This window comes from Micromys minutus (assembly GCF_963924665.1).
Source record: "Micromys minutus genome assembly, chromosome: 17".
Lineage (NCBI taxonomy): Eukaryota > Metazoa > Chordata > Mammalia > Rodentia > Muridae > Micromys > Micromys minutus.
In genome coordinates, this window is record NC_137952.1 from 26,090,192 (window position 1) to 26,378,549 (window position 288,358).

At 45.3% G+C, this 288,358-nt stretch overlaps 4 protein-coding genes and 1 pseudogene across 11 annotated transcripts; 1 reads left to right on the plus strand and 4 right to left on the minus strand.

The window, feature by feature from the left end:
- Positions 1-23,789: 23,789 nt before the first annotated feature.
- On the minus strand, positions 23,790-111,368 carry GPR176 (G protein-coupled receptor 176; the record flags this gene model as incomplete). Its single annotated transcript, XM_080930830.1, has 3 exons — positions 23,790-24,915; positions 27,647-27,899; positions 111,200-111,368. 3 exons carry the CDS (start codon positions 111,366-111,368, stop codon positions 23,790-23,792), a joined length of 1,548 nt encoding a protein of 515 aa, XP_080786956.1.
- A 15,696-nt stretch (positions 111,369-127,064) lies between these two features.
- Positions 127,065-206,701, plus strand: EIF2AK4 (eukaryotic translation initiation factor 2 alpha kinase 4). 6 transcript variants are annotated; one of them, XM_080931117.1, is made up of 39 exons: positions 127,065-127,218; positions 137,199-137,311; positions 140,789-140,891; positions 143,890-144,042; positions 146,233-146,313; positions 148,455-148,603; positions 153,332-153,447; positions 157,251-157,408; positions 158,492-159,027; positions 162,468-162,574; positions 163,372-163,529; positions 166,260-166,687; positions 167,565-167,634; positions 170,244-170,327; positions 171,590-171,712; positions 174,347-174,451; positions 176,592-176,649; positions 177,421-177,500; positions 178,481-178,582; positions 180,325-180,378; positions 182,288-182,524; positions 183,958-184,033; positions 184,764-184,885; positions 188,089-188,138; positions 188,971-189,139; positions 190,264-190,380; positions 191,021-191,086; positions 192,615-192,785; positions 193,047-193,181; positions 193,455-193,562; positions 194,651-194,779; positions 196,919-197,005; positions 200,470-200,582; positions 201,684-201,742; positions 202,295-202,392; positions 203,449-203,517; positions 204,203-204,247; positions 205,529-205,647; positions 206,466-206,701. In XM_080931117.1, the coding sequence occupies exons 1-39, from the start codon at positions 127,084-127,086 to the stop codon at positions 206,521-206,523; spliced, it is 4,941 nt and encodes a 1,646-aa protein (XP_080787243.1). In that variant the 5' UTR covers positions 127,065-127,083; the 3' UTR covers positions 206,524-206,701. The 6 variants fall into 6 exon arrangements, 3 of the variants coding, with proteins under 3 accessions (XP_080787243.1, XP_080787244.1, XP_080787245.1); XM_080931118.1 differs by lacking the exon at positions 203,449-203,517; XR_013975379.1 differs by lacking the exons at positions 201,684-201,742; positions 203,449-203,517; positions 205,529-205,647; positions 206,466-206,701.
- Positions 206,702-207,251: 550 nt separating this feature from the next.
- On the minus strand, positions 207,252-210,827 carry SRP14 (signal recognition particle 14). The gene is made up of 5 exons (XM_080931685.1): positions 210,760-210,827; positions 210,546-210,618; positions 210,030-210,142; positions 208,137-208,169; positions 207,252-207,681 (listed from the first exon to the last, which is right to left on the minus strand). Exons 1-5 carry the CDS (start codon positions 210,781-210,783, stop codon positions 207,592-207,594), a joined length of 333 nt encoding a protein of 110 aa, XP_080787811.1. The 5' UTR covers positions 210,784-210,827; the 3' UTR covers positions 207,252-207,591.
- An 832-nt stretch (positions 210,828-211,659) lies between these two features.
- LOC308431840 (L-lactate dehydrogenase A chain-like) lies at positions 211,660-212,601 on the minus strand (annotated as a pseudogene). Its single transcript has one exon. The product of its transcript is annotated as an L-lactate dehydrogenase A chain-like (transcript).
- Positions 212,602-260,398: 47,797 nt separating this feature from the next.
- BMF (Bcl2 modifying factor) lies at positions 260,399-280,788 on the minus strand (the record flags this gene model as incomplete). 2 transcript variants are annotated; one of them, XM_080931665.1, is made up of 5 exons in its annotated part: positions 260,399-264,277; positions 276,266-276,429; positions 277,865-278,161; positions 280,165-280,294; positions 280,666-280,788. In XM_080931665.1, the coding sequence occupies 5 exons, from the start codon at positions 280,786-280,788 to the stop codon at positions 264,176-264,178; spliced, it is 816 nt and encodes a 271-aa protein (XP_080787791.1). In that variant the 3' UTR covers positions 260,399-264,175. The 2 variants fall into 2 exon arrangements, with proteins under 2 accessions (XP_080787791.1, XP_080787792.1); XM_080931666.1 differs by lacking the exons at positions 280,165-280,294; positions 280,666-280,788 and adding an exon at positions 278,461-278,505.
- Positions 280,789-288,358: the final 7,570 nt, after the last annotated feature.

Consider the following 288,358-nt stretch of genomic DNA (forward strand, 5'->3'; position numbering starts at 1 on the left):
AGGGCCTGACACTGCTATTGTGGGATGATGGATCACCCTGGCCCCGTCATATCAGCACCAAAAATCGTAAGTCACTAAAAGGCCAAATGTCTTTTCCAGGCCCTATGCATCCTGTCAAGGAGGGCTTACTGCAGCCTGAGAGGAGCGGGGAGCTGGGAGGATGTGGCGGAGCCAATATAATACATCCCAGAAAAGGCCAAGGCACAGGGACCTAGTCAGGACGTGGATCAGCTAAAAGACGCCAGAAACCCTTCTGTCTGCGACAGAAACTGGTCGGCTACTACTGTGCTTCTTCAGAAACATGTCAAATTAAATAAGCCATGGTTCACAGAAAATGTAATGGACAGACTATCTGTGTACTTGACCCTCTGGAAAAGAAGTCAGGATAAAGACCACTGAAATGGGATCTGATAGGTTCATTGTGTGTTTAAGAAATCACTTGTCACACAGAAACTCCACATGACAAATGAAGAGCTGTATACAAGGGAGCAGCCCCACAATGTTCACTGAGTTATATGTGTGCCGGGAACGGACTTACCAAATAGCATGCTTTCACTGAGTATATGGGATGGGAAACAGTATCCAAAAGGAGGGGTGTAGAGGAACCTATTATAATAAGAAATCAAAGAGGTCATCCAGAAATTGGTAAACCCAAACAATAGTTAATTAGGCATAATATTTAAGAATTCAAGATGGCTACCTCCAGAAAACGTGACTGGGAACTGCTCAGTTATTTCTTCCATACAGTTTAACACGTGGACTATATTATTTTGATAAAAGTAAAAGCTAATTTTAGAAGTAATGAGTCAATATAAAATATGCAATCTCCCAAGGACTGGAAGAAAATGCAAGGACAGCTTGCAAAATTAATGATATACTAAGCCTGTGTTGGGTTTTGGATGAGGACAGCCCCCATAGGCTCTTGAATGCTTGGTTCCCAGTGGGCAGAACTGTTTGGGAAGGATTAGGAAGGAGGTATAGCCTTATTGGAAGAGGCGGGCGGAGGGCAGGCCCTCGGAGGTATCCATAGACTCTCACCTTCCCACTTAGCTCTGCCTTCTACTTTCAGATCATGATGTGGGCTCTCAGCTGTTTTTGCTGCTGTGGCTTTGCTCCACCATCATGGACTCTAACCTTCTGAAGCCATAAGTCAACTGAAGGCTTTCTTTTCTAAGATTCTGGACTAGGTAAGCCGTGGATGCTGTAAGCAGAAGTTAAAGGGCCGCCCACGTGTTAGAAGACATCACTGCTGAGAGCAATGCAGATTGCAGAGGCCCACAAACCTCAAGAGGTCTCGGGGGGACCAACACTGGCAACTGAGCTACAGAACATGCGTATATTTGGCAAAGAATGTGGCTGCTTTCTGCCCTTGTCCTAAAAAATTTGCCTGAGATAAAACTGAAAAACAACAGATTCGCTTCCTTGGCAGAGAGGATTTCAATACTCTGTGACTCTCCAATTCTGTTGCAAGGCTATTAGTAATCACTCTTACACAGGTATACGAAGAAAAGAGAAACTGGGACAAAATGAAATGTTCGTTTCACACATTTCCTCATTCAATGATACACAATGCATTTTCTTATGGCACCAAAAGAACCAAAATTAAAACACCAGTCACTTTATGCTATCCAGTGAGGGGGAGATGTGACCATGGTAACATGTTATCTAATGGTAACAAATAACTGCTCATACATGCCAACGCTTTATTACATTTTTGATCAGCTCATGTAGACAGTACATGATCTGCAGGGATGAGGCAAAACTGCCCGTGTCCCCAGATTGTTTGATCCTTATCTGATCGTCTGAAAACCCTATTCATATTCCCCAGGCTGGTGGATGTCCAAAGGTATCTATCTATCTACCTATACATTTGGCTCGCATTTCTTCCATCATAAGAAAAGTCCCAGATCGATGTTTACCAACCCTCCTTCTGTTTTCATTTTTTTCTGCGTCATGACTATGTGCTGTTTAAGGGCTATGCTACCGACGAATGGATGCTCCAGTGGGAAGAAGGCTAGCAAAGATGGACTGAAGCAAAGAAAGTTGTCAGCAGAGATCATGATTTCCCCTGGGCGGTAGCTTCCCAGACAGAGCTGCGCCCCTGTGGCCACCCCAAGCTGGCCTGGGCAAACAGGCCACACCCATCGCCCGGGGACACTCCCTCCCACCCGGGGACACTTCCTCCCACCCTCGTCCGGCACAATAGGCCAAGACTCCACCGCGCCCTCTGCCGAGGCTCGTGGCTACCAACCTCTGTCCGTGGTCCGTGCGGTCCTTCAACTTCTTGGTGGGGACGATGGATGGACGCCTCGGCACTGACTGGCTCCACTGACATTCCAGCGTCATCCACTTCCCTTCGAAGGGGACCGGTTTTTCCCGCCACCGCCTCCCCTGTGAGGATGAAAGAGGCTGTAGGCAGCCTCTAGGAACACTGTTGCCCTGGCAACTAGAAGCGCACGATCACAGTCTCGCGATAGGTGGAAAGGTCCCCGTACCTTCAGAGTTGGGCATTGGAGACCAGAAGGTACAAGGAGACTGCTGACATGTTGGGGATTGGAGAAGGTGCGACTGTGGCCCTCCTATGACCTTTTTGAAGTGAATGTTCTGGGTGGGGAATGGTTTGTTCGTAGTCCAGTTGGCCTCTGAAACGAGGATCCCCATGTTTACAGTAGCTCTGACCAGCTACTAGGATGTTTTATAGACTGGAGAACAGTCCTCTCAGATCTGTGACTTCCCATATCCCTATCATCTCTTCCCTGCAAGACTGATGTGCAGCTCAGAGAGAGCTCGTATGTGAAGGTCTTGTCAAATCTGGAGAACTCTGTGTGTGTGTCATACATATGTGACTATTATATATATATATATATATATATATATATATATATATATATATATACATAGCATATAAAATATATGTTAAATATATATATAGTAAAAACTGGGCTGTAGTAAAATAAAAAGGATTATGATGTCAGTATATACCTTCGCAGTTACCCATAATTTCTCTGTGTACAGTACATTAGGACTCATTGCCTGGATCACCAGACTGATCTTTCTTCATCCTCAGTACTGCGAAACATCTGCATTTCAGTCTGAATGGCCCTAAGCTGCTTTCACACTCAAATCTCCTTTATCCTCACGCTTTGGGGAAAATACGGTGTTTCTTTAGTCTTTTTTTTCATCAGAGCAAATAAGAACAAATCGAGTTGCCCAAAGATCACAGCATAAGCTAAGATGGTGCAGCATGCAAAACCCTGGCTGTAAAAGCCATCCGTGTGCTCCTGGTCCTTAGTTTCTGTTTCCAGGTCAAATGTCCCCCTTGAACCCTGTTCCTTTATTTAACCTCATAAGGCATGAGAAGCCTCAGAAACTGAGCAGGTCAAAACCAAACCCCTTTCTGTAGTCCCCTGTCCTCACTCCAGCCTTTCCTAGGTCTGCTTCCCCACACCATCCTCACAGACTCAGTTCAGCAACTTTTGGTCCATCCTCAGGTCTGGAATACTGCTCTGCATTCAGATGCATCAGAATCCAAATGCTCCTCACATCTGCAGGCTTCCCACCCTCGCCCAGATGTTTGCGATAATCTACCCATAGTTTCCTCCGTGGGAGCCACCCTTGCACCTCCTGTACACTGAAGGACAATGTCATACAGTGTGTGTTCAGAACCTCAGCCAAATCCTGCCAGTCCTCTGCTCCAGGCTCTCCCTGACCCTCCACTTAGAAACCTTTCAAGGCCCACAGGGCCTGAGTGACCAAACTTGGCCTCTCTGCCTCTCCAGGCTTGCCACCTTCCACCTGATGAATGTTGCTCCAGCCTCCACCTTTGAAGTTAACATATTTCCTAATTGCGCTTTTGTGGAAGTTGGGAAATCCAAAAGATGCAGGTGAGTGAGTACTCTGCTGCTTGAGGAGAATTAACCCTTAGCAGCCTGCACAGAGATGTAACTGAGGACCAGAAGTTGACCTTAGCATTTTGTGGAACCCAGGCAGAAGCATGAGGCAGGGGTATGGCACAGTTTAATCTGCCCATCTTTCTTAGGGCTGGTATGTGTTCGGACTCTGCCTGTGCAGACAAGGGAGCATTTTTAGTGTTTTCTTGGTTTGTATATATATATTTTTTTTAAAAAAAAACTGTCACTGTGTAGCCCAGGCTGTCTGGAACTTGCCACTTCCTGCTGTCAGCCTGTGCCTGACACCTAGCTTACACTGAATCATTCCTGGGGACAAAGTAGGAAGCTGGTGGCATTGTATGTGTTGAACAAACACTGTGAACAATGTTTCAGGAAATAAAACTGAGCCAGGAAGATGGCTCAGCAAGTAAAGGCATTTGCTATGCAAGCCTGGGAACCAGAGTTCAAGCCACAGAAGCCATGGGAAGTTAGAAGAAGGGAACCAACTTCCAATTCACAGTTTTTTCCTGACTTCCACGTGCACATCATGGCACATGTGCAGACATATATAGAAACACATACATACAGACATGCACACATGCATGCACGCAGCACACATATACACATGCATACATACACACATACATGCAGCACACATTTACACATGCATACATGCAGCACACATTTACACATGCATACATCCAGCACACATTTACACATGCATACATGCAGCACACATTTACACATGCATACATCCAGCACACATTTACACATGCATACATACACACATACATGCAGCACACACATATGCATACATATACACAGACATGCATGCATTTCAGGGAAAAGAACAAAATAATAACAAGTTTGATTCACAGTCAGTCCTTATCATCACAATTTCCAACCCATGGTATTAATAAGTTAAATTACTGATAGAATTTCATGCTGTGTGTGAAAAAAAAAAAAAAGAGCAGCTAGACTGGGGATGTGCCCCAGTGGTAAAGTGCCTACTTAGTATATGAAAGAGCCTGAGTATGAGCCAGTGCAGTTCCAAAGAGAGGAAAAGAAGTCCCCCAAGGCTGCCGTTCTCAAGTGGATTCTAGATGCTGGGAGAGAGGCTTGCACACCTGCTAGCAGTCAGTGCACAGAACACACCAGCAAAGAGGAATAAACATCTGAAGCATCCACGATGCCTTCAGCATGTCTCAGTGGGAATTAGCCTTGTTAACAAATAAACCAACATGGGCTCGAGTCAAGAATCATGCCTAGCTGGTAAAGTGCCTTCCTAAACTCCTGTTTGTGGGGCCGCCTGTTAAAACAACCTTGCCTGTGGTTTGGACACTGTTCAGGGATATCCTGGTTCAGTATAGCTAAAGCTAAACTATGATTCTGTGTTCTTTGTTCCCCTCAAACACGAAACTTCTTTTGACCTTGGTATCAGTTGTCTCGTGGGTAATATAAATATTGTTCAAATACTACCCAGTAGTGTTCTCTGCGTGTTCCAGAATTTGAATATAAATTGTAGTTCTTCTGAATGTGCCCAAATATATTCGTTTGGATTTGGGATTTTTCTTTGTGTTTGGATATTGTTTGTTCTTTATGGGTGATGGAACTGGAGATGGAAATCTTGTCTGTACACATGAGGAGGCCTGAGTTCAACCCCTGAGCAGCATTTCCATTCCTAGCAGTTATGAGACACATGTTCAGATGATCGTAATGGTAAGAATATGAGAGCTGGAAGTGCTTCAAGAATAAGGACCTAGAGGTATAAAGGCAGAATCTGTACTTAGCCCATGTGAAGTCCTGGGCTTGATCCCAGTACCAAAGTAAAAAGGGAACACAATTTTGCAGTTTATATTTCCTGTTTCTACATATTAAAGATCAGTATTTGTCAGGCGCTTAGAAACACAACTTGAAACACACACAGAGAGAGCAGTTCCTTGTTCTTCTACCTGGAATACAGCTTCCTAACTGGGCTTGCTTCCTCTTTTTCCATCACTGCTTCCCGTGAAGGCCCTGCTGCCACAAGCCATCAAACAATCACTTATGATCTCACTCCCTAGACTGTCCCATCGGCTTTGATGAGATGAACTTACAAAGAAGAAAGATTTCTTTGAGATCATGGTTTGGAGAGTGGGGTTCTCAGTTCATGCCCACCTGGCCTCCGTGCTTCCAGTTTTGGCAGCACAGTAGGTCATGACAGAGCATGGGAAGACCTGGGGACAGACAGCTGAGAAGCAGACATGGAGAAATTAGGGGTCAGGGACCCAGTGTCTGCTTCAAGGGCGTGTCCCCCGGTTACCTAACTGCATCCATTTAACTACCCCATGACTGCTCCAGCATCTCCTACTAGCACCACACTCTGGCAACAAGCATATAACATCTTTAAGGGACATTTATCCAAACTATGGCATCTTTTTATGATTATTTTTTAATAAAAGGGGGAGGGCCGGAGAGATGGCTCAGAAGGTAAGAGCACTGGCTGCTCTTCCAGAGGACCGGGGTTCAATCCTCAGCAGCCACATGTGGCTGACAGCATTCTGCAACTTTAATCCAAGGGATCTGATGCCCTTTAGCTTCTGTAGACACCGCACAGAAGCATACACAGACGTATTGCAGGCAAAGCACCCACTCAGGCAAAAGAAAAATAAGAAGTGTAAAAAGCAGCTTATAATACAGAGAAAGTATCGTTATTAAAAATCTGGTATTAAATAGTTTGGGTAACCCCGAGTAAATTCACGAATGTTTATGGGCCACAGTGTCCTCACTTGGGAAATGAGGTTGGACACGAATTGTAGTCCGGAACCCCACTGCACATTAGAACCACCATCGCATAAACTACTAAGACCAGAGCTGCACCTGAGAGCGAAGATATCAGAAATTTTATACCACGTTCTCCACCTTTAACTATAAATGCATCACCCAGTGATAAATGATCCTGATAAAATAGCTGATTCTGTCTCTGGAAGGACCCTCGGGGTGATGGATGTCAGGGCTCCTAGATTCTCCTACTGCTTCTTTGAGTGGCTACAGGTAGCTCATCCCCACCTGCCTACACATTGCTTCTGTGAGCAAAGGACTTTGTTCTCCTTTGTCTGTGTGTGCATGTGTGAGTGCTTGCACCTTGTTTGGGTTTATATAATACACATATGCATGTGCAAATACAACCCAGGTAGGTGTGACAACATGGGTGATCAGAGGGCAATCTCGATATCAATGCTTTCCTTCTACCCTGTTTAAGACACAGTCTCTTTACTGTCTTTTCATGGTGTGTGTGAGACTGAAACCGGCTAACCCATCAACTTTCTAGAATTTTCTTTTTCCATCCCTGTCTCCCCAGAGAAGCTCTGAGCTTACAGGCGTATATTACCCCCTCCAGCTTTTATGGGGCTTTAGAGATATGAACTCAGGTCCTCATACATCAGTGGCAAGTGCTTTTACCTGATGAGCCATCTCCCAGCCATTCTCTCCAGCTTTTATATTGGGTGCTTAATGAGGCCCATTAAATTTTTTCATGTTGGTAATGTGACGGAGGTTAAAAAAAAAAAAAAACCTTAGGAAATACAGAGCTACAAAGACTGCATGTGATCTCTGATGTTTTCCGTTTTAAACAGTTGCCTTTTAAAATGTATGCACCATGAGAACGATACAAACCAAGCGGAACAAACTCCGTGTCCCTGGCGCTGCCGTCATCCCACGCTAAGATCTTATTGATCATGTTTTTGCATAAAGCAATCTTGATGAGTTAGCTTGCCTCTGTAATTCTTCTCGGTTTTATTCGCTTCCGACTGTTCTCATTTTGTTAATGGCTCAGCGGACCTTGAGAGCAAACTCTAATAAACTGGGCTGTTTTGTATTTGCCCGTATTGCATGGGCTTCTGCATCATACTGAGAGCAAGACTTTCAAAACAGCATTCAAATGTGAACACGCCATCTTTTTCTAAGCTGTGTTTTCTACAGTTCTGTGTTCTTCTGTGGATACTCTCTGTAGAGTGTTTGAATTACTGCCTTCGAGAGTAATTCATAAGTAGCTTTCATAGAATGAATGTATTCTAAGCTAAATTTCCCCTGGTCTTATTCCAGGGTGGGCACATATGGCAGTGTTGATTTCGGAGTTAAATTTTGTTTTTGTTTCCCACATCTCCCGCTCTTGACACCCTCCTTCTGAGTGGAGTCAGACCTGAAGGACTGAGAAAAAGCGCACATTGCATCCCATCTGGGCTTCAACTACCAGACGTGGTGCCCTGGCTTCCCTCTTTGCACCATAAGCTCGTGCCAACTGCAAGGATGAGCTGGGAGAACATAGCTGTCCCAGACCAAGCTCAAAAGCCATTTCTTCCTAAGGGTTGTTAATAGTGTGTGCCACAGTGGGGCCCCAGCTCCTGTGGTCCTGTGGCTTACATCACCGAAAATGGCATTTACAGAATGCTTAAGATGTGGTTCAGATTCTTCATTTCTCAATTTATTTCCCCATACCCCTCTGGTTGGCTTAATTATTGTGCAGATTTATATTTGAGGTGAGCATCAAAAGGTTAGTGTCCCCTTCCCCGTGTCATCATGCCATGCCCCACCACCACCGCCGCCCCTCCCCAACAACCACTGTCACTTCAGAAATAATCTGCCCTAAGATTCCACCAGCACACTTTCTCGGCTTCTTCCAGGGTCTGAATTTGACAAAGGGTTATTTAAGTCCACTAGATGGTGCTGGTTATCTGTTGAAATGACTGCCCCTCCCCACACACACCTTTCAAAAGCTTTTGCTTTCCATGTTAGGCCAGATTTAAGAGACCGCTGGACTAAAATCTCAGGTCCTTTGAACAGTGCTTGGGGGTGTCTTTAAATAGCCATTCACGTGGGAGAAGTGAGAATTAGGTCTGAAAATAGTAAAAATAGCCAATAGCAACCATTTGATGATTTGAGAAAAACAGGAAATTCTCACACTTATTTATATTTAAAAAAAAAAAAAACAGCAGATGTTCAAATTGTGCGTTTTCTTCTACTTCCTCTTTTTTATACAATTCCAGCACCTTCCAGTCCAATGTGTCCACAGTGCGAGCCACATAAGCAAGGATGTGCAGGGGAGTGAATCATTGAAAATAATGATTCCAGGTAACAAGTTCTCTCAGTTTTACTCCAAATCACATGCCTTTTGGTAGCGTATATTTTTATAGTATCCGTTTTAGCAACTAGAAATGAACCAAACCTGCTTCCAGCGGGTTCTCAGTGATGTCCAAGGATCACTGGGGGGGGGGGGGGATGTTGTTAGCTCCTCCCAGTGATTCTGCAGGTCCAGGTATCATACAGGAGCCAGCGTCTTAGCCATTATGGCAGTGATTCTGGAAGAGTTGGACCCTGAGCCTACGGGGAAACCAGTGATGGGAGTTCATGCTTCAGAGGGTGGGCGCAGGGGCCGCTGCTGCTCCCCCCCCAGGGTAGGTGGAGGAGCCGCTGCTGCTCCCCCCCCCACCTTCGGAGCTCTCCAGGAGATGGCTCCCGCCAAGCCTCTGAAGAGTGACAGCAGAGGCTTCCTTCAGAAAAAGAAAACTAGGAAATAGAAAATCTTAGCCCCTCCCACTTCCTTCATTCCACACTTTCTCTCTCTTCCTCCTCTTTACTGTGGATGCCTCGATGGAAGCGCCGCGGTAGCAGAAGCATGAAGTAGCTGGTTACTCCTGGTCAGGGTGCTGGGGGAAATGAACACAGTACTCCATAAGCCTTCTCCCTTTTGTTCATTCTGGGCCTCAGTCCTTGGGATGTTGTTCCCTGTGTTCAGGGTATAGCTTCCCACTTTGAGTGAAACCTCCCTAGAAATGTCATGGACAACCTCTTCTCTCTCCTGCATGATGGATCCTAAATCCTGTCAGGTTGGCAAGGAAGATCAACCATCTATCATGTTGAAACGACATGACAGTGTATGTACGTATTCACTATAAAGTTAAGGAAGGGAACACAATTAGTGTAACACAGTGACTACATACACAAGCCAGCACTGAGGGTCTTAAGCAGCAATGCACAGAAATAGTTTTTCATCCAGGTAACATCTCAGAAGTAAATCCTAAGTGGATAGCCAAGAGATAGTTCATCAGTCAAGGTCAGGCCGCCCCATCCTGACATGCTTAAAGAGCTTGCGTCCTGCATTTTCTCTTGAGGCTTGTATAGTCTAAATTCAAACCAGTGTTTCTTTCTGAGCTCACACTGTGTGAGGTAGACTGAAAGCAGTAGTGACCGATGCTGATCACAACTCCTCGTTTAACAGAGTCTGCTTTGTGTTCCCTTCGTTTTTATCATCATAGACAAACCAGCATTACTATTCTAATTGATGTTTGATCTTCCCAGGACTCAACCCACAAACACACAAAACCGCTTTATACATCTCACATCACTGGATGCGCTGGGTCTTTCTCTGCCAAGAGCTACATGGCCAGAGGCCAGGCTCTTAACCTTGCACAATCTGTTTGTTCCGCTCATACAATGCAGGAAGTATGTGTGGGGAGCAGAGGAGGCCTTGAGTGTGGGCAGTCCTGGGTGAATATGTTTTGTTTGACACAGGTACAGCTATGTCAAGGACCCCAAAGCCTCCAACCCAGGAGATTAGCAACGCTCCTCCTGCCCCAGAAACAGGAATCAGAGGAAAAGCAACGCTTTCCTCTGTTCTGTGTGTGGAAAATGCCCACTGTAATTTTCTCCCCACTGGATGTTTCCAGCCTGAAGACTGTTCCTCTATAGAGGCTGCTCCTACCGAGGGTAATGAAACCTGCCTCCGGGTTTATCTGCACGTAGTAACCCCGCCTCCCTGTTCAACCATTTACAATAAACATGCTGAACTTCCAGGGTGCTGGCTTTCTCCAGCAGAGACTCCATTCCCAGTCAATCCCAGCTTGTCTGTGTGTCTGTCTGTTTGTTCTTCACTTCCTGGAGAGTCTGAGTTCGGACCTGGAGTCACACTATATGCAGCACACAGAAATGTCTTCCACTTCTTCAGCCCGGAGACGTTGTGATTCTACTGCTTTAAGCAGCCTTGGCTTTCTTTGGAAATAGCCCCCCCAAATGAAAAGACATTCTCACCAATGTAAGGGGTACCTGCTCAACAAGCCAGACAGCAAGAAACATCCAGGTAATAGTAAGAGCCTTCATTCTTGTCTCTTGCAATCATCTAAAAGGGAATTAAGCAAAATAAAAGCCACAAAGCACATGCACTATTTGTATAGCACAAGTTAATAGAAAGGATTAAAGACTGGCTTATGTTTTATGAGGCTGCATCTGTGACCCACCTTTATTGCTTGTTGGAGTACACTGTGCGTAGGTGTGCCTCTGTGTGTTCAATTGTTAGCTCTGCCGTTAAGGGCTAGATGCTGGCACGATTCTGGTGTTGCCATTTTGATGGCCTGTCACCTGGTTTTCTATTTAGTAAATACTTGCTCTTCCTCACTTGCCTGGGGCAATCTAGAACTGAATCTGGTTAGCTGTGATACAGACAGCCAATAGATGAGCAAGAAGTAGAGGGTGAAACTTTGGGGTAGAGCAAAGGATGCTGGGAGAATGATCAGAAACAGGAGAATCGCCAACAGACATGGAAGTGAAAGAATGAGCCCGAGTGAGCAGAGACGTGGACTTGGCCACTTGGCAGGACTAGTGCTAGTTAGTCGGGTTAGACTAGCTGGGAGACTGCCCAGGCAAAAGGCCTAAGCTTTAAAATAAGAAGCCTCTATGTCCTGCTTATATCACTGATGTGCTCAAGAAAACCCCTCTGTAATTACCGATTCTGGAAGAGAAAACCTCTTCTCACTTCCAGCTCCGTTATCAAATCTTGGAATGAAAACACCTAAAATGTTTCCTCGTCCTGCAGAACTAGAGAAAGGAATAGGTGGTTTTTATAGCAGTTTGTGTGTTTGTTTATTTAGTGTATGGGTGTGCCCGTGCATGGGTGTGCACATGTGTAGAAGTCGGATGTTGTAATATTTAATCTCAAGCAGGGGCCTCAGTCCAGATAAAAGACACATCATGTTTATATTTATAATAAGCCTTGAAAACACTAGAGCTGGACAGATATCTAACCTTTAAGCTATTAAAGTCCACTTCCCCACCAATAACTCTGAGTTGTAACTCACCATGTTCCATCTGGGCAGCTCTTAACTCCAGTTGTCTAGCCATCATGGCCATGTTTTCAGGACTCACCGACCCCATAACATCTTTTCCATCTTCCTCTCTCTCCTCATAGTCTGTGCCTCAGATCCCCCCACACACACCCTACCCCCACCAACCAAAACTCTGCCTATCTGTCTTCTGCCCAGCTATAAGCTGGAGGCATCTTTATTCACCAATCAGGGATACCTTGGCAGGGCAAGGTTATGTAAGCATCATTTGGGTCTCCTGGAGAATCTCCTCATCCCTGGGGGCAACCAGATCCAGTATTTAGCATTACAATTCATAGCTACAGATAAAACCTCAACAGACAGAAGGCAAAATGTGAAAGTCCGTTATTTTCTCTCACCACGTAGAATCTAGGGATCAAGTTCAGGTTGCCTTGTTTGGTTACAAGCACCCTTACCTGTTAGCCACGTCACCTGCCAGAGAAAATACAATATTTTGGAGGCGTCATGTTGTGGGTTGTCCTGGTGCTGTTTGAATTCTGATGTTAATTCTGTTTCCTCAAGAGGGCTCTCCCCCAAGCAGTCAGGTGATCTCATGTGAACCTTCTCCCTATTTACTGGTCAATAAAAACTAGAGCCTGTGATTGGGCAGGGAAGGGGAAAGGTAGGAAGGGAGGTCTTTGAAGTGGGGACGGGTAGAGAGAGAAGGACAAGAAAGGAAGGAGAGAGGATGGAAGAGGAAGAAGCAAGGACGGAGCAGAACCATGGGGGCAGGAGAAACTGTGATAGCAAAGGGCCCATAACTGGGCAATAAGTTAGTATAATGTTAATTTTGCTCAATCTAGGCTTATAATAACTGGATTGTGTGGGGGTTGTATAGGATTATTGGGGTTGGAAATTACTGCAACAGTGTCGTGTTGAAGTCAAACGCGCTATTGGAATTGCTGTTGAGGTAAATTACCAGGTTTGCGTTTCAACATTAAGCTGCATCCATAGCTTGATGCTGGAGCTTTTGAAAATCACCAGAGTTTTTTTCTAATTAGTCTAATTAATATCACTCTGCCCCACACTTCAGAGAATTTTATATGTGGATTCCCCTCACACTCCTGTGTTTATTTGACTCTCATTCTCTGGTCATTTGTTTTGAGTCAAGTGCACTTGCAAACTAGTTCTGTGCAAGTGACCCTTACAACATATCTCTGATCACACCCAAGACCCCAAGGAGGGCAGCAGTTAGATGACCAATAAATTCTCTCCATTTCCTCTTTCACTTTAGGTAAAAAGTGTCAGGAGCCAGAGCACTTCTGGTTAGGAAATGCCCATTTACTGGTCCTCAGTAACTAGCAAGGAGAAAATAAAATCCACATTAGAAAAAATGTTGATTATCTTTTTTATCTACTATCTACTGAGTAGGCTAAACTTCAGAATAATAAAGACACTAAAAAAGCCTTGGTTTTCCCTCCACACATCGCTCTCATGAATTAGGGATTTTTAAGAGGGTCATAAATTCTGCTATGGTCTTGAGCAAAGTAAGTACTCTTAGGGTGATGGCTTCTTCCTATTAAATCACAGGGCTGTTATATGGTTAGGCTAAGATCCTTTAAAGTCTAAGTGCTGTGACTATATGCAGTAAATGGTCATTTTATGGAGAAAGAACTTTGCCAGGTTTTTAAAATAACCTTGCCATCATCCATCAATCAAAATTACTCTCTATGAAATCTGATTTTCACTTTCTGCCTGTGATTGTTGCCAGCATACGATCCTTCACTGCACCGCCCCATGGTCTCTTTCTCCTCTAGTATGTCTAGAGAGCACGGATCATAACCCAAACACTTCACCCTGGATATAATGGCATTATCATGGTTAGTAGCCTTTATTCTTATAAATGAATAAATCTTGACAATATTTTATACACTCGCAATAAAGAGCATCACACATTTCTCGGAAATGGTGTCAGGGATCCTTCAATTCAGCTAAAGCCAAACCGGATGCAGAATTAAAAAGAGGCCGAGAGACAAGATGATGCTGACGAAGAGTCTCGGCAGAGCCAGCTCATCACTCCAAGGCTTTTACTCCAAACCAAAAGCCTCTGCGGCAGAACAAGGGAGATCATGAGGCAGAAGGAAATTCAGAAAATAGCACTGCGAGAAACAGCTGCCAGGTTTTAAGGATTTTAATCGAGTCCCTAGTACAGTTTATTAAAATGTGCCAAGTGGGTATTGAAAAAATAGTCGTGATAAGGATGATAATGATCATCAGCGCTTCGGCGGGTGCAAGCGGGAAGATACTGCTTTTAGCCGACTCGAACTTGCTTCGTCTCTCAGGGCTAATGAGGCAGCCATCTGTGCCTCCGGCTCCCATCTGCTGAACGGAGATCGTGTGGTTTCCTGCCGAGAACTGCGTGGGCTTGCTTTACTGCTCTCCAGTGAGCGTCATATGTAAATACAAAGCAGGTAATGGGAAGCTGAACACTGCTGAGGGAGCACGCTTCAAGGCAGAGTTCACAAATTAAAATTAATTAAGAACTTCTCAATAATATTCCCATGGCTCGGAGTGGTTGATGCAAATGGACTTATATCGCGTTCACTTTAGATGGTTTAAGTAAATAACATGAATTACTAATAAGTAAATAAGTAATGAGATGCTTGGGCTCATTTACACCCAGTGTATTTGCACATATGTCTCCAGAATATCATGTCATTATAAATATTATAAACTGATTTCCGAAGCTAAGTAGTATTATTTAAGTTAGATTTACCATAACAAAATAGCAGTTTCCCAAAAGAAAATTAATAAGCCCCAAAAAGGAATGATTTTCTTCTTGGTCACCCAGAAGATACAAAGGGGAACAGGGTTCATAGCCCACCACTGCCTTGTTTGTTTGGCAAAGCTGAAGAACGGTCTGAGTCAATGGACTCCTGCAGAAGCCCTTGACTGTGCTCAGCAGCTCAGTCTCCTTCAGCTTCCTTTAGTGAAGCATCGGTATCTTCTTTGGTTCGGTCTGATGGTGCCCTCCAAAATTCAGGAGTTTTTGAACATTCATTTTTTTTATTATTTTATCAATACATGTAGGTGGATTTTCGTTATAACTTTTACAAAGAAAAGCTTTAAAACACATCAAACAAACGAGTCCCAGAGATGAAGAGCCGCTGTCACCTGAGCTGTACCCTCTGGCAGATAATAGCTTGCCACAGATCTATATAATGTACATATTTCATCTTTGGCATCGTTGGGGTTGGCTCCTGCCATGGCAGCCGTCTAACACTGTCAGCTCTTCCTGCTTCCCCTTCATTCTCTCTAAAGGCGCTGGCTTGGTTGACTCAGTGTCTACACTGACCTGCACGCGTGAACATCACCCCTGAGAGTTAGTCCATATCCCCCTCAGGCCTCCCACTCCCCTGGACTTCACAATTGCTTTATTGCTCGCTTTGCTTGGATCTCCTGTGCCCGTCGCTGAGTCTCCCTGCATCACCCAACTGCCCTTCATGTACAGTTCACTAGCATGGAATCTTTAAGTTGCATTCCATTTTTAGAAAAAGCCCATTTTACTAATTCTTTGAGAATTTCGTACCCAGGTTCACCTCCACCTCCCCAGCCCCTCCCAACCTAATGGCTTCATCTTTTTATTTGGAGGGGTTTTGTTTTGTTCCGTTCTAATAAACAACTGAGTCTAGTTTGTACTGCAGAATCAGCAAGAAGCCACTGGAAAGAACAACATCAACCAACCTGATCCCCCAGAGCTCCCAAGGCTTAAACCACCAACCAAAGAGTACACATGGAGGGACCCATGGCTCCAGCCGCATATGTAGCGGTGGCATTGTCTGGCATTAATAGGAGGAGAGGCTCTGGTCCTGTGGTCCTGTGAAGGCTCGATGCCCCAGTGCAGGGAATGCCAGGGCAGTGAGGTGGGAGTAAGAGGGTGTGTGTGGGAGCACCCTCATAGAAGTAGGGGGAAAAGGGGGCTGTATAGGGGGGTTTTGGTGGGGAAACCAGGAAGGGAGATAACATATGAAATATAAATGATTAAAATACCCAATAAAAAGAAAAGAAGCGATTCCCTGTTTCTCCACGCCTCTGTGCAGTCTCGTGGTCAGGAAGTCATGGTGGGAGACCAGTTTTCAGTGTCTGTGGTACCCAAAAACTTCCTGAAGCTCTAGTTGCTGTGCTGGCCTCCTAGGACATTCAGCAGTTGGTCCTGTCACCCGCCAGACCCTGCTTTGAAATTTAGAAGACTGCCAATCTTTGAATCTGGGAGAAGAACATCAAAAAGAATGAGTGTGAGTCTTGTAAAAACTCAACAGAAACTGGTATCCTTGGCTCTTGTGAAGGTCAATGTTCCAGAAGCTGGAGGAAGGACTGGTGAATTGAGGCTCCACCTACTGGCCTGCCCCTCAGCTCTGAAAAGCCACCATTAGTCACTGCTTCTGGTCAAGGTCCTGAAGGCTCCACCCAGCAGCTGACCCAGACAGATACAGACCACAGTCAAACAGTGTATGGAACTTGGGAACTCTTATGGAAGAATAGGAGGAAGGACTTGGGGTTCCAAAGGGGATAGGCACTCCACAGGAAGACCAACAGAATCAACTAACCTGCACCCCTGGAGCTCTCAGAGTCTGGACCACCAACCAAAGAACATACATGGAATGGACCTAGGCTTCCCCACACAGGCATCGCTGCTGGAGCAGATCAATGATTCAATCACCACCCTAGTGAAAAACTTAGAGACATAGACTGTCAGCAAGGACCGCCATTCTTAAAAACATTTGGAAAAGTGAAGTTGTCAACGAAACGAGGTTGAGATGTTTTTACTCCAGGCTCTGATGTAGAAATTCTAAAGGAACAATTTGAAGTTAAGAAAGGCACACCTCTTATTAGTTAAATTAAAACCTTTTAGGTCAGGGAACAAGAACAATGGCTGACTTAGCTGTCACTGAGGCTGGACTGGTGACGATTGATTTTTAACACCCATTTCCCACCTCAGCTTCCTGATACGACTTATTAAGACTTGCTGAGAAGATATGAATTTTTAGGATTTAAGGATTTAAGGGAGATGTGACTGATCTTTATATGAAAGTTTAGATCTGTGATTCTTTTACGATTTTTACAAGGTTACTTTTAAAGATAAATAATAAAATAATTACTCCTTTTATTTGTAACCACTGCCTGACAGTAAGGGAAAATTGCTGAGAAAATGACCTTGCTTTCTTACAATTTGATAATCTATAACCAGTTACTTAGTTACAAATGTATGTGAGTTTTTTTGGAAATAATTTGTTTTCTTTATCTGTAGTACATAATGTTACTTATTGTAAAGTTGTTGGAGAACACACTGTTTTTTCATAATCATTCACTAGAAGAAAACTAAAATGTAATCACATTGTAATTTTATGCTGCTTGAAAGATTTTGAGAGGGTATAGAAGGTATGGAAGAAAGAATAAACTATGAGGGTTAGAGATTCTAAAAAAAAAAAAAAAAGAAAAGAAAAGAAGCCACTAGAACACCACCAGAAGTTTTTTTGGTGTGCTTTTCTCTACAAAATCATGACCGACAACACTCAGTGAAGAAGGCAAGGAGAACCAATGCCACAGCGTCATCAATGAAACCAGAATCAGCAAAGCCCAGTGAAGATAAGCGAAGAGTGGCAACATGAACCAAAGCCAGAACCAGTCTTCCGCTGTCTGTTGGGTTACATCTACTCACTTTCCAACCATCACATGTTCTCTCAGTTGTCTGCTCCAGCAAAACATCACATGCCCTTTTCCCAGGCAGCTTCCAGGAAAACACCACGTGTCTGCTCTTAGCAAAACATCCTCCATTTGTCTGCTTCAGCAAAAACATCCAGAACATCACATGATGTTTCCAAAAAAACCCAAAAACTTTCACGTTGCCTGCTTGCTTTTTTGGCCATTTCTCTCTCTCTCTCTCTCTCTCTTTCTCTCTCTCTCTCTCTCTCTCTCTCTCTCTCTCTCTCTCTCTCTCTCTCTCTCGGCCTGGGTTTTATTGTTTGTTTTGTTGTTGGTTTTGTTTGTTTGGTAAGTTTTGTTTGTGTTTTTTGTGGTTCAAGACACTGAATCAGAAGCATCATGCATTCTAAGCACATATTCTATCTTTATCAGATTATAATGGCAACACCACGATAGAAGAAAGGACCATACGGTGAACATCACATTGACATTAATATGATGTTTTTACCATGTTGGAACCTCACAAGGTGATTAAGCCATGAGAGCTGGCTCTTCCCTTCTGAATGGAGCTACAGCTTGTATAAGAGGGATTTCATGGACCTAATGGGCTTACTTCTCTACTTCCATCATGTAAGTACATCCCAGATCTCCAGATACTGCAGGGGCAAGATGCCAAACTTGGAAACACAGAAGTTCCTCTTCACAGAGTAGAACCTACTGATACCTTGATCTTAAACTCCCATATTCCCAAACTGAGAAATGTGTCTGTTCTTCATAAGTCATCTGGTCTATGGAATCCTGTCATAGGAGCAGAAGGGGACTGAGATGTGTCTCAAAGCACACCATTCCATTATGGACTGGTGACCTCAGCACCTTATGCACTGCCTGTCATCCTAAGGTCCCCTTCTCCAGGGCACAAGGGCTAACTACTGCTGTCATCAGGGACATAGACCCTCTATCTAACCTCTAGTTGCTTCCTCTCCTCCCGTTTTTCCTCCTCATTCTCTTCCTCCTTTCTCTCCTCCTCTTATAAGACAATGTTCTCTAGTGTCTTTTAGAAAGTGTACATGAGAGGTTAGTTTTCTGAGAGTTGATTATTTGTAAATATTTTTATTCTACCTTTGCATTTGAAATCTAGCTGGGCAAAAAAATCTAGGTTGGAAATTCTCATGTTCATTCTAACACTTTCTGTTGTAGATGCTATATTATTTGTGGATTACAATGAATAAAAACAAATAAATTTCAGATCACTAAATTCTAATCAATACAGCTGGAAAAAGAATTATTGTTCATGTGCATGTGCACACACACACACACACTCACAGCTTGAGAACTTACACAATATCTACTAAATACAAACAAGGCTGGGGGCTTTGAGGAGAGGAGGGTATAAAATCCCACCCTCTGTGCCATTAGCCCTAGCCCGAGTCCTTAGAGGAATTCTTAAGAACCAGCAACTACACTCCTAAACAGCAGATCTTCCACCAGATAGATTTCACCATTGCCCTATAGGCTAGTATTTCTTATTCATTTATTCATTCATCTATCATTAATTCATTTAAACTAGACAGTAAGAGGCTCCTGATTGCCAAAGGACATTGGAGGTTTTCATAAAACCATACTGGAGATCAGTTTCATAGTTATGAACGGCCTCAGGACTTTATTCTCCTTATTAACAAACTGATGCCCTCGGCATGAAGAGGGAAAACACTGACTGGGACCTAAAGCAGAGCAAAGGTTTTAGCTCCCAATGCTTTGTACCTGGGATCCGGGCTCCTTTCTGCTTATTCTAAAAGCTTCCCACACAAAGACCTTTGAAGCTGCCCTGGGAGCTAGTACTGACCTCAATTACTGATTCACACACACACACACTCACACACACACACACACACACACACACACACACAGCTCCTCTTATTTACCATGATGCACTTCTCTTTGGGACACAGAACTCTAATATAACATCAGGTGTGACATAAACCTGGTAAAATTCCCTAATGGTTTGAGCGAAGTGAATCATTTTGTCACCCTGTTAGTTACATTACACCTCGGTGGACTTCAGTCTGAAAGCATTAGTTAATGGCTGTCAGAGAGGGAGATAATGTCCTTTTTCAAAAGCCAGGAGTGTAATCCCTGGTTAAGTTGCCATGGTCCAGAAAATAACCCCCAACCCAGGCTCATGCAGACAGCCCTGGTTAAACTCAGTAGGTCAAAATAAGTAATAAATAAATAAATAGGGCTGGAGAGATTGCTCAGTGGTTAAGAGCACTGACTGCTCTTCCAGAGGTCCTGAGTTCAATTCCCAGCAACCACATGGTGGCTCACAACCATCTTTAATGGGATCTGATGCCCTCTTCTGGTGTGTCTGAAGACAGCTACAGTGTACTTATATATAATAAATAAATTATAAATAAATAAATAAATAAATAAATAAAATCATGAAAATAAGAGGAGACTAGTTGGGAGGAAAGGAAAGTGTTTAGTAAGAGTGAAGGGAGAAGAAAGGATGACAAGGAGTGAATATAGTCCCTGTGCAGTGTGTGTGTGTGTGTGTGTGTGTGTGTGTGTTTGTGTGAAATGAACATTTCAAAACGCTTAAAATGCAGTTAAAAATATGAAAGCCCTAATCTTTGTCCTTCATGAAAGCTCAGACTGACATAAACTCTTTCCCCCTAGAACATATCAGGTCTGCAGTGCATACTGACCCCTGATCCCTGGATACAGGTGTGAACATCACAGAGTCAGAGCAACGAGGAGCTCTTCTCTCCAGTCCCACTGACCAGACTTGATCACGAATGTCAATAGAAATGTGCTACAGGTGATGGACTTGAGTCTCCTTTTCTGTAGCGAGGCCACTTTGGGTTTATGCGACTCCTGACTTCCTCTGTCTGTTCTGTTCTCTGTCTGCGTCACTGGCATCGTAACTTATGTGCATCTGTTTTTGGTTATGGCCTCTGCATTGTCCAAAGACCGTGGCTTATGGTTTCTCTCCCTGGGGATTTAAACAGTCCTCTATGTAGGCACCATCCAAAGTATCAGCATTGTGATTATTATCGTTAGACTAACTTGGGAAAGCACCGTTTAATGTGGTTCTCTGGATAGCATTCTAAAAACAACCTTCCTGATCTTTTTTTAAAAGCACACTAAGGACCTGCGTTGATGTAGCTGTACTCTGGGCCAGACTGTCAAGGCACGCTGCTTATCCCTTCTGCACTCATGATCTTTCTCTCATATGCCTTGGGTATTACTGAACACACAGTTGGAGATGATGCTTTGTGCAGATAGAAGATTGTGAAGGGGGGTCCTTTAGAGCATAAATAAGGCTGGAAAAATCATGATAAGAAGAGTAAGAGCCAATCTAGGGGTGCATTGGTCAGGCAACAGTGACAACAGGTATTCGATTCTATTTAGTCTTCTAAGAACTAGACTGCGTCTCCTGTGATTCACAAGCAGAAGAGCAGGGAGCAAGGGTATTTTTTCACTGATTTCTATGTCCCTAGGGTAAATATTACCACCAGAAGAAGTAACTTCTCCCTGGGCAGAAAGCAGAGAAAGTGGGTCTTGGCTGCATGCAGGGAAGACAGTGGATGAGCCCAACTAGGACTGACTGTTGACAATTAATCTGATCAGAGATGATGTCATAACAATAAAGTCTGTCACAACTATCACTCCATGTTACAGAAAGGAAACTGAGGCATATGACAGTTTCCTCACTTGTCCAAGTCTAGAACTCTAAAGACTGAAAAGTTGATGAAGCTTCATGTCACAACTGCCATGGAGCCATTGGGCGATTTGCACAGCCCACTCATCAGCACAACTCAGAATCCATCTTTGTGACATTCACTCAGATGTGACATTTCCTCCTGGGGAATTAATTTTCATTCATCCAACAACAGCAACATAGGGAAATGTTTCTATGGTGCTGTGATTGCATTCTTGGGAGACAAACAGCTCTCTTTTATTTGAGGCCATGTTTAAAGAGACATTCAAGGAGGAAAAACAATCATTAGAGCTCAGAAACAGCTTTATAATTTTTATTAAAATGTTATTCTTCAAAGAGTATAGAAATACACTTGGTGACAGCCTAGACATCAGCCTTCTCTGTCAAACATACATGAGAATTTGGTGAACCAAACACTGCTGTTGAGACTATATTAAGTCATACATACAATGTTGTCAGGACCACAGCAACACAAGTACATTTCACAGGTTTTTCTAAGGTATATAGGATTTTCTGATGGATTCTTTTTCCCCTTAGTAAAAGCTGTAACAATTAAGAAGGCTTTGAAAGATGAGCTTGGAGGACCACAGCATTAACACAGCATCAGGACCAAGAGCTACAGATGGCATGTACACAGGGCCCAGAGGGCCACAGAGCCTCAAGAGGGGTGCAGCACCCAGTCTCTGCCGTGAGAAAACAAGTCTGTGAGGTGGTACTCAGAGAGGAAGGTGCCCCCTCTCCAAGGAGAAGGTGTTGGGGTTCACAAGACATAGCACAACAGAAGAAAAGGAGTCTCCCTACACACGGACTGAGCTTCCTCCTAGGGGAGATGGGCCAGCATCACTAAACATACTGCTAGGACCCCTGCCTTTGAGATGTAGAAGTTTGCCCATCCATTCAAGGTGCCCAGACTGACTTCACAAGGTATCATGAACAAGAACAAACCACCCTAGAAGAGCAGACTTGATATATGAGGGGAGAGCTGGGTTTGAAGTAGGCCTGGTACACCAGTCCCAGAGTGGCTCACACATGAGAACCAGGACATTGAGCTACTGAAAGAGCGTGCTCTCCCATCCATCAAGGCTCATACCGAAACTTCACTGGGAAGTAGGGGAGGAAGTGATGATTCAGGGTGTGTACTGCTTTAGCATTTTACAATCATTATTCTTCCCTGCTCTGCTCACCTCCTGTGGGACCCAGAATCATAGAACATACTGAAAATGAGGCTGGCAGGCAGGCCTGTTCTATATGTCAGGTTAACAAGTCTTGGGGCAGAATTGCTTGTGCTAATTAAGAATTTTTTTTTCTTAAGGGTTCCAAAGGACTCAGTGCATGTCACCTAAACTTCTTCAGCACCTTTAAATTCCAAACATTTGCTAATTATGATGTTTTACTTTGTGCCTATAGATCACTCAATATATCCCACTATGCTGGCTCTAGTCCTTTGTTCTAGATCACGAGAAAGAGAAAAATAAAGGCTACGCATCCTGGGCATTTCTCAGCCTGTCTTCACCACCTCAAAGCTTCACTCCTTGTTGCTAATGAAGCCCAGTTTAAATGGACACACAGCACAGGGTTGGCGGGTTCCTAGGCAGCACTGCTGTCTGGTGGAAAAGGTATGTTTGTTGGAGGCCTTGGTGATACCAACAGTGTGGAAAAATAATCGAGGACAAAGGTTCCTCAGACGCTGCCCTGGCTGTCATAAGGTAGGTCCAGTCATTCCCTCTTTATGACCCAGAAATCCAGATAAGGGTATTAGCAAATAGGAGTCAGGTGATTGCAAAATCTAGCAAACAGCAATGGACACCATGGCTCTGTCTTCTCGGTACAGATATTTTCCTATGTGTTATTCTTATTTAGCTACCCAAATAGGCTTAAGTGGGCATGCGGGCATGGACCTTTAATCCCAGCACTCAGAAGATAGAGGCAGGTGGCTCTCGAAGTTCAGAGAGCCTAGTCTGTATAGGGTGGGGGGAGGCTACATAGAGATCCAGTCTCAAAAAATAAAAAAATAAATAAATAAAACATTTAAAAGCAAAATTAGCTTCTTCTTTGTGGCCATTGAAGGCCATAATAGTCGTGGGCCTCCCCAGAGTGCCTGCTCCTTTTGAGTTCTCTGCTGCACACTTGGAAAGAAGGAATCTCCCAGAAAATGTGCTAGAGGGCCCCTCAGACCTGTTTCATTCTGCCCAGCTTACACTGAATGTGATGAAGGACACAGACCACTAAGATTAAATATATACTCCCTCAATAAAGAGGACATTGGATTTTATGTAGACTTCCCTTTCATTCCGAAGCATTTGCCCCAGAGGGGAGTTATCACCCCATGGTGGCTTGCAGCCAGAGTGAAGGGAGAGCAGTGATATACAAGCTCCCTGTTGCTTCCAGACACTCACGGTCTTGCTAGGAGTCTACCTTTGGGAAAATGCTCACTTTATTATTTCTGCTCATCTTCCGCTCCACCCTGTTCACTCTGGGCACCTTTGTCTGAATCAGCTCTTCTGGGGTGTTGCCCAGTGGGGGAAGCAGCCTCTTCTTGCTATTTCGGGTCTCAGAGAGCCACTGAGGGGGCAACTCGAAAGGCCCAAAGCCAAACTGCAGGGAATACTTATCAGGGAATATCCCAGGTTCTACTGGGGCTACTGGGGACACCTGAGGAGATACAGAGTCCACTGTGCCTGGAGGTGGCACAGGGGGTGCGTGCTGTGGCTCCTGCTCACCCTCTGGGCAGGAGGTGAGTACCTCCTTGGCCTGGAAATCAGCTGAGCCAATATACTTGGCCTCACTCTCTTCCTCATCCTCCGAGGGTTTAAAGATCTGTTGCTGCCCAATGTGGAACATCTCCAACAACTGACTACCAGAGCGCATGCTGGGCTCAAGGCTAGGTTCAGCCACCCCACTCCCCGTACTAACCACATTGCGGCGACTATACCGGTGGTGCAGCTGCACCAGGGTCCCCACCAAGCACTTGCGTACCGATTTGTTCACAGTTAGGAAGAGCACAGGGTTGGCCAACAGAGAGACTTTGGGCAGCCAAATGGCAGTGAGAAGCAGGAAGACGGAAGCGTTAGGTACGTTGAGTACAGTCTGGTAGACAACCAGGGTGGCATAGGGTACACTGCAGAGGATGAAAACTGTCACCATGGAGAGCAGGGTGGCATGTAGCTCCGCCTCCCGCTGGGAGGCATAGGGGATAGAGATGGTGTTCTGTGGGGTCCTCAATGCAGCGATGATGACTTTCTTCTTCTGGCTGGCACTCAGGGCCCTCCGGATCAGGATAAGGAAGAGGAACACCACAGCCACAGGTACAATGAGCGTGGTGACATTGTAGATCAGAACATACACCAGGTGGCCCAGGGAGTTGCTCCAGACTTCCGTGCAGGTGGACATAGCATAGATGTCAGCCACATTGGTCACAGCAAACACAGGCACACTGGCCACCACTGCATGAGCCCAGATGTACATCACTAGTTCCCGAGACTTGGCGTCAGATATTTTTCTCTCCAGAGGATAGAGGACTGAATAGTACCTGCATGACATAAAAGCAAAATTCATTTTGCAGGGGGAAAAATACACTTGAAACTGGGGGAACCTAAACTAGTAATAGTGGGCAGGAGAGGACAAGCACCGAGTCAGGTGGAATCATGTGACGAACCCAGGGAGCCAGACCTTATGTTTTGAGGACACTGGAGTACAATAAGAAGGCCAATGAACCCAAAAACGTTCTGAAGATGCCGAGAAAATCCCTGTCTTTATGCAACTCTTAAGACTCTATCAGGAAGACAAGCAAATCAATTCAATTCATAACTAGCCTTAGAATTATCACCACCAGGACTAAGAACTCCCAAGCCCTCAACATAAAGGACATAGATCCTTAAAATCTCCCAAGCAAAGGGTATCTAGTTTTCATTGTAATGGCAAGGGGTAAGTTATAAAATTTCTACATTGAGAAGCCTCTGAGAAATTTTTAAGCCACTATCATGACAAATTTATTTCCATGCATATCAAAAGCAGACTCAGCCCCAGTCCATACACTTCAGATTATTAGCCTCTAAGGCTGCTATGGCAGAAGACATACCCAAGTGAATGATGGATCTCAATTACAGCCAATCACATGCTGTTTGCCCAGCAGCTGGTTATCCTAGCTCTAAGAGCAGCCAGCAGGTCTGAAACGCCTGCATAATTAATTTGTTGCTAAAATCATATAGGATTTCCCTCCTTCCAAACTACAATGTATTCTGTAACTACCAAATGTACTTGGTTTTCATATCATCAGTGACCTGAAATAATTGAGTCGTTTCTAGACCATACAACCATACCCATCTCCTAGGAGCTGCCACTAGCCACCAGAGGTGTGGTGAGATGTTTCATATGATCTCTGCTGGCAGCCAACACTGGAGCTGATCCCTCTACCCTGATGGCAGTCCCTCATTCATGGGGACAACAGATCCTGCGGGCACACTTGTGCCAGACTGTGTTACGAACTTGGAAAGTTAGCAGGAACATCTCTGCACTCCGTGAGGTGTAGGTGGCTGGCCCAGAGCATGGCTGTCTAGGGAGCTATCAGAGAAAGTGGCACTGTTGTAGAGTCCGATGGTGGACAGTGACGGGATGTCCCGTGACACAGACATGATACAAGTACCACACAGGCCATGGTGATGACAGAGGGATGGAGCAATGTGAAGTGGGATCTACTGATTTAGGGCCCATGGGAGAAAAGATTGTATGCGTGTTCTCAAAATACCTTGACTCTGAGTACAGATCAACTTTTCTAATCACGACTTTATAGACATCCCATGAGACCACCTCACACATGAAAATGTGCCTAGGAGTGCCCTGGCTCTGGTTGGCACTGCTCAAACACAGTCATCCGCCCATCCTGTTACACACTGGGAAGTAAACTGTAAGATGTGGACACAGCTCATCAGAAATAACGCTTCCGTGTGTGCATCTCTACGAAGAGGATGCAGGACGAGTAGGAAAGTCTCCTAATTAACTTGCCGACTCAGCGTCATGAAGCAAATAGATACAAGGAAGATAAAAGAGCCTTTTTTTCTTGTTCAAAGGCACCTCATTGATGTCTGAGAGCAATCTGTGTCTCCTAAACTAAAGCATTTGTTTACTTTTTTTTTTTTTTTTTTTTTTTTTTTTTTGCATGAGTGATGGTTTTTAAAATGCAATGGTTTATCAGCGGGGAGAAAAACGGGGAATTTTTTTAACTGTTCTTGTTTTCGTATTTCCCTGTCTAAGATCGAGAGCTTATACAGAACAAACTATGGTGCTGGTCTGTGATACAACAATATTATACAGTCCCATTCTCATCAAGTCCTATTCTTTGGAAGTTTTCCACATTGGTTTGGGGAGATGGCTCAGTGGTTATAAACATCTGTAGCTCTTCCCAAGGACCTGAGCTCAGTTCCCCAGAACACACATAGCAGCTCACAACTAATCCTGTTCAAAGGGGTCTCATGCATTCTTCTGACCACCACAGGCACCAGACACATACACACAAAACACATACACGCATGCAGACAAAATGCACGTATGCATAAAGTAAAAATTTTAAATCTTAAAAAATAAACTTTCGGCATTCATAGCAACCAAAAAGTGGAAAACACATTACCATCAATTGGTAAATGAATAACCAAACTATGGTGAGTCCAAAATAGGCCTTTATATGCCCATAAAATAACTAATGGGATGCTGCTACAATACTCTGACATGTTAAGTCAAAGAGACTAGAAACAAAAGACTTTGGGCTGTGTGATTCCTTCTACATGATCTGCCCCACAAAGGCAGACAGAGCTGGGATCAGGTCCGGGGCTGCCTGAGGGATGGCGATGGGAGTGTTGGATATGGGAGCAAGGATCTACCTGCATGAGGTTTCTTGGGAAAGTTACAGACACTAGACTATAGTGCAGGCACAATTCAAAGAATGTGCTAAGGCTCACTGACTTGAATCTTAAAATAAGTGATTTTTATAACATGGAATCTATATCCCAAAGCTATTTTTAAAAACATGCTGAAGAAAAAGAGTCCGTTATGTAGAAGTGAAGACCTAGCCCTGTGCTAACACCAGGTGTGATGTGCACACAAATGCCTGTAACTCCAACTCCAAGGGATAAAAATCTAACATGCTCTTCAGATACACACACACACACACACACACACACACACACACACACACACACAGCACAGCACACACGCGCGCTGGCACCCACCTACCCTAGCACAAATAAAAGTTAAATAGATTCAGTTACCTATCCAGGGCAATGGCAGGAAAGCTGAGGACAGTCACAGAGCAGAACACCTTGTGTAGAAATTTGAGCACCTTGCAGAAGAACATCGTGTAGATCCACCAGCAGCAGTGGGGGCTGGTGCTCAGGATGATGTCGAAGGGCACACAGACCACACTGGCACAAATCCCGGAGCAGGCCAGGTTTTTAATGAACCTGTTGGTGACAGATTTGAACACGGTTGTCCGGCAAGTTGACCATAACACCATGAAGTTTCCTGGCCAGATATGTAAAAGAAAAAAGAAAAAGTAAAGTGAATTAAGGATTTAAAGAAGAAAGATGACCAAAAGCAGGAAGAAAAGAAGCACAGATTAAATATTTTAATGTGTTAATAGTTCATTTCAAGGCTATTCAAGAATATAGTCATTTTATGCAAAATTATTAGAGCGAATACATACCAAAAATTCTACATGAAATCTCAGTGTTATTTAATTCCAGGCAAAAGACACTTTGCAACGATCGACAGCCTTATTGGCAGTATAAAAATGGCCTCACCAACCACCTCTCTTTGATGGTTCTCCTCCTACAGCCTCCACAGCCTGCGTTCTCCTAGATTTTTCCTACCCTCCCACTTCCTTCAGCTTCTGATTGGTCTTTTCCAGGGTCTCAACTGCAGCTACATATAGCATCTTCCGGGTTAGACCACCTGTTCCCATGACTTCCCGTCAAAATGCTGATGACCCCCAGATTCATGTCCCAAAGGGGCGTTTTCCTCTCTCCGGACTCCTATTTCCAGCTAAGCCCGATTCCTTATCGCTCTCTCAGTGTGTCAGCTGTGCCTACAATCTGGTGTCTGCCTGTCTAACCTCACACCTTCTCTCCTCTGCTTTGCAGGACACCAGCTCTCTGGCTGCCTTTGAGCTACACCAAGGTTAACACTAACCACAAGTGTCTTTGTGTAGCATTTCTAGATTGCTTGGAATGTTCTTCATATCTTTGGCTCCTTTTAATCCAAGTTTTAGTCTAAATACTGTCTCCTCCAAAAGACCTTCTGTGATTATCTGTCTGTTTTAAACACCTGCATTCCTTCCTCCTCTACACATCATTATAGTACCTTACTGTTCCTTCCCGGTAAGTCCCTAATTGTTATTAGCCATGTGTTTCTCTCTCATTGGGGAAGCATATGTCACAAGTTACAAGTCCATACACAGCTAAATATTAGAAAAAGTAGGCATCTTATAAATAGTTGTTAAATAAATGAATTTATAAATGTACATGGGAAGACAGTGCCTACAGTGAAGCTATCTGTTTGGGGGCGGGGTATGGCTGTCATCATCAGAGTTTCTAAGATAAACTCTGAGTAACAATGACATACTGAGTGGAGGCCCGTTTGGGACTCAGGACCTGCAACTGCAAAGCTGCCCCAGCACAGTGGGCTCTAAACTCAACCCTCAGATCCCTAGACATGGAGCCAGCAGCCTGTCAAGCTGCTCAGGGCCTATCTTCAGATGCACCACACAGCCTGTCCTGCCTTGGTTCATTCTGTAACATCCTCCTAAGGACACGGCTTGCTCTTGTGCACCAGCCCGGGGGATGCCTGTTAATAAGCCCATCTGACAGCAGAGACACATGATGTGGGGAAGACATGGTGCTAAGCAGCACACAGCGTATCCAGAGCGCCAGACAGGGTCACTCCGAGGAGCTGCTTTGGTCTCTGAATATGTACAGAACTTACTGCCAAGTTCTCAAACACAGTGTTCTGTGATCTTCTAGACAATGTAGAAAAAAAAACAACTGATGTGTCCAGGTACGTGGGCTAGCTGTTTCCAGGAATTCTCTACAGCACTCTGTATTAGTTTGGTGATGGTGACTCAGAAAGAAAACATCAACAGGGCTCACACACACACACACACACACACACACACACACACACACAAACACGCACACACATTCCCACTTAGTCAGGCTAAGAGTTGTTTATACTGATGCTACCTGTCACCATGGTGATAAACCAAACAATAATGATTTATGGGGATCTCCCTGGTTTTACTTTTCTTCACTGGTACACAGATTTGAATCTGACCAAAGCATCCTTCTTTACATATTTTCACAGCAGGACTTAAAAGTCTGCTCAGAATATATTAATGGAATAGCCGACTGGACATTGTCCGTGAAGAGATGTACACACTGTGGTATCTTTGATTTTCACTGTTAAAGGTGTCTCTATCGCCTGAGGGACTTCCCATAAATAAACTGCTCCCTTTGTGAGAATCAAAACCCTGAGGTTTTTCTTGTTGTTGTTTTAATGGGCTGTGGTGTGTGTGTGCATATGTGTGTGTGTGTGTGTTGGATGGGGGTGCCACAGTGTATATGGTGGTCAGCCTCAGACACCATTATGAAGCTTCTAGTCTCCAAGCTCCTGCAGGGGGCACCTTTGCCAACTGAGTCATTTCGCACTGGCCCCACAGCGTGTATAATTTAAACAACATACATTTTGGACTTTCAGTCCATAATTTTAACCCTGTCACACCCATATTTAAGTCTCCTCCTGTAGCATCGTGGGGCTGCTAGGTCATCCATTCTGAAGTTGCCTGAGTCAGGTCTGTAGTCAAATCCCAAAGTACCACTGGCAGCAGACTCACCTGAGCCTTCCCCATGTTCCAGGGCTGGACCGTTCTTTCCAACCTGGGAAACATTGTCACTCAGTCCACAGCAGAGACCAGCACAGCCCCTCTGTGGTTTCCATGGGCAAGCTCAGGGGTGCCTGTTAGGGGACTGTGGTTCACTGAGTCCAACGCCAGCTTCCTAGACGAGGAAGCCCTGACAATAACTACTGCTGAGGGAAGCTGGCAAAAGCATTTAATGCTTAACTGCTGAGCCAAGTGAATGTAAAAAAAAAAAAAAATGGCTGGAAAAGCCTTGCAAATCAGGGGGATGGCCATCCACCATTACTGTTCAGCTTACCACCCGGTTGACACGCGGCATCAGTGTAAGCAACTCTTATCCCGAAGGAGTGGGAATGTCTGTGAGCGTGTGTGCACGTGCATGTGTGTGAACACTGATGATGGTCACCACGTGTCACCAAGCCCCATTGTTCACAAACCTATATGGCCATTGGGATCACCCGGAAACTTATAAAGTACAGAGTCCCCACATCTAACTCTACTACATCAGAACCTTGGAGGGTCTGGAAATCTTCAGTTTCATGTTCCCAGCAGGAAATTTGGATGGAGTAACTACAACCAGTCACTCCAAGCTTCACCAAACCCAGAACTTCAAGAACACCACACTAAAGATTCCTTAAATAGAAACACACACACACACACACACACACACACACACACACACACACACACACACACACCACTCTCACAACATACATAAAGGCAAACACAGAGAACTCTAAATGCAGTCCATGGAGCCTGGGAGAAATCCTTCTCCATCAAGAATCAGGTGGAACTTGATTCCTTTCAGTGTGGGTTGGACTACAGCCACATGGGAGCTTTTCCTTTGGGAGTAGCAACACCAGACCCAGTTTTAATTTATTTTTTTTAACCAACCTTCTTTGATACTTTGTATCTCTTCCAACTGACCCATTGGGCAACCCAAAAATATAAGAAGGTTTTAATTAGCTTTAATAGATATATTCTTAGCACCCCCATTTCATGGAGTAAGTATATTGGAACTATCCACTTTGCTTTAGGAGGAAGAGAGGAAGGTGGGGAGGGGGCAGTTACTCACCAAAAGCTGGGCAGGGAAGGCGAGTGCTGGGTGGGATAAGAGAGAGCGAGACCCTGGAGGCTTCCTGGGGGGGGGGGGTCATTCTGGTTGCTACAGCCTGGAAGCCATCAGGTCTGCACTAGGCACTTCTAGTCTGGAATGTCAGGTTTCTCGTGTTTCCCATTGAACCAACTTTTAAAATGCAGACAATGTAGAAAAATATAATGGACAGGGCTTCAGAGATGAATTCGGTTACTAATACTGCTAACTGCTTTTCCAGGGATGGGTTCCTAGAAACCATAAGGGGCAGCTCACAACTTCCTGTAACCCCAGCTCTACTGGGACCAATGGCCTTTTCTGGCCTGACTATATAGGTACCTGCACATAGGTGTCCTGTGTGTGCACATATGCACGCGCACGCACGCACATGCACACACACACACACACACACACACACTTTTTAAGTCTACAAAAGAAAGAGTAAGCAAGACCACCCAGTGACTAACTATTGAAAACTTTAGGAATGCTTTTCAAAAACAGGGACTTTTGTCTATACCTCTGATTACACTGCACAAGCTCTTGTCTATACCTCTGATTACACTACACAAGGCTAAGTTTCTACAACAGCAAATAAAAGCTAATACATGGTATCATCTTGACAGCTAAATAGAGCAATAGTGCTTTTCTAGCTATGTTCCAATTCATTCATCTACTGTATATTTGTGGACTTGTTTAGGCTGTTTCTAATACTCCACTATTATACAAAGCTGGATAGAAAACTAAACAGCATATTTATTAATGAGAAATTCCTATGAGCAAATTTTCTCTGCATGTGTGCATGTGTGAGTGTATGTGTGTGTGTGTGTGTGTGTGTGTGCGCACACACGTGTCCAATGACCTCTACAAATGCCATGAGAAAACTGATTTCTCTATATACTTAGGAAAGCTTTTATCATTATTTAGTTGTTAATTATTAAGATAGTAAGTTTTCATAGTACTGAGGGTTAAATTTAGACCCTTTTAAATGTCAGGCAAGGACTGTACCAAATTATATACCTCCTGTGCATTTTGCTATGTGTGTGTGTGTGTGTGTGTGTGTGTGTGTGCATGCATATGTGTGCATGTGTGTGATCACTTCTCAAGTCAGACAGTGACTGACTAATGAGCTGTGGTAGTACACCTCTCCCCCATCTCTTTCTTTTAAGCACTGGGATTGGGGGAGTGTACCCCATACCAGGCTTTTTACATGGATGTTTGAAATCAAAACTCATGCCCTCATGCTTGTGACTAAGCTGTATCCACGGCCATCTTTGTTTTGAGACAAGGTCTCACCAAGTTGCCCAGGATAACCTTGAACCTGGCTCTGGAGCTTAGACCTTGAGTTTGTGATCTTCCCAATTCAGCCTGCCAAGCAGCTGGGATTAAAGCCTATTCCGGGGCTGGCTTCTGTCTCTAACTTCTGCACAGCAACCTTCCTATTTATGTACATTAGACCTCTTCCTCTGCTTATGCATTTGTGTCTTCAACAATTACCCTCTTCTTCAAACTGGGAGAGGTTTCAAAGATTATCCGCCATTTCATTAAATCTTAATCAGAGGTAATCAAGCCAAAATGTTAAAACGTATTTGTGGTGGTTTGAATATGTTTTGCCCGTGGAAAGTGTCACTATTAGGAGATGTGGCTTTGTTGAGATAGGTCTGGCCTTATTGGAGGAAAATGTCACTGTGTAGTTGGACCTTGAGGTCTCTGAGCACCCAAGCTCCACCCATTACAGAAGAGAGTCTCTCTCTCTCTCTCTCTCTCTCTCTCTCTCTCTCTCTCTCTCTCTCTCTCTCTCTCTCTCTTCTCTCTCCTCTCTCCTCTCTCCTCAATTCTTTCTGGATCAGGATGTAGAACTCTCAGCTCCTTTTCCAGCACCAAGTCTGCCTGGATGCTGCCATGTTTCTCAGCAGCCCCAACTAAACATTTTACTTTATATGAGTTGCCTTGGACATGGTGTCTCCTCACTGTAATGGAAACCCTAAGACAGCATTTCAGCAATGTCAGGCAACCTATTCTGTATTCCAACATCATTATTTTTTTCGTGGCTTCCTTTCTGTGTATAACCCAATCATCTTTAAGTACTTGTAGTTTCTTTCAAGTTATTCTACTATATCTGTTTCTGGAAGTGTTAATTTTCCCATTTGTCAGGCCTACTGGTCTTCCTTTATGGTTTGTTCAAATAGCCTTTTAAAATATTTTAAATATATTTATATTTATTTTATTAATATATTTCAAAAGTATATTACAATTATAAAATAAAAATTACACATAAGCATATAACATATAAAATAAATACAGAAATAATTAAAATATAAGTATTACAAATAATATAAAACAAAGATATAAATAATAATATATAGGTATATAAATAATAAATATGTAATATTTTTATTTTACGTTTATGAATGTTTTCCATGCATTTAATTTATGTCTATGTATCAAATACATGCTATATCAATGGAGGCCAGAAGAGGATATGGTTCACCTGGAGCTGGAGTTCAAATGGTTGTGAGCTACCTGATATGGGTGCTGGGAACCAAACTCGGGTCCTCTGGAAAAGCAGTAAGCACTCTTAATCACTGAGCCATCTCAACAGCTCCTGGGACAGGCAGGGGCCGATAAACGGTCATTTGGCCAAGTATATATTACAAATAATAAAACAGCAAGGATTTTGTTTTGTTTGTTTTGTTTTTAAACCGTAAAAACAGCATTATCCATTATCTTCCCGTAGGTAGCAGAAAGCCCTCTAATTTCTCACAAGATAAGCAATCAGGAATTTTAATAATAATTTTAAAAACACGCTTCGTTCTTTTTAACCTTATCACTAGGAAGTCAAAACATCCCTAAGGACACTTTTCCCTTTTCTTGCAGCACTCCGTAAGTATGGAGATGAAGGATCAAGGCACACATCAGTTAGTTATCTATCCAGGGCCGCTCTGTTTCCAAGATGGCTGCCTGTGCCGTATCCTCTGGAGGAGATAGGTGTGAAGTAGGAGGGCAAATGAGCCAATCACATGTGAGCCTCTTTTGTAAGAGCTGTGCTCCCAATCAGAAGGGAGCAGTCCTCGTGGCCTAATCTTTTGACGCCCCACTGTTGATACCATCATGTCAACGGCTGTGCTATGCCTTAAACACCAGCGTTTTAAAGGGGATACAGTGAAACCAGGGCAAAATTAAGATTCAAATGCATATTTTTCTCGGAACCCTTACTGTTAGGATTCCACCCCACAGTTACCTGGCAACAGTCAGGTATGCTCCGCCCCACAGCTACCTGGCACTATAAAAGGGGCTGCTTCCGCCCTCCTCTTTCTCTTGCTCTTGCTCTCTTCTCCCTTCTCTTGCCCTTACCCCTTTGTCCCTCCTCCCCCCATTCTCTTCCCCCCCCTCCACATGCTCATAGCTGGTCTCTACTTCTCTACTCCTCTTCTCCTCTTCTCTCTCTCTCTGCCCCTACTACCTTCTTAACTCCCCTCTCCATGCCCTGAATAAACTCTATTCTATACTATTCCACAGTGTGGCTGGTCCCTCAGGGAAGAGATGCCTCAACCTGGGTTACCCCCACACCTCACCACATCTCCATAGAACATATCCCCTCTATTATCATTATCTTTCTCCTAACATTGGCACTGAAACCTGGGACATACCTTTTCTTTATCTTTTTATAAACACCTCACTTACATGTTCTGCTTGACCCAAACCCTTAAAGGGAACTCGCACTCACCAGAAAGGGAGACTGATTATAAAGGGACCGTGAGGGAAAGACAAGGCAGGAAGAAAGAACTTCCTTGGTGTAGAGAAAAAAAATGACCCCTAAAGAAAATTTGAAAGTCACTGCTGAGCTGGGTCAAGCTCAGGGCGGTGGAGAGAAGGCGGAGCATCAAACGCAGCAGCTGAACTTTTCAAAGTTTACACCACCAAAGGAAGGCTTAAAGATTCTAGCTTATTCTGGCCTTTTAGAAAATCATTCCTTCTTAATCTATTCAAATAAATCCCCCAGCTTTCAGATTACTCTATTCAGATAAATGACCCAGAAGGCCAACGCTAACTAGGTGGTAAGTGGATCTTTTGCTGTTGATATTGGTAGAACTCTGACCACAGACAAGCATGTAAGGGGCAGCTAGCCTACTGCCAGACAGTTATGCCTGGTGGTTTTCCGACACAATTCTTTCTACTCCTCTCACTTGAAATTTGGACCCTTTCCTCACTAATGAAGTGTCAAATTGCTATAGCTTATCATTAAACTGCCTAATATCTGCCCTACACTACTTAAGCCGATCGTTATTATCATGACAAAATTATTTTATTTCAGCTACAATTAATTTGATTCAGACACCCTCTCATTTAAGAAAGATTCGGGGAGTTCAAATTAAGCAGGAATTGAATTATCAGAGGAGAGCTATACAGTGAGTATATTAAAATTCATGGTAGATTTTAAGCTATCACGTTGAATGAAAAGCATCTCTGCAATTAGCCTTGGATGGCTGCTGCCCCCTCTTCTTCCTGGAGGACTGTTCCCAATGAATAATTCAAGAAAAGCATTAACGAGATTCACTGTTGTAATTCCCAAGAATATAAAAAAGGGAATCCAGTAATGGCCTTGTCCGGTCATCTCCCATGAGACCACACAAAGAGCTTTAGGTAAGGGTACAATATGCACAGAGGTCCCAGCAGCAACAGCTTCTAAATGGTAAAGCAAACTCAAGACGGCAAGATAGCAATGACCACGGTGTTGACTCTCTCAGTCTAAGACCCTCAGATGGCCCCCCAGGTCCCTCAATACACAAATGAGCAAGGTAAGAAAAAAGTCAAGACTATGAACTAGTCTAAACTATAACATTTTGGTGGTTCACAAACGCCTTACTCTCTGGTCTCTCATGCTGGCGGCAGCCTCCCTGGAAAGCATGTTACTCCTTGAAAAGCTATGGCAAGAACTCAGAATCACCTGCCCTGCCTAACTATGACAGCGGCGAGGGCCTTTAGGGACCTGTGCTCCATTTTCCTTTCACAGGTGGTGTGAATTAAACAGTCTGTCTGTACCAGACATTGTGTTAAGGATTACTTGGCAACATAATATTGAGGTGTACTTGGGCCTTTAAGAGGTGATTTAAATGCCTTTCTCCTGGGACTGGGGTGGCTTAGGGTAAGGCTTTTGCTGTAACTTGAGCCTGGTGCCTCCCTCTTCCTCAACCTGCTTTCTTCCACTCTTCACCCTGAGCTATCTGAGGAAACCCTCATCAAAGGCCGATCAGACTCTCAGACTCCCAGCCACTACCACTGCGAACCAGATAAACCTTCTATCGAGACAGAAAGCACATTAAAGCAATGGGCTCAGAGAGGATGCTTCTAGTGAACAGGGAGCAGTCTGGGTCGCTCCATCACCAGGCATCAAACAAGGCAAGCTGACTGCAGAGCGGTGAGCTAGCTCATGATCCTAGGCATCCACTACAAAGGCCATCTCAATAAGAGGTCTTTGAAGATGCTAAAGTGTTCCCTCAGAGAATCAGGCATAGTCATGTTCTAATAATCCAAGCCCGAGGACCACAGTCGGGACCCCAGCACCCAATAAGAAGTAATGGCATACACCTGCATACATACCCCTTAAACCACAGAACAGAGAGGAGGGGAAGGACAAAAGTTCCAGATTCAGGGAGAGACCCTGCCTTAAAGCAACAAGACAAAGAGTGACAGAAGAAGACACCAAAGAGCCTCCGCTGGCCTCCACATGCAAGGTGCACACACATACCACACTCATATGCATGTGCTCACAGCCACTAGGTAAAAAAGTAAACATCAGAAGCCTTATATCCTGCTATAATTCTGCTCACCTCCATCTTCACTGCACTGAGCACTTTTGTTTGGTTGGTTGATTTTGGTTGTTTTGGTTTGGTTTGGTTTTGGGAATTTTTGAGGCAGTTTCACTCTACAGAGTGCTGGCTGTCCTGGAACTCACTCTGAACACCAGGTTGGCCTTGAACTCACAGAGATCTGCCTGCCTCTGCCTCTGGAGTGCTGGGATTAAAGCGCATCACAACCAGCTTGAACCAAGCACATTTTTTACAATTCAGAGTCGCTTTATTAAAGACCTAAATAAATAACTTGAAGCTTCCTATGACTTCATCAGACCCATTGGATTCTTCCCCCTCTGGCTTTGTGGGTACTCTTACTGATGACAATGGCCCTCAGTCAAGAAGCTCAGTGTTTCCTGCCTCCCGTTGTCAACACGCTGTTAGCGAACTGGAGAGACAGAGTCAACAAAGACACGTGCTGCTCTACTATAATTAGTGTTCACTCGGCGCTCACACGGTCCACTCTCCCTCCCTCTCTTCCAGTAACTATAATTATGCAGTCGGAAAGGAAAATCATGTTGGAAAAATTTCCAAGGGCCTTGAGGGTAAAATAATCAGAGGGCTAAGAAAAGAGTGTAAGCACATTCTGCTTCAGTCCCCTAGGACCCACACATCTGGGGAGTTGGTGGGGGGAGCGAGGTTCGGAATTGGAATTTTGCTCCTTGTATTCTGGACCAATCTGACAATGACATTAGTTAAAAGTTCAAATTCCCTTCCTTTTTTCGTGGAGGGGACACAGGAAGAACAAGAAGGCCTGGAGGCTGAGCAGCTAGGATATGTCATAGTTCTGATAGGTTTGAGGCCATTCTCCCTCGACTAGGAAGACAGTTTACCCCTAGCACACAACCTCCATGTCCTTCAACAACTTCTCCTGTCCCACAGGAAGGCGACTAGCACAGAAGGATGGTCCCAGCATGAGCAGCCGAAAGAACCAGAGCTAGAGGAGGCCAGATGGTCAGGGCATGAAAGGCTCTGGATGGAAGCGACAGGTCTGGAGTTGAGAGCAAGGTCAAGACGAGAATACACGCATCACTGAGGTGATATCTTACAGCACACAGCCCCATGAGGACACTCAAAATATGAACATGGAATAAATGCTCAGAATACTAGGAGTCAATAACTCTCTGGAGGGAGACAGTGGTTTAAAGTACGTGATGGGAATAGATTAGCACACTGGGACCATCCATATAAGGAGCCCGATAACTAAGGTGCTTAGGAAGTATATGGACAGAAACAATACTATTTAAAAAGCCAGCCACAGCCAGTAGTAACAGAGCTTGCTGTAAAAGGTGGGACAATCTGAGTTCAATCCCAGAACCCACATCAAGGTGAAGGGCAGAACTGGCTTCATGAAGTTGTCCTCTGACTCACTGTGGGACAAATGCTTCCACTCAAGATGTGTGTATGTGTTTGTGTGTGTGTGTAACATGCACGTGCGAGCAAACACACACACACACACACACACACAAGTTAATTTTTAAAACAACTCCTAACACTTTTATGTCTCTATTTACCTCTTCTGCCCTCTCTCAAGTTGTAACAGAGGATGCTCATGAGGGCCAAGAGACAGAACAAAAAGAGGGCAACGCACGGAGAACAAAGCAATAAGAGAGAATCGGTTTTTGTTCCACTCACCTCCCCATGCTGGGCACCATTGCGTATGTGCTTTTCCCTGGAGCTATTTAAGGCAATTCAGGCTTTCTGTGCCTAATCTTCCTTGCTGAAAACTGAACAAAAGGTTCCCTTTCTTTGTATCATTTTCTAAGAATCCAAGATTCATGATGATGGTGGCCATAGAGATGCAGATGAACACGGAAAGACTTTCTGAACGTTTTAGCATTTCACGAATAGTTGGCTTTCAGCTCCTACATTTCCCTTCTCACATCAGTCGATTTGAATATCAGTTATTCGTCCTGTCATTATCCTACAAGTTCAAAATAAACCCAGCCTGCAACATTATTAGCCTGCTTAAAGCTTAAAAGAGAAGATACGACCTCCTATTTTTCCCATGACAAAACGAGACAGAGAGGAATGCTCACTATCCCGTGAGAGGGTGATTTCCCACCATAAGGGTTCATAAAAGACTGGCTTTCACAGGACAGCCAGTGTCACTAAGTATATGAATAAAGCAAATACAGTTAAGTATAGAGCTAGTTCCTCTCACTGAGCTACACTTCCCGTTCGTATACAATCCTTAGGAAGATTTAAGTATGTTGATATCATACAGCATGGACTGTTTATTCTTAGGCAGCCAAGTAAGGAAATGAGAGCCACCATACGTGCAATGCCGGAACTTACAAAGTCACGGGAGGAAGGAGATGGCATGTCACACTGGTCAGACTGTGTGCATAGATGTGGACAGCAGAAATCCCCATGAACCATCTACATCTCTTTAGACAAGCCTTATGAGAGAAGAGGGATGCTTGCTACTTGGGAAGCAGACGGGGAAGAGAAGCATCCTAAGACCACTGCCCCATCATTCGCCTTACAATGGCCAACAAGGAGAAAACTGAGACACTTGGAAGAGTCTGGATGACAAAGCAAGTGTTATTTGTTTGCTGTTGGTTGTTACAGCTTTGGGTTTGGTGGCTTAGGTCCTGCTCAGCCCTACATGGTTTGGTTTCACTGTGCAGACCAGGCTATCCTCTAACTCACAGAAATACGCCTATTTCTCCTCCTCCTCCACCTTCTCCTCTTTCTTCTCCCTCTTGTTCTTCCTCCTCCTCCTCTTCCTCCTCCCTCCTTCTTTTCCTCCTTTTGTTCTTCCTCCTCCTCATTCTCCTCCTCCTTCTTTCTCTCTTCCTCCTCCCTATTCCCTTTCTCTCAAAGAAGTCAGATGTTTTGTAACATGGCACTGCTGGGAAATACTATTTTGAGCTCCTAATGACCAGATCTGTGGTTTTTTAAAACTTAAGTAGATCAGGCATGAATAGCTGCTGGAGAATTTGTACATATTTACCAAGCCCAAAAACAAACAAACAAACAAACAAAAAACAAGCCCTTCTCTGGCTGCATCTGGCAAGGCTACTTCAGCATGGAATGGAAATGGTGTTATGGGGCTGGATGTCCTGGTTTGGGGTTGTTGTTGTTCTGGTTTTTTGGGGGGGAGGTTGTTTTGTTTTTGAGATGTTTTCGAATAAGTTCCAGACCAAGTTAAATTGCCAAGCAGCTCATGGCCAAGTGACCCACTTCTCCCTGTCTACAGTTCCCCTTGTAATCGAAGCAACTGTGAAGATCATGGAAAGAGCTCGGCTTCAGCCAGAGCCTGGCTGCTCTGCCCACTCCTCATACCAGCACGTGGGGTAGCACCAGCTTCTATTTCCTCGAAATTGGGCGACACGCTTAGGAGAACAAAAGCCCATTCCACAGCCCATTAGTTCCAGCGAGAGAAGTTGGTATAAATCAGTGCATTTCACTCTACAGGTACTGAAAGCTGGTCTGCTGAAGGTAAATTTAAGATAAATTACCTGTTTTTATTCCTGGAAACACTGTTTCCAATCTGCCTGTTTACATTGTCACTCTTAAGAATGCTAATGCCTCCTTTACATGCCATCCATGTATAGTCCACTAATGACATTCTTAAAGCAAGATTGAACATGTGTCTCAGCACTAACTCAACACAAAGCCAACCTTCTGGGCCGCTACCTCTGGGGTTTCATACAACAGGGTTCTAAGGAGGGAAGTGGAATCTTTTGGTTATTGGGTTAATTTTGCAGTGATACACTATTTTTAGTTGACATTAGTAATGTAGTTTTAAATATCTGATAGCTCTTTAAAATTTCTTCAATTTCATGTGTATAGGTGGTTTTGCCTGCATATATGTACCCAGAGTTCAGATCCCCTGGAACTGAAGTTATAGACAGTTGTAAGCTACCATATGGATGCTGAGAATCAAACCAGAGTAATCTGGAAAAGCAGAGCCATCTTTCTAGTCGCTTGGGATAGCTTTTTGACATGTGTGAATTGCAATACACTCTGTAGTCTTTTTCCATATTGAGTTTTCTCATGTTGACATATTTCCTTAGAAAATGAGTTAATCAACTAGAGAGGTGGAAAATTTTCTTATTTTGCTGATGAAGTGGTAGAAATAAAAGGTTTGATGGGAAGTTGAGAATCATAAATGTAGAAACCCAGACTGTAGAGAAGACCCGTGCTTGTTCCCCAGAAGGCACAGTGATGCCCCCTTGTAATACAAGCACTGAAGAAGAGACAGGTGCATGCGAGGACTCACTGGCCAGCCAACCTAGACTACTTGGCAAAGTGCAGGCCAGTGAGATGTCATCTCAACAAACAAGCTGATGGCGCTTGAAGGTGACATGTGAGATTGTCCTCTAGCTTTCACATACACATGTACATACACACATGCACACATACATGCAAACACACAGATACATACGTATACGTGCATGCATACATGTGTGCATGAATGAGTGTGTGCGTGCACACACATACACACACACACAAAATGAAAAAAAAATCCAAAACTGATCAGTTAGGTAATATTTGCCACCTATTTCCTTTCTACCCCCTAAGGTTGGAGCCCACTTTCAGGATTTGAATCTGAGTCGACATGGCAAGTGGTCAGAGTGTTGGCTGTGCTCTGAGAGTGAGTGCTCTGAGAGTGAGAGCTCAAGGTCTTTGCATTTCATTCATCTGAGTCCCCATTATATGTCTCAAAGTATTTTGGGGGCGGGGCTAAAATCTCAACAAGAAGCCTAACTTAGTGTCAAGGTCTACTGTCTCCTTGTGACACCCTTAACTAAGTCTTCCATATAAACCTTGACTCACGGACCCCTGTATACTTCCCCGTCGCCAAGTAAGTAACCCCCTGCTTTAGTTCTGTGCCATCAATGTTTTTATCTAGGAAAGTAAAGTATTTTCCTTTGTGATTTGTTTGTCTATGTGGCCTTGGGCAAGCGGATCTGTTCTGAAACGAGTTCCTGTTACGTGACTCACTCACTGTTGTTTTAAATGGAAAAACAGAAAAGATCTTCATAATAAAATTCAAAAGAACAATCTTATTCACTTTATATGTTAAGGGGAAGTTTTTGGCTAAACTTTAAACTCCTTGCAACTTTTGAACATGTAAAACTAACTATACTTCCTTTGTTTCTTTACTGCAACCAAAATTAATGTTTCATATCACTTAATTTTAAAACTGATAGTTTACTCTTGACCAAAACTATATACACTAATTTCTAGTATTGTTGTGTTTTATAGAAAAGGAAAAGAAGCCAGGGATATGTTTGGTGGAGGTATGGGAGAAGGGGGTGCCTCTGCGGGCCCATACTGAGGCATCTCTTCCTCCCTGAGATACCAGCCACGCGACAAATTTAATATAGAAGTAGAGTTTACTTAGGGCATGGAGAGGGGAGTTGAGGGGTAGAAGAGACAGAGAAGGCGGGCGGGGGAGGCAGGGGAGCAGAGGCCAGCCATGAACACGTGCAGGGGGTAGGGGACTGGGGAGAGAAGAGACAAAGGTGAAGAGGGGAAGAAAGCAAGTGAGCAAGAGCAAGAGAGGAGGGGGCAAGCAGCCCTTTTTGGACTAAGTCGGGCATATGTGGCTACTGCCAGGTAACTGTGGAGCAGAGCCTGGAGAAAATGGTAACAAGTATACCATTGAAATTCGGTAGAAGTGGGCAGAACTGACATTTAAGCCATCTCTTTATGTAGCATTGATCAAAATTTACACATTAAATTCTACTTAAAATGAACTTACTTCCATTTCTAACTTCTTAATTGTAGTTTTGCAGCAAAAATTAAAGTGTCTAAGCTCTGTCCTTTCCCTTATGAATAATCTCAAAAGTTACAAATAATTAACAACAAGCAATCAAACCACTGAGGATGGCTCTCTCCATACAAACCCTCTGTAACAGTTTTGTTTTATTTTGTTTTTCGAGACAAGGTTTCTCTATGTGGTCCTGTCCTGGAATCAGCTCTAGGCCAGGCTAGTCTTGGACTCAGAGATCCTCCTACCTGTATCCTGAGTGCTGGGGGTGCCACCATACCCAGCAAACTTTGTATAGCTTTTAAAGCATCAGAACCATTCTTATCTAGACTAGCTGTAATTATGACTTCTATCTTTATAACTTGAGAGATAAACTAACATTTGCATTATAAGAATCAATTATTAACAGATAAACCAATAAGTAACTGAAAGACAGTCACTGGTCTCCACCTCCCTGGTATTCACGTCCCTATGTGGGCCTCTCTTACAAGGAATAGGGCCAACCAGCATAATTAGGTTATGGAGAAGGTGACAATGAGACTTCTAAGACTAGGCCACCGAAGAACTCGACTGGGGGTGGGGGAGAGAGCCACCTGTAAGCTTCAAGGAAACCAAGGAATCTGGTGAAGAGGTCCTCACAATAGTGGAAATGAAACCATGTGAAAGAGCCTAAGGGTCTTTCCACCCCTGCTGAAGCCTCCCTGTGCCTACATTGCTGGCCAATCACTGGCCAGCATCTGGACCATGAACCAGGAGCACCTGGACAAGCTACAACCAAATCCATGACTGTGGATTGATGTTAAGGTGAAACATGATTGAACAGTGGAGAAGTGGGCGGAGAAAAGGAGAACAATCAAGATGGAGATAGAGAAAGTGAACCTGGATCCAGGTAACCATAATTGGCAATAGGTAGATATAAATATGTTAAGGGATTCTATATGTCTTTTATCTCATATAGAAGGTCAATTTGTATCTCTGTCCATTGGATATAATCTTATTGTGTAGAGGGTTTGTGGATTGAAAATATATAAACCAACATGAAAAGCTATTAGGCTCTGGAGTAATGTTTATGTCGAGAGATAGAGATGTAACACACCGGGGCGGTCGTATCTACCCAGGACAGAAGTATCAGGGCAGGTGGAGAGAACCACCTGGGAAGAGAATCTAGTGGAGAGTATAGCTTGTGGACCGAGTGACAGTTTGTGCCCTCGACTCCACACTACAGCAGCATCTGTGGAGTGAGACCGCAGGGGCCAATAAATGGATAAGTCATCATATTTAATATTTACGCAGCACATGACCTCCAGCAGCTGAGATGATGCATGTTTTCTGCTGTATGTTGCTACATCGTGAGGTCCAGTCCTTCAGCCAGCATTGTAAGACTCTGTCTTCTCTCACTCACAAAAGGACAATGGTAATGGTGGCCTGGAAGGACCACTGTTTTCCATAAAATAAAAAGTGTCAAGCTGTGCCTCACCCACAGTGTGTAGTGAACCACTGTCATGCCAGGAGGCTTTCACTGATCGTGAGACTGATTCCCAGAAGTCATGAATGACATCACAAAATTCACTGTGGGACCACAAAACAATCGCTTCTTCAGAGGATTACATTGGATTACTCTTACTCCACGAAGGATAAAAACATTTTTTTTCTTTAAACTTTTCTCCCTCATAACTGATAACTCTTTGAGAGTGAGCTGCCTACAATTCAGAGTCCTTGACCCAAGTTTACCGGTTCGACTTCTTCCCATCCAGTTCCATCAGTGAAATCAGGAAATACAGTCACCGTGCTGGCAAAATGTGGTTTGTGCTTACTGAAAGGCAAGCTGAAGAAACACGGCCAGCAGCAAGGTGCAAAGCTGAGCTGCACTGGAACCTAGTGCAATGTGGGGTGAGTGACACGTGTGAGCTCAGTGAGCTGGTGGTGTGACAGGGAAGCCTGTGGCAGTGAGCTGTGGAGAGCTTTTGGGGTCGCTTGGCAAGAATTTGACATTGGACTACGACATGAAAGTAGGGCTGCTTCAGGCAGGAATTTGACAATGGGCTAGGACAGAGAACTAAGCTCAGAGAGGAATCTGATTTTAGGCTAAAACCAAAAAATAGGCTTCAGGTGAGAATATGACTTTGGCCCAGGACAAAGAAGTAGGTTCAGGTCATCCCGGTCATCCTTACAAGCCCTTAGACACAGCGATCACAGGACTCTGTTCATTGTCCTGCTTGTTCCTTGACTATTTGTGTTTATTGTCTTGTTTGTTCCCTTAACCTACATCTGACCTTATTGCTTGCATGCAGTTAAAATGGTATAAAAGCAGATCAGGAAAAAATAAACTTGTCCTTTCAGCCTCAGAACTGGCTGGGGGTCATGGGGCAGTTTTGTCTAACCGTCTCTTTCTTTTTAATCCTTGCTCTGCCTCCGGAGAACCCCGTTGACTCACTGAGTCAAGTGGTCAGATGGTGCCCAACCTCCGGCTCCAGTAAGGTGGATACAGTGAAGAACAGCCCGGGAAAGGAAGCGCACGCAGAGGAAAATTTGGGCCTGCGGTGAGTAAACCCCTTTAAGAATGGGGCAGGGGAACGGCAGAATGCTTTTTATGTATATGCTTAAAAATATGCTAAGGGCTCGAGGAGCGAAAATAAGTCAGAAACAAATTACCCAGGTTCTGATTTTTATAGGAGAAATCTGTCCTTGGTTCCCTGAGGAAGACAACAATAAGTTTACAGACATGGGAGAAAGTGAGAGAAGGAATAAAAGAGAACTATGCAATGCATGGTCCTGAAAAAATTCCCATAGAGGCTTTTAGCCTTTGGACCCTAGTTAGAAATACTTTAGATCCTAGACATGAAAGTCTAAGGTTAGTTAAGAGATTGGAAGATGCAGATAGTGAAAGGAAAGATGAAACCTTTCCATCCACACCTCCTATTTCCCGAAGTTTTGGGCAAACAGGAAAGAGTGGGTATCCCAGGGGCAAAACTGAATTGGAGGAAGGGGCTGCTAAGTATCATGGTGAGGACTGGCCTCCTTTTCAGGACTCTCTTAAGATATTTTTTTGCAGAAGAACAGGCAAGGATATGCCAGAGACAGAAGAAGATGAAACAAAAGGGGTTAGCTTAGCTTGTTGAAGGATTTGAGCAAGTTCTCCGAGAACAAAAGGGTAGCTCAAGTTCAGGTTCTGAGGAGAACAAACCCGTAGTACTGCCAATAAATGAAGACTCTGCCTCTTCCAGTGACTTTAATGAGTAGCAGGAATGAGGGGAAACCTCTAAATCCTAGTGTCACTTGGTTGTCACCTCTCCAGGCAGAACTAAAACAGGCTGCAGAACAAGGGGAAGACTTACAAGGACATGTTTTGCAATGCCCTGTCTTTAAGGTGCAGGATAAACAAAGGAATTCTGTTAGATATCACAGTCCCATCCCTTTAAACAGCTAAAGAAATTAAAAACTGCCTGCACTCAGTATGGACCTACTGCCCGATTGACCGTGGCCTGTCCGCTGAGGCTCTTCTGCCTGCAGATTGGAAGCCATTAGCTCATGCATGTTTGGAGGGAAGAGATTATGTGCTGTGGAAAACAGAATTTTTTGAAAGATGTCAGCAGACAGCAATGTTAAATGCTAGAGCAGACCTTCTGGTTACTTTTGAGATGTTAACAGGAGAGGGTCAATATTTTGGGAAAGAACTTGATGAAATATTTATTCCTTATTCTAAACAGCAATTAAACTGGTTATTACAGAATACTGATATTTGACCTAATCCATGTGCAGACTTTTTAGGCAAAATTAATAATTATTATCCAAAAAACAAGTTGTTAAAATGTTTTCCTTTATGCACCCTTTTACACATGCAGCCCATAGAGAAAGCACTTACTGTATTTACAGACGGCTCATCTAGTGGGAAGGCAGCATGTGTGATTGGATCACACGTTCATCCTCTTGAATTTCCCCCTGCTTCAGCACAAATAGTTGAATTACTAGCTGTAGCTACTGTCTTTGAAATGCTGAAAAATCAGGCTTTTAATTTGTATCCTGATAACCAATCTATAGCTCATAGTTTACGATTACTTAAAACTGGTCCTTTTTTAGATACCGCTAATTCTCAAATTTGGCAATTACTTATGCAAATACAACTTAATTTAAGAGAACATACTGCCCTTGATTTTGTAGGACATTTAAGAGCTCATACTGGATTGCCCGGACCTCTTAGTGAGGGCAATGCCACAGTAGATTTGTATACCAGGCAGATTATAGGTTACACAGGAACAATTAGCCAAGCAATCTCATTCTTTACATCAGCAAAATAGTAATAGCGTAAGACAACAAGCTGGTATTTCTGGAGAATGCACATCAGATTGTTCTGAATGTCTTCAGTCTCTACATGTACCATATAATGATGTTAATTCTCAAGGACTCATACCTAATCAATTATAGCAAATGGCTGTTACCCATATTCCTGATTTTGGAAACTTAAAATATGTACATGTGACAATCGACATCTTTTCACTTTTTTAGTTGCAACTGCTTTAACAGGAGAAGCAACTAAAAATACAATTAGTCATTGTCTATGTTGTTTCCCCATGCTTGGTGTTTCTAAATAGATTAAAACAGATAATGGAACTGGCTATTGCGGTCGAGCATTTGAGACTTTCTGTCAACAATTTAATAATACCCATATTACAGAGATTCCTTATAATCCTCAAGGACAAGGCATTGTGGAACAGTCCCATGGAACTTTAAAACAATATCTTCATAAAATAAAAAAAGAGGAGTTATATCCCTGTATACCATAAATTTATTTAAATTATGCTCTTTTATCTTAATTTTTAAAATTTGGATGTTTATGGACATTCAGCTGCTGAGCGCTTTTGGCATCCTAACACTTCTACGATGTGTGCTTCCGTGAAATGGAAGGATCCTATGACAGGCAAATGCATGGACCCAACCCTGTACTCATGTGGGGAGCCATGTTTGCTTATTCACAGGAAGAAAATGGGGCATGATGGCTGCCTGAAAAGCTGGTGCAACACATGGAACAACCCCATCCTCCTGCTGATTCTCATACTGATGACGACGATTCCTGCACACAGTGAAGCCCACTGGGCCTATGTTCCTGACCCGCCACTGATACATCCAGCAGTGTGGTCCAGATCAGAGATCCTCGTGACCAGTAATAATTCTCAACTTCTTGGATCTCCCTGGACAGAGGAGCCAATTTATAATAAGACCATGACTTTCAATGCATTTGGTGAAGGGATTCCTGTTTGCTTTGTGAAGAATGGTACAAATGATGGGTGTATTTCGGTGTTTCCTCAAATTTGGAAGAAAAGCGTTTCACAAACTGTAACTCAAAGCATAGAGATAGGCATGCCAAAACACTATAAGGGGTCTGCCGCTGATCCCCAGGAGATACGACCTTGTGGATCAGAACCCACAGAGAATGTGGAACTGGCATTTAACAAAGTTATTAGATGGAAGGAATGCTATAATCAACCCCCGATGTGGTTTAATGTTTCCAATAAACTGCGAATTATCGATTGGGCAGGGAATCAATCAAACATTGGGCAAAAGGAGATCTCCATAGGCCTTTGGCAATCAGAAGCAGGCCATTTCCAACGACATATCTGGAAGTTGGCTGCAGCTCTCTATGAAGTTTCCTTGACTATAGATAAAATTGGGAAAGGATTTGGACTCCGAACAAGTGTCAGTGCATGTGTTAAGGCTCCCAACCTCTTATTAATTGGTCATGTTAACATTACCTTTGTTTCTTCTACGTTATTCAATGTGACTTGCATTGATTGTACTCTTTCTAACTGTGTTAGTGTGTTGAAACCTGGCATGTCAGTTATGGTGGTCTACCAGCCAGCCTTCGTTTTATTGCCTGTGAGTATCACAGGACCCTGGCATTCTGAAAGAGACTTGCCAGTACTAGAAGAAGTGAGTCAAGCTTTAAGCAGGAGCAAGAGGGTAGTGGGCTTGGGTATTGCTGGCATAGCAGTTTTAATTACATTGATCGCTAGCACCACTGTTTCTGAAATTGCTTTGACACGAAAAATTAAGACAGCTGCTTTTGTTAATCATTTAGCAAGAAATGTTAAAAACGTTCTGAGAATTCAAGAGGATTTAGATAGGCCTTTGGAACAGTGGATTGACGTTCTTTATGATACTATTCAAATTATTGGAGAGGAGGTTCAGAGTTAAAGAGTAAGGAGCCATCTTGAGTGTCAACACCAAATACTGATGGATTCGTTTTACTTCTAAAACTTACAATGATAGTCACTATAATTGGGAAAAAATTCAAAGACACTTGCAGGGTATTTGACATAATACTAACACCTCTCTAGATGTTTTAACTTTGCATACTGAAATTATTAATTTAAAGAATGCTCTCCACTGAGCTTTGATGCTGCAGATATTGCTGATAAAATTGTTCATGGCCTGAAGCCAGCATTTCCATCTTGGTCAAGCGTCAAGAACAACATACATCGCTTGATCATGCTAGCCCTTCTTGTTCTGGGAATACTTTTATTCCTGCTCATTGTGATAAATCTTGCCTTTAACAACATCAACATGTTGGCAGCCAAAATACATGTCCTGAAACTAAGAGTAGACCCCCAGAGTTATTAAGAGGCTGTTAGTAGGATAGGTAAGATTTTGCAGAGAGCCTTACCAACCTAAGACAGAAGTGCATTGCTTTTGATAATGCATATTCCAAGATGTGTAAGGAAGACTTTCTTATCAGAACAACCTAAAACAGATGCAGTCTTATTTCTAAAATAAAGAGGGGGGAGATGTGTGTAGCATTTGGGGTCGCTTGGCAAGAATTTGACATTGGACCAGGACATGAAAGTAGGGCTGCTTCAGGCAGGAATTTGACAATGGGCCAGGACAGAGAACTAAGCTCAGAGAGGAATCTGATTTTAGGCTAGAACCAAAAAATAGGCTTCAGGTGAGAATATGACTTTGGCCCAGGACAGGGAAGTAGGTTCAGGTCATCCTGGTCATCCTTACAAGCCCTTAGACACAGCGATCACAGGACTCTGTTCATTGTCCTGCTTGTTCCTTGACTATTTGTGTTTATTGTCTTGTTTGTTCCCTTAACCTACATCTGACCTTATTACTTGCATGCAATTAAAATGGTATAAAAGCAGATCAGGAAAAAATAAACTTGCCCTTTCAGCCTCAGAACTGGCTGGGGGTCATGGGGCAGTTTTGTCTAACCGTCTCTTTATTTTTAATTCTTGTTCCGCCTCTGGAGAACCCCAGTGACTGACTGAGCTGGCTTGGTCAGTGAGGCAGTGCCGGGACAGTGAGATGGTGGTATCACAGGGAAACCTGTGAGGTAACGGTGAAGTCCATGAGGTGAGTGTAGGGCCCATGAGTGACTGGTGCCTCTGTGGTCTGAGTAATTATGAGGTCACCATGAGGACTGAGGTGACATTGAGGGCCTACAATATACCACAGAGGAGTTGTAGAGTGGCAGTGAGGCCTACAAGGTGACAGTTGAGTCTGTGTAGTGACAAGTGCTAAGTAGCAATGGGGATGTATGATCTAAGTGAGGGCCAGTAAGGCGGCAGTCAAAGTGTGGGAAATGGCCATTAGGGCCTGAGAGGTAACAGTGAAGCCTGTGAGGGGGCAGTGATGCCTCTAGGGTAACAGTGAGGCCGATGAGGTGTCTGAGAACTAGGAGGTAGCAGAAGGGCCCGTGAGGCATCAATGTGGGTCTATATAAGTAAGGCCTAGGAGATGACTATGAAGTATTGATGAGGACTGTGAGATGGAATTGTGCCTGGAAGACAACAGTAAAGCCTGTGAGGTGCCAGAGATGCTACTGGCTATCAGTGAGTCTGTGAGGTAGCAGTTAAGGGCCTACAGTCTGACAATGAGGAGAGGTGGGATGATAGTGAGGCCTGTGAGGTAGCGGGAAGGGACCGTGAGGTGACTGGTGGGACCTGTCAGGTGTGGGCCTGTGAGATGACTATGAGGGTTGGTGAGGTGACAATGAGGCCTGTGAGGTAGGAGACTGGGCCTGTGAGGTCAAGTAGGGCTTGTGTGGTAAGTTGACAGTGAGTGAGGCCTCTGTGAGGCAGAGTAGAGCCTGTTTGGTGACAGTGAGGTCTGTGAGGTGTCAAGTGGGGCTTATGTGGTGATAGTGAGGACTGTACATTGACAGTGACAGCCTGTAAAGTGTCAAGTGGGGCCTGTATGGTTACAGTGAGGCCTGTAACTTGACAGTGAGGGTTTGTGAGGTGTCAGCTATGGCTTATTCGGTGACAATGAGGCCTGTAAGTTGAATGTGACTGCCTGCATGAGGTCAAATAGGACCTAGATGGTGATAATGAAGCCTTAAGTTGATAGTGAGGCCTGTGAGGTGGGTGGTAGAGACTGGGATAGAAATGAGTCCTGGGAGGTGGCACTAAGGCTTACAAGTTAGAGGGGTTGCTTCTGAGGTGGCATGAAGGGTATATTGGTGGGAGAATCCTGTAACCTGCAGTGAAGGCCTGTCAGATGGCAGGTTGGTCAGTGAGGTAACAGTAAAGTCTATGAGATGACAATGAGGGCCTATCAGGTTGTAGTGAGGCCTGTTAAATGGCAGTAAGGCCTGTGAGGTAGCACTGAGGCCTGTGAAGCAACACCAAGGTCTGTGAGGTGACACTGTAGCCTGTGTGGTGACACTGAAGCCTGTGAGGTGATAGTGAGGCCTATGAGGTGACAGTGAGTCCTGTGAGGTGACACTGAAGCCTGTGAGGTGACAGTGAGGCCCATGAGGTGACAGTGAGGCCTGTGAGGTGGCAGTGAGACCCGTGAGGTGACAGTGAGGCCCATGAGGTGACAGTGAGTCCTGTGAGGTGATAGTGAGACCTGTGAGGTAACAGTGAGGCCTGTGAGGTGACACTGAAGCCTGTGAGGTGACAGTGAGGCCTATGAGGTGACACTGAAGCCTGTGAAGTGACAGTGAGGCCTATAAGGTGACATTGAAGCCTGTAAGGTGACAGTGAGGCCTGTGAGGTAGCACTGAGGCCTATGAAGTAACACCAAGGTGTGTGAGGTGACACTGAAGCCTGTGAGGTGACAGTGAGGCCTATGAAATGACAATGAGGCCTGTGAGGTGACAGTGAGGCCTATGAAATAACAGTGAGGCCTGTGAGGTGACAGTAAGGTCTGTGAGGTGACAGTAGGGCCTGTGAGGTGACAGTAAGGTCTGTGAGGTGACAGTGAGGCCTGTGTGGTGACAGTGAGGTCTGTGAGGTAACAGTGAGGCCTGTGTGGTGACAGTGAGGCCTGTGAAGTGACACCAAGGTCTATGAGGTTACACTGAAGCCTGTGAGGTGACAGTGAGGCCTGTGAGGTAACAGTGAGCCCTGTGAGGTGGCACTGAAGGACTATTAGTGACAGCATCTACCGCTTCCTAGGTGCTGACCTAATCAGATTACTTGACTCTGCTCATGACTAGAGATGGACTGTACCAATAATCCTCCCACACAGCACTCTCTGGGTTTCTGCACCTACTTTCAGGTTCTTTTGCTGGATTTTCTTCCCATCAAGGCCATTCTGGCCCTTCTCACTTTTTTCTTTCTAGCCCCACCCACTAGACCATTTCCAGGGTAACTGGAATGGCTCCTGTGCTTACTGCCCACATTGCATCTTATCTGTGCCACAGACCCAAATATCCACATGCAAACAAGTGGTTGTGAGCAAGGATGGCACCCTGGTAGGCTCACATACTTGAATACTTAGTCACCAGGCAGTGACACTATTTGACAAGGATTAGGAGGTATGTCGCTGAGGGTGGGCTTTGAGTGCCTGACACTACATAGGTGACCTTGGGTAAAGCTAACCACGAATATTCTTTATATTTATATATAAAAAGTAGCAATACAATGACCCTTAATGACATTCTGCTAAATGCATAGATGGTGCCTTGCTCAGCCCTCCTCAGCAGATGGGAATGTACAGAGGCCCACAGCCAGACACTATGCAGAGTAAGAGACCTTGGAACACTCAGCCCTAAACTGATGTCTCTGTCAAATCCATCCCATCAGGGCTCAGGGAACCCCATGGAAGAAGAGGCATAGACAGTCTAAGAGCCAGAGGGGATGGAGGACACCAAGAAAACAAGGCCCTCTGAGTCCCCATGATCAAAGCTCATATGAACTCATAGAGACTGAGGCACAAGCATGAACCCACGCAGGTCTGTACCAGGTCCTTTGTGTATATACTAAATCCATGAATGAGTGTGTCTCTGATTCTTGTTCCTTCTCTTGGGCTCTTGTCCTTCTATTTGTTTATTTTGTTCAATTCTAGAATGTTAGTTTTTGTTTTATTTTAGTTTATTATTATGCCTTAGAAACACACCTTTTCTCTCGGGAGAGGCAGAAAGGGGGTGAATTTGGATAGGAGAGGATGTAGGAGGAGCTGGGAGAAGAAGGAGGGGAAACCATAAGCAGGGTATATTACTTGAGAGGGAAAAAAAATCTATTTTCAAAGAGAAAAGAAAAGTAAGTGTGTTTTATTTTCTCTGCTCCAATAAAAAGAAAAGGCCTGCTCTTGTTATGACATATCAGAATCAATAAAGGAGTCTGAATTCAATTAAGGAGAGACTGTGGAGACGGCTCAGCAGCCACACACGCACAAGGACCTGTGTTCAATCATCGAAAACCAGGTGTGGTACAAAAAATCTCACTGCCTGGGAAGCAGAGGTGAGGTGATCTTTAGGGCCTGCTGGCCAGCCAGTCTGCACACATTGGCCAACTTCAAAATCTCAAAAAAGTAAGGTAGAGAATGATTGAGAAAGACACATACTATCCACCTCTGGCCTCCACCGGTGCACACGTATTCCCACGGGCATGTGAATACACACACACACACACACACACACACACACACACACACACACACAGCATTTCAGGAAGCACTGTTATACTCCAAGGATAAACAGATAAAAATGAACTGTTACTGGTTCCACTAGGATTTGAACCCGAGTGTACAGATTCTCTGGGTTGGAAAAGTATACAGCAAAATTCCCCTCCCCCAACCTTGCTCTCCTATCTGTCCAGACAGGGGTAATGGGACAGAAGCAGATGGAGCATGTTGCTGTTAGAAGGACTAACACCAACAGCCAGCATCTAGAAAGCCACTGCCAAACAGCTCTTACAACTAGAGTTCATGGTGTGATCTTTACTAAAAGCCAATGCAACAGGGATGATCTTACCGAGATGCACAGACATTAATGATTTGCCCATCGTGAGAAATAAGAGACAGAGGTACCAGAATTCAGAGCCAGGGCATAGAACTCTAGAGCCTGGGATGTAACCACAGCACCACACTGCCTCTTTTAAAGGAACCTCCCACCACCACCACTGATGCTGAGAGCAAGGGTTAAAACATGTCCTTAGAAATCACTGGGACTTGGATGGGGTGGATCTGCACGCAACTAGATGTAAGGAAGCCATGAGAGCAGACTGAGTGGTCCTCAAGGGAAAGGATGGAAGGAGCCTCTGTGGTCCGGGTGGAGTCCAGGCCAGCCCTGGCCAGGGACTGCTGTAGCCTGCTGGGACCCGGAACCATCTGGGAACAGAGGGCAAACTGTGATGCTCATGAAGAACCTGCAGGTAAAGTGGCTTCAGGCTGTAAACAAACTGGAAAGAGCTGCTGAAGGTGGCTCTTTGGTTCGCGTTTGGTTCCGATGAGCTGCTTCGCTGTAAAGCATACATGCTGATTGCTTTGAGGCCATTAGTGCAGTCCCTACACCGCCCCAGACCTGGCAACCTGGCTTGACAGCTGCAGTGTAAATGCTGTAAGTGTTTCCTTCCAGGCCACAAGCAGGAAAGACACTGACAGGACCAACAGCCTAGCTCCTGGTTCAGAACCATGTGACTTTGATGAGTGTCCCTGTGTCCCCTAAGTTGTTATACAACAGAGGCCGCTGCAGCAAGATAAGAAGCACAGACAGTAGATTTTGTCTTCTCTGCCTGAGCAGTGTGTGTGTGTGTGTGTGTGTGTGTGTGTCCTGTTTTCGAACAAGGGCATCACTATAAGTGTGCACCACACCTGGCTTCAACTTTATTTTTTGCTTTTGTTTTATTGAGACAGGCTTTCATTGTGTAGCCCTGGCTGGCCTGGAACTTCCTACCTCTTAGGCTAGACTAGCCTTGAACTCAGATCTGCCATCCTCGGCCTCCCAAGTGGCAGAATTAAAGGCATGTGCCACCTCACGTGACAAGTCTGTACATACTTACTAGATGCCCGTCATTGTGTAGACATCTACTTGTCTGACCAGTTGGTAAGATCAACCCTTGTTGTTGAGGCTAGTGTTGGCAGCAACCAGAATTCCAGTCACAAAGCCAGCACCATGAAGAGATGGTAGCTGCTGTGGAGGGGATGAGGTAAACCTGTGCTCTAGTATTCAGAAGGCTGGGGCACAAGGACCAACCAAGCCTCCGAGTTTGAAACTAGCCTGGGCAGCAGAGCAAGACTCTACTGAGAGAGGGATTTGACTTTAAATATTTGATATTAAACAACCAGTGAACTGTAAGGTAATAGCAAAGAAACATTTAAGTAACTCAACAAGCTTTCATTGCATGATTAGACCAAAGGGCTCTGAGCTGAACATCAGATAAAGGAATAAGATGAATGATTTAAACATAATAGTAGACAAGTAATTATGAAGCATATGGTGGTGGGTATCCTGTTACCTGGGATACAGAGAGAAGGGAAGATACACTACCTGGAAGGGGAGTGGGTACCAGAAGACATCATTAGGCAGAGTTTAATGGAGCTTGCAGCACACCTGAGAGGGGCAGGGTTGGCAATGAAGCTCCACCACACAGAGTACATTAACAGCAAGGAGTTTAGCACCACCAGAGGACAAGGTGACTTTGGGGAAAATAAAATTAGTCAGCAGACAAGGTGCCAATAGCTGGTGCTCTGAGAACTAGGAGAAGCAAAATGTCCACAGACTGGAACCATAACATGCTTCCCATTTGTAAGTTACTCTGCTCATTTAGCATCTGAACTGGATAGTGGATCCCAACTGAAGAAATTTTAGAATATGAAAGAACTAAGAAGACAAAGAAAGCAATGGCAGTGACTACAGCATCCCAACCAGAAGGGTAGAGTATCTAGACAGATGTCTGTAAGCCTGCCAGGGAAGAATGCACATGCATCTCTACAAGCTTGCTTAAAGTCTCGGAGTAAGGAAAGCCTCTGCTATGCCTTATGGGCGGATATGCAAGGCCAAAGAGCATTACAATTCACAACAGTAGCAAAATTACAGTTATGAAGTAGCGATGAAAATAGTTTTATGGTTAGGAATCACTGCAACAAGGGTTACAGCATTAGAAAAGTTGAGAAGCACTGGCCTAAAGTATCTAAAGCATCCTCTAAACCGCAGTCAGTGTGTTGGATGCAGTCACCCGCCACCAAACCCAAAAACCCACAAATGCATAAAGTACATGTGATACTGAAGTGAAAGGCTTGAAAGCCAATCCTAATTGTATATAAGTCTGTTAAGTTGTACAAACTTTGGGGCCGGTTACTTTTAGTGGACGGCATTTTCATTTATTAGAAAGGTTTGTTTTATAATAAAGTGTATTATATACTAATAAACAGTTTCTTAGACATGACATCAAGAGCACAGTAACAAAAGTAGCAGAGGCATTTTCTCCATGAGTGTAACCACTGGGAGGCTGCCCATGCTCCTGTTAAAACTCCTGACCCATGCTCGTTGAGACAACCCTAGCTAAACTCACCATGGTACACACAGAATAAACACGAGAAGGGGGAGTTGGTTGGAAAGGAGGGACTTGGCAGGAATGAGAGGGGGACAAAAGAGGGTAATAAGGGTGTGAATATGATCAAAATATACAATATACATATGTGGAAATGTCATAAAGAAATCCATCATTACATACACTATGTGCTGATGAACTTTCAATGAAAAAAGAATAGATAAGGTGAACTTCACCAAAATTAAAATTCAAAGACCATCATGAAGAAAGTGAAAGGACGCCCGTAAAGTAGGAGACAATATCTTCAAGTTTAATGAGGCATTTGCATCTAGAATATAAAGAAATTCTTACAACACGATAACAAGAAGACCATATCACTTTTTCATGGGCCAAGGATATGACTGACCCATCTCCAAAGACATGCAAATGGCAACAGCCATGAGAAAAGCTGCTCAACACCATTAGCTGGGAAATGCAAATCAAAGCCACCCTATCACTTCCCATCCCTTAGACAGGCTACTCAGAAAGACAGACACTAAGTGTGCAGAGCTCAGGTGTTGACGCTTCCAGCCCTTCTGGTGGGTGTGGGGGATGCTAAAAAAGACAGTTTGGCAGTTCCTGGAAGACTGCATGACCAGTCCATGCTCCCTGCTCTTGCAATAACTGCTACCAACTCCATGGAATAAAACAATACAAAATCAGCACCTCACTATTCTCTGCGTCAAAGGTCCAAGAAGAATCTGCATGTGCTGAAAGGAAGCTCTGCTTTTGGGACTTTGGGAGAAAATGTCTTCCTTGCTTCTTCCAGCTTCTAGAAGCTACATGAATGCTCCCTTTCAGCTCTCTTCCTCCCTGGGGACTCTGACTGCAGTGGGTAATGTTAGAATTCTATAAACCCCACCCCTCAGTTACCTAGCAACAACTAGGTATACCTCACTCCTCAGTTACCTGGCAAAAGCCAGGTATGCTCCGCCCCAGTGACCTGACACTATAAAAAGGGCTGCTTGCCTGCTTCTCTCACTCTTGCTCTCTCTCTTGCTCTCCCTCCCCCACCCCTCCTCTTTCCCTTCCCTTTCCCCCTACCTTTCTCTAAGTGCTCATGGCCAACCTCTACTTCTCTACTTCTCTATTCTGACCTCCCCCTTCTGCCTCTACCACCCTCTTAACTCCCCCATGACCTGAATAAACTATTCTGCACCATATCATCTGTGGCTGGTCCCTTAGGGGGAAGAGATTCCCAATATGGATCCTCCAGAGGCATCCATCTCGCCTCCAGGCTTCACGGCCATACCCCCCCACACACACACACATTCTTTATCCTTTTCCTAACATTGGTGCCAAAACCCAGAACATCATCTTTTAACAACATTGGTGCCACTGGTGCCCCGTAAGAGGAGATTAGATTTCCTCACGACTGGATATCTCTTTCACCTTTCAGGTAACTCACTCAGAATGATACAGAATCATCTATTTTAAAGTGATCTGATTAGCAACTGTCATTCTATCTGCAATCTTAATTCTATTTCTAACTACCCTGTGACATTACAAAGTCACAGTTTGGAGGATTAAGTTGTAGACATCTTTAGGGCAGTATGGTGGAAGTGTTAGCCTGCTGTCTGCCACGTCCAGCAACTCCTTGGAATATGCTCACAATAAATAAAAAGATATGTTCGAGCAAAACTTACACAAGAATGGGTATAGCAGCTCAGTTCACAATAACCAACCAAGAAATAACCCATCTACTGAGGGATAAAGAAAATGGAGTTCATACAGATGGTGGAATATTATATAGCTATAAAATGGGATGACATATTGGCATGCTCCACATCATGGATAAACCTCAACAACATGAATGAACCTCAACAGCCAATAAAAAAGAAGCGTATACTGTTCAGCTCCATTTGCATAAGCCTAGAATCAGCGATTCCTTTAATGTATGAAGTAGGTTAGTAGTTGCCTAGGATGGGGAAGAAAAGAAACGGAAGAAATGGAGATATAAACAGGGCTTTCTTTCTGAAGCAATTGATGTTGGTTTCTTCTAGAATGTGGCTGTTAAAGCTTTGAATTATATACTCTAAAGGGGTGAACATACTGCAAGTGAATACCCAAGAAGGCTTTTTGATGAGTCCATCTGAAGGTGTGAGACACACATATTGAAGAAAGTGTCAATGTTTATTCAATTCCATCTCTCTTGAAGGTTGTTTTTAAGTGACTAGAAGTGTGATGTCCTGAATAATCCAGAATACAAAGACAGCTGGCACAGACATGTGTCTGGCCTCTCAGACACCAGTCAATTTCATGCTCCAGAGGAAGACAGTGTCCCCTCCTGGGATGTGCCTGCTGCTCCCCAGGAAGCCACAAACCCAGCTACAATTAAGCATACCAAAGTGCTTTGGTTTGAAGATATATGCTCTCTCTCGCGCGCTCTCTCTCTCTCTCTCATCACTCTCCCCCACCCCACAAAGGGAATTTTTCCTCCCTCCCTCCCCTCTGTGTGTGAGAAAAGGCCACAGGCACTCTCCCTGGAGGTAGGATCAGGGTATTCTCTCTGCATCTTTCACAGTTCAACAAACAGCTTATTCATTTTGCTAAAAGGAAGCTCACTGTAAGCTGCCAACAACCACCTCTAAGCACAAGTAGAGCCTCCAGCCTAACATCACCAATTTTCTTATTTTAAAAGTTTTGCTAAAAAATATTTTATGATATTATTTTTTTAATTCTAACTCCATTGATCGACAGCTATAAAATTAAAACGTGCGGCTAGGGAGTGACTCAGTGTCAGGGCCCTTTCCTAGCATGGATAAAAGCCAGGCCTCAAACTCCAGCACCACACACACACACACACACACACACACACACACACAGACACACACACAGGGTTGAGAGTAAGGGCGGATAGGAGGAGAGAGGATAAATAAGCAAACCAACAAGCCTATATTCCACAAGGAACAAAGACTTATTGTGAGGAGGGATCTAACTAATTTTTTATTTTCAAATATTCAGACAAGAGAAAATAAAACAGACTTCATCAAAGGGGTGTGTGTGTGTGTGTGTGTGTGTGTGTGTGGTGCTTGCACATGAGTGTGCAGGTAGGCATGCCCATGGATATACCTTCAGAGACCAGAGAACAGCATGAGGTGTCTTCCTTGAGTCAGGAGCCGCAGCTCACCACCGGCTAACCAGAGGGTTTCTGGAATCCTGGGCTGCCAATACTGGGAATGCAGATACACCGAGGGTCGGGCCTAGATTTTTTATGTGGGTGCTGGGGATTCAAACTCAGGACCTTGTGTTTGCAATGCAACTGCTCTTACCTACTGAGTCATCTCCCCAGCTCCAAAGGCACTTTTTATAATAATTTTTAAAGTATGGTTGTGTCATTTCTCCCTTCTCTCTCTTCCCATGAATTCCTCCCATGCACTCTGCTTGCTGTCTCTCACATTCATAATCATTTCTCTTTAATTTTTCTTGCACACACGCAGGATCTTTAGAAGAGCCCACTCAGTCCCTGATACACATAGTCCCTGATCATTTCTCAGGTAGTTTGTTATAGTGACAGGAAACTGACTCACACAGCCCCAGTTGCAGACTCAATGAGCCACTCCCAGAATCCCATTTTGCAAGTTATCTCATATCTGGAGTTTGAACAGACCAGTCAACTGATGGATCAATATCAGTGTCTGCTGATGTAAAAGATTGTTACATAGAAGAATTATTACATAATTCCTAAGAAGGAAAGCTGAACTCTCAGCTAAAGTGCCATCTGGATTTATAAAGCAGAAATATTACTCAAGAATAAATATTACTTTTAAATTGTGGGGCTGACTGCAGCTGTCACAGCTAAGATGGAGTAGAAACTGATCTCAACAACAACACCAGCAACAACCACAACAGCAGCAACTCTTTAAAATCTCCTGGGAATACAGCCCAGCTTCAGAACTCGGGGCAGCAAGTGCAGCCTCTGTCTATGTGACTTTGGCTCATGTCATTAAATTTTCCCTCCATTCACAGTGGAGGCTAGGAAGCTGGGGTGTTTAGCTGCTATGAAACCACTAGTTGGCCACACATCGCTAAAGTCCACTCTCTGTCTACTATGATCTGTAGAAAGAAAAGTGTGCATCAGAAGGAAGTGCTGGGAGGATTATTACTGCTGTTCTAAATCTCACCAAATCTCTGTTCCTCTGAAGAGCTCAGACAAACACCACCATCACCATCAGTCTTTGGAGTTTCTGTTAGAATCCTAGACGGGCATGTGCGGGCCATACAGCAGCATTAGAGAAGAGAGGAGAGGCTCAGGGGGCAGAGATTCACATAGGAAGGAAGATGTAATGAGACCAGCTGAGGGAGCCTTGAAGCAGTGGAAACCGGCTGCATCTGGATGGATCTGGATTCATCTAGATGTGGCAGCGTGCTACAGTTCTAGAAGATATTATCATCTGAGGAAACAGAAGTGCACAGGATGTATTCTCACAAACTGTGTGTCAGCATTCACCCATCTCAGCATAAAATTCACTGAAGAAATAAATGGGACAAAAGAGTGGTGAATAAAAGAGTCGTTGGAAGAGTTCTCAACCAGTGGGGCGCCACCCCTCTGGGGGTCAAACGACCTTCTCGCAGACATCACATATCAGATATCCTGCATATCCGATATTTATGTCACGATTCATAAGAGCGGCAGCAAAATAACAGTTATGAAGTCACAATGAAAATAGTTTCATGGTTGGGGTGACCACAACATGAGAAGCTGTGTAAAAGCTCTGCCGCAGTAGGAAGGTTTAGAAGCACTAACATGAAATTATCCGGGCAAGAAAAGACTTGTGCTTGAACTAACATCGTGGAAAGAGAAACAGAGAGACGTGGGTAGACTAGGTGGATACAGTTGAGGCAGAACAAGAGTGTCTATTGAGGACTAGGACTTTGACATTTAAACATGTCCTCTCATTTTAGCAACCAGACAAACATAAACAACCAGACGAACAGCAGAGTCACCAGCTCAAGCATGGACAGTTCTATCCTGGAGAAACTTGAGCTGTGAGACTATTGTAAAATTAACGCATCCTCTTCTGAAGCATCCAGAATTATCCCCGCACGCGAAGAGCTTCAAAGACTCAACACAGGCCATGGGGGTTTGAGTCAAGTCAGTAAAGAAAAATGTAAGCTTAAGAAGACCCCAAACTGTTAAATCAGAAACCTTTATTCCATCTTTTTTTATATATAAAAGCAAGGTTCCTACTCTGCGTCTGTAAACAAATTCTCCATTTAAGATCTATTTTCACTGTACCTGCCATTCTTGCTTATGTATTTTCTTCCCGGTAACAAGGATGCCTTGTCCAGTTAAAGGCGATTGACTGCCATCCACCAAAAGGCAGATGAAGTGCGGGGACCAAGAGTTATTTCCTCTGAAAGGAAAGAGCCTGGACCTCAGATAAACACATCCCGGGCTCAGGCTAACGCTTAAGTCAACGGCTGCTTTGCACCCATTAACATCAATTCTTGTTTTCCTTATGAACGCTGCGCCAGTGGGCTGCAGCTTCTGGTTGTCATAGTAACTGCCATTTCACACGCCAACCCTCTCGGAACACAGACTCGGAGTGGCACTTTTTCCAGGTGTGTATTTTAGCATGAGTTTAGATCTGGTGTCATTTCTAGTCAACTCCTTTGTCTCAGAGATGCCCTGTTTCTAAAATGTCACAATACCAAAGGCTAAGACAAAAAGGTGCTGCTCCCAGCTTTGTCCTTTAATTAAACGTGTAATTGCTCTTTCGGCTGCTCTCTGCCCCTGAAGACTCTCCTTTCGATAGTGTGGCCCGGGAGGAATCATCAGGTCATGGGTTGAGATCCAGACCATCAGACAGAGCAGAAATGGCAGGCATCTTCCTGTTCTGCTGCTATTGATCTTCTGACATAGCGTTTTCTCCTGGCAAAGAAAAAGGAGGGGGAGGAAAAGAGGGAGGGAGGGAAGGAGGGAGGGGATATGAAAGATAAATTGCTGTGTGGATTAAAGTTTCCTGCAAGAATGTACCTACAAGGCCCATGGACAGATTAGCACTTGACTGACTGATTAGAACTTCAGTGACTGTAGAGAGGTGGGAATGTTGCAGGTTCAGAGCCCAATTACAAATCACCTTGGAGTATCCTGACCCCCTTAGTATGGCTGCTTAATGCCCTTCCCTGCATATGACCTAACATTCTTATGACTATTAGGTAAGCCCTTTCGAAATGTATGAACAGAACCTCTCGCTCTTATCAACTCAGAAGCAAATGCTGTCCGACAGCATCTGAGGCCTCCTACAGAGACATCTTCACTGCTTTAAGAGACTGGGTACGCACCACTGTACCTAAAAAGAATCTTGATTTAAAACTTTCTTTGCCCTCTTATTGAAAAAAAAATCCATGAAGATTGCCACCACATCAGAACATGAAATTTGAAGTGACCTAAACCACGATTATACGTATTTGACTCCAGAATAAATTATTTCTCATTCCATTAAGGTGGAAGTGGTATTTTTGACATGGTTACTCAACTACTACAATATGAGAAATCAGATTAGTTACTTGTTTAAAATTTTTCCAAAGGGCCCTAGAGTGCAAATAAACACATTTATTGTTACCTCCTGTATCAACTATTTTTCTGTAATTATGATAAAACACCATTATCAGAGTAACTTGTGGAGACAAGACTTTATTTGGGCTTATGGTTCTCTCTGGGTAAGAGTCCACTGTGGCAGAAAGGCACGGCAGCATGTTGCAGGAATGGCAAGTAAGACAGGAATCTAAGAAGCCAAATCTTCAAACAAGCAGAAAGCAGAGAAAGCAAACAGGGAGTAGGGTAAGGCAGTGACATCTCAAAGTCCTCTCCCAAAACCACATCTCCTCCAGCAAGATGGTGCCTCCCAAAACCTCCCAGACAGCACCACCAACTGGAGACCAAGCGTTCCAAAACCCAAGTCTTAGGAGACATTTCTCACTCGAACCACTTACACCTCTTACACCTCCCTCCTGCCCGAAGCAAGCACAGACCCCTTTCCCTTTTCCCCAAGTCATTCTCAGCACCACATTCCATGGGGACCCATTCTCTGTCTGGGTCTCACTTGTTAGCCATGTCAGTCAGTGTCACAAACAGCTGAAAGGGTTCTGACATCATCACACTACAGGAGCTAAGGTTTTGCCAAGCGATCTAGAACTAGTCAAAATGACTCACTTGCAAAGCTAACCAGTCCACACCTACGAACTAGGGCAGTTAAAGCATGATGCTAAGCCAAAGTGTTAGCTTGTTCCTGTAATCCACTCTAACCAGTCATAATATGAGAACTGTTGGGGTATCAAGGAGGTAGGGGATCGGGGAGGACAGATGTCCAGCTGGGAAACTTGGAACTTATAGTGCTGAGTTTTTAGCAAGAAATTCTCAAACTGCTGACCACTGCCTGCCTCTGCCTGCCTTTGCCTGCCTCTGCCTGCCCCTGCCTGCCCCTGCCTGACTCTGCCTGCCTCTGCCTGCCTGTGCCTGCCCCTGCCTGCCTCTGCCTGCCTCTGCCTGCCTGTGCCTGCCCCTGCCTGCCTCTGCCTGCCTCTGCCTGCCTGTGCCTGCCCCTGCCTGCCTCTGCCTGCCTCTGCCTGCCTGTGCCTGCCCCTGCCTGCCTCTGCCTGCCTCTGCCTGCCCCTGCCTGCCTCTGCCTGCCTTTGCCTGCCTCTGCCTGCCTGTGCCTGCCCCTGCCTGCCTCTGCCTGCCTCTGCCTGCCTCTGCCTGCCTCTGCCTGACCCTGCCTGCCCCTGCCTGACCCTGCCTGCCCCTGCCTGACCCTGCCTGCCTCTGCCTGCCTCTGCCTGGCTTAAAGCAGAGCAGCTCAGGGCTTGTCGACTCTTTGCTAAATAATGGCTAGTCCCCCAGGCAACCTTGCCACAAAACTAAAAGACAAAATCAAGAGCAATTAAATATGGTCCCATTCATCACTAAGGCCCCAAATGGCAGAGCAGGTAACCCCACAGCAGTAAAATCAGATTGGCCATTATCTCTGCCTACAGTATACAACCTGACTTGGGCCACACGACTCCATGAGTTGAAAAGGTTGAACTAATGGTCAAGTTTCCACAGCTGGTGCTGCACAAGCACACTGCACCAAAGACCACACAGCTCTGGCATGCAATTTCCTTTCTTGTCGCAGCTCCCACCAGCATGCCTGTGTATGAGTAGAGGCCCGAAAGAGTCGAGCACTGCTTTTGTACCTAAGGCTCAATCCCCTCTGAACTCAGATTTCACACTTCTGTAGAAGATGAAAGACAAAAAGCCCCAGGTGCTTTCTTGTCTATGCATCCCACTATGCCCAGATGTGCTTTCCTCTTTTGTGCCCTTAAAAGCTCAGTGGTAGAGCACTTGTCTACTATCATGGTCCAGGTCCTGGCCTTGATTGCCAACATGGCACAAAAACAGACGTGTGAGCTCATGACACAGGCTTCAGCTTCAAATAAGAGAAGTCAGCTTAGGCTAGGCTAGCTTGCTAATATAGGACAGAGTCATTAATGTGGTCGATTGTATATTTCTGCATTCTGTTTTTTCAACCTTCCCAGTGCTGATGCCAGGTCTGAAAAATGAAACACAAGTTCCAGATAATTGTTCCAGGTCTGGGTACCTTGGAGTACTCAGCATCAGGCACCACTTGGAAAACAAGTATCCAGTAGAATGGTTAAAGGAACTCACTCCTAGGACCCTGAAGGGGAGAGACTCTTCACCAGGGATGTTCAGACAGACCTGGCTGTGGCCATTCTGTTCACCACGACCCCAAAGTCTGAAATGTCCAAAAGTGTCCAGTGTGTCTTAAACAGTTTGTCAACTCTGATATAATGTGGGCTGTACTATCAGGAACCAGCACGCAGATAGTAGCTGAAATCATTTAGTTTGAAACGATGCACTATTAGTAATGCGGGGAAAAATATATATATAAAGCTTTGTGAAAGAAATGCCCATTCAATATTCTGCACTCTTTACGAGTGAACTAGATGAAAATCTGGTACCAGCAATCTCAGTAGGTCTGGGCCAGCACTGCCAGGATTTCAGTTCAGAAATCTCTCACTTGAAACATCTTATTCGTTATACAAACGAAACAGAATTTTCATAGTGGCCGTAACAAGACCATACTTTGGAGCCTGGGAACTAAGGCTTGAACCACCAGTAAAAACTCTGTGCCTTTAACAGATGGACTTAAATGTCACATTGGGTCACCCTGTTTCTGTTTATGTTTTTTTTTCCTCTGAACTGGAGTGGGAATTTATTCTCTGGTTCTATTCATGCCGCTAAACTATCCTTGTCTTTTTTGTGAAACCCGTACTGACCCTAGCTCCCAGGGTATCACCTGGACCTAGGGACAGAGCAGCTGCTCTCCCCATCTCCACATACGGGAGGGGATAGAGAGAGGAGAGGTGAAGGGCAGAGGTGGGGAGGGGGGAGGCGATACCTTAACAGAAATGGCACCATCTAGAACGAAAGGTCAAAATGACAGAAATCAACCAAAATATCATGTTCTACCAGTCATTTTGTAAAAAACTATGAAGTTTTTCCTGTGTGCACCACACAAGGTAAGGACTCTGATACACAATACATAGGGAGCTAAGTAGCAGATTTTATCTGTAAGTAAACACAGGCTCACCCAGAATGACTTGATCTGCAAGTGAACCGGAAGTCCAAAGGTAGAAATCACATGGATTCCAAGAAGCCTTTCCAAAAACCAGCGGGCCACTACAGTAGCTTAAAGTCACAATTCAAAGTAATTCTATAAATAAATACCCACGCTGCTCCTGCAGTAGAGGTAGATGCTGTTAAGATAAAACAGTATCTGGCCATATTTATTCAGTACAAACAGAAGCACTGGAATTATTTTATAATCATAACAAAGAAATAATAATTTTACATATTGTTAGATTTGTGAGATTTATTTTTAAGATTTATTATTCTCTGTGTGTGTCTATGTGTCTGTGTGTCTGTCTGTGTGTATATCTGTGTCTGTGTGTGTGTCTGTGTGTGTGTGTGTGTGTATATACAGAGTGCAGATTCCCCTGACTCCAGAGGTGTCATATTCATTGAAGCTGGGATTACAAACATTTGTGAGCTGCCTAATGTGGGTAATGAAAATCAAACCATGGTCCTCTATACAAGCCGCCATGTGCTTTTAACTCCTGAGCCATCTCTCCAGTCTGGACTTCTGATAATTATATCTGCTCTCTAATAGCTGGCTATACATACTGACAATCTCAACTACCAAACTTTGTTTGTTAACCAATTGAAAATGTTATAATGATTTCTTTAAAATTTCAAAGATCTTTGAATTCCCTACCTTGGCCCACCATAAGTCAGCAGTTGGGGGCCATGTCTATAATCCTGGCACCCAGAAGATAGAAGCAGAGGGATCCCTGCAAACTGGAGGCCAGGCTGGTCTACATAGTAAGTTTTAGGTTGCACTGTAAAACACTGTACATTACACATATACATCATAATCTCGTGTGTGAGTATGCTGAATCTGATAACAAAGCCAATAAACTATTTTACTCCGAAATCTGATATGCTCATTTAAATTACATATGAAAAGATGAATGGAAGATAATTATAAAAATCTTGAAACAAGAGGAAGATCGTGGGAGATGGGGCTAAGGGATGACAACACCCCATGAATTTTCTTTACTAAATCAGTGGCTCTGAACTTAACGTATGAACAGAAAGCCAAAAAAGTAGGCCAGGAATCATGGAAGGCTGAAGACAGACTAAGAATGTCACCTCCACTAACTATGAGGCAAAAGGAGGTGACTTAAAATTAAGTTTTAAATTTAGAATACAAAGTAATGGGTTTCATAGTGGCATCTCCATCCATGTGTGTCACCGTGCTTGGTTCTAATTTGTCCCCCTCCCTCCCCCACTGCCCTGATCCTGTTTGATGGTCCCTTTCTCTTCCCATACAGTGTCCTCTTTCTTCTGTTTTCTTGTCCCCTGCGTTCCATTACTGTCTCTTCCCTGCTCTGTCTGACCTTGGCTCCCTGCCTTAAGATGTCTTGTTCCTTGGTGGCCCACACCTTTAATCCCAGCTCCTGGGAGGCAGAGGCAGGTAGATCTCTGTATACTCCAGGCCAGCCTGGGGAACCCAGTCTTAACAAACAACTCTTTTCCCTCTCTCCTGTAGCCCCCTCAAAAACAAGATTTTATTGTTGTTGTTGTTGACTGTAGGGAGTCAATTCTCTCCTATTGTCATGGGATCTGAAGATTGAACTCAAGTTACCAGGTTTGCATAGTAAGAGCTCCTAGCCACTGAGCCATCCAGCCTAACCCTGAAGTTCTTAATAACAGAGCACGGCATTAGATTGCATTCAGAGAAGATTATCTTACTTCATGGTTCACACAGAGTTTGAAGACTGGAGGTAGCTCCCCACAGGCAATAAGGACAAGGCCCCACAACAGACTGTAAACTGAAAGATCAGGATAAATCCTGACCCCCTAACAGGTAAAGTAGAAGACCCCTAGCAGGTAGTGTAGAGCCAAAAATGTAGGATAGCAGGTTCAGTGACTCTGTTTCAGGAACTGGCTGACCATAAAAACATAAAAGTTAAATAACACGTCATAAACAATCTTGAGAAACTGGATGTTCCCCTCGCGATTCTTCACTGGTATTTTTGGTATTCTCCAATGACATACCCCCCCCCCATGTTGTGGTTTGTTTCCTTTAAAACCCCCTTCTCGCATCCACTCGGGGTCAGACTCCTTTACCTGCGTGGGATATGAGTCTTGACCCCAGTGCACTGGTCCATTAGAAAAACCTCGTGTAATTGCAGCAAGGACGGTCTCTGGTGAGTTCTTGGGGGGTCGTGTTATCCCGAGACTTGACTGAGGGTCTCCCCTCTTCGGGGGTCTTTCAAACTAGTCACACAGCCTGAGGTCAGGACAGTGGAGTGACTGGAATAACAGCTCACAGAACAAGGGAAACAAGTTGGAACAGAGTGGGCAAAGGTGAGCACAATATATGGCCCCTTCCACTTCCAGAGGGGTGACCTGTGACCACCTCTGCAACTGTACCAAGAAAGCACACAGACTTAAGTCACCACTGATTGATCAGTACCCTGTGCCCTAAACAGACCAGAGGTTTAAGAGTTTTGAGAGCACAGGTATTTAAAAGGAAAGGTTCTGGCTTCTTTATAATAAGCAGTAGGAAGTACTTTTCTAATTATAACCAAATATCTAGAAGGAATTAAAAGTCAGTATTGAAAAATCTTCATGAAGACCTGGATTCACTCAGAAGTGGGAGAGAAAGAGGCAGTGGTCAGGAAAGGTACAGGAAGGAAGAGACACACTGAAGATCTAGGTGAGAAGGAAATCTATTAGGAAAAGTCAAAACACAATTCACAGACTGAGAGGCAAATACCTGCAATCTATTCACACATGACTAATCTTCCTAATACATAAAAAAGCTCTTTAAAAAACTGGGAAAGAAAGAGCCAAACACTTAATAACCGAAAATGCACCCAAAATAGCAGGGAGTCAGGTCAAAGGAACTGGAAGGTGGGCGGCCTAAAGAGGAGAGACATCAGAATCAGAGTAAGAGATTCAAACTGAATTCGGAAGTCATTTATCTTCCATCATGGCTACATGTCACACCGGCAAGGCTGTGGAGAAGCTGTGACTTGCACACTGCTGATGACAATCAAAGTCCTTTCTTTATACCCCAAGGAAGGAATGGCTTCGGGATTCACAAAGCTACTGGTGGCAATGTGGTGTTTAAAGATTTCAAACGAAGTGAATGCTCACCAACAGAGGACCCGCTCAACAAACTGAACCAACTGCCCAACAATCAAGAACCATAAGCCATGAAAACAGATGAGAGACGTTTCAGGAAGATGAAGACACAAAGCACAGAACTGACTTGCACGTGTCAATGCCAGCTGACCACAAACAGTCCAATAACACACATGTTAGACATCCAGTGAGGGGCCAAAGCCAAGCATCCCCACCACCAGCATGCTATCTACGTGTGATTTAAAGGCTCTGCTAAAAGTCAGCCACATTGGGATCACAGCAAGGGGCTACTGGACTCAAGTTTAGGTTCCAAACTTGGAGCTTGAGGATGAGTTAATCAGAGAAGGACCGGATTGCAAGCCGCCGTCACACATTCACAGACATCAAGGTCTGGACATGCAAAGCTGCTGAGGAAATAGCCCAGAGTCGTGGCTGGTCAGAGGGGAGGCTAACACAGGGCCAGCTATGAAAGGCCTCACAGGCTATGAGTCTGAACCTTACCACAGAGGCTACTCAAGGCCACTGGAGACTTTTTTTTGTTGTTCATTTATTCATGTATTTAGTGTGCATGCATGTGCACGTATGTTCATCCCATGTATGCGGGAACTCACAGAGGTCAGGAGAGGGCATTAGATCCCCTGGCACAGGAGTTACAGGCAGCTGTGAACCACCACATGGGTGCTGGGGACTGAACCTGGGCTCTCTGAAAGCGCACAAGTGCTCCTCACTGCTGCACCATTTCTTTAGATCCATCAGGGGATTTTAAGCAGCCATGTAAAATCATCAGATATGGATTTTTCGCATGACTGCAGGGGAAAGGAATGGGTTGAGACAGAAACCACATTCCCATCACTTCGTGAGCATGATGAATACACAGTGAAGAGGGAAAAGATCCTAGTGGTGCATCATGAGGCTCAACGGACAGGCACAAAAGGTCGAAGAGTCATCGTGTGATAAGTGAAAGCCAGCCAGAGGAGAGGGAAAGTCCAGGGGACTCCAGCACCATCCCAGGCTCCGGAGGACCACCTGCAACCAGTGTGGAGAACTGAGGTGTCTTTGCTCACGTATCTCTGGAACAGGAAAGAGTGTGGGTTCATGGGGGTGGGGGAAGACTCATGAAGCTTCTCCAACTTCACTATTAACTGTACTGTTACTCAACCAAAAACTAGGTTTTGAAGCCAGCCTTGCAGCTGATAGAGGACACCTCACCTGAGAATTAGTTGGGGTGTGAGACTCCACTGATGTAGTCTGTACTCGAGAGGAGGACACAGGAAATTAACACACTGAGGTTTACACAGGCTCAAGGAAAAGGTAAGAGGAGACAACACCAGAAGAACATAAAGGCTTGGATCATGAACAGCCACCCACTAACTTATTTTTCCTGTTCTCCAAGTCTCTATCACTGTGTGTGTGTGTGTGTGTGTGTGTGTGAGAGAGAGAGAGAGAGAGAGAGAGAGAGAGAGAGAGAGAGAGAGAGAGAGAGATTTGACAGCTGGTTAACAGTGCCAATTGCTTACCGAGGCAATTAGAAGATAATCTAGAGGGGTTTGCTCATGAAATTAAAACCCATAAACCATCTTAGGAGCAAGAAGACTCCTAAAACCAACTGTAGGTATGGGGTGCTTTAAGATGACTGCAGTGTGGGCAGAGGTGGGCAGGAGATTTCAGTAAGACACACAAGAGATACAAAGCAGGAAAAGCAACTCAGACCCGTCTTCACCAGAACTGGCACACCTGCCAGGCATCCTATCTAGGACAGTCAAGGAGGCCACTCAGAGACTGTGATACTTTATGTATAGTAAACTACATCTCCTAAAGGCCTGCTCTAATTGTTTTAATTAGACTTTTATGAACTTAAAAGAAAATGGCTTTAAGACATTTTTAATTAGTGCTAACATTCGCCTATTAACCTGGTAGTTATAATTAAATAAGGAGATAGACCAACATTTCAGTGACCTACGAGCTAGCTAGTCCTTGGGCTGCCTGGGCTATGCTTGTGATCACAAAAAAGACCAGAAGGACAGGTTCTCTCCCATTCTGTACAACTAAATGCCCTTTTGATAAAGTAATGGTTTTAGCTTTACAAAAGGATCTGAGGTCACCAAAACTGGGGACTGACTTTGCTTCTAAAGTGTCCTCACATGAACACTTTAGCTCTATAGAAGGTTCCTGACAGCCAAGCTCCCATGGACAATGTGGCTCAAGTGGCACCTCTGTCCTTTGCTCCACACTAGTGTTTGAGTCTGTTGTCTTAAAACAAGGAATCTTGGGGAATGTAACATTTTTCAGCTTGAAGGTCTATTGTTTTATGTTAGAAGGACTGTATCCCAAATACTTCGGAAAGTACTTAAGACTGTGAAAATAAAACTGTATCCTATCTTTCTCCCATGAAGATGGTGCTTAAGAAAATGTAAAGATTCTCATATCTGGAGTTCTAGACTAGGCAGCTGAAGCTCAGAGAAGCCAGGGCAGGCTGCTCATGTGACATCTGTGAAAGCCCCGGGGAATGGGAACAGAAAGAAGTTCTGCCATGATGCTGACCTCTAGCAGGTTTCTTGGTTCCCAGAGGTTCAACTGTGGGCCTTCCAAACAGAAGCCACTTGTCATAAGCTGTCTACAGATCAAGTCTGCACAGGCAAACCATCCCCCTCAGGTCTACCGTCGTGCCTTAGTCTCTCTCTTGCCTTAGTCTAGAGTTCCCCCATTTTGTTTCATCCCACCTTCACAACCCTTCTCTGACTATTTGTGATTTTTTCCCCTTCTGTTCAAACCCCCATTAGAACCCCTTTAATACAACCTAGCCCTACTTCTCGTTTTAGCCCTAAGTCGTCTTAGGGTATTGGGTTAGAAAACTGCAGATATGAGCATGGCCAGCCCTGCCTGGTCTCGGCACTCTCTGGAGCGTTCCATGTATTCTGCACATAGGTATTTCTGGGAGTCTGTTTCACTTTTGGGGTTTCTATGACAAATCAATGGTTTGTCATCCCCCAAATCTTTTTACAGTTCTGGGGCCCAGAAACCACTGAGCCATCAGAGTTGGTTCCTACAGAAGTTCAGGAGAAAACCTACTTCCTCGGCCTCCCCGCTTCTAGACGTAGCCTGGATTCTTGGTCTCATATCCTCTCTGCACAGTCACAGCTCCTCCTGTGCACTCATCTTTTCCTGGCTCTCCAACTTACACTTGTTACTGCATTTAGGGTTGGCCCAGGAAAATCTCCCCATCTCAAGATCCTTAACTTAACCTCATCCACAAAGTCCTTTTTGCCAGGGAAGAGCCTATCTAAGAATTAGGACCAGGATATCTTGGGGTCCATTGCTCAGTCATGTCAGTGACCTATGGGTACATTCTTAAGGGCTGAGAGCAACACCTGGGGAACAGTGAGTAAGAACTGAGGCCACCCCTAGATCTGCAAGGAAGCTAACTTGGGCGGCATCCTTGCAGAGCATTTTTGCAGAGGACTTCAGATGAACTCATAGCTCTGCCTCACACTTGACGTAAGCCTGCTAAGACCCTGAGCTAGCCCGTGCTCCTAGGAACTGAGATTATATACTTATTTTGTTTATATCATTATGTTTTCAGTAATCCATTATCTGATAGAGGAAACTATTGTAGTTGGCAAATAGAACATGAGCAGGGAGTTGAATGAGTAATCTTTGGGAAGTCAGTAACTGACATGAAACTATATGAAACTGTTAAGAGTTTCCATAAACATAAACAATTAGTCAAAGAATGAGCACACAATTTGCATCAGTTACTTAACAGGCTAACAGCCTATACAAGATGAGGAACACTGAATTAGGAGTCTAATGAAGCCATTGGCATGATATGAAAGGGTACAGAAATTCTATGAACATAAACTGGGGTCTCAGACATCATTTGTTGTGGGTACCCTTCCAACTCACTAGAACAAACTGAACATTGGAGATGTGGGAGTCAATTCCATTGCAGAGCAGTTCTGAAAAACAGCACAGACTTCCCACCATTAGAGCAAGTCTCACGTACAGCAGGCAGTGCCTGCCTTCCTCAAGTGTCACCTCTACCTCATGCCCCTTCCCCAACTCCCTACAGTGGTCCTTCACCTCTCAGTATTAAAAACGTTCTAAACACTTTTCCAAGCATCTCAGAATAAGACCTCTAAGTTGTCTTCCTTCATTTTGGGAGTGGGCTATATGAACTCTGCTCCACCCATTCAGATGACCAATGCCTGGTCTCTTCAACATGATCTCCTAGTAAACCAAAAAGAATCTAACCAACCAGAGACTGAATCCAAAATCTTGAATACATCTAATGCCAACCCCTACTCTGTGCTTATCCATGCTGAGTGGCCCAAAAGCTAAAATGAGAAAGGGCATTCAGAAACAAGTCCTGAATTAGCAAATGGGAATTTTAAATAGCAAAGGCTAATGAAACTATAATTATTCCAACCAGTTCAGCGCTTGCAAATCTGCAACCCACTGAGTTGGACACAGTGCAGGAGGAAGATTCCTAAAACAAGTTCCTGACATTCCCAAGGCTAGCATGTTGTGCTGGTATAGAATTGGAAACAACTAGTGAAAGCTCGGGGCAGGGGAAAGATAAGGTGGACCAGAGACAGAAGCATTGTGGGAAAGATAAGACATAATCTGGTGGGCCTTGAACAGTGAGTGGGTGAGGTCAAAAGCAGACTGGTCAATATTCATGGTCCATGCAGGAAGTTGAGGAGTGGGAGGGGAGACAGGGACTGACAGCTGGCCTCCTTCTGATGTGGAGTTGAGGTCAGATGGGACCCAACTGTAAAGGGTCAGAACAGATTAACGCTGTCCTACAAGAACTGAGGTGCCAAGGAAGGTCGGCAGTGGCTGTTGCTGCTTCTGCGTGCTCCATCGTGAAATTAGCAGAATCCAAACAGTGCTTTCAGAAAGCAATACCAACAGCAGTTGGAAAATGGCCTATGGGAGACTGGAAAAATGAAGCGCAGTTAGGACTCCATTATAATAATGCAGGTGCTGACGATGCAGGTTCTTGGGCACTAAGCAATGACCTTGCGTTATCTCATCTCCTATTCAAGACCTCACCCCCACCCCCAAATTAGGTGCTATCTCTAACCTCATTTTCTGCCTGAGAAAAGCCAGGCTAAGATAGGGCAAGAATCTATCTCAAGGTTGGCGGGTGGTAGTAACAGCTGTACCAATCAGCTCCTACTCTTGAGCCCAAGGCTTGGGCAAACCAGGAATAAACCATAACAGTTGGGGTGGGGATTTGGGGGATGGAGGGTGGGAAGCCATTTCAGGGATAGAATTGTTAATAATTAATTCTAGTAAAGTCTGGGCTGGGCATTGGTTTGATTTGAAGATGCAGAAGAGAAAGATATCAAGGACATCTGAAAGATTTCCAGTCCAGGAGTCTGTAAGTGAGGATGTCACAATCCAAGATTTTAGCAGGACTGAGAACAACCATGTTGGCTGTGGAAATGTAGAGCTCCTCAGCGTGTGACTCTCAAGACAGACCTTAGACTAGAAGTTAGTGCCTCATCCCTGGAAATGCTAACACACCAGTTCAGTTAGAACAATTAACTAAAGTTCTCCTAATGGATGTTCAATGGAAGGTATAACAGTCACCTAGGAGGCCCAACCGTGGTGGTGCTCTGACTCTATGCCATCAACAGCCAGCCTGGGTACCACTGTGCTCTGACCTGCCATCAGCAGCCAGCCTGAGTACCACTTGCATCACATACTTTCCATCTTATTCTCTTGTTGGTCCTTATTTTAAGCAATCCAATCACCAACCACACCCTGATCACCAAAAAGAAAATCACAACACTGGATGATTTTGATTAAAGTTTTCCCAGAGCAGATAGATGACCGAATTACCAAGTAAACTAAAATCAGTGAAGCCAACGAGCACTTCCTAAAATCCAACATCACGAGGAGCCCAAACTTCACTGTAAAACAATACAGCCTCAAGGAACTGTTTCTAAGTCTCAAGTGCCAGCACTATGTGTATTTGCCTTCCAACATACAAGTGACACTTCAAATCATCGTCCTCTTCCTTCCAGCCACCTTACTTAGAACTGTGCATCTTTTTCTAGAATTTTCTCATCCTTAATGAAGCACTTGCTATACAGGTATGGTCACCTGAGCCTGATTCCAGAATACCCCATGGTGGAAGGAGAGAACCAACTCCCGAAAGTTGTCCTTTCACCTCCACATACATATACATGTCCATCCTCACCCCAACAATCACATGGTGCATTACATGTATGTGTATTCATGCACTCGTCATATGCACACACCATAATGAATATTTAATTTTTTATTTCATTCTGGGTGACTTGGCATCTATTATTTTTATATTGATTGGCTTCTCTAGAGTAACAAATCCTAAGATTTTTCCATTTTTTTCAGTCATTTCTTTCTTCTCTTTCTTGCCTGTATGTCAGTTTGAAATTGGGCTTTCCCATGTGCTAAGCTGACCTCGGGCTTACTACAAAGCTGAAAATGAGCCTGAACTCTGAAGCTCTTGCCCCCGCCCTCCAGTGTAGGGATACAGGTGTGCACCCACTTTCTTTCCGTTCTTGCCGCTTATTAGTAACACATTAGGATAATAGTTTATATGCACCACCTGATTTACAGTTCTTCAGAAAAATTCTGGAGTCAAATTGACTAATTTTTACATGCTTATATAATTTATTGTTTCCCCCTTTTCATATTTATATTCTTATAAGTCAATAAAAATAACTAAGTGTTTCTTATCATTACCTTCATAGATAGCAGCTGATATTAATAATTTTATGAAACTCTTCAAAGCCTGGGACACTGTAGGTAACAGCTATATTCTAAGGCTTCCAGCAATGGAGAAAGGAGAATCAGGGGTTCAAGGCCAGCCTTGGATACCTACACAGCCTCAGCTTAGAGAGATCTTGTCAGAGAGAGAGGCTGACTAAGACCAAGGCCAACAATGCAGCCTGCCATAGAGTAACAGAAAACATATTTTAGTATAACCAATACTGCCATCTGTTGGCAGCAAACAGAATTGTCTCCCTTCTGCTTGGTGGTGTGGCTCTTCACCCCCACCCCACCCCCCACCTCCAGTCTACATTTGAGTCTGATTAAAGTAAAAGCAATCACTTTTACTTTAAAGTAAAATGTCCAAAGACATCCAGACTGTCAAGATAATGCAGCAAACATCAATGCCCATGGTGTAATTACAAAGGTATTAACATCCTTTTGCAAAATTTGTTCTCAAAGAAATATTTATCTTCGTAGGATCTACACTATGACTTTTAAGGATGACATACACACTGGGAAATCTGCAGGTTCTTACACACAAATGCAGCTGGCTCGTTCACAAACGTAGCATCTTTAAGCTGTAAGTAAGGTGGTGAGGAACACTGAAAAGATCACTAACTAAAAAAATCAACAAGATTCTCATCTGGTCTGATTCTCATTAAGCTTGGTCAAAACCTGACTCATTCATATATAAGATGGACCTGTAATGCAACACTCGGTATCTCTGTTGGAAGAAAATCAAGATACCACGGAATGTCTTAGAACAGAAATTAAAGGGTCCTAATAGTTTGCTTAACTCAAACAAGGTTCTTGCATTTACTGTCAATCATCATCAACTAACTTATTTGGTGTGTATTTTTTCAGCCATTTCAGTATCTTCTAAACTCTTTCAGTTTGACACTTTTCTCTGTCTTCCTTGTCTTGAAACAAGGGAGAAGGGTTGTGATGTTACACAAGCTGGGCTTAGCTCGTGGGCCCAAGGGTCCTCCTACCTCTGCCTTTTGAGTAGCAGGGGCTACAAATGTAAAGCACCATGCCCAGTTAGACATCTAAAAGAGAAGGGGTTTTGTCTGTTTGTCTTGTTTTTAATACAGAAGACAACTAGAGAGTGGAATAAAAATAACTTCCTTCACCCTCATACCAATGACCCTCTTCATGATTCTGAAACCCATTTAAAATTAGCACCAAACATTTAAAATGAATGGCAGATGCCAAACCCCATTAAATGATAATTTACTGGGCCTGGAGGGTAACTCAGTGGTAGAGCATTTGCCTAGCAATTGGGGACCCTAACTGGATCCCAGGTCCAAAAAAAAGAAAGGAAGGGAAAGAGAAAGGGACAGACAGAGGCAGACCTATCAGGAGAGTGAATCAGAGATGGATAAATCCCACCTGTGTACCTTCTTGGGCACAAGGAATTCAAACCCAATAAAACTGTACTTGACACACATCTTGAATACTAGGTTTTGCTAAGTGAAATAGGCAAAATACTAGTTGCATGGTTATTCATTGTCAACTTGATGAGATTTAGAATCACTACAAGGACACACCTTTCTATGGGGGAATGTTTCCAGGACAGTTTAACTGAGAAACAAACCACTCATAACATCAATGGCACCATCGCATAGGCTGAGGTCCCTGTGGGATGAAAACTAAATGAGATCAGCTGAGCACCAGCATCCACTTCTCTCTGCTTTCCTGTCTGTGGGTATAATGCGACCACCCACCTCATGCTTCTCCTAAACGCCCAGCCAGAGCCACTCTCCCCACCAGACTTATCCACTATAGTAGACTGGCTCCTCAAAGATGAAACAAAGTAACTGCTTTCTAAAGTTGCTCTTCTTGGGTATTTGTCACAGAAACAAGAAAAGCAACAAATACACTAAGTGATGTTTCCATTTATGTTGATGCTAATTCGCTCACTGCGGTTACCTCCTGGAACTAGACTTCTTGGATTATAGTCTGTTGCAATAAATATTAAAAAATAAAAATAAAAATGCTTATCTCTTTACCCGCCCCGAGGTCTCACTCCTCAGGCCCAATTTTAGTTCAGAGCCGCGCACACCTCTGTTGCCTGGTCAAAGCCGCCACCACAGCCCAACTTTGTCTGCACAACTCCCTTCTCTGGTGTTTTTCCACCTCCTATTTTCCAGCTCTGTCCCAACACAAACACAACTCTATAGCCCAATAGCTTTTCATACAGGTTTATGTATTCAATTCTCAATCCACAAACCCTCTATACAAGATTACATCAAATAGACAAAGATACAAACTGCCCTTCTATATGAAATATTAGACCTATACAATTCTTAAATGTCTCTCCAAACTCAAATGTAAGCAAACAGATGCTTCACCAAATGTAATCATGGACTCTTCTAAATATTTTATCACCCTTTATCATACATATTAGTGGGTGCAGCAAACTTAGGCCTCCTGCTCTTTATGTCATAAATGCAGCATACCCTGGTGTGGACGAGGAGAACAGTGGAACAGCTGGACTCTCCGCCATTGGCAACAGTGTTTCTGCTATACTGCATGTTGAGCCTGTGTGTGTTTAAAGATTATAACGTGATGTGTTCTTCATATGAGTTGTGCTGACACTTACTCTGATGATGATTCTCAGATTTTTATCTTCAAACTTCAGATTATTGACACTGAGTCAAACTAAACATCCCCCAAAATCCCAGATTCAATAATCTACCTCCCATATGCCCTGATTTAGGCCACCTGCCTTTCTCCAGATGCCATCTCTCTCCCTATTGGTGGCCCAAATACAAGAACCCATCCTACAGAACCAGGCCTTCACCCCCATATCTGAATCATCAAGTCCTTATATTTAATATGCAATGTCCTTAGCAGTTGCTGTGTTCACCATGCTCCTGAAGGCACACTTGGGGCAGCTAAGCTCCAATAATGTATTTTAGCATCTTTATGTGTTACCGTGTACTAATCCAATTTTGCATGTCTTACTGTTGCTCATGTCTCTTATCTCCAGTTCACACACATGAACAGATGGCTTGAAAGTTCTCATTTTGATTCAAGAATACTGATTTAAAAAAAACAGTAATAAAGATACTAGACCTCACAGGACGATACTAAGCAATCTCAGCCTCGTACAGGAAGAAAATGATAAGATGATTTCACACCAGTGACTTCAAAGCCCAATCAGCGGCTGAGGAACATATTGGACGAGATTGTGTTAGACAGTTATTCCATGTGGTGGGGTCTGTGTCCTAAGCCCTTATCAGGAAGCAGCTCGAAGACGTCAGAGGCTTCACATCAGATTTAAATGGTATTTCAAAGATGGTTAGACACAAAGTTTCCTCCCTGTGAACTTTATGAATCTTTCAAAAACAAGCATAAAATAACTCCTTTCAGGAAGGAGTTGCTTCATTCTGTAAGCCTTCAGGCTCAGGAGTATCGCTAGATCCCTGGCAAAAGGAAAGTTCCCTTTTGTTGTCCTTGTCCCTCTTGCTCCACAGATCTGGTCGGAGATCACACATGACCGGTCTTGGCAATGACCATACGGAGTATTTTCCCCTCAGTCATCCATGAGCCCCACCATCAAAGTCTAAGTGAGAAGTGAGACCCACACGTAGCTGTCCCCTTTGGATCATGTTGGGAAGGGGCAGAGCCAGGGTTTCTAGAAGGAAATGCTAGAGTATAATTCCCCTCTCTCTGCCAGGACTAAGTTATTAAGAATATTAAGAATATTAATTATATTAAGAATTTTATTATTAAATAATTAAGAATAATCTCAGAAATCTTTGCGAAGACTGATGAGCAAGTTTAGGGAAACACACTTGCAGATGCACACACTCCATGTCGGTGGAACCCTTGTCACACTCCTAACACAAGGTCAATATGAATCATCCAAACTTCTCGTACTGGTGGCATCACCACGTGCTTATCACCAACCCTAAGACACTGTAATTAGGAAAAAGTATTGTTTTGTTTTTTGAAAAGATAAAAAAAGAAGCCCAAAGGTTTCTTTCTTAATAGAAAAATGTAGTGAAAAAGTCAGATGTCTCATTTGGAATTTACAATTGGTAGCTTTCAGTTATTTACCATAAGCATTTCAAGCATACTTTGCTTTTGTAAAAGAAAACGATCGTTTTATTGAAATATGATTGGTGCACATACAAAAAAACCATTCATATTTAAATATTTAATTTAGACGAGCCAATGAACCCGACATTTAAAGCCATTCCTGCCATCAAATACAAGAGCATTCTCAGCTCCCTCCCATCTTTCACTAACCACACTTTTCCCAGGGTTTCTCTCATTTATTTTATGTGCTGGAGATAGAGACCATGACCAAGCAAGCATGCCCCACTAAGGTCTACTGAGCATGCTTTTTATTTCTAAAAGTTTTCACTTCTCCACATATAGCTTTGCCAGTGAGAAGCTCAGCAGGTACAGGTTTTGGCCACTGAGCCTGCTAAACTGAGTCCCATCTCCAGCACCCACAAAATGGAAGAAAAAAATGTCCATGGTTATCCTCTGATCTTCACATGCACATCATGGTGCCTGTACACAGACAGACAGACACATGATAAACAAAAGTATAAATAAGTATAATTATAAATATAACTAAGTATAATAAATAAAAAAATACAATTAAAACTTTCTAAATGGCCATTTTTTTTTTTAATGCTCACCTTTTTATGGTGTGTTCATTGACAAAGTGTCCTGAGAAGTGTGTGGTTGCTAAACATCTGAGAAACATCAAGGCACAGAAATAAACACTGTCTAGAATATTCTGTGTGATATTTAGAAGAGTTTTTTTTTTTTTTTTTTTTTCTCTTCTGAGCATAAAGCCCTAAAACATTCCCTAGAAAGCACCCTCCCTTTTCTCTCACTCAACAAGAGAATTAATAATCTATAGTTATCTGTAATGGTAAAATCTAGAAGACATATTTAAAAATGGCCAAAGAAGCTGGAGTCTGTTTGTTCCAACCATGAGAATTTACTGCTTACTGAACCTAGGTAGAGAAAGCCTACTCAATGGAACTGCCTCCAATAAGGCAACAGATCTATAGCTGGACATAGTCCCAGACCAATACCTCTGGCTGAGAGGAGAGAAAAAGAGGTCAAACATTCCTGTGAAGGCAGACACCAGGTTGTGCCCACAAAGCCTCCTGTCTAGGTATAGGACAAATCCCTCTGAGCTCACATCCTTCCAACAAAGGAGTCACACCAACTTGTTGGTTCCTGTCCTCACCGGCTTTGGGTGTGATCTTCCCTCACACAGAGCAGTAAACAGTAAGCGGTGACGTCACTGTGTTAAACACCAACCTTTGGCAAGTTTTTATGCCTCAGTGTCCGGTACTTCAACAAAGAAAGTACAGAAGACTCGGGAATCTCTCCATATCAAAAACGTCTAACTCCAGCTATGCTATGGTACACTATAATCACAGACACCTAGTGATATGTACATATATAGACACATATATGTAATATTCCACTTAGCTTCTGAAAGGTACGTTTGACTCTGTGTCAGGAAAAAAAAAAAAACAACAGATCAAAATAATGAAGGTTCATCTATTATATAAATCAAACTCCAGAGGTTGAGGAAGTTACCCAAAGATGACATTAAGCAAGGGCCAAGACTTGAAGCATTATAGTCTGCCCATCCCTCACATGGTTGCAAGACAAACTGCCCATCCTTAGGATCCAACTTCCAGGCAGGAAAGTCAAAGACAGAAGGCAGCTTTCAGCTTAGTGCACCCTCCTCCTCACGGCGCGTCGGAACTTTACTCAGTGCCACCTGCATTTATGCTCCCTGTTCAAAACACAGCTGACACTGCTACCCCTCTCTGCAAAGGAGTCTGGGAGATATTTTCATCTGGGCGCTTTGTTGATAACGACAGAAGCAGATCCTTTAGGAAAGAAAGAAGAAGATGGATACCTTATGGGCCGCCGTACTAATAACATTCCCAATTTTGCGTAAGTTCTAGGAATCAAAACCCCACTGACTCAAACCTCAGACTGTCTGCTCACGTCAGCAGTTGTTTGGCTTCCAAGAAATTGCTTTAAGCTCCCCCATTCTTTACCCCTGTATTACCTTTCTTGTTGTGATAAAATGCCCTGACGATGACCGGCAATTTAAGAGAGGCAAGTGACTGTTCGGGCTCAGAGTTCAAGTCCCAACATGGCAAGGGAGCTGCTGTGGGTCACATTTCGACCACAGTCGTGAGGGAAAGAGCGATGCGTGCCTGTGCTCAGCTCGGCTTCTGCTTTTTAAAAAGTCCAGGACCCAAACTCATGGGTTGGTGTCACCCACCTCAATTAACCCAATATGCATAATCCCTCATGAGCATGCTCAGAGACGTCCTAGCGATCCCAGACCCGGTCAAATCAACAGTAACCATCACAACTATCAAACCTATTCTTTACCAGTGACTCAGACTACCCCTGTTCCCCTAACTGGACTGACCAGACAGTCTGAAATGCCATGGAGCTGAAATCAGAGGTTCTGCAACTCATTGGTGGCTTCCTTTGGGAGAACAAAGCACTAACCTTTTTCTGCAAATTCCACAGGAAGAATTGTGTGGGTGCTCTTTTTAAAAGTCAAAATGGTTTTCAAAGCATATCAGGTTAAGAAAGGATTAAAAACACAGAATAGGAAATCGAAATATATACAAACCCAGCCCTACCTCTGTGAGCCGGGGCAGCCACTATCCACACATTAATTAATTGAGTCATTTGTGTGTCTCCAAAGTAAATTAGAGACAAATCTTCCAATTAATTAAGTGTGGCACATTTATCACAGGACTTGATAATTGCAGCACACCTGCCCTCACAGGCACTGAGGGCAGTCCCCTGGCTTAGATTAATTCAGCCACACAGGGGGCCCTCTTTTTAATAGGAGGTGGTTCGCTGTTGTAGAAGGAGATGCAGGCAGGAAAACGTTGTCTCGGGTTGAGTGACAGTCCTTAACAAATTCCCTGCTTCCTCAGAAGAACACAACCTATACATGGCTTCAGAAATGGGAGTGTTAGGTTTGGTCTGGCCAACAACCGTGGGGCTCAGCAGAGAATTTACAGAGATGCTTCCCTCCTGTTGGGACAGCAGGTTAATGAGAAGTGGATCCTCACTTAGAAGCGGGGATCAGGGAACAGCGTCTACTGCCTCCATCTTGACTTTCACCTCTGCAGAAATGACAACGCTGAACCCAAGCAAGGCCATCCTGTTGTTTTCCCCTCAGTGGCACACCAAGGCCAGCTGAAGAAACCACACTTGGCACACAAACACTGGAGTGACAAGAAAGGAGTCACAGGGACAGAAAATGTTTATTTATCCTGATCATGTTTGTGCATTCTTATGAAAATACACGAGTCTCTTAAAATAATACTAAGAGAATTATACTTCAACAACTAAAAACAAAATAATTACCTCCACTTGCATCCACAATGACTAATAGACCGAGCCTGCTATCTGCTCAGTCTTACCTTGAAGAGATGCTTGGGAAAGGGTTTTACCCTGACTGTCCACTAAGATCGCATGGCCATTCTGATTTCAGTAGAAGAGTTGGGCTACAGCGATCATTCTCAGTCTGTCCCAGTGGAACATAGCTAGTGACCCTGGAGAACGCTAAAGAATTCCTAAAACTCTGAGTCTATGCCAACGGTCCTCAAGTCCTGTGATGCCCATGAATCTCCGGTGAAACTTATTTGGGATGCACTTTGGAGAGCTTCACGGGTGACTGCACATATAAGTAATTTCTATTGACTAATCAGAGGATTCACAGGCGACTTATGAGGGGGTCCTTGTTCCAGAAAAAGGCCCTTATTATCTTCATTCAGATAAGCATAGAACAGTCTCAATTTAAATTCCAAACCAGCATTCTGGGTGTGTGTGTCCATTCTAGCAAGGATTAAGGCAAGCCTATCTATGAAGAAGCTCCCCCCAACACTAACACAGGGAGGTAGCTGCTGCATGGGGTCAGCTGTGTAAGACAGCTAAGGCCATGGTGCTAAGGTCGCAGCAGCATTAGATATTGGGAGCAGATGAATCATCCATTCCACAAATAAAAACCAACAGGGGCAATGGCTCCTGCAAGTCTATGCACCACCCAGCAGTTGATTTCTTCTTTCTTGTTCTTTAGGTTTATTTATTTTATTTTGGGTGGGTGTGTGGGTATGCCATGTTATGTATGTGACGGCCAGAGACAACCTTTGGGAACCCATTCTCCCTCCCACTATGTGGGTTCCAGAGACTGTATTCAGGTCACAAGCCTGGCAGGAAGCACCTCACCAGCCCCCACAAACACTACGCCCCTTTTTTCCTGCACTTGCTTATCTCAAGTTTCTGAATTTACTGAAAACACACCTTCCTAGAGGAAATTTCACCTATGATCACACCAGCTGTTAGTAAACCTGACACAATAACCATTACAACCATATTACAAACACACATATAAGCTTATTACAAGGAAGTATGGCCAAAGACAGCAGTATATGTGGCCCCAAACAGGATACTGCTACTTAACAAATACTTTGACCTGAAGACAATTGAAGCAAAGCAATAAAAGCTCTCGGCCCTCCACTGGCCCAAACTCAGGACATAAAGTTATGTTTTCCTCGCTGTCTCCTTAGAAGGCTGGCTTGCCTGCCATTGGTCACTTTAGACCCTTCTCAACCTGGAGAGGACACCAAAGGGGGAGGGGGAAGGGAAAGAGGAGGGAGAGAAAGAGACTCCCTGCCAATTGTTTTTTCTTCTTAAGTGTTTGCCACAGCAACAGAAAGGCAAAAGAAAAAACAAAAGGACAAACTAGCACTCACACAAAAGGCTTAGCGAACACCTCAGAAGAGGAACCAGGAAGCGGGCAAGAGCTCAAGGGTGGAAGAGTGCTCTGGAACGTGGTCTTCTAGACACATGTCGGTCACACTGTAAGTTCACAGCAGCTGTGGTTGCCAGCATGAGATCAAACCAACCAAAACTCTGGCATAGGTAAGGGTGTGCGCTCTCCAGACTCTATTCTTTACTAAAGATAATAGTTACTTGGGGGGAGGGGAGGCCATTCTTCCTTGAGGTGTGGCCACTGGTAAGTTTTCCAAGTTCAGGTGGATGGCCCCCTCAACCAAGTGTGTCAAGACAAGACAGCATGAACTGGACTTAATAGGTTTTCACACACAAAAAAGAAGGTATCAAGTTGGGAAGGAGAAAACGCTGGGGAGGATACGGGGGTAGAGGGGGAGCTGGAGGGGAAATAGGAGTGAACATGAATGTATGAAATTCTTAAAGATTAAAGAATTATCATGGAAAAGTGGCCAACACACCTAACAGTGTCTCTGCACTTCTTCTAGGTACATCCAGATGTTCACTTACTGTATTCTAAGTACCCACTGTATTCAGTGTAAGAACATGTTGTCCAAGTGTGTGCACTGAGCTGTATCTCTTACTTTCTCGTCTGGGTGTGTTGTAGGCTCTACCATCTGCACGGTGTTCACACAGTGACAGAATCGTACCATTTCTCCGATCACAACCCAGGGTTAAGTGCGGCAGGACCACATCTGCCTTCCCAAACTGTAGCAAACCTAGAAATGAAAGCCTCTCTTCTTTGGTCTTTTAGTCTCTCTAAAACCGTATTGTTCTTTGTTAAAGATGGCTCTAGAAGTCAGAGCACTAAAGCTACCTCTTAGAGACCCACTCATTCCTTAGAGTTTCGTTCATGTTTTAAGGCTTGAAGGGCCATACTGTGCCCATGGTGAAAAATGGCACCTGTAAGAGGGGATTTTGTCATGAGGGTTCCACTCGAATGATGTCCTAATGACATTGTCACGGGAGAATGGCTTTGTGATAAAAACTGAGCTCTCAACACCAGCATAGTCTGTTGTTCCTATTCTTTTGACACATGACGTCTTCCACCATATTATGGCAGAGGATATCATGCAGTTAGTTAAGAAGTCCCATAAGATGTCAGCGCCTCAGCACTAGACCCCTTAGCTTTTAGAACGGTGAGAAAATGTCACTGCTTTATGAATTCCCTCGTCTATTATGGCATAAAATGGATATACCTATTAATGAGACATACCTATTAATAAGGATCCATTTATTCTTCTTTTACTAGTCTGTTTTACCATACAAGAGGATCAGCTGAGAACTGAGACTCATAAAGGAAGAAAACATCTTCCTCCCGAAGTGTCTGAGTCATCCTTCTCTCTAATGTTCTGCCTGCAGGAGCCTCATTAAACCCTGTCCTGGCCTTCGGGAACATGTGAGCTTCCTGATCCTAGACTTCATTTTGGTTTCCAAAAGCCTATCCACTCTTATGGGAACGCTACATGAAACATGTCACGGTTTGCAACCCACAATCCCTTCTGGATTATGAGGTGCCTGGATTCCTAAGCAAGGGCATGGTCTGCTCCTTTATTCCTGCTCCAGTGGTACATGATCCACGCTCCTAACACTGTAAGGCCCAGGACTCTGCAATTCCAAGGACAATTGAAACAACAGTTCCCCCTCCCTGCCTCACACCCAGGAACAGGACAATGAGCCTGTGCAGTTTTCTTCATTTCACAAATAAAGTGTTATAGGGATTTAACTCAGGCTTCGTTGTTTAGTAAAGCATTACAGAAAGAACTGGAGAGCTGGGATCAGTAGTTAAGAGCATTCGCTGCTCTTCCAGAGAATGAGAGTTTGGTTCCTAGCACTCACACCAGAAAGCTTAGTAACCCCAGCTCCAGGGGATCCAGTACCCTCTTCTGGCTTCCATGGATACCTATACATGAGTATCAGCCCCTCTCTCCCTTCATCCATTCATAGCTTACCTCATACATATATGAGGAAATAAATATGAAAATACATTTTTAAGGATAAATAAAAGGGTTATGGGACTCCGACTCAAGCAGTTCCCAAATATTGGAATAGTAAGGCACCAGCCAGCTGGAATTAAAACTTTCTGAATGCCTCACAGTGGACCATAAATGTTATGAATTCAGGACTTTTTTTTTCTGATCCCCATCTAAATTCCCAGTACCTAAAGCAATCTTTGACATATTGTGAATGTTTAATAAATATTCGTAAAAGAAAGACAAAAATAGCAACCCCAAAGGGAGCTACTTTCAGCCTCTGAAGATTCAATCCTCCATCAGTCTGTGGAAAGCAGGCCTCTTATAGGAGCATGCCCCTCCCCTCTGCACGACTCCACTCCAGTGAGGTCACACTGGTGGCTTGGTGCTGGCCATGAAGGGAACATCTGCACTGTGAAAATCACAAGCACAATCACAACAACTGGGGATTGTTGCTTAGAGCCAAGCGACAAATATCAGCAACACACTTAACAGCCCTTAAGATTCTACAAACACAGAGTCAAGAAAGGTCTGGTTCTGGCACTTCTAATCCAAACGACAGTACAGTATTTGTAAGTCACCAAAGACAAAAGCCTGACCACAGAGGTGAAGGGAAGATCGAGGAGGCAAGCTCTGGACTCAGCCTGCTGAGAGCCCATGGAGATGCTGAGTGGTGTGGGTGCCCAGAGCAATGTGGTATTTTACTGTACTATACTTCTGATTTATTTTCAATCTTATTTATAACATTTACTATGTGCTTGGCTTTGGATCTTTTGCTTACCAAGAATGTATACAAACATTAAGAGACCTGTTCAGTATAATGTGACGAGAGAAAAAGCTGACTTCTCCCCACCCTCCTGCTGCCAAACTTCAGAAACATGAATCCTTTTATCAACTATGTCTTCACTCTAGACCTGGAAGAAAGATGAATTTGAATTGGATCTACCAAGCCTTTGACTAGACTTCCAAAGGAGCACAGGCCTCCCTTGGCCCTAGTATGCATCCTTTCAGATTTTAGCAGACATCATGCCTTTTGAAGAGGTAGAAGACTAAATTTAAAAGATCTCTTAAGGAGTATAGCTCAGTGGAACAGAACCTGCTCAGCATACATAAGACCCCGAGGGTGACCCAACCTTCCTCCACTTCCCCACGGAAACAATCCTCTTAAACCTTTCTCCTGCTTCCCGATAATTTGCATCCATGTTTTTAGACGTTACGCCAAGTTATTTTTCAGATACTAAACTCAGTGTTGACTTGTAGAGTAATTGATGTGCTGGGACATGCCAGGACCAACACAGAGCCAGGTGTGGTGGCATACGCCTTTAAACCAAGCATTCAGGATGCAGAGGCAGGGACATCTCTAGTTAAAAGCCAGCCTGAGTTCCAGTCAGGGCTACACAGAGAAACCCTGTCACATGGAAACAAACAAGAGAGAAAGAAAGAAAAGAGGGGGGAGGGAGGGAGAGAGGGAGGGAGGGAGGGAGGGAGGGAGGAGGGAGGGAAGGAGGGAGGGAGGGAGAAAAAGAAAAGAATTAACATAGGCTAGGCAAGCAACAGAACCAGACTAAACTACAGTGCTGATATTCTGGGTAAAAATGTAAAGCAGGTCTACTGCTGTACCACCTTGAATGTGCCCAATCTTGCTGATCTTGGAAGCTAAGCAGGGTCAGGCCTTGTTAGTATCTGGATGGAATAAAAGCAAAAACAATAGTCTATTAAATAACTTAATCTGTCAGAATAGATCAATTCCCAAGCAACTTAAATTTGGGAAATCAAAAGGATGAAACTATAACCTAATTTGCTCCAATATATAATTTGTATATTTCTGCCTTGCCAGAAAATTAATCAGAATATTTATTGAGCACACAAGTGGTTAGTAATGGGGCATGTGTTATAGGAAAATAAGGAAGTATTGAACATAACCCCCACCCTTAAGGAAAAGAAAATTGACTTTCATAAAGAGAGTTAACAGCACAAAAGAAGGAGTCAAGTTTAGGAAAGACAGTTTCTTACAATAAGAAATCATCTCCGTTACTGTATGTATGTATGTATGTATGTATGTATGTATGTATGTATGTATGTATGAAAACATCAAATGGCATCCTATAAATATGTACAGATTTCGGTGCTCATTAGGTATAATGACTTTAAAAATTCACCATCAGGGAATGCAAAGCAGGTAACTTACACTAAATATAGTAGGCAATGGGAAGCCAACGGTAGGTCAAAGACTTGATAATTACAAGACAATAGGACAAGCAAGTGGAGGCCATATACCCTGTGAGCCCAGCCTTGGGAAGTGGAGGCTGGAGAACTTTGGAGTTCAAGGTCATCCTTCAATACATTGCAAGATCAAGGTCAGACATAAGACACCGCCCCCATCCCTGAAAGGAGAGGGGATGGAAGGGCAGAGGAGAGGGGAGGGGAGGGGAAGGGAGGGGAGGGGAAGGGAGGGGAGGAAAGCGATGAGATCATAAATTTCTATGTGAACTTACTGAGTTCACCATTGAAGATGTTCAGCTGTCCCTCAAAAAGCTTATGTTCAAGTCCTAAATCCTCTGTCTAACCCCTTCCACCTCAGCTGTGAACACAATCATACTTACAGGTAGTCTTTACAGATGTCATTAGATTAAGGTGAGGTCACAGTAGAATAAGGTGAGTCCTGTTCTATTATTTTCTAGTTTATTTACTAAATAAATATGGCTTCTTACGACTGTGTGTGTGTATGTGTGTGTGTGTGTGTGTGTGTAGTGCACATGTGTTCTTATAAGAAGGAACATACATTGGCAGAAAACACCCAGGAAAGCCAAGGGTGACAGAAGCCACCATAAGCCAGGAGAAAGGCACAAGGCAGGGTATGCTCCCTCAGAGCTCTCAGAAGGAGCCAGCCCTGCTCACCCCAAAGCTGAGAGAACAAATTTCCGATGTTTTAGACCATTTGGCTTCGGACCAGTTGGTGCTATAATCCTAGAAAATGAATGTGGTGCATTCAGGGACAAAAGGAGAGTGATCAATTGTCTATTAATTCCTACCATATTGTTTATTTGTTCGTTTATTTATCTATTGAAACAGGGTCTCACCATGTACTCCTGGCTGGCCCTAACTTACTGTGTAGACAAAGCTAGTCCTAAACGGAGGCCTCTCTGCCTCCCGAGTTCTAGGATTAAAGACATGCACCACTTTGTCAGGCTACCACACCTTACTTTGGGGAACAGGGTCTCTCACTGATCCGAAGCTAGATGATTCTGCTAACTGCCTAGATAACAAGCTTCTGGGATTCACCCATCTCTGCCCTCAAACACTAATGTTACAAGCACATAGGACTATGCACAGCTTTTACATGGGTAGTGGAGACTCAAACTCAGGGCCTCATGCTTGTATGGCAAACAGTCTTACCCACTGAGCCATCTCCCCAGCCCCTAATTTATTTACTACAATGAAAAAACACATTATTTTTAAAAAGCAGAAGCTTACCCAAGAATAAAAATGTCACCGAGTGGCAGAGACGGGATTTAACCCTAAAGCTTTCTGAAACTCCAGAATCCTTCAGCCACTACCCACGACAGTCTTGTGTAAAATCTATTTTTGTCCCAGGAACATTATCCTCAAAAGAATTGCTTTGGCATGGCCAAGTGCTTTTTCACAAAACAAACTATTATGACGGGGAACTTCCACAATTCAAAATATTACCTCCTGGTCAGGATGTGGTTCTTCGATATTCTGGTACAACCTACTGGAGGCTGAGCTCAGTTTAAACTAATGCCTTATGCTGAAGGGTGGCATAGACCCAGAAACAGACTGGCCAGGAAATCAGTCACAAGCAAAGAGGCCAAGTTCCCACTCCAGGCATTCCGGCTAGAACATAATTCATCAGCAGCCCCATGTCCCAGGAGGAAAAGATATTAGATCAATACTTGTGGTATCCTAATGAAGCTGCCAATTCCCTTCACGTGGCTTTCTAAGCAGCACAGAAATCTGGGTCACTATGAGACACAGAAGGCTCAAAACCTTATTATAAAACATAGGTGCTTCCTTCCCTTAATTGTAAATATTTCATTCTATATACACTCATTAAAAGCCTATTGTGTTCAGAGGATTAAGACCTATCCCTAGAGCTCCCAAAAAATAGTCGGCACAAACAGTTAAATCTGATAGCCCTTCGGCCTCCTCTCACCAACCCTTCTCTGATCAGCGAGGACCATGGCAACCTGTCTAACAGCAAATGGCATCTGTTGCCTCGGGAATTGTGACCACAGCTATGGAAAATATTTTCCAACTTTATCAAAAATGTTCCTTTGGCCACAGCCTAGTTTCTCTGGGTCTTCATTTATTTCAGCTTCCTGTGCCTCCACTCTGCATCATGAATGACCAGCTAATCAGCCACCAGTTTCAACATCTGCACCCTTGCAGGCAGCTGTCAGCTTGCTTCCTCTCGTCTCCATTTCTGTTCAGAAAACCAAATTAATTCGGTGATGTCTGTGACCACTCTGAAGGCCAACAAAGCTATGAAGGGCAGCTGATGCAAGATGATACTGAAGTTCCAGGCTTCCCACTCGTCAGTATTTCTACAGACATAAGAAGTATATTCACCTCCGGTGAAATTTTATGAACCCATTCTCACGGAGATAACAAGTATTATGTAGATAAGCAAGAGTAATTCACATACTAATAAACTAATTTTAAATGGTTCTTTATCCACAGAGAGATAGCTAAGCCTTTCCTTTATTTAAAGTAAGGTTTATGGTGATTTTACAGAGTGACTCAGTACCCTTAAACCCTTTTGGTGAGAAGCTGAGATAACACATCTTTCATCATAGCCCACCATTATAGCGGCAGCCTAGAAAGGGAACACGCAAGAACCCCTTTCGATTGTTCTTGAATTATGCAAGTAATAAATTGAAGCAGAGAAAGAAACTCTCATTTCTAGTACTACAAGGCAGGGACCAAGCGTTTCAGACGAGAGCCTGCGGGAACACTTTAGATCCGAACTGTAATACTCTGCCCATACCCTCAAGGGCTCACGGGCACCTCACAATGCAAAAAGCATTCACTCCACCTTCACCAGTTCCCACCGTCTTCACAGTTCTAAAACTCTTCAAAAGCCCGCTGTTCAAAGCCTCTTTTGAGACTTGAGGCAAACTCCTAGCTGGAGGAGTGAAGGAGTGAACGGAATATACAGAGAATGAGAGGGGTTAGTCAAGTGATTAAGGTTTTTTTTTTTAAAGGCTTTTATGGACAGTGGAAAAGAGATGCTAAGGCATGGCAGCAAGGCGGGCGACCGCACTGCTGTGCAGTGAGAATGGAATAGAGAGTGTGGAGCTCCCGCAGTGTGGAGCAGGCTGGAGGGAAGCAGGAGCCCCATTAGGGGTGTCATTATACAGAGCTTCAGAGGGTGAGGAGCCAGGGAAAGCTTTTAAAGGCAAGAGTGACATGATCAGACTGGTGGGCTGAAGAGGGATCAGAAAGGGATGAAACAAGGGTGAGGAGTAGGGCTGGTCTTCCCAGAGTGTGAGTCGAAGGAAGGAGAAAGGCACCATGGAGACGGGGCAAGGGACGAGCAAGCGACGAGAGCAAGCCGCCTTGAAGATGAGTCCAGAGACAAAGATCTGCTGCAGTTATATGAGCGCTGGAGCTGGGGCCCGATCACTGAATAAAGCACTTATTGCACAAAGTGGGGGGACCAGTATTCAGATCCTCAGCAACCACAGAAGGCCAGGCAGGAATGGTGGGTGGAGGTGGAGACAGGGAATCCCAGGCCCAGCTGGGTAGCTAGACTAGCCAAATGGGTGAGCTCTAGGTTCAGCGAAGGGCCCCCACTTGTAAATAAAGTACAGACTGGTTAAAGGAGACGCCTGGTATTAACCTCTGACCTCCAATTCAAATTTAGACTTTTACCTGGAATGTCAAGTCTTCTAGCCTCTAGATGCTCAGAGTTCATAGTCTGAGCACCATCAGTGTGAAAACTGCCTAAACATTTGCTGGAAGTGCAGCAAGAGATCCTTTACACACACTGAAATGTGAGGACTGTTGCACACCAACTTTGGAGAGTTTCAAGGAATTATGGGAAGCACAAATACAACAGCGAAAGGCTAAAGACAGAAAAAAAGGAAAAGAACAAAATTTATATTGGCCAGCCTGACAGTAGTATCAGCATTTGGCAAGAAGGCACACACAGTCATTCGGAGTGACGTGACTACACTGAGGATAGGCCACAGCTCATCTTCCTCACCTTCCACACCAATAATCCTAAAAAACACAGCAAATGCACGGCGCCTGGCATCCAGTGACATCTCTGCCAAAATGCATGATAATACTTTTGTAAACAAGATAAGCACTCGAGAGCTGGATGATAGTGATACGCTGTGTATTCGTAATTAGTTCCACAATTACTCCTGAAAGATTATGACTGATTAATTAAAATCAACCTGGGGAGACAATCTTGGTCCCCTTACCACTAAAGCTTTTTAAACTGATCATTTAAATGAAGATATAAAAGACACATAGGAAAGTTTACTGGGAGCAATATTGTCACACAGCATAATCAGATCCTCCCTCCCCCCAACTAATAGGTTGTTAAAGAAATTTAACAATAAATATCATGATTATCTGGGTATGGTGGCAGAGGCCTTTATTGCCAGCATTAGGCAGGCAGAGGCAGGTAGATCTCTATGAGTTTGAAGCCAGCCTGGTCTACAGAGTGAGTTCCAGAACAGCCAGGGCTACACAGAGAACCCTTACTAAATTTAGGTTAAGAAAGGATTAAAGTACTAACTGACCTCCTAAATCTGACAAAGACGAGGCCAATGAAAGAGAAGCATACCAACAGCACGTGAAACAAAGACTCAGTAAACAGTTAACTCAATGGGTCAACGAGTTACCATCAGCATAAGTCAAGAGGATTACATGAAATTCAGTTAAGCCAAGTTCCCCACAACCTAATGTCACAAGACTCATGTTGAGATTCAAAGGGGGCAGAAGAGATTTAAACTAGCCTTTGTACTCATGGCCTGGGGTGATACACAAAGGTTTTAGAGTCGAAATTAAAGATGTCTAATACCAACAATAAAAAGGCCTAATAAACAAGGCAAACCCCAGAGAAATGTACTTTCAAAGCTGCCCACCTGCTCCCTGGTTGCCTATGTTCTAACAACAGATTTGCATGCTAAATCTGTCGAAATTCTCCCCAAAGCCAAATAGCCCTTAATTGCTCTTTCTGATCACCCACATGCCCTCTCCAATCTCTTCTGTGCCCAGCTGAAAACAGTCTTTGACCACAGTCCCAGAAGACGGTCGAAATAAATTTGTTGAACTGGTTCAAGGGGAGAAGAATCCAGAATACATGTGACCAGACTACATGCGGTGGTGTTTGGATCAATTGAAGTTTTATGAATCTTAAAAAAAACTCTACTAAGAACAAGTAGAGAAGGATTCGGGTTTTTTCCAGTATATGTATTAGAATTAGAACACTTCAGGAAGGTCTGCCATGTTTCTGACAGCCCAGTAGTCCATCTGGTCACCCATGCTGAGGTATGAGACTTCCAAGGCACCCAAACGTAATGAAAAGATAGTGATGTCATCCAACACACACTTATAAAATGATTCACCAGAACTCTCCTCCTGCCTTTCCAGTAAGTAATTTAATGAATATTTACAGGATAGGGATTATCACAGAGATAGTTAACAGGAACAGGGCTTGGAAATTCAGTGATCTCATCCATCAAGTTTTGAAGGGTCCTACCCAGATATATTAGAGTCTCTCTATTCTTATGCTCTCCTCAGCCTCCAGGTAATGCTGCTCATTAGAGTGTGAGTAGAGGAAGTAGAACAGTCAGTACACAGGAAGTAGAACACTCAATCAGTACCTAGGAAATAGAACACTCAGTCAGGACACAGGAAGTAGAATACTCAGTCAGTACACAGGAAGTAGAACACTCAGTCAGGACACAGGAAGTAGAACACTCAGTCAGTACACAGGAAGTAGAACACTCAGTCAGTACACAGGAAGTAGAACACTCAGTCAGTACACAGGAAGTAGAACACTCAGTCAGTACACAGGAAGTAGAATACTCAGTCAGTACCTAGGAAGTACAACACTCAGTCAGTACACAGGAAGTACAACACTCAGTACACAGGAAGTACAACACTCAGTACCTAGGAAATAGAACACTCAGTCAGTATAGAGGAAGTACAACGCTCAGTCAGTACCTAGGAAGTAGAACACTCAGGCAGTGCACAGGAAGTATAGCACTCAGTCAGTACACAGGAAGTACAATACTTGGTCAGTCAGTACATTGCCCTCTCATCCCAGCACTGGAAAGGTGGAGACAGGAAGGTCTCTGGTTGTTCCTTGGACAACCAACTTAGCCTCAGGTATTAATGAGGGGTTTTGTTTAAAAAATCAGGTAGATAGCTGCTTAGGAATGTCACTAAGGTAGACCCCTGATATGTGTACATTCAAATAATCAAAATAAAACAATAGCAAAACGAGTACCAGTTACTCCAAACTAACTTCTCACTCCTCCCCTTCTCAATTTTACCTTTGTAAGAAAAAGTTGAATACAGACAAGCCTACACCCCAAAGAGGATGAAGGTCTCCTAATAACCTCAGTCCACTACATAACCAACTTTCTCTCTTCTAGTCTCTAGACATTTGCCCTCAGCGTTTGACTCCCAGGGCTATATGCTAGGGATGGGTGATGATGATGACACCTACCTGCCACTTCAATAGACTAAGGAATTGATCAGGCACCTCTCAGTCAATGTGAAGCACCTGCTTAAAAATCACCTAGTGTCTCCAGCAAAACAGCAGACTCTAGAAGACCAAAACAACCCACTAAAATAGAATTTCTGTGAGAACTCAGGAACCTGTTTTTTGGAGTTTTTTTGTTTTTTATGTTTTGGGGGGTTGTTTTGTTTTGTTTTGGTTTGGTTTTTGTTGTTGTTGGTTTTTTTTTTAATTAGAATTTACTGATGGTTCTGTTTTCTTTCAAGTGTTATTTATTTAATGTACGTTAGTACGCCATTGCCCATTGCTGTCTTCAGACACACAAGAACAGGGCATCAGATCCCATTAAAGATGGTTGTGACCCACCATGTGGTTGCTGGGAATTGAACTCATGACCTCTGGAAGAGTAGTCAGTGCTCTTAACCACTGAGCCATCTCTCCAGCCCAGGAAACTGCATTTTTAACAGGTGTTCAACCAACCATTTTTTTTCTTCTTCTTTTTTAAGACACAGTTTCATGTGTCCCAAACTAGCCTCCAACTCTCAATGTAGCATGAAATGACTTTGACCTTCTGAACCCCCAGCCTCCACTTCCTAATTTCTGATATTATAGGAGTACCACACTCACTTTATATGGGGCTAGAAATGCAATCCAGGGCTTCCTAAGTCCAAGAATCTCAGTCTGTGGTGACAATCACAAAGGAACAGCTTCACCCGGCATCCATCTGGCTCAGCAACAGGGCCAGGTCAGACCTAACCCCTCCTCCCAGCTGTGATCCTCACCAGCTAAAGCCCATTGGTTTGTTACTAACAAGAAAAATGACTGGGTGCTCTTCAGACCTAAGTCCTATCCAATCTTAACAAGGGCAACATCCCACAGAGAAACAGACAGTTAGCCCTCCTGTCCCTCCACCTCCCTTTCACACAGGCTGAAGGCTTCATTTTCAGACTGATCATTGGTAGATTCATTGCTGGTAACGATCTACAGTCCTTGGGAGCAAGCCACAGAAACAACAGGACAAATATAAAAGATGCTATTCTTGTCGATCGATGAGAGGGGTTAGGAACTGAAATCTGATTATTTTGTCTCTGTGTGAGTCTCTATTGAACTCGGTGTTCCTGGAAATTAAATTCACACTCGCGTAGACTTTGGAGAGTTATTCTTTCCTTTCCACTTAGCAGCTGCAAAAAGTGTTTCTTGTCCTAAGAAACTGCACAGTAGGCCCTGACAAAATGTAGCTGTAATTAAAGGTGCAAATGAACGCACACAAGGATGCCGGGGAAAACCAGGGAGTCAATAGCCCTTACATTTAAAGCATACAAAGCAGATATGTCCCCAAATATCCTGGCTCAGAAAATACAAAGTCATTCTTAATACGAGGCACTCGCCAATTACTTTATCCAGACAAGTAATAAATTATCTGAACTTTGGGGACAGCAGGATGACCTGAACTTATCTGCTGATGATATATTAGGTCCACTAGAGGTCACAGGATCAGTAGAAAGTGGAGGAGAGATCATCGTTCTTTATTCCTGACCACGTACATTGGAAACAGCAAGCTCTGTCGGGGCTCCGAACGGTGTATTGTATCATGAAGTCTGTGAGTGGAAACCACACAAATGGGGAGAAGGGAAAAAATGCCACAAAAAGATCAGATCGGCCACCTCTGGGCTACTGTGAAATATGCAACGGCCATGCCATCTGTGAGTTTTTTAAAAGGGTAGTTAGTGTCTTGGCTCCAGAACTTTAAGCAATGACATTAAACCCTAGGAAGTTCAAAGTTTTTCTATCTGCCCTTTAAGTTTTAAGTAGGTACGCACTTTTTCTAAATTAACATAGTGTTGTGTGGCAGGAAAGAGAAAAATATGACCAAGGCACCAGATGGCATGGAGCAATGTCCAGTGAGGTGTCAGAATTGAGCTGGAAAGGTGGCTTGTTCTTAGTAGCGCTTGCTCTTGCAGAGGACCAGCATTCAGGATCCAGAACCCAGGTTAGCTGGCTCCCAACCAGCTGGAAGTCCAGCTCCAGCAGATCTGATGCCCTTCTCTGTCTTCCATGGGCACCCATACACTCATATACAAGCATATACCCCCTCGCAGGTACACACATGCACACAAGCATACACACACATGCACACAAGCATACACACACATGCACACAAGCATACACACACATGCACACAAGCATACACACACATGCACACAAGCATACACACACATGCACACAAGCATACACACACATGCACACAAGCATACACACACATGCACACAAGCATACACACACATGCACACAAGCATACACACACATGCACACAAGCATACACACACATGCACACAAGCATACACACACATGCACACAAGCATACACACATGCACACAAGCATATACACACACACAGACGCACTCATGCACTCACATAATTCAAAGTAAATCTTCCGGAGGGGATGGCAGCCTTCAGGGCTGGAGAGATGACTCAGTGATATAGGGTGCTTGCTGCACAAACATGACATCTTGCATTTGGATTCCTCAGACCCATGTAATACAACACGCACATCTATAATCCCAGTATGATCACTACCATCACGGAAACCTGGAGACTAGAGACCAGTTGCAACAGCATCCGTGAGAAACATTCCTCTGCCATCTATATCTCTCTCCCTTATCCACTCCTTTGTCACAAACCTCAGCCAAGAAAACCTGGCCAGAGACTTGAGATGAGGACGGAACCTGATGTGACTTCACATCTGTTATCTGACTTCAGTCTTCTCCCAAGCAACAGGCCTGGATTAGATTTCATGAACAGGAGAACCTTTTGTCTTAAATGGAGTTTGGTACTTTGACCCTTTCATCTCATACACACACACACACACACACACACACACAGAGTGTGTGGCTTAAAAATGACTGGGAAAGTGTAGACAGTCATCCATATATTCATCCAAAAAAAGGTCATCTAAGTAAAATCAAAATAAAAGGGAAAAATTATTGATACATGCAATAATTTGAATAATTTTCCAAAATTAGACTGAATTTTTTTAAAGCCAGTTGCAAAAGGTTATCTAAGATATTTGCTCGTTTATGTAATGTCATTGAGATGGGAGAATTGCCTAAATGGAGAAGACATCAGGGGCCAAGGACAAGGATGGCAGCAGTGTGGCAGAAGTGGGCGTGGCTATAAAAGTGCAACGAGAGGAGACTTTGCAGTGACAGAAAGAACAGTGAAACCCTAGTTGTGATTCTGGACCCCACCTCACACACAAACCCCGCACATGCACTAATTATGCACCACAAAATGCTGTCATTAGGAAACGGGGTAAAGAACACAGGGTCTTGCTCTGCAGCCCAAGCTAGCCTCAAATTCACAGTCCTCCTGGGGTTACAAGTGTGCACCACCACGCCCAGCTTCTGCAACTGCATAGGAACCTGTAAATATGTCCAAGTAAGATCAGTCTATTTTGTTTAGACTGAGAGATGTGTACACACAAGTTGTCAGAACGCACCACAAGCAGCCTTTGTCAGACACACGTCCCACTAACCGGCGATGTTTCATCAACTAATCTGTAAATCTACTACTTCCACTGTGCAAAACTCAGACTTTTGCTCAAACATTTATGGGCTACCTTGCCTAGAATGAAGATATCACACTATTTGGGGTTCTTCTTTGACTCCCCTTTCCACTACTAAGCTTCCATGGTACACAGGTAGTAGAGGGTCTTTCTTAACATTTGATAGAAACAAAACAGCCCACTACGATTCCACACACCCAGGAGCCATGTTTGAAAGCAGAGATAACCAAATGTCAGCCACTTCCTGGTGACAACGTCCACCTCTCAGCTACTCTATGCCTCAGCCATAGGAAACGTCACAACTTCAGAATACTTCTAAGAATATCTCCAATCTTGCCTAAGATCCCAAAGACTCCAGAATTTGTAGTGATGTCCTCACATACCTTACTCTGCCTGTTTCATACTGTCTCATTTCATAGATTCGCTCTAGCTTAAATCAAGCCATAAATTCTTTCCTTATGGTTTCCCATCAAAAGCGCTGCCATCCTTCCAGAGAGGCAACTTTAGAAGGCATTGCTCCCATCCACTGGATGTGTCTTCATGCATCTAAATCTTGGCTGTGTAAACTTCATTATCATCCCTATGTGTTCCTAGGTCTCCGGCAGAGCAGGAAAGAAGTTAATTAACTGTTTGTTCTCACGAATACTTCAAATCACTTGCTACTACTGAATACCAACTATGTGCCAGACAATATAGACATCAGAGGCACAGTAATGCTTGCAGTGAAGTCTCTGTCCTCACACAGAACATGATAATACACTACACAAGTGCAGTCAGTTCTGGGGACACAGTTTCTACAAATGGGCAGATATAATAGAAGTGTGGAGAGTTCCTTAGATAAGTGCACGGGAGAGGCCCGGAGACATGTGAGCTGCAATTTAAAAGAGGTCATAATGGTGGGAAAGGCAGAAGCGGGAAAGTCAAGAATTGAAGACCAACCTGTGCTGTGTATTGAGAGAAGGGAGAGGGAAGAAGGGAGATGAGCTATGAGAAACAACCAGAGAAGAATATTTCACAGCAGAGAGAACATACAGGAGCCGACTTCCACTGGACTGAACTTGATGTGACAAAGAAGCCAGGAGCAGGTGTGGGTGGTGTGTGTTACCTCTGCTTTGGCCCTCTCCTGCCTCTTGCTTTCTGCCTTTGTCCTGTCTGCTGAACAAACATGACAATGCGGTGAGGAGCCTGGCCCAGATTCCTCCACAGGCTTGGATGTGTGGACTGTAAGCACAGCTTTCCCTGCTCTGCCAAGCCCCGGGCACTGCTCAGCTGACAACATTTTCAGCCTCACAGAAGTGACCTGCTGGATATTGGCTGTGAGAAGTAGAAGACAAGGTGGCATGTTCCCCGACCATACACCTGCCACATGTCCAGGCTGACACTTCTGCAGGTGCCCCAGAATGACTACAGGGAGGGTTGTGATTCTCATGCCTCACCTTTAAGCCTTGTCCCCAGTCAGAGGTTGGAAACACTAAGTTTGCAAAAGCCAGCTTCTATCCAACCCGGAGGCATTATGGGGAGCTACATCTGATGACGGCAATTTCCTTTTTCTAACACAGCTAGGCTTTCTTTCCTCATCGTTTGGTTTTTATATTTACTACCAGTGATATTTATGTGTGAAAATCTGCCTAGTAAAAGTAGGTGTTTAAATGAAGATTAAAAACATCAGAGGCTGTGTGCTGGTTCCAGACAGTAGCTAAAACATGTCCTGATTCAATGAATCACTTCTGGGCTTCTGCACATGCAGCCATGAACCTCTTGCCAGACCCACAGTTTCCAGCATCACCACATTCAGCATTCATGACCCTCAGAGCCTGAACATGACCTTCCACCCCTGACCTTGTCCTCTGCTGGACCCAACCATCCCGGAGCCTGTGAGCATGTCTCCTGATACCAGGGCCTCTCTGGTTCCTGCTGGCTTCTCACAGCTCTGCGTTTCCAAAGCTGCTCCTGCAAGGCCTCTAGTTTCCACTGCCCAGGATCTTCCTGGTTGTTAAATTGTGCTATTAAACTGCCCACCAAGCCCTCTGACATTTTTTCAAAAATCCAAATGAGGGATAAGGATAATGTTGCTTCTGTACATTTTATTGTGAGTTAACTCAAGTCTAAATTTTTGTTTTAAAAAAGATCTGTGGTTTTGAGGTTTATGTAACTGGAAAACAGATAGAACTTGGCTCCTGAGCTCCAGGAAATCAAACAGTACCAGAACACATTCATTCTGTCTCCCTTTCTCTCTCTTCATCTTATTCTTACATCTGCTTCTCTGGCTAGCCCCAGAGCCTAAGCAGACAGCTTTCAGCACCCAGTGAACTACGTACCAAACCCTTGGGGAAAGAGGGTTTCTCTACCAACGACTCTATATGAAGCACCCTGATTGATCTGACACATAAAACATGCATCCCATATTAGTCCTGACATAATCACCATGGACAAGTAAACATGATCTAGGATCAGCAAGGCTGGCTCCCAGGGTAAGAGTGGAGCTAAACAAGACAACTATTGAGAGGCTATTATAAAAGAGCAATAGAAAATACAATCTGGAGGTTGTTTTATATCTAGTGACTTTGCATGCTTTGTTTACCAAGACTGGCTCCCTTCTGTAAAGTCTGAAAATTCTTACAATTCCTCTTCTCTTTACTTTATGACTCTTTACTTTATGACTTTCTTTACTATATGACTCTTTTTTGGACAATGGGATCTTGATGTTGTTTACACCTGGGATATTCCCTGAAGGCCCATAAATTGATGGTTTGGTACCCATCCGGGAGTCCTGTCAGAAGGGAGTAGAATCTTTAGGAGATGAAGCCTAGAGAAATGAGGTTAGGTCCTAGGGGTACAGCCTGGAAGATGTTGGGGCCCCAGCATCCCCTTTGTCTATTGCTTTCTGGATGCTATGAGATGAGCTTTGTTTCCTTATACTCTCCACTGCCCTGTTCAGCTCCAAACCACGGGCCAAACAACCAGTAATCTAAAACTAAGAACCAAACAAACTTTTCCTTCATATACAACTAATAGCCTCAGGCATTTTATGACAGTGACAAACTGTTAACTCAACTCTGCTGTCTCCAGCAGGCAGGCTCCAACTACTCGCTATTGGAACTTTTAGGTTTGTATTATTAGAGAGAAAAGATTTAGTTAGAAAAAAAAGAAAGAAAATCATGCCTAAATCATCAGAGGGAGGGGAGAGGGAAGGGAAAGGGAGAGAGTAAGAGAGGGAGAGAAACACAGAGACAAAGATTGAACAGATTTCCTGAGGACAGTCACTCTAGTTTTTAGCATAGGGTTAACAAGAAAAGGCTGTGTGTGCTAGGGGAGGGGTCACTGTTTTGTAGTTTTAACAAATACAGTAATAATGGGAAGGACTCGGGACTCTCTCACTTGGTTTCTTCAATTTTGCCCACACCTTAGAGTATGTTGAGAAAGTTTTTATTCATAATTACTTTCCTCTTAATCCTTAGTAGAATTTTAAGACAACCAAACTTACACAAATCATAAATAAACAATTAAATCATGGATCTAAGCTCAAAGAGGGGTCCTGGGAACAGCCAGCTATAGAACGGGTACTAGTTCCCATGCAAAGGCTAAAACTGTATAAGTATTCTGGCTAACAATCTCCCACCTCAATCTCAAGCTTGCTCCCTTCCTCCCTTGAGAAATTAAGTTTGCCTCACTTAAGTTGTGGGCTCTCCATCTGACCCAAGGGCTACAACAAGCCAAATGTGTTACATTGTAACAAGAAGATGCTGTGTGTGTGTGTGTGTGTGTGTGTGTGTGCTCGAGTGTGCGTGTGCGTGCATTTCAGAATCAGGCAAGACCCAGCACCCACCTAGGTCCCAGGGTGTAAAACTACACTCATTTAAAAGCATTTCTTCTCAAGGAAAGTGCTGAGGCTGGAGAGGTTGCTCAGCAGTTTAGAGTACTTGCTGCTCTTGCAGAGGATGTGGGTTTCACTCCAGTTCCCAGAATTCTTTTGAGGTTGCTCACAACAGCCTGTAACTATGGTTCTTAGGATTACAACGCCCTCATCTGGTCTCCATAGGCACCTGCATACTTGTGGTGCACACACAATCAGACACTCACATATTCACATAAATAAAAGTGAAGTTTAAAAAAAATAAGACAATAAAAAGATAGCATTATCAACGAGCCTCTACTTTTGAAAAGAGCTCACTTGGTGCCCTAGTTAGGGTTACTAGTACCTTGATTAAAAAAAAAAAAAAAAAAAAAACACACACACACACACACACAGTAGGGAAGTGTTTTCCACAGTTCAGCCACTCAGGCACTCAAAGGGCACTGCAGCCGTGGACCAGGAGGCCCAGGCTACTGCTCAAACTGGTAACAGAAATTGTTACCAGTTGCTGGTTTTGCAAGGATACAAGAGTTTCAGGGTCCTGCAGGCTTCCACCAAGAGAAAAATCACATTCAAGAGAAAAGCCAGTGAAGTCAGGTAATATGTAGCCAGATTAGATTCCTTGTAGGAATTCCAGAGAGGACTTTGCACAAAGCTGTGAGAGTAAGGCCTAAGTTAGAATGAAGAGTGGGGGTGTTGAAGATGCCAAGAACATGGGTATTTGCCAAGGCAAGTTGTGTACACCAACTTAAGAAGCCATGTGGGCTGCGTGAGACACAGCTATACAGGAGATGGTACCTACAATCCTGTTAGATCCACTGTCATGACACCACATGCTCTCTGTTGCAGACATGGAGCTATAGTGATCAGTTCTACCCTGATGACTTGGCCTTTCTTTGGTCTCCAATATGCCCTTATTCCACCATTTTAGAATAGGAATTCTGTGTCACTGTAGGTAGGAAGTACATGACTCTCTTTTAACTGTAATAGGGGCTCACAGCTAAGGGACTATATGAATTGAACGCTCTAAAAAACATGAGCCAAAGCAAAATTTCTCCTTCAGCTTCCACCTGAGGTTATTTCTATCGTCGACTGTGGCTACAGAGATACAAAAGTGATGAATACAGATGTAAAATTACAGTTTAATTTAAATGTCAGACATGACCAAGTGCTGGAAATGTAAAAGGGATGGAGAGATGGCTCAGTGGTTAGGACCAAGGTTCGGTTCCCAGCACCCACATGGCAGCTGACAGCTGTCTGCAACTCCTGTTCTTATACCCTCCTCTGGCCTCCACAGGAACCAGGCACACACATGGTGCACATGCATGCAAGCACACACACACACACACACACACACACAATGTATATGTGGGTATATACATCTTTCATTTTTCAAGCTAGAGGTCCCACTATTGTACTCTCTTTTCCAATTCCACTGCCAATTTCTCAGAATCTCACAAAAGAGTTTTATTCTAATCAAATCTCACCACGCCACTTTACGGCCATTTAAATTTGGTTAAAGGCATCTGGCATCAAGTGCAACAATCACCCCAGTTTTTGTTTTTAATGCGCTTCGTTTGTTCTTCAGCTTCTGACTTTGGCAACCAGAAAATGAAGCGCAGACAACACACAGAGTGAGGGAGGTATCTGCAAATGACCGAAGGGTTTGGTGTCCTGACTGTTTACAAAACTCGAAATTCTACAAAATAAGACAAAGGATCTGAATAGATGCCACTGAAAAAATGCCCAAATGGGTATTGAGCGCATGAACGGAGGCTTAATAGCATTAGAGAAGTCTACACCGGAGTCATAATGAGATGCCACTTCATAGCCACTAAAATGTGGGTACACAAAAAATAACAAACCATAACATATATTAACACAAGTGTAAACAGAACCCTCGACACACCTCCAGCCAGAAGGAAAGATTATGCAGACACTTGGGAAAACAATTTGACAGTTTGTAAAAGGATGACCACAGGGTCCTCCTGTGACCCACCCATTCAAGTCTAAGATATTTGTCCAAAAGAACTGAAAACACATCCACACGAAGGCTTCCATATTGAATATTCATAGCAAGCAATGTTATCCACTTCACAGTAGTCGATAGCTGAGTCACCCAAATGCCCATCAAACAATGACTGGATACACAAAATGTACTGAGTCCAGACCATAAGATGCTACTTAGCGATTTTTACATGTACTCATCTACACAGATACATACGGTATCTGTGCTTTTGTGTGTGTGTGTGTGTGTGTGTGTGTGTGTGTGTGTGTGTGTGTGTGTGTGTGTGTGTAAGTTAAGGGACAACTTGCAAGAGCATGTTCTCTGCTTTTTTCCTCTCAGGTCGCTAGTGTGTCTATCCTGCTGAGCTATCTGGCTGGCCCAAATTCAACAACTCTTTAATAAGGAGTAAGAGCTGAGAAGGAATAAAGTTCAGTAGGAAAGGACTTGCCTAGCATACAGGAGGCCTTAGGTTCAGTTCCCAGCACCACAAGGACATAATGAATAATAGTGATGTCATTCTGATACACGCTACATTATGAATGAAACCTAAAAATACAATTAAAATATTACCAAGGAAAGAAGCCAGTCCTAAAAGATAACACATTTGACTTCACATATATGAAATCTCTGTAACGGAAAATCCTCAGAGACATAAATAGATTAGCGACTATTACAACTCGGAATACTGAGAAGATTGGCATATTGCTAATGGGCACATTTTCTTTGTGAAATGTTAAAAATGATCCCAAATTAAATAATAATGAGATTACCTAACTCTGTGAATATATTAAAACCACTGAGTGGTAAACTCTGTAGCATATAAATTTTATCTTAAATGCTGGGTTTTTAAAAATTGTTTTCAGCAGAGAATTAAATTTCCAAGAAGGATTAAAAAGTGGAAAGATGTATTATACATAAGCAGGCCAAGAACAGAGCAGCAAGGGGTTATAGCCCTTCATTCAGACGGAGATCAGAAGACGTTCCTGTGCTTGACATACTACAGAAAAACCAAATGATTATTATTTTGTATTCTACCTTTACAAAATTAAAACAAGGGGGGAAATGAGGGCTTAGGAGAGTATCCCTGTCTGTAAAACGCTTGCAAACACAAGTTCAATTCTCAGAACCTACATGAAAATGCTAGACACAGTGGAGGGTACTTGTAATGCCCAAACTAATGATGCCAAGGCAAGACAGTCTCCCTGGGGCTCACTGAATGTCTGTGCAGCCCAGTTAGTGAGCTACTGGCCAGTGAGAGAGGTTCTGCTTCAAAAGGAGTTGATGGAAATACCTGAGGGCGACACCCAAGGTTGTCCTCTGGCCTTCATAAGCACACACACCTGTATATACACATGCACACACACCTGTAAATACACATGTACATGCACCTGTACATACACATGCACGCACATACCTGTAAATACACATGCACACACTCAAGCATAAGAATGGAGAGAGGAGAATGGGGAAGGTAAGTTTCTATCATATAAAAATCAAAGATGGGGCATTTGGAGTCAGTATAGTGGTTAATCTACCCAAGTTAATTACTGACCCTGCCATGTCTCTTTAAGTCAGCCTCTCTCTCCCCTCCCCCTCTCTCCCTCTCTTCAACCCCTTCACCCCTTCTCTATGTGTGTGTGTGTGTGTTGTGTTGAGACATGATCTTGTGCAGCTGAGCCTAGCCTTGAACTCACTATGTAATTAGGGCTGGTCATAAATTCCTGATATTCCTGCCTCCACCTCCCAAATCCCAAATCCTGGGATTACAGGTGTGCGACACCACACCTGACTAGGATACCTTGGTTTTTGTTTGGTTGGTTGGTTTTATTTTTTGTTTTTTATGTCTATACAGATTTCTAGACATGCCAAAACAGAAACAGCATATAGATGTAAGGTAGCTGGTATTATGTTACTATTGTCTATAATTATGGTTAACCAAAAATCATTCTATATAATTATGAATTATGAGCACAAGCTAGGGTAATGCATCACCTGTCAAGCTTTGAACTAGGAACCTCTAAGAATCATCTAGCTGGTATCAATGGCACAAATATATGTTTCCGACAAGTACCATGATCATTGATTGTATGCCATGTGATTTTTGCTGGAAGGTTATAAAAAACAAGCACGAGGCAAAGATGGTGTTTATCATCTGTCTGTCGAACAGATTCAACAAACCCATTCCCTCTCCCTTCCCTCCCCCACCTTATCTTCAGTTGTTCCAATCAAACCAATGGTCTCTTAGATACTAGGCAAGCCCTCTACCTAACTGTGCCTTCTTCCTGTTTTTCCTTTAGAATGAATATGTTAGGGCAATGGAGATGGCTCCGTGGGTAGGAATGTCTACTCTGAAAGCATGAGGACCTGAGTTCAGGCCCTGGCATACATGTGATCCTAGTGGAGGCAGGGGCAGAGACAGGAAGATAGCGGGGCTTTCCGGACAGCAGCCTAGCTGCAAGTGCAGTAAGACACCCTGTTTTGAAAGAATACGACAAATGGTGATAGAGAACCCTTTACTTTGTGGTCTTCAGTTTCATGGTGATTCACTATACACCATCCTAAGTATAGTGGCCTGCACAGGCTGTCATTAAAAAACAAACAAACAAAATGCACAGAATGGGTGGCTTCAACAACATTTATTTCTAACAATTCTGGAAGCTAGAAAGTCCTAGGTCAGACGCAGTGTGGGCAGATTCTGAGGAAGGGCCCCCTTTCTGATTTATGAATTATGAGATGAAGAGACAGAGTCTGTGAGCCCCTTGGCACTAAACCAGATCTCACTCCAAAAGACACACTTCTTACAGACCTTCACACAGGGGCTCTATCTGCAACAAACAAATGCAGGAAGCTGTGGGTATCCAGCAAATAATGTATAACAGTTGGCAAAGGAGGCCAACTTAAAATGAGAACCATTCATGCATAGTGGCAGGAGGAAGAAAAGCTGATCTCTGTATTTTAAAAAACACTTTAAGGTAAACTTCAGTGTAGAATACTTACATGCTGGCTATTGCTTGCAGTGGCGACTTTAATGGGAAATTCGTTTTTTTTTAACTGTCTCCAAGGATAACAGTCACAGGTGACAAGTGATCTGAGCAGGAGTAGCTTCGTGGTAATAGTCAGTCATAACTACTGACCTTTCTACGTCAAAGCAACAAAGAGAAATGTACTTCTGTGGGTATTTTCATTATGAATCCAAGGAGACTGGGAAAAGAAAGATCAGTCCTGTAGTTGTTTTATTTATTTGTTTGTTTGTTTGTTTGTTTGTTTTTGTTTTTCAAGATGGGATTTCTCTGTGTAGCCCTGGTTGTCCTGGAACTCTCTGTAGACCAGGCTGGCCTGGAAGGCAGAGATCTGCCTGTCTCTGCCTCCCAAGCACTAGGAAGAAGGGCTTGTGCCCCCGTGCCCTCTGGGTTCTATCTTATTGGAAATGGCAACTCCAAATCTTCCTGAGTCTTTCATTTCTAGTTGTTGACTTTAGAGGTGGTGTAAGCCACCTACTAGACCACCTAAATTATGTGACTCTCTTCTAGGATTCCCATGTAACTTGAAGGCATCCCAAGACGTTGACGGCTGAGAAACTCATTTTCTCAATCCCCCAAAGACACATTATTTGAGCAATTCTTGAGTCATTTTCAGCATAGTAAATAATATTCTTATGACTGACATATTGCAGTTATCCTAAGTGACTGGGACATTTTCCAGTTAGAGCATTAAAAATAGTGCTTAAAGTTCTACAAGACAGCTGTGCAGGGAAGAATTCCCGAGTACTAAGAAGTCTCAGGAAAGAGAAATCTGTCTGGAGGATGTGTGAAGAATGTTTGTCTTTGTTTAGAGAGAAACAGTTAAGAACAACTCATTTGCCTGTGTTTGAGATGAGAAGGAGGTAGTTGTGGCCAATCTATCACTAGACAGTACTTCATCCTCCAAAGACTTTACCTTCTTCCTGCTGCCGATTGAAGACGTCCCCCTATTTGAGGACTTTGGAGTTCCACGCTTACATGCCTTTCATGCCACTGGACAGAGCTCAGACTATAAGTACTGAGTCTCACCTGGCATTTCCAGGAAAATCTCATGTCCGTAGATTTGTCTGAATGGGTCAGATCCTTCTAGAACAATGAATCAAGAACACCCACAAAGAGGAAGCACACAGGACAATGTTACAGCTCAGTTATGTTTTCAAGGAAACAGAATACGCTACCTGTATTTGTGTTTCTGGAAATAGAATAGAGCAAATAGATTTCTTAGTAGGTCTAGTCAGGCATAACCAAAGATCTAGGGAAAATGAATCTTTTATTTAGACCTATCCATGAAAGCAGTTGTGCATGTCACTCACAGATGCTGTGTGGAAAAGAACTGAAATAAGAGCCTGAGGGAGAGAGAGAAAGAGAGAGAGAGAGAGGGAGGGAGGGAGGGAGGGAGGGAGGGAGGGAGGGAGGGAGAGCGAGCATTTCTGCTATTCAGTGCCTACTGTTCTCTATGCCTTTTGTAGGAACAGTATCTATCTTCTATTACAGTAATACTTAACTTTTTAGATTCAGTCCATGAAAAAAAAAAAAAAAATCAACACCAAAGTTGCCATGGGGGAAAGCCATTATGTGTGTGTGTGTGTGAGTGTGTGTGTGTGTGTTTGTGTATGTGTGTGTGTATATAAAATGGAGAGATGTGTATATTTGAAAAACCCAAAGTCATTTTTTTCTGCATTTCCCATTAATATACATTTTAAGAAAAGCTATATTGGAATTTAACTCCTTGCATAGTACTTTTGAATAGTAAATGTTTAGTTATTGATTGTTAAATGAATCTCAGAAATATTTGGAACATAGTGTTTTATTGTGCAAATGGGCATTTAGCAGTCCACTTGAAGACACACATGTAAACAACGTCACAGGGACAGCTGAAAATGCCTCATGACAAAGAGTGGAAGACAGCTATTAAAACAGAATGGATCAGAATGATGACAACTTGAGAAAGTATGAAGGGAAATTCCAAACGTTATTTTTTTTCCAAATATAGTCTTTTAATATCTCGGATTTCTTGGTTTCCATGGAAATTCCCAAGTGTCTAGGAAATATAATTTATTCTGACTTTGAAACTTTGACTTCTCCACAACATCCACACATAAACTGTAATCTTTTCGCATTCTTACAAATGTCACGACAGAGAACTGAAGCCTGTTTACTAGTACCCACTGTGCTTGCCAAACCTCAATGGAACACAGTCTGATTGTTTCTCATTTCAAGAGTTGTCCTAAAGAGCAAGAGCCATTTAAGAGTAGAGGGAAGGAGAGGTGAGTCTCACGCTAGCCCACGCACATTTTATTTGCCATTGCACAAGAAATGACAAGAACAGTAATTCTTTCGTCCTTCGTAGGTCCTGCAACTCTGAAAACCAATCGGTGTCCTGTAAGCCAGTAGCGGAGTTCATTTTGGTCAACGTATTTTTTTAATCCCCTCTGAACAAGGGAAGAAATCTATAATCTTTTGTGTGTGGTTTGAAACATTTTTTTTTCTTATCTCTGTTCGGCACTTAAAACACCGGTGGCAGAGTCCAGAGGGTTTCGTTTTACTCCGAGATTGTAAAATTATCTGAAGGCAATGTAAAGTTTAACTTCACGGGGTCTTTCCTTTGAAAAATAATTATCTTATATAGGTAATAGTAGCGCCAAAACACATGTTTGACTTATCAACATTCCTTCATCAGCAACAAATCTACACCCCCATCCCCCCCCACCCGTCCCCCATCATTGCTCCTATTTGTAAACAAGAGCTAGAGGCAGCGATGCTCCCAGGCACCAGAAGGTAAGCGGTGATGCGCGGCGTCTGGGCAAGGGCTGTCTGGACAGGTCTTTTCGCTAGAACCCCATACCAGTCCCATCCTGCCAAGAGAAACCCTGCCCCAACTCTTCTGCTTCCAGCCTCCGGGCTAGAGGCTTAACTTAAAACCTCCTTCAACTCCCCGCACATGGCCAGGCACCCCGCACCCCATGGCGGCTCTGGTGTCCTCGGGGAAGCCCGGCCCCGTTGGTGGCCCCGCAGGTTGGCTTACCGAGCAGCGAGCCAATGAAGATGACGACCTGCACGGTGGTGGTGAACTGGCGGTACAGCTGCGCCTCGCTCAGCTCCCCGAACGCGCTGCGGTTGGCGCCAGCCTCGGCGCCCGACGTGTTGCGCGGGTGGCTGGTGTTCGGTGACACCCAGCTGCTGTTGTGCCCCATAGCGAAGCCGGGGGCTTGCGCTCGCCCGCCCGGCCTCTGAGCACAGCGCACTGCCGCTCCTGCCCCGGGCGCGGAGGGACCGACGCTCGGGAGCCAGGCAGTGTCCTGCAGAGCCGGGCGGCCAGCGAGCCCCCTCACGTCTGCTCATCCCCCTAGCCAGCGTCCGCGAGGAGGGGTGGGAGGGAGGCGCGGCCGCGCCCCATGCCAGCTCCCCCCTGGGCCCGTCAGCAGCCACGTGGAGGCGGCACGGTCACAGCGCATCTCTGGGCCCTCCTCCCGAGGGGGGGAGGGGGAGGGCAGCGCGGCCAAGCCCACTCAGCATACACACCGGTGGCTGCAGAGGACCCCGCGCACGCTCGGATCCTCCCTCCCTACCGGGAAGGGAGCACTTGGCTGAAGCTGTATTTCAAAGCTGCTAGCTTCGAAGCTGGGGAGTTGCGAACCTCCATGAAATGCACCAGCCTAGTGATCGGAGCTGAGAGGGTGGGGGGCTAGACCCCGTGGGCAGCCAAGGCTGGGCAGTAGGCCCTGAGTGTTCACAGGCTGGCCCCGCACACTCGGCTAAGTGCCAGGACTCCGGGACGCTCAGCTGGGGTCCAATCCCGCCTCCCCAAGTCTGCCTGGACCCCTGAAGCCAGCTCTGCAGCCCCCTTTGCGTCTACAAGCCGCCCCCATCCTTGGCCTCAGCCCCCCCATCCCCCACCCCAGGTCGGTTCTTGGCTTGGACAGATTGTCGTGACCTAGCAGGGACCAGAGAAGACGTCCTAGCGAGGCAGTGGCCACCGCCGGGCTCCCAGCGCGTGTCTGGGGCAGTCGGGGCCGCGCGGCAGGCAGGCAAGGTCACGTGATGCTCGACCCTTTCCCTTCCCCCCCCTATACCCCCTCTTATGCTGCTGGGGAGAGACGTAACGCCATTTTGCCCCAGTAGAGCGTGACTTCGTCGCGGGGCGCGTGGGAGGCGTGCAGTTTCAGTGTCTGGCTGCTGAAGGATGCGCTGCCAGCCGCGCTGCGTTTGCTGCTGTGGTTACTGCCCCATTCGTCATTAGAGGCGCAGCCTGCAGGCTCTAAGACATTTGCCACTGACTTCTGTGCCGGAATCCCAGCCTCCTCCGGGGACCCTCGGTCAAACCAAAGGTGGTCTAGAGAAACCCACTGATGGTTTCCCAGGCCCTTTCCTTGGGCCTCTCCTCCACAAGGGGCACTACTAATCAATTCAGCTATGAAGACTTGGAGGGGATTTCCTGCAGGCAGATGTAAAGCATTGGGAAGTTGGGATATTGGGATAAGCAGGCAAACAAGAAGAAATAGTAAAGCAGGAGGAGCGAAATGGAAACAAGGAACTAAGAGAGGGATCAAGGGAAGAAAAATGGAGAAACGAGCCGGGCATGGAAGAGGCAAGAGAATCGGGAATTTGCTACAAAATAAATTGGCAGACTTGAATATGAGAGACCTTTCACAGACCAAAAAAAAAGGGGGGGGAATCACCTTGATCCCCAAATCTGAGAGGCACACGCCTTATAAAAACACAGAACCAAGGACAAAGTAGCAGTCTTACAGTCACATCTTAAGTGAATATTCCACTGACTACAACGATGAGTCAAGGGGTTGGACATCATTTAAACGTTATACTTTCTGGATACCACACAACAAATTGGCAAAATTCAGTGTCTTGAACACCTAGCTCGCCAATAGTTCAGCCAGTGGCAGAGTCGGAATCTGGAGGCTACTCGCGGCTGGCAGGAGATACTGGTCACTTAGAAGTCAGCTGCAGCTGTCCTCTGAATGATCTACACGTGGCTTTTCCACGTAGCTGCTTAGCCTCCTGGTAGGCAACCCTGTTCAGTGAGGGCACGAAGAAGCTCCAGTGACTTTTAAAGTAGTTTTCAAATCTGCGTGGTATCATGTCCACTGCACTGGATTTGTTGAGACAGTCACCAAACCGTACAGCATTTAAGCAGGCCACCCTCAGGGGCGTTAGTCACTAGTAAGATGAACGTGTAGGATATAAAACATGATGTTGCCGTGATTAAATAAAAATATATCAAAAGTTTGCTATTGAAAAAAATTGTATTTAGATTTTTTTCCCCCCTAGAATTGGGTCAAAAACCCGGATTGTCCTGATTTGCCCAGGCTACTGTAACAAAGTGCCCTATACCAAGCAGTTTATAAACAACAAAGTTTTGTTTCTGGTAGTTCCAGACTGGGGGGTCCAAAAGAGCACTAAAGCTTGTATATGAGAACTTGTTTCCTTTTATTTCCTTCCTTAGTGTTCAGGAGAATGCTTGGGTTTTAATATTCTTAGAAATTTGTTAAAAAGCAGGAAGAATCCTGGGTAGGAGGAAAGCAAGATGGAACCGGATTTAGGATACTTGCAAAGACCAAAGTGATGGTTAAGTAAGATGGCTCCTAAGGGCTGTGGTTTCTTTCCTTCCTCCTGACCCTCGTCTCACATCACATCCCCACGTGCTCTTCTGTGGCTTTAATGAAGAGACAAACATTTTCTCAGTCCTGCGGTAGGTGACCTCCATCTCAAGTTCTGTATTTCTACATGGTTAGTTGTGCGCCTATAGCAGTGTGAGTGTGCGAATAGCAGTGTGAGTGTGCGAATAGCAGTGTGAGTGTACCTATAGCAGTGTGAGTGTACCTATAGCAGTGTGAGTGTGCCTATAGCAATGTGAGTGTGCCTATAGCAGTGTGAGTGTGCCTATAGCAGTGTGAGTGTGCCTATAGCAGTGTGAGTGTGCCTATAGCAGTGTGAGTGTACCTATAGCAGTGTGAGTGCACTTATAGCAGTGTGAGTGCGCCTATAGCAGTGTGAGTGTGCCTATAGCAGTGTGAGTGTGCCTATAGCAGTGTGAGTGTGCGAATAGCAGTGTGAGTGTACCTATAGCAGTGTGAGTGCACTTATAGCAGTGTGAGTGCGCCTATAGCAGTGTGAGTGTGCCTATAGCAGTGTGAGTGTACATATAGCAGTGTGAGTGTACCTATAGCAGTGTGAGTGTGCCTATAGTCCTGTGCCTATAGCTGGTGACTTACTGTGCAGACATTACTCACGTTGGCAGCTTCCCATTCTCTTCTAGACACACTGAAAAAAGTTTTTCTCAACCTCCCTTTCAAGTAAGCAAGGCCACGTGACCAGTATGACTAATGAAATCTGAGCAGAAATGATGCGGTGCTTGTAGGCTGAGATAGTGAAATGCTATTTCTGATTACCTCGTCCCTCTTCTGCCCTGCCACAGTGGTTGGGAAGGGAGTCTTGTTCTGAATGGAACCGCCTAAACACAGAGCAGTCTCTGAGCCACCACATGGGAAGACTCAAGTCCTGGGGACAGAGCCACCCACAATAAATTCTGTGTGAGCAAAAAATAAACACTGTTGTACTAAGCTATGGATATCTTTACAGTTACTCCTTTTTTTTTTAACAGCACAACCCAGCCTGTTCTGGCAGACAGTCATGGAAACGGGCCTGCATATTTAAGGGAACATACTTTATTTATGTGCATAGCATGTATTAAGTTGGATAGTTTTGTTTTGTTTTGTTTGCTTTAATCTCTGTATATTGGTAGTGGCAATAGAACATTCTTGGTCCTCGGGAAATGATAATGGTAATGGCTACCAGAGCCTCTGGGAACCTTTGAATTAAACTGCTCGATCGTTCATGTCCAAACTGTGTCAGTCTCTGATAAACTTACTTCATTTAAATGGCTTTTTGGAGAGTAATTCAACGTAATATGGGTGATAAGCCATTTCTCTTCTTCTGGAAAACTAGCCTGGCTTTTGACACAGGCAAGCATACAAACCTTCTCAAGAGCACAGAGTCCAATATAGCCTGAGGAGATGTGGCCAAAGGAGGTAGACCGTGAATACTGGTCTCTCAAACCAGGTAAATGCCTGTGCCGTCTCCAGCCTTCTTTCCCTCTGTAAGCTTGGTGTTCTCCTCATGGGGGGAATATAGCTGTTTGGGAAGCTTTTTGAGGAGACTACAATGCTGAATTAAAAAAACCTCAGGGTCGGGTATGTCGAACTTCACTATTAGATCAAGTCCTGTTTATTGATAGTTAAAGAAAACAAATACCGAAGAGGGAGAAACATTTCCTTGCCAACATGTTAAAACATTCTCTCTGTAGGCTTCATTCAGTAAAATATTACTTAACCGACTCTGTATTTCCTGGTTGTGGATTTGGTCCCCAAAATTGCATGGGAATCCATACATCTTCACGTAAGATGCTGCAGAACCCTGCCCCGAGTTGGTTTTGATTGGCAAATAAAGTTGCCTGCAGCCATAGGCTGGACTTTAGGATTCCCGGGCAAGGGACTGAGGAAGGAGCAGAAATAGAGATAGCAGCCATGCCTGAGAGACCCCCAAACAGAGGGCATAGTTCTCATGTAGGTGCTGGGGAACTCAGCCTGACAGTTCTGCAGGTCCGGGGCAGGCAAGATGGATAGCTTTTAGTAAGTAATAACTTGGGAATATCAGAGGGGAGTGTGTTAGCCAAATGGAGGTTTGGAAGTGAATCATCTATTAAGCTGGTTAAGGCATATTAAAATATAAGGCTGTGTGTGTGTGTGTTTCATTCAAAAATCCAGAACATTGGGGCAGGTAACAAGGAATACCACCACCACTGCTGGAACAATCTGAGTAGGTTATTTGGGTACAGCAACATTGCCCTTCCCCCCTCCCCCCACAACATCCCCTCCTCCCCGCCCCCCAAAAAAGAAGAAATCACTTTTTTTTCTTGCTTTTTTTTTTGTTTTGTTTTGTTTTTTTGTTTTTGAGGGAAGGTGTTCACAAAGAGTCTTTGGTAGTAGCCAAGGCTGACCTTAAACTGACTTTGTAGATAAAGACGAATTTGACCTTCTGATCTTCCTGCCTCTTGATTGACAAATGTGAGTCACCATATCAGGCAAGTTACTTTTCAATTAGCAAAGGACACAGTAGTTTAAAAAGAAACAAAAAAAAAAAAAAATGCTTAAAATTTAGGTGTCTGGGGCTAGAGAGACCGCTCAGTGTTGCAATATCCTTTGCAACCCAATTGCCAATTTGTTGCATTTTCCTCTTCAACCCAAATAAACTCATTTAACTAAAACACAACTCAGTAATTGGGAAAACAAACTGCATCTATTTTGGGCAGATTTACCTCCTAAGAAATCCCTTTCACTTGCAGTGAACAGTCCTCTTGTTCCCTTTCAGACCTCTCCTCCTTCTCCTCTGACTCCTCCTCTTCCGTTTCCTCTCCTTTTTCCCACCTCCTCTCCCTGTCTAATCATCTATTGCCTTAACATAAATCTACAACTCAGTGGTTAAGAGCACTGACTGCTCTTCCAGAAGTCCTCAGTTGAAATCCCAGCAACCACATGGTAGCTCATAACCATCTGTAATGGAATCCAATGCCCTCTTCTGGTGTGTCTGAAGACAGCTACAGGGTACTTATATAAAATAAATAAATCTTTAAAAAAATTAGGCATTCATAATCATAAATATTCCAATGTTCTGTAACTGTCCCATAGACAGGTGTGGTGGTGGCACACACCTTTAACCTCAGCACTCTGGAGGCAGAAACAGGTGGAACTCTAAGTTCAAAGCCACCCTGGTTGTAGATAGCAAGTTCTAGGCCAGTTAGAGCTATATAGTGAAAACCCTGTCTTATAAAGGGTAGTAATATTAATATATTTCCCCATGTGTTCTAAATTATCCCAGTATTACCAGGTAAGAAATGGTCTACCATGGATATGAATCTACAAATATGTTTTAGTAGCCTTTGTACCTAAAGACTTATTAAAGTTCTCAAGTATATTATAGAAACAGTCTCAAAAGTCACATACATGCTGATGTCTCTCTCTCTCTCTCTCTCTCTCTCTCTCTCTCTCTCTCTCTCTCTCTCACACACACACACACACACACACACACACACACACACACAAGCATGCACACATACACACACACAGAGACAGTTGTTGGATATTTTTTGATACTTCTCAACACTTTTCTGGTGCTCCTCTGTTACTGTACAATTTAGGATCTTGCACATTTATTCTTGTGTTTCTGTTCATGATAAATATGTCCTTTGAAGATAAATTTGATTTGTTTGTTCAAGCTGAAAGTTATCTGTTGTGTGTTATTATTAACAAAAACAACAACCCACACTATTGTCAGCTACTCTCCAGCCAGTGTGCACACTCACAAACCCACCCTCCAGCACAGTTACCTTTCCCTGGAGCTCAGCTGAATCGCTGTGAAACTGGAAAACACCAATCTTAGTTTAGAATCAACAGGTAACATAATCTCTGGGCTCAGAATATATTATCCTAAATTCACCAACTCTTCTAAGTTAGAAATCTTCTGGGTGGCAGTGGCAGATCTTGATGAATTTTCAACACTAGAACTATTGGTACCCAGTCTATATCTTGTCTGCCTTGCTACAGCTGTCCAAAAGAAAGTCCCTCCTCCTGCCTTCCCTCTTCCTCTCTTGGACCCAGAAGACCTGTCTCCACCTCGCCCAGTGATTGGCTTCTTATCATCTTTATTACTTAATCAATTAGGGAAAGTTTCTGCTACAGTTATCTAGAACCAATCCTGGTGAATGGAGTGATCAACACAGTAATATCTCCTTCAGGAAAAAAGATAGCCCATGGCTATGATTCAGAACCTAACTTGGAAGTAACAGCATGGCTTTAGAATAAAAGGATATACTTAATTTATTCCAAAAGTTAAAAGACAAGACTCATAAATTAATGTACAAAATCTGATGGTGCAATGCTAGGGGAAAAAATTCTCTTCCATTCTAAGAGACTGGAACCTGCACTGGACCTCACAGCTAGAGTAATTACTATGCCTGATGTTACTTAAGACAGCTATCCTGCTGTGCACCAGCCTGCTTCACCTGCCTTTAGAATAGTGTAACAACCAACGTTTTTGCCTTGGATTTACCAGATAATCAACATTTACAACCTAAACTAATGCATCGCTGCAATCTTACACTCCCTTTCACTACCCTGACCAGAGTAATGACCTGTGTTCTAAAACTCATCTGCAGAAAGCAGCAAAGATATATGTTGAAAGATGTCTAAACGTGAATATGGCAATGGAAAAAGTAACTAGAACAACAGTTAAGTAACACAAAGAAGCTGGGAGATGTCTATCTGGGTGGGTACGGCAGTATAACTATAATCCCGACACTCAGCTACAAAGACAGAATTCCCAGAGCAAGCTGGCAGCCAGGAAAGCCCAAATGGCAAGCTCTGGGTTCAGCAAGGGACTCATCCTCAGTAAGGTGGACAGTCATCAAGAAAGACAGCTAACCTCAGGCCTCTGCACACAAGTGAATAAATACACATGCACATAAATAACACACAAATTTTAACATTCTACAGTCTAAAAGGTTAACCCAGGTAGGCAATAACTGTGTGTTTCCAAAATATCTTAAAAAAGAGAATGTATTAGTCAGGGTTCTCTAGAGTCACAGAACTTATTGAATGCCTCTATATATTAAGGGAATTTACTGTAATGACTTACAGTCTGTAGTCCAACCAGCTCAACAATGGGAAGCTGTGGATGGGAAGTCCAAGAATCTAGGAGTAGCTCAGTCCCACGAGGCTAGTTGTTTCAGCTGGTCTTCTGTAGAAGTAGGTTCCAACAAATGTGCTAGCGAGTAAGTACAAGCAGTTGAAGACGAGCAAATTTTCCTTCTTCCAATGTCCTTATGTAGGCCTCCAGCAGAAGGTATGATCCAGATTAAAGGAGTGTACCACCATGCCAGGACCTAAAACTTGCTTTGTCCCAGGCTAACCTTGAACTCAGAGATCTGCCTGCCTTAGTCCCTTGGGAATAAAAACATGTACTACATTGCTTGGGCCTAAGTTTTTCATGGCCACTAAGCCTCGAGATCTCCATGTCAAATTCCAGGTCAGACACTTATGTCTTCCAGCCTCAAGATCTGGATTACAAGTGTGCCCTCCATTTCTGGATGGTAGTTTATTCCAGATGTAGTCAAGTTGACAAGGAATGGCCATCACAGAGATTCTTGAGTGTTCCTAACACAAAGAAATGTACATGTTTGAGACAGTGGACACCTTGATCTTGTCCTTACCAGATCATGAACGCATGCAAACATTGCATACATGTATAGCAGTATCACCATGCCTCACCCTATAAATATGGGAACTATTTTGTGCCAAATAAAAACTTTAAAAATACCAATTTTCATTATTGCCGAGAGAAAAGAATGATCGACTGAATTCTTGTTCCAGCAACAATATCCTTCAGAAATGGAGAATTTTGTACCATAAAGGAAAGAAGGAAGGGACAGAAGGAAGGAGAGGATTTAAAGACTAAGAAAATCTTCAAATATGCCAAGAAGCTTGGGGACTTCAGACAGACAAAAACACTCTTACCAAGCAGGGTATTCTTTGAAATGTATGTCTATGTATTCTAAACATGTTGATTTGACCCTTTAGTGAACTTGTTTAGATTTTGGATTAATAAACCACTGCAAATAGAGGAAATTTCTTTTAAGAGCATGTTAGCATATAGCAGACATATGACACACTACAGTTTGATGGTTACTTCGGGGTTTGACTTCATTTCCTTTTGCTTTGCCTTGCTGGGGAAGGCCTTGTACTTGCTAGGCAGGTGCTCTGCTAAGCTGTAACCCTAACCCTGATAACAAGTACTCCAAGATAGTGAATGTATACATCACCTGCAAAATGGACATTTAGCTTCTCCGTGATCCTTCTCTCCACCTCCTCAATTAGTCTTTACCACAAGCAAGCACATATCCTCTTTCTATTACTAAATGTGTGCTTCTTAGTAGATTGCAGAAATGGAATCACGGAGCAGAACTGCATAGGCACATGCTTAACATGTGTTGTGTGTGTGTGTGCGCGCGCGCACGCACAAGCGCGCGCACAAACACATGCATGTGAGTGTTTATATGTGTGTGTGTCTGTCTGCCTGCCTGCCTGTCTGTCTGTGGGGCCCAGGGTATTGTACATGCCAAGCCATAAAACTCCAATCCAAACATTAGAACTAAAACAGGATGATATAACCAAATAGGAAAGTGAACTCCATAAAATTTACCAAAGGAAAAAAGTAGATTTTTAGAGATTTGACAACAGAATATGATGTACAAAGGAAAAAAATTCATTGGTTCCAAAAGTAACAACTGTTTTCTGGAAATCACTGTCAAGAGAGCGAAAAGGTGTGCTGACAATCACATATGTGATGATGAAGAATGTGCACCTAGAATATATAAACGGCTCTCTAAACTCAATCATAAGACAATTCAACATTCTAGGTACACCACAGGTCAAGTAAAAAAAGGATATATAAGCATAGGAAAAGATGATCAAACTCTTTATTCATGACATAAACGCACATTAAGACACATGAGTGAGTTCAAATGCAGTCTATTCTATATAGTCAGCCCATGATAGACAGAAGCTAAGGACGTGGCTCAGCATCCCACAGTATATAGGGTAGCTCCCTGAAATTCAGAATTTCGGGTCTGGAGCACCCATAGTGCTGAGATTGAAAGCTTCTGATCCAACATTTTGACTACAGGACTTGGACCAGCCATCCAGAACCAAGTGTGGGATAAGCCCAGACTAACTGCCCAGGGACTGCACTGCAAATTTTCTCAGCAGAAAGAAACCGTGTTGGTCAATTTCTGGGCAACATGAGTATTATAGAACCCAGAAGAGTCAAAGTTCCACTGGGCTCTAAACTGGGAGAAAAGCAGGCAGCTAGTAAGTGCTGTAGGGTTGAGCTCTGTGCTAAGAGACTTTGTTGGGCTAGGGATGTAGATCAGTGTTAGAGCACCACTTGTCTCCCCCCAACACTACAATTAAACAAACAATACATTTGACCCTCTTGACCACTGTGAGAGAAAAATGTTAAGCTGGAAGCCCTGCTCATTCCCTGCACAGGCTGGGAAACCCCATCTGCCCTCTTCCCCCCCACCCCCCGACCCTGCCTGCACAGAGAAACTTCCCCTGCCTGCTTTGAAAACCATAGGGCTAACATATCATCATTTCTCTGCTCCCAGTTTCCTGCAACCCATCAAAGACTAGCCACCGGGGTTTCTGTTTTCGACCAGGTAATGAGCACCGTTTTAGCGCCTGACTCACACGTCATCACCCTGCGCCCAGACTCACAAAACTCATTCGCCTTAGCCTGGAAGCATGGCTTCACTGACCTCCACGTGTGAGCTAGGAAACCTACTTCAGAGCTGCCTCCTAATAAACCTACCTGTATCTACTTTTTAAAAATCTGGTCTAATCTGGCCTATATCTGCATCACTGAGGGAGAGAATAAGCCTATTAATAAATATTTTTCCTATTTCAGGCCCAGGAAGACAACAAATACCAGGAGTAAAAGAACTGGGTCAGGTCTAATGCCAGCTCCTCAGGGGCTGAGGCAGGAGAATCACTTGCTCATCCTTGTCTATGGAAAGAGTTCTAGACCAGCCTGAGCAGGGAGGGAGGGAGGGAGGAGGGAGGGAGGGAGAGAGAGAGAGAGATAGAGAGAGAGAGAGAGACCGAGTTTCAGAGCTAGGTAGTAGAGTACCTTCTCAAAATGTACAAGGCCCCAACACTGCAGGAGGAAACTGAATTGCAGATTTTGAGATGCATGCCTCTGCCCATCAGACAAGACTACAAACTAGCATTCAGATCCATTAAGAAGCAACAATGAAGTAGGCCTTTTTAAATGAAAAATAATTCTAACCTGCCCTCTAATGAACTTTTCCTTTTCTATGGCTTCCTGTTCTTTGTTGCAGTTCCAAGCCCCGCCCCTCTTTTCTCCTGAGATGTCAGTTTCTTTTTTAGATTTATTTATTTATGTATATGAGTACATTATAACTATCTTCAAACACACCAGAAGAGGCATTAGATCTCATTACAGATGGTTGTGAGCCCCCATGTGGTTGCTGGGATTGAACTCAGGACCTCTGGAAGAGAATTCAGTGCTCTTAACCACTGAACCATCTCTCCAGCCCCAGATATCAATTTTTATTTCATTACTTAAAATGATGGACATCTAGCCCAGGGCCCCTATGCATATGAGTCATGCACTTTAATACTGAACTACAGCCTTCATCTCGTCCTAATTTTTAAAGCTTATTTCACATAGTCTTCTTAACAGAATAGTTCATAGAAATCCAGACTCAACGGGCTTAGAGAGAGAGGATGACCTTGACACAGTAACTGTAATGATTTGTATATGCTCAGCCCAGGGAATGGCACTATTAGGAGGTGTGGCCTTGTTGGAGAAAGTGTGTTGCTGTGGGGGTGGTCTTAAGACCCTCATCCTAGCTGCCTGGAAGCCAATCTTCTCCTAGCTGTCTTCAGAACAAGAGGTGGAACTCTCAGCTCCTCCAGACCCCTTTCTGCTCCCACTTGGATGATAATGGACTGAACCTCTAAACCTGTAAGCCAGCCTCAATTAAATATTGTCCTTTATAAGACTTGCCTTGGTCATGGTGTCTGTTCACAGCAGTAAAACCCTAACTCAGACAGTAAAACTGAAAAATTCACAATAACTTCAGGCTGGGCTCCATTGAAGTGCTACAACACCAGCAGTAACAACAAACACTAAACCCCTTAAGGCTCCTTTCTCTTTATAAAACAGTCATATGAGAAATTTCTTACTTATATTTAATGTTTTGTGCCATTTGATGTTTCTTATAAAGAGTAGTGTGGTGGTTTGAATAAGAATGTTCCCCATAGGCTTTTATATTTAAATGCTGGGACCCCAGTTAGTGGAGCTGTTTGTAAAGGATTAGGTGTGGCCTTGTTGGAGGAGGTGTGTCGATGGGTGTGGGCTTTGAGTTTTCAAAAGCCCACAGCAACCCAGTTAGCTCTCTCTATCTTATACTTATAGATCACATGTAAGCGCTCAGTTTCTGCTCCATGCCTCCTGCTGCCTGTTCCCTACTGTGATGATCATGGACACTAGCCCCTGGGAACCCTGAGCACCAAATTAAATGCTCTCTTTTACAAGTCACCTTGGTCATGGTGTTTGCAATAGAAAAGTAACTAAGACACCGGCTATCAAAGTCTATAGAGAATTATCTAAGAGACAAGTAGTTCATGGACTCTCTTTAGGTATATGAAACTATCACACATAGTAAAGCAATGTTGGATAAATTACATTCTGTATTTGTGCAACACTGAACCCTAATATAATCTATGAGTGTTAGTTAGTAACAATGTGGCCTCTATGCAAAAAAAAAAAAAAAAAAAAACAGCTCTCATCTTAAAGGGAATAAAAGATAGTTTATTCTGAAGCTGTTTTGAGTGATCATGGCCTAGGAAACCAGTTCTAGTTCTAGGTTCCAGCTGAAAGATGTTTCCTTATATTTCATAGTTTTACTAAACAAAGAAAGTCATAAATCACAAGTTTAAAATATATTAGTGGTAATCAGAGATATAATTACAGCAAGATAGGGGAAGGTTTTCTATAGGCATCAGAGGCTATCTGATGTCATCCTTAACTTTTGGGTTAGTTGTCTGCAAAGTTAATAGATATGAATTATCTATTAGTCACAGAATACTAATTCTAACATTGAGGTTGGGTAAGGAATGGCTATTCATGGTGCTAAAGCTAGCCCCAGTTGAGAGCTTCTGGACTTGAAACATTTGAACCTCACATTGCTACAGTTTTGATCAGTCAACCAGTTTCTGTCCTGGAATTCTGTGAACAATACCAACACTAGTTGACTATTAACTAGTTAACAAATGTTTGGGGAAAGCTCTGGAGGAGAGAGAGCATATAGGAACACTCTGAACTACCCACATGAATGTCTGTATACTTGGGGAAAATTGGGGTGCTTTTTCAGAGCAATAAAACAAGACATTGCTGCACATCTGTTACAGTGTTTAAAACTTAAAGACTAACAAGGACAAGGAACCAGACCTTTGGGAAACTAATGGTAACACAAAATTTCTACCTTGGAGTACAGTTGATGACTTAAAATTGTGACATTAAACTAATTTTAAGAGTCATTCAAAGAACTCACATAATCTTTCACTCCCATAGTCAACGTTGGATACTTATGGACATATGGAAAACAAAACTTTCTTCATTTTGAATTACTTGGTAGCAAATTGCTGGTCTACCATTCCATTATCCATTAATGTTACAGTGAATTTTTCTTAATAAGCAGGAGTCTTTTCTACATGTCTACGTGGTCACTTGTTCTATGAGTTCCCTCTGAATTAAAACATCACCTCCAGGAGGAAGGCAGAAGCTCACAAGTCCCAGGATATAAACCAAAGGTCACTCACTGATTGTCATGCCCACTCCCCAACAGTTAAAAAAAAAAAAAAAAAAAAAAGAGTGAACAACTTCTAGGGAGAAGACTCTGGACTTTGGAGCTCTCGGGGATTCCATTGGAACTCTCAGGAGTGTGGAGCTGCCTGCAAGCTGTGCAGGTAGCTCACAGTAGTAGCTTCCAGAGTCTTCCCTCTTGCTGGGGCGTGCTTTTAGATGATACAGCGACTTTTAAGTTGTCCCTGTCCCTTTTAAGTAACCCCTCACCCACAACCCTATTGGCAGCACCACTAACAACCCATTGGCTCACCAAGTTATATATTGGTGCATTCATTACTTTGGGGTGAATGTGTGTGTGTATGTTGTGTTGTGTTGTGTCACCCCAGGAAAAAAACTGTTATACAACAATTATTGTTTTATTAAGCAAAAGTATTTTTATTGCTTTGTATTAATTTATTATGCAGGTATTAATAATATCTATCTACTTATCTATTTATTGGAAGGGGGCACATGTGGAGGTCTCTCCTTCCACCATGTGGGGTCTGGGGTTGACACTCAGCTTATCAGGCTTAAAAAGTGCCTTTACCTGTCAAGCCATCTTGCCAACTAGAAAGTGTTACATGTTAAAGTGTGGGGGTGACCTTATATTGGTTTCAAATGTCCTTTATGTTTATTGACAAACAAAACCCATGACATTTGATATTTAAAGCATTCCTAAGGAAGATGAACACAGAACAATATTGGCGAAGACATCGGAAGTTGTGGACCTGGGTGACAGATACATGGGGTTATTATAATATTTCATCTGCTTTTATGTTGAAAAAAATCCATAATGAGTTTTTCTTTTTTAATAGAAAAAGACACAGTTGAAAAAAATGAAAGAATTTTACAGATTGGTGTGACCATATTAGTGGTGTTAGGAACTTATTTGGCTGTAATAGGAAGAGCTGCTTAAAGTGGGGCAAGGATTAAGAAGGGCGGAACAGAGCAGTGGAGTGGTAAAAATGGGATGCAGCTTAGGGGGAAACTGAGGAAATGGTGACAATTTGAATGTGAGAGCTGAAGAAAAAGGGAATCCATATCTTCAGTATTTGTTGAGTGCTGCCGTGTATCCAAACAGGGGTCGCTGGAAACAGAACAGGCCTCCAGTAGGAGGAGGAAGAAGATGGCTTTTAAGAGACCTTTGTGATATCTTGTCTGATCAGAGTGGCTGAATGAAGGTGAGATGCTTAAGTAGTCATTACTGAGTTGGACAGAGACATGCCACCTAAACCTAACTTGAGGCATGACGACGCAATTTTTCTGAGTCAAGCTGCATCATGTAGACAACAAAGCAATAGTAATGTCTGAATAGATAGATTACTTATATGCTTGAAAAAAATTATAGTCAGATAGCGATGGTGGCAGAGTCTCAGGATCCTAGCACTGGAAGATGAAGTAGGAAGACAACTGTGAATGAATTCACGGCCAGCCCATGCTGCAGGGTGGGAGCTTGACTCAAAACTTACGTATATACATATGGACACATATGCATTCCTAAATATGTAAAGTAGGATGCAACAATTTACATGAATGAGAACGCTCAAATTTACATTAAATGAACTGGTCGGATAATTCTCCTTGTGGGGGTTGAAAATGCAAGGAGAGAGAATTTCAGAGTCCAGAGAGCATGCGTCAGACATTTAATTCATGGTTCGAGGATAACGAATATGGGGAAAAGGGTTTACGGGTTTTCCTCCCAGTAGTCTCATTCTGGGAAGTTCAGGTAAGATAAATGATTTAACCCATCGGACTGCGCTTTAAAAATTTCCTCTCACTATCCAGGCAGGATGAAGGAATTCCAGCGCCTATTTCTGCTACAGACTTGTTTTGTAAAAACTAATATGTCCCGTCACTCCTACCTGAGAGACAACCTGGCTCTCCAACTTGTGTTGGCAATTCCTCCCCCCCAGCCCTCTTCCCCCCCTCCCCCCCTCACCGCCCCCCCCCACCCCCCCACCCCCCCCGACACAATTCAGGAAGAAAGGTAAAGCTTTTCCCTACTGGAAGTCTTGGGCCTTAGGAAGTTGGGGCAAAACCCCGCCCACTGGCCGTCTTCCGAGTGGGCCAAACTAATCAGCCGCGGAGAACCCCGCCTCCAGGCCCGCCTCCTGGCTTAGGCTCCGCCCAAGGCCCGCTCACCAGCTCATAACCACGCCCCTAGGCCGGTCTTCAGCTTGAGGCTCCGCCCCCAGGTTTCTCTCGGGCCGGAGGTCCTGCCTTCAAAGCGCCTACCCAGAGCAGAGCCACACCCCCAGGCCTGTCACCAGCTCGAGACCCCTCCCCCAGGCCCGACTCCGACTCGAGGCCCCGCCCCCCGCTCGGTCACGGCGCGGGCTAGAGCTCCTCAGCCCTCCCTAGAATTACCGCTAACTTGCCTAGGCCGCTGCGCCTGCCCCGGCCGCCATGGCTGGGGGCCGCGGGGCCGGCCGGGCTGAGCCGCAGGAGAGCTATTCGCAACGGCAGGACCACGAGCTGCAGGCCCTGGAGGCCATTTACGGCTCGGACTTCCAGGATCTGCGGCCGGATGCGCGCGGACCGGTAGGAACGTGGTTGGTCTGGCCCGGTGTTCTCCAGTCTAGCCACCCAGTCTGGCGGCTCCAGATTGGGGCGACCACTTAGACTGCAGGCTTTCCATCTTGCAGTTCCGCCACCCTCTTTCTACCTCTGCGCCGCCGCCCGTCTTGAGAAAGCAGCACCTGGGCTGAATTCTCTTTTCCCCGGGTCTGCTCCTCCCTATGCCGTGCTTCGCATTCCCACTGACGTCCCCTAACCACACATCGTCCTTCCAATCCTTCTCCCCCCTCCCACCCCGACTTGCCCCAGGCCTCGACGTGGTAATGAATGCACATTCATAGTATTTTGTGCAGGGGATGTTTAGGGGGCGTGGGTCCAGGCCTTGTGCTCTCAGCAAACAAATTCCTAGGTCACACTGTGTAAATCCTGTTTCCGGTGTAGAAGAACTTTCTGTACCTTCCTCTGAGGCTTTTGAGGAATAGGTGTAGAACTCGTTTATTGTCGCAGTAATGCGGTGTTTACCGAGTTTTTTTATTTTTAAAACATCACTTTCCTTTTCTGTGGGTGGAAGTTAAGCTGGGGGCAGTGACAGTTTCTCCCTATCCTTGAGTAGTTTATCTACCGAACTAAAATGTTCCTGAATATTGCCAGTTTGGAAGTACTGTTTTCCTCCATCTGCCTCAATTCTGTAACTCGCAGTATCTGTCTTATCTCTGTATCCAGCATTTCTTTACGGAATAGACTTTCTTTAAGCTGTCAGGGCCAAGATTCTCCCGCTAATCCAATATACTTTAAGTTTAGACGCTGAGAGCACAGACATCGATAAAACAGGCACAAAACCCCTGCTGCCTGTGGGAAGCTTACTTTTCTAGGCCTTGCTTTAAGAGTTGTTTGTAACTTTACGTACAGTTTATACATGCTTCTGGTAAATAGTAAGGTGACCTACAGGTCGTTTGGCAACTTCTCTGTTTTCAGGGAATCAGGAAGTAGGGCCTAAGCCACCAGAACAGTGTTACGGAATGTGCAGGAAACTCAGGTAGAGCAAGCTGGCTTTTCTTGAGTTTTGTGTTTCCAAGGTGCATTCCATTTTCCAAGGGAAGGATAATCATCAACCACTTTTAGGTAATGATACTGATAATCCTAAGAATTTACAGCTGATCCCAGTAAGCCCAAGAATTTACAGCTGGTGGCTTTTATAACCTAGAAGACCAAACACAGAGATACCTTAAAAGTAGGCTCCGGATCACAAGCAATATCGCCAACACTTTCTTTCATAGGCCTCTCAGGCAAATAATTGGTGCTCAGTCTGATGAGTCAGAGGTTACTCTTTGAACAAGCTCATTAGCATCCACTACTTGCCTTTCTTCAGGGAAAGGTTATTCGAGGCCACTATCCTGAAGCTATACCCCCTTAAGGCCTAGTGGTTTTCAGAATTCAGAAGTGTTCTAGGCATAATCCTGGGAGGACGGTTCATCCACCTCCTTCCAGGCCTGTGGGAGTGTTTCCAAAATGTAAACAGAATGAAATGAATGTGTGCGTATGCAGATGTCAGCCTGATCAGAGTGAGGACAATCACTTCTCATTTCAGGCCAAATTTACTGCTAATAAGCTCAGATCAATTTTTTTTTTCTTAACTTTTGGGGGCTATGTCATGGATTAAATTTCAGTTTTGAAGCATATCCTTCATAGATAGTCAAACAGAGTGTGTATCCAAATTTAATTTATGTATTTAAAAGTTTGGGTACCAGTCACATAAGATATATTTTATAATTCAAGGACATTTTAAAAATACCACTTATTTATCTTGTCTAGCTTTCTCTATCAGCAGAGGGTCTGCTTCCTCCCGTAGGAGGCACTGCAAACCCTCCTTGCTTCTGTCTCTGGGTCCATTGGTTGTGTTTGGGTTCGCTTGTCTCTTTAGCCTTCGTCAGCACTGAATGCTCCATACTTTTCAGTCTGACTGAAACCAGTCCCATTCTAATGTGTGTTTCTTTGGTTAGAAATCATGTCAGCTACCTTTGTTTATAAAACGCTATTTTCTTTTCCTTTGAACTCTTCTTATCCATTGATTTAATTTTTCTACCCTAAGGTCTATTTTCTTACTCAGTGGTAAAAAGGTAGATATATGTTAGGGAAATCAATAAAATTATTTAGTTATTTCATAACACACAAGAGCTCTGCCTGCCTCTGCCTCCTGAGTGCTGGGACTAAAGGCATGTGCCACCACCACCCAGCGACTTCATTGTTCTAAAACTTCCACCAGATAAGTGTAGGAAGACCTTTTCAAGAGTGTCGGATCATGTTCTCCATGTGCTGTCTATTCACACAGTCTGACAGGTGAAGTGCTGCCTCTCTAGCCCCTGCCCCCTCCAGGCTGCCAGGACAGCCTGCTTACAGCTCGCTCACCCCTCCTTCCATTCCAGTGCTTGCTATGAAGCTTCCCAGGACTGATATTAGCAGTTCCCAATGTATTTCATCTATTCCTTGCTACTGTCTCTTTAATTTTCAACACTGTTATAACACTGTTTTAAACCACTGTAGAGTCATAGCAATCCTTGATGTTTAACATTGTTGCCATTCACTGTACTGAATTTTCCTGGCCCGTGTTTCAGTGTGAATGTTTAAATGGCCTTGCCTGGTATCTTCTTCATTCACTTTCTGCTGCTATAACATGCTACAGACTGGAAACTTTATAAAGCAAAAACAAAACACAGTCTATTGCTTGCAGTCCTGGAGCCTAGAAAATCCAAAATCAAGGGGCTGTACCTTGTGAGGGCCTTGCTGCATCATAAGTGACAGAAGGCGTGGCATGGAGGGCATGCATGTATGCTTGTGCTTCTCTCTGTCATCTCTAAAGCCACTGACCTCGTGATGAGGCACCTCTTCTAAATACCAGACTATAGTAGGAGAGCTTAGTTTTCTAGTGTATGTACAATCTAATACATTGAAACTACAGCAACTGCTCCAATCCTGTCTGAATTTCCATTACAGCAAACGGTGAATGTGTGATGTTTGTTCAAAATGGAGCTGAAGGTCATGTTAAATTTTAAAGAATCTAATGTTTGTTTTTTTAATTTGACAACAGGCAAATATTTGAGAAAAGAAGATAAACTTGGTGTTCCTTTTTTAGAGATGGAAGAATGAGGGAAATAAATATTTAAGGCATTTTATATATATATATATATCTAGAGGAAGTTATTTAATTTCATTTTCTGAGCACTTGCCATTAGTATCTTTCTGGCTGAACTGTCTTTTTCCCCCCTAATGTGTGTGTGTGTGTGTGTGTGTGTGTGTGTGTGTGTGTGTGTGTGTGTGTGTACGCTCGAGTGTGCTCCCTTGTGTGTGCATACTTGTCGTGTACCCCAATATGTGTCGAGTCCAGAAAAGGATATCAGGTGTCTTTCTCGATTGCTTTCCACTTGTGGTTTTTTGTTTGTTTGTTTTTAATTGAGACAGGATTTCTCATTGTACCTTAAGTTCCTCCAGAGGTCTTGGGTTCAGTTCCTAGCAACCACATGGTGGCTCACAACCATCTGTAATGGAATCTCATACCCTCTTCCGGTGTGTCTGAAGACAGCTACAGTGTACTTACATAAATAAATACATCTTTTAAAGAAGAAAGGAAAGAAAAGGGAGAAAGAAAGGAAGGAAGGAAGAAAGAAAGAAAAGAAAGAAAGAAAGAAAGAAAAGAAAGAAAGAAAGAAAGAAAGAAAGAAAGAAAGAAAGAAAGAAAGAAAGAGTTTGTCTTGGCATAGCTGTAAAGGTTTCATTGTCATTTGGCTTTTGCTTTGTGGACTGTATTGTTAGTCAGGGTTATCTGGAGTAACAGAACTTATAGAATGAATTATCTATTGTCTATCTATCTACACACAGAGAAGAGGGGTATTAGAATGACTTGGCAAAGTGTGGTCCAGCTAGTCCAACAATAGCTGCCTATAAACAGAAGGTCCAAGAACCCGGTAGTTGTTCAGCCTACAAGGCTGAATGTCTCAGCTGGTCTTCAGTGTATGCTGGAATCCGGAAGACACAGGCTTTAATGCTAGTGAAGGAATGGACTTGCTAACAAGGGCTAGAGCAAGGCAAGGAGAAAGAGCATCTTTCTTCTTCCAACCCTTCATATAGGCTGCCAGCCAGAGGTGTAGTTTAGTTAGAGGTGGATCTTCCCACCTCAAAGATCTGAATGACGTCTCACTTCTGATGATTTAATTGAGAAAAAACTCTCATAGGTGTGTCCATTCATTTAGGTTTTAGTTAATCCCAGATGCTGTCAATTTGACAACCAAGAATAGCCACCACAGGGCCTTTGTCAAGGCAGTGGTCCATTATGAGAATATGTATGTAGCAGAGGACCATTCGCTTCATGGTCATACAGAGGAGAAGGTCTGTATATATTTGAATGCTGGAGAGTAGGAAGGGCTTCTTCTTAGGGTGAAGTTTCATTTGATGAAGTTCTTTGTGTCCTGAACATACCTTACCAAAACAAACAAACAAACAAACAAAAAAGCCATTTTCCTGTCTCCTTGAGTAACCTAGCAAATATTCAGGTCTAATCTCTAAAAGAGCTCTTCCTTGATTGCATTATTGTCTTGACACTTTTCTTTCTGTAAGTTTGTAGTGGTTAGTATTAAACTAGCTGCACGTGGCAGAGGACCTAACAGCAATGTATTTGCACATGAAAGCCTGGGGCTCTGGAGCTCTTCCTTCATGCTAAGGTGTTCAGCCCTCTATGTGCCCTTGTGCTCTAACATTGTTGTCTGAACAATGTAGCTTTATTCCAACTTTTTTTTAACCTTCGTAGCTTTATTCCAACCTGTTTGAAGAAGAAATGTGTAAAGAAACTGCATAGGAAGTTGGGCATAGTGGTACAAACCTGCAGTGCCAACCCTCAGAAGGGTGAGACAGAAGGATCATGAGTTTAGGGCTAGCCTGGGCTATATAGCAAAACCCCCAAATCAGAAGAAACTGTTATAGCCTTTTGTGGGGAAGTTGTTGTTGTTGTTGTTTGTTTTATTAACTTATTTATTCATTTAACATCCTGATCAAAGCCTCACCTCACCTCCCCGTATCCCCTGTACACAGTTCCTCCCCATGCCCTTTTTTCCCCTGAGAAGGGGAGGTCCCCTGCTAGGTACCAACCTTCCCTGGTACATCAAGTCACTGTAGGACTGGGCGCATCCTCTCAAACTAAGGCCAGACAATTTTTCTCTAAGATAATTTTCTCAAAATTTCATATGACTATTCTCTAAAAACAAACAAAATGAAAAGCCGTGTGGTTTGGGGAACTGAAACCAGGGCCTCACAAATGCTAGACAGGAGCCGTACAACAGCTCCATCACCAGCATGACATATGACAGATCCTGATTCCCTTAATTTCCCAGAAATAAATTCATTGGCTAAACCTAGCTGCATAGTAGCCTTGGAGATGTAGCCGACTAATCTGTCAGGGGTTCTATTGCTATGAAGTAAAGGGGAGACTGGATAGTGAGGAGGGCTAGTACTCTTTTCTGAGAGATACCCCAAAGTCTGTACTCTGTAGGGGAAATACTACAGGGGCTGTTACATTCTGTCAGCCAAAATAAAGATCTTAAACATAGCCGGTCAGCCTTTGCTTCTGTGGCCTGTTCTTCCTTCTTTGGGTCACCGTCACTTGGAACTCACACTGTGACAGGTCGTTAGGCTTAATCTCATCCTGTATTATTCCTGAGTGGCTGTGGTCTGTTCTTACATCTAGTCACCATTACTGGGCTCTTGAGCTCTTGAAGTGGAAACCTTTATACCAGGTGTCTCCTCACCTCAACTCATATTCTATCCTCTTTTCTAAACATTGGTTTTGGTATAAGCTGCCCTGGCCGTTGTATGCCTGGTGGTTCTGTGGTGTTGCTGCACTGTGGAGCTATCTAGACTGTGAAACCTGCCTGGGGGTCTGTGGCTGCTCCAACCAAGGAGTATTTACTGGATATGTTTTATTCAGCCCAAGGTTCTACATGCCATTACCCTTCCTATCCCCAGTGGTTCTGGGAGCTGGCTATCAGAGGTCTCTTCTGTAGTTTGCTAGCCATCTTTACATGGATTCATTTGTACTTCATTAAGTGTTCTCCATAGAGAAGACTGTCTTAATGTTGTGTAGTTCTCTGGTGAGCTACTGCCTCCTGAAGCCACAGCCTCCCTAGACACTGTCCCAAGATAGACTCGTTTTCTGTGTGATAGAGAACAGTCTGAGCAGCTAGAGCCAGGCTCAGTCCAGGAGACCTGATGGCCCCAGTGTTCTTGGGAAAATTCTGAGTGTGCGGTGCTCTTCCACACCTCAGTGGTCTCTACCGGCTTTGCCTTCACTGTTGGCCTGGTTCCAGGGAACTGAGGAACTCAGAAAGGTCAGGATAACTTTTCACAAAGCAGACAAGTCAGTCCTTGGCTTGACTCTCATAAACGAGTGCCCTGGCTGGGATGCAGGCATGGGCACTCGAGGGATGTTGTATGAAACACCCTCAGCAGGGCCCAGGCCAAAAAACCTAGACAAATTCAAGTGAAAACTCTTTGAAGATGTTTTTATAACTGAAAAGTTTATCTTGTAAGATGCAGAAAAGTGCATTCTTAGAATTAGTCATAGTGTGGGACCTACAGTGTTAGCTGTAGATGGTTTTTTCATGGGTAATACAGTATGGATGTCAAACTCTTCTTTTCCCTACTCAGTAAGATGGCCACAGGTATGCTCTCTGTGTCAGTTAATAAATCATTCAGCACATAGGAAGAAAACTGACAAGAAGGAATGCTGGTCCACTCTCAGAGATAGCTTAGCCTGTGGGCCATCTCCCCGCTTCAGACTTCTAGAGACTAGGATTAGAGCAGTGAGCCATTTCTTGGCTCTCCTTTTAGCATTAAAATACTACATCTGCCCTAGGAAGATAGCTCAGTAGATAAAGCATTGGGCCTCGAGCTTGAGGACCAAAACTTGGAATCCACAGACATGGTCACTGCCTGTGATCCCAATACTTGAGAGACAGAGACAGGATCCCTGGGGCAGGCTGGCTAGTTAGTCTAGATAGAATTGGCAAGCTTTGGGTTCAAGAAATCCTGCCTCAGAAGACACCTGACATCAACCTCAGGTGTCTCTATAAAAATGCACATGATGCATGTTCACCCATACACACCCATACACACACATGCACACACATGCAGCCATACGCACCTATACACACACATGCACCCAAACACACACATGCACACACATGCACCCATGTACACACATGCACCCCTCCCCCACACATGCTAAAAAATTTTGTATTGCCCTAAAGTAATATTTTTTAAAAGAAACAATTTCTTAACAGAATGTTAATTGGTGATTGTAGTGTCTTTTGAAAATTTATGTTTAGTGAGACAGTAGTCTATAAAGATGTGGCTTGGTGTAGAAAGCACAGGTAAATTTTTGACTAGCTTTCTCTCCATGTGTTTATCTTTTAAATGGAGCCAAATAATCTTCTAACTTTGCTGGACTCTTGTCAGAAAATAAATAACAACAATATAGGTAAAGAGTGATTGATAGGACTTAGAGTAAGCTAGGCTGGTGGCTGTAGGAGGAGTAGCCTCGGCTAAAAAGTTGGCTGTACGTTGGTAATTGTAGAAAGTGTATGGTTGGTACAAGGTTCTATCATATCATTATCTCTACTTTCGTTTGACATTTTCCATAATTAAAAACTTCAAAAAGAAGGTGAGGCTATTTGGGGCTTGGCAGTTAAGAGTGCTTCCTGCTCTTCAGAGGATCCGTACTTCCCAGCTCAGGACTCCCTGTAACTACAGCTCCAAGGGGGTCCAGCACCTTCCTTTGGCTTCTTTGGGTACCTGCCCACAGGTAGCAAGCATTTACTTACATGTAACACAAACTGATTTTTGCAATAATAATGATAACTCTGAAATGGAGCTGTTTAAGAAGAATGACCATGGCATCAGATATCCATCTTTCTATCAACAAAATGACTCCTTACAGAATTCTCCTGGCGTGTAAAGCCACAGTGCTGACCTGCTGTGGTGGAGAGTGGTTTCACCCACCCTCTGGGCTCCTCTAAGGAAACCCTAGCCCCTCCTCCGCATCGTCCCTCTTTTTTAACTTCCTGAATGCTGACCACCCCAGCTGCCTTGCTGTATCTGGGATCCTCACTACGCCTGCCTGCTCTTCCAGTTGTTCCATCAGCATTCTCACAGGCTTTAGCATCTTTCCTGTTTTTAAAACCTGAACAAAAGTCTCCCTCACTTGATTCCGCATCATCGCCATCTCTCAACCACTCCCAGCCCACACACCTCTGGCCATATTTTCTGTCCCCCTTCACACTCAGCCTTGAAGCAGCTGTCTGGGTTTGCACTGTCCACTTGCTCACCTAGCTGTCACACTCCTCAGCATCCTCTCTTATAACACTGATGGTCAAGGTCACACTACCTGTGGGTTCCCACGGCCCCAACCATAAATTCTGTCCTCATCCTTCACTACCTGAGGGATCAACTGGGACAAGTTGACCTCTTTCCTTTGTCTCCTTCACAGCCAGCTCTCTCTTAGCTTGATCTCAAATCCACTTTCCCTTCCCCCTTCCACACTCCCTCCTTCTGTGAACATCTAACAGTGGCTGAATCATTATGATAATTTGCTTATTTGTTTGAAATTCACAGTGCTGGGGATATAAGCCAGGCGCTTAAAGACCCCAGGCAAACACTACCACGGAGCTACATCCCCAGCCCTGTTAGTTTTCTGTTTCTGCTTTCAAACTTCCCCATTCGTTACTTACTCAGCAGCCAGACTGGTCGTTTAAAATATATGTTGCATCTTATCACTGCCCATCTTTAAATCCTGCCAGGTTTGTTACCTGGCTGACAAAGCCTGTGTGGCCCGTCCATTTCTCAGCACACCTGCTTTCCTTGGGCACCCTTTGCACATAACCCTAGGCATACTAGCCTCCTCTTTTGGCCTTTGGGGGCACCCATCTCTGCCCAGGACCAGCTTACTCACCTAAGCATTCCCCGGCGACCACATCTGAGTGTTTCCTTATGCCTCAAACACATTAAATGATCAAAGTACTCATGTAAGAGTCCTGTTGAGGCAGGAGCTGGCTTCTTGTAAGTAGTAACAAGAAATTGCCCATTGTGACAGCCATAAGCTGCTCATATATATTTTCGGTGAGAACAGGCCGGGTCAATTCTGTTCAGATTCCAATCTAAATACAGGATGAGACCATCCAATATCTGAAATATGAATTCTAAAATACTCCCCAAAGAAAGTTTTAAAATCTACAACTGTTTCAGAATCCAAAACCTCTACAGTAATGAAACACATCAGTCATTTGAGGCAGGGAATGGTCACCTGTGTCCTCTGCTCATGAGGCCTCCCTCCTGTACCTGTTCAGACGGCTTCTCCCTCCTCTCCCTCCGTCACCATTTGTGGCTCTCACCATCCTTTGCCTCTGCTCATCTTCCTTCATGTTTGTATGTGCTGGATGGGGCCAGATCTGTCTGGATTCACCTCCAGCCTCCAGGTCAGCACTTAGCACATAGCTAACCAGTACCATCCCAAGGAGTGGAAGCCCAATGGGTGTTTTTCTTTAATCCTTTGATACCTTTGACAGGGAAATTCGATTTTTTTAAACCCGTGCTTTTGGAAATTTGACATAACACCTTCATAAACCATGAATATTTTGAAAACTTGGGAATAGAACTTTTCAGCGAGGTGATGATTTTCATCCTCATTAAGATTGTTGCTCCGGGGAATAGAGAGGTGTCCAGTGCTTATGAGCACCATCATCTCTTCCAGAGGTTCGGAGTTTGCTTCACAGTGTACAGCTGTCTGTAACGGATGCCAGGCACATTACACATGACGTGCAGAGATAGATGCAGACAGAACACTCATACACATAAGCTAATAATTGTCCTCCAATTGGCTGGGGGCTGTCAAGCAGCTCTAACTTAGTGTGTGGGACAGGTGAGGAGAAAACACCCTACAGAGATGTGTTCTTTTTCTCTTTTAGGTGAGAGAGCCTCCTGAAATCAATTTAGTTCTGTACCCTCAGGGCCTTGCTGGTGAGGAAGTGTACGTGCAGCTGGAACTGAGGGTTAAATGCCCACCGACATACCCAGACGTGTGAGTACCCTTATAAGAAGTCTCGGTGTCCTTTCACATTTCTGCTTTGACAGCACAGAAGCATCAGTTAGGAGTAGTTCCTCTTTCCTTCCTCTGTCTGCCAAGTAAAATTTCATTTCCCATCACCTGTATCTCAGTAACACTACATCAGCCCTAGGCATTTTCAAAGTTGCCTTTCAGTCTGCGTATAGTTGTGGAGTGCTCACTACTGATGCTAATATCCAATTCATTGACCCGAAGCTACTATTTCCTCATTGACCACCTTCTTGCTTTTGCCACTTTCATGCTTATTTAGTTCTTTATAATCTAGAGAGAAGGGAGATCTACACTAGAGGATAAAGATGTGGCAAGCATTTAAAGTGCTTCCTGCATAGCCATTGGGAATGAAATGTCCATCTGTCCTGCCAGGCCTTTTACTGCCTAGAATAAAGAAAGTACGAGCCCCCACACTCTTGGCTTATAATTTGTTGTTGTAAACTTGGGGATTCCCACAACCTCCTTAGATTCCATAATTTGCTAGAATGATGCACAGAACCCGGGACAAGTAATTTGCTGGTTTGTTATAAAGGATTTGATGTAAAGTAGCCAGAGCATAGGGAGGGGAATGGATCTGCATGTCCTCTTCAGACCTCCATCCTCAGCACCGCCACATGTCTGGCAGCTCACAGTGCCCTTAGACGCTGCTGTCTGGGGGCTGGGTGAGGTTTTGCTCTCTAGGCTGAACAGTAATTACCGTCACTGGCGATGGGTGACTGAGCTCAGTCTCCAGCACCACCCTCCTCTTCAGGGGTCTGGAATATGGTTGGAATGTCTTATCCTGTAGCCAAGGCTGGAGCTATCCATAGCCACCTTCATCCTCACACTGTCCTGGCACCCAAGCAAGCGTTAACCTTTCCTCATAAACACTGGTCTAGTTGAAAGGGTTTGTGACGAAGAACATAAGATGCTCTCCTGAGTTCTCACTCGGGAAATTCCAAGGGTATTGGGGCCTCTGAGCAAGAAACTGTAGCCAAAGATCACAGATAACGTATTTTTTATTGTACCATTGAGACTCAAGCACTCAAATGTTTGTTCTTGAAAAGTCAACATTTAAGGCCCAGATATGTGAGTAGCGTAAGACTAATTACAGCATAATTTCTGAAAGTAAGTAGACTAGAGCCAGGCAGCAGGCTCGTGCCTACGATCCCAGAATTTGAAAGGCTAAGTCGGGAAGATTGTGAGTTTGAGACCCCAAAGGGGAGCACCGGAGCACAGTTTTCTTGCCTTGGAGCTACTACTGGAAGATCTCCGTTGGTTGATACTCTGTGCATGATGGAAAGTTGAGAGATATTCTGACCTGCCTGCCAAGCAGCCCATTCCTGGCTTGTGATAACCAGAGAGTCTCTAGACAGCGATAAATGAATGGTTCCTGGGAAAGTAAAACTCCCCTGGTTGGAAAGCTACCAACTTCAAAGAACCTTCCAGATAGATTATATGTCCATTTGATACAAACCTTTCCAGGCTTTTTAAACCAACATAGAAATGCTTATAACTTAGAAAATTTAAAAGTAATCTCATCAACCACACAGAATTATCATGTCAAGAATATAAAACATTAGTATGCTACATAGCAAGTTTTGTTCTGTTAATATTGCTATGTGGATTTTTTTTTTTTTTTTTTTTTTTTTTTTTTTTTTGAGACAGGGTCTTATCGGGTAGCCCCGGCTGGCCTGGAATGCAATATGCTGACCACACTGGCCTCAAATTCACAGAGATCCACCCACCTCTGCCTGGGACTAAAGTTGTATATCACCACACCTGGCCAAAAAGTTATGTAGGTCAGGAGAGGCTGGAGAAATGGCTCAGTAGTTAAGCACACTGGCTGTTGTTCCAGAGGATCCAGGATCAAATCCCAGCACCCACATGGTGGCTCACAACTGTTGGTAACTCTAGTCCTAAGGGATATGACACCCTCCTCTGGCTTTCATGGATACTGTGATATGTAGACATAAATGTCAGCAAAACAACCATCCATATACACATAGCACAAAAATAGATAATTTTTTAATTATGTAAGTGCCAGAGGGATAAATCAGCAAAGTGCTTGATGTATAAGCACAAGAACCTGAGTACTTGTTCCCAGCACATAAATAAAAAGCTGGCCATGCCGGTGTGCATAGTATTCGAAATGCTGGAGGTCCCTGGAGCTTGCTGGCCAATGCTGGGACTCACCTAATGAGTGAGGCCCAGGTCCCAGTGATAGAGACTGACTCCAAAACCCAAGGTGGACAGCTCCTATGAAGATCTGATGTTGATCTCCATCCTGTACACGCACAGGCACGCATGCACACATTCACCTGCACATGCACACCTACACAAAGACACACAGAGAAACAACTGTGTAAGGCTTGATTCTAGGGACTGCTCCAGTCAGTCTTAAATAATGTGATATAGAATGATGCTTATGCACAGTGGTCCTTGATTCCTCTGTGTGAGAGAATCCTGGGTGCGGTAGGCTACCTGTGGACTCAAGACAGATTAGTATTACTAAGTTTTTTAAAAACTGCAAACGTAGATCTCCCAGACTGCATCTGTTTAGGGAGACACTGACTGTAGCATCCTGTTGTACAGGACAGGAATGAAGCCTTGAGAGAGTGCACAATAGCTGAATACTCAGGAAGCCTTCACCGAGGTAAAATGCCAGGAGCCACTTAGAAATGCAGAACAGGAAGTGATGAATCACCTCATCAGGAAAATTACATAAATTCTGTTTAATCCCAGAGAGCTATTAATGGATGTTTATTGGTTAGGAATAAAAGGAAACCCTAAGGTTGACTGTGTAATTTCCTTGAGTTTAAAGTTTTTTATTAGATGAACTCTGAGGGATGAAGCAGCGTGCAAACCGTGGGCTAGATAGGCTTGTATGATGCACTTGACTAGTGTTCAGGACACACACACACACACACACTTCCCTTGTTTATGAACTAAATGAGTAGCAGGTGTGGACCATTGTGAGCAGGGATGTGCAGAGAATTAGCATATAGAGGAGCACATAGTCGAGTCACAGTCGGACAAGGAGCAGCAGGAGCAGGAAGGATTGCTGCGGAGGGCATCAGAGGCAGCGGCAGCGGCAGCAGTAGTTAGCGTTGGGACATTTTAACCATCATTAAATGGATATCAGAGCGAATGAGTTGGGAATGAAGCCTAGTTAGTGGGTATGGGGGTTTGTTTGGGCCTGCCCACTTTTTCATAGCTACAGACTTCTCCATGCTGAACACTGTATCAGCTGGAATTGTTGGGATTGTAGCTGAAGGCCTTCTGTGATTAAAGGGATACATGGCCGGTTGCATGGATACAGGGAGGTTCAGTATATTGAATATAGGAGGTCTGTGTATTGAATCGTCGGGTGCTCAGAGTTGCTGGGAGCTTAGTGGTCTTAAAACAAGCTGCAGACTCTTCCTTCCCAAGTAACTTCTTTCTGTGTGTATGTTTTTTCAGAGTTCCCGAAATAGAGTTAAAAAATGCTAAAGGCCTGTCGAATGAAAGTGTTAATTTGTTAAAATCACACCTGGAAGAACTGGCCAAAAAGCAGTGTGGAGAGGTAAGGACAGCTAAGCTGGAGCTTTGGAAACAATACAGAAAGATCCCACTCACCCTCTACCCAGCCTGGCCAATAGTAACGTTTGCAACACTGAGTACATGATTACAGCCTCCATCCTGACAATGATGCAGTCAAAGTGTAGGCTAATTCCATCTCCATAGAGATCCCATATGATGTCCTTCTCGGCCTCTTCTCCATTCTCCTGCTCTCTCCTTCATACCTGGCAACCACTAGTCCTCCCTCCATTTCTATAATCCCATTGTGACAATGTTTCCCAGGCAGTGCACTGTTCTCTGAAACAATAATTGTTACAATTTATTGCTGAGTGGTGTTCCACCTTTAGCCATTTACAAGATGGACACATCCGAGTTCTCTAGTTTTTAGCTATTACAAATAAAGTTGCTCTAAACACTCCCACACGCTCTTCACACTGGAGTGATAGATAAATCTGTCCTAAGTAGAAGGTGTACTCATCCTACTGAGTAGCACAGCTTAGTCACACAGCTGATTCCCTTTGTGATCTCGCACCAGCCAGGGAGCTCCAGCTGCCTGCTACACCCAGCATCTCCGCTGTCACCCACAGGGAGCTAGTTCAGGGGGTCTAAGTGCAGTGCAGTGTTGTTCAGCCTTACATAGGAAGGGAATTCCGACATCACCACATGATACAGCAACCTTAAAGAAGTTGGAATCAGTGAAATGAGCCCACTGTAGTAAGGCACGACTTACTCCACGACTCTCCCAGATACTCAGAATCAAACTCACAGGACAGGGAGGGGAATGGTGGTTGCCGGGGCTAGGAGAGCAGGGAATGGCATATTTGGCGGAAGAGGTTTCAAACTGGAAAGTCTGGGGAATGATGGCAGCGATGCGTGACAAGCATGGCTGCCCAGCAGTGTCACTGTGTGCACGTTTAAACGGTGGACAGTATGCTGTACAAGAAAAAACCAACCAAACAAAAACCCCTTACCTGAGCCGTCCTCATGGGATGAGATTTGAGAGGCATAAAGTGTGGGACTGTGTTGGGCAGATCCGGCTTGTTTGTCAAAAGTTTGTTTTCATAGCCCTGAAGTCCTGGCAGTTGAAAATACTATTCGGAAGAATTCATTTTTGTTTGCAAGTAAACAAAATGGTGTGTAATTAAATGTTAACACAAGCTTAGGGACTCGCTATGGTAGGATCTTCCCTGCTGGCCACATGTTAGAGTCATGAACTTCATTCTTTACAAGGAGGCAGCACCAAAAACAATACTTAGGAACACTCTGCCTTGGAGTGATGTTTTGGGGGGTGGTGTTGGGGAACAGTCTCACTATATGGCTCTGGTGGCCTGGCTCAGAGGTATGTGCCGTGCTCAACACTCCTCTGGATGACTCTTGGTCTTCATCAGTGGTTCTTGGTTAGTTGGCTGATTGGTTTTTTGAGACAGAGTATGTAGCCCTAGCTGTCCTGGAATTCGCATAGAGACCAGATTGACCTCAAACTCACAGAGATCTGCCTGTCTCTGCCTCCCAGGTCCTGGAATTAGTCAAGGTGTGCACTACCATACCTGGCTCTGTATTAGCAGATCTTTATTAGTTGTAGAAAGTAATCCAAAATGTCCCAAAGCTTTTTTTTTTAATTAGTAAAATCAAATTCATGGGTTTCTCTCTAAATCCGTCGATAGGTATTTACCACCCCAACATGCTGGGGAAACTGTGGTGTTCAGACCATTTGGCCTTAGTGTGAGGGACAGAAAAAGCACAGTGTAAGGACCATGGCAGACTGTAGACACTGATACTCTGGAGAATTATGGTGAGGGGTCCAGAGTGGAAAGAGGACAGGAGAAGCCTTTGCACAGTATCGAAGGCAAGTCCTGAATGGGCAGGAGAGAAATATACAATAAGACCCACTTTGGAATATGGTTGCTTTTATCTAGTTCTACATAATTGTATCAGACTTCACTTATTCAGAAAATGCTAGTAAGTTCAATCAATGAGAACAAAACTTTTGACAGCCTTGGTCTTGCCCATTTCTGGTTTAGAAATGGTCTCTTGAGGTGATGGAAATGTTTTGCTTTTTCCAACGTTCCTCAATCTTTTTTTTTGCTCTTGCTTAGACTCTAGACTGGCATCACTGAACTCTAGGTCAGGATATATTTGGTTAACACCACCGCTTCTGGTATAATAAAAAGTCTGTCACTTCTGCCAAGTGAAGGCCGCACTTTCTTAGCGCGTGCTCTCAGAAAGGTGGACTGGGAACAGACAGCTTCTCGAGGGATGTGTCATAATACTCGGCCCCTTGAGAAGCATCATGAAGAAGTAAGACATTTTCAGTGCCCTCTGGTAATTGCGGGGGAAGGAACCTAAGTCCACATTCTTCACTGACAGGAGCAGCCTGGCGCTGTACCCTGGGCTGGATGCCAGTCCTCTAAACTATTGAGTTCCACCCCAGCTGTGGCTTCTGGCTTAGGCTAGAGGCCAGAAAGGTGACTTCCTCTGCTCCCCTGTGGATGTTTGAGGTGGCCTTTCCTTCCTGGCTCTGGCTGGCTGGTGCCTTAGGTATTGAGCAGCCTCTTGCTTGTTCATTGCTAGAAGAGGAAAGAGCTCTACAGACCTGCTTCTGGGCTCTGGTCAGTGCTCTGTGTGGACAAGTGGCAGTGCTGATTCTCACGGGGCTCTCCTTAGGAAGGTAGCCATTCCCTTTCTGCAGTCTCAGAGTTTTCAGCTTTATTTATACGGATGATTATATTAGGAAAATGACAGTACATTACTCCCAACCCCCTCACATACACACACAAGAAAAGACACTTTTTATTTATCTCAGCGATAATTCATCTTGATCACAGACACAGTGAGCCTTTTAAAAGCTTTTTCTGCTGTGACTGTGTCATATCCCTAATTCCAAACATGTCAGAGCAAAGTGACAAAATGCTGGCACGGCAGGTGGGTATGGCTGGCTGAGCATCTCCAGGCCCCGCCCCTTGCCATCTACTGATTTGTTGTTTTTTTCTTTACATGTGTAGGTGATGATATTTGAACTGGCACACCACGTGCAGTCATTTCTCAGCGAGCACAACAAACCCCCTCCAAAGTCTTTCCATGAAGAAATGCTGGAAAGGCAGGCTCAGGAGAAGCAGCAGAGGTTGCTGGAGGCTAGGCGGAAGGAGGAGCAGGAGGTGAGAACCGGCTGTTGTTGCTGGCCCAGCCTGGAGGTTTCCATGTATCTATTCCATTTCTGACTATGACTATGTCTTGGTCATCATTTGATTCAAGAAATGCGCATTTGTGTGAGAGAAACCACTACAGGTCTCTGAGAAACACCACCCAGTTCCTCCCTGCAGCTGTCACTAGCTTGAAGCACTTCTCCAAGTGGCTCGTATGACCAGACTTTCTGTGTCTCAGCCTGCCTGCCTGTACAGGGGTTTACTGAGTCTGGAGGCTGGTCTCTTGACTGAAAGATGTGGCTAATGCCCGGTGAGAAGAGCCAGGAGTTAAGCTTACTTTCTTGTTAACTGAACATCTCTATTCCTCTGTTACCTTATTCTGAGCAGGAACTGCTTTATACACTGGGTTTCCTTCTTGATTTCGGTTTAAATTGTTTGTTAGTTTTTTTCCCCTTGATCAACTTAGTAAGTACTTATGTGGGCACAGGTTATAAAAAAAACAAGGTATTTTTCTAACACATTACACAGCCATTCCTCATTCAGTGATCTGTGGGATTCCTTTAAAACAGTGGTTCTCAAATTTTCTAATGCTACAACCCTTTAATACAGTTCCTCATGTTTTGGTGACCCCCCATCATAAAATTGTGTTTCTACTTCATAACTGTAATTTTGCAACTGTTATGAATCATAATGTGGTTATCTGATATGCAAAACCCAAAGAGGCCGCTACCCACAGGTTGAGACCCACTGTTGACGTGTCTTAATTGCTGTGTATGCAGGGTCTATTGGTAAGTGTAAGTTCATTTTGAGTATTCACATACTCTGGATGTTTTATCTTTGAATGTTTTTAATATTTCATAGGCCAACCTACCCTTCCTCATCCCCATCTTCCATTGTTTTTTCAGCCATTCTGTTCCCTTTATTTACTTCTCCAGCTTCCTCTCCTCTCCCTCTCTTACCTCTCTTCCTTTTCCCGAGGCAGGGTCTTCCTGTGTATCCCAGTGTGTATCACAGACACGTGCCTCTTACCTAGCGCCACAGGTGAACTGTGGAATTGTTCCTTCAGATTCAACAAAATGTAGAAGCCTCTGAGATTTTGACTGATTGGAGCAAATTTGCATACTTTTGGGGAAAGAACTGGTATTTTATCCATACTAGACTTCCTGTCTAGGACTAGGCTTATGTTTCTCTCTCAGTTTGGAAGTCTGGTTTTCTTCCTCACTATAGATATTACTACCCGTGCTGCAAGACTTGGATTTCCTCTTTAATTTAGCATGTGTTTCCTTGTGACATTTTATGTGTACACATGACAGACTTAGATCACATTGACCACGCCGCTACTCTCTCTCATCCCCATGCTCCAGCACCTCTCCTCTCTCCTTCTGCTTTAAGGTGCTTGTGTCTGATTCTTGTTTCTGCCTCATTTTCTCCACCCTGTGCTATACTTACACTCCCTGTGTGTTTTCTACAGAATGTTCTCGTGCTTGACAGGGCAGACATTTTTCATCCCTCGTATTCCATTGAGATGGCTCTCATCCACATTGCTTAGCTCCCATGAAACTATGTCTAGTCACCATTTAGAATGCATAGTTGTTCATTATTAGAAGTTAGTGGCCTTTAACAGTCCGTGTGTGTGTGTGTGTGTGTGTGTGTGTGTGTGTGTGTATGTGTGTGTGTACTGCTATAGCTACCTACGTTTTTGCATTTTATTGCTATTTACATTTCTGATGACTTAATAGTTTTGATATAATTTAGAATTGTGTGAAACAAAGAACAATTGAAGATCAAAATACTAGTCTGGATATGTAAAGTGATGATGGGAGAAGGCAGATAAGAGCAGACTAAGGGCATGGTGGGTTGATGTGATACCTGGGCCTTTGCCACCCAAGGCCCAGGCTCTGAGAACATCTAACTTCCACCACACCTGTCCAGATCCATAGAGGAGAACAGCCTCTGCACCCTGTTCTGCACAGGGGCAGATAGCAAAGCTGGAGTGAAAAAGGAACACAGACCTACGACCTCCGCAGGGAAGCCTGCTTCTCGGGGATACTGGCAATAGAGACAAGTATGGCTTCCCAGGCTTTCATGTGTAGATCTCAGGAAGCCAGGGCTTTGGGGTGTGGAAATTCAAAAGCAAGTGCAGGTCGAACCTGCTGGGTGTGTTCCAGAGATTGATGTCTGACCGGGTCTCATTTATTTCAGCAACGTGAAATCCTCCACGAGATTCAGAGAAGGAAAGAGGAGATCAAGGAAGAGAAGAAAAGGAAGGAAATGGCTAAGCAGGTGCTGTCCGTTCTGTACCAAAGGATCTGTGTTTACCCTTGTGAAGTCCTTATCCTTCCATTGGAGACACTCCCACTCATGTGCTAAAGCTAAAAGCACCAACCTTTCATTTGTTACATTTTTGGGGTCTGTTTGTTTTGTTTTCTTATTTGTGCTAAAAGGGGCTTAAGTCGGGGTCTTATTCTGTATCCTCTTGCTTTGAATTCGTAATATTGCATAAGCTAACCATGTGCTCTTGGCAGCTCTGCCTTGGCGTCCACAGTCTGAAAGCTGGAACAGAAGCACTGTGTATTTTTACATTTCCAAAACAGATGACAAGATTCAGCATTGTATATTGTCTGTAAATAACTTTGGTTTATATAATTACAGTAATTTATCAAATGAGTCCAAAGGCAGGAGACTAAAATTTTAATTGGCATGGAATAGAACTTTTCTTAAACAAACAAACAAAGCAGTTTGTTCTTACTGAAGAATGAATGGAACTCTTACATACCTTCCTGAAAGTCCACTTGGTGAGAGAAAGAATAATTCACCAGTAAGTTACAGAAGAACGGAGGACTGAATGTGATGGGACATTCCTCACTGGGTGCGGACATTGCTGACAGGGTCCCATGCAGCACGGCAGGAAACCCAACCAATTGCTGTAACCTTAGAGATGACACTCCTGTGGCTGTGGCTGTCTTTCCTCTCCCTGAAACAGAAGGACTGTAGTGCCAGTCGCCCTGGGTAAAGCTGAATCTGATATTTCTGTTGTCTCTACTCTCCCTTCTTTACCTCTGCGCTGCCTCCTGTCAGCCTCCTCTTCTCAACCACCCCGTCTCTATTCGACTTTTCTAGCTCTGCCTTTTGAACTTTCTGTGCAGCTCTTTCTCATCTAAACATCTCATGCTCTTAAAGCTGTGATGTGGACTTCACTTGTTGACCTAGGGTTGGCTATATACACTGCTTTTGTGCACACTTGTGGAGGCTGAGGTCGACTGCCTCAATGATTTGCCACTGTTTCTTTTTCTTTTTTTTTCGTAAGATTAATTAATTTATTATATATAAGTACATTGCAGCTGTCTTCAGACACACCAGAAGAGGGCATCAGATCCCTTTACAGATGGTTGTGAGCCACCATGTAGTTGCTGGGATTTGAACTCAGGACCTCTGAAGAGCAGTCAGTGCTCTTAACCACTGAGCCATCTCTCCAGTCCTCGGTTTGCATTGTTTATATTTTTAATTTGGAGTGTGGCTTTTGTGCTTGGATGTCCATGAGCCACAAGTGTGCAGTGCCTAAGGAGACAAGAAGAGGACGTCAGATCCCCTGGGATTAGAGTTCCAGAGTTGCCACGTGGGTGCTGGGAATCTATCCCAGGTCCTCTGAAAGCAGCCAGTACTCATCTCTCTAGCCCCTTTTACTTTTGAGACAAGGTCTCTTACTGAACTTAGCTCTGATTGGCTAGATTGGCTAGCCAGTGAAACTCCAGGATCATCCTGTTTCTGCCTCCTTGGTAACTTTTGTGTGTGTGTGTGTGTGTGTGTGTGTGTGTGTGTGTGTGTGTGTGTGTGAATGTAGGGAATCAAAATTCAGTTCCTTGTGCTTTCTTGTACAGCCATTTCCCTGGTGCATATTACATCTTTAAAACTGCTCCTATAAGTATTATACTGTATGCTGTGATAGCTGTTGTTGTCAACTTGACACAACCTGGAATCACTGGAAAAAAAGTCTTAAGAGAGATTGTTTGCATTAGGTTTGGTGCGTGTTGTATCTATGGGGGATTGTCCTGATTGCCAAATGACATGGGAAGGCCCAGCCCACCGTTAGTGGCATCATTCCCTAGTTTGAGGCCCCAGACTATGTAAGAATAGGAATTGCTAGATGATTATGAGGTATGCTTTATATCCATTTCTCTACTCCCGACTGTAGGTGGATGCTCTCCTCCCTCTGTGGCTTAACCACAGTGGTGGGCTGTGAACTTCTCCCCTAAGCTGCTTCTTGATCCAGTAGTTTTTTTTTTTTTTTTTTTCACATCAGCAGAAATGACACTAAAATATCCTGATCAAATAAAATGTTTATTCTGTACTAAGGGGCGATTCCAACTGTGCTTGTCATCCACTTGTATGAACAGCTAATGTGGGTTTTTTTCTCCCTTTTCTAGGAACGTTTGGAAATTACTGGTTTGACAAACCAGGACCATGCCTCTAAGAGAGACCCAGCAGGACACAGGGCAGCTACCATTCTCCACGGAGGCTCTCCCGACTTTATAGGAAATGGTAAAGCCCGGCCACACTCCTCGGGAAGGTCCAGGTGAGTTCCTCAGCCTTATGTGCAGGGTGGGAGGTGTGGAAGGATAAAATGGCGTGCGGTGAGTGGGCAGGATGTTCAGATAGAATCTTAACGAATCACTCAGCACATTTATCTTGATCTTTTAGCTAGCTATATGAAACCAGGTTTTTATTTAACACTTTCTAAGTGACATCATGTATTTGTTTTGCGGTGCTGGTGTTTGAACCCAGGGCTTCACACATGTTGGCTAAGCCCCACCTCAAAGCTACATCCCAGCTTGTTTTCATTTTATTTGAGGCAAAAATCTTAACTTACAGCCCAGACTGATCTCAAACCTGTGATCCTCTCAGCCCCAGCCTCCCACACAGATGGATTAACAGGCATGCATCATTATGCTTGTCTTCAAATACCTGATGAAGCCACTCACAACCCACACCACCACATAATCTCACCTTCAGTGTAATTTAATATGACTCAATGATTTAAATTTTTTATGCACCTGAATCATCACCTATCGACTCAAATTTCACTTTTCATACTATGTGTGTAGTTTTTTGTGTGTGTGGTGAGTGGGAGAAACAGAGTTTCATATAATGTAGGCTGGCTTCAAACTTGCTCTGAAGCTCCTAGCTCTACCATCTAAGTGTTGGAATCACACCTAGCCTGGTTTATTGGGTCTTGGGAGTTGAATGCAGGGTTTTTTTTATTCTGGGCAAGCACTCCAGCAAGTGAGCCGCACAGCCTGCTATAGTTAGGTACAAACATAGACCAAGGTGTGGGGTTGTCCAACATAGATACAGTATGAAGTACGCATTCCCAAAGGAGAGAGCCTCACCCGCTGAGGCAGGTTCCTAGGTCAGTAACCAGAGGGCACAGGAAGAACACTACTTTGTCACTATCTCTTCCTACTTAGAGACCTTCTCTATCCATGTGCTTCTCGGCCTCCTGCAAATCAGAAAGGAATTTGAATGCAGATGCCATGAACCTAGAGGTTATTGAATATTATAGGTTCTTCAGCTCATTTTCAGTTGAAGTTTTATTTATTATTGGGATTGTGTGTAGGTGTTTGTGTTCATGTTTATGTGGTGTGTGTGTGTGTAAGAGAACAACCTATAACAGTCAGTTCTCTCCTTCCACCATGTAGATACGCAGATTGCACTGACTCTGTCAGGCGTGGTGACAAATGCCTTTACCCACTGGACCATCTTAATGGATCTGTATTATTTTTTCTTTCTAGTTACTAAGAATTTACATTCCTAATGTACTCTCTAAAATCAAGTTTGTCAATTTTTCTGCCCTTTGAGGACCTAATTGTTAACATTTGCTGTCTTGTTCGACGCCACCTTCATCTCATTAGGCTCGGTACTGCCTCAGCTACGAAGCAAAGTTGCTAACAAAAGTGATGTTTCCCCAAACTCATAACCAGAATAGACCCTAAACTGGTGCCACTGGCCTTACGGTGTCCGACAGAGGTCAGAAGCTGCTGCTAGTGTGAACAGAGTAGGCCCTAAAAGGGAGTTCTAGCCCACTTCTTGGTGCATCCCAAGTAAGCAGTTGACTGGCTGTTTCCTCTCTGTTCCTTACTTTAAGTCTGTTTATTGATGGTGTGCTATTGCGCTTCCATAGTTGTTCCCAGTGCCAGACTGTGCTGGCTGCCTGCCATGTGCCACGCTTACCAATTTATAGACACTTGACTTCAGTCCTAGTCACCCTCTTCTTACAACACTTTTGGTTTATGTTTGCATGTGTTTTCTCTTTATTCGTGTATTTATTTATTAGTTGCGGTGTTGGGGATGAAACTCAGGGCCGTGCATACTAGGCAAGTGCTCGACCATTTAGCTACGTCCCCAGCTCTAGCACTATTAACAGTTGGAATGAGGTGGTCAGGTTGTTTTAGTTCCTTGAGAATTTCACACAGTGTGTTTTACCAGCCCCCCCCTCCAATCCTAACCTCACCCCCTCCTATTTCCTCCCCACCCACCTTTGTAATCCATCAAATCCAGTTTGTGTTGCTTATATAGTCTTAGCTGCGTGGCTACTTACCAAGGGCTAAGCTCTTTAAACTGACCTCCTATCGCCTGCCAGCAGCTTCTCAGCTAGGGTGGAACTTCCCCTTCCCATACTGGGATTTGGTCTGGCATGCGTTTGTATGGGTTTTGTGCTGTCACAGTTATGTGACTTTATTTGTGCAGCTGTCCTGCTGTACCTTGACAATACTAAAGAATGCTGTTTCTTTGTATTCGTTTGCCACCTCTGATTCTTAGAGTCTTTCCACCATCTCTTCTACAGTGGTCCCGACCCTTGAGGGAGGAAGGGAATGTGATATGTCATTTAGAGCTGAGCATTCCGGTTGCTAATGCTCTGTGCCTTGGTCATTTGTGGGTATCTGTGTTAATCACCATCTATTGCTAAGAGGAGTTTCTCTGATGAGGTTTGACAGACGTACTAATCTGGGTATAGCCATGTCGATAGGAAGTGATTTACTATAATGTCCATTTAGCAAAATCTTGGTCCAACAATGGTGCCAGGTATGGGTGTCAACTTGTAGAGTGGAACTTAATTATAGTCAGAGTAGTTGGTTTCTCCCTGATGCTCATGCCACTATTACACCAACAGGTGTGTCTCTCCAGGGCTGACCTTGTTGTAGCTCACAGGGTTCACATCTGGGCAAATCAATGATGACTTTTCTTCTTTGGTGGCATGCACAGCTCCTTCTTGCACTCTGAAAGCAAGCCAGGTTAGTGTTCTGTGACTCAGGTGTGTGGTAATGCATATTCTAAATACCTTCAAACCTGTCAACTGCAGGACATTGGGATGGGTTGAACTAAGAGGACTGTGTAGCACTATTTTCTGGCTGGGCAGAGCTCATACCAAGGGCTTCAACAGTCTTCATGTGTGTCTAGCATATGGTTTTGAACCTTAGCTTGTGTCCTTTTCTCTGCAAATTGTGCTCCTGTTTGTACAAGAAGCTTAAACAGAACTACAGTGTACTGATTATGCCCCAGCATTTAGAATATGTGGGACTTGTGGGTGGTATAAGAGACCCTATGTGGGGAAAAGTTGGGGAAGGGCATGGGATTGGAAGCACAGACACGGGGTTATGACTGAACAGCGTTTGTATGTAGGAGAAAGTTAGAGATGTTCAAACAGGATGGTGAGCTAGTGTGATTCGGGGTGAGGGTGGGGTATGCAGGACTAATGACACAGTAGGTGGTCAGGCTACCAAGCAAAGTCAGAACTATTGGGAAAGAAAACAAATTTGACCGTGGGGGAGGGGATGCTGGTTTGTTTGGGTGGCTGTGGGATGAGGAATCAGTGGTGTGGAGGCTGCTGTGAGGACTCAGGTAGTTTGCATATGAAGAGCCAGACAATGTGGAGAATGCAGCCTGCGAGGGCAGTGTGGGGACGAGGGCAGTGTGGGGACGAGAGGAGCAGGTTGGACATTAAGGATGGAAGGGACTAGCTGATGGGCCCAGATCTCAGACAGCAGGTCTGCAGGGAATGGAGCTGAGGCATTGCCTACAGTCTGTCCTCAGTGTTGACGTAAGACTGATGCCAGTGCCAGACTCCTAATGGGTAAGACCACAGGGACTGGGAACTTCCTTCCCTGTGCTCCTTGTTTTCAGCAAAAGAACAGTTCTCTTCACCTAGAGATCTGCTGCAGGCTTCACCGGAGTGTTTCCAATGAGTGTTCAAGCACTAACGAGCCCTTTCCTTCACTGTCCCCCTGTCCCCCTGTCCCCCAGCCTGTTCATTATTTTTGCATTCTAGTTTCCCAGCTTGTGTTCCCCATCCATGGCAGGTGGAGGAGAGAAGAGGAGAGGGGAGGGGAGGGGAGGAGAGGGGAGGGGAGGGGAGGGGAGAGGAAAAGGAAGGTAGGGGAAGGATAACAGAAAAAAGAAACAAAAAAAAATAGAGAGGTTGAGTATTTAGGGGCAGTCAGGGAGGGGAATGACAGGGAATGTCTATCAAAGACAATGGAAGGATAAATGGACATTCCCTACTGAGGCCCATACTGGAACAGTGAGAACTCTGAGCCCCTGCTTCTGAGTGTTCTGCAAATGCATCTGTGCCTAGGAAGTGAAAAGATATGGGATTAGTGAGGGATGAAAATAAACTGCTACAGCCAGTTGAGCTTCCAGTTGTGATGGACAGCCGGTAGAATTTGCTGCAGTGATGGACAGCCAGTTGAGCTTCCTATAGAGATGAAATGTTATATGTCTGCTGTCAGTTTAGTAGCCACCAGCCCTGGGTGGTGGGTGATTAAGGACACAAGAACTTATTTTATTATTTGTGTGTGTGTGTGTGTGTGTGTGTGTATGTGTGTGTGTATGTGTGTGTGTATGGGGGGTGTATAGGTGTGTGCTCCATGTACTTGTATGGAGGTCAGCTATGTAAAGTCAGATTTTTGCTTCCATGTTCCAGGGATCAAACTCAGGTCATCTTGCTTTTAAGACAGCGTCTTTACCTGCTGAGCCATCTTGCCTAGTCTAGATCTGAATTTTAATTTCGTTGTAAACAGGAGTGTCTGGTGCTTACCACTTTGAATGGAGTTTATGGCATTCAGATGTAAAAGGGAACAATGGGAGTGGGCAGTAAATTGTTTCCCCATTAGGCCTTCAACTCAGTCCCCCATAGACACAGAGACTGAACTCAATGGGCTCATCATTAGGAGGGATGGAGAAGCAAGAATTTCCTGTGTTCAACTGTAAGTTAAGAGAAAAAACATTGTCCAAATTTATTTTTAAGGCGAGAGCGTCAGTATTCTGTCTGTAGTGGTGAAGCCTGTCCTGGTTCGTGTGACATCCTCTATTTCTGTGTGGGTAGCCCTGATCAGCTCATGGTGCACAAAGGGAAATGTGTTGGTGAGTAAACTAGCCACGTTCATTAAGTTAATGTAGTGACAAACATTAATCCTGATGTGACCGAACAGAGTACAGGTTGACATCTCAGCCAGCATAGTCTGAAGAAGACCCATATCCTAACAGGAAGCTGCAGTTGTGGCCACCGATTTTCATGCCTGGGATAAGAAACTGCTCAGCTTCTCTAACGTAATGTGGAAATACAACCAGGCTCTTGGAAATATATTAGTGGACAGATGTTCCTAAATATTGCATTATATGCATCTTGTACTGATAAAATGTGTATAAACAAAATGAGCCCTGATAATTGGGATCTTTGATAACCAAATCTCTGCTTTTTCCTTCATGGTACTACAGATTGAACAAAGATCTGAGTGCATGCCAAGCAAGTTCTGGACCACTGAGTCACATCCGTGGCCCCCAAATCTCCTTAAGCTACTATCAGTCTGCTTGGCATTATCCTGCATGGCACATTGTGCCTGGCTGGGAAAGCCACCTTATTTTCTCTACATCTTATTTAGGAGTTGTCTCTGGTGGCTGCTTGGAATAAACCGTTCTCTGCAATGTGGGATTTTAATTATTTATTTAAAAATCTGGTTTTCTATATTGACTTTCTTAGCCATATAGATAAGCTAGGGCTTGCTTTCATGTAGTGAATTTTATAGTTTACTTCTATTTTCAGTCCTCTAATTGCCAGAATTGATGGAGAGTATTCAAAAGTCAAACTTCCTTGCTTTCAGCATCTTTCCTCCTCATTTTAAGGTGGTACAAATAATCCAGAGAGCAGCTAGGGATTGGGCAGAGGACGGAAGGAGCAAACCAAGCACCTGAAGAGCCTCTGGTCTGCACACTCAGCCTGGGACTGTGGTAGCAGCCTAAACATACTAGGATTCACAGACACAGGCTGTCATGAAAACAGCCACTAGGCGGGGTGAGGCCACGGTAGAGAGGTGCTTGGCCTAGGGCTTGAGATTGTCCTTGACTCAGACAGATTCACCTTTTTAACTACCAAGAGTAAATTACTTATTTCCTCACAGTGGGCCCTGATTTCTATGAAGTATCTGTTTTTGTTTTTGTTTTGTTTTTTAACCATCAACTGATTAATTCTTTAATGTTCAACAAAACATTTTCATTTTGAGAAGCAACATCTAATGTTTGTTTTTCAGTTTAAAGTTGGAGAGTCTAGAGAATGTTTCTGGCCGTGAGCGAGGTGCTGAGACTGTGGATCAGTGACTTGCTGACGGGGACGGTGTCAGTGCCCTGCTGACACTCTGCTTCAGCCTCGGCACACTTGCTCTCTGGGTCGCCTCCACGAGAAAAGGGTCATATGAGGGGAGCAAAATGAATTTATAATTTAAAAGCCCCAGAGATTATAAAATGTCTAGCTGTTTTCTCACAGTGCCAGTGAGGCAGCTTAGTGGATGGGGCGCTACCCTAGCAACCTGAGTGATACCCAGAAACCACCTGGTAGAAGGAACAGATTGACTTCCGAAAGTGGTCTTGTGATTCACACACAGATGCTGTGGAATATACATGTATGTGCACACGTATAATACATGATTGTTTTACGTGTGTATATGTATAAATGTTATACATATATGAAGAGTGCCAACACCCTGGGAAGACACACGTGCAGTGAGACTTCATGTGAGCCATGTCAGCCTTCATCCATCCCATAATCTCTTCGTGTCACTGTCTCCAAGGAGTTGTTCAACACAAGTCTAAACTAGAGTTCCTTCCTGTAGCTGACAAGTTTTCAAACATCAGGGTCTTTCCCTCTTAGGCTAAGACGTTTACAAGTCATTATGACTAGCAAATGATTAGGTTATTTTAATTAAAATCTCTAAATTGCCAGCATTTCCCTGAAGTAGAAACTGCCTGACAAATGTAAAATCTAGGTGAGCAAACTCAACCATAATTCTCCAAAGTACTTTTGCTAAAACTGTCTTATATATGCAGGTTATTTTTGCTTCTGACTTTTCAAATGGAAAATGCAATTATCAACAGCTCTTAATTTATTTTTCTCATTAGGAAAATGAAGTAATATCATGAAAAACTAGTCTTTTTGTACTAAAAGGAAAGTGTAAGGCTGCAGAGATGCTTCAGCTAGTAATGTGCTTATGAGAAGACATGGCTCCAACTGCAGAACCCACATTTAAAATAGCAAAAAGCAAGTCGTGGTGCTATGCATTTGCCATATAAGTGCTGGGAGATGGGGCAGATTCTTGACTAGCCAGCCACTGGCTCTGAGGCAGTGAGAGATGCTACCTTCAAAACAAGATGAACAACATCTGAGGACCAGCGCCCAAGCCATCCTGCCCGCCCATGCACATGCGCACACGCACACACACATACAAGCACTTCATATGCACACAGAGGGCTAGATTACTGTATTATTAGAGGTTCCAAACTGGAGATGAGTTTAGTAGCCTGGTGTCATTTGGTGATACCCAAAGACTACTTGTTTTCCATGCTGGGGACTGAACCCCACACCTAGCACAGACTTAGCCAGCACTCTACCCCTGAGCTAGCCCAGTCTACATTCGCGTTTGACAGTTGATGCTGTGGTAGGGGTGCTGCTGACATCTAACTTGTTGACAGTTGGACAGAGAGTGTTCCCTACAACCAAGGACAGTGTGGCCTGGGTTCTACCGTGTTATGATGAGATAAATTCAAAAGAAAACAGCATCCAGGAAAGGAAAAGGAAAATTACATTTTCTTCTTTTTCTATTATCTTTAGTGGCAACAGAGAATTTTGCACAACAGGGTTGATGTTAGAGCCTAAGGAAAAAATGTGCCTGTTAGCTAACTTAAGTGCACTGCTTTTTAGCCTTAGCTGTCATTCTGGCTCTTTTTCTCTAAAATAATTGGGCAGCTTGGCTTTGCTGAGCATATACAGAGTTTGTGCCTCTGATGAAACCACTTTTCAAATTAGACTAAAAACTGTTGCACTGAACACACTAATCTATACTAGTGGAATTGTTGCGGTAAATATTAAAAAAGGAAAAGCAACTGGTTCCAGCGTGTCACTGCTCCCTGCTGCCCCCAGGTACTCTCTGGCCCAGGAGGTCTGTGCACGGTTCCAGCGTAGCACCTCACCACGATGCTCCCTGGCGTTAGTTTCCAGCACAGGGGAGAGGCATCAAGAACATACATTAATTCTTCTCTGGTTAGTATCTCTCCCAGCTGCCTCTCTGCTAGCCTTGAACTCTGCCCACACCCCAACAAGCCTGACAAGTTCAAAACTCCAGAAACTTGTGATTTAACAATGGCTTTATCTCAGATTTTCTCAGTAAATTTTACTCTCCACAAAATGTCCACACCATAAACTCAGACCCAAATGATATAATTGCCCACCTAGACAAGACAAATCATTTCTTATAAGATATTATAACCACCTGTATCTATGTAGAGACATACAAAGAGGATCATCTACATCTTCCTCTTTCTAAAACGTTGTTCCTGCCTACCCTTCCTTCTTGTCCAATGACAGGCCTCGTGCCTGCCCTCTTTTAATCCCAACCACAGGGAATGATAGGGTAGGTGTGGTCCGCAAAGGTAGGCTGCTAAAGGAGAACAGCACTGTAGGTCAGTAAGATGCTGTTCTCTGTATCTCACCCAATGATAATCTCATCATCGGTTCTGAACTTTCTACAATAATTAAGATTTAAAGGTTTGGGTTATATTAGTAATTATTAAAAATTCTTACAAATGGGCAGGTATTATAGTAAATGATTCTTTTCATAGTTAGCATGTAGTACACACACACAGTTCACAAGATGTGACGACCTTTCCTGTCTCTACAGGCAGTGATGAGCAACTGGGGAAGGTGGTATACAATGCTTTGGAAACAGCCACAGGCAGCTTCGTCTTGTTGTATGAGTGGGTCCTTCAGTGGCAGAAGAAGATGGGCCCTTGCCTTACCAGTCAAGAGAAAGAGAAGATTGATAAGTGCAAAAAGCAGGTAGGTAAGCTGGGCGTGATGCTACCCAGTACTCGGGAACTAGAGTGGGAAGGCCAGATCAAGGTCATCCTAATCTACATAGGCCATCCTGGGCTACATAAGCCCTTGCCTTAGATTCAAAAATGAAAGAGAAATGTTAGTGGTGTCATGGCTGTCCAAAGGCCCAGTCTCAAGCATTGGGCAATGAAGCAAAAAGCCTGCACCCAGTGGCCGCCACAGAGTGTGAGGACCATGGGACCCTCACCTTCACCAGGCCTCAGCTCTGCTCCTCTCCTGGAGCCTGTCCCAGCCTCTCACCCTCCTGCTGCGACTTCTGACTCACAGGGATTATTCCCACTTCACAGCTGTGCTGGCTGCAATTGTATTTTCTCTGCTCTTGTAAAATGTTGCTTTAAAAATGGCCTTTGAGGGATCAGAGGGATTTTTTTTTTTAATTTCATTTCTGTGCAGGGCTGTTAATGAGAAAAGAATTTTACATGCATTAATAACGCTGAACTCAGGGGAGCACTTAGCATTGTATTTAGCCTTTGCCTAATAAAGAGGTTAGAAAACAACCAAAGCAAGAGAACTTTAAAGCACACCATAATCAGTGGTTAATTTTAGGTGGTAATTATATAAATAAGTTTGAGGATTTTTTTCTGTTGTATTATATTTAAATTTACATTTTTCAGTGCTGGGAATTAAACCTAAGGTCTCTTGCCTGCTGGATAGATGCTCTACCATTGAACAAACATTCATCCCCCTGGATCTTAATTCTTTTTACAATAATCCTTAGTATAATTAAAAAATTTGATTTTAAATATGTTTCTTTTTTTCTGCTGGCCATATCACACACATAGCCAAAATTTGATTTTTAAAAGCAACTTAGCAATTTTATGGTATTTGGATACACCATTTTGACATTGAAGTTGATAATTAGCTAAAATTTCTTGCATTTTTATGTACTGTCAAGTTGATTTATCTATTTAGAGGAAGATTCGGGTCATGGCATCTTATTTTTCCATCTTTGAAACTGTATTTTTAATCTCACATCTTACTTTTGGAGTGAAACACTAGCTAATGTCACTTACCTAATCTCTTCAGATTCAAGGAGCAGAAACAGAATTCAGCTCCCTAGTGAAACTGAGCCATCCCAACATCGTCCGCTACTTTGCGATGAGTTCCAGAGAAGAGGAGGATTCCATTGTGATCAACATTTTGGCCGAGCACATCAGTGGGATCTCTCTCGCTGCACACCTGAGCCACTCGGGCCCAGTCCCCGTACACCAGCTGCGCAAGTACACAGCCCAGCTGCTGGCCGGCCTGGACTACCTGCACAGCAACTCCGTGGTGCACAAGGTTCTGAGCGCATCCAGTATCCTGGTAGATGCAGAGGGCACTGTAAAGATAACAGACTACAGCATCTCTAAGCGCCTGGCAGACATTTGCAAGGAGGATGTTTTTGAGCAAACTCGAGTTCGTTTTAGTGACAGTGCCCTGCCTTATAAAACTGGGAAGAAAGGAGATGTGTGGCGACTTGGCCTTCTGCTGCTGTCTCTTAGCCAAGGCCAGGAGTGTGTGGAGTACCCGGTGAGCATCCCCAGTGACCTGCCAGCTGACTTCCAAGACTTCCTGAAGAAGTGAGTGTCACGGATTGTTCCGTCCTGCCTTCCTCCTGTACAGCTAAGGAACAGGGATCCTTGCCCAGGTTCACGTGTTCTCTTTCCTCATTAGAGTCTCCCACCTTCCAAACCCTCTTGAGTTTAATAATTAATTCCCAAACTACTTTGAGGAGGCTTCTTGGAATCCTCTAGACTTTTTTTTCCATTCCTGTCTGTCCCAGAAGGTTCAGCAGTGATAAGAAGCACACGGAGTGTGGTAGACTTTCTCCATCACTTTGCTGCTGAGTCCTAGGACACCACAGAGAAGGCCTCTGGAACCAGTGGAGAAGTGTGGTTCTGCCCTCTTTCTCCCTACTGCTCCTCCAATGGCTGTCTCTCAGCCAGGTCAGAGGATCAAACCACTGTTTCTAGACAGGATTTTCCACCATTTGTGAATCAAAAGTACATTATCATTACAAAACCAGCTTTTAAAAAAAGCGTGTGTGTGTGTGTGTGTGTGTGTGTGTGTGTGTGTGTGTGTGTGTGTGTCTGAGAGAACAAGAACCCATTGACATGTTTGTGGAGGTGAGGGAACAGCTTGCTGGAGTCTATTGTGCCCTTCCACAGTGGACTGTAGAGACCAAACTCAGGTTGTTGGGTCAGCAGGCTTATGGGGCCACCTTCTCTCTCCCCCTGCATCTTGCTGGCCCACAGCCTAATAAAGATCCTTTCCTTGGGCCTAAACTATTTGTCCAGGTCTTTCCTCTCAGTATCTTCTACCTTAACCCTAAGCCAGCACTACCCCTCAATCTCTAAGAGGAGGTATGGGCCTTGTTCTGGCCCCTCTGGAGCCTAACCCTAACCCTAACCCTCCTGCAGGCCTGCCCTACGCTGTTTCTCCTCCCTCACACTGTCTGCCCTCCTCACCTTCGTTTCCCTAGTCACTCACTTTTATCTTCTTCACCTTGTCACTTGCCTTCACATTTCTCTTTGCCTGAGACCTGACCATAGGGATCCCCATCACCCACGGCAGTGTCTGAATCTGAGCATTCCCTCTGCCACACGCTAGGGTTTCCTTAGTGATGGACCGCACAGGCGATGGCAGCTGTGACAGTGGAGCTGAGTTCATTTGTGCAGCACACACTGTAATGATGCGTTCTCAGGCTGTGTCCCTGTCCTTAAGCAACATATAGAATTTAAATGAGGCTATATGTTGCAAAAAGTAGCTATGATACTTTCCTCATTTGAGGAAAGATGCCAAACTTTGAGTCTGTGTGCAGCTTTCTCTCCATAATGTGTATGAACTTTTAAGATTTTTCTAAAACATCACTTATGATTTTTTAAATGAAATAAAACTTTTTAAAGAGTTGTTTTTATTTATTTAATTAGTTAGTCATCTAATGTATGTGAGTACACCATAGCTGTGTTCAGAAATACCAGAAGAGGGCATTGGGTCCCATTACAGATGGTTGTGAGCCATCATGGGGTTACTAGGAATTGAACTCAGGTTCTCTAGAAAAGCTGTCAGTGGCCTTAACCACTGAGCCATCTCTCCAGCCCCCCACCCAAAAAATGCTAAAAAAAAAAAAAAAAAAAAAAAAGTATTTGAATGCTCCCTACAGTGGAGTGGCTGAAGTGACAGATGGATGGTGAATTACAAGTGAAGTCTTTTTCCATCTTCCCGTGACCTCTTAAACGCTTTCTCTCTTCTCACCTCAGCAGAGGGCTGAGACTCTCCTGGTTGTCCCTTTTCAGGAACAGTTCCCCTCTGTCACTTCTGAAGGTGACATCTGAGTTTGTTCTGACTGTTAACATAGCTGTTATCTGGGATACTGTGTGGGCACCTCCCTTCTGGGGGTGGGAACATTGGGAGTGTGGGGTTGTTAGCCTTGCTGTTCACCCAGGTTAGCAGAGTGGATTCTGCCTGTGAGTGGGGTGAGAGTTCAGGCGTTGGAGATGTGGTGGGTCCTGGACTAACAAAGTCTAGTGGCTATAAATATCTGAAAATACAAGTCATCCTCACTAGACATTGGCTTTTCCTGATCCGCATCTATTGTCACAGCAGTCACAATAATGTCACAGTTGAACAAGAGTTAATAGTGCTCTTCAGAATCTAACACAGCATGTGTAGGATTCGAGAGAGAGAGGGAGTGTGTGTGTGTGTGTGTGTGTGTAACTGAGGAACCATCTCACCAGTAAGAGAATGCATTGTAAATAAATTCTGGTGTTCCCTGGCACTCCCAAGGGTTGAGTGAGTTCAAACCTCTCCGGCTGCCACTGGCCCCTGTTGCACCCAGACTGCAGCTCTCATCACCCCACAGAGAGAGCTGTGGAACGTTCCAGGCCTGCCATCCCTTCTGGTCACAAAGCTGAGGCTAGCATGACCTCTGCTGCTGGTACCCGCTCTACTGCCAAAAGGATGGATTCTGAAAATGCAGTCATATCAAGCAAGAGCTCCTCAGAGCTGCAGTTCACTCTCGATGCTTTAAGCCTGTTTTGACCCAGATGTGTTGTGTCAGTCACATCAGTGCCACGGTGGTAGACCAAGAGTTGACAGTGCAGAGCATGTGTAGGCGTGGTCAGTACAGTGGGCGTGAAAAACTGGAAACAGCCCCAATAGAACTAGAAAGTACATTAGGAAATTCCAGGAGGTCCACGATGATGTAGGAGTTTAAAAGGTGACCTTAAATTTTAAGACGTGGTTGGAAGGCTGCTTGCTGAGAGTAAATAAAGTCAGTGTGCTCAGTAACGTCATGGCTGGGTTGCTGTGACTTGTGGATGGAAGCAGAAAGGAAAGGGACTATAACAATGCACATTAAGAGATTGAGATAGCTGGGTGCAGGGAGGCAGAGGCAGGTGGATTTCCATGAGTTCCAGGCCAGAGCAAGTTCTATGACAGCCAGGGCTGCACAGAGAAACCCTGCTTCAAAACCAAACCAAACCAAAGGGCGAGAGAGGACTTCTGTTACTTGTTTATTCATTCTTTTTTGAGGCAGGGTCTCACTTTGTAGTTCTAGCTGGCTGGCCTTGGGACTTTGACGTGTTAGCAGTGTTGCTCAGTGCCACCATTGTATTTCAGGATCCTTGGCAACTGATCGCTGTCTTTAGAAAGCATGACTTATGTCGGGTCCTCAGCAGGCTTAGTTCAACACGGCAAGTTCCTAAGCTGCTAATGGAAGTGACATAAAGCTGGTTTATATGGCCTGAGAGCATTTCAGATCATTTTATGCCTCTGTAGTTAACAAAATGTAGTTGGTTTTCCTTTTCTCTTTTCAACTTGAATCCAGTCTACTGTGGGACATGCCAACCATAAAGTAGTGTTTATTCACTTAAGTTCATTTTTAAGTACATTTTCTTCCAAAAGTAACATGAATTTGCTAATGTGTGTTTTAAAAGAAAAGCAGACTCACAGATAACTGGGTAGATGAACTAGAAAGGCATTTGCATTGTGCACACTGAGATTCTTCCTCCCCTCTGAGGTGTGTTTGCCTGGATGACAAGGAAAGATGGAGCCCTCAGCAGCTGTTGAAACACAACTTTATAAACCCTCAACCAAAAATGCCTTTGGTGGAGCAGAGTCCTGAAGGTGAGTTATTGCCTGCCTGCCTTTCCTTCTTTTCTTTTTTTCTTTCGATAGGGTCCTACCGTGTAGCCCAGGCTAGACCTCTTGGTCATTCTACCTCCACCTCCTGAGTGCTAAGACTACAGGCATGCCCTACTACACTTGACAACAATCTTTATTATTATTACTGTTATTGTGAAAACACAAAGCCTGAATTACTTCTTTACCTGCGCCAGGCCTCACTTAACCATTTCCGTACACTGCTTTGCAGCCCTACTTCTAGCCTCCTCTATTGGTGGAGTGGATGGGGCATCCCTTTCTTGTTGTGTTACCCACATTGCTATGTACAGTAGAAGAGCTTGGCGTGGACCAGGAAATGCGTTTGGGTTCCTGCCGCCTAGTTCAGTCACTCTCTCTTCATCCCCGTTACCCTCGCCTGTAGAATGGGCCAACTGTATGTTCTGCCTGTTTAAAGACCACCAGGTGGCAGAGATGTCAAAGGATACGAAGCTTTTTCAGACCACTCATTGGGGCCCCTTCCCCTCACACTTACGCTGTTGGCTCCTGTGAACTGTCTTTTTTTTTTTAATTCTTAAGTATGTGTATATGTGGGAGGGGCGGTATGTGCACATGTGGATGCAGTGCCCAGAGAGTCCAGAAGAGGCCGCTAGAGTCCCTAGAGTTGGAGTTACAGGAAGTTGGAGGCTGCCCAATGTGGGTGCCGGGCCAAACTCCAAAGGCAGTAAATGTGCGCCCTTCACTACTGAGCCCTCTCTCAGGCCCAGTCCTCTGGTTTTCCTAATGCATCTGCTTTATCTCAGATTCTGGGGGACAAGATTACATTGAGACCGTCATTCCCAGCAGCCATCTGCCCAGCGCTGCCTTCTTCAGCGAGACCCAGAGACAGTTTTCTCGGTACTTCATCGAGTTTGAAGAATTACAACTTCTAGGGAAAGGAGCTTTTGGCGCTGTCATCAAGGTATGGCAGGGTTGTCCCCAGTCCCTTTTACGCTTCCGCCTGCATTCCCATGGCCTCACAGGCTGGGTTTTCATTTGGAGAATGGAGAGTGGAGAGAGAGGCTGTGAGACCTTCCCCTCCTGGAGTCAGAGGTGTTCTTCAGCGCTACTCTGGACTCACTAAGAATACATGGCTCCTGTGTCCTTGGCGGGCTCAGAACAATGACACAAGAAAGAAATGAAAACCATGATTATAAGCATCTCAAGTGGTCAAGATTCGCGTGAAGAACATTTGTCTATGCTTCGATCAGGAAGAGAGCTGTCCTCTCCACCTCCCCTCCCCACCCTCCCCATGTTGTTAGAGTTGTTAGAGGAAAGATTCCAAAGTTAGAACGGAGACAGCCTTCTAGCCGGGAGGTGGTCTTGATGGCTCTTGTTTTCTTGCTTGGGAAGATTACAGCATGTTTTACGGTGCCGCTGTCAGGCCTCTGCTCGCTCGGTCTGGGTAAATCTTATGTAATATAGGAAGAGGCTTCTGCTGTTCCTATGTCACTTTATAACCCACTGGAGATGCAGGTTAAAAAGCATGAAGAACAGCTGAGGTGCATGCCGTGATTCATGTATGAATGTGACCTCTACCTGTTGGGGTGTGTGTGTGTGTGTGTGTGTGTGTGTGTGTGTGTGTGTGTGTGCATAATTCTGAGTGTCGGGAAGCAGGCAGCAGTCTGGTATGGATTTTTGTGTGTTTTGGAGGGTTTTGTTTTGTTGGGTTCTGGGTTTTTTTGTTTGTTTGTTTTGAGACAAGGTCTCATGGTGCCTGACCTGGCCAGGACAACACAGTGTAAGAGAAAATGGCACTGAACCCTCTTCTTTGTTCTGACCCCTGCGTGCTGGGACTCCAGGCCATTATGCCCATGTCTCCTTTACTCTGTGCTGGGATCAAACCCAGAGCTTGCGTACGCTTGGCAAGCGCTCTACTACAGGAGCTATTCCCTGACAGGCTTTTGAGAACTGTATAGCCCAGGCTGTTCTCAAACTCAGTGTGGCCAAGGATGACCCTAAGCCCCTGGTCCTCTTGCCTACATCTCCCTGTGTTAGGATTATGTATTCATCTTAGAAGTCTCTCTTACTGTACAGGCCTCTCAACCAAAGCAAGAATTAACTTTCCCACAGTAGAAGAAGACCAGCCTTTAGCAAGGCGATAAGGTATCCTAAAGAAATTCATAGTTCCCAGAGGAGCTTAGTTCACAGTGTCATTTTTATTAACTCCGTGTCTTTGTTTAGATTCTGGAATTTGAACACTAACAAACTTCATTTCTTTCTCTTCTTGTCTTTTTTGGACATGGCTCTTGTAACCTTCCTTATTTACATGATCTTAAAGATGATTATCAAGCTGCCATACCAAGGGCATCTCCATCTTCCAGGCCCTCCTTTCTCTGAGAACCCGGGCTCTCACCCCTCCAGGCTGCCGTCAGAGTCGAGCAGCCTCTTCCCGATCCAGGCTTCTTTGGTAGTTGCCCTTCATTTGAGCACTTTCCCATCTGAGCAAATGAACTGCTGGGCGTCTTTAGTGCATTAAGTCTTGTGTAAATGTGAAGGAAAACCTGGAACAGTTCATTCACTCAAACCAGTGGGGCCTTCAGGGAGGGATGGTGTGTGAGCACACTGGCCTTGGAGACTTTTTCTGTTGTTTCATTCTGTTCCTGTTTTTATGGCTTGATTTTATGTCATCTGTTTTGAATCTTAACTGGGTGACAGAAATCAGTGGTGGGCATGCGCGTTGATGGTAATCGCTGCTGTTGGTTAAGCACACCTCTCTGGAGCTGTGAGTTCCCCACATGTTCTCACTTATTCCTTAGTGTCCGCATTCAGTGAAAATGTGTAAATGCTGTGTAGGTAAGAAAACTGAGTCTCAAGGAAGTCAAATATCTCCCCCAAATTTACATGGCCTTAGTAATTCTTTGCAAAATAAATTAAAATTTTTGGAGTTTTATCCATGTTTAGTGACTTTGAGTATTAAGAAAATAAAATCATCAGATGAAAATTTACACTGGTTTTAGAAAATGAATTTTACTTTAAAATTAAAATGTATTTTGATATCTATTTAGCAAATATAACAACAGAAGAATGGGAAGTAACTGTCATGCAAATTAATGAAACTTATGACTTCATATGTTAAGCTAATTTTAAAAACGTTACACTTATTGATAAATAAGTGACTAAGACAAGCACAATGGTCCACGCCTGCAGTCCCAGCAATCTAATGATGGAGACGGGAGAAGGAAGAGTCTAAGGTTAGCTTTATCACCATGAGGACTTTGAGGCCATTCTGGGCTGTACGAGACCCTGCCTAAAAACGAAAGAAATGTGTATTCCAGTAATCCCAGTTCTGAAAGAAAAGGATGACAAGTTCCAGGCCTGGCTACGTAGTGAGCTATTTCCCCCAGAAAGAGAAAAGAGAAAAGGGAGGGGTGAAGACAAAGAGAAAGAAACAAGGAGAGATGAGACTCATGCCCTCTCCGGTGTCTCCAGCAGAATCCTCACACCTGAATTTCCTGAGCTTTTTCCCTGTTTGGAGGCAACTAAGGCTTTCCTCACCTTGAGTTAAAGCTTTATGGCTCTTACCTTTTATTATGGGTTCGCAGACTCCAGGTTCTGCTGGGGAGGAAATGGGGCCATTTGGTGCAAATGCCAGCGTGTAAGGTTCTAGGCTACAAATCTGATCAGGTCCTGTCCCCCTACTGCTGGGCAGGTGCAAAACAAGCTTGATGGCTGTTGCTATGCCGTGAAGCGCATCCCTATCAACCCTGCAAGCAAGCACTTCCGCAGGATCAAGGGCGAGGTGACGCTGCTGTCACGCCTGCACCATGAGAACATTGTTCGCTACTACAACGCCTGGATCGAGCGGCATGAGCGCCCAGCGGTGCCAGGAACACCACCCCTAGACTGCACACCCCAGACCCAGGACAGCCCACCCACCTGCGGGAAAGCGTCGGGCGACACTGAGGAACTGGGCAGCGTGGAGGCTGCAGCACCTCCACCCATCCTCAGCAGCTCGGTGGAGTGGAGTACATCTGCAGAGCGCTCCAGCAGCGCTCGCTTCCCGGTCACGGGCCAGGACTCGAGCAGCGATGAGGAGGAGGAGGATGAGCGCGATGGCGTCTTCTCGCAGTCCTTCCTGTAAGTGCCTTCTGTAGAGGACCCCTGATCCCTAACCCGGTAGGCCCACGTCCAAAGATTTCTCACATCCAAGGCCAGAAGAAGGGAGAAGCAGAGGTGATTTTCAGTACTTCATCTTGATACTTTAAGAGAGTTTGTGACAGGGCACTGCTTTAAATCACAGCTTCCAACTCTGTGGACCACTTAAGAGTCTTGACAGCTAACTGCCCGAGAGGTCTGGAATTATGACCCAAGAGCAATTGTCTTAGCAATTTATTTCATTGTACTCAGTTAAATACAATTTATTACAAACTCTTAGCTATTAATTACTTTGTGAAACAATTGAGCTCCTTAAGAGTTCTCTGTTGGGGGCTGGAGAGAGGGTTCTGATTCAGAGAGCTCAGAGGAGTTGAATTCGATACCCAGCACCTACATGACTGCTACTAACCATCTGTAACTTCAATCCCAGGGGATGGCAAGCCCCCTTCCGGCCTTCACAGGCACAGCATACTTACGGTGCACAGACAATGCTGGCAAAGCACCCATACATACAAAATAAAAATTAAAGAAATAAAAGTTCCATGTTTAGTTAACAAAAAAGAAGAAACAACAGCCCAATCTATATTGATGTTGTAGAGGAGTGGTCTGTCGTAGTTACTGTGCCATTGCTGTGAAGGGACACCATGACCTCAAAGCCTATTGCAAAGAGCCTTCCAGCAAGCCATACCTCCAATCTACCAACTGGAGACCAAGCATTCAGTGCATGAGCCTTAGAGGACTTTCTCTCTCAGACCACCACATGGTAGAATGCTCTAGCGTCTTTGCTTTTCTGCCGAACTAAAAAGAATGTCAGCTTTTTGTTCGTTTGTTTAATGTGTCTTTATTTCTCTTTTTAAAGACCTGCTTCAGATTCTGACAGTGACATCATCTTTGACAATGAAGATGAAAACAGTAAAAGTCAGAATCAGGTAAATATGTAAGTAGAAGTTACCTAGTTTCACTCAGAGCATGATATGTAAGGAAATGACATCATCTAATGTTATAAACATCAGGCAGAATGTCGGCGCCTTAATCTAATATGTGAACATCAGTTTAAAAATATAGCCATTCATTCAAAATAATACTATTCGTGTTTTGGGCTTTTATTCACACTATAAATTTATACTGAAATATACATATATAAATTTATATAAATTTTATACTGACATAGAAGAAATAAACTGACATACTGTACTTTTTTGAATGGCTTAGCAGTTGAGAGCACTTAGCACACAACATTCTTGCAGGCCAGCACGTGGTTCCCATCACCCACAGGATAACTCCCAACACCTGTAAACCCAGTCCCCGGGACCCCAGTGTCCCCTGGCCTCCACAGGCATCTGTACCCATGGTGAACATAAACTCAGGCAGGCACACATATACAAATACAGTTAAGTTAAAAATCTTTCTGTTTAAGTTTCATAGAGGATTGGGAAATGGTTTCCATGATTGGGCATGGGGGTTGAAAGCGAATTAAACAGTCTCATTATGGAGTTAGCTTCATCTTCCCTTCTGTTAATCTTGATGCTCAGTTTGATAAGTCATCTTCTAGAACGGTGTTTTAACTATGTAGCACGATCCTGCAATGTTTGGTGAGTAAATTTAAAGGATCACAGCCAGCCTTATTTTATCTCTGATGTTGTAGACAAGAGGAGAGAATGACAGAATGTACCTTACTTTCAGTAAAAGTAAATTTTGTTGATAGAACTTGTCCTTTCCGGGGACAGATAGGGAATGTGGGGGGAGTTAAGAGCAAGTACTGCCCTTGAAAAGGAACAGGACCCAGGTCTCAGGACCCAGGCGGGGCAGTTCACAGCTGCCTGTGACTCCAGTTCAGATGCTTACTGGACGTGTGCGGGGTGATACGAAGCCCATTTCTCTGTATGGCTCAAGGTTTTAAAAGCTTGACAAACACTCTGGACCCTCAGATCCCACGTAGCCCTGTTTCCTTCTCAGGCTGGTGCCTCAAGCTTAGAGTAGAAACAGTGAGCTGACCATCATAACTAGGGTCTGTGATAACTGTATTACTTGGAATAACAGGATAATCACTGGCATTTATGAGTTCACTCACAGGATATAGACATGTAAACCCTGTAAATACACATTTCAATTGATTTGAAGATTTGAATGAACTAGCCAGTATGTTTTTATAAGTATTGTTAATTAAAAACCATTTAAGCTCCTTTGCCTTCATTTTTTAATTATAAAGTTAGCTACAATAATAATAAAAATAGCATAAATAATCTAAACCACTAAAGCAAAAGTTATATTTGCTTTGGTGTTAGTTGTGCATTTAATTATCAAGGGCATCAAATTTATGCTTCCAGTTTGGTTCAATTAAAGACAGTATCCCATGAGCATTCTAATTGATGGGTAGAAACCTCAAGGGCTTAATAATCTCTACAGATGCTCCACAGAGAGTATAAGTAATTTAGTACTTGAATCCAGTTATTTCAAGAGCAGAGCTTTTTAATTTTCTTTAAAAGGGGAAAATATTGAAAAATGTTCTTACTCATAAAAACTAGTCAGGGGACCAGAGAGCAGTTAAGAGCATGTGATATTCTTCAGAGCGCTGATTCTAAGCACTACTGGTGGCTCACAGAGGCCTGGTTCTCCAGCTTCAAGAAAGCCTGTGACCTCTTCTGGCCTCCACAGGCATTTGCACCCACATACAAGCATGCACATAGAGACAGAGCTAGAACAATAAAATCTAATAAAGCCCTGTAAATCAGGAACAGTCAGAAACTAATACTTTCCCCCTACTTTGGTTTAAAAGTATTTAAATGTCTATCCAGAAGACCTTAAAACATTTGAATGCATCTGGGTGCGCTTCTGTTTGAGGTTGAGCACACCATCTGAGATCTGAGCTGCCCCATGGAGGCTGTGGGGCACTGGGTCCCCTGAAATCTGGAGTTAAGTGGTTGTGAGCTGCCTGATGTTAGTGCTGGGAATGGAACCCAGGTCCTCTGCAAGAGCAATAAGCACTCTAAACCATTGAGCCATTAACTTTTTTCTGGGTTCTTGAGCCCTAGAAAAGACTTTTTTCAAAGGTATTAGAAAGAAAATTACCTCTGGGAGGCAAGTGAGTTGGCCTTGTGAGAAAATGGTCTTTGGATCATGTGCTACTCATGAGTGGCAGCTGAGGTGTGTTCAGGAGTGCAGCCCAGAAGGCACCAAACCTTTTAACAGTGTGAAGACATCTGTGAACACAGGCTCGCCCTGTATTTAGTCCTTCCTTCTTATCAGTAGATCCTCAAAGGTAAGGCCTAAGCAGGAGCCTGTCTGCTATTGCACATCTTACCCCATATCTCCCTGTGTTGTGTGTAAGCTATGCAGAATTTCAGGTCACACCAGACCTTCCCTTTAAGTGTTCCAAGCTTCTAAAGGATGGTAGTTGTACTCTGCTCTGCTGATGTCCCCTAAAGTGATGGGAGGCCATGCACAGGAGGTTGGGGCCTTAGATACAAGTTCTAGAAGGTGATGATACTCTTGCTTAATTTCAGCCCTCAGTTTGAGTTCTGTGTTCCTCTTGGTTTAGGATAAGGACTGCAATGGAAAGAACGGTTGCCATGAAATTGAGCCGTCAGTGACAACCGAGGCTGTGCACTACCTTTATATCCAGGTGAGGTGCTGGTGGACACTCTGTGATGGTACCTCTCAGTGCTTGTTGGCAGTATGTTTTATGATACACTGCAAGGTTATGGACAAAGAGGACTGATTGGCATTGCTAAGGAGTAATTGGCCAGGGGAGTGTAGCATGGAAGCCTTTCCCCCAGCCTTGAACCCGTTCTTTTTACGGTGTTACCAGGAGGCACCATGGGGCAGCGCTGGACCTAGGCTGTGTAGTGTACATCCTAGATCTACCTGCTGTCATTGTGTGAGCTTCAATGAAGTTCCTTAGTCTTCTGTGACTCAGTTTCCCACAGATTAACTGTGGATACTTCTCACAACCATGTCTAAGTTCTGTGAATGCAGAATGGGCATGCCTTAACTGTCTGTATGTGCCCTTGAAGTGGGAGGGACTCTTGGGATCTTGGTCCTGAGTGAGTCCTGGAAAGTGACTCAGAATGTGCCATGATGATTCTAAGGATGAGGATGAAGGCTGATGTGTAAAACAGAGCAACACTTTTGCCTGAGAAACTTTCCACTCTGGCCCTGGGTGGGACCTAAAAGCTAGTTTCACACAATGACCTAAGACTTAAATGATGCTACATTGTTTTCTCTCTTACTATACCAAGAAAGGCTGAGACGGAGCCCCTGCTTGAATGCTTCCATGCTTGTATGTTTTTCTCTAGATTCAAAGAACATTTGTTATTCATGTACAGATAAAGCCAAGGACATCATTAGACTAATTAGCTATTCTTGGAAATTTGAGATTGGAAACAATCTTGTAACATAATAACATCCTATTGCAATCTCGGTTTTCATGTTTGTGACAAGGATTTTAAACAAAAAAGGATTTTAAAAACAAGCAGCCAGCATGCAAGTGGTCTGGGTTCAATCCCACTGCAGGGGGGAAAGGTTTTGTTACCTGCTGATATTACGTATATTTGCTCCAATGTATTCTTCTGTATTATTGGTTATTAGTATTATTATTGAACACATTTGCTTCTGTAGGTTTTAGGGGAGTGTTTGGGGTGCTGAGGATAGTGCTTCATGCATGCTTAGAATGTGCTCTATCACTGAACCAATTCCCTGTGTAAGATTTTTTTTTCATATTCTCATCTGTGTCATTTTTTTTAGCATTAAAAAAAGGCAGTTTTTTCTAAGACTGTTTAACGTTCCTGTCATAAGTTTTAGCATGAATGATTGCGTTTACGCAGCCCCCTCCTTATCGTGAGCCTTCGGTGTGATTGGCTCTGCCGGGTTTGTTCTTCTCTGCAGATGGAGTACTGTGAGAAGAGCACCCTGCGGGACACCATCGACCAGGGGCTGTTCCGAGACACCAGCCGGCTCTGGAGGCTTTTCCGAGAGATTCTAGACGGACTAGCGTACATCCATGAGAAAGTAAACTTTATAGTATAGCATCTCATGGCCATATACCTCTATTTACATAAATTGTGCATTTATGTTGCATGAATGTTTGTGCATGTGTTGTGGGAATTAAGGATATATTTCTCTTGTACTTGTACTTATGGACGTAGGCGAATTAGATGAGAATGGCCCCCATAGGCTCATATGTTCGATTGCTCGGTCTCCAGTTGGTGGAACTATTTGGGAAGGATTAGGAGGTAGAGCCTTGTTGGAGGAGGTGTGTCCCTGGAGGAACACTTTGAGGTTTCCAAAGCCTATGTCATTCCCAGGTTGCTTTCTCTTCCTTGTAGATTATAGATCAGGAAGTAAGCTCTCAGCTACTGTTGCAGCGCCATGCCTGCCTACTGCCATACTTCCTGCCTTGATGGGCATAGACTCAACCTCTGATACTTTAAGCCCAAAGTAACTAAAACCAACGTCTTCTTCTATCGCTTTTTTTTTTTTTTTTTTTTTTGAGACAAGGTCTCATGGCGCTTGCCATGTTAGCTAAGGTCACTGTCCAGCCAGCTCTCAGGATCTGTTTGTCTGCCACTCTCTGTACCCAGCTTTTATGTGGATGTTGAATAACTGAATTCAGGTCCTCAATCTTTCATAGCCAATACTTTACCTACTGAACCATCTTCCTGGCTTGTATAAATTATACAAACTTATATTGAAAATCAAACAGAAAACGAGAACAAGCATACAGAACAAAGCAAGGGAGGAAACTATGGGTGTGATGAAATAGTTCTTTTTACAGTTATCTGTTGATTCGTGTATATGTGTGTGGGCCAATGAATGCCACAGTGCACATGTGGAGATCAGAAGACAATTTTCTCTCCTTCTACCTTATGAATTCACTGAATTAAACTCGAGCTATCAGGCTTGTGGCAAGGACCTTTGCTGAGCCACCTTACCGGTCATGGTGTCTTATCACCACATAGCCTAAGAGCACCAAAATGTGTGCTCACCGATCCTTTACAAGATGTCTGCCCAGACCGAGATGAGGGTAAGTGTAGTGATGAATTAGTTAAACCACTTTGGCTTCTGGCAGGTGGCGCAGTGCTGCACCTGCCCAAGAGCTCTCTGGATTCCCGAATAAAAGACACACACACACACACACACACACACACACACACCAGCTAATTTTGTTATGCCTTGATTAGCTTAATGGTGGGGCATTTCTAAACTCCCCACAGCCAGCACATTCTCCCCTTTGGCACTCCTTACTTAACACCTCTTAAATCTATATTGTATCTGTTGCCCTGGCTCCTTCTCTTTGCTCCCTTTTCTTTGCTGTCCAAGATGTCTTCTGGGAGCTGCTTTCCTTTTTGCACCTAAATATTGGCCATTACTCCCTCCTGTTCCTTCCCGATGTGGTCTGTCCTATTTCCTTCTTCTGTCAGAGATCCTTTCTTTCCTCTCCTTGTGTTTCTTTTCCCAGGAACCTAGAAGTGACCCCTTTCTCTCTACCCAGCCATTGGCTGTTGGCTCTTCATTGATCAATCAAAAGTCAGTTGGGGCCAGGTACCTTCAGCATTTGGACACACAGATTCCCAATTTGGGAGCCGAATCAAGACAAAGCATTAGAACCAATTCTCAGCAGATGATCCTTTGATGAAGTGTTTGTAGAGTGAGAATGTGGTTCATTCATACAGATCTGGCTCCAAGTGACCTAAATCTGTGCTTCCTAGGAACCTGGAGAAACTAGAAAGCTGCCTAGCAGAAAGTGGTGAGGCTCAGTAACTTAGCTTAGCTGTGTGTAGAAATGTCATTTTAAAACTAGAATTTGGCAGTTTAAGGTGAATGCTCTCAGGCCTGGCTTCGAGGTGAGATAGTGCTCACATCTTAAACACGGAATTATCTAATGTTAGGGCTTTTTACCCTCTGCCTCAATTTTTTTGGAACTTCAAAGTATTTATACTGTGCCCTGTTAATATTGAGAAGCCATGAAATCTCATGTCATAATTTGCAAAGTGGAAAATAAAAGATGTTCTAATGGACGTCATTAGACCTCTCATCTGTGTGTCACCTACATACACAGAGGCACAAACATGCAGCAAGCCCATGCTTGCGAGGGACTCTTATGCCATGTAAAAACCATCTATATACATTATATATTTCATTTAGCATCTTGCAAGTGGAGCAGTAAACATGATGAGCCCTTACGAGGAGGAAGGAAACAGATTCCTGTGACGGTATCATTGAGCTCCCCCCGAGAGCTAGCGGCACAAACTTGAATTGTTAGAATAGTGTGCAAGGCTCATGAAGAGGCGCAACAGGCAGATGTTGCTGTGATTGGAAGAGTGGACAAGTCCAAGAGTGTGGTAGGCAGAGTGGTGCAAAGGAAAACCAGGAGAGGAAGGAAAGTGGGGCCTGAGCACAGGGAAAGCTAGTGAGCCTCTGAGGGAGCTGTGAACAGAGCCTGGGAGTTGCCCCTGCTCAGGACCACCAGTGGAGAGGTCAGAGGTCACAGGACATTCTAGAGACCAGACGTCTAGGACCAGGAAGTCCATGGGAGAAGACTCATCCAGTTGTCATCACAGCAATCAGCCTTTAAAATCAGGAACTAAACTTTGTGTGAGAAGCAGTTGTTGGATTGATTGATTCTTCATTGTCTTCCAACAGGGAATGATTCACCGGGATTTGAAGCCTGTCAACATTTTTTTGGATTCCGATGACCATGTGAAAATAGGTGATTTTGGTTTGGCAACAGACCATCTGGCCTTCACTGTAAGTATTTTTTTTTTAATCAGTTTGTGCCTGTAAAGGACCTTGGTGCCTTAATAATCCTGGAACTACAGAGGTGGGATAGTGAACTCCTGTGCCCTGCCATGTCTCCCTCCACTGTGAGGCGAGTCTGAAGGGACAAGCTGCAAGTGTGTCTGAGGCTTTGAATCTTAGGGACGTGAAGTTATTGGTCTATGAACAATGCTTAGGTAAAAGGCATATGATGCTTTATGAAATAATTTGGCAGTTGGGTCTCCTTACCAGGCATATGACAAGCTTTGCATCTGAGGAACTTTCTACTGGTTTGCAAAAATGAGACAGTCCTGGGCAAACACTGGCTCTGACATGCAGATTAGTTTAGCATACAGAGCTAATTAATGCGAGGCATAAGAAATTGTAAGATGAAAGTAAGGAGAGGAGGAGATGTGTGGCCATGGGACAGGAAATGCAGGCCCAGTGCTGTGGCACTGTTGAAGCACTTAATCAGTTAAACCCAGGCCCACATGAGACCCCATCACCCAGAGGAAAATACTGTATAAAACAGTGGCACTCCACATGGGTCCTGTGAGGTCAGTGGGAGTCTAGCACAATAGAACCAGGACAAGGACCACCAGCATAAGCTAAGGGCTAGGGTGAGCAGACTTGGTTGTTTGAACATCCCTTCTGACTGGCTGAAACTGTGAAGTGTAGAAATGCTGACGTATAAAAAGTCTTTGGAGAGTTTTGGCAGACTTGGGTGCCTCTACTTAATTATCGTAAGCTAGCTTTTAGGTCCCATGATCTGCAGTAAAGGCAGCTCATTCCAAGTCCAGTCAGAAAAGGAAAACAAAATTTAGATGATGACAAAAATGACCGTCAGGCTAATTAAGCAGATGAAGTTAGGAGCAGAGAGTGAGGAGACAGAAAAGAGCTGGAAGTGAAGGTGGGTGCCTGTCACCCCAGCACTCTAAAGGCAGAAGTTCAAGACCAGCTTAGGTTGCACAGCAAGTTCTAAGCCAGTCAGGGCTACAGAGTGAGACCCTAACACCCACCACAGCAAAGAGGTGGAAGAGGAGCAATAAGGGGTCCTGAGCAGAACAGATAAAGTGTATTGAAATGTGCTGAAACCAAGCACAGATACATGGTGAGGCGCTGTCCCTAACTAAGGAACCCAGCGAGGTGTTGGAAAGGAGAGGAGAGGTTCTACAGTCTCACCAATCTGCACACAGAGCCTTATCGCTGCCCCATGCCCTGGCCTTGTCTATAAAATGTGTGGATTCTAGGACCTGCTTCAAAACTTAGCCGCAAAGGAGGACAGAAGGCGAGTGACAGCGCCCAGAGCATGTCCTCATGCTCTGGATGTCTCTGTCACTTTGCTGCTGCTGTGATAACTCTGACCCAGCAATTCACAGAGTGCTTATTTGGTTTTCAGTTTCAGAGGGCAAGAGAGTCCATGCTGGCATATCTGGAGTAGCTGGCAGCTGGAACAAGCAGGAAACGGGGCACAATGGGATGAATCTTTTAAACCCTCCAAGCTTGCCCCAGTTGCATATTTCTTCCCAGAAGGCCACATCTCCTAGCCTCCCCCAAATAGCCACCAGCTAGATAGAGACCAAGTATTCGAATGCCTAAGACTTATGAGGGACATCTCGTTTAACCAGACTTGGTTTAGGATATGACCGTTAGAGGTGTGGGGAAGAGGGAGAAACTGTCCACTGTGTGCTTCAGCAAGGGACAATGGAGCCAAGTTAGTGACCAGCCTTTAAAAAAAAAAAATAGCAAAACTGTTGTGGAAGAGGCTGTAGCACTAGAAAAGGTAGAGCAATGGTTTGTCTCTGCTTTTAAGTCTCTTAAAATAGATAGAGATTCTGTTCCAGGGACTTGTGGGATGAACATAAATTGGTTTCAATAAGAGTCTGGGTATTTCTGTCCTGAAGAGAGCCATCCAGTGAATTCATCTTCCTCTTGCTTTCACTGGGTTTCCTTTGACCCTTGCATGAAAGGGTTAACTAAATATAAAAAATAAGTGTAAATGCATTAAGTCAAAAAATTATGGTAATAATTACTCTGAGATCCCTGCTAGCTTTTCAGCCTTCATTTAGAAACAGACGATCCATCCCAAGGAATGCTCTAAGGTTTTAATATATATTCCCTTGTGTTTTAGGCTGAAGGTAAACAGGACGACCAGGCAGGTGATCATGTGATTAAGTCAGACCCTTCAGGTAAAGCCTTTATCTCATTCATGTGTTTAAAAGGGAGACCATAAAACTTCTCAACCTGAAATCTGCCTTTTACTTATAAAGACTTTATTCTGAAACAAGTTGAAATTATTCTTTAACTAGTTTTTAATGAAAGTTTTTTTTCCTTTTACTATGTTAATTATTCTTAAGAAGCACAAACACTGTCGTTAGTAGAACAATGGTAATGGTGTTCTCCTGGGGGCCCAAAGCTGTGTCTTGACCAACTCTAATTGGTCCTGTAAGGTTACCTCAAGACCTGGCCTTTCTAGGGTCCTGTCTTGTCCTAGCCTTCCTGTGTAAGCAGAGACCTTTGTGTGAGGTAGTATGGACGGTTGAGGGTATAGGTCAGCCATCTGTGCAGTCAAATGTTCACTTTCCTCCTGGGTAGGGGTGGGGGGACTGCAGATAACATGTCTAGCCTCACTTTAAAGATGCTCTTCTGTTCTGGGCCAGTGATGACCTGAGTTCAGCCTCTTGGGCCCACTGGGCGGAAGGAAACAATGAGTTCTCACAACTTGTCCTCTGACCTTTACATACATGCCACAGCTTACACACGCCCACACAAATAACATAGCTATAACTAGGGGTTAGGAGGAAGCCCTTTGGTTTTCAATTTACTTTAGCTGAAGCTAGGGATGTAGTTCACTGCCACTCGCCCCATGCACAAGGGCCTGGGTTCAGTACTGAGTACTGTGAAACGGCAACAAGAGCTACGTGGGCCCCAGCTGGAATGTTCTCCTCTTTCCTCCATAGGCCATTTGACTGGCATGGTTGGCACCGCTCTGTATGTAAGCCCTGAGGTCCAAGGAAGCACCAAGTCTGCATACAACCAGGTACAGTGTGTGTGTGTGTGTGTGTGTGTGTGTGTGTGTGTGTGTGTGTTTAGGGGTGAGGTGTTGTCTCAGAGCAAGTTACATGCATGACCATCAAGACTGTTTTGTGGAGTTTAGTGACCAGCTGAAGTAGGGACAGTCATTCTAGGACTGTGTGAGCTAACCTCTGTGCCCACTTCCCTCCCCAGGTCAGGTACATAGGGAGCAAGACAGCCACCAGAGTAATAGCTGTGTCCCCAGCCCTCGGGGAAATGACCCAGTGATGGTGAAACCCAGGATGAGCAAGGAAGCAGTAAGAGAGATGTCCTAAATAAGAATGAGGCCCATGAAGAACAGAATTGAGTAGCAAGGCAGTAGTGCGGCCTGGCAGGCATTCAGAATTGTTTTCTTCAGCTCTGGGCAGCCAATTCCAAGGGTCATTGCACATTCTAGGCAGGCACATCCTGAAATTCTCAAAAGTATGCATTTAGAATAAAGGAAGATGAGTGGGGGTAGGGCTGTGGCTCAGTCGGCAGAGCCCTTGCCTGGCATGTGACAGGCTTGGTCCTATCAGCAGCACTGACAAGCCGTGGGTAGAGCATGCCCAGGAGGGGAAAGGGCTGAAGCAGTGGAAATGGCAAACATCAAGAAGGGTCTTGGTAAGGTGAGTACATTCTGTGCAGCAGGGCAGCACAGTTTATAATAACGTTCAATAATTTTAAACATTGCAGGAGACTAGATCTCAAGTATTCTTACCAGAGACAGGGAGGGAAGGAAATATGGAGGGAGGGAGGGAGGGAAGGATGGTAACTATGTAAATAGATAGAAATGTTAACTTGACAGTCATTTCCGGGTGAAAATGTTGGATGATTTGCTTTTAAATTTATGGGTCTAACCTTGTTTCAGAACAGATCCTCAAGTGTCTCAGCTGAACCCCACGCTCCTGGAAATGCCACTTTGATATCAGAGCTCTCTGAAGACAATTTCTGTTTTCCCCACAGAAAGTGGATCTCTTCAGCCTGGGAATTATCTTCTTTGAGATGTCCTATCACCCGATGATGACTGCCTCAGAAAGAATTTTCGTTCTCAACCAACTTCGAGATGTGGGTGTCAGATATGTTTGATGAATAAATTTCCAGTATCCTCAGTCTCGCATGGCGATCAGAACTCACAGCGGGACTTTTTCCTGGTATTTATAAAATAGAAGAGGATATCAATTGTTGATCTTTTAAGAAAACGGTCTTAGCCGATAGCCCAGGCTAACCTGAAACATGAGATCCCCCTGTCTTTTCCTCTGAATCCTGGGATTACAGATGCCTGGCATGAAGCCTGGCTGCCTCCTCTAACTGTAATGACTCCCATTAGCTGATTCATGGAAAGATAATCAGTCCTGTCACTTTCGGTGAATGTTTGGGACGAAGAGGGCCACCTTATTAAAGTGCCAACATAGCAGTTTTGGTAACTAAAGAATTGTCTGCCTATGTTATGCTGTACTCTAGTACAAGAAAACACCCCTGTCAACCCCCAGTGATGAGGGACAGTTTTGTTTGAAGCCAGCCAGCCCAGGCTACATGACATTCCAGACCTTATCTTCTTACCTACTCCAAAACATGAAGGTTTATATTGAATAAATCTGGTTTTGTAGTGCCTAAAGCAAATCTCAATGACCAGAAGTTAAAGTGGATCTGAAGTCTGGAGACAGACTTCTGTGGTAGAGAATTTGCTGAACCTGGCACACGTGTGGCTCTCAGTCACTCGAGCCGCTTTTCCCCAATGAAATTCCCACTCATGTTCCTGAGATAAACCTTTGCTTCATTTGCTCTTTGTGCTCATAGGGATGAGTGTTACAGGGTGCCCGGTCAAGGTTGCCCATGACAATGGGGGCAGTAAGAAAGTGGAAAGTAAAGTCTGAGCAATTTGGACTGTTAGTCATGAGCCAGACATCTGGAGAGCTTTCTCATTCTTAGGGAGCAAAGGCAAGCTTAAGTATTTGTTAAGTTAAATTATATAGCAAGCCAGGCATGGTGGGGCAAACCTACAGTCCCAGTGTGTAAGAAGGAGCATGAGCTCACAGCCTGGACTGTGCGTCAGCAAGACCCTGTTCATGGCACACACTGGGGATGCTACAGGATTCTTTGAAGAGCAGTTGAAGTGCTTTTGACAACAGCATGTGGGTAGCAGTTGGTGAGGCATAGCTGAACGGAGGGTGATTCTGCCATTCACCTTAGCTGGATGGGCCTAATGAGGATCTCCTTAAGGAAGTCCTTTTCTGTAATCTGAAATAGTTTGGCTTTTTCCACTTCAAGAATATGTAAACTATCAGTTAGTCTTGTAGCTGAGGTCCTGCTTATCAGAATTGGATTTAGTGCTTACTGAATTTTGTCGTTCTTTTTAGTTGTTCTAAGTCAGGCCTCATGCAGCCTCAGCTGGCGTCAGACTTACCTGTGTGAGGACACCCGTGACCCTCCACCTTCACCTTCCAGTTTTCCTCTTAGGTTGATGATTTCATAGAATCTTGCCTTCTTTCACCATGTGTTTCTGTGAAACCCTTACGTTTAATTTATTCCTTATGCTGACTTTCATTGACAATTATAGTCGTGGCAAAAGTCTCTTAGTTAAATTATCTTTGATTTAAACTTAAAGGAGGTAATTTGCATAGCCTAAGCCGTCATTTGGGTAACGTCCACATTAATAGACTGTGTGTACTGAAGAGTGAGAAGGCGTGGAGAAGGTGTCATGTTAGCAAATTTTAATTTGCTTTTTGGTTATCTTACTGTGATGAATAAAAGCTTTGCCCATGGCAACCTGCCAAGCGCTTGCTGATTTGAATATAATACTCTTTTAGCCCACATCACCCAAGTTTCCAGACGACTTCGATGACGGAGAGCATACAAAGCAGGTAATTTGCTGAGGCTTTAATTGCCTCGTCTTCAGCCTCGGGTTTTGATTACTGTTTCTCTTGGTTTTCAATTAGTAATCTTCTGCTTCTCATGCTCTTGTGTTCGAGGAACAACAGGGGAAAATAGCAAAAGACGGAGCTCTTAAGATGTTACTAGGCTTGAAATGCACTATAAAAAAGCCAAGGTCTGACAGCAAATTAACCCACTCCAGAGCTCTTTTGTGTGCCCAGTTGTGCCTTCAAGTGTTACTTGGACCACTGGCTTAGCTGGGAGGAAATGCTTTTACAGCAAGTTGCTTTAGATAAAATTTAGGATTTATAGACAAAAAATTATAATCTCTGTTTCGTGGCTGAAGTAATTCAGGTTTTACAGGAAGAACTATACTCTCCAGGCAGTCTGCTGTTATAAGTTTTTGAAATTACTTGGTTTTATAGTCCTGGGAACCAAACCTAGGTCCTCCACATGCTAGGCAAGTGCTCCACCATTGAGCTATCTCTGCGGTAGCTATTACAGTATTTCAAAGCAAGATCATAACTATCAGAGTGTGTGTATGTAGTTCATTTTAAGCTAGAGCTGGCACCCAAATAAAATGAGAGTTCCTAAGTGAGCTGTGTGCTATCTCTGGTCTTCCTTTCTTCTTTCTGATAGTTGTTTGCTGTGGTAAAACCTTCACTCCTTAATAAGTCAGAGAAATTTCTTCCTCACATTGACTGTTGTTGACAGTGATAGGCAAAAGTCTTTTATTTAAATGATGAGCATTGAGAACAGGAACAGAAACAGAGCATGTCAACATCTGCAACTTGTTATTGGCTGCATGTCCAATGGCCATGCCACTGCACATCTGTAAGGTTGTACTTGTTCTTACCTGTGAAATGTGGAATAATGGTATCTTTTCATCTCTGTTCGATGGTGTTAGCATGACACTGGTTAAGGCTCATTTGGCACCTCTAATTAGTGAAGAACTACTAGAAGACAGTCTGTTTCCTATTCTGTTTATCCTGTTAGCTGTTATTTTCTATTTGAATTAGTCATTCGCTGTGTTTTTGGGTGTCATAACTAAAAATTCTCACTTCATAGATAGGATCTCTCTACATACCCCAGCTGTCCTAAAGCTCATTATGTAGACCAGGCTGGCCTTGAACTCACAGAGATCCACCTGTCTCTGCTTCTACCACACCCACCAGAAGGTATTTTAAAGATACATTAGAGATGTTTAATAAAATCCATCCAAAAAATTGAAATTTTCTGTTCTCAATATTCTGACAACTTTTTTCTAAACTACAGGATTGAGAATCATGAAGGAACTGGGACATGTCTTTAATCCCAGAATTCAGGAGATAGATGCAGATGGATCTATTTGAGTTCAAAGCATGGTCTATGTGTGGCAATTCCAGGCCAGGTGGGCTATATCCTGAGTAGACTGTCTAAAAAGAGTCCTTAGGGAGCCTCTTAAAGGCTTGCGCCGCTTCAGAGGGTTCTCTGCTATGGGGGCATAAAAAACAGTGCAAAGCAAGAGGATTCTAGGGAATTGAATGAGTAAAGAACACAGAGGAGGAAGAGCGAGGACCAGTGTGCTGTGTGGTAGATAGAGGTGCTGCCATGTGCTTTATGTGAGTACTAACATTGGGCGTGGGCTCTTTGGTGCTGTCTGGGTATCTCTTTCTCTGTACAGTCAAGTATGGGTATAAGAAAGCTCAGCTTCTGTGTGCTTTCCTAAGGATGTGTGTGATTGTTGGTGATGAGATATAAAAAGGGCCTGTCCCTTTTAAATACTCCAGCTATAGTTATGCACAAGTCTGTGGTCATGAGGCACTAATGGCACAGGCAGAGAACTGCCAACTAAGCATAGAAAATACCCTGAGTTCCACCTGCTGTCTCCTTACCAGCTGTGTGCCTGTCACACTGCAGAAATCTGTCATCTCCTGGCTGTTGAACCATGATCCAGCTAAACGGCCCACAGCCATGGAACTGCTCAAGAGTGAGCTGCTACCCCCGCCGCAGATGGAGGAGTCAGAGCTGCATGAAGTGCTGCACCATACGCTGGCCAACATAGACGGGAAGGCCTACCGCACCATGATGAGCCAGATCTTCTGCCAGCACATCTCTCCCGCCATAGACTACACCTACGACAGTGACATCCTCAAGGTGGCTTGAGTCAGACATGTCGGATATTTCTCTAAACCTTTTTTAAGTTTACTCTTTGATAGTTGTTATGTATGTCCATGATACATTCTGATCAAACTCACCCCTCTGCCCTTTCTTATCTTCCTCTCACCCCTAATACCCTTTCTCATATTAAGTGCTTGTCCAACCTTCATGTCTTACATTTTTATAGGTTTTTAATAGCATTTATGTAAGGGTGGGGCATGTACGGTCATGGTACACATACCACAGAGGACAACTTGTAGGAATTAGTTCTTTCCTCCTACGATATGTGTTTCAGGGACTGAACCCAAACTGCAAGGCTAGGCAGCAAGTGCCTTTACCTGCTAAATCATCCCATATTTGTGTCTCTTTGTTTTCTGGGTTTTCCTTTGTGATATACTGGGTTTAACCAGCTATTCCTGCACTGTAAGTTCTTAAGTTCCCAAAGGCTCCAAAAGCACATGCAGAAAGTATAACTGTGCTAGTAATCATTTGTGTGAGTCTTGGTCCTTCCTACTCTGTGCCCACCAAAGACCGAGAGACAGAGCCCATCTCAGATGTCCAACCTGGGACACCCAAGTGGCCTGTATGAGGTAACACAGTGACTCCCAGCACTGGCAGATGGCCTAGGAAGCTCAGATGCAAGGTGCCCAGGCTCCTCGGCTGCCTGCCCTCAGCTGTGAAGCATCTCAAGAATCTCTAAAAGCTTCCAGATGGTTTCTGAAGAATAGTCAAGATGCCAATCTTAGGAGCCTTTATTATCTCATTTCTAAAAGTAAAAACAAAATCACAGAAGTACTTACAGTAATTTAGAGAAATGTTTAAAATGTGAGTGAGTAGGTAACTAAGACTGGCTCTCCTTGCCATCTATTTTTATATAGTTAAGCTGTGGTATAATTTAGAGAAAACTATAGATTTTAAGTGTATATGATCATGCACACCTGTGGCCCTTCGGAGACTGAAGAGGACTGTGACTGGACAACACAGTGAGACTCTGTCTCAGAAATAAAAGCAGAATTTGACCATCTAGTAATAATCAGATCTTTTTGTAAGACTATAGCCAACTTAATTACACACACATCCCAACTCCAGTGGGCTTTATGCATTCCGCCGCTACACCAATTAAGTAATCACATCAAAAACACACCAAACTACTCTGATCCAATAGATATAATTTACTAACCTTTATAAGTCAAATGATCTTGTACAATTCCATCCCCCATAAAACATTCATAACAACCTTATTTATAAAGAGATGCACTGAGAGAAACAAACATCTGCCTTCATCTTCATTCCTCACAGTCTCTCCCTTCCTCTCTTCCTCTTTCATTTTCTTTGTCTTTTTCCGCCTACCTCTTAACTGTCCAATCACGTATCACCTTAACATCAACCCACAAGGCTTTGTTGATGACATCTAATTGGTCTCATTTTAGGGCAACTTCTTGATTCGTACAGCCAAGATCCAGCAGCTTGTGTGTGAAACCATCATCCGAGTCTTTAAAAGGCATGGTATGTCCTTCCCTGAAAACCACTCCTCAGACAGTTTTCTAAAAGTCATCAGATAGTAAAGTGCCTGCACACAAGCATAAGAACCCACCTCAGCCTGCACACAACTGTAACCCCAGCATTGGGGCCAGAGGCTCAGTGGCAGGAAGAGCCAATGCAGTGAGCTCAGGCTCAGTGAAAGCAATTGAAAAGATACCTGACATCAACCTATAGCATAAGTGCATGCACACATGTGCAAGCCCATGCACACGTGCACATACCAACACAAACCACATGGGTATACACACACAAAAGAAAGAAAGGAAAACCAGCTGTGGCTGTACAGGCCTGTAATCTCAGCACTCAGGAGGCTAAGGCAAGGGTTTGAAGCCAGCCGAGGCAATATAGTGAGAACCAGTCTTACTGAAAGAAAAAGATTACTATAGGTGGATTTTGGTATGACTGTATATTAAAATCCATTTATTAGCAGTTGGCCCCACTTGTTTAGGAAAAAATGTTGATTATTCCAACCTTGCTACTAAAATACAATTGGCTCATGAAGTCCAAAATCTTAACAGACTCAGCCCAGCTCAGCTCTCCATGAATCCATCTGGAACATTAACCAATATTGGGAACACTAGGAGCAGTGTCCCAGGGGCAGCTCACACACCTGTGTGCTCCTGTGCACTTTGGGTTGCCACCTAGGAAGCATAAGAACCCGAGGCTCAGAGGCTCTCTCTGTATTTTGGTGTAGGAGCTGTCCAGCTGTGCACCCCGCTGCTGCTTCCCCGAAACAGGCAAATATATGAGCACAACGAAGCTGCTTTGTTCATGGATCACAGCGGCATGCTGGTGATGCTTCCTTTCGACCTGCGGGTGAGCTGGGATGCTGCTCTGTTGAGGAATCACCCCTCCCAGACACAACCACCGCAGGCTTCTATTGGGATGAAATAACTCATCAGGGTAAAAGCAGTGTTAGAGTTCAGTCAGTGTCTGATCCTGCATTGCAGGTGCTAAGGTCCACAGAACAACCCTACAGCAAGTTAACCCTCAGCTGAGACAGATGTTGTAGTGTATTGCCAGCTAGCTCCTCAGTTAGATCCCAAAATGTTACTATCTAGAGCAGTTAATGTTTGCAACAGCTAATTGGGTGTGCTGAGTTTTGTCCATATTCTCTTTCCTGTGATCCCCAAAGCTCTCTTAGCCAGCAACAACGTTAGTCTTTCACTGCTGGCAAACCCATCCATAACTGCACTCTAGACCTGAGGAAAACGTGCAGTGAGTACTTAGGGTTCTGTCCCTAATGCACAGACACAACACTTTTAAATAAGCACGAGGAGAGTATGTACTTAGCATGTGCGATGTCCTGGGTTCAATCCTCAGTACCAAAACATCTTTAAAAATACAAATAGAGACATAAAATGAGTAACACTGTTAACTTCCACAGCATGCTGAGGACATGCCAGGACATATGTGGCTGTGCTTAACGTTACCTTAACTTCACTTGGAAGGTACAAAAATGTTTATATTATTCAGAGATGACCAGGACTGTTGAGAACATTAATTGCTAACTTTTTAGAAAAGTAATAAAAGAATGAAATGAATGAAAGTTTACAAATTTCTTTTTAATTTTTCAAAAAAGTGTCTGTGTGTACCTGTGTATGTCTACACCATAGATGTACACATGCCCACAGAGGCAGGAGAGGGCGTTAGATCCCCTAGACCTGTAGCTATAAGCATTGTGAATCACCTGTCATGAGCGCTAAGAACAGAACTTAGGCCCTCCGGAAAAGCTAGACGTCTCTTACCCACTAAGCCTTGAAAGTTTTAAAATGTGACTCTCATTCCATAGTCTATGAAATGGCAAGTCTACCTTTAGGGTTTTGTTTTTTAAGCAACACAGTATATGAATCTTAAAAGGACATCTATGTAATTGTATCAAAAAATGAAATCCATCATGTCTGTCTATAGGAGAATGATTAGCTATGTCATTGATATTATAAAATATTAAGACACAATTAAAAACTGTAACTGTGCGTGGTGGCCTGTACTATAATCCCAACACTTGGAGGTTAAAGCAGAATCACAAGTTTGAGGCTAGTCCAGATTGTGTGCTGAGACCCATTTTAGACAAATAGGGGAGCTAAAGAGATGACTTCGTGGTTAAGAGCACTTACTGCTCTTGCAGAGAACCCGGATTCAGTTCCCAGAATCCACATGGAGTGGTTCACGACTGTCTCTTACTCCAGTCCTGGGGTATCTGATGCCTTCTTCTGACTTCTGTGGACTTATACTCAGAGACACACACATACATGTAAAATAAATGTACTAAAAGACCACAGATAAATTTGTATATCAAATATTCATATATGTAAGGTTAAATAAACACATACACACACAGATTAGTATACCCATAAACATGTCCACAATATATTGATAGCTTAAGAAAAATAAGTTCTGAAGGAACTCTAAAATCCCACTTTTGTTGTAAAGAAAGGTTTCTAAAACTGAAAGAAACTTGAGTGTGCATGAGTTACTATATGTGTTGCACACACTTGGTATATGTGTGTGATACACATGGGTGAGCCACCATGCGCAGCAGCCTGTCTTGGCATCTTCCAAAAGTAAGGTGTCAGGGAGAACCTCAAAGTCCAAGGAGAGGAACACAATCAAGGTATTTAACTTTTCCTTTTTTAATTTTTATTGTTTATGTCTTGTTGCTAAACAATGTTTGTTTTTAAGATGTAAGAGAATTTTTTCCAAATAATTATGTTTATGTGTGAGAGAGATGGGGGAGTACACTGACCAAGACTGCGCATGCTCATGGGTGAGGGGGCTGGGAGTAGAGCTCAGGGCCTCATTTATACGAAGCAAGGGTTCTGCCAGTGAGCCCCACCCCCAGCCTTCCTTCTATATTTTTGGCTTCTGTTTTTCTTTTAAATAAGTAAAGCAGCTTGGGGGTGTTGCTTGACAGAGATGAATGGACAGCCCGTCACCTTCCGGCCTGTCAGGAAGAGTACAGTCCAGAGGATACGTGGCTGCACTGATTACTAGAGGATTACTAAGGGCAGGTCCTTAAATGTAAGCTCCCTTCCCATACACTGATACTAATGAAGAATTTCCTTGGGGCTGGAGAGATGGCTCAATAGTTGGGGGCACTGGCTGCTCCTATAAAAGACCCAAGTTCAGTTCCCAGCACCTATGTGGCAGCTCACAGCTGTAACACTAGTTCCAGAGGAAAATGCATATGCATGCAGGCAAAATACACATCCTTAAAATAAAATAAATAATTTTCTCTGAGAGGCTGATATAGAACTCAGGAACTTCACTATAGCGCTCACTCATTTTGACTATGTTATTATAAATGAGATTTTTTTTTTAAGGTATTAGAGTATATGTGAGAGGACAGAAACAAATTGTGTAGAAATGTGCATGTGGAGGCCAGGAAACAGCTTTGGGGGCTGGCACACCCACAACCAGCCCAGGAGAACACTACCCACAATGGGTTAGGCCCCTCCTGAATCAAACATCATTCAAGAAAATGGCCGAACCTGTGTCGTTTGAAAACTAGCCAGCATACATGACAAGTCTTTCTATCCACTAAGCCATCTCCCTAACCCATAACTACATCTTAAAAATCTCAACTAACCAATGATATATGCAGTTTTTAAGTGAGCATGATAAAATAAGACCATGTTTTCAGCAAAAAAGAAAGTTTTTTTCCTCAAGCCCCAGAAGTGCAGGGAGCAGGGCCTAGTGGAGCCTGCTGCAGCTGAAGCACGCGTGAGCATCCCAAGCGTGAATGCTCGCAGGGTACAGTCACCTGTCACTTAATGGCTAGGATAGACGTTTAAAGTGTGTGGACAGGCTGTTCCATCACTGTGCTGGCTGGAAGATCGCCGGGCGGCACTCTTGCGGAGCTGCTGTGGCGGGCGCAGTTGGCTCTGATCTCACTATCAAGTGGGTGCCTGACCTTAAAGTGATGGGTGGGTTCTAGCCCAGCAAAGCTGTTTTAAAAACTAAAAGAATGTAATACTTGGCACCTCATGACACAGGTCTTTAAAACTTTCTCCTTTCAGGTCCCTTTTGCAAGATATGTGGCAAGAAATAACATACTGAATCTAAAACGGTAAGGCACGCCATGCTCTCCTAGAGGTGGGAACAAAATCTGACAAAGGTGGGTGAGGTTTTTGTTTTTTTCCCCCGAAGCTTTCACACAGGAAAGAATTCTAGGGTTGAAGTACTGAGCAGCATGTGTCAGGGAGCCCAGCCCCAGGGCTCCTTTGTCCTCAGATGTCATAAGACATCTTTAGAAGAAATGAAGCAGTAGGTCAGCTGACAGACCTGCATCTATTCTGTGCTTCTACATGACCCCAGGCAACATAACTAAAGACGTTTTCAGATGGTTACAGGGAGGGAAGATCTGGTTGTTCTTGAACTCAAATAGCTGTTTCTAAGGTTTCAAACAAATGGCCAGTGGTCTCTGTGAAAACTCCTTAAGCAGGTAACTGAGCTGCTTGTAGTGATCGAGGGGACCCAGCAAGAACAGAGCACTCGGCAGCAAGGACAGGCTCCGTGCTCATTCAGATACTGTGAGGTCTTCATCAGTTAGAGCCGGCACGCCGCCATTGCGGCACACCACGTCACAGCTCTCTGTGTGCTACAAGGCTGCAGTTACCACTAAATACCTTCATTCCTAAAGCCTGGGCAGTTCTGTACAGAAAAACATCACTTAATGTAAATTTGGTGAAACTTCTTTTCCCCTTCAGACACGTATAAGAACAATTAGCTGTACAAAGCTAGGAACTGGGGTGTAGATTATGAGGCAGAACTTGTCTGTTCAAATCTGACATTGAACTGTTGAACACAACAGGTTTTTTTTATCTTCATTTTTTCTTTGCCCATCAATTCCTCATTTTTCCAACAAGCAGTGATCTAAGAAAGGTGGTTTCTTCCTCCAGATACTGCATAGAGCGGGTATTCAGACCTCGGAAGTTAGACCGATTTCATCCCAAAGAACTCCTGGAATGTGCATTTGACATCGTCACTTCTGCCACCAACAGCTCTCTACCCACTGCCGAAACCATCTACACCATCTATGAGGTCATCCAGGAGTTCCCTGCGCTCCAGGTAATGTGTCACCTCATCCTGCTAGCCTATGCGGAGGGACCCATACCCACTGCTGCCTCTTGTTGAGTACCGGAGCAGATCATGGCTTGTCTGAAGCAACCGCAAAGAGTTTGTGAGTGAAGCTTTGAGCCTCATCGTGGGCTCGAGCTTCTGCCCTGACAGAATTGATTTGTTAGGGATGGGGCGTGTTGTGTTGTTTATCCATTCTTACAGCATTCACGGATGAGGCCGTTTCCTATGATGCTCTTGGCGCACTCCAGCCCCAGTGGGAGCCCTTGGTGCTCTCCCTCACCTCACCTTTCCACTAGTCCGTACTCTCCATCTCTAAGGGGAATGCTTGCTGCTGTCCTCACAGGCCCTGCCATTCCTCAGTGTTGGTCACGGATGTTCACTTGTCTAGAAAGTCTTCTCTCATCCAGCCATGGGTCAGACCCTTCTCTCAGGAAGCCTCTCAGGGCTGGCTGGTCACATTTTAGTCTCTACATGCTTCACAGCTCTTGACGTGAAGCATCCATATGATCACTTAATTACAGCATGTTCACTCAAGGCAGAGCCCCTGGGCCACTCCTCCCTGTGTCCAGCTGTCCCAGCACACTGTGAGGACCCAGCAACTCACTGCTGTGACCAAAAGGAATGATGACCATTAACCACCCTCTGCTTGCAAGTCAGTTACCACTGATCTGATTCCTTGTTTCTCCATCTGTGTGCACCCTTTTGGGCTCTTTAACTTAGCTGAAGATCAACCCATGTATTGTAATGCATATTGTAAAAGTATTGCATTGTTCAAATGTAACACTGAAAATAATGGATATGAAAGATAAGCCAGACAGCAGTGGCAATTGTCTTTAATCCTAATACTCAGAAGGCAGGTGGATCTTGGTGAAATTAGAAGCCAGCCTGGTCTAGAAAGCAAGCTCCAGGACAGCCAGGGTTACACAGAAAAACCCTATCTCAATAGGTGGATGGATGGGTGGATGGATGAAAGGGAAAGAAATAAACCAGGAGAGAGGATGCTATGCTTTAGCTCTTCTGTGGTCGTTGGAAAATAATTACCAGCTTTCATTTGACCACATACTTGTATTACTTTTATAATGAAAATAATAGTCTTCTTCTCTACATTCTAGGAAAGAAATTACAGCATTTACTTGAACCATACAATGCTTCTGAAGGCAATACTCCTACACTGTGGGATCCCAGAGGATAAACTCAATCAAGTCTACGTTATTCTGTATGATGCTGTGGTGAGCATTTAATTACCTTGACTCAATGTTGAAGGGTGATAATACTTGCCTCTGATTACTCTCTGGCTCATGCAACCATAAAACTACATGGAGAGTTTCATCTCCTTTTGTCTTGGCTCTAATGTGACTGAAGCAATTGTGGCTAAGATTTATTTTTATTGTTTCTAATTATATGAATATGGGGGAAGTAACTGTGTGGACAATCTGTGGTTAATGCAGAATGAATTGACATTGGTTATTGTTATTTTTTAATACAGGGAAGTCTTGGCTAGGTTTTCATTCATCTGGCAGATTGGCTTCAAGGATTCTGACTTTACTGGCTGTTTTCTAGGGATTTGTTTCTTCCTCACAAAGTGCTGGGGCTGTTGGGCCGTGCCGAGTTCAGCAGAATGCAGAGGGGGCACTGGCAGAAGGCGGGGGGGGGGGGCACTGGCAGAAGGCGGGGGGGGGGCACTGGCAGAAGGCGGGGACTGGGAGGGAAGGTTGAAGCTCATTCTTGTCACTTTTGTTTTCAGGAGGTCTTGTGGTTTTTGAGACAGGGTCTCACTGTGTTGACCAGGCTGGCCCTGAATTTATGGAGGCCTGCCTCTGCCTCTCAAGAACTAGGCATCACTCATGTTCCCATTCTCTTCTCCATCAGACAGAGAAACTGACTAGGAGAGAAGTGGAAGCTAAATTTTGTAACCTGTCCTTGTCTTCTAATAGCGTAAGTACCTTCTGATGGCATGCTTGCCACTGTCTGTATCATTTTATGATGTCAGAAATGTCACCACGTTTCTGAAGCAGTGAGGTAGCAAGATCACACATCTGCTGCTCACAGACACAGCTTTCCCCTTGAGTGTTGGTGTCATGGCAACCGCTGGGATTAGAAGAGAGAAACTGATGGTGTGATCAGAGCGTGTCCTGTGTGTGCCCCACATGCTGATTGTCCTGCTCTTTCTTGATTATTGGATTTTCTTTCACATCCCTTGTAAAGCCTGTGCTTGACACAGCCTCCTGCTGAGCAGGCCCAGCACCTAGCTGCCCTCAAAACAAGTTATGTGGAGCCAGGGCACAGATTTCTGCAAATCCTTCTAGATAGCCTAAGCTCACGCAAGGTCTTCTACACTTCAGAATGGGATTGTGGCTCTTACCATCCTGGAAAATTTTCTACCTCTAAAATCTTCAGTTTGACCCAGTCAGCAATAAGGAGATTCTTAAATAGTAAACAGGGGGAGCTGTAGAGATGGCTCAGCGGTTAAGAGTATAGGCCTGCTCTTCCAGAGGTCCTGAGTTCAATTCCCAGCAACCACATGGTGGCTCACAATCATCTGTAATGGAATCAAATACCCTCCTCTGGTGCATCTGAAGACAGTTACAGTGTACTCACATATATAAAATAAATAAATCTTTTAAAAAAATGGTAAACAGGTCAGCTGTATTCTCTCTACTGATGTCACTTAATCCATATCTTTGGTACAGTGACCCACAGAATGGCTAAAGAGCAGAAGAAAACAGAATATTATATATTTCCTCCATCTTGGCATAAGGAAGGGTTGGTTTTAGTTTTCTTTTGCAGTGTGAAAAATTCAACCTAGAGTCTCTCATATGCTGGGCAATTACATTCTTCACTAAACCCATCCCCAAGAGGGGGGAAAATGTTTTATCTTTTAAACTTTTTCACAAGCAATGGGTTTGGTGATGCATGCCTTTAATCCCAGAACTTAGGAGGCAGAGACCTTAGTTTGAGACCAGGCTTGTCTACAGAGCAAGTTCCAGGACAACCACATACTAGTACACAGAGGGTGCACCTAGCACCCAGTATGAGCTGAGGGAACAGGAGCTCCAGAGGTGGTGCAGGAGGAGGCAGTCCCGGCTCCTCATGGGATTACTCAGGCAAGGGAAGAGGACAGTTCCTGCCTAATTCTGTGAGATCTGAACAAGCGTGGCACGGCCTGCCTCTCTCATTTGTGCACCTGTGGTGTGGCAATGAAAATGAGGGTGAGGACAGTAGAGGGGACGAGGTTCACATCTTGTTCTGCAGTGTCTGCTCAACATCTCTGCCAGTACTACCTCTAGGTACACGGACTGTGTCTCAGACATTCTGTGAGCTGCTCCGGAGTGGAATTTGGGGGAAAGGGTACTCTGTAGGACTGTAGCAAAGGCTGGGGTTACCTGTGACCACCAAATGCCACCTGCTGTGGCTGCTGTCACGGGCCCAGAGCAGCAGCTAACTGTGCCTTTCTGCTTTCCAGCTGTGTCGGCTCTACAAGTTCATCGAGCAGAAGGGAGATTTGCAAGACCTAACACCAACAATAAACTCACTTACAAAACAGAAGACAAGTGTTGCTCAGTTGGTGAAGTATAGCTTAAAAGATCTAGAGGAAGTTGTCGGGCTGCTCAAGAAACTTGGCGTGAAGTTACAGGTTTGACAGCTGTTCTGAGCTGGCAGTATGAGCTTCAGGGATAATAGCGGCCCCAAGGGATGGGTTTTCTTTCCCTAATGCTAGTGTTGTATTCTTCCAAAGCTCAGGGTTTCTTTGCAAGCTTCGCTGTTTCTGTCATACACACAAACACATTCAATCTGTGGCGGGTGCCTCAGAGGGGATTACTGTCAGAAAGCTCGGTAGGCTCCAGTAAACAGTTCTTGCCCGATGCTGACTGGTGTGTGGCCGTTCCCTCCACAGGTCTCCATCAACCTGGGCTTGGTTTACAAGGTGCAGCAGCACACTGGCATCATCTTCCAGTTCGTGGCATTCAGCAAGCGCAGGCAGAGGATGGTGCCTGAGATCCTTGCAGCTGGTGGCAGATATGACCTGCTGGTGAGGGCAAGCCCTGCCTGACTTGCTTTGGCTAACCGCTAGTGCCTCTAGTTCCCCGGATCATATTTTTTTCCATTATGACGCAAAAAGGCAACCCAGAAATCCTATGTAGCATTCATCTAGGAATATACATGCATCCTCTTGCCTCTGCTCCCAAGTACTGCGATTACACGCATGCACCACATCGGGCTTTTGAGAGCTTGCTTTTTTTACTGTTTTCCCCAGAATATATTTCTTTCCTGTTCCATAACCTGGCCACTGGTCTTTCCACAGATTCCCAAGTTCAGAGGCCCACAGGCTCTGGGGCCAGTGCCCATGGCTGTCGGTGTCAGCATAGCCATAGACAAGATATCCGCTGCTGTCCTCAGCATGGAAGAGCCTGTAAGTCCTGGTGCTGGCCTTTGAGGCGTCCCCAGTCCTCAGTGTCACTCACCTTTGCAACACAGCCTGCCCAGCCACCAGCTGACACACTTCCCTTTATGACACTGCCACCCACCTGGAGACAGTGGCAGAACTACAGGTTGAGAGCTCTGTCCCCAAATTGCCCCTCCACTTCCAATGCCAGTTGGAAGACCCATGTCATGAGCAGGTCATAGAACACATAGAAACCCTGTGGCGACCTGGCTTAATATACTGGACAATAAAGTAAAGAGGTGAGGACATGCAGAGCTTAGGTGCTTCAGCCTCGTGTGGAGCCCCATCCTCCGGGATCTCCACAGGTTGCCCGCCTGGAGCCTCCTTCCAAAGCACTCTGAACCTTGCCCTTTACTGATTGGTGGGTGCTTCGTTATATAGCAGGATTGACAATGTCAGCAGTGATCCACCTGGCCCCTTCCCCCCAAAATTGGGCCTGTGTCTGAAAGCCCCAACCGTTTACCCTGCCTTAGTCTGTCCAAGGGCCAGGCCCTCCTCCCCCACCCTGTCTCAGCCATGTCATTAAAACATCGGCTGCTTTGGAGATGTGGCAGCTGCAGCCTGAGAGTTTTGGAAATGACCTTTCCTGTGATCAAGCCTGAGAGTCGGCTCTTCCTGGCTCTCAGCCCCTTGCCCTCTGCTCTCTGGCTGCTACTGCTCAGGCACCGCTCCTTACTCTCCGCATCCATGATACACTATATATAAAGATAAAATATTCTGCTTGGTAACACACTTTTGTCAATCCTCTTGCTCAAAACCCCAGCTAGTCTGCAAAGCTTAAAAAAAAAAATGGCTTTTCCCATTTCAGGCAAGATGTTTTCCCTGGGTGAGTATGCAGGAACAGAAATGTATCTTCCTGATGGCACAGGGCAGCTGACGTTACGTCTGTAAAGTCTTTTTAAACAGTATCTTGTTTTCTGTTGTTTCTCGATGTCATTTTAAACCAAAGCCATCTGTGCACTGTGTGACTGCTCACAATTTCCGGGGCACTCATCTGCCTCGGGTTCTGCTCTCACCCGCACAACCACACCCCGGTGTGACTTGTTTCTCATCAGGTTACAGTGAGCTCCTGCGACCTCCTGGTTGTCAGTGTTGGCCAGATGTCCATGTCCAGGGCCATCAACCTAACCCAGAAGCTCTGGACGGCAGGCATCACCGCAGAGATCATGTATGACTGGTCACAGGTAAGGGACAGAGAGCTGAGAAGGATATAGCAGGCAGCTATAGGATCAGGATAGATCAGCCTTCCACAGTGCAGCCATGGGGCCCAACTAGAATCCTGAGCTAATTTCAAACACTGAGGTTCCTGTTGTTGGAACTTACTTTGTAGCTCAGTGGTGAGTCCTCAAGGATGAGTTTGTAGATGATAATGGTACACTCTGTAGGGCTCTTGATTGGCTCAAGCACAGCAGGAGCAGCAGGGAAAATGTCACTGCAAAGCACATAAGGCTCATAGAGAGATAGACCCTTACCAGAGCGGAGGCAGTGGAGCATCAGGTCTGGTCTCCTTGAGGATGGGAATTGAGATGGGATCATCTCTGAGCGATCTTTGTCTCCTAACTTAGGGTTGGTCAGTTTAATCAAAGACAGGAATGCTGATTGGTCCAAAACCTTGGATAATTGTATACTGGTCTGATCTCGAACTTGTTAGACTGGTTTACTGGCAATGGTTCCCTACTGGTAGAAGAAGCCTTTAGGTCTTTGTCTCGGGTCAAGAGTGTGAGAAAGAAGCAGGAAATTTACCATCTTTACCATCTGTTTACCCTCTGCCATATCTATCTGCCTCCCATGGGTCTGGGTAACTCCACTAGCAATGTCAGAAGGATGGACAGAGGCTAGAGAAGCGCTTAAGTGCCCTTGCTGCTCTTCCAGTGGACCCGAGTTCTGTCCCCAGCTCCCATGTCAGGTGGCTCACATCCTCCAGGGATCCAAACCCTTCTAGCCCTTGCAGGTACATACACACATGCAGGTGCATACACACAGACAGGTACACACAACCACACATGCAAGTACACACGCATACCCAAGTACACATGCACCACAGGTATGTGCACACATGCAGGTACACACACGTGCAGGTATCCACAGAAAGAGACATACACACACATATAAAAATGTAAAAACATTTTTAAAAAATTGGATGTGCCTGCCAGAGCCTGTTTAACGGGGTTTATCTCTGTGGGTGGAGTTACCTCTTGCATTAACATCTGACTACAACAGATGACCACAAATCCAGTGGCTTAACTGTTCTGTTCTAGGTTCCTGGAAGTCAGACATCTGGGCTAAGATGGCAGGGCTTGTCCCTCCAGAGGCTCGAGGGGTGGGTCTGTTCCTTGCCTTTCCTAGAGCAATGCTGCATTGGCTCGGCCCTTCCTCCCTTTAGACTCAGCAGTGTGAATCTGCTTCACTGGGGCTTTCTCTCCACTTTGTCCTCAGTGAGACTTCTGTCCTTACCTTCTCTCTACCTCTGCCTACCCTGGCCCCTGTGATGGCCCAGGGCCATCATTGACAGGTTCCAGGACTAAGATGAGGACATGCTGTGGCCAGCTTACCACACTGAGGGTACTCTGAGCTTGGTGTGTCTGCAGATCTCTGTAAACCTGCCTGCCCTTCAGAAGTGGAGTTGGGAGCTTTAGATACCCAGTGTCTGCATTATCACAGATCTAGAAGAGTACTTGTGGATTATCTACACTGATGGCACCCCCGGGCTCTGCCACTGCCATGAGCTTTCTGTAGCTGCTCTGTGTGCTCATATAAAAACTGGTGTAACTGAAGAAGCATCAATTTGCTTGCTTCGTATGTTGTTAGAGAGGCTTCTGTGGTTCGATTTCTGTTTTGTGAATCAGGATCTCACTATGTAGCCCATCCTCCTGCTTCAGCCTCCTCCTGGATTATACCAAAGTACCCAGCTTAATTCTGCTTTCCACCAGCTGCTGTTTTCTGATTCCTTTGCTTTCCTAAAATGCTGTGGGGGGGGGGGGGAGAGCAGGGAGGGAGGGAGGGGGAGGGAGGGAGAGAGAGAGAGAGAGAGAGAGAGAGAGAGAGAGAGAGATTTTGTTGTTAAGGCTTGGAGACATTGAAGACCTCTTCCTGTCACGACTGCATTACTTGTTCTCCATCCTTCAAAACAATCCTGAAAGTAGAGAAAGCACAAGAGAATTCCTTCCTGGGATTCTGTGCTCCTCTCCATAGCATTCATATTCCCTACAGCTGGCGTATTTAGTATATACTTAGGAATACAATTAGAAGCAGTTTTTTCATTATCCTTAATGACTTGAAGGGGCCCAAGCACACTGTGTCCATTGTCTCACTGTTTGTTTCAGTCCCAGGAAGAGTTACAAGAATACTGCAGACATCATGAAATCACCTATGTGGCCTTGGTCTCCGATAAAGAAGGAAGCCATGTCAAGGTAAAGATGGAAGGGGAGGGCTGGAGATGTAGCTCAGTGGTTTAGCACTTATCTAGCATGGGTGAGACCCTTGATTCAACCCATTAAAACCACACACACACACACACACACACACACACACACACACACACAAGACCACTGGGAAATCAACTAGCATTTTCCACAAACTGTTGCCTGTGGTTCTGTCTCTGTCTCTCTCCCTCTCTCTCCTTCTCTCGTTCTCTCTCTCCCTCTCTTCCCCCGTCTCCCTCTCCATTTCTAAACTCTATCATGACTGATCATTTTCTCAGAGAAATTAGGTAGCAATGTTTAATTCTGCATTATATTTACTCTTTATATGTGTTTTGCCTCCGTCTGTTGTGCACCATGTGTGTGTGCAGCACTTACAGAGGCCAGAAGCAGGAATCTGATGCCCTCTTCTAGAACTGGAGTTGCAGATGGTAGCGCTGCCACATGGGAATGAAATCCAGGTCCTAGAAGAACAGCAGTGCTCTCAGCCTCTGAGCCAGCTCCTGCCCCAAGCTCTTTTCTTAGCAGAGCTATACCTGCCAACAGCTTGTCTTCTGGAGTCTTCCTAAACAGTTTTACTCCATTGAACCTAACGAAAATTGTACATAAACTTACCACCTCATGACCTTTTAAAATATTGTTTTGAAAGGGAAAAAATGGCCTTTATCCCTCGTTTTCCTTATTTTCTCCTGCAATGCTGTCAGGATGAGTTGGACCTGTGTTTTAAGAGTTTGTATGTAATAAGAATTGCACCTCAAATGAGTCCATATGATCCCCATAAAATCACACGGCCAGGCTACAGATGGCTTAGTCAGTGAGAACACCTACCGCCCTCCCAGTACCCACATTAGGACTCGACTCCAGAAGAATCCAACCCTCCGGCCTCTTCAGGCATCTGCACTGTCCTGTACATAAACACACACATACACATAATTAAAAACAAGGCCTACACAGGCCTACATACACAGCTCTTCAGCCACCTCTTTCAGGATGACAGGGAGCCGTGTCTTTCTCATCATGGCTTCCTCTGTGGCTGTCTCAGGCAGCCCTTGGTTATTTGTTCCGCTGTCTCTAAGCTTTGACGAGATCCCCTCTTTGATTCCTGATATTAGTAATTTGTGTCTTCCTTCTTTCTTCTTCTTAACTTAGCATATATAGTTTTAAGATCATTTTATTATTAACATACAATGATGGCATTTCCTGTTTTTGTTTGCTTTGTTGATTGGTTGTTATAATGATTTTATTCATTTTTATTTTATGTGTGTTGGTATTTTGTTTTGCATATGTCTGTATGGTGGTGTGGGATCCCCTGTAGTTCCAGACAGCTATGAACTGCTATGTGGGTGCTGAGAATTGATCCTATGTCCTCTTAATGCTCTTAACACTGAGCCATCTCTCCAGCCCTTCAGAGTGGCATCTCCATACATACTTGCCATTGCACTTGGTTTTTCCTTGTCCTTCCCATCTGGCTCTCATCACCTCCCTGCCCTCTTCTTTCTGGTCCTCTTCCTGCCTCTAAATACTCTTTGCTTTTGCTTTCATGTAACTTGGATTCTGTTCTTTTCCACACACCCCACCGAGATCTCTCTTCCCTCGCGATCCCTTTTCTAATTGTGAGCATGGGTACACAAACGCACCCACACACATCTGAATTTCACATATAAGAACAGACCTATAGCATTTGTCTTTCTGTGTCTGGTTCATTTTGCTTAACATCATCTCCAGTTGCATCCATTTTCTTGCAAATGTCATGATTTCATTTTTCATTACAGCTGAAAAATGGCATGTGTGTATGTACATTTTGTTTATCCATTCATCTGCTGCTGATGAAATGGAATTCCGACTGGTTCTGTATCTTAGCTGTTGTGTTAGGGCAGTAATAAACATGGATGTGCAAAAATAATTTGATGGGGGACATAAAATGTGTGTGCATTGTAAGCTATAAAATGATGCTCAGTGTCCTGTGGAGAACATTCTAAGCCTGGAAGGGAGGCAGGCAGTGAGAGAACATCTTCAGGTGTTAGTGGGGTTTCTAGATTCACAGACAGGCAAGCTATAGATGTGTGCTGAAGGGCCTTTTAAGCAGAGGGCATAGCACAGGTCATGGAAGGGTTTTTAGTAGTAGGCTCTCTCAAAGATGGGGACAGGTCCTTGGAAAATGTTTTGATTCTATCCTGATGTGATTTTTCCCAGAGAGTTGTACAGAAGCACCCATACACCTCAGAGAGGACAAAACAGACCAAACTATTTTGTCTAATTCCTGCTTGGTGAATCATTGAGTTTATTGGGATTTCTTGTGGGAGCATTGGTAACTCAAAAGCAGCTGCATCAAAAGAAAAGCTCTACCCAGCTTTGGTAACAACTCGTAACAGCTGCATCTCTCGAGTTCCAGTCCCAGTCTGCCTCCTACATACTCTGGCAACCAAGACCAGGGCCAGCTGCGTCTGATGACATGTGGGTGGGGTGAGGGATAGAAATCTGATGACCCTCTCTGCCCCAATCTGAGGAAACACGAGTAGGTCCAATCCTGTGAGCTCCAAGTCCGTGAGCATCTTGAGTAGATAACAGCTGCTCTGACATGCCCAAGGATGGAGTGCACTGTGCCTGGACAGTGCATCTTGAATGAAGGCCACTTTCTTTAGCAGACAGGAATGACAGAGCTAGATCAAAGAGTTTGGATGTCATTTAGCAGCCAGTGGGGAGCACTAAAAGTCTGGACAAAGGGTACATCAGAATTTAGTTTGAAAAAAAGTTTACCTACAGAGATGTTATTGTGGAGTGGAGGATGAGAGCCATTTTTTTTTAAATTCCTGAATAGACCATGTATCTCAGCAACAATTTTAATGTTTGGGGTTCTGGTTCATCAGTGCTGTATCCTTGACCTTGACCTTGTAATAGTGTATGTCAAGGTGTTGGAGCACACTCCACAGTTGTGACATCTAAAAACATCTCAGAGCCTGTGAGTCAAGGCTCTTACCACCAAGCCTGATGACCTAAGTCCACTCCCAGGACTCCCATAATAACATAGTAAAAGGAAAGACTCCACTCCTACAGCTGATCCTCTGACCTCACACACCATGGCATGGATGCATGCAGCCATACACATTCATATACACACGCAAAGTAAATAACATTTTAAAGTGCTACTTTAAAAAACAAAAAAACTGCTGTCTTCCATAAAGCAGAATCACCCCAGTTAAGACCACCGACTACAACCTGTTCTTCCATAAAGCAGAATCACCCCGGTTAAGACCACCGACTACAACCTGTTCTTCCATAAAGCAGAATCACCCCGGTTAAGACCACCGACTACAACCTGTTCTTCCATAAAGCAGAATCACCCCGGTTAAGACCACCGACTACAACCTGTTGACCCAGTTGCTTCGCCAGAGCACACTGAGCTACCATTTTGGCTTCAGAAAACTCCAAATGATAATTATTTCATTCTTTCCAAGGTCAAGTCCTTTGAGAAGGAGAGGCAAACAGAAAAACGTGTGTTGGAATCAGATCTTGTGGATCATGTTATGCAGAAACTAAGGACCAAAGTTGGTGATGAAAGGAATTTCAGGTAAATGTATAAATAAAGCAAACATACTTCTCAGGGATTACAAAAGTGCAGTGGAGTAGAAAAGATTTTATTTATGTCTTTGCAACTCATATACATGATCATGTCAAAACAAACAGATCTAAGTATTATAATCCTGACAAATACCTAGAATCCTAGCACTTAGAAGGTCAGAGTTCAAGGTCAGCCTCTAATACATAGTAAGTTCAAGTCTAGCTTGGGATCCATGAGGCTCTGTCTCAAAAACAAGAGACAGAAAGGAAACACTCAAATTTAAGGAGAGTCAGTAGTTCTCAACTAGTAGCAAATTTGTTCTCACAGGGACATTGATAGTGTTTGCAGACAGGCTGCTGGGCATAATGACCGAGCACAGGACTGATGGACGTACCTCCAGCTAAGATCTGACACCAAGTACCATGAATGCCAGGACTGAGGCATCTCAGCTTATAGAAAATGAGCCTTGCTTGTCACCTGTGTCCCCCTAGTCCCCTCTCGCCAACACACACTTTCTGTGACCACTGAATCTCCATGAATTCACGGGCAGGCGTTTTTCAAGGAATGTACTATTCTTGAAGTCAGGTTATTAGAAGCACAGAGTCAAACCACAGATAGACGTTTAGAAAATGAAAGGGGGGGGCACTACTTTGTCTCTTAAAGGTTATAAAAAATGTGCAGCGTTTGAAAGAATGTCTGTTTACAGCTTTTGAAATATCTGTATTTATTGAACATTTCCTGTGGTGGTCACCAAGGCTCCTAGCTGCGTGCAAGTGGAGCCTGCTACTGCTGTTTCTTTGTATTATAAGGGAGCAAAAAGAACACCCATTACATTTTGTTAAATTAGCTGCCTCTGTAGAGCCTGGATTTCAGACCCAGTTGAATGAATCAGAATGTTGTCTTAGTCTTTTAACCTGAATCATGTCCTTTTTTTTTCCCCCTTGCTCCTGACCAAAAGCATCATTAAGCATTTTTTGTTTTGTTTTTTTCTCCAATTAATAACTAAAAGAACCATGTTTTTTTATTCAGTAGCATGCTCTGAGGGCACCCTTATCTAAGTTGCTTTTTTGCCTTATTGAGTTTCCTAATTGTTTGTTTGCTTGTTTTTAGAGACGCTTCTGATAATCTTGCTGTACAAACTCTGAAGGGGTCGTTTTCTAATGCTTCAGGTATAATTACTAATTGAAATCCTAGCCTTAAGAATGCTATGTTGTCTGCACTGAGTCTTAGGGCTAAGGCTGATGCCTTCTCACACTGAAAATACCTTTTAAAGGAAAGTGTCAACAAAGCTGTATCACATGAGACGTGTTCCAACATCCTGGAAGCTCTAAGGCAGCTTGGGCTCAGGCCGTCCCTCTAATCCTAGTCTGTCTCAGAGTTGTATTCACACACGTGATTTAACCTTCCCTTTACCAGTTCACTATATACATGCAATGTGGATATTTCCTTCATACAATGGACTAGGAAAAAATAGCTCAAGCCAAATATGGTGGCACATGCCTGTAATCCTAACACTCAGGAGACTGAAGCAGAAGGATGCAGTTTGAGGCCAGCCTGGTCTATAAATATAGATAACAAGACTCCATCTCAGAGACAAGAGAAGGCCCAGACACACTCAATCCCCTAGAGTTACAACCAGATGTACAGTAATAAACAGTTCTTTGTGGTGTGTTCTAGAAACTGGGCCCAGATAAAAACTAACATGAAACTCTCTGTCTCAGGTTTGTTTGAAATCCACGGAACAACAGTAATCCCCATCGTGAGTGTCTTGTCACCAGAAAAGCTGTCAGCCAGCACCAGGAGGCGACATGAGATTCAGGTATATCACATCCACTTTTCCCTGGCTTTTTGCTGGCTTGCTTCCTTTTATTTTACATGTATGGTATTTTCCTGAATGTATGTCTGCACCGTATATCTTTGAGGCCTAAAGAGGACATAGGTCCCCTGGAACTGGAGTTGCAGATAGTTTTGACTATGCAGGTGCTGAGAACTGAACCTGGGTCCACTAAGCCATTTCTCCAGCGGTTTGTCCTTGGCTTTAAATATAAAGATTCTTTCCTTTTGCTAACCTGGTGGCTTCTGAAGATCTCACAACAAAACTTCTCTGGTGCCATACTTCAGCCCATCTGTCTTCCAGAGATGTTAGTAAGCAGCAGCCGTCAATAGATGATCCATCTAATCTGCCTCCTGTGGTAGTTGGAAGGGCTTGCTCCTCTTCTACATAAGATCAGTTTAGACCAGTCACAAGAGCGGCGCTCATGGTTCCGGTGTCTGCCATGTGCCTGTGCTAAAGCCATGTGCATAACCTCAGAAGCACGTGCATTATGCAGTTAAAAGAACACAAGAAGTAACAGAATGTGCTGAATGTGCGTGTGCCATGATACTAGTGGAAGACGATGTTAGGAGCCTTTGATCTGTTACTCTTGTGTTCTTTGTTTTGTTTTCCTTTGGTTTTTCAAGATAAGGTTACTCTGTGTAGACTTGGCTGTCCTGGGCTCTAAGTCACTCTGTAGACCAGGCTGGCCTTGAACTCACAGAGATTCACTTGCCTCTGCCTCCCAGCTGCTAGGATTAAAGGCGTGCTCCACCACAGCCCAACTATTAGGAACATTTGTAAAGCATGTGTGGTGGCTTTTTATTACAGGGTTACACACTGTAATCTCAGCTGCTTGGAAAGATCTAAAGTTTGAGACCAACCTGGGCAACAGAACAAGCCCCCAAATCAGTTTCTCTCCCCTCCAAGCCCTGTCAAGAGCAAAGCTTTATGTTCTGTTTGGAGCCCTTTCTAAGCCCTGGCATTGTCACTGCGTTGTTTTCTGGAATGAGAAATAACACAGCTCGGTTTAACATGCTCTGAACTCCATTTTCTTTTTAGGTACAAACCCGACTTCAGAATACCCTTGCCAACTTACATCAGAAAAGCAGTGAGATTGAAATTTTGGCTGTAAGTCACATATTCCTTAACAATCTGAAGATAGCATCTGTCTGAATTGTCTAGTGTGGCCTCAGAATCTTTTTGCTGTCAGCTATATCTGGTATCAGACCTGGCTATTCCTCGTGTGAATTACAGGCAATTTAAAGCTAGAAAAGGCTGGGGAGAAAAAATGGCCATTTGTGTGTTTCTCTTCTCGTTTCCTATAGTCACACTCATGTTGAGGCCTTACCAAGCACATATGGCAGCATTGTTCCTTTGGGTATGGGTGTGATCTGAAGTCCAGCCTCCAGCACTTGTTAGCTCACACAGTCCAGCTAAAAGTCTGCTTTAGGGCTGGGAAGGTAACTACATGGTTAAAACTCTTGCCATGCATGAGGACTGAAGTTCAGGTCCCCAGAACCCACATCAATGCCTATGATTCCAACCTCAGCTGGGGAAGGAAGATACCTAAAGCTTGCTCACAAACCAGGCATTCAACTAGCTCTGGGTTTCACTGAGTCTGCCTCAAAGAATAAGATGGAAGAGCAGCTGAGAATATCCAGTATCAACCTCAGGACTTCACACACATGCATGCACGTGTGCACAGAAAACAAATCACAGCAACCCTATTCTATCCACAGTGACACCATAGCCCCAGCCAGGGTGTGCTGCCTAGACTTCCTAGTAAGTGGTATGCTTTCTGCTGTATTAACAGGTGGATCTACCTAAGGAAACCATCTTACAGTTTCTATCATTAGAGGTAAGCAATGGCAACTGTTCGGCACTGACTTTTACAGTCTTGTCAAAAGAAAACTGGGAAAAGGTCTTAAACTTCCTGAGTAATTATGCTTGTTGGCAGCACAGGAATTTAGAGTAATGTTGGTCCTCCTGTTAATGTGTGCTACAGGCATTCCTGAGTCACAATCACACAGCCACAAAGGCTCATAGCCTGGACTTGAGCCTAGCAGGCAGCAGCATCTAGTTTCTTACCCATGTGTTTCCCAAGCAATCTTCATCCCAGGTAGGGAAGCACAACTTCACAGAACATTGTGTTGTAAAAGAACCAAAAAACTGTTGGTTTGCAGGTTTATTTTTTTTTCCACTTTTCAGAATTTCAAGTTTCCCATGGTAAGATAATCATGATTACAGGTGACTTGTATTCTATATTTTTGTGAAGGATGTTTCCATGTAGCCTGTCCTAGTTTGCTTTCTGCAGCTCTGATAAAACACTGACCAAAAACAACTAGGGAGAGAAAGCTATCACCTCTTGCAGGCTAGAGTCCCTTGCTGAGGGAAGCCAAGGTAGAACTCTAAGACAGAAAGGAACCTCAGAGGAATGTTGCTACTGACTGACTAGCTGACTGGCAGGCTTGCTTTATAGGCCAGGCCTGCCTGCCCAGGATAGCACTACCCCACAGTAGCTCTCCCACATGAATCTCTAGTCAAGAAAAATGCCCCAGGGGCCAACTGCTGGAAGCAATTCTTTTAATGGTCCTTAATTTCCAGCCTAGTTTGTGTCATTAACAAAAACTAACCAGAATATAGCCCAAGCTGGCCTTGAATTCCAGTAATCCTCCTGCCTCGGGCTTCTAGGAACAGAGATGACAGGTTACAGGTAATTTTCAAAGCATATCAAATAACTTTGTCTATTCATACTGTTTAGTCATAGATTAAAAATAAACTGCATTAAGTAAGATTGGAATTGGAAGCAGGAGGGTCCTTAGTTCAGGGCCAAACAGTGGTACAGACTAAGTCCTTGTTTTCTCATTGCCTGTTGATCAAATAAATAAGCACACAGCACTTTCTGAAAGTTTGCTGGCTTTTGATCCAGTCCAGTGAAAGGCAACAATGTCCACCATACACAGGAAATGTCCAAGGAAAGCAATCTAGAGTCACATTGGCACACCTGGGCTGTGGCAAGGCCAAGCAGGCTCTAACTAGATACCTGCAGTCTTAAAAGAAAATTGATGCTTCAAAGGCAAAGGCCAGGCCCTACGTAACCCTGCTGCTCAGCTGTCACATCTGGTCTGATCTTTCCTAGTGGGATGCTGATGAACAGGCATTTAACACAACTGTGAAGCAACTGCTGTCACGCCTGCCAAAGCAAAGATACCTCAAACTCGTCTGCGATGAAATTTATAACATCAAAGTTGAAAAGAAGTAAGTTATAGCAGGTTTCATGTGGTTAAAATTTAGGGAAGGGTCTGAGTGAATGAATATCATGGATTAACAGTCAAGGAGTCCTAGACTGAAATCACAGTGAGGACCTTGTCAATAACACTGTGGGCCTTATGTAACCATCAAGGTATTATGTATGTGATATGTGGAGACATGGGGTTCATGCCACTTTTCTCTTCACCATTTCTTTTTGAGACAAGGTCTCTGTGAACCTGAACCTTATCAATGAGCTAGGCTAACTGGCACACATCTCCACTCTGTCCAAGGCTGCACTTTCACACACCACTCTGCCCAGCTTTCTAACACTGGTTCTAGGGATCCAAACTCAGTGCTTGCTTGGCATGTATTTAACAAATGAGCCAGCTCCCAAGCCTCAGAAAACGTTTCCACAACTAAGCCAGGGATGACGGCACACAACTATAATCCTGGCACTTGGGATGCAGAGATCAGGAATCCAAGGTCATCCTCCACCTGATAAGCAAGTTTGAAGCCTGTCTGGGTTACATGATAACCCCGTCACCAAAAAAAAAAAAAAATATATATATATATGACTGCCTTTGCTGTATATGTCAAAATGTCAATCATTTATGTCACTGTTAACTTAAAAGACAGTAAGGAAGTTGGTGGTGAATGGCAGTTTCCTCATCAGAACTTAATTGCAAACTGTCAATCACAGCTCCAGGAAAGCTTATACACTTTCTACTGATCATTCTCCCATCTTACTTTTAATTAAAGCAAAGCTTTTAAACTATTTTATCCCACTAAGTCTGTCATCATCTGCATGTCCTTTTCTTCTGCAGGGTGTCGGTGCTGTTCCTGTACAGCTACAGAGATGACTACTACAGAATCCTATTCTGACCCTAAAGAACTGTTGCTGTATTGTTCAAATGGACAGGGACGTATACTGGAATAATGGAATGTTGTGCATTCAGTTCATTTTAACTTGAAATTCTAAGAAGCTGTCCTACAAAGCTGAGCTTTGTCGGTTTTGCCTGTGTGTTGTAAATTTACCTTTTTGATATAATAAATGTTTTCATATGTATCTGCTGTTATCCAGCTGCAGTTCTGCCAATACTAGAGGTTGTGGAGCTGGAGAAGAAAACAAGCTTGTCTTCCTTTGATCCTAAACACTAAGCACATAAAAATGTCCTAACAATTACATCCTCCTAGTAGATAAAAAGGCACAGAGATCAAAAACTCATCCCTTGTAATGGGCAGAACAGGGCCTCACTATGCATCCCAGGCTGGTCTCAAACTCAGCCTGCCTCCAGACCACTGAGATCACAGGCTATGTCACCATGCCAGGCAGAATCTTTATTCTTGATGATTCTCTAGTATTTTCCTAACGTCATTAAGCAAACTGCTGTTTGGCTATGAGAACTCAGACTGGCTGAAGGAATTATGAGACAAGGTCCAGTAGGGTTGCTTGCTGCCAAACCCAATAACCTGAGTTCAATCCCAGACACGTGGTACAAGAGAACCGATCATACAAGATGCTGCTATGGCACGGAGCAAATGTGCAAGACATACAAACTAACTAAATGTAATTTTATCTTAAATTATACAGCCACGACAAACAACCCACCTGTAGGATAACAACTTTAATAAACTGTTACAGTAATCTCAAAGACAAGGCAAAAATCACTGAGTAATTGTACCAACTAGAGTTGGTAGTTATTGTCAGAAATAGGGTAGGAGGAGAAGCTGCTTAGCATGGAGATTAATGATGACTCTTCAAAGATGACTTCTAAGAGGATCCAGCCATACAGGGCAAACCTAAAACTGGCTTCTTACCACAACTAGCCTATGGCCACCCCAACCCTTCTCTTAACGGACCCTCCCGTGAAAACAGTTACATAGAGAGGTACTGAAAGCAACAAACAGGAAAACTGCACTTGTGCAGCTGACTGGTAGTGGCCACTCCTGTCACTGTGCTGGTTTGCTCTTCTTACTCTTGTTCTTCTTGTCCCTCTTCTTCAGCCCGTCCATGTTGGCTCTCAGTAGATTTGAATAGGCCTGAAAGCCAGAACATGGCCTTAGCAAGAAAAGGTACAAACTGGGGAAGCAGGTGGCGTTCCACATGGACTTAGGAGCAGCTGGCAACTGGTGTAGCACGGAAAGTATCCACTCCAGCAGCTCCCGAGACACACTCCACAAGGAGCTGCAGGCTTCCAACTCTTCAAGCAAAGAGGGAGCACTGTAGGCAACTTCCTACTCAACAATGTAGAGCATATCTGAGGGTTAGTTTGAAAGAACTCTTAAAAATGGAAAGGAATCAAGGCCAGCCTGCTCTACAGTAAGGTCCAGGACAGCCAGGGCTACACAGAGAAACCCTGTCTCAGAAAACAAAACAAAACAAAAAAAAAAAAAGAGGAAGCAAAACCCTCTGTTGAACAGTATTCATAAAATAAAGAGCCTGAGCACACGGCTCCCCTCGGGAGGAATGAGGAGCACAAGGAAATGGAACTTACCATCTGGAACTTATTCACTTCTTTGGAACTCACCTGGAAAGGGAGAAAGATACCTCTTTATAGATCTAGACACCGCCTATTTCACCCAAGAAAAGTCTCAAAATGTTCCATCAAGACAACACTGAGGCTGAGCATGTGGTGCACAAATACCCTTTGGATCTCTCACTCTAGAGACAGAAGCAGACAGATCTCTGAGTTCTAAGCCAGCCTGGTCTATACAGTGATTTGTAGGACTGCACAGAGACCTTGTTTCAAAAAGAAAAAAAGACAACTACCTAATCTTTAAAGACTGATTCCCACCGTCAGGTCCCAATGTACTCATGGCTGTCTTCCACCCTAACCTGCTCTCAAGAACAGCAGCCCTATGCCTTCTTCCACATGAAATCTGCAGCATGATCAGAAGGCAAGAGTGGTTTCCCACCAAGCTCGCCTCTGTGAAATCCCTTAGACAAACCCACGGACAATCCCAGCCCCACAGTTGTGAGAGATGGGAAGATTGTATGGTAACCCAATCCTTAATTTAAGGTTTTAAAAAAAAAAAATTCTTATACAGACTCTAAGTGATATCAGAAAACCTGTTAGCATTCACCTTCTTATGCAAAATACAGTAAAAGCACTCCCTCAGATGAGCATAAGATGGCTCTGGCCTGGAGTCCCAGCACTCAGAAGGATTGGCCTGGACAGTAACAAACCCCAGGCCTGCCTGGGCTTGATAAGCAAGGACCTGTCTCAAAAGAATAACTTTGTCTCCTATTGATTCAGACTGATATATAAGCACAATTCAAACTGACATAAAAGAAATAGTACCTAGAGAAACATGCTTAGTTTCACACTGACAGCCAACCATAACAGCAATGTAACCCTGCTTTATTCTTAAAAGTCTTCTCAAGATAGCAACTACTGTTTGCAGTTTCCCGAGTATCCTGCGATTACAGGCTCTCTATAGAATTAAGATGCATTCAGTGTAAATCCAGGGAATCTTTCTGCTCTGCATATTCACCTTTCCATAAAAAGACCATGGTTCTTGACTATATATCCTCTGTAAGGCCAAGCCTAATCTGTTTGTTAAATGAACCACAAAAATGTGAGGAAAGTCATGTTAAAAATAATCATCTGATTCCCAGAAACTGTGCACTGAAGGACCAGCACAGAAAGAAAATACACTCATTCTTCACAGCAACTACTGGGATAATGGACCCATAGACTCATTTCCACAGAAATTCCACAACAAGCATTTGGTCTCTACTTTGTTTAAACAGTTTATTGTTGATAATTTGGCCTACAAAAATAGTAGCTGGGATGGTGGTACACACCTAGGATTCAACACTTTGAAGATAGAGGCAACAGTGTCAGGAGTTCAAGACAATGTGAGCTACATAATGAACCTAAGTAAGTTATGTTGAGACCTCATCTCAACCAAACAGCTCCTTCCACCAAAAAGAAGCAAAAGTAGATCCTGATCCCAAACAGGCCTGGGAGTGACAGGCCAAAACGAAAGGGAAGGGGGACCTGGACCTAATCCAGACATGCCCCTCGGTCAGCGTTTTACAGTCCAGGGGGCAGGGTGATGGCTTAACAAGATGAAGAGCCTGGCCTGAATTCCATCTCCAACGGCATCACTGTCATCTGTCTCAGTTGATAAGACACCCTAATAACTCAGCACAGGCTGGAGCTCCTGCTGTGATCTTCCTAAATCACAAGTTCAGGGTCTGCCTGAGGATGCTTTTAAACACTATTTTAATTTTTTTAAATCCATTCTACTGGCTAGCACTGACACAGATTGCTCCTGTACCTTGGCTATTTGAGGAAAAAAGTGATTTTTTTTTTTTTTTTTTTGAGTCAGCCGGGCCAACCCAAAAGAAAACAAAGCACGAAGAAAAGACTCCAGCTCACCACGGTGCTGATCTTCCTTTTCCCATCCGTGGCTCTTAACAGACACTTGTTTTCAGCGGGCTCGAGGCCCTCTACAGAACTCTTCCGTGGAATGGGTTTGGTGCGACCATCATCTGTGTTTAAAAAAAAAAAAAAAACACCCAGGTAAACACCACCACAGGCGTAGCTTCTGGGTCCAAAGTGGAAATCTGAATATAGTAGGGAAGAGCTTCCACCATCACTCCCAAAAACTCACCACACCCGCCATCATTTACGACATGGCCAAAACTAGGAGCTCGATAAACACCGGGACCCCAAGGCATATTCTACCTCACAATGGAGCAGGGGCTGGGCTGCCTGACAGTGGGCGTCTGATACACTTAGGACCCCACTGTCACAGTGAGTGGGTTGCCGGCGCCGCACCAGCCACACTTCTAGCGCTGCCGCGGCTGTGAGCCCTGGAGGTGGCCGGTGCGATGAGGCCGGAGGCCAGGCTCCCCCTCCCAGCCATTCCGCGCGGCCCCGGAGGCTGCTTACACTTCTTCAGGGTGATGAACACGCTGCCCGACGACCGGCACTTCTGGAAGAGCCTGGTCAGCTCCGTCAGGAACTGCAACACAACACGCCCCCGTTAGGCAGCCTCCCAGTCCTCGCCCCGCCGCGTCACGGCCCTGGCCCGCCCGCAAAGGGAGAAACGCGACTCGAGCTGACCCCACTTGCTAGAGTCCGCGGCCCTCCGGGACGCCGGTACCTGCTCGCTCTCGAGCAACACCATCCTGGTCTCCCCGCAGGTTCCGCCTCCGTCAGCAGAAGGCTCTGGCGGTTACGACCGGAAGTCTCGCTTGCGCTGGGCGGGACTTCCCGCTTTAGCTGTCAGTCTTCCATCAATCCCAGCCTCGATCCGGTTGCCTTGCGCCTGCGCACTCGGCACCCCCTCCCCCTTCTATCCGGGATGAGGGATGACGCTTTAAGTGGTTGGACTGTTAAGTGGTTGGACTGTCTTGTCAAGCTTCACCCTAGGCTGTAGAAGGGAATGAGAGCAAAAGAAAAGCTGGATAGAAATATACAAGTCACCCAAGAGTCCTCTGCTTCCTCATTTTTCTTCACTGTAAAGGGTTTACTCGGTGTTTTCATTGGTATGACACTTGAGTGGTTGGTACATTTCATATAATGTTGCAGTGTATACTACAGACACATATAATACATAAAATATCCTGTCAAACATGTATGCACAAGATATGCATAATAGATTTATTCACTAGAGCCAGGTTGTGACTAACTGGGAACTCATTGGACTAGGCATGTTTGGTGAAGGTGCACAGCGCAACAATACAGCAGGCTCACAGGATAATCAAAGCCTGCACACAGTTGGCAGTGTGTCTTGGAGACAGTGGGACTGTCGCACTAACCAGGTTACCACTACACAAGTACCACTTAGCAGCAGGGTAGAGCTCTGGGAACTGAGATCTTCCCCCAGACCACCTCAACACAACTGTACTAACCACAGGTCAGATGAGAAGTGTGTGGTCTCCATGAAAACCCTGCTGCAGCCTGGACAGGGAAGGGTTAGGACACTGGGAAGACTTTAGAACTGCAGCTCCTCTGGATTCCCCAGAGGGTATCTGCACTCTTCTTCAGGTGGGCCTTTTCCTCAGGAGTCAGTGTCACCTTCACAACATCCGAGATTCCCTTTTGTCCCAGGATACACAGGACACTGAGGAAGACATCATTGTTGATCCCGTAGAGACCCTTAATCATGGTGGAAATGGGATGTACCTGCCTAAGGTTCTTCTTTATGCTCCTCGCCAAGTCTGCCACTGAGAGGCCAAAGGCCCAGGATGTGTAACCTTTCAGCTCCATCACCTCATATGCACTGTCAACCACCTGCTTGTGGACCTCCTTCCACTGCTCCTTATCCCCAGCAGTGCCCATGTCTGGGTTCAGACTCAGGGAGACGCCGGCAATGTTCACACCACTCCACACAGGCCCACTGGAGTCACCATGCTCTCCCAGGACCCACCCGTGACAGCTCAGCGGGTGAACTCTCAGCCTTTCCCCCATCAGGTAATGGAAACGAGCTGAATCCGGATTGCAACCACTTCCAATAACTCGGCTTTAGGGAAAGCCACTGATTTTCCAAGCCACGTAGGTCAAGATGTCCACGTGGATTTGAGACAATAAGCAGCTTGCACTGTGGACTGTACTTCACAATGTTCGGAATGATGAACTTGAAGATGTTCACGTTTCACTGGACCACATTGAGTCGGCTCTCTCCCTCTTGCTGACGGGCTCCCGCTGTGACAATGACCAGCTTGGAGTTTGCAGTCACACTATAGTCTTTGCCAGAGACAATCTGTGGTGTTCTGAGGAAAAGACTGCCATGCTGGAGATCCATCATCTCCCTGTTGACCTTGTCTTCCATGATATCAATAAGGGTGAGTTCATCTGCCAAGTCCTTCATTAAGATACTGGTGACACAAGCCATGCCAACAGCACCAACCCCAACAACTGTAATCTTGTTGGGGGGGGGGGGTAGGGGAGGCTGTTCTTCCTTAACTAGATTCACAATCAGCTGGTCCTTGAGGGTTGCCATCTTGGACTTTAAGTATTTTGGGACCGCTAGTGCAGGATGGGGTGGCGACGGGCGAGTAGCAGCGTGACCGGAGCTCTGTGTCAGTGGCTCTAGCACCCACTTTCCTCATTTTTAAGGTGAAGATAACAGTACCCCTTTCACAATATGGCTGTGGAGAGCAGATAAGTTTGTATATCTTATACAAACAGTGCTAACTAAGCTTCAGCCATTTGTCTTAATCACTGTTCGATTGCTATGAAGAGACACCATGACCAAGAACTCAAATAAAAGCATCTACCTGGGGGTTTGCTTAGTGTGTTATCATTGAAGGGACTCTGGCCAGCTCAGCTGTGGCAAGCATGGCTCTGGCAGCCCTGGACCTTCTATTTCCTCTGCCTTGCTAAAAATTTACATTCCTAAAGCTAGCCACCAAGAGCTGTTCCTTATTTGGTCATTTCCTTCTCCTGCGGCTGACTACTAAGGTCCAGATATCAAAGTATTAAAGTTCAGCAACCAAAAGCCCCCTTTGGCTTACCTAATTAACACGCCTAATTAAAATTAAGCACCTCACCCTAATGCTAAATTTTCCATTCTACCTTTATAAAGTGCCATTTGCCTATGGGCCATGTCTGTCTCTTCTGTATACAGAGCCAGTCCTTTGTTCTAATCCAGAACAAACACCCCTCCTCCTCTCCCTTGTTTCCTTCCCCTTCTCCCATATCCTCTATCCCCCCTTCCCCCATTTGGTTGTTTGGTTGGGTTGTTTGTTTGTTTGAGACAGGGTTTCTCTGTATAGCTTTAACTGTCCTAGAACTCTCTCGGTAGACAAGGCTGGCCTCAAAACTCACAGATCTGCCTGCCTCTGCCTCACAAGTGTTGGAATTAAAGGCATGTGCCACTGTTGCCTTTGTCTTTTATTCCCTGCTCTCTCTCCCTCTGGGACAAATAAACCTTTGCACTGAGAACTTGGTCCTGGGTCCTGGTCTGATACTTTGGCTGCATGCATGCAAACATGGTGATGGAGAACTGAGAGATCTATATCCTTAGGCAGAGGGGTTAGGGCCAGGCATTTTGAAACCTCACAGCCCACCTCTAGCCATCTCTAGTGACACACTTCTTCCAACATGCCAAATCCACCTCTTAATCTTTCTAATCCTTCCCAAATATTGCCACTCCCCGGTGACCAAACATTGAAATATCTGAGCCTATGGGGGTCATTCTTCTTTCCTCCACACTGTTGTTTCCATTGTATTTCCAAATAATGAGTGTTTATTTATGCAGTCCTGAAAGTCAGGCCTTGTGAATGCTAGGCAAATAAGTACTTTACCACTGAGCCATATCCCAAGTCACACATTAGAGGTGACCTCCTCTAAGCAGGCTGGTGGCCCTGAAGGCCAAACCCCATCTCTAGCAAGAATGACAAAATATCCAATCCAATTCAACCTCCAGATTCAGTTAGGAGGTCGGAGTTTTAGGAACTGCTCTGTTGAGAGCCAACTTTAACACTGGACCTGTGTAAGGACAAATATTCAACCTAGCAACAGGGTTTTGGTGAATACTAGTCAGCCTGTGCCAGGAACTTTTAGGGTCTAGAGATACAGCACGTAAGACACACTAAGGTCGGGCTGAAGAGATGGCTTCAGTGGTTAAGAGCACTGGCTGCTCTTCCAGAGATCCTGAGTTCAATTCCCAGCAACCATTTGGTGGCTCACAACCATCTGTAATGGGATCTGACGCCCTCTTCTCGTGTGTCTGAAGATAGCTGTAGATTTATATTAACTCAATACGTGATTGGACAGGAAGAAGAGGTGGGAAAGAGGAGAGGAAACAGAAGAGGAGGAGTCAGGGAGTAAAATGGAAGAGGAGGAGTCAGAGGAGGAGAAGGAGAGGAACTAAAGGGGAAGAGGAGGACTGTTAAGGGCAAGTGATAAGGGATCTCCTAGGAAGGTAGTAGAGAGTGTAGTGGTAAATCTGCCCAATATAGATGTGCAGCTTGTGTTTCTAATCACTGAGTTGTGTTTCATTGAATGGGTTTGTTTGGGTTGAAGAAGATATTGTAACAAATTGGCGATTTGGATTGAAGAGGATATGGCAACAGAAAGCCACACTGTTTTTTTTTTTTTTTTTTTTTTTTTTTTTTTTTTTTAAGTCACTTTTTAAAAAGACACATTAAGGCTTCCTTGGCCCTGCTTATAGAAGGTAGGGAGGAATCAACAACCAGCAAAAGTGAGTAGCTGAGCCTCAGAAAACAAACACTGTGAAGACAACTAGGCGGGGTCGCAGGGCAGTGAGGGACATCTTCTAAATGGTTGTCAGGGGAGTTTCCCTGAAGAGGATGACTGTGAGCCGAAAGACAGAGGGACTAAACACCCAAAATTCCAGAGATACAGTGTTTCAGACCAAAGGAATGTCTAGAGCAAAGATCCTAAAGAGGAAACCAGATGCTCTGTTAAGAAAGGTCATTGGTGTGTGAGTATGTGTGATTGTATGTTTGTGTGTGTGTTGTAGTGAGATTATTGGTTTATTTAAAAACATCGAGATATAAAAATGTGTTTTTGTTTTGATCCCAGATTGTGCACAGTAGTTGATTGTGATTTGCCTTGTGCTGTAACAGTAGCGTGACTTTGCCAGCAGCAGATGCTTTCTGTGAGTGAGTGAGTGATGTTTGGAAATCTGGTCACTTCTCAGAGGCTATATAAATGATAGCACCCCAATAGAAGAAGGGGTCAGGTGGCAGGTTGATGATTGGTTGCTGTTGGCTGTGGTTTGTCAAGTAGTTCTGTGTGAAGAGACAAAAGAAATTAGATAACCTAAGGGGTTGCCCCAAGGAAGTCAACACCCATAATCAGCAGGAAGTAGTCTAACAATATTGCTTTCCCCTTTTCCCCTTTCTTCTCTTCTACCCAGTGTTAGGGGGTTGAAAGGGTGCAGAAGGGTGGAAAAAGGGAACCCACAAGAGATGTGCAGCTCAGACTTAACCCTGCTTAAGAATCTCCATTCAAATAAATCCCAGACCTTGACTCCACTACAGAAAACAAGTTCAGCTCAGAGTTAGACTGACAGAGTGAAGTACTGGCAGAAGTTAAAGTAGAGGTGAGAGTGTATCCATGCCTTAGATCTAATAACTGGGCTAGAAGTAGAAGAGGGACACAAGAGGAAGTCAAGGGAAGCAGAGTGCACAGCCCAAGGTGTGTACTAAGTATAGAGAGAAAGAGGAGGAGAGATGTAGACATCTTTACAATGAAATTGTGTGTGTGTGTGTGTGTGTGAGAGAGAGAGAGAGAGAGAGAGAGAGATTTGTGACTTTTTAATTACACCATTCAAAATATATAATTTATAAGATTTATTTAAAGATTAACAAAGATTAATAATACTGCCAGAACATAGTTCCATCATCATTGAAGGAAGTCAGGACAGGGACTCAAAGAAGGCTGAAATCTGGAGGTGGGAGCTGGTGCAGAAGTCATGGAGGGGTGCTGTTTACTGGCTTGCTCAACCTGCTTTCTTATAGAATCCAGGACCACCATCCTAGGGATGGCACTACCCACAGTGGGCTGGGCCCTCACCCATTGGTCATACTAATTGACAAAATGTCTTACAACTGAATCTCATGAAGACATTTCCTCAACTGAAGTTATCCTTTCTGATAACTCTAGTTTGTGTCAAGTTGACACACAAAACCAACTAGTACATCCAGCCTTGGCCACATGGGGCAATCTTTGAGAGAGAGAGAGAGAGAGAGAGAGAGAGAGAGAGAGAGAGAGAGAGAGAGAGAACTATGTATGGTGATACATACTTTTAATCCCAGCATGCACAAGACAAAGAGTCAGATCTCTGAGTTAGATGCCAGCCTAATCTATGAAGCAAGTTTGGCCAGCAAAAGGCCACATAATTAGACTTTGTCTCAAACAAATAAATAGGAGGAAAGTGGGAGCCCAAGTTAGGGGATTGTGCTAGCTTCGCATTGCTTCCATAACAAGCCCCCAAATCTAGCTTTATACAACACACATTTACTCTTTTACCTCTCAGGGGCTGCTCAAGGGATGGTTTGGTGGCTGAGAGCACTTGCTGCTCTTGCAAAAACCAATGTGTTTAGAGATCTGGATTCCATATGGAAGCGCCCAGGAAGAATTTGTTTCTTAACCGTCTAGATGCTATTTACATTCCTTGGCTTGTGGCCTCTTCTTCAAATCACTACAAGCTCCATGTTTATATGGCTACATCTACAACCGGCCATAATTAATGGTCTTGCCTTTTTCCCCCCCACAAAAGCAGTTTTTATGTGAGGCAAAGAGGGATCTGACCCAGAGGATTACAGTCCTAAGGGTTTACAACTTAAACTGTTAGTGGCGATACCTGAGCTTCGCTGTGTTAAACGTTCTCCAGGTGGGTAAGAAGAAAGACCAAGAAAGGCTGGAAGAAACACCTCAGCTACTAATACTGTTCTCCAGTCTTATGTCCAACTAACAAACCCTCACTGTCTGGTCTGCAAGGTGCCACCGGTGCAGACATGGGCCACGTGACACTTAAAAGGACAGATGAGGCAGGAAGAACAGGTTCACATCGCTTGGGGAAGAGCAACATCCGAAGCTTCAGACTTCTGCATGGAAAGGGCCATCCTTGTATTTGGCATAGTTCCCGAAGGCACATACCCTCCACCCATTTCCTGTTGTGGCTGAGTAGAGGGGTCTCACTGTCTGAGTCAAAAACCTTAAAGTTCTCAGCAACAGGTGCTGGTGTCACAGGCTTGGGGAGTGACACCAAGTTCCTTTTTGTGGGGTACCAGCTTTAGCACCCAAGCTTTAGTTTCACTCTACTTGGCTGTAGTTGCCTCAATCTTGGGGTCCTCTGGGAGAGACGGGTCTTTAGGCTTGGCCCAGGCCTGTCAGGGTCACCACAATGCCTTTTGGGATAGCAGTACTGAGTCAACGTCTCCTGAGTTAGGTATGGGTGGCACTCGATCTGAAGATCCACCAGTTTCTATGTTAAACCAGGTTTGCTTGAGAGCCTCTCAATCTGAAGAGGGTTGAAGTCAGAGACACCAATTGCTTTTACTAAACCTTCATGCTCTAGCTGATCTGTGGCTGTCCAAGTGGCCCCCAAAAATCAGTGTCCCTAAAAATCACGTTTCCTGATGCATCCAGTGGGAAATAATTGGGCCCAGGCTTAAACCTGCTGGTCAGTGAATAAGGGAGAGGTCCAGGTGATGGTCACTGTCTTAGTCAGGGTTTCTATTCCTGCACAAACATCATGACCAAGAAGCAAGTTGGAGAGGAAAGGGTTTATCCAGCTTGCACTTCCACATTGCTGTTCATCACCAAAAGAACTCAGGACTGGAACTCAAGCAGGTCAGGAGGCCATGGAGGGATGTCACTTACTGGCTTGCTTCCCCTGGCTTGCTCAGCCTGCTTTCTTATAGAACCCAGGTCTACCAGCCCAGGGATGGCGCCACCCACAATCGGCTGGGCCCTCCCCCCTTGATCACTAGTTGAGAAAATGCCTTACAGCTGGATCTCATGGAGGCATTTCCTCAACTGAGGCTCCTTTCTCTGTGATGACTCCAGCTTGTGTCAAGTTGACACAAAACCAACCGGTACTGTCACTGAGTGTCTTCTGGCAAGCTCCTTTCACCATGTTCCTGTCATGGACTATAAACCACAGCTTGCTGCTGCTGAAGAACTCCTGAGCTTCCCTACCTGCCCCTCGTGTGTCTCTGGGAGGACCACTCCCACTGCCTCCTCATTCTGCTACGCCTGGGCACAGTCAGTGTGGAGCTACCCAATGTCAATGTCAACCGTCAGAGCCTCAGTCACTTGGCCAAGAGGGGACTTCTGGGTACCCAGACCCAGAGCAGGCCAGATGGCTGGCCATGACTGCTGTATGTTACACACCCTAGCCCAAAACTGTGGTCCTGCCTTCTTAAGAGGAGCACATGGAAAGTATGATGAAAAACCTAGGCATGTGCTGGAGAGATGGCTCAGCAGTTAAGAACATCTGTTGCTCTTGCAGAGGACCTGGGTTCGGTTCCCTGCACCCAGATGGCAGCTCACAATTGTCAGTAACTCCAGTTCAAGGGATCCAACATCCTCATCTGGCTTCTGAGGACCCCAGGCAACCCCAGGTGACCATATGAGTGGTCACCATATACATGCAGACAAAATACTTATACGTATAAACAAAAATAAATCTCTTTTAAAAAAAAAAAATGTAGAAGCCTCGTCAGAGCCAGCCCTGAGGGACACCATGTGAACAGGCATGTTCTCACTTTGACAAAATACACCAACCCTTGACTTGCTTTGGATTTTAAAAACATTGCAAAACTATATATATGTACATATGTATACATGTAATATGGGTACACACACACCTAGGAAAACAAGTTACTTTTATTCTTATAATTCAAGTTTCCTCTCTGAAAAGTAAGACAGCACTGAAGCTACCTCGTGGCTGCCGAAAGGCCTACAGTTCCCCAGACGTATAGCCCATCACCAGCAGCCATTTGCTTTCCGACTGTTCTAATCGAGCAGGATGTCTGCCCCACCGAACAAAGTGTGAAACCATCTCAAGATGCATCAGGGCATGAAGCTGTCATACAGGGGGAAACTGCCAGCCAAAAAATGGCCAAAGGAAGCCACCAAAGAGATCACAAATCAACCAAGATCTGCAGGTTGGCTGGAGCTCAGGGTCTACTTTGGATTGTGTATTCCTTTGTATGAATCTTGTTTGTCTCATGGTTTTCTCAAGGGAGCAGGAATGGAGACAGAATCTCTTGTAGCCCAAGCCAGTCTGGAATTCCTTAAGTGTGGAGGATGGCCTTGAACTTTTAACTCCTGCTTCTAACGTGTCTGTGTGTGTGTGTGTGTGTGTGTGTGTGTGTGTGTGTGTGTGTAAGGTGAGGATTGTTCGTTTTCTTCTTTGAATTTCTTCCACTTTCATCCCTGTCATTTTGTTTATTCTGCCTTTTGACTCTATCTGAACCTTAATTTCCTCAGCTACAAAATGGGGATGTTACAAACCATGGAAACGCCTCCCCGGAGAGGAGCGAATGGTCTATCAGGTCATACACTGTTATGGCCCCAGTTACCCAGACTGGAGGTGGCTGCCCCATTTCCCACCTGTAAGCACAGGGTCTCACAGATGTTGTACCTTACAGGGACTGTCCCCTGGGCCAAGGAGACTGTTTTCAGTTCCACTCTGTGGAGACCTAGGATTCTGAGCTGCCTCACCCAGGCTCAGCGAACCGCTTTTGGAGTGAGCTGACAATGAAGAAGTGGGTGGCTGAAAGGAAGTATGAAATGACACTAGGCTGGCCTGGGCTAAGTTCAGGGTCACAGAGTCCAGGTCTGGGCTGGGTTCAGGGTGACCTCGTGAGTCAGTGGGAAGAGATTCGCTCTGGTGAGGAAGGCATCCCAGGGAAAGCCAGAGGGAGAAGAGGGTGTTCTGGAAGCCAAGGTGTTCCTACAGAGAGCAACCACCCTGGCATGTCGGCACATACTCTCCTGTCAGTAAGTGTTGGTCGTGGACACGTGGGAGACTCCCTAACTTTGGGGACTTTCATTGCCCACCTCTCCCTCAGAACGGAGTGATGATGAATTTTAATCCTGCCCCCAGTACCCTACAGAGACCATGTGAACAGATTGCACTTGGGGTTCAGAGCATCTGGGGTTGTCCTGGTCCCTCATTTTTTGCGTGAGGTAAGTTATTCATGTGGATCTTTTCCTACCCCAAAGGGTTGTTTTCTGGGTGCAAGGAGATAATGCCACCATCCTGTAAGGACTTACAGTGTCTGTCCCTGAAGCCCTCCAGGGTTTAGGAAGTCTCTAGAGCCTCCAGACGCATGCCATTAGCACTGCCCTTCTTGCTCCATTAGAAGAGGCCCTGGTGACTTCCAGCAGCCCTCCCCGCAGCTCAGTCTCCCAAGGACCCACCTGCAGTACTCCCCATGGCCAGCAGGGGACAGCATAGCATCAATGGACAGGTGCAACGGCAGGCGCCCAGGGTCTCCTAGAGCTTGGCTAATAATTTACCTTAGAAAGACAAGAATATCCTAGATTGTGGGCTTTATCTTTAAAAGATGCTGGGGGTGGGGGGCTGGTATTTCTGTGGAACAGGATTATCCAGGGACTAACCAGACACCCTATGGTGCAAAGTACTCACCGTGTGGGAATCCAAAAAAGACCTGTCTCTATTAGAGGGAGTAATTTCATTGCAGACTTAGCACATATTTACTGAGAAGTTACTAAGTGCCAGACTCACTTCTAGGCACCTTACCTGTGTTCTCTCGAGTCCTCCTAACAGTCCCGAGATGTGAATATTTTGTGCCCACTGCCACTGAAGCAGCAAGAAAGGGGTTAAAAGAGGAAGTAGGGACTGAACGTTTGGGGCCTAGTGTACAATGTCCCTGTGTGAGGACAGAGTATATGAATGGATCCAGGATGGAGAACACACCAGGAACTGGTCACTTCAGACATCCACAGAGTTGGCCATAAAGGTGGCTGGCGGAAAGAAAGCAAACACTGACCAGGTCTGGTACCTCACTCCATTCCTGCCATCTTCTCTCTCTCTCTCTCTCTCTCTCTCTCTCTCTCTCTCTCTCTCTCTCTCTCTCTCTCTCTCTCTCAATCTCTCTCTCTCTCTCTCTCTCTCTCTCTCTCTCTCTGGGTCTAGACCCGCATTCCTAGGCCATGTTCTCCCTTATATTCCAAGAAAAGAATCTTGTCTCCTGAATCATCAAATCTTTAAATTCTAGGCTCCACACAGCATTTTCTAGTCGTGTTTCCAAAGAAAAGTCACTTTTTAATGAAGACTTACTGACTTCATTAGTGTTTGGCCTGCAGGTAAGTCTGTGTAACACATGCAGCGCCCACGGAGGCCAGAAGAGGGCATCAGATCCCTGGAACTGGAGTCTCAATGGTTGTGAGCTGTAGATACGGTGAATGGAATCTGAGTTCTCTAGAAGAGCCATAAATGATTTTAAGCAGAGTCATCTCTCCAGCCCATAAATGAGTACATGGTCACTGTCTCCAGACACACAGAAGAGGGCATCGGATCCCATTACAGATGGTTGTGAGCCACCATGTGGTTGCTGGGATTTGAACTCAGGACCTCTGGAAGAGCAGTCAGTGCTTTAAACGCTGAGCCATCTCTCCAGCCTAGTCACTTTTACATCTAAGAATTTCCATCCCAACTGGAAGTGGGAAGCTCTTCCTCTCTGGGTTGAGTAAAATGAGACCTGTACAGAGACGTCCCACAAATGAGTCTCTGAGAAGCTTGTCAGTGTTCCTACCCCCTCTTACTCACACAGTACCCAGAGCACAAATAATCAGTCCTCCAAAGCCCCGCCCCTCACCCTATAGAAAGTGTTAACTCACTCTCCTCACCTCCCTGCCTTAGCTACCTCACCCTAACACATTCTCTCACACCCTGCCTCCCTGCTGGTTGTTTTGTTTTGCTTTGCTTTGCTTTGTAGCTCATGTTTGTAGGGAACAGAGGAAAACCAGAGTGAAATCCTGACTGGGTACCAGTGACTGGGTGACAGATGTGGGGATCCCCACATCAAGGATGATAGCCTCAGACTCATGGAAAAATAGCAAAGTCTCCGTCTCCTGCCAGGGTGGGGCTCAGAGGGAACTTCTCAGGCTTCACTTCTGGTCCATGTTGACAATATATACAGAAATGTCCCCCATAGCTTTATCCCACCAACACCACCACGCTTAGGGCGAAAGAATGCTCCTCTACAGAGACTGAACCTACCAAATTAGCTAAACCTTGATCCAGTAGGCATTGGCCTTGCCTCCTTGTTTGTCTGTATTAATGCCTCCTTGTTCAGCTGTAACTCCACATTCAACACTAAGTGTCTGTGTGTCTGTCCTTTCTTCATTCCCTTGCTGTCCACCTCAGGCCAAGTCCCAAGGACTCAACACATGCTTGCCTTGAATGTCATTCCCCTGCCTCTGCCTTCTGAGCACTGGGGTTCCAGAAGTGCTCTGTGGCACCTAGCTCTGTCTCTGTAGGAAACGGAGGCAATGATGGGTGAGAGATTTTAATGTGGCACTTCAGATGCCATGTTTGGGGGAGAAACAAAGGATTCCCTGTACCCTACAGACTGTACCCCGATAAACAGCCCCTGGTCCCCTGTGCCTTGGGCAGAGGCAGGGCTGGGGCAGCACTCATACAGGGTGTACCATGCACCGTCCAAAAGGAAACTGAGACCAGGCCAGGGATGCCTGGTTGTTATACAAGCAGCCTCATCCAGAATGTCCTGCCTGCTGTGTGAAGGCTCTTGTTCCCCTCCTGGCCTTTTGCTTGCTCTACTGTTAGTGGGTGGGAGTCAGGGTCCTCTATCCATGATGATTAGGAGTCCCTGTTGGGATTCTGTAAACCCCACCCCTCAATTACCTGGCAGTAGCCAGGTATGCTCCGCCCCAGTGACCTGACACTATAAAAGAGGCTGCTTGCCCCCTCCTCTCTCTCTTGGCCTCTCTTGCCTCCTGGCTCTCTTGTTCTCCCACCCCTATCCCTCCTCTTCCCCTTCCCCCCTCTCCCTCCACATGCTCATGGCTGGCCTCTACTCCTCTATTCCCCTCTCTCTCTCTCTCTCTCTCTCTCTCTCTCTCTCTCTCTCTGCCTCTATCACCCTCTTTTTTTTTTTTTTTTTTTTCAGAGCTGAGGACCGAACCCAGGGCCTCGCGCTTGCTAGGCAAGCGCTCTACCACTGAGCTAAATCCCCAACCCCTTCTATCACCCTCTTAACTCTCCCGACCTGAATAAACTTTATTCTGTACTATGCCATTGTGTGGCTGGTCCCTCAGGAGGAAGGGATTCCCAACATGGACCCCCCAGAGGCATCCCCCTTGCCTCCAGGCCTCGCCGCACCTCCATGGGCCATATCCCCCCACTCTCTTCATCCTTCCCCTAACATTGGTGCCGAAACCCGAGACGTCATCTTTTCACAACATTGGTGCCCCATGACTTTCCTTTCAGTGACTTTTCCTTTCATTGGTGCCCCATCATCTTTTCTTTACAGTCCCAAATTTGTGTTTGTTTTTAAGACAGGGTCTTACTGCATAGCTCTAGCTGTCCTAGAACTTGTTATGGAGAACAAGATGGCCTGAAACTCACAAGATCTGCCTGCCTCTGCCTCCCGAGTGCTGAGATTAAAGGTGTGTGCTGTCATGCTCACGTGTCCTAAATTTAAACTTTCCAGCTTGGAAGTAAATGGCCAGGAAATAGTTTAGGATCCCAGCACTGACAACCTTCCCAGCATCCTAACTCCCGAAGTCAGAGGTACTCTCATGTAACCGCTCCACGCTCTGGGAGGTGAATGGGTGCAGATTTATGCACGGGGAACAGACACAGAAGCAGACGCCCATCTGTCTGATGAAGCCTAGTAGTTATACCAGAGGATCACAAACCACTTGAGTCACAAGATGGAACTGGAAAGGCAAAGGTCTAGTCTGACCTTTTACTTTCTAGTGATTCTTATTGAGGTTTGGGGGCAGAGGTTTGTTGGCTTGGTTTGTGTTTTCTTTGTTTTGTTTGAGACAGGGTCTCACTAGGAAGCCCTGGCTATCCTGGAACTTACTCTGTAGACCAAGCTGACTTCAAACTAAAGAGATCTGCCTGCCTCTGCCTCACACGTGCTGGGCTTGAAGATGTGGACCACTATATCCAGCTTCCTCCTAGTTATTCTTGAGAAAACAGAATGGGGTAAGGAAGGGAAAGTGGACCCTGGGAGCCTTGAGCCCAGTCACACACTAATTCCCCGCCTTCTTAGGGTAGGCTGGATGGAGGCTTAGGCTCCTTTCTGCCATCAGAGGTCTCCTGGCAGGCAGGTGGGCCTGTGTGTCAGCCTCAGCCACCACTGGGAAGGGGAAGAATTAGTCCCAGGTCTCACACCCCAGGCGCCAGGCCACAGATTAGAGGCAGCTTCCTGCTTGGCTCTTGTCCAAGGCCATTTCACAATTGGGGGAAGAGTGCAGGGCTGAGAGTACCAGGTTACTGCTCTCTCCACCCCCACTTCAGCCCTGCTCAGGCCCCCTGGGGATCACCAGCCTGGCCCTGCTGGAGTTCACAGTGAAGAGAGTGCAAGACCTGAGATAGAGGCAGGAAACATTTGCTAGCCCACAGAGTGGGGACCTGGGGGCTGCCATACACTGCCACCTCTCTCCCTCCTCCCTCAGTGACCACCTGCAAACACTAACACATCAGGGATCCTTTTAAGGGTGGAGTGGTCAGCGCATGTCATTCCCACAGCAATTCTCCTGCTGAGTCAGAGGGGTGCCTGGAACGAGCTCCACAAGGGACAAGGTCATGTCAGCTTCCCATAAGGAGTCGAAGTGCCTGGCAGACAGCATGTTCCACAGAAGAACATGGGTCTTCATTTCAACAGGCCAGTGTCTAAGGCAAACTGGCTCAGCTGAGTAAATTTGGGTAGGAACCAGGGGGGAGACATAGAATGTGTGCTCCGGCTTCATTGTGCCCTTGTTTATATGGTCAGTTTTGAGCTGGTTCCATGTAGGATCTGGTTTGAAGTAGGAGGCAGTGGTAAGGAACCCAGAGTCTCCTGTCTGTCAGTTTGAGGAAGAGACAGAACAAACCTAGGTGAAATGTCAAACCACAAGACAAAGCAGGGGGAGGCAAGGCCCATAGTAGCGTGCTACACGGTCAAGGAGAGCCACTGAGCTGAGAGAGAGTCTGTGTGCAAATCTCAGGAAGAATGAACCCAAGGGAGATGGGCAGAGGACAGAGAGAATCCAGCTGTGCAAAGAAGACAGGAGAAATCTTTCACACAAGGAAAGGAGGAGAAGATGGAGGAGACAGGACTGAGTGAGCATGTTTGGGGGACAGGGACCTGCTTCCCCAAGAGAGCTGGTGAGCCCCGAGGCCATAACTAAATGTGGCCATAAGCAGCTTCCTCACTGAGACCTTCTTTCCTAGGTTTTCATAGAAAGTCCCTGTGGCAGGTTACAGTTTAGAGGGGTGTGTGTGTGTGTGTGTGTGTGTGTGTGTGTGTGTGTGTGTGTGTGAAGGCCAGGGAGATCAGTTCGCAGGAAGTGCTCTGACAACAGGAAGCAGCTGCAACAGGCTCCAGGGTCCTACTAATGTCTCTCACTCGCCTACACTGACTGTTGTCCCCCACCCCCACCCCTCACCCTCACAGAACAAACTGTTCTTCAAGAAACTCTGGGGACAGAGGGTTTACACCTGCTCCCAGGTCTGTTTGTCAAGCCCTCATGAGCCCAGGCTGAGAGCCCAGTAGAGCCCGGCTTGGCTCAGCCTTACTCTCTCTCCCCCACCTCCTCCCACCCCAGACCCAGTTACCGTCCACTGGGGCAGTGAAGCCCAGAGCATTAGCTCTGGGAAAACTGGAAGTTCCTCTCCAATAACACCTCATCCTGGGACTCCAAAGTAGGCCTTAAGGGTCAGGCCTCAGACTCTGAAGTAGGGCTGCTCAGCCGTGAGAAGGAATCAAAACACTGACTTCTAAGCTCCACTCTCATTAATCAGCCCCATGATATTGGACCAGTCACTTCCTGTCTGGCCCCTGCTTCTTCCTCTGCATCAGGAGAAATTGGAATCGATGGAGTATATGGTCCCTTTCTGTTTGAAACTGCAACTTCAATGTTCTAAGGCTACTTTGGGGGTGCTCACAGGGACTGGAGCTAGGACAGTTGAGAGGAAAATCAGGATAAGACTGCAGCTAAGGTCCATGTAGAGTAAGTAGCTCAAGGGGCTAAGAGCCCTCACTACTCTAGGGCTCAGGAGCCATTACTACACTTGCAGAGGACCTGAGTTCAGTTCCCAGCACCCACATCAGGTGGATTACAACCATCCATAACTCTGGCTCCAGGGAATCTCACCCCTTCTCCTGAACCCCATGGCACCCGTATATGTAGTCACATGCACATAACCATACACACAGACACACATACGTGTACATATAATTTAACATATTTAAATGTTTTAAAGTAAGAAACTCAATTTAGAACCTCATATCTCTACTTAAAGAAAAAGAGAGGAGTTGGCAATATTTGTAGGCTCAGCTCTCAGAACACTGAGGCAGGGAGATGCTATGACTCTGAGGCTGGTTTGAGGTGCACGGTGCATACCAGGACAGCCTGGGTTATAGTGTGAGAGCCTGTCTCAAAAATGAACAAAAATATAAATCAGTCAAGCATGATGGTCCACATCTATAACTACAAATGCTTACTTCTCTTGGGGTTAGTAACCCTGACTAGTTTTGTTGACAGTACATATGTAATTCCAGCTCTTTGGAAGCCAGAAGCAGGAGGATCAGGAATTCAAAGCCAGCCTTCGCTATGCCATGACTTCCAATCCAGACTGGGCTAAATAAGACCCTGTCTTCAAAAATAAGATAAAACAGAAAAGAGAGAGACTAAAACTGACTTGGGCCTCTTGACCTGAGAATTTCTCTCAATAAGAGCTGTTCAAGAAGGGGCCAACAGGGCAGCTTAGCAGGTAAAGGCACTTGCCACATCAGCCTGGCAATCTGGATTCCATCCTCAGAATCCATGTAGAGGTGGACAGAGAGAACTGACTCCACAAAATTGTCCACTGACCTCCACATGGTTGCTATGACATGCATACCCACACATACATGCAATACACATGAACACACCATAATAAAATAAATAATTCAATAATAAAAAAAAGAAATACCTGGGCACATAGGAGCACATGCCTGTGATCGAACTACTTGGGAGGCTAAGGCAGGAAGGTCATTGTGAGTTTGAAGCTCCTCCAGGCTATATTATGAGTTAAGCCCAGCCTGAACTACATAGCAACACTTTGTTTGTTTGCTTGCTTGTTTGTTTGTGGAGAGAGAGAGAGAGAGAGAGAGAGAGAGAGAGAGAAACCAAAAAAAAAAAAAAAAAAAAAAAAGAGTAAGCAAGCTGTAGTTTTACTGAAAATTCCCAAACTCAGTATAGAGAAACTAGGATGCTTCCAGATACTGGATGTTATTGGTCACACACATAGGACTGGGAAAGGGGGGAGGGAGTAGGAAAAGGAAAAACTAGCCAAAGAGAAGTGGGGGTAGAGCCGTAGCTGGGAAGAACAGATCCCAGCCTTCCCCACTCTGTCTCCCTTCAATGTCTCCTTCAAATGTCCACTTCGAGTTCTTCACTGAGTGTAGGAGAGAAAGAAATTGCCTTTTATCTTCCTGGGATTTGGTAATTAAGTTTAAGCTGGCTGTGTGTGTGTGTGTGTGTGTGTACGCACTCGCATGTGCGTGTAGATCTGTTTCTCACAGGAGGGCAGGGACCAATAGCAAAATAAGATCTAGAAGTGTATGTGGCTTCTTCAAGGGAAGGGAGACTAAAGATTTAGAGAGAAGAGGCGTGGACTCTCAGAAGAACAGTGACAACGCCTGTGTGCCAGACTCCTCACAAGTGATGACTCATGGAGAGGAGTCACACCACGCCGATGTCTTCTAGACTGTCTACCTCAAGGCAGATACACGTCATCTAGAAAGTCCCCCCACACCCCATACGTCAGCTGTTTCCCAAGTCCTTCAGGTCGAAGTGGAACCCTTTAATATAGTTACTTACATGCTATGCATACTGATGTCTTGGCTGCGTGTATGTCTGCACACCAGAAGAACGCACTGGATCCCGTGGGCCTACAGTTACAGATGGATGTGAGCTGCCATGTGGGAATTGAACTCAGAATCTCTGGAAGAGCAGCTAGCGCTCTGAGCCACTGAGCCATCTCTTCAGCCCAGAAAAGAGAATCTTTAAAGGTGGCGTCCCCTGAATTCCTTCAACAGTTAAAACAAAACAAAAACAAAAAAACAAAAAAACAAAAATCTTGCCACTGCTATCAAGTCCCCATGATCATTTAAAGAGCTAACATTTTGTCTCCTAAACCTTGGGGTATGTTTAAGAGGAGGTAGGAACTGAAGGGGGGCCAGGAGGCAAAGACCACAGGACCCATAATTCTTCTGAAGGAAGAAAGGGAGGAGGGAGGGAACAGATCCCATACTAGGCCCCAGAGCCATACTATGAGCAGTGTTGAAGGAGGGGCCCCAGTCTCCTAAACACCTTCTGTGTTACCCTGAAGAACTCAGCACTTCCCTTCTAGGCCTCAGCAGCCCCAGGGAAGAGTCACTTAATATCTATTTCCTGTTTGCTTTCGAGTGTGGAGAAGAGACCGGGTTGCACCCCAGTCTCTTACCACAGCTTACCCAGGTGCCTTAGGCCAAACGAACCCAAGAGCCATTTCTAAAGGAGTCCCAGCCCTAGGCCCTTGGAGGCAATTTTAGGGCAGGGGGCAGTGTTGGAGGTGGAAGGGTGGTTGAGGGGATGGGAGAAAGGAGCAAGAAGTTCTCCATGGCGTTTGGTCTGAAGGCCTGCATTCTACCAACTCGAGTTCTGGCAAAAAAGCGAAAGTAGAAAGAATGAGGACCAGCTGCATGTGGTGATTCTCAGTTGTAGCCCAAAGCAGGCAGGCCTAGGGCTCGCTTGTATGCACACAGGAGGGTGTGTGTTAGTCAGCAGTCTTGAGGGTGGGGGTGGGGTGGGGGGAGATGAGCCCCTGCAACCTCAGTAGAGTTGTCAACGCCAATGGGACTGGAAGCCTCAGAGTGAGAGGCCCCGCTCCTACCCTTGCCGGCCACTGCCCCTCTCAGCTCACAGGAAATAGAGAGGGGGAGGGGGTTCACCTTCTCTTATCTAGTATTCAACCTTCCTCAGCCGGACAGCCTGTCTCACCGAAATAACCTTCCCCTTCTGTCTGTCAGGCAGGGCAGAGGGCTTTGTGAGCAAGTCCTTTGTCCCAGTCACTCAAGAGGTCCTGGGGCCTCTTTCCTCATGAAACATACTGCCTAAAAGGAGAGACAAGAGTGACATAGCACTCAGGGGAGGAGAAGTGTAGGCAGATCTTTGAATTCTAGGACAGCCTGGTCTACAGAGTGAGTTCCAGGACAGCCAGTGCTACACAGAGAAACCCTGTCTTAGAAGAGATGGGACTGGGGGCGGGGGATGGGAGAAAGGGGTAACAGCTGGGCTGCTCCCAGCAGTGAAGAAGGTAGGCTGAAGAGAAGAGGGACTAGGAATGAGTGGAACCCCTGGACCTTGAACTTCTGGTCTTTCTCTGCCTCTTTCCTCAGTGCTGGAGTTACAGGCATGCATCATGTCAGGCTTTGTGAATGTGAGGCAAGAGCTCTTCCAACTGAGCTACATCCCCAGCCTACCTTTGCACACAAACCTCAACTCTGTACCATCAGCCTGTGGGTTCACATTAACTCATACTGTCGGGTCCTACTAGGTAGACAAAAGTTAATGTGGGTTCACATTAACTCATGCTGTCTTTACTTTGGATGTTGGGTGTAAATGGGGTTCACTCGGCTGCCTGCACCTCTCTCTGGTGTGGGTACAAATCAGAAGGACGGCACCACCTTCCTAAAATCATTCAGAGCTGATCACCATGGCTCATGCCAGCCATCCCAGCATCGGGAGGCAGAAGGATCCAAAGTTCAAAGCCAACTAGTCAGCTACCTCATCAGTCTGCGACCGGCCTGCTATACAAAAGACTGTCTCAGAAACACTAAAGGGCGGGACTGGGAGGAGTGGAGGTAGGGGAGCTGAAATTGGATGTAACGTGAATGAAAAATTATGAAAAAAGTATTTTTAATCCATGTGTGGGGGCGGGGACAGAAGCAGATTTGGATCCCCTAGAGTTAGAGGTACAGGTTGTCATTGGTCATTTGAAGTGGCTGCTGACAAACAGTACTAAGCACTCTTAACCACTAAGCCATCTCTCCAGGTACCCCCCTCTAATTTTTGTCTTCATGTTTTTGTTTTGAGATAGGGACTTACTCTTTAGCTCATTCTGGACAATAGTTTTTATTATAAAATATTACTCAGGACAGGCATGATTGCATATCCCGATAAAACCAGCCCTTGGAGGCAAAGGCAGGAGTCACTTGAATTGGAAGCTAGCTCGGGCAGCCAGCAGTTTTATAATTAAAAAAAAAAAAATTATGTGTGAGATTCTGGAACTGCCAAAGGGAAGAGACACACAGGGCAACATGGAGAGCACAGAGCTGGTGCCCTCCTTGTGAAACACACTGGCTCACTCTACTGGCATCCCTGCATCACTGACCAGAAACTCCTGCCGGCTTCTATGCCCAGAGCTTCCAGCCAGGCATGACTGACAGCCATTGGCTACCAAAGACATCAATTGGGAATGCCCTCCTCCCCTCCCCAGAGGTTAGGCGTGTCATAGGCCTCAGGTTGGAGATGATGGGTCTAACCTTTTGTGACATTCTTAGTCTTCTTAGTCTTTTGGACAAGGCTAGATGCTCTTAAACAGTTTAAGGACCATTGTGAGTCTCCTCATTAGCATAGATTTGGGTGGGGGTGGATTCCTATAAGCAATAAAGGATATTTCGACCACTTAGGAAATCCCAGATATTTTTGAAGCTCTATGCCAAAAAACAGGGAGAAAGACCAAGAACATGGGTTTTCTTTATTAAACTACAGACTGGATTGGACAGTTCTTGTAGGAAAAAGGGTTCCTGAGGATAGAAACGCAGAATAGGGCAGGTTTATAAGGTCAGATTTGATGGTATTGAGGCTCAGCAAATGTCACTCCAAAGCCTGGTAGTGTGATGTAAGCCTAACTAAAAGGACTAAAACTGAAATCCTGAGGTGTCTCTGATGTCCCCATCACTGCTCCGTTTCTACTCTCAGTCCTCCCCCTCCTAAACACCCAGCAAGATTTTCTCCGACGCTCCCTTAAGACCAGACCAACCAAGGAAGAACACAGTATTTTATTCTTCAATCATCTTACGATCAAAGGAAGAGACTGGAAAACAATGTTTTGGGCCCAGAGGTTGTCTGTTCTTCAACCACTATCTCTAAGATTCATCTACTTTAAGTACTTCACAGTCTTCCCTATGGGTAGGGTGGTTAAGCCTAGCCATATTGTATGGATACAATTTTCCTATTTGTATGTTCCACACAGACATACATACATGTACTCATACACATAAACAAGAAGAAGAATCTGTTTGCCTTTCTACATGCTAATCCTCCTACTGTCTGCTTAGCCCAATAGACTCTCTTATGCAGACTCCAGAGAGAGTTCAAGACTCTTTTGGAAATGGGCAAGGGGAGAAGTTGGCCCCTGTAGGAGAGGCAGGTGAGCTCCTTCAGGGTCCTGGCAGCTGGTCTTTCTCATCACGTGTTTTATTCCAGGTCTCCACCCCTAGAGGAGAGGCCTCCCAATCTCTGCATCTGTGCCAGGGTCCCCATGACTCCAGTCTGCCTTCCTCCAGCTCTCTTTAGTGATACACCCCACCGCTACCCCCAACCCCAGCCCACATGCCTTCTCCCTTTCTAGTAGCCTTAGTGGCCAAGTCTAACGGCACAGGCTAACAAACCCAGCTACCCCAGAAATGGAGGCAGGAAGACCACAGGTTTAAAGCCAGTCTGAGAAACTTAGTGCCGTCCTATCTCAGAGGTTTAAATGAGATGACATGGAACCGTGGGGTGAGACATAGAGGAGCGAGGTCAGCAAAATGCTTCAGCTGGGAAAGGAACTTGCTGCCAAGTCTAACAACCTGGATTCGATCCCTGGAACCTACATGGAAGAAGAAGAGACTCCTGCAAGGTGTTTCCCCATCTCCACACAGTACCATGGCATCTACATGTGCATGTGCACGTAGACACTCATACTATTAACTAAACACTGTTTCTAAATGCATTGCATTGCACCTCCATCCTTGTGGGTAGAGAGTGGGCCGGGGGCCGGGGTGCAGCCCAGCCAGCAGTAGAGAGCTTTTCTAGTGTGAGCAAAGAAGCCTTGTGTTCAATCCCCAGTGTGGCAAAAATAAAGGGATTACCTGATTACCCCCATGGGAAGGGTCCGTGCTCTAAATTCTGAAAGCTCTTTAAATCAGTCCCTTGCTGTATCACAGGGACTATGCGACAACCGTATCACTGCACACACTTTTTTTAAAAAGTTTTTTAAGATTTTTATTTTATGTATATGAATGCCTTGCCTTCACGTGTGTTTGTACATCACAAGCACGCCTCACAGTGTTCACGGAGGCCAGAGAAAGCATTGGATCCCCTAGAGCTGGAGTTGCAGATGGTTGTGAGCCATTTAATGTGGGTAGTGGGAAGCAAACCCTGAGCCATGTAAGAACAGGGGCTTAGTGATTACTAAGCTGCCTCCCCAGCTCCTCTCCCCCACGCACATTTTTATTTCCCAGTTTGTTGCTCAGCTCTGTAACCCCTGGAGCCTCACTCCAAACAGACAACCCTGCATTTTGGAAAACATCAGTGGTCTCTACACACACACCCCTTCTCAGCTTCCCTCATAGCCTGGGTTTTTCCTGAATAGAATGTGACGAGCCGTCCTGAATTCCCTCAGAGAGAAAGTAAGCAGCTGCGTCCCTGTCCTTGCAGCAGCCTGACCAGGACATACAGGCAGGCACATGAATACCACTAACAGCCCTTCCTAGAGAATACCACCTTTCTCCGTAGGAGGTATGTCTTACTGGGAACAATGACAAGAACTTGGAAGTGGGAGGTAGGACTCCGCCAAGATTAAGGCTAGCTTCTCCGGCAGGACCCTAGGCTTCCTGACCACTTTGTCAAGACTGCCCTTAGCAGATGCTCCACCAGCAGGCAGGTGGATCGACAAGATGAGAAATCTAACCAGCGTGATCGGAGCAGGCAGCTGGCAACACTAAGCAGCGTGCGAGCCTCCGGGGACAGGCCCAGCTGAAAAGAGCTGTCTGGAAGCTGTGTGGAAAGCTCTCCCTCGTGTGGCTTCCAGCCCATGACAACCCCGGAGCAGAATCCAAGTCCTGGCGAGCGTAGAGTAGAAACCCAGGCAGTGTGGGAGCAGCCTGCTCATCCCCCTGCTGCCTTAGGAGACTTGGCCCACAGGCCCTTGAGGGACTCTCTGAAAGTCCTCAGTCCTCAGGATGAGGTGAGTGACGCAATCTAAAAATTGCCGCTTCCTTTTCCTTCCCTGCCTGGCAAGAGATTGCCCAGGAGAGAAATAATCAGACACACGAAGGGACATACGCTGAGGTTTCTCTGTGGCTCAGAAGGTGCCCTGCATCTGAGACCGGCTTGGCACTGCTGTGACTACCCTAGCCACACTCCTGCTGCTCACGCTCACTAGTTTGGGGCGCAGGAGCGGGACACCCGTAGTATGGGATGGGAAGAAATGGAAAAGGCATCCAGAGAAATAGTTAATTGTCTCCCTCCCCCACCCCGCCCCTGCACCTGCAGGCTGCGGTGTGTGGTTTCCCGCAGCTGCAGCAGCCCCCTCCCTCCAAGGGAACCGGAGAGGCCCCGGAGTCTGAGGCGCCTGTAAGGGGCTCCTGCTCCTCCATTCAGCTTCTAAAGGCTGCATAGGATCCTCTTGGAGCAGCTAAAGAGCTGCCACGAGGGGTGTTCTGGTAGTGTGGCCAAGTGTGACCTCCTTGGGTGCCAACGGCAGAGATTCGGGTTTGGAAAATGGAAGGGGTTTCTCGAGTAAGAAAAATACTTACAACCTTTTTATTCCATTGGGCCTCTTAGCCCCGCCCTACTCTACTGACTTCTGGAAGAGGCTGATTGGCCTCCTCAGTGTTGGCTTGACATCCTGATACCCTGAAGTGAGACACCTTTGGGAGAGCTCCAGAGGAGCTCCAGAGTGGGGAGGAAAGCAGGAAGAGAGACTGGGCAAGCGCAGACCTCAGCTGGTCACAACAGCATTGAACCAACAGAGCTGGGCCTCTGAGGGCCTGTTCTCTAGCCTAGCAAGAGACCAACCTGCCTCAGGGTCCTAGCTAAGTGCACAGCTGCCCTCTGGGCCGCTACTCGGGGCTCCAGGGTTGTCTTGAGAAAAAGGCTGCGACAATGACCTGGGGCTTTTCCACTGGGACATCTTGAGCAGAGCACTAGCTGGACCTGAAGTTCATCCTAGCCTAATTACCGTGCCCCCATCTCTGACCTACAAAACACAAGCTCAGATCCTAGGGGTGCAGCTGGCTTTTGTCAACTGGGGTGCCACTTCAGGGCACAACCAATGACTACTCACTTAGGCCTGATGCCAAAGCCAGAGAATATGGAGGTAGGAATGTGAAAGGCCTGGACTGTGACAGACTCCAAGGCTCTGCATTCAGTTCCAGGGAGCCTGCTGCCCTTTCCCCTTCAGAACTTCTGCCACCAGACCCTATGACCTCAGGCCCAGACTTCACTGGTCTCCAGTTGCAGAGACCGTTTGGCAAAGGAGGCTTGAGAGGAGGTAGAACTGCCCACCTCAGTAACCAGTAACCCCGTGGTCAGATGTAGGGCCCAGGGAAAGAGAGGCCGGCGAAAACTACAGCTCAGGGATAGGAATAGGTCCTCTACAGGGTGACAGCCAGAGCCTGGGAGAGGCAAGGTGCATGCTGGGTAAGTGTAGGGCAAGCTTTGCTCTTGAATTCTACCTATTATCACTGTCCTGTCAGAATAGAACAATGTCCAGCACCAGACTGGGACCAGTGAGTGTCAGGAGACCACTGTGTGCCCCAGGCCATGCTTGGCCCGTTCACAGCAGTGCAAACCAGCACACAAACACTGCAGAGCTCTGACTGAAAGGTGATCACAAAGTTCTGGTTTCTCTCCAGATGTACAGAGCCAAAGTTGTGTAAGAGAGGGACTGGAAAGAGTGCTCTACTGAGCACTGACTGTTCTTCCAGAGGATCTGGGTTTGATTTTCAGTACCCTCTTGGTAGCTTATGAGTATCTATAACTTCCCTTCCATGTGCCCTCTTCTGGCCTCCACAGGTATTGCACACACATGGCGGACACACTAAGGCACACACACACACACACACACACACACACACACACACACACAAATGCATGTTTTTAAAATAAATAAAAGTTCTGGGGTTGGATGGATGACTCAGTGGTTAAGAGCACTGTCTGATCATCCAGAGGTCCTGAGTTCAAATCCCAGCAACCACATGGTAGCTCACAACCATCTGTAATGAGATCTGATGCCCTCTTCTGGTCTTTCTAAAGACAGCTACAGTGTACTTATATAATAAATAAATAAATCTTTAAAGTTCTAGGGGAGCAGGTGCTCACGAGGAGGTGACTTTTCCCGTATGAGTTTCATGGTCATTTTTACTCTGTGTCCAGTATTTATTCATTAGGATCTTGAGAACTTATAAGAACTGTCGAGACAAACAGAGAAAGCCTACTGTTGGGAGAGCTACTGTCCAGACCTACAGTATACTTTTTGGACATTCCAAATCTCAGAGGCACCAATTTTACAGTATTATATCAGCATAGGCTCTTTGCCAAGGTGGACAAGTCTGGGTTACATGGAACTCTGTACTAAAAAGAGCAACAGCAATACATCTATACATCTATACATACATACATACATACATACATACATATACATACTACACACATATAAAGGAATACAGAAAAATGTGTGTAGTATGTATGTATCTCAGTATATTATATCTTACTGCCTTTGTTTTGAATTTTTGAAACAGGGTCTCACTGTGTAGCTCTGGCTGGCCTGGAACTCACCATATGTGGGCCAAGGTGGCCTCATCCTCACAGAGATCTGCCTGCCTATCTCTCTCAGAGTGTTGAGATTAAAGGTGTAGCTGCCACACCCGTCCTGATAGGGTTTTGTTGTTGCTGCTGCTGTTTGATTTTGAGACACCTTACTAGATAACCCAGACTGATACATCACTATGTAGCCCAGGTTGACCTTGAAGCCATCATCTTCCTGCTATAAATGCTGGGAAAACACGTTTGCCACCAGGCATATGCCATCACGTCTGACCTGAGGGATTTGGATTTTATTTTAGGAATAAAGGGGGCAAGAAATAGTCACAAAACTACATATTGCATGATTTAGTTTGTATGTAGTATCTAAAATAGATCAATCCATAGGGAAAAAAAGCAGTAGATTAGTGGTTGTCTGGAGCTGGAGACTGGGGGAAACAAGGGGAAGATGTTAGTGGATATTGGGTTTCTTTCAGGGGAAGGATAATGGAAATGTTCTAAAACTGTTTGTGGTGATGTTTGCACAACCCTATGAATGTACCAAAAAACCATTGACTGGTACGCTTTAAACGAGTGGATTACATGGTGTGTGAATTATATCTCAATAAAGCTGTTATTTTAAGAAAGATCATGGGCTGTCAGAGAGTTGGTTCAGTCATTCTGGCCGCTGTGGGAGACTAAACTAGAGAGGCAGTAGAGAGGAGAGGATGAGGCAGGAAACCAGTCAGGAAGCTATGGAATGGGGCCAGGTGCCGCTTCATGGAGACTTGGCTGGGGCTGGTCACTGTGATAGAAATGAATGAGGAGTCAGGCTGGGGTGCATCTTGAAGTTAGAGTTTGATAAGGGACTAGTGTAAGGGGTTGAGGGGAAAGAGCCGAGCCAAGTCTAGGTCATTTAACTGTATGAAAGAAACATGGAAGAAGAGTTGGCTGAGAGGAGAGGCAGGCAAGATGTCTCTGGACATGAGAGGCCTCCAAGATGTCTACCCTGCAGAGGATACGTCAAGAGAAGGGCTTCCACCATGCAGTGTCCTGTAAATCACTGCTTTCCAGCCTCTATGATCCCTCTGACCTCCTGACCTGGGACAGGGGCAGTTTTTAAATGTGTTGGTGTTGTCATATGACCCACCCAGAATTACAAGACGAGGGCCCAAGTAACAGTGATTGCCACACAACCCTAGTGAGTTGTGTCATCATCTCTGAGACTCTGTAAAGGCAGGAGAGAAGAGACTCCACAAAGGTGTCCTCTAATCTCCACATATACATCATGACACATGCTCTACACATATCACTTGTGTGTGTGTGTTTAGGAAGGTTTCATTATATCGGGTACTGCAGGGAAACCACAGAATTCTCAGAACTCACTTGAGGGAGAACCTAGGGACACACCATCTTACCAAGGCTTGCGGCTCACTTAACAACAACCTGCTACAGAGGTCGTCAGTGCAGAGTGGGGTCCATGCTAAAGTCCATTGTTGGTTTGTTTTGTTTTTCTAAGACACTATGTAGCCCTGGCTGACCTGAAACTCACTCTGTAGATCAGGCTGGCCTTGAACTCACAGAGATACGCCTGATTCTACCTCCTGAGTGGCTGGATTACAGGCACGCACCACCACTGCCTGGATTTAAAGCCAATTGTTGTATTGAGTGCTTTCTTTGACATTGCCCTCAAAGATTCCATTTAAGGGTGGAGTCCTGGTGGTGGGAAGGCAAGTGCCCTGCATCTGTTTTCCCAGAGGAGAAAAGGAAAGTTCATTATAAGAGTGAGAACCAGGGGAAGGAACCCCAGAGTGGGGAAGTCTAAACAAGGTAATCAAGTGGGAAAGTGCAGCAGGAAAGTCAGCAGAGAAGCATAGTAGGGTTATGGGCAAGCCAAATGCCTCGTGAGGGCTGTGATTAGAAATTCGAGCATGGTCAGGATTCCCCGGTGACACCGGTGACACCGCTCAGTGCAGGTGTGGTGTCTGCAGGGCAGCAGGTGGCCATTGTATCAGCAACCAGGCATGGCAGCAGAGAGCTCAGACAAATGGCTGGAGGCTGTCATGGGAAGCCATTTCTAACTAGAGGAGGTCAGTGGAACAAGGGGAAGAAGGACAGAGAAGAGGTGACAGAGTTAATGAGCAGAAAACACAGGGGGTGGGGCTTCACAGAATGAGGTGTGACAGATGCCAAAGAACCAGGGAAGGTTATCACCCAGGGTCTGAGTTTGAGGAAGGTCTATGCCCACAATCTCCAAAACAGCTTACCTGCTGCTACCCTCTCCGTCTGTCTTGTTCTCTTTCACAGAATCTCTGCCTGACAGATTATGCAGGACCTACTTCTTTGTTAACCACACTTGCTCTTGTTATTATGTGAGCTTCTACAGGCTGGGACCTTTTATGTCTCTGACTCATTTCTTAAGCCTCAACCTGAAGAAGTGTGTGTGATGTACAGGAAGGGCTCAAAAGTATGTGCTGTATAAATGAATGAATGAATGAATGAATGAATGAATGAATGAATGGGTGAGTGGATGGATGGATGGATGGATGGATGGATGGATGGATGGATGGATGGATGGGTGGATAGAAAGGTCTTGAGAGTGATGAACGAGTGGTTGCAGAGAGAAAGATCATGAGCCAGGAACTAAAATCTGAATGAGCAGAAGTTTGGTAGCACAAACTAATACTAGAAGGGACGGTGGCTGGCTTAGGACAATCTCCAAAAGAAATGCAGGACTGGGATGTATGTAGCTCAGTGGTAGAGCACTTGCCTAGTACACAAAAGGCCTGTTCTACCCACAGTACTACAACCACCACCATGAAATAAGTAAACAGAGAGAAAAAGCAAAAGACAGACTTAAAAGTGGGTGTCACTGGGTGTGTCAGCACACCCCCTTAATCCCAACATGGGAGAGGAAGTTCAAAGTCAGCCTGCTCTAGGTGCTGAGTTTATCTATCCAGGACTAAGTAGTGAGACCTTTTTGAAGAGAGAGAGAGAGAAGGGGCGGGGGAGGAAAGAAATCAGGGTAAGGGGGGCTGGAGAGATGACTCATGAATTAAGAACACTGATACCTCTTCCAGAGGATCCAGATCCCATTTCCTGGAGCACATGGTGACTCATGACCATCTGTAACTCCAGTTCCAGGGTCTCTGACACCCACTTAAGCTTCTTGAAGGACCAGGCATTCAGGTAGTGCACACACACACACACACACACACACACATACTTATACATATAAAACACATTTTTTAAAGTGGGCAAAAGAAAAAAGTTCAGAAATAATTTATACAAGATAGGTATGAAGGATCAATACACAAATAGTTACTCTTTCTCACTTTGGTGAGGGCTTCACTGGGAAACTTCCATAAAGAAGAGACCTCTGGGGCTGGGGAGATGGCTCCGTTGGTAAGGTGTAGTGAGTCTTTCACAAGGACAGGGAGATGAGCCTGGTCCCCAGAACCCACATTAAACATCACCCCCCCATACACAAACAAAAACAACCTAAACCACCCTGAATACGATGCACATGCTTAGTTCCAGACACAGAGAAGTTGGCTTGCAGAGTTCCAGGCCAGAGAGAAAACATCTCAAATAAAAGTGGCAGTGTCTGAAGAACAACACTTGAGGTTGTCCTCTGGCCTCCACACCGACACATGCGTGTATATTCATACCCACGTGTGTACATGGGAGCACACACAGACACACACACACACACACACACACACACACACACACACGCAGGAAGAATGAATGAATGAAGACCTCTGACACCCCAGACTGGGGTAGTGGGGTAGGTAAGGAGAAACAAGCTAAGCACTTGCCACTTCTCTGCTTTCATCAGGATAGAAGGAGTGACTAATCAAACTGTCAGTGACTCTTTGATAATACTATATAACCTGGAAGACGTTCAAAAAACCAAATGGCATCCCTACAGGAAAACACACGGGTCTACAACTCTGAACTTCTTCATTTGAATACTGTTCCTCAAGCCAAAGCAGGAGCCAGGCCTGGCAGTGCATACCTGCGGCCTCAGCATTGAGTGCGGCAGGAGGACCCAGAGTGTATGGTCAGTCTGAGCTGCATAATGAGACCTTATAAAGAAAGGGGGCGTCTGTAATCCACAGAGAATGAAAAACCAATGTTGAGACCTATCAGTCAGTCAAGCGATAAGCCATTATCATCGTCATACAACATGCACCGATTAGAAACAAAAAATGCCTAATCATCTCATTAAGGGATTCATTTCTGGGCAGGTGAGACTGACTCAGCGGGGGAAGTTGCTTCCTGCCAAGCCTGACAACCAGAGCTCTGTCCCCAGTAGCCATGAGGTAGGAGTGACATCAATAAACTGTTCTCTGACCCACACAAGTCCAAGTACACTGCAGTGCACACACAAGGCACACACACGTACATACACACAAAATATTTTTTAAAAAGAGATACATTGCTAATAAAAATGGACTTTTTGCGAGTAATATTTATCAAATTTTATAATCGATGCTGTTCTGATCAGCTAAGTAGTAAACTATTACAATAGCTGAAATCATAAGAATAAAAATGTCTAACATTCAGAGCTTTATAAAAAGTGTTAAAGTGGAGAGGAGCACACATTTAATTTCAGGACTCGGGAGCAGAGGCAGGCAATCCGTGTGAGTTCAAGGCCAGCCTGGTAGACAGAGAGAGTTTCAGGACAGGGCTACACAGAGAAATCTTATCTCAAAAAAAAAAGAAAAAGAAAGAAAAGAAAAAGGAAGAAAGAAAGAAAGAAAGAAAGAAAAGAAAAAGAAAGAAAAATAAAAAAGAAAGAAAAAGTGATAAAGTTACGAATTAACACATGGAAGGTGCGAGAGAATCAGGAGTTCAAGTCCATCCTGGGGTGAGGGTGGGCACACAATGAGTTAAATCACTGCAGTTGCAGAAGACTTAAGTTTGGTTCCTGCTACACACACCTGGCAGCTTATAACTGCTTGTGATTCCAGTTGCAGAGGATTAAATGCCCTCTTTTGGATTCTAGGGGCACCTGCACGCACATGAGTATATCACACACACACACACACACACACACACACACCCTCCACATATGCACATAGTTAAAAAATAAAATTAAACTTTTATATTTTTATTAAACCAAATAAACGAAACACCCACAGATGACGGTGCATAACTTTAATCCCCGCACTCAGGAGGCAGAGGCAGGCAGATCTCTGAAATCAAGGCCAGCCTGGTCTACAGAGCTGTTGAGTTCGAGGTGGAGGCCAAGAAAGCTCCCTTCAGATCTGAAAACTTTAAATGAAAGCTTTATTTCCCGAGTGCTGGGGGAGGCAGCCAGTTCAGGATCGGACCCTCCGGCCCTCAGGGAGACTGTACAACACTTTTAAAGAATGGGAGCACAAAGTGAGGGAGTGGGGTGGGCTATTGGCCAGTCGTATTTTGATATCGGGGTTAAGCAAGGAAGTTAACATTGGTCTCTGGGTTTATGGGTCACCTGGTTTCAGGGTCCTTGATCCAGATTTTGTAGTCAGGTCCCCTCCTGGACTTTGGCCTGAATTTAGAATGATAAGGGAACAAAGGAGGGGCAAGCTGCACACAGTCAGTAAGTCACGACCAGCAGCACAGTTCAACCTGTGTGCCTTAGTTTAGACAACAGAATAACGGCATCTTCCCCCTACATACATCCTTTACTGCAAACACGAAGCATCTGAAGAAGACAGACCGGAGTTGGATCCTGGGGCCTGGGAATGAGAACTCAGTTTTGATCTGCCGGCAAGGTAAAACTTGTTTTTTTTAAGATGTCTGAACTCAGGAAACTATCTCTTTAACAGAGTGAGTTCCAGGACATCCAGGGCTACACAGAGAAATCCTGTCTTAATTAAGAAATAGGGATTAGTTGGGAGGTTGAAGCAGGAAGATCTTCAGTTTGAAGCCAGCCTGTACTACGCAGCAAGAGCTTGTCTCCAAAAGATAAATAAATAAAAACGTTAGTTGGTCCCATTACGATTTTTAAAGGGACATTGAGTGGCTTGTGTCAAAGCACACACTGGCTGCCAGTTCTCAGCATTGCCAGCATCTGCTCCAGAGACCTCGCACCTCTTCACACTTCTCACCCCACCCCTTACCCTAAACCTCTCCAGCCCCTGAGCTTCCTTTTCCTTCTCCCAGTTTTTTCTTTTCCTATAAAACCCAGCCATTTTGACTACTATACCCTCTCTTGGCCTCTGGGTTCCCCTCTTGGTCCCCGCCTCCTTTCTGCCCCGCCCCCTTTCTGCCCCTCCCCCTCCCCCATGGCCGGTCTATTCTGTGGGCCGCCTTCAGTCTTGCAGATGCTTCTGGCTGCTCTCTCTGTCCTGTCGACTAGTTCACACCTATAATCCCAGCACTTGTGGCAGGAGTCTGGCCACAGGTAAGTCAGAGGCTAGCCTGGGCTATACAGTGAGTTCCAGGGTAGCCTCAGCTAGGGAGTGAGACTCTGCCTCAAACAAAACGAACAGAGAAATGATAAAGTCTGTGGCTAAAGCTAAAACCCTGAGTTTAATCCCCAGGGCCCACAAGATGAAAGGGGACAATCAAAGCCAGCAAGCTGCCCTTGAACCTCCCAGGAGACAAGCCACATCATACAAATCAGCAAACGAGTGTGATGAAAAAATGAAACAAAACAAACAAAAAAGAAAATAAAGGATGCTAAATTTTCATTGTAAAACGTCCCTAATAATTTCTCCCCTTGACTATTCTGTATAATAAAGGCATGTGTCTCTAAAACGCTGGGAAGGATGACCTTGGTAACTACACTTGGTATTAAAAAGATTTAAACGCCAACCTAAAAAGCTAAAGAGGGTATTCGAGGTTAAAAAAAAAAAAAACAAATAAGTACTTCAAGGGGCTTTGAGGGTGGGTGGGGTGCCCATGTAGGTCGTGGGTAGGGTGTAAGAGTCTTTAGTCTGCAGAGCCTGCACCTCTGAGGAGACCTCTGAGGTGGGCTTGGAAATGCATCTGTTGCTACCAGCAGTCTGTCAAGCCACTAAAATCACAACAAAAGCCCCAACAGCAGGCTCTGCCCTGGGGCTCTGGAGGCTGCCCCAGTCCGGCCTCCCCTGCCACCCCATCCTCTCCCGCCCCGCACTGGCCGCCACCTCCCGTCCAGCCTGGAGTAAATAAACCACCGGGCAGGGACCCAGACAATGGGCCTTGGCGAGGAGTTAATGGGCTGGGCCTCTCGCGCTAGCCGAGTGTGACCGGAGCTGGCAGGGGGCCTGGCCTGGCGCCAGCATCGATTACGACTAGACGGAGCCAGGGCAGACTTGGCACGGACAAGCCCCACAGCTGGCAGATTCAGTCACCCTCACAGAGAGGGCACGAGGCCTCCCCTGGGAGCTCACTGTCACCCGCTGGCTGGGCTCCCGCCTCCACCAGCACTGCAGGTGGGGTGGAATTACCAGTTGCCCCTGCACACACACACACACACACACACACACACCCTGCGCCCTGATTTTTGATCCTTCCCAAGCCTGTTCTTGATCAGGCCTCTTCTGTCCCAGGCTGATGTGGGCCTCACAGACTAGGGGGGGGTTGCAGGTTGGGTGTACAGAACAGGCCGAGCTTTCCTGCAGTGAAGACCGGGCTTGGCTGGGTTTCTTTTTCTGTGCCCAGAAAATCCTGCAGGACACCAGTTCACCAGTTCGTACTCCACCTCAGCAGCTTCACCCTGAGGAGAGTGGGAGAGGCAGAGAGCTGGGTTCTGTGAAGCTGTCCTGTGGACCGTGGAGCATGTTGGGAAATAGGCCTTCTTGACTTAGATGATGTCAGCCTTCAGCCTCTTTGGGGCCAACCAGCATCAGTATAACAGTATGCCCATGCCTCCATCGGAAGTTGGTTTCTCATTCTGAGGAGATCCCCACCCCGACACCCCCCACAGGCTTCAGTACCCTTCACCCTATATTTCCCTCACCTTCCTCCTTTCGTGAGCTCTGCTGTGTGAGGGACTTTGAAACATGGCTGACTGACAACTGAAGGAACACTGGGCTGGGGGGGGGGGGGCGAGAATGCGTGACCCACCAAATGAGGTCTGGAGTGATGACCTCCAAGCAGAAAACAGCAGGGATGGGTACAGTGGGGCTGGGAAATGTCCACACTTGGATAGGTGGGATGGAAGAAGTTTACTGTATTTACGTCTGGGAAGTGTTTGTGTGTGATGTGTGCACTGGTTAGTGTAGGTAGGTAGGTATGTGGATGTCTGTGGAGGCCAGAGCACTGGCATCTTTCTTTTCCCATTCTCTGCCTTATGGGTTTTTTTTTTTTAATGATTTATTTATTTTCTTTTATGTATATGCCTTCTGAGCCAGAAGAGAGCATCAGAACCCTGGAACTGGAACTGGATTGGCAGGTGGTTATGAGCCTCCTGATACGGGAGCTTGGGACTGGTCCTCTGCAAAAGCAGCAAGTGCTCTTAACCTCTGAGTCTCTTCCACTTTTATGGGTTTTTTTTGGGGGGGGGAGGGGTGAGTTTTTGTTGTTGTGTTTTGTTTCTCCGTGTAGTCCTGGCTGTCTGGGAACTCACGCTGTAGACCAGGCTGGCCTTGAACTCAGAGAGATCTGCCTGCTTCTGCCTCCAGAGTGCTCTCATGGAACCTGAAGCTCATTAGGCTGTCTAATGAGCTCCAGGGGACTCCCTGACTTGGCCACTCCCACACCCTCAGCGGGTGTGGCTGGCACACCCAGCTTTTTACGTAGACTCTGGGGAATCTGAAACTCAGGTCCTATGGTTGCATGGAAACCATTTTACTAGTGAGCCATCTCTCCTACTCCTTTCTTTCCTTCTTTCTTTGTTTCAGTTTTTTGACATCATAGGCCAGTTCCAGGCAGTAACCCTGCCTCCGCTTCTCAATGAGGTTACAACCATGAGCCACCCTGCCAAACTGAGGGTGCGTGTGTGTGTGTGTGTGTGTGTGTGTGTGTGTGTGTGTGTGCCATGTGTGCATAGGTGCCCTGACAGGCCTAAAGAGTCACTGTATGCCCCTGGAGCTAGAGTTACAGTTGGTTGTGAGGCCCCTGACTCGGGTCTTAGGAACCGAACCCGGGTCCTGTGGAAGAGTAGCACGTGGGACCATCTATCACTCCAGCCCCAACACTTAGTGTTTTAGTGTCCTTGAAGGACCTACAAAAAGCACTTAGGTCGTTTAGGAACATAAAATGTGCTACGCATAACTTGGCTCATAAAATTGTCACCTCCGTTATATGGTTTCAGAGATGTGAAGTTCTGTCTGAAAGTTAAAAAGGACTCCTCGGGGAGCCCCTCCCACCCCCTTCCAACCAGTCCAGACTCCCCCTTCCCTCACACAGGCCTCTTCTCTCTGCTTAGCCTCCCCCTGCATCCTCATACGGTCCTCGGGGCCGTGCTCAGAAGGGTTCTGAGCTTGGTTTAATTAACACCAGCTTACGAGCCATCCTTTTTTTTTTTTCTTTTTTTAAAAAACAAGGAGCCTAAACATTTTTCCCTTGCCTCTGGATCCCACAGGACAGGTAGCTGGCTCAGCCCATAGCCCTGCCTAAGGCCATTGCTGACCTTCAGTCCTCTGGGCCATGGCTGCCCCGGCCCTCCTGTAGCTCCTACCTGACTCCCCTGTCGGTGCCAACCCACAGGTTCTGCTGTTTCTTACATGCCAGTCTCCTGGCTCTGCTGATGCTGAGGACTCAAGCCCAGGGCAGCCTGCTTCCAGTGGCTGTCAGGTGACAGGGAGGGCTATTTCTCACTCCTCAGCCCTTAGGCCCGGTGGGAAGCCTCCAAAGGAGCTACTTCATCCTGGCTGCTCCCTTCACATCCTGGCTGAGCCCGATGGTGTTTGTGCGACTTGACTTTCCCGTCAGCTCCTGGGAGAAGTTCAAAGAGTTTCAGTCTTCCTCTCCAGTTTCCTCTGCAGACAAGCAGTTTTCCCTGCTGGTCCCCTGCCCTGGTCTCTCGAGGAAACTACCCTTTCCTTTCCCTTTCCCCCTCCCCTCCCCTTCAGCAGGTCACAGGAGGATGCTGAGAGCAGAGGGGTCATCTGAAGCAGGCCTTTGGGAGGGAAAGAGGGTTTCTGAGCACTAACTTCAGAGCACCCATAGCCACCAACCCTGGCAAAAGTTCATGGATTGTTCAAGAACTTGCTTCCCCTGGCTGCACTTCCTGGCCACCCATGCCTTGAGAATTTGACCCACAAGCTGCCTTTCTGGGGAAGTTTAACTACTGAGCCCATTCACAGGGAAAAACTTTTGGATCCTAGGCCTCCTCAGAAGGGGCCTCAGAACTGAGAATGTTGTCGTTTCTGGCTGTCAGTCAAGGCTGAAACTCTCTGATGGGGTGAGTCTGCTTCTCTGAGGCATTAATCAGACTGGATCCATTCTAACTACGCCTAGAAACCCTACACAGTGCTCAAGGACGCATGCTGGCTTAGTGAGTGCTAACTGCCACCCTTGCCTTCCCTCCATCTCTCCTCCTCCGCTGGAGATGACCTGTGTGGATGGATAGAAGACCTTGTTGTTCACTCTCTCTGCATCCTACTGGGGCAACTGTTTTCCCTGTCCAGGGAGAAGTCCACCCCCTCCAGAGATGGATCTAAATAGATAGGCCAGGAGACCAGGTGAACAGCGAGTCCACTCGGCCTGGAACACACCCTGATCTATATTCCAAGAAGCAAAGGAGCTGGTTCTTAGAGAAGCCACAAGGGTGAACCTTGTGGCCAAGACTCAGAAAATACTAGAGTATAAATTTGAACTTCAAAGAAAGGGGTTCTGGACTGTGGGGCAGAGGACAAATGAGTCAGCAAAAATACTTCCCATGCCCCAAAAGGGAAGAGGAGGGAGGATGGGGAATTTCCATCATCAAAGGTTGAGAGGGTTCTGAGTAAATTTCAAATACATGACTGTGCTTTGAGGGGCAGCAATGTTTCTTCATTTGCTTGCTTGCTTTTTAAGACAAGGTCATCTGTCATTCTGTAGCCCAGGCTAGCCTAACTAGGAGATCCTTTAGCCTTGAGCTCCCGCAAGTGTGCTGGGATTACAGGCAGGCATCTCCACACCCAGCAGAAGCAAAGCACCTTAGAGAAATAAAAGTTTAGCCAGGCACTGCTGAGGAATAGCTATGATTCCACTACTCTGAAGGCAGAGGCTAGCCTGGTCTACAGAATATGTTCCAACACAGCCAAGGCTACACAGAGAAACCTTGTCCTAGAATGGGGGAGGGGAACCTAGAAGATTTTCTAGGTAAACATTTCGTTGTTTTGTTGTTGATCAGTGCTGGGAATCAAACCCAGGGCCTCATGCATCCTGAAGCATGCTCCACCACAGAACGACGTTCCCTCCTCAACCAACATTTGTATGTCTTCCTTCCTTTTTTTTAGTGACTTATTTATTCTCATTTCATGTATACGTTGTTTTGTCTGCATGTATATCTGTGTACCACGTGTATTGCATGTATATCTGTGTACCACATGTTTGTCTTGCTTCCTCAGAGGTCAGGACAGGGTGTTGGATCTCCTGGAACAGTTGTGAGCCACCATGTGGATGCTGAGAATCATTCCCAGGTCCTCTGCAAAAGCATCAGATGTTCTTAACCACAGAACCATCTCTCTAGCCCCCATGTCAATATTTCTACACAAAACAATTTAGAAGCATAAAACAGAAGTCATAAAGAAAAAGTATGAACATTTAAAATGTTGGAACTCACATAAATGAGATTATAAAACAAAAAACAATTTATAAATAACTTATAAATAGACAATAAAATACTAATGCCCTAAGCTAAGGAATTCAATACTGTGGGCATGGTGGTAAATAAAACACTTGGCATCTTTGGACTCAAAAGGCTGAACTGGAAGGACTGCAAATTCAGGGCTATCCTGGGCTATATATTAAGACCTTGTCCCTCCCTGTCCCCAACAAAACAGAGCTAAATACCAAGAGAGAATTAACAGAAGAAACAATTCCAATTAAGCGTGCACATATCTCCCATTCTTCCAGAAAATAAGGAAGTGTATGTTAAACAACGAAGCGCCATCCTTTTATTCAGCAGGAGCAAAATAAAAATGTTTCAGGTCACAGTACTGCATTCCCCTTTACATTTGACGTGGGACTGTCATATGCTGGAGATAACAGGAAAAGGAGCTATGGACCTAAGAAGACAACCAGAGACAGGCATCCATGGCTCTTGAGAAACCCACACTACTGTGATCAGAGATAACAGCTGTCTATAATCAAGTGGCCTTTCACAGTGCACAGGTGCCAAGGGACAATCCCCTCAGAGCAGGACGGCCATTATCATCTTAATCAGGAGAAACTGTGGTTACCCATGTGCCATCCTCAATTTCAGGCTTGTTAACTTGGAGGGAGGGAGGAAGGGGAGAGAGAACGAGAGAAAGATTAGATGCTCACCTGAGATGCCAACTACTTCCTCCTATAAGCTCCACATTGCTCCTCCCCAGCTTCACATGATCTTGGAGGTTGCTAGAGAATACAGAAAGTGGAAGGCTAGCGGGTGAGCCATCTATGTGGCTACTGGACAGCATCACCCATGCCGGGATGAGACTTTTTGATGACGCAGCCATTTGTGGGTGCCCATTCTTCCTGTAAGTAATTCGTGTTCCTGTAAGTGAGCCCAATAAACTCATTGGTCATCAGGCAAGACTTTCGTAGAATTGTCATGTTGGTCTGTCCTTGATTCTCTATCAGTGGTGAGTAGACATTTCTTCATCTTTCCCAGAAAAACCCCACACAGTAAGCGTTCTGGGAAAGGGCTACCTGGCCAGTAGCTGAATTCTTCAGTTTTCCTGGAGGAGTGTGCCGTCCCATGTGACTAGCCCTACCTCCCCGATTTAAGGTGAAAGAATGTCAGTGGCTCCCAGCCCTTCTAAGCTGAGAAGCCTGGTGTACGGTCTCACCCTATGTTTTCCAGACTTGGTGGCTTTTAAAAGAACTTGTTGATGGTCACAGCAAAATAAGCTAGATATGGCTTGAGTCCTTGAACAACCATGCAGAGGCTGTAGGCCACAGTCATAAAGCAGACACAGTAAGGAATGAACCCTTGTGTGAAGATAGAAGCTTGATTTATTCTAACATTTAGTAGACCTTTAAAATTATTGCCCGGACATTGAGCTTAGGAGTATTTCTAAAGAATTAATCAGAGGGAGTGGTGAAGTATGCTTTTAATCCCAGCACTCAGGAGGTAAGGCAAATTTTCCTCTTCTCCTACCTCTGTTCTATTAAAAAAAAAATTCTAGGTCAATCAGAATTGAATGGATGGATGGATGGATGAATTGGTTGGATGGATGGATGGATGGATGGATGGATGGATGGATGGATGGATAGATGAACAGACGAATGGATGACCTAGGAATAGAGTCCAGTTCGTAGGATGCTTGCCTAGCATGCACAAAGCCCTGGATTTGATCTTTGGTATTTCATAAACCATATTGTATGGACATAAATTCTAGAATCTCAACATTCAGGAGGATCTAAAGTTCAAAATAATTGTTGGATTCTTAGTGAGTTTGAAGCCAGTAATGGGCTATAGAACCTACAAAGGGAAGGAAGGAAAGAAGGAAGGGGGGAAGGAAGCAAGCAGGAAGATGTAGTTATAAGTACAAATATTGATAAATCATAAGATCATGAATAAAACCTCAATATCTGGGGCTGGAGAGATGGCCCAGCAGTTGAAGGCACTGGCTGCTCTTCCTGAGCACATTCCAGAATCCAGAACCCACAATCCAAAACCCACACGGCAGCTCACAGCCGTCTGTAACTCCAGTTCTAAGGAATGTGAAGCCTCCTCAGGCATGCACATTGTCATAGACATACGTGATAAATACCCACACACATAAAACATCAATAATTTAATTGATTTTTTAAAAAGCTAAGTAGCTATAATTACAATGAAGTTTGCATAGGGCTCCTCAGCTGAGAAGTGATCAACTGAAGACAGAAAATAAACTTCTCAGATTGCACAGTAGCCCCCAAATTAGTTAAAACGGCAACTGGAAAAGAGAGAGAGAGAGGCTGACTCAGTTGGTAAAGTGCATGCTCAGAAGGCACAAATCTGTGAGTTCACAAACTGAATATAGAGATGCACCCCTCTAATCCCAGACTGGCGGCGGGGGGGGGGGGGGGGTGGGGAGGAAGGGAAAGGAGGGGAGGGAAGGGGAAGGGGAGGGAAGAGGAAAGGAGAGGAGAGGAGAGAAAAGAAGACAAGAAGAGAAATTGACCAATAAGTCTTGTGTTTAAGGAGTACAGACGCTGACCATTTGTACAAACATTTTGTAATAAAGTATGTATATATTTTATTAATTTTAATTAGAGTGTTATGTGGTTCTTTTTCTTTCTTAAGAAACCTTTTGATGCACAACTAAATTACCAAGTTTCCCTTGTGCTTTTGCTTGCTTACTTACTTGTGAGAAACAGGTCTTTCACCCTAGGCTGGCCTTAAACCCCTGCTCCTCCAACTTAAACCTTCCAAGTGGCTGGGATTATGGCAGTTTACTGACATACCCAGACTTCACTGCTTAAAACAGCAGTTTCAAGTATACCCAGACTTCATTGCTTAAAACAGCAGTTTCAAGTATGGACAGAAGACAAGCATAGTGGTTCATGTCTGTGACCCAGCACTTAGGTGACTAAGGCAGGAAGATTGTTAATTCCAGCCCAGCTCGGGCTATATAGTAACACTGAAGGAATAAACCAGACATGGTGGTGCAAACCTTTAATCCCAGAACTCAGGGTAGAGTCAGTGGATCTCTGTGAGTTTGATCAAGGCCAGCCTGGTCTAGAAACCAAATTCTAGGCCAGCTACAGAGGAAGGCCTTAAAAACACATTGGGGGGAAATTGGAAAGCAGGGGACAACCCACTGTCCTTTCATTGATGTGTCAGACGGGATGGGCTAGGATACACTGCATTCCAAAGGAACACATACAAATAAATGGTTAGTTTTCTCCTGGATACACATTGCTTGGCCAGAGGCTCTGTTTTACATAAATAACCGAAGTAGCAGAGGCTACCCCATTTTGTGAGCACAATATTAGAAGATGAGGCGCTTTGAATCACAGGAACAGGAAGACAGGGTCCAGCATGGCCCATAATTATTCTCTGTCTTAGTTCAAAGGTGACTTCACTTCTGCTTAGATTTCATGGTTCACCTAATCCAGGACTACAGTGTTGAGTGAGCGCCATTGTGTTCACTAGAATCACCATGACTTCCGCCATCCCATTTACTCTTTCCTCTCCGTGGCTGCATTTTCCTCTCTACTTACCTCTGCATACGTGCAGCAATGCAACTTTCTGAGACGCCCTAGGCCAAGGATAGCAATTCTTGCTGCCGAGTCTTCCTCCTGTGTACGTGCACTCTGCGCATCGGCCACAGACTCTCCTGCTAAGACCAGATGCAGCATCAGAATCCTTCCGAAGGGAGTTGCCTGCTTTCTCTGTATCACCACTGGAAGGGCACTCACTTGCCATTCCTTGCCTGAAGAATTTCTCCAGACCCTTCCACTGTTTTCTCAGGGATGCACGGAAGCCAGCAGGTGTCTGGGTGACTCCTGAGTGGCACCTAGTCTGGAACTCTAGTGTTGCCAGCACTCCTGGGCTCTGGTGGTTTTCCTTTCAACTTCTACGACTTTGATCAAAATCTGAACAATCATAGGAAACTTGGCTTCCTTCACTGTGAACACAGGTCACTACTCACAAAGAGAAAGAAGGGAATTTTCAGGGTACAAACAGAAAAACAAAACAGGTCCTTCTCAACCAGACCTGACACCAGACATTTCTAGAAGCTTCTACAGTTCAGCAGGTTATTCCCCTACACTAGGAAAAAGAGCTTTCTTTCTTATTCTTAGCAACACCAAACAAAGGACATCACTCATTAACTCACTACATACACACACACACACACACACACACTCTCTCTCTCTCTCATACACATTCACACACACATGCATACACACATACACAGAGTCACACACATTCACACACATACATGCACATACAGTCACACACATCACAAACATTCATACAATTCACACACATTCACACACATATGCACAGTCACAATTCATATGCACTCATACACATTCACACACATGCATACACATACACACAGTCACACACATTCACATACATACATACACAGTCACACACATTCACATACATACACACATTATCACACACATTCACACACACACAGTCACACACACATTCATATACACATACACAGAGTCACACACATACACACAGTCACATATTCACACACATAAACACAGTCACACACATACATGCAAACACAGTCACATACATTCACACACATTCATACACACTCATACACATTCACACAAACACACATTCACACACATGCACAAAGCAAAACAAAAACTTGTTTTTCTTAAAAAAAGAAAAAAAATATTGCTTCCTTCAAGGGTTAAACAAAGTAGGATCTCACTAGGAATACCCAGAAGGTTCTGCCTCTTAGCCCTTAAAACTCTGCTCATCCTTTTGTTTCTTGCAAGCTTTATCTTTGGCCCCTGGGGTCTCCTGTAAGAGATACTTTAGAAAATAGAGAAGTTGTGGCCAGGTGCTGGCTTCCTAGTATTTTCCCCTCTAAGGCATTTCCCTAAACTCCTTAAAGTCCTCCCTTACACAATGTGAAGATTTGTTCTCTTACACAGACAGTCAAGAAGTCCCCCTTGAAAGCAATTTTCGCTACTGTAGCTGTTTGGAATTGGCTCCACAGACGTAAACAGGGTCATCTGGGGCCAGAGAGGGTGGCTGTTTCGTTTTAGAGCTCTGGTTAAGAGTGAAAGCATGTGACTCCAGCTCGGCCAGAAACAAGGCAGCCTTTGTGTAGGGCCGGAGCCAGCAAGTGAAGTGAGTGGCAGTCCTGGGGCTACATACAGGGGCGCAGCACAGAAGGCTGGTTCAGAGTCTGGTGGGTTACCACTAGGTGCAGGTTAACCCTTTGTTGGAAGGTCCTCGGCTTTCTTGAGGCACCAGCCAGGCATTCCTTGTGTGTGGGGGAGACAGAGGCACAGAGTCAGGGTAGTGAGGAGTAAGCTTGCAAAGGGACACCGTATCCCTGTACCCAGCTAAGAGGCAGCCCAAAGCCCTTAGAGCAATGTCGGGGGTTGTTTTGAAGGATTAACCACAGTATGTCCTTGTGTTTGCATCCAAACACTATAGGCTATCCCAATCCCAGCAGGCCCTCAGCTCACCCTCTGTCTCTGCATGGCTGGGGGACCTGGGGGAGACCTTGATTCTTCCCAGGAGTGGAAGGGCGGTTGTTGGCAAGCCACTGCCAGAGGAAGACATCAGTCTTCTGACTCAGCCTGCCCTGGCTGCACCCTCAGGCACCTGCAGCCATGCACACTGGGTTCACCAAGGTAGTAAGGACCATGGACACTTGACAAGCATAGGCTCTGCCTATGGCCCCCACACAAGGCCGGTGGCCCACCATCCTATGCTGCCTATAGCTGCTTACTGTCCCCATGGCTAGTGTGACCTTCCCCCAGCTGCACCTCAGCCCATACACTGCTACATGGAGCCTTAATGAAATGAGACAAATTTCCTGAATGTTTACAGATCTGACTTCTACACTTTGGCACCAGGAAGAAAGGAAATGGCTCAGTTTTGCCATACAAAACTCCTGGACGACGGGGATTCAGAAGGAAAGATGGCGGTGAAGGTCTTACTGAATGCTACACCGTTAGCACTCATGTGGTTACTCTCTCATGTTTCTTCATTTCCTTCTTCCAGAGATCTCTGAGCTCCTGGTCAGAGTCAAGTTCCTTGCTAGGGGATGGAGCTATGGTAGGGAATGGAAACAGTTATCACAGGTCCCATCAGGCCCCACCAGGACCCTCGTCTGTATCTAGGCATGTCCAGAGCCACTCACCCAATTATAGAAAATGGTACCTAGCTGGACACAGTGATATGCACCTTTAACCCTAACATTCAGGAGGCAGAGGGAGGTGGATATCTGAGTTCAAAGCCTGTAGAGTGAGTTCTAGGGCAGCCAGAGCAACACAATGAGACCTTGTCTTAAACCCTGTCCCCAAAAGAGAATGGTGCCAGGTGTTAAAGAGATGGCTTACTAGTTAGAGTTATGTGCTTCTCTTGCAGGGGATCCTGTTCTTAGCACCCCACAAAAACTCCAGTTCTAGGGGAGCTGGTACCCTCTTCTGGCTCCTGTATTATCAGTGCACAAATATGTACACAGAATAAAAGAAATACATCTGGAAAGGAGAAAGAGGAGAGAGGGGGAAGAAGGGGGAGGGGAGAAAGAGAGAGAAGTTTGGAATGACCAGCTGTGGGACACTGACTGGGTCCTGGCCCTGATGTCAGTGGAGAGACTTCTAGCTTTGATCTTACCAGACTTGGGGGCCGGAGGGTTTCTCTGTGATTCTGTTTAAAATAATGTCTATTTCACTTGCGTATGTTGACATTTTCAGAGCCTCTGAAATTGGTGCCTCAGGCTCAGGGGCAATTGGTAAATGTGTGTCAGAAATGAGGTGACCACTAGGCATTGAACCCTCTCTACTTCAAAGTCAGAATCATGGGGCATAACCTTGGGCTCACTCGGGTGACAAACAAGAAACTTACATCAGGGACATGCAGACCTCCTGGCCTCTGCCTGTACCTGTTGTGGATCTCCCAGAGCCTCAGGCCATATTTTCCTATACTTTCAAGGTCTGATTAGTTCCCAGACACTAATTTAGGATGAACCTTGAAACAACATGATCAGAACGTCCTTACTGTGTTTGTGGGAAGGCCCCCCTCTTTAAGTTGGACAAGAGCACTATAAAGACTGTCTACAAATACCCTGTCTGGACGGGCATTGTGGCTTCCAAAAGAACCAGCCTATTGTCATGGCTTTGGTCTTCGAGTGTGTGGACAGGAAGTGTGGGTCCCTGACATCAGAAATGCCGTCTGATAAACACAAGTCTCCAGTGATTGCACAATTCTCCTTCACGGTACACAGAGGGCAAGGCACACAGGATGCAGAAGCAACGTCTCTCAGTGTGGATAAAGGGAAGGATGGAAGGAAGAAGGCTCCCTTGTGCTTCTAAGCCTCTGCTTCTTCTTAGGCTTCTTGCTAAAGACAATCTTTATTACGTGTAATATATATCTTAGCTGGGCGTGTTGGTGAAGGACATTAATTCCAGCACTCAGGAGGCAGAGTTCCAGGCCAGCCAGGGCTACATAGCAAGACCTGCTTCAAAACAACAACAAAACCCTGTGTGTGTGTGTGTGTGTGTGTGAGAGAGAGAGAGAGAGAGAGAGAGAGAGAGAGAATCCCACTATTACATGATGTCTCAATCCTTTTACCTCAGCCTCCCCAGTGCTGACCAGCCACGCCCCAGCTAGTTGCCTGAAATCTTTTACATGAATCCTTGAGTTTAGACACACTCTGTGTCTTTTTTGGGGGGAGATGAACAATATTTTCAGTATGAACAAAAGAATTCAAGACTCCCCCGAATCCCCCCCCAAAAAATAGACAAAACAGTGAGCAGATAAGCCTAGTCCTACCCACTGACAGATGAGGGTACCCAGAGCCAGAAAGGTTCTTCCCCAAATCACCAGTTAGTGATGGAGTCATTTTACAAATCTAATCTCAGTCCTGGTTGGGTGGCTTTTCCAATGTTCCACAGCACCTGGATTTCTTGCAAGGTATGGTCTTCAGGAACCACATGGCTTGTTTTGGACCAGTGCCCTGGGCTTAGAGTAGTTCCTTGTCTTTGTGGTCACTGGTTCATCAGTGGGCCTCACCTTCTTAGGCACTGTTAACGTTACTCAAATGCAGGGTGGCATGGAGCCAGGTTAGTTTTACACGTCAGTGGCTGATAGGACATGGTTAACACAGTCTCTTCTCACCTCCTTGAGTGCCATTTCTAATTCTAGTTAGAATTCGGTTCCAAACAGTTTTTCCAGTTAGGCAGAAAGTTCTCCCAGGAAGCAGGGGATTAAGGGAGAGTAGTTGGGTTTAGTGGTCCAAAGGAGACTCATTTTACAAACGATTCAGTGCCAAGACCTCCAGCGAGGGGGGAAAAAAAATCACACAAAGTAAAAATTGTCCTAGAAAATCCTTTAAGATGCCCGTGAAGTTCAATACACAGACATGATCACGTCTTAGCAGAGCCAGCCAGTTCTTTCTTTGACTCAGTTGAGCAGCAGAGGAAAACACTGGCTAGTATTTAGAACACCGAAGCAGAAAGGCTTATCTCTGTGTATGATCAGATGCTGCTGGAATACGACCAGGGAAGGGCCTGTTTATGCTCCCTGTCATGCACGCACACACACACACACACACACACACACCACCACCACCACCACCATCACCACCTGCAAAAGGAGCAACAGAGCTGTATATACTGTGTCACTATGCACCAAACATCACTGTATAGACCTCTCACCACTCTATGAGCCCCTCCCCCAACCCTTTTCAGATAAACCATACCAATGACTTGATGCAAACTCAACAGGTCCTTTAACTAACCTCATCCTTACACTGGCACCTCAGCCTCATCCGCCTTGGGTTGTTGATCTCGAATTCCTGACCCATAGAAATCACGAGCTCATAAATGCCTATCATTTTAAGCCATAACATGTGAGGGTGATTGGCTATGCAGAAAACATAGGCAGAATGCTAACCACCAGAGTAACCTGCAGGTTAAAGGAATGATTCGGCAGAATGAGTTCTGCGGTAGAGGTGCTGAGACTACAGTTGCTCTTTTTTTTTTTTTTTAAGATGTGTTTATTTGTTAGAGACAGGGTCTCACTGTGTAGACGAGGCTGACTTCGAACTCACATTGATTTGCCTGCCTTTGCCTCCCTGGTGCTGGGATTAAAAGCATGCACCACCATATCCAATTATTTTAACTTATTGATGTGTATGTATGTATGTATGTATGTATTGTATGTATGTATGTATGTATTGTATGTATGCATCTGTGTAAGTGCATGTCTTGTCTGTGGAGTTAGAAGAAAGCACTGGCTCCCCTGGAACTGGAGTTGCAGGCAGTTGAAAGCCACCTGACATGGTAACCAAACTCTGACCCTCTGAAAGAACAGTGAGTGTTCTTAATAATCCCCCGACACAGGGTTTCTCTGTGTAGCTCTGGCTGTCCTAGGACTCTCTTTGTTTGCACTAGGCTCCTCTCAAAAAAGGGGATGGAGTGGGACAAAGGTGAGCTCTCAGGTTGCTACCAAAAGTAGGATCATTGCCAGGCCACTCTGCTGGGGCTTAGCTTGGGTAAGGGAGAGATACCCTCCCCAACTTCTTGGCCCTCCCAGAGGAGAGCCAGCCCTACCCTTGCTGAATGAAGCATTGGGTGAGCTAGCTTGGGCAGAGCTGGAGAGCCCATCCTGGTGGTGTGGGTGCAGGAAAAGAACTAGCTGGCGAACCAACTCAGATACCACCCAGCCCAGATCCAGGGCTTCATAGGATATGAAGAAGCAGGGAGATGGTTGGGGATATGGGGTGTATGATCTAAAATTCATAAAGAATCAATTTAAAAGTCAGGTCAAGATAACTTGCCAGGTAGAAAGTAAAGGGCTAGGCATCACGGCACTTGTCAATAATCCCATCACCTGGAAGGCAGATACAGGCAGATCTTCGTAAGTTCAAAACCAACCTGATTACCAGGGTGAATTCTAGGCCTGACAGGCATAGAGAGCCTGTCTTAAGTAAGTAAGACACAGAATCCCAGAACTTGGGAGGCTGAGGCAGAGAATTACCATGAGCTTGAGGTCAGCCAGGCCTATACTGAAAAATTTTTGTCTCAAATGAACCAAAAATAAACAAAAAAGATGTTTTAACTATTTAAAAATGAAAACATTACTATCACTAGGCACCTACTGGTCCTCCGTGTACCTCATAGGATGTTTAATGGGCTCAACTACAGCCTCGCACTTGACATGCAGAATAACATCTGGAAGGCACGGAGTCCAACTTACACAGCTCTCCAGTAAAAACAAACCTCACTGTGCAAACATAAGAGTAGTTAGAAATGCCGTGTTTTACAGAAGAGGCAGTTATTTGGCATTAAAATAGACAAATTTTGGCTTCCCCAAATAGCTGGGCATTAGCAACGTGATTTTCAAATGGAAACAGAGAGTGTGAGACACTCACACACATCTGGCCTGACTCAGCAATTTAAAAAGCCTACATAGGGTTTATGCAGTGGTGGCATGTGACTTTAATCCCAGCACTCACCAGGCAGAGGCAGGCGGATCTCTGTGAGTCTGAGGCCAGCCTGGTCTATAGAGTAAGTTCCAGGACAGACAAGGCTACACGTAGAAACTCTGTCTCAAAAAACCTAACTAACTATCTGACAGAAAAGTATAGTGCCCATGTAGGCCTCAGTTTATACTGATCTGCAAAGCAAAACAGTAAGAAAAGGCCATCCAAGTTACCATGTTCTACAGAACAGGACATCTATGGACCACTGAAGTCTTCATAGCCACATGTCACAGGTAAGGCCAACTGGCCAAGCAGGACCCAGAGCAGGTTTTCTGTAAGGGCCTACAGAACTCTGTCAAGAGCTGGAAATCACCTTTTAGATTCTCACACATACACAAGAGAAAGTCAACCAGGAAGTCCCTATACACCCAGCACACAACTCCTGGCAGGCTACTATTTTTTTTTTAATTTTTATTTATTTTTAATGACTTGTTTATTTATTTCATGTATGTGAGTGCACTGTCGCTACCTTCAGACACACCAGAAGAGGGCATCGAATCTCATTACAGATGGTTGTGATCCACCATGTAGTTGCTGGGGATTTGAACTCGGGACCTCTGGAAGAGCAGTCAGTGCTCTTAACCGCTGAGCCATCTCTCCAGCCCGGCAGGCTACCTTTTGATTCATTATTTAAGCAATTTAAAACAGAGTCTAACTATGTAGCTTTGGGTGGTCTAGAACTCTCTATGTAGATGAGGCTAGCTAGCTTCTGCCTCCCACACACTGGGAGTAAAGGTGTATGCCACCACGTCCAGGTTGCCTTTTATCTTTTCAAACAATCCTGCATATGTGGCAGGTACATGTGTGTATGTATGAGGGGAGTCGTGTGCATATATGAGGGGTGGCATGTGTACAGGCTGGAGGTCAAAGTTGGGGTGTCTGCTATTACTCTATGTTTTTTAAAGATTTAGTTTGATTATTAATGTGGGGGCATGTGGCACTTGAACATGAGAGGCCACAGGCATTAGATCCCTCGGAAGCTGGATCGTAGGTAGTTGCTAGTTGCCCAATGAGGGTGGTGGGAACCAAACTCAGGTGCTCTGGAAGAGCAGCCAGCACTCTTACCAACTGAACCATCTCTCCAGCCCCTAAGTTTTCATCTCATTTTTTGAGACAGGGTCTGTCATTGAACCTGAAGCTTAGCAACTCATTTACGAGTGGCTGGCCAGACAAACTCTGGGATCTTCTGTTGCTGTCTCCCAGAGAGTGCCCCTGCTCCTGGCCTCTGGAATGGGTCCTTAAGATCCACACTTAGAGCCAATGGGTGGTGGCCGATGGCGCACACCTTTGATTCCAGCCACTCAGGAGGCAAAGACAGGCAGAGACTCTGAGTTTGGGGTTAACCTGGTCTACAAAATGATATAGAGCCAGAGCTATCCCTCCCTATCTTTGTGAATTGGGGATTGAACCTGAGGTAGAGCACATTCCAACCTCATGCCTGCTTGGAATGTGCTCTCCCTCCAAGTAACACTCGCCAGTCCTTTGCTTTTACAACAGGGTCTTGCACTCTCTCTCCAGCCTAGGCTAGGCATTTGTGATCTTCCTGTCTCAGTCTCCCAAGGGGCTGCAAGCATAGGCGTATGCTATCATGTTACCCTGGTAAAAGGAAACCAAACTTCAGCTTGCCAGGGGGATGGGTTATGTGTGGAAAGGCAGGAGGCTCATCGCCACCACAGAGGCTGCCACTGCTGGGTGCACATTCCCTTTGATGCTTTCAGGCAGGCAGAGGCTCTATCACTGCCAAGGTCACTCAGCAGGCGGAGACCAGAGCCTGGACCCAAACCCAGGCTGACCTCCAAAGCCCCTCTGTCTTAGGCATTGGTCTTCTGTGGCCCTGTCACCATGCAGCTAGACTGTTCTTCCCAACTCCAAGAGGTGAAAGACTGACAAGAGTCCAACACCTCTGCTGGTAACTCGAGGTATCAGGGGAGAAACTCTGTTGAGTGGTTGACGATCCCTCTTGTATTTTTTAACACACCTTAGAAAAACAAAGAACAGATTGATTTAAATGGTTTTATTAAAAACTGTACCACTTGATGGGTGGGAAGATATTTACACATGTATACATATAAAGAACCAAAAAAAAAAAAAAAAAAAAGCCAAATATTATATACAGGTTAAAAAACAATGGTCCCATTCTTTTCCTTAAGGCAGAAAGCCCAGACCCCAGGCCAACCAAACTGGGGGTGAAGGAAATGCTACATCTCACTGGGTCTCCCCCATGTCAGTTCCTGTGGACCCAGAGATGGGGTGGACATCAGACCGCTGTAGAGAGGGCAGTGTGAGCCAGGGGCCACATATCTCAGCACCTTGGCCAAAGCTGGGCACATATGGAGGAGCCCTGCTTTGTTCTGCTGTTCCCTTGAGGCTCCGTCCCCTAGGTCTGCAGCCCACAGGGGTCCTAGGAAACTTTATGTGCCTGTGGCTTCATCCTGTATTCCCCTGGGTCCAACCAGGGTATCAGCTAGGATAGTGCACCTCCAAAAGTCCTTCAGAGAGGTGAGATTTGTTCCACTGGGGGAAGTGGTCACAGTACTGGTTCCCCCAGATCCTGCAGAGCCGTGAAAGATGATGTCTTTTGTTACTCCATGCACCCGAACCCCACTCCCTATCAAGGTCTCAGAAAGGAAAGCTCTCGCCAGAATATTTTCCTCACTGACCAGGACGGTCATAGTGACTTCACTGCTTAGTTCCTGGAAAGCCAGGGGCAGACAGGAGCCTTGGCCAGACTGTCCCCAACACCCACTCCCTGCCATGCTCAGGGTTGGGCTTGGGTTTCGTGGCTGGAGCAGTAAGGCAGGCCAGCTGGGCCTCTCTGGGCCCTGAAAACAAGCTCTGCCGCATAGCTCTGGACACAGCCCATCCCCTGGGGCCTAAAGGAGGTCACCGGGAGGTGATCTTTTTCCACCTCTGATTGAGCAAGACAAGGCCACTGGGGACAACTGAACAGCACAGCCAAACTTTGAAACAGAGAGACAGGGCCAGGCAGAGTGCCCACCCCGCCCCCCTCCTGTCTACCACCCCAGCTTCCCCGGGGAGGTCGGGGATTGGACTGGGGGGGATGTTCCCCTCCAGATCTGTTCAGCGGCTTTTAGAAATGCCTCCTGGGGATTGTGAATTAGGAGAGCAGTTTGGTCCCTGAATGTGGGGCTTCTGTTCCTCTAGGACATTTCTACACTGAGTTTTTTCCAGCCCCTCTCCCACCCCCATCCTCAGCACACCACAAAAGCCCGCTGCCTTCAGCTGGTTACAGGTCACCACACAGGTCAGACCTTCCCTCCCTCTGAATCTGAATCTCCACTCTTCACTAGAGACAGCCAGGCTCCTGGAGTTGGGGAGCGGCAAAAGGGAGGGGCTTTCCTGAGGCAGGACTGGGAGACCATAAAGCCAATTCACCAGGCAGAGATCACTGGCCAATTAAAGCAACCAGCCAGGGGGAACCTCTTGCCTCCTTGTGCTGGATTGCCAGCTGCCTCCTAGAGCTTGGGGGTGGGGGGTGGGGGTAGGGCTGGAGGGTGGGAGCATATTTTTATTTATTTATATTTTACAGTCCTGGGATCTATCCAAGGGTCTCTTGACTAACAGGCAAGCCCTTTATCATTAAGCTTCAACTCCAGCCTGGATTCAGGTTGGAGGAAGATAAAAGAGGGTTTAAGTTTCACCCTGGCTTGCCCAAGTTAGTGAGTCTGGTCCTGGCTTAGCCTAAAGTGGAGAGAGTGAATTCTGACCAGCTTCTGTCTGGTCCCAGGCTCAATGTTCAGGTCAAACTCTGGGCTCAGTTCTCAGGTCACAGGGTACCCAGCCTGTACCTGGTAAGGCTGCTGAAGCTGACAGCTATGCCTTAGCACCGATGTAAAGTCTACTAAGTCACGTTAAAGGTGATGTACAAGGTTCTGAATGGGAAGGGGCACACATGTACCACCAAGCACATTCCAGAAGCCTGTTTGTCATAGCCTTGATCCAGGAAAGGGGAAGACCACATATGTCCCACACACATCTAAACTGCAGAGGGGGTGGGATGCAGGAAGGCTGGGCTTCACAATAATCTGTGTGCCTTGGAACCAGCCTTCATATTCATCACTTGGGTCCCCTGTCCTTGCAAAACAGGAACCCACTTTCTTAGCAGACAAACCATGGTATACACCCTGAGAAAATGATTGTGGCCAAGAAGAGGTAATATCTCCAGGTCATCCGAGCAGAAATACACAAAGGCTTAGACACACGCTTTAAGGTCTTCCTCAGGACCACTGACAGCACACACAGTACCTTTGTGCAAATTAGGAAAGACATCCCTAACTCTGGGCAAATTGCACATCAGGATGTGCAGCCTAGAGAGCAGAGCACAGGCTGGACCTCAGCCGTCGTGAGCCCCCTCTGTAGGTAACCTTGTGCAGTGAGATACCTACCCAACTATAACCCAGGAGATCAGGTACCCTCCTACGGTACTGAAACCACCCCCTCTCTGCAGAAATCAGAGTCACTGGGCTTGTTCAATTTGAGTCTACTCTGAGTTTCTCCTCCAAGTTCCTCGAATAACCCTCTGATCTTCTTTTCTCAGGGAAGCCATCTTTTCTTTGAGCCTTGGCTCATCTTCAGTTTAGCACCAATGTCTTTATGTACATAAGAATTAGGACTTAATTCGTAAGATCGGCTGCTCTTCGTTCCCTGGGTGCTGCAGCAGGGAGAGATGAGGAAGGTCGGAGGCAGCTGAGGTCCTGCTGGGTTCTAGAACTCTCCCTTCTGGCCTAGCTGAAAGCTAAAGGCAGATTCGAGATGTGTCAGTCAGCTCTGCAGGTGCCACATTCTACACATCCACCCTACTTCCAAAGTCACTTTTCGAGCTGACAAAGCCACTGTCCTAGCCTCTTCCGGTATCCCGCTAGGTACAGAAAAGGAATGGGGGTCAGGGGGAGGAGGTGCATGTTTCCAAGGAAACCAAGAGGTCTAGGATTCTCCTGGGACCGATTTATCAGTGGGATGGCTACTTGGTTCCCACGCCCCCAGCGAGCCCACCCCATCTCGAAGCGCTGCTGCCGAGCTGGATGCAGTCCAATCCAGTCCAGCCATTGGCAGGGTCTTTGGAGAACAGAGCTGACAAAGGCACAGGCCGCTGGTACGACAGCATGGTGACTGGCTACTTGGCTCCCACATGGTTGATACCCAGGCAGCAAAGGTGGCAGTAGTTTGCATTCCTGGGACCAATCAAGGGGCTTCCGTGTAGGACCAAGTCAGACTTGAAGCCTATCAAGTTTGATTCATTTTGTGGCACCTTTGAGGGGTTCTAGGTGAAGTCCAACCCTCCCTGAGGTCTTCTGGAGGTTGACAGAGTCTGAGTAAGAATCCCTGAGCCCATGAGGTGGGCACTGGCTGTGCCAAGTGGGAACCCCAGATGTAAAGCTGGCTAGCCAAGGCACAGCTGTTCTTAGCCAGGAAGCTCCCAGGCAAGATCCTGGTGGGTTAGTCATGATTCCGTCAGGCACAATGGAAGGCTGACTCGTCTGATGGTACTGGGAGCCGACCCTGACTCAACCAGCTCCGGTAGCAAGCCTTAGTCCACTTCCTGGAGAACATCACCAACCGGTCATCTTCAGAGCCTCAGGAACTCTACCAGCAGACACAGCTGCCTCCCCTTCAACAGTGTTTGACAAAGGCCCCCATCCCCAGTAGAGGTTCTGAACGGGGAAAGACGATCCCACTGGGGTATGTAATATGTACACATGGAAAGAAAATTAAGAATAACAAAACTTGACAAGACAGTATCTGTCCTCCCAGAATGTCTTTCCAGACTGCATTCCCGGTGATCCATCCGACAAGGGCAGCTCAGCCTCACCAGGGACCTACCCCTTCCCTGTTTTCTTGTCTGTTCAAGGCCAGGTTTTGAAGGAAGAGGAAGACCTGCCACCATGCTCGGTCTCGGTTCTGCTGGTGCTGTAAGGGAAAGAGATGACTGTTAGGTGCCAGCCACCAGCTTAGACCACAGGCTCCCACTGCCGGATCTCAGGATGGCACCAGTGAGCTACCCAGCACACTACGGGAGAACGGACAAAGCGTCAGAGACAACTGCAGTTTGGACATCAAAACCACCACGCTGGGCTGTGTGCACTGTGCACAAGAGGGTCAGACTTTCTCCCTTGCTTGCAGGATTTTTCCAGAGTTTAGCCAAGTACTGCTTTTAATCAGATTGGCTCCTGAGGGCCACCCCCCCCAACTTTAGCTGCATGAACAACAATCTTGCTTGAGCGAGAAAGACAAGAAGTCCCTCCCTCTCCCTCATTCCAAAGGAATACAGAGAACAAGAGAGGGAAGGGGAGGGGGAGCCTCCATCTGCAAGTGATTTGACACTGTGAAGGTCAAAGGGTTAATCTTCAATTTAAACCACACTGCTGAGGCAGCAAAAATCTGATTTCATCCAGTACAAACACACACACACACACACACACACACACACACACTTGTGTGAGAGCCCGCCCTCTCCCCACTTCAGCATCCCCAGCTCTGGGCTGCCCTTTTTATAGCTGCTTTTGACAGTAAGCCATAAATAATCCCTCTTGGAGTGCTTTCCTACTGACTGGAGCCAATTAAACGTTAAGCAAGAACACACTTGAAAACAAAACAAAAACAAAGAATGCACACCAGCTCTGGAGGTTATCCCAGGTCCTACCATTAGGCTGGGAAGCTAGGGGGGCAAAGTTCAGAGGTCAGAAGCACAAAGGTTTCTGGCTGGTGTCCTGTCTATACAGGTACCAGAGGCCAGCAAAGGCCTGAAGGGGACAAGAGAGTCCTGGAAGAGGCAGTCTTTGTTCTCTCCTTGTCCATCAGGGGAGGAGGACAGGCTGGGGCCTCTCCATGGGGTTCTTAGTGGACAGGGGAATAAAACCTTGTGAGCAGAGAGGAGGGTGGTGCAGGCTGGATTGGGATTCCTTCAGTGGTTCAGTCAGCAAGCAAGTTTATGTGAAGTGTCCAGGAGGCAGGGGGGGCCATCCCTCAGGCAGTCTTTAACCACAACCCCTGTTTAATCAGCTCCTGCCAAGCAACGCCTCCCCACACGGGAGAAGAGTAAGACAAGCAGGTCATACTCCCAGGTTTCCTAAACTCCTGCAGCTTTGAAGTTCCATCCAGCCCTGGGTTTCCCCAGGGAACCAAGCCCACTGTGGGTCCCCTCCCCTCTTGTCCTCAGCCACAAAAAGAAATATAGTGTCTAACTGAGGTTGACACGGACTACCCCACAGCCAGGGCAATGGCAGAGGGGACTGTGGTGGCTAGGTGTGTAGGCGAAGTGAGGTGTAAGGGAAGGGAATGTGCCAAGAAGCCTGGCAGAAGGGTTGAGGAGACTGATGACTTCCTCATGTTTTGTAAACAAAGATGAGCCCAAAAAAAGGGGGGGGGGGAACACCGACTTAACAAGAGTTGTTTCCAGTAGATTCCAGTAGAGCAGCCTGAACTTCAGCTGCAAAGCTTGACAGCTGGGAGAACCGTCCCTCCACACCTGCTGTCTACAACAGGTGCAAAGGTCATGAGTGGAACGGGAGACCCCAGGAAGAGACAGGTCCCAGGGGAGGCCAGTCTGCTGGCATTGGGAATCTTATCCCCTCAGGTACCTGTTTGGGGGGTGGGGGGGACAGTGACTGGCAACAGGAATAGAAACAGACTGTAGTGGTTCCCATACTGAGCACTCTCCATTCCTGCTTCTTGACCTGCGGTTCCCCAGGACGACTGGAACTGCTGGCCCGTTGAGCCGGAGCGTGCATTTTCAACAAGATCCCCGGAATTCTGCGGTACAGTCCGAGATCAAAAGGCATTCTCCTATTTATGGAAAAGTCCATCACCTACCTCCCCCGACCCTACGAGATGGGTCCATATTATCACGACCACCTCAGATGAGATACTGAAGATCTAATCCAGCCATCAGATGGCTAGTAAGTAGCCGGGACTGGCTAGAACACAGAGCAGTGTCCCTGCCTGTGGTCACTGGACATGAACTACCACCGGTCATCACTCTTTGTGCCCAAGAAGGTTCTCCAAATCAGCTTAGTGGCCAAGGAAGGATGCACCAATTCCATCTCCATGTGCCTTGGATCTCCCAAATTCTACCAACGGAGGTCATTTGCTACTGCGAGGGGAGCTACCTGGGCCCCCAAGGTCCTCCGGAAGTAAGGCAAGGCAGCAATCTGATCCCATCTTTCGACAGAATTTAGCAGCAGAAAAGCCTTTGAGCTGCTGAGTGGCCGAAGGCTTGCCAGGGGCAGGGCAAACGTGGAGCACACAGTGAGGCACACAGGCCAGTCTGATACTACACAGCACCAGGCCTCTGTGGTGGGCTAGAAAGAAAGCACTAAAGGAGGGACTTAGAGCTTCGGATCAGGAACCAGAGAGCCTGGCTTTAGGCTGGCTCCCCCACAGTTTGTAAGGCAAACGCTGGTGTTATAACAGATATATGACTTCTAAACTAAACCCAACTATGTCGCAAGACAGTGTTCGGGCTCCACCCATGCCAACAGGGTCAGAATATCCAGAGAAGGGGTCCCGGAGAGTATATACTAAACAAGCTCCATGAGGAACAGTTTAAAAATCAGAAGAAGCGCGCAGGCTAGATAGCTCAGTGATTAGGAGTGCGTACTGCTCTCAAAGAAAACCCATTTGGTTCCCAGCACCCACAACAGTGGCTCACAACCACCTGTAATTCCAGCTCCAGGGGACCTGATGCTCCGGTCTCCACGGATACCTGTGCTCACGTGCACATAACCCCACACAGACACAAACACAAGCATATAATTAATGAAAAAATAAATACTTTCTTTTAAATCAGAGGGGGGCTGGGTTGTAGCTCAAAGGAAGAGCATTTGCCTAGCACACATAGAGGCCCTGAGTTCAATCCCCGGAGCTACGGCAAAAACAAAAGGAAGTCAGAAAGAAAGATCAGAAGGGTTAAAAAAAAATACATTCGATATTTAAATAATAAAAGCAACACATTATTCATTGTAGAAATATCATAAAATGTAAGAAATTACAGAGGAGAATATAAAAGCCAGTCCATGATCCTACAGCCTAGAAGAAAAAAACACTTCAAAACCTGGCACTTCTTTGGAGCCTTTTGACCTCTTTCCGTTAAACCAGTGTCTTGCCCTGGTGGCTGAGCCAAAGCTGGCTGCCCAGGTGTCTGTGCAACAGCCAGGCCACAGGCAGGCTTTTGGAAACCATGGAGGTACTTTCCACACCAAAGAGTTTGTGACCACAACTGCCTTCAGGAGTACAACACAGTGCCAAAGGCTGAGTCCTGTCGACTGTCGCAGCGGTGCTTAGGCAGGCCTGGGCTCTATCCCCGGACCCTGAGCATTCTCCCAGGGCATTATAAGCCTAGCCTGAAATATTGTGCTTAGGTCTACCCTGCACCCCCTAAAATAGAAAGCAAGCTCCCACACACCAAGAGTCAAGATCGCAAGGAAGGACAATAAACAAAATATTTCTACAAGTCAAACAAAAGAGACTGATGAGAAGGGGAAGAAATGGGACTCGAAAGGAGGCGAGGGAGAGACTGCCAAGGACGGAAATCTGCCTCCCCCAAACAGGATGAAGGACACAAAGACAGCGGAACAGCAGACAGCACTTGTCCCTCCAAAGGAGAGAAGGAAGGGGGACCAGGAAAGACTGCCGGGCTCTGGGTCTCAGGCACCTAGCATACAATCTGCGGTCACTGAAGGCAAACCCCTGGAACAGGGCCCAGCTCTCCCTGATGGGCATAGATGCCTCCAGCTGGAAGTTCCCAGAAACCGCAGCATAGGGACCCAGAAATGAGAGACTGGGAATAAGGGATGAAGCACTTACCCCAAAGCACCCCTATCCCCACCCCGATTCACAGAGCTTTAGACCCAAGAATGGAGGGAAAGAACAGACACTGCTCAAGGGGACTGACTCCATGACTCAGAGGATAAAGGTGCTTGCCACCAGGCCTTATGATCCGAGTTCAATTCCTAGAACCCATAGCGCATGACAGCAACATGCCTTTAATCCCAGCACTCAGGAGGCAGAGGCAGGCAGATCTTTGTCAGCTTGGTTCACATGACAAGTTCCAGGCCACTCAGGGCTACGTAGTGAGACCCTGTCTCAAAAAAACAAAAAACAAAAAAACAAAAAAAAAAAACAAAACAAACAAACAAACAAAAAAAAAAACAAAAAACAAATGTTTAGAAAAGAGAGCATGAGTAACCCCAGAACCGTCCGGGTCAAACTCTCTTCCTGTTGTGACAGGGGAAGGGCAAGTGTTTAAATGCCCACTGTGAACTAAACACTACAACTGAACCTTTGGCCACTTATCCTGTGCAGTAGGGAGGCTGGAAGACATACTGTGGCTTCTCAACCAATGCACATAGTCTGACTATAGACGTAAGTCCTGCGAGATAACCCAGGTGTCTAAGACCAGGAATACCTGAAGTCTGCCCAGGTGAAGAGATAGCCTTTAAGTGACAGATTCAGCCTCTTGTCCTGGGAGAGGGAAGGAGAGAAAAGGAGCTCAATCTAGCTGGCAGTATCTGACACAGCTAGGTTACACAAATCAAATCTGTTTGGTCCCTCAGGGCCCATGCATTAAGCACAAAGCATGGCCCCTGGTTCTCCCCGGATAAGAATCTCCCTTTGCCTCTCCCTGTTCAGATTCAATTCCTGTCCTCTGGGAGATTCATGTGTCACCAGCGTTCCAGAAACCCCTTCGGCTAAGTCACCCAAAGAATCAGAAAGAAGAGGTTTCAAAAGATCTAACACTTGAAAAGCAAATTTACCAAACAGCAATTTGTACCACGCCGGACTCTGTGTTTTTGTCATAGGACAGGCAGGTATTACCAACCCCATTCTACAGATGGGGAAGCAGGGTCTCAAAAGAAAAAAAAAAATCATCCTAAACAAGTTTGATGAGTTACTCAATCCCTGACTTCTGAATCCCAAGGTAGTCTTCTTAAAAAATGAAGTAAGAGGGGGAAGGAGAAAGGGAGGAAGGAAGGGAAGCCCGGAGAGGTTAATAGCACTTGCTGATCTTACAGAGGACCTAGGTTCAATTCCCAGCACCTATAAGATGGCTCATTACCAGCTTCGGGGGAGTTGCTGCCCTCTTCTGGCCTCTGAGGGTAGTAAGCATCTGCAGCCAAGTGCTGCTTAGACATTACTCAGGCGAGCACCTATACAGGTTGATACAAGAACCGTGTTTATTTATTTACAGTGCTGGGGGGTCAAACTTGCCTTGGGCATGCTCTGAGCGGTCTCTCCAACCCTATAAAGCATTTCTTTCCTTAATATAGTGTGGTGTCAGCCAGGCATGGTGGCTAGCACCTTTAGTCCCAGCACTCAAGAGGCAGAGGCAGGCAGATCACTGAGTACAGGGCCAGCCTAGTCTACAGAGCAAGTTCCAGGACAACCAGGGCTGTACAGGGAAACCCTGTCTTGAAAAAAAAAATTGCACTGTTTAATCACATTATGCAAATACTATTATCCCCGCCAGGAGAATTGCTCCCCCAATAGCTTAAAGACATTGTTTCCAGATCGTTAACTATTCAGAAAGGGTGATATGGCCCAGAGAGAGAGAGAGAGAGAGAGAGAGAGAGAGAGAGAGAGAGAGAGAGAGAGAGAGAGAGAGAAGAAACCTTTCAGAGAAAAAGCTAACAGAGATCAAAAGGAACTAAAGACTGGTCTGAAATTAGGACCTTAGAGCATGGTTTGAAACCACCCTCATTTACTTCAAAATGCAGAATTGCATGGTCTATACCACAAAGGGCTCTGCACACTGACCTCTCTCATTCTCCCATCACACTGTAAAACTACCCAGGCCAAGGCTGGGGGAAAAAGCCTGTGGCTGAGAGCAGGGACAGTGATTAAAGCAACCTTAGGAAAATTCCACCCTCTAGAAGTTGGGGAGATGTTTTTGTTGAAGCCACTGAAGTTCTATGGAGCCCAGGGAGCTAAGAGTTATAAGAGGACACAAAGGCGGTTTGGGTATAACCTTGTTCTCAGTGATTTTATAGACTAACGAAGAAGAAATTGAGAGAACAGCATTAAGTATTATATGAATCAGATCGGTTAGGGTGTTAAGTGACAGCTCCATCGTATCCTTGCCTTTGAGCATGTGTTTGCCAAGAAACAGGAATGGGGAGGTAAAAATATTGTTTTAGAATCAGTCGTCACAGCCCTGAGTTCAGCTACTTCCAGAGTAACGTAGGCATGTTGCTTTGCTTCTGGGAGCCTGTTTTCTATAGAACAGGAACAATGGGTCTGGACGTTCAAGGCCGCTCTGCTCATTATGTGCAAAGCTGTACATTTGTCCCTGGGCCTGGTGGCAGCCCTAAGCAGCATGAACACATTCTCACAAGCCTGCCCCTGCCCCAGCAAGCACCACCTCCCGCGCAGACAGCAGTCCTTGGGACAGCCCAGCCTTCCTGTTTTGAGACTGGTCCCAGTAGCCAGAGGCAGCTGAGCTCAGGTTTCAAGGCTTTCAAACTAACTTGGGGTCTGACACCCAGAGGGTCATCCAGGGACCCAGTGAGCCACTGCCCAGACGCTCCAAGATTGGCAACAGAGCAAAGTGAGAAAGGAAAGAAAGACTCCTCGCCAAGGGCTTTCTCAGCACAGGCAGCGGTGCTCAAAGGATCTGAGAGCTGCCAAAACAAAGCCCATCACTTCTCCAAGGAAGAAAGGACAGCCTAGAACAGCCACTTCTTGGCTGGAGGTGACAGGGCTTCCTCTGACACAACTGGAAGTCACTGGATTTGGCCACTGGAGGTCAAGTGGCCAGGCAGGAGACAGCGCTGCTGTGGGACCCAACGGATGTCCCTGCCTCCATAGGCAGGAAGTAGAAACTCCTGACCCTCCCTTACCCAACTCCCTCAGGGTGTTTCAGTTTCCTCGTCTCAGACCAGCTTTGGGAGACCACTGGGCAAGTTCTGAAGAGCTCTGGAGGGAAGTGTGTCAGTTAATGAGGAGGGAGAGAGTGAGGAGAGCAGGAGAGGCAGTGCTGTTGCCAACACACTACAACTACTATGGAGAATGAAGCCCCAGGCTCACTCTCAACTTGGGGCCTTGGCAGCTGGCTTCTTTTCTCCATGGGGTCAGTGTGCTGGACAGGACAAGACAGACTGGGCAAAGATAAAGGTTGGAACCCTCCCCTCCTCACACAAGCAGACTGTTCTTGCTTTGGTCCTGGAATGTGCCCTCCTGGCTTGCCAGGCCTGGATCAGAAGACAAACCAGGCACTTTTCCTTATTCTTCTTTGTACTTCCTCCCATCCTGTCTTCCCACCACCTCCCCCAACCCTGAGTAGACACCAAAGCTAACTCCCATCCCCGCGGCCAGTCTCGGTGGGCAGAGAGGGGTGAACTGCCCGGAACTAGAAGGCCTTCTGTTGGAAGAAAGAACAGTCAGGTGCAGCGTGTGTGGGGAACTCGGCCTCCAGTCTGCCACACTGATGACTCAGAAGCCAAATATAGCAAGGGATATAAACAGAGCCAGCCACAGAGCAAACACAGGGCCCCTAAGCTCCAGCACAGACTCACGAACACTGAGCCTTCAGTGACCCCCCTCCCCCAGCCCCTCTCTTCCCCCAGCAATGTCCTGCATACACCTCCTACTCCTGGAACAGAAGATGGCTTCTCAGGGACACCTCTCACTCTAGCACAGACCTCTGGGGCCCCTGCACCAGGCTGATGTCACTAGAGCCTGTGTGGCCTCATCAGCCATGGTCTCTGCTCCAGAAAGCTACTCGCCAACACGGAGAGTGCCCTAAAGATCAGGAAGCAGTCAGGAACTCCCAGAATAAAAGATCTAGTATGCTGGGTAGAAAAGCTGCTAGGTGATGAACCGTGCAAACACCATCCTGGATACAGCTGCCAAAAGAGCTCCCCAGGAATTACCAAGTCTGGTCCAAGCAAAATCCCCAAATTCATTGTGTATGTGTGTACACACTAGGCAAACTTTCCACCACTGATCCATATATCTTTGTTTACTTTTGGAGACAGAACTTAACAAGTTGCCCAGGTGGTCCTTGAACTTGTACTTTTCCTGCCTTAGTCCATCCAGCCTTGCTAGTAGCATGTGTTCAACTCTCCAAGCTACCACAGTTTCTTGGTTTTGTTTCTTGCAGTTCTGGGCATCAAAGCCAGGGTCTCTAGAATGCTAGGCAAGCATCTAATGCCTGCCTGAGCTACGAGCCCAGGCCAAAAGTGCTTTGTATTACGATTCCCAAAGGCCTTTCACGGCAAGCCTGCCAGGTTAGCATGGGAACCTGAGGCCGGATCAGTAAAATGATTTGCTCACAGACACAGCTGTGTAAGCGTCAGGGAAGACATTCTTCCCAGATCCGTCATCCTGCCTTTAATATTACACCTGAAGATGGTTTCACACAAAGGACTGAATGTGTCCTTAGATTTCATTTACAAAATGTCTAATTACTGTTTAGAGAATTTCTAAATCTGACTTTTATGAATGGAGACATTCCTGGTCTCCATTCCAAGTTAAAATTAAAAAGTGCACATAAAGAACTTTAGACCTCTGGTTCATTTACTCAATGGCCTACAGTAGCTACTTTTTTTTTTTTTTTTTTTTTTTTTTGAGCTTCTCAACACCACCTAGAAATATCCCTTCAGACTTGGCCACAGCAGACTTTTCCATAGGGAAAAAAACAGTTACTGACTTTTCCTAGGCCTGCAGTGGCTGGAGGAGCCACTCAGAGAGAAACAGAGGCTCAGACATCCTGACCAGGGCAGCTGTGAGTCTGTCAGGAACTGAATCTGATCCTCCCTCCTCTGCAGAGAAACTGCTGGAGCCAACCTCCCAGAACCCATCACTGCCACCAGAAAGTCACTGTCATTGAGGTAGCAAACATCCTGCAGCCTGCCCACCAAGAGGAAGAACAGAGCCTCCCCATGACCCTGCAGACAGGTGGACACACATGCAAGCTTGAAAAGGCTTTCCCCAGGGGCTGGAGAGATGGCTCAGCAGTTAAGAGCACTGACTTCCAGAGGTCCTGAGTTCAATTCCCAGCAACCACATGGTGGCTCACAACCATCCGTAATGGGATCTAATGCCCTCTTCTGGTGTGTCTGAAGACAGCTACAGTATACTTATTTATAATAAATAAATAAATCTTAAAGAAAGAAAGAAAAAAGAAAGTAAGAAAGAAAGATAGAAAGGAAAGGCTTTCCCTTAAGCTGGACACAGTGGTACCTGCCTGAAATCCCAGAACTCAGGGAGGCTAAATCCAGTTTGAGTTATGTAACAAGATCATGTGGTACATACTCAACCCCCCCCCAAAAAAAAACGACAGAGGGAGGGAAGGAGAGAGAGAAGGAGGGGAGAGGGGGAGGAAGAGAAGGAGGGAGGGAAGGAGGGGAGAGGGGGAGGGAGGGAAGGAGGGGGAAGGAGGGAAGGAGGGAGGGAAGGAGGGGAGAGGGGAAAGGAGGGAAGGAGGGAGGGAAGGAGGGGAGAAGGGGAGGGAGGAAAGGAGGGGAGAAGGGGAAGGAGGGAAGGAGGGGAGAAGGGGAGGGAGGGAAGGAGGGGAGAAGGGGAGGGAGGGAAGGAGGGGAGAAGGGGAGGGAGGGAAGGAGGGGAGAAGGGGAGGGAGGGAAGGAGGGGAGAAGGGGAGGGAGGGAAGGAAGGGAGAAGGGGAGGGAGGGAAGGAAGGGAGAAGGGGAGGGAGGGAAGGAAGGGAGAAGGGAAGGGAGGGAAGGAAGGGAGAAGGGGAAGGAGGGAAGGAGGGGAGAGGGGGAGGGAGGGAGGAAAGGAGGGAGGGAAGGAGGGGAGAGGGGGAGGGAGGGAAGAGGGGTAGGGAGGGAGGGAAGAGGGGGAGGGAGGGAGGGAAGAGGGGGTGGGAGGGAGGGAGGAAACTTTTTAACCTCTACTCATATCACCACCTGCATTAGAACCCGAGGAGCAGCCGGTGTCTGACTGATTTCTGCCTATAAATCCTTGTCTGTGACTCAAGGGGAGCTTCTCTGAACCAGCAACCGGGGAGCCGGTTGGCCTTCCACTTAGTCACACACCTCAGGAAATAGCCTACAGGTAGGTACAAGGAATATGGCCAACATAAACTAACATCCAGGACAGTTTGACACCTGCTGCCCTGGGGCCACCACTGATACACCCAATCTGCCAGCATGCCATCCCTCATCACTGTAATATCCTACATGTGCAGGAAAAGGGGACAATAACAACTGAACTCCATTACAAAGGACAAAGGGCAGCCACTTATACTCGCATGCAATTCTCCTTCCCACCTCTTGGGGGCGCTCTGGATAAGACGATAGCATCAGTCTAGAACTGACCCGTGCCCTCCAAGAAGCAGCCTTAACTTGGACAATCAGTCCATTAGCCAGTGAAGAGTAGGGAGACCTCAGGACAGGGTCTTCTGAACCTAGGTCCGGCTGTGAGGAGACCTCTAGCCTGGTTGCCAGCATGTCAGAGGTTACTAATGAACAGGGGATTATCCTGGGAAACAGCTGCTGAAAGAGGCCATACTATTGTGAATGAAGAAAGAATGCCTTCCAGACGTGATTTCAAAGAGGCTAGAGACTATGCCCACTGTGTCTTCCCACCCAGTGTCTTCCTATGTATGGACCAGACACCGTGAGTTGGGCTGAGCCATGCAAGACTGTACAGTATAATCATAGAAGGAATGGGGACCGTGGCTGGGCCACAGCAATTAGCCAGGAAGCCTTATAAGCAAGCACAGAGCCACCCTCTTTCCAAATCACTTAAGGGCTGGGAAAACCCATCAGAAATATCTGTGGCCCCAAATCCCTCTCAGATTCCCTGACACAAAACATTAGTAAACCAATAACACCCTGTGGCCTGTTTTCAGAAAACTCAGGATCAGTTCCACCCTCTCCTTCCCACAATGGAGTGTCTCTCTAGTCAAAGTTACTATTACCAATAACTATTCTAGTTATCTGAAATTGCCTATATAATCTGTGGTTATGCCTAGCCCCTGAGAGTTATTTGTTCCTGTGATCTTAACACAGACACAGACACAGACACACAGACACACAGACACACAGACACACACACACACACACACACACACTCTTCAAGGATAGGAACACAGTCCCACAGGTAGAGAGATTCTGTTCATTCCCGTCTTGTGGGTCTGCCAGGTAGCATCTGTACCAGCAAGGATCCAGCCTCAGGCCCCGCCCCTGCCTTGGCAGCCATTCAGAAAGCCAGTCTGCCTGGGAAGGGTTAAGCACCTGGGGGCCCAGCGCAGACGGTGGCTGGGCTGTCAAGCAGGACAACCTCCCATCCATGGCACAACGGGCTCCAGCACGAGCCTGCCAGCCGCCGCCTTTGTTGACGGACTCTGCCACATGCTCGGCTGACACGCGATGCTCCGCCCTGGCGGGGCTGGTGCCAGGCTGCCGGCCAAGCAAGCACCAGGCACAGCGCCCCGCCGGCCGCGGGTCTGGGGAGACTCTGAGGTACAATCTCCAGAGTCCTGTGCCTGGGTTCCCAGACAGACAGTGAGGACTGGCTCCCCAGCTGGAAAGTGTCAGGTTTCAACCGGTTCTACCACTTTCCCCCACTCAGGCCCCATCTCAGGACTGATTACTGGTTTCCCACTGTTCCTCGGCCAGGCACACCCCCAACTGCTCAGTTTCACTGCAGCCTTCTGCAAGAGGCAAGCCCGGCACTTGGGTCTGGAGAGTTTGTCAAACCAGACTGCAGGAAGCCATCCCATTGGCAGGGAGAGAGGGCAGCATCTCCCACCTCCTGTGAAGCTGAGTAGGCAGCTGGAGCTCTGAAGGACAGGCGTGTTCATCTAACCGTGCCTACCCAGACCATCGTAATCGACAATAGCCAAGACCAAAACGCTGGAAACATACCCAGAGGTCAAGTAACCCCTGGCCCTGGCTTCCCAGCCTCAACCCCCCTCCCAGCCCTCATGCCTACTTGTTGCATATGAAGACGATGGAACTGGTCTGCAATGCACTGAAGCTTTCTGGCGATCTGTACCTCTGCTCGGTGCTGAAGGAACTGTCCTTCAGGGGGCTGCTCCCCAAGGGGTGAGCTTGCAGGGAAACTGGCAGGGAGAGGAAGCCTGTAGCCAGCGTTGCCTGCGAAAACAGAGGATCCACAGCTCAGCATTTACTCCCCTTAGCTAATCTTCCCCATGTCAGCCTTTTCTGGCCAAGACCTGGAGTTACCGGTAAATCTTAGGAGAGAAGGAAGAGGAAGCAGCCTGCCTTTACCAGGGCATCCTGCCAAACTTGGACAGCTGCCCAAGAGTATAAAAGCTGGTACAAGGGCTGAGGGTGTAGCTTAGAAGTAGCTGAATACTTAGCACACTTGAACACGTGTGTGTCCACACACCTAGACGCGCACACACATGCACACACAGTTATGCTGGAAAACCAGAAAATAATATAGATCCTGCCTTCTCCTCAGCACTCCATTCCTGGTACCGTGGCATAGTGTGGGGTGCTAACACGTATGATGAACATGCCAATCTTCTGGCATTTTTTGATGCAACAACTGACCTCACCTCATGTATCTGTAGGTTGAAGCTCTTCTCTGGGATAACTCTCCAGAGTTCCTGGGTTGTGCAAAGCAGACAGAGGAAAAGCAAAACAAACAACAACCCAGAAGTGTCTTCATGTTTCTAGTACGGTTAGGGAAAGTTGGGCTCATCAAAGATCAGGGCAGCAGCAGCAAAGCGGGAGAGAAAAAACTCCTGAGGCCCTCGGAGCAGCCAAGGTGGATCACCGAATGCTGGCACCAGAACGGCCGCTGGGGGCGCCCGCCACCTCCTGCCTCCTCCCTCTTCCAGCCCGAAGCAGGCCTCATCCAGCTTCTCAGACTCCCGCCAGAACTGCTTTTCCAGAGCTGCCCCATGGGCAGTTCCCTCTGAGATTAAGTGCAACGGCTCCTCAGTCTGCTCCCGCAGACACAGCAGGATGACCTCTGAGCCTTTACCCTCCCTCCACAGGCCAGTGTGCTAAAAGAAGAAAACAGACCGAGTGTCTAATCCTGCCCTTTTGCCAGAGGAGGGCATATTTCTCATAAAACAAACCATTTAAGCCCGCAAATGAAGGGGTCTTGTCTGATTTAGCCTTGGAAACAGCCCCTCTCCTGGCACTGAGCCCAGATAGGCCCAACCTCTTTCTCCAGTTTCCCTTCCAAGCACAGAAAGTCCTAAATGGCAACTCGAAGCCACTGTCTGTCTTCGGGAATCTTTCGTATAAGAACTGGCTGAGCCTTTTCTGGAGTGGTAACAGTGACACACAGTTTAACATTCCCTTCAGCCTCACAGAAGGCACTGAGAGGATATAGGCTGTAAAAAGAGATTGCATGGACCGAGAAACCCCTCCAAGAAGAGCAGAAAGAACAATGCAATTTGCTCTATTTGGGGGGCGAGCTCAGGTGAGGAAGGTGGACAGCTCAGGAAGAGATAGCCCCGGCTGTTCCATTTGAGGAAGGAAACAGTAAAGAGCAGGTTTAGGAAGGGAAAGTCCCCTCTTTCCCCCAATCTCTAAAGTTAAGAGCACTCACCGTAAAAGAGTCTCTGGGGTTCCTCTGTCACCCCACAAGGCAGCATGACGCCCTGGCTTGGGGAAGCTGGGCTGAGGGTCTGAGTGGCCTTGTCTTCCTGGCTTATGGGCCGGAGCCCAGGACCACAGCAGTGGGTGAGAGGGAAGAGCTGAAGCCGGCTGAGGGGACAACCCAGCTGACTCTGGGCAAACAGGTCGGCAGAGAGCAAGCCCCCAGGCTGCGTTCCTGGCTCCCCATCCTCTGACTGGAACACATCATCTTCTAGCTCCTCCACACACTGAGGTGGCTCCATCTCTCCTGTCAAAGAATAGAAGCATCTGGGCTGCAGTCCTACTGAAGCCAGACCTAGGATTCACCTCCCCTCCTTCCTTGCTCTATCTTTTTATGTGAGGGAACCAAGCCAACGTCTGATGATACACTGCCAAGGGTGACGTTTACCCCCAAACTGTGGCCCCTCCATACCTCTTATCTGTACCCACTAGAGCCACCCTTCTCCCCCACCACCACCACCTCCTCTGACTTAGGCTGGTCACAAAGTTTGACACTGAGGATTGTGAGCAATAGCAGAGGTAGGATCAGGTGTTACCACTGGGTACCTGGGAAAATGGAAGCAAGCCTGGACTCTGTAAGTGACTGTGGAAGTACAGAAGGGGACAGTTACTGACTGTACACGTATACACACACACACACACACACACACACACACACACACTTTCTAAGGAGGAACCTCCCGGCTCTCATCTAAGACTGAACTCCAGGCTTAGCAGCAAAAACAAGAGCCAGAAATTGTAGAGCAGCCAGGTTCCCTCCTAACGTGCTAAGCCCCACCCTACTGCACATCTCCACCCCCTCCTTGCACAACACAACAAACAGGCTCTGTGGTGTGGTGAGTGTGTCCTGGAACCGGGGACTTAACTTAGTCACTCCAGCTGGGAGGCTGGCTTAGCTCCTGTCCAGAGGAGCAAAGCTGTCTGCCCACCACGGGTTAATCTTGAGGGTTGAATCAGCCTCTAGCAAAGGGTCCAGCTTCTTCAGATTCTCATCCACTCAGTCTCCCATTCCTGCCAGAGCTGAACCTAAGATAGGTGCAATGTGCCTCACAGAAGGAAGTGAAATTCAGCCCTCCTGCTGTGCTCTCTCTCCTTGCCTACACAGCGGGGCTGTTTCTTCTTGTTAAGTTCCTCTCTCTCTCTCTCTCTCCACCTGACAGCTCATGAAATTCTGCACTTGGGATCACCCAGCAGCTTGAACTTCCAAGCTGACTCCGTTAAAGCCCCTGGGGCAACCAGAAGCATTGACAAGCACCTGGATGGTTAAGGCAATCCAAAGACAAATTTTGTCTTCATCAGACTCTGCTGAGGATTCCAGGGAACTCTGAGGCCCCACTTCCTTGCCTTTGAAAAACAAGCCAAGTGGTTTGGGGTGGGGGGTTAAGTCTTTAAAAAAATCTCAGTTCAGTTCAGAAATCGTCCTATCCCAAATGCAAGCTCTGGAAGGTTCTTGCTTCAACCCCCAAGCCTTACCCCATCCCATCCCTTGAGTTATCTGTGGTCTTGTGCCCTCTTCCCTGGAGGATGATGCTAGCCTGCTATTGTTCCAATAGGTAAGGTGTATCTCCAGCTTATCATCAGCAGAAAATAAAGTTCCCAGATGAAAGGACCAAGAGATGTCACCTAGCAGAGCTTCTTCTGACCTCCAACCTCTTCTTTGCCGTGTGGCTATCCCAGCCAAAGTAGGGACTCTCCAGAGCCAATCACAAGCAGGAGTCATTGTCTTGGTGTTTCTTTTGAAGCCTATCACTCCCCTCCCCCTCCCAGCAAAGCCCCAAAGTTCAACCCTTGCCTAGACTGGACAGTGGGGGAGGTGCAGCCAGAGGGTGTGGTTCTGAAAACGCAGAGACCCCCCCTCAACTCCCACTCTGCACAAAAACTGCAGGTGGCTCTCCACTTGATGACCCTCGGAGGGGCTCTGGGCAAAGTCAAAAGTAAATTGAGGAAGAGGGAAGAGCCTCAGCTTCCCTGAGCTAAAGTGGTAATGTCCAGAATGATAGGAAGAGGGCACTTCCTGAGAGCACGGCCAGGGAATGCTTTATTCCTAGCAAAGGGCTTAAAGTCCGCTGGAGCCATCCCAGAACCTCGGCGCTCCAAACTAGGATGCTCAATATAAATTCCTCCTCTTCTTAGGAATCAGCACTAGCCAGATACCTTGAATTCGATAGTGGCTAAGATCTCAGAACACACGCGCACGCACTTGCACACACGCGCGCGCGCGCAGGAACACACACACACACACACACACACCTGGGTGACTCCAGGACAACGTCTCAGCCTCCGAGTCGTGATGCCAGGGCTCTGCGCCAGGGTCCAGGGTGACGAACACTCGGGGGGCTTGGCGCCCACACTCGATTGGGAAGGAGGAGGCAAACTCCAGCTGTTAAGAAGAGGAGCCTTCAGACTCCGCAGGGAGGCAAAACGCACCACAACTTACGGCCCCACCCCACAGTTACACCCGGAGGCCAGAGCGTCCCGGGAGCTTGGCAGTGGACCCCAGGATCATTTGCTCACCTACTTTCAACTCCGAATTCCAAATGCTTCCTGAAAGCCCCTCTTGGAGCAGCAACCACAAATTTGTGCTCTGCACCTCGTTCCCACATCCCTGCAACCCAATTCCCCCGTGGTCACCCCAGATGCCCGCAGTCCAAACCCTTTCCCGGGCCCCCACGCGCTGCGCGACTCCGCTCCCCACTTCCCGGAGGAGGTACGATCCAACTCCGCTTGGCCCCCGGCCGCCCGGGCGCTCACCGGGCTGTGGTGGGAGACGGTGGCGCGGGCTCGGGCAGCGACTGCTGCGGGCGTGAGCTGGCGCGGGAGGAGGCCAAGGCACACCGCGCGGTATTGTTTCCAAAATACGCCCGCTCCGGGCATCCCGCAAACAGCTGATGAGGCCCCGCCCCTCTTTGCGTCACTCCAACCCCTGACCAATGGCAAGTGGAGCTCCAAGTCTCAAGCTGGGCAGCTGCCAGGGACAGTCACCAATGTACGAACCTTCCCTTGGAAACATTATAAGGGGCCGGGCGCATTTCTGACCTCCGCCAGAAGCGCAATTGGAGCTCTGTAGAGGGTGAGGATTCGGTTCCTAATGCAAGCCCCAGAAAAGACAGAGAGTCCCTAGGTTCTCCACTAGGTGGGGGGCACAAGACTCCTAAGTGACTTTTGTCTACTTGGAAATGGGCTGAATTATTGCGGGACTTCCAGAAAGCCGGCTCAGGAGGAGACCAGGAGCTTTCAGCCGCGATTTATAATGTATAGCAGAAAAAACGAGCTGCTGGTCCTTAATGAGAAAAACAAAGCAAAACAAAACAAACAAACAAAAAGAAAAACAAAACAAAAACCGCCCTTTTGCCTGTTGGGCGTGTCTGAGGAAAGCTGGAAGGAAGAGAACACGTGTGTTTGCATCTAGAACCAAATGACATTCGAATCCATCAAGTGCAAAGAAAGGCCGCCGTGTCCTCTGTGCAAGATCACTGTTTTAAAAAAAAAAAAAAAGACTCTAGCAGAGGGAAAAACCAAAGGGGCAGCTTGGGCAGCCCTATTTATGACAGCATCAGAAGGGCTGTTCTTGGGTTGCTAGGAAAACAAAAACGCATCCCGTATACTATAGCCAATCTAGGGATGGCAATAGCACACTTTTTTTTTTTCAACACCTACTGTGTGCCAGGTACTGATCTAAGTGCCAGATTTCTGGTGCCTGACCTCAATGAACTTATACTTCTCTTGTGGATGATGGAAACCAACGTGAATGATGCTATTTTAAGAATGATAGGCAAAGACTTTTGAATCGGGCCTTGAAGAATGGGGGATGGTTCACTAAATAAAAACCAAATGAAACAGTCCTGACCCAGAGAAAGCAGGGAGCTAGAATAAAGTATTTAGCTGGGAAGCAAGGTCAGCCCCCCCCCCCCCCCCCCCCCGTGAAGCTATCTGGCATCCTCACTGTGATTTAGGATGTGAAGGTATGGGTAAGTAGATTCAGGTCAGATTGCAGAGGTGTCCCCTAGAATACCAGGCCAGGGAATCTGTACTTCAAAAAAATGATCTATTTATTTTTATTGTGTGCTCATTAGTGTTTTGCTTGGATGCATGTCTCATGACATCGGGTCCTCTGGAACTGGAGTTACAGACAGCTTTGAGCTGCCATGCGGGCTCTTGGGATTGAACCTGGGACCTCTGGAAGGGCAACCAGTGCTTTTAACCCCTGAGCCATCTCTTTGGCCCCAAGGAATTTGTATTTTATAGAGGGCTGGTAGCAAAGGCTTTACAGAAGATGAATTTTGGGGAAAGCTGGGGGGGGGGAGAAATCAGTGAAAGGTATCGAACCCTACCACGGCCTGAGTGAATTGCAATAGAGGCGTGAACAAAGCAGAGAAGCTGGGCCCAGTAGTCTCTACCCACAATCTGCTCTAAGATACAAGCTGGGTGGAGCTGGGGCTCCCACACTTAATTGCCTTTGGCCATTTTTGCTTTAAAAAATTTTTTTTTATTTACTTTGGTTTCTTTCTGTTTTTCTTTTTAAATTGTTTTTAGACATATTTATTTTTACTTTATTTATGTGGGTGGTTTGCCTTCATGTATGTTTGTGTACCAGGTGTGTGCCTGATGCCCAAGGGGATTATAAGAGGGGGTGGAATCCCCTGAAACTGGAGTTAAAGATGGTCAAGAAACACCATGTGGGTGCTGGGAACCAAACCCTAATCCTCTGCAAGAGCAACAGGTGCTGGTAACTGCGGAGCCTCTCCCTTTTTTCTTTTTTCTTTTTCTTTTCTTTTTTTTTTTTTTTTTTTTTTTTGAGGTAATGTCTTGCGTGTACCAGGCTGACCTCAAACTCTGTATGTAGCCAAAGATGACCTTCTGATCTTTCTGCTTCCAGCTCCCAAAAGCTGGGATTGCAGCCACGCACCCCCACGCCAGGCTCCTGGGCCTTCACTGTCTGTTATTTCCTTTGTTCTCCCAAAACCCATCGGAAAGAAGAGTGAAGCAGGCGCGCAGAGGGCCGGGTTCTGTGGTTGCTCTTGTAAGGAAACACTAGCCTCAGAGGACAGAAACCAGGGGAAAGACAGAGGGAAGGGTCAAGTAGGATTGGCTAGTAGCCTAATCCTACCAGGAGTTGATACCTGTCCAACAAGGATGCTGGAGTCAAAAGGAGGTGTGTTATCTTACCAGGAGCCTTGGCCAGATGAAAGTGTCAGAGTGTCAGGGTGACCTTGGACCCATGCCACGGGTGGGGAGATGAAGAGCCTGCTCAGGTCATCCTCAGCAAAGCACGAGGAACCCCCACTGTTTCTCATGCACTGAGCTTCTGTCCTTCCCTCCCCTTCTCACCATCGGCATTCCACACAGGCCGTGCCTCAAGCTGGCTTAAGTGCATCTCTTGGGGTCTGTCTTGGTCGCTACTCTATTACTGGGAAGAGAAACCCTGATCATTTTAAATGCATTTAATTGGGGGGGGTCTTGCCTATAGTTTCAGATGATTAGCCCACTATCATCATGGTGGACAGGATAGTAGCATGGTGCTAAAAATGTAAGTAAGAGCTACATCCTGATCCACAGGCAGAGTAAGACCGGGTCTGGCATGGACTTTTGAAACCTCAAAGCCTACACCCAGTGACACACTTCCTCCAACAAGGCCACACTTCCTGATCCTTCTAATAATTTCAAACAGTTCTCCCTGGTTACTAAGCATTCAAATATATGAGCCTACAGGGACCATTCTTAGTCAAGCCTGGGTGAATTCTCTATGCAGCGGTCTGTCTCCCCACAAAATAATAATAACCACCACCACAACAACAATAATAAACTAGACCAGTGTGGAAGCAATACCTGTAATCGCAGCGCTGGAGAAGTATGGCAGGAAGACTGCTGTGATTTCAAAAAATATTCCAGAACATATTGGCTTCTGCTAGTTATGTCCATGGAGAAACTTGATGAGCAGGTTAGTGAACTTACTACTCACTAATAATGTTCTTGGGGATTCAGTAGAAGAAGCATATGCTGAAGAGACAGCATCCCCGGATTCAGAAACTCCACATAAAAGAAGGGTGTGGATTTCAGGGTGCTCGGAGATGCCCAGCATAGGCTCAGTCTTGTTTCCAAGACTACTCAGTCAGTACTTATTGTGAAGGGGGTATGGGAGTGCACAGTTTCCCATTATAAAAGGAACAGAAACAAGTGTTACAAAGGTGGAAGAAAGCAGCCTGGGGGCATCTCAATAAGTGTCTTGTCTAAATTGTGTTTGCCCTTGGGATGCTTGGTCTTCCTTGGGTTCTCATCTGTAGAGAGAATCCCTCTAGGAGGCAAAGCTAATATCCATTGACCTTGGTCTATATTTGGGACGTTGTAACATCATTGTTGGTGCAGATGGTTTACTAAAAAATAAATAAATAAATAAAATCCCAAGGTAGGTACCAGAGCTTTGCTCTGGGTTCCTCTCCCCCCCTGAGGCCTAAACCAAGGGAAAGAAGCTGGCCTCACCTTTCCAACGACGGGGAAGATCCAATCGAAGTATACTTCTGCTTTACCAAAAGAGGACGGCCTCTTTAGGACAGAAGTGTATCAGTAATGGTGATGTGTGTTAAGCTCCATGCCAGGGTCTAGAGGTATAGGTATAATCTCTGTGTATCTCTGAGCACACACACTTTATGACCTTTTACACGCTACACCCAGGATCAAAGGGGCACTGGAACAGGTCAGAGTATAGCAAAAAATTAGACAAGAAATAGAAAAAAAAGCTTCTCAGGGAGGCTGAACTTCCTCCCCAATGGCTTTGCTTGTATGGGGGTATCTAGAAAGATCTGCTGTCCCACTTCCCCCATCCCCCCATTCGCCATTAGGGAGAGTTGAAGAAGCCCCGCACCAAACATCACATCCGGCATTCATTCTCAGCAGCAGCACCAAAAGATAACTTTCCAACACTCGTGCTTAAGTCCTTCTCACATGGACCTTTAAGGGAAGTCTGCTACAGCAGGGGTTAAAACCAAAGGCTTCGAGCCAGCCCTGGTCTCTCATGCCTTTAAAGCCAGCACTCAGGAGGCAGAAGCACGCAGAGCTCTCTGAGTTTGAGAGCCAGCCTGGTCTGGTCTAAAAGACAGCTCCAGGACAGCCAGGGTTGTTACACAGAGAAACCCTGTCTCAAAAAACCAAAACCAAACCGAGCAAACAAACAAACAAACCCACCAAAAAAAAAAAAAAAAAAACAGGCTGAACTGGGAATTGGCTTTCAGGCACTGCCTGAACCCAGCATTCAGGCAGCGAGTTCAGGGCTAGCCTGGTCTACAGAGCAAGTTCCAGGACATCCAGGGCTACACTGAGAAACTCTGTCTTGAGAACCAAAACCCAAGCAACCCAAGACAAAGGCTGACAATAGCCTCTCATTTCAGTCCTTCCCTGGTCCTTCTGCTGGCCCCCAGCAGCACCTCCAGGAGGCAGACAGACCGTTGTTACACAAAGGGTCCCTGGCCATCTTTGACAATCTAAGACTGAGCTACTTTACATTTAAGGAAACTAAGATTATTTCTCCATCAGCAGGTGAATGGAACTGTAAGTTAAATTGTCAGCCCTATCTACTGGCTAAAAGGCAGGCAAGCCCTGCCTCTGCCCATGATATACCACCCCACAGTCCCCAGAATAGGCACGCCCCCGCCTGAAGCAGCCTAATGAGGTCAATCCCAGCCTGTCAGTAGCAGACACTCCCACTGTCTGCCCAACACCACCTGTGGCAGAAGCTGTTGCATCATGCACAGGAAGCAGCCCCAGCTCCGGCTCTGCTCTGGGGCATATTTTCAGTTCCTACTTCCACCCTCTGTCTACCACCCTGTTTCCTAACCCTGCCCTGACCCTGTGGGCTCAGGCTACTGTGCATAAATTCTGTGCGACATGGGGATGGGATTTGTGTAGGACCAGTAGGGATTCCTCAGTCCTTTTCCCAGCAGGACCTGATGGCTAGAGGGGGCTCTGGCTGAAGGGACATCCCTAGCTAATCTTCACTTAGGGCTTCTGTGGGTTGAAGGAAAAGTCTTTCTGTGGACAAGAGATACTCAACGGAGTCTCAGGTAGTTCCCATCAATTCACCTTCTAAGGATCAGTGGCCCACACGTCTGAGCCAGGTCCTGCTGTCAGGTGAACACAGAGGGCTGTCAACAGAGGTGGGAAGTCTCTGGTGTGGTATCTGAGTCCAGTAGGTGCTGCATTTGGCTTGCATTCTTCCTTTATGTTTCTATAGAATCTTCTAGAACTTCAGATAGATAGTTCTTCCTGCCCACCCTGTACTTTCCCTCTCTTTCTTCCTTCTCTTTCCCCACAGATCTTTTGATCTCTTAGCCTCCCTAGCTCTTTTCTGGCTAATTCCTGTATCCTCTGCCTCTGTCTGGTCTCACCTTGAGCCACAACGATGGCTGTCAGCTCTTTAACAGTTCAACACACTCCACAACATTTGCTTTTTTGAGACAAGGTCTCCATTTGTCTCTCTTGAGCTAAGGTCAAGATTGAGAAAGGTTGGAATACATGACCACGCCCAGCAAAAAGACTAAAACATATGTCAGTGGAAGTGTCCAGAGGGAGACACTACACTTAAGGTTATTTTCCCCATTTGAAGATGGCTTGTTTATGCCTGAACTACTGTTTATTTGCTTTATGTGTGTATATACATACACACTGTATAGTATATATGTATATATTTTATATAGTTTAAACTGGTGTCAAATTTATGGTAATCTTCCTTTCTCAGAGTATCTGACATTGGGATTATAGTTGAATTTACCACACCCAACCAGGGAAGATTTTTGTTTAATAATTTTTTAGGTTATATGCATGTGTGTTTTATGTTTGAACAAACATGTGCACCTGTGTACAAATGTGGAGCTCACAGATGGGCAGTGTGTGTGTGTGTGTGTGTGTGTGTTTCTTTTTTCTATCATTCTCTGCCCTCTGCCTGGTCTAGCTTAGTATTTGAATAAATATGAAAGTGTTTTGTTTTGTTTTGTTTTGTTTTGTTTTTGGCAAGCTCAGCTTTAATTGTCATTATTGGATTAGTTTGCCTAAAGAAATGTTAAGCTACCAAGTGAAGCTGGGTGGTGGTAAGGCCATTCAGGCTTTGATGTAGCCAAGTCTGTTCTAGGTATAAATTACCTTTAGCAATGGAGGGGCGAGCCTATGAATTCTGAACTCTTCCCCTAGATGAGACCAGGTTCTGGGGCTGCTCCAAGCTTCATCACCAGCAGCCATGTGACCTTTTGACCTTTTGATAACAGAAACTAAACACCAAAATAATCCTAAATGTTACCACTGTGGAAAATCATCAAAAAAGTTTTACAATAGATTTGTAGTTTAATAAAATGTGTTTCATGTCTGGCCTCTCTTACAATGGGAGTGTGAAGCATTAAGACTGTTAGGTCCACATTGGGCTCCCCAAAATGGCTGTGCTGAGGAGAATGTCCTAAACAGAAGGATTGTTACCAGATAATGGAGCCTTAAATTCAACATTCTTCATGAATTTCCTAATGTGAGTTTCTGTTTGTCAGGAACCTCCCTTAATTCACCCCAAATGTCAACTACGTTGGACATCTAGTTCTGGGTCAGTCCAAACAAGCCTGTATTAGCTCGAAGCGCCCCACACTGCTATCATATAAAATGTACTTGCTTTTCTGCAATTTTGTGCTCCCATAGATAGCCTTGGCAGCTTCATCCCCAATAAACTTTTATTTCTACCCATGGAGTGGTCTAGTTATGATCCCTGTATAAATTCTCAGTATAAATTCCTACTGACTTCTCCAGCATCTATCAGATAGATGGTTGTTCTTAACTGTGTTTAGGGATTAGGCAAGTTTTCAGAGGTAAGAAGAAAAGAATCTTGTTTTGGAATCCAAATCTGTGGCCAGTGTTCCTGACGCTTGCTAGTTTTCTTATCTGTGGGATGGCTGCTTTTACTTCATTGTTTATAGCTTGAATATTCCCTGTAAGTAGCAAGCTTTCTCCTGTGTTTCCTTGGGCTGGGGGCAGCGGGGTGCTGTTGTTTTTAAAGTTCTAGGAATAGAACACAAGGCTTTTTAAATGCTAAGCAAGGACCTTACCACTGAGCTACTCCATCCAAGTTACATTTCTTTGTCACTTAAAATGAAGTTTTAGGGTTGACAAAATTGCTCAGTAGTTAAAAGATGCTTGGCAGAAAACCTTAGCAACCTCAGTTCTACCCTGGTGTTCAGGGTGGAAGCAGAGAACCAACTATACATGCACCATAGTATACACAATTACATACATCATCATCATCATAAATACATTTAAATTTTTATACTATTGTTAAAAAATGACTTTGAGTTTTTAAAAATTTAATCTTTTTGCTGGGTGGTAAAGCCTTTATTCCCAGCACTCAGAAGTTTGAGGCCAGCCTGGTCTATAGAGTGAGTTCCAGGACAGCCAGGATTACATGGAGAAACCCTGCCTCACA

Excerpts from the sequence above, each read along its gene's own strand:
- EIF2AK4 (XM_080931117.1), top strand. The coding sequence starts at position 127,084 with ATGGCTGGGGGCCGCGGGGCCGGCCGGGCTGAGCCGCAGGAGAGCTAT. Across the intron at positions 184,886-188,088 it reads TGCTTCCTTTCGACCTGCGG|GTCCCTTTTGCAAGATATGT; the intron begins GTGAGCTGGGAT and ends TTCTCCTTTCAG. Across the intron at positions 192,786-193,046 it reads AACTTGGCGTGAAGTTACAG|GTCTCCATCAACCTGGGCTT; the intron begins GTTTGACAGCTG and ends TTCCCTCCACAG.
- SRP14 (XM_080931685.1), bottom strand. The coding sequence starts at position 210,783 with ATGGTGTTGCTCGAGAGCGAGCAG. Across the intron at positions 208,170-210,029 it reads AAAGGAAGATCAGCACCGTG|GTGAGTTCCAAAGAAGTGAA; the intron begins GTGAGCTGGAGT and ends CTCCCTTTCCAG. Across the intron at positions 207,682-208,136 it reads AAGTGAATAAGTTCCAGATG|GCCTATTCAAATCTACTGAG; the intron begins GTAAGTTCCATT and ends TCTGGCTTTCAG.